We start from the raw sequence: 288,358 nt of genomic DNA on the forward strand, positions 1-288,358 counted from the left end.
CCTCCCATGGAGGGAATTGAACTGGCAACATCGTTGTTGAGAGCTCATGTTCTAACCAACTGAGCCATCTGGCCGCCCCTCTGGGATCTCAGTGGCAGCTCGTTGTCTTCAATCTAGTTTTGGAGGGTGCAGCTCACTGGCCCATGTGGGAATCGAACTGGCAACCCTGTTGCTCAGAGCTCACGCTTTAACCAACTAAGCCATCCGGCCACCCTGGGAAGTCTCTTCTTGATCAATGAAAGGTATTGTGGACAAAATTCTTTATTTGTGCACATATTAAGCTTATATTACATTTAAATTGCTGAGTGATTAATCCCCAAATCCTAACTGAGCATCAATATTGGGATGGACAGAGGTAATCTAACTTCCCATAGCAGAATCAGCTCTTCCTCGAACCACAGAGGTGTCTTCTCAAAGCTCAGAAACATTCCTGTCCCATCTAACCTGTCCAGAGGTGATCTGAGTGTTACTAATGCTGAAATCTTTTCAGTGTGGTTTGAAAATGAAATCAGAAAGTAATGAGGCTGTGGGAAGGAGAAAGCGAAGAGGTTACTAGTGCATAAGTAAGTGAGACTGTTTTTGCCTTTTCTTTAGATCACTCCGCCCAAGGCGTGGACACAGAGGAAAATACAATGTGGAGGCTGCATGTCTTGCTCAAGCCCAGTGCACTTCATGAGTGTGGACGAGTTAGAGACACTTCCAAAGTGAGCAGAACCATTAAATTCACTCTTCTTTGATGCAAACGAACAATGCCTTTCTTTTCTGGACTTCCGGAAATAAAAATTTCTTATGCATACCATCTTTCTTTGAGATTTCTAGATGTTCTCTGAGCAGAGGCAAATACATCTGCCCAGAATCCTGAACACGCCCACCACTTCTTAGTCCCGGCGGCTCCTGCCCTACCCTTCTGGCTTGGGAAGGTGGAACATGATGAATAAGTCCAACAGCTCTGATGACTCATTGGGCCTTTAGGCTGCTTTTCCAGGACAAATCATACTCCTCAGTTGCTGGTCCCCATCCACTTGTGGCCACAGCCATGTTTGCAGAATTCCCAGCTTGGACGTTGGGAGGTGATCTGTAGCCATGGGACAGAACTGCTGCCCCCTAACCCCCAGATCCAGCCCATTAGCAGAAGCAGGCTTTAACAAGAGGGGGGAGGGCACCCCCTGGTTTCCACACGAGGATATGATTGCCTTGTTGAATTATTTCATGGGCTGGTAGGGAGGTGAAACCCATTAGGTCAAAGACCAGGTGAGATGCAGCTGATCCAGCTGATGGGGGAACTAGGCAAGTGGGGAGCCTTTCTTGCTGAGTGGGGAGCATATCTAGTGATAGTGGAGAACTTGGGGTTAGGTCATTGGGGCTCTGGGAGGCTCAAAGATGTCACGGTGGCACATGGAATGTTAGGTCTTACAATACACAGGACAGGGACATGCCCAGTTAGAAGTGTCACCACTCTATGGCCTCCCACCATTCAGAGTCCTTCCAGTCTGGGTGCAAGACACTGATCAGCACGCATTTTCATCAGAAGCAATTGCTACCTGGTGACACAGGTAACAACTTTATAAAGCTTTCAGGGGAACAGAGCTAGAAAATTAACCCAAGGTCAAATTTTGATAGTAAAGGAGAAATGTTTAGCACGAATGCTGAACTAACATTAAGAAATATTTATACACGGACATGTAAACTAACTGAAAAAAGTAAAATAGCTCCACCCATCTCATTAAAGCAATAACTTCCAGAATTATTTGTGTGTAATACTTTGTTGTAAAAATTGATAGGCTGCATTGTTTTGATCAATTGTGAACTGATGAAAATTATAATGATAACACAATCTAGAATAAATGTTTTTGGCACATACAGCTTTATGGTCACATTTAAAAATATATATTTCTATTTATATGTATTTTTTCTGCAGAGAAGTATGCTAGCGTGATTAGTAAAAGTCCTTCTAATATAAAACTATGTTACATTAAGATAAATTCTGTAGAGAAAGTATATTAAAAATATAATTTTAAGAAAAAAATGTAAAATTACAGACTTAAAGAATGTGTTAGTGCATTTTTAAGCGGATAATGCTGGGTGTGAAATTTTTATTGTATGTATCTTTCATTGGGGATACTGTTAATGAAGTGATGGGAGTTATTTTTAAGGCAGTGTTTATAACACACTGAAAATTACATCCTTTGCAACTATTTTAACTTGCAATCACAACTGTTAGATATCAAATTAAAAATATTCAAGACTGTAATAGTTTTACATGAATAAAAATATATGAAAACCACTGCTCTAAACCCCAGTTTATAACTGGTTTGGTGGTTGTATTTTGGGAGTGTAACAAAGCGGGTATCAAATAGTTTAGTCACACAGCTCATCGTCTGGGATATGAGTGTTCCATTGTATTCTCAAACAGCTGACCTGGGTGGCTCTCCATCTCAGGACGGCTGTAAATGCACCTGTGTTGAATGCTTCTATTGTTTTGTAATAGTAAATATTAGCTTGAAGACAGAACATTGAAAATTAAGATGTAATATATACAGGCCCATGGAAAATAATTTTAATGTGCCAGTGAAAATGAATTTGAATTCTTACTCTGTGAGTCTGGGTTTTGGACACCTGGATTACTAATAAATTCCTTATGTAAAAATGGGTGTACACATCCTAATTTTGGTATATCCTTTTATGGAAATTGTTCATATAGCTTGACCTTTTTTTTTTTTTTTAATAACAGAAAAAAGTCATTGCGCTGATGAGTAGGTCAAGTCAATACTTTCATCCATCCCATCAGTTTATTCAGAAGCTGTGGTAATTGTGACATACGGAATAAAATAAGACATTGATATGACTGAAAACAGGTTCTCTTGTGCCTGGGTCTGTGTTGAAACACTTGTTCCTTCCCTTTTTCCCTCCAAGGCCCTCATCCTCACTAGCCACCCTGCCCTCCAAAATCACCAGCCTAGTAGTGGAAAGTGGAGAGAGGTTGCCCGTCAGAGTTTATGGTGACAGATTCTGCAGTACAGTTCCTGGTTAATTGGTGAACAGCTGAGAGGCCAGTGCAGACAGGGAAGGGCTGAGTGTTCCCCGCCACTCCCCTGGCCACAAGCACACGGTTTGGCTTTATGGGCCACCCACAGACCTGTGTCAACACTGAACTGATTTGGAGGGAAACAAGAGGACAGGGGGCATTTTTGGATCAAGGTGGTGATTTCTCCGTTGAAACATTGTTTGAATCCTGGACCCAAACTTTGTAGGACCGGAAACTAGAATTTGGCTGTGTGTAGGAATGGGTGGGTTCACGTGAACCACACCTGCGAAAGGTCTAGACTCCGAATACCAACGTATGAACTGAATTAGAAAAATATAATGGTTGTGGGGACTCGCCATTCAAGTCTTCTTACCAGCACAAGTGTCCCCCTCTTGGGAGGGCTGCAAGGGAAGCCCAGACAGCACTGCCTCAGCACAAGCAGCGTTAAGTGGAGAACCCTCATGGCCAGCGCCAGCAAGCTCTGCCAGCCCCGTGCCCGGCGCTGCCCCACACGCTGCCAGAAGGCTGAGGTCTGTCGGCCAGGCCAGGCCCTCCCCTGTCAGTCCCAGAGTCCAAGATAGCGTCTTGCTCCTTGGGTTCCAGGTTGTAGCTTCAGGCCGATTTCCCCATGTTGTTAGAACATTCTTTTTTCGTAGAAAAGTGTCTCCAGTTTATGAATAAGCTGGCCTCAGTAGGTTGAAAACAGAAAGTGCTTTTATTCTTTCTCTCCACGGCCTCTTTAAACAGCCCTGATGCCCCTTTCTTTGTGAGCAGCCCAGAAACATGCTGGAGGAGATCGAGGGCAGAAGCCATAGCTTTTCTGGGGTTGTCAGGTTATTAACAAAGAATCACATTTTTTTTTTTTTTTTGGTATAAAAAAAATCCCAATCCATTCTAATATGAAGCCTTCCATTTCTCATTCAATTTTAACTTCTCTCCTCCCCCAGCCCTTGCTATTTCCCTCCTGGAAATGCTCTCCACCCCGATCACTATACTGCCCCTTGCTCCTCTGGGCACAGAGAGGAGGGGAGAGCAGTGAGGACAGTAAAGTTCCTACTTACAGGTAGAATTTGGCATCTTCTGCCATGTGGGGGTGCTTATAGGTCCTTCAGAGAGGACCCTGTGGGGACCCTCCATTTTCAGTTGCCTGCTATGCAGGGAACCTTGGCAACTGGCCCCTGAACATCAGGGAATACCCCAAACCATGCTTTCGGTGTCACCTCATCTCTCCAGAGGTCTGCTTCAGAAGTGACCCTTTTAGGAGTACTCAAGTCTGGATGCAGGGTCCTCGCCCAGCCCCAGGGAAACACAAAAGCTCCCTGTCCCACCACACTCAGAGCACCAGCTGTTCCCAAGGCAGCCACAGGGAGCTGGGGAACCTGCCGCTGCACCCCACCAACCCAGGGAGCGAGTGAAGCTCTGAGTGGGTCCCCCAGCTCTCCTCTGTGCTTGGTGTGAAGCACACGCCTTCCCCTCTAAGGTGAGACTAGAAAGAGCATCAGCATTCCTTCCAAATGAGGCTCCCTCTCTAGTCACCAGCTCTCAGCCAAATTCCCAGTCTCCTTTTGTTTATCCTGGAAGTGAATGATGAGGGGGGAACTGGCAGAACCCTTGCTTCAAGTTGCCCCTAGTACCTTACTTTAGAATGTGGGGTCCATGAGCATTTCTCTTTATCAATACAGCTGCTCTCTCATTTCTTCGTTTTGATTATTCTACTGGGCTAATAATCCCATCCACATAGTCCTGACTCCTGTGTAATTTCAGTTAAAAATTTGCCTCAGCTCTTTGCATCTAAACCATCACTCACGGATGTTCCACTTTTCCGATTCCCGTGTCAGCCAGGGTCCCACCAGGAGAACAGAAGCTAACTGGTTGTTTGAACGGATAGAATTTAGTCTAAGAAATTGTTGTTGAATGTGGGGTATCAGGGGACCGCCAAGGGAACGGGGTGCTGAGGTTGCATGGGGTGGTCTTGCTGGAGGCAGCTGCCTGCCGGGGCTGGCAGAAACCAGGGAGAGGTTGGGGCTACCAGAACTGAAAACTGAGGGCAGGTCTGACAGAACTGGCAGACCTCTCCTGGCAGCTCAGGGGCTCAGAGGATGTTGCCAGGAGTCTGGGGCTCAGACCTCTGGAGAGGGAGCCTGTCCCATGGTGCTGGAGCTTCCAGAAGGCTGCAGAGTGCTTGCTTCTACGAGTGTAGGGGGATAGACTGAAGACCTACGCGAACAGCTCCTGCGAGGTGGAGGAGTGGCAGGAGCAGCAACCAAACAGGAAGGAGTCTCACCTCCTTATGTCCCGCCTTCCAGCCCCTCTGGGCGTCCCCACCTCTGGGAGACTTACCCGAGAGCAGCCGATGAGGGAGAACTGAGATATGCAGGGTCTCAGTCTCAGTGCGACAGAGTGGGGTGTTGAAGGGCGGGTAGTAGTGCCACAACAGGTAGGATCCCTTTTTAGGGAATGATGTCATTCAGCTCTGCATTTGCATGTTCCAGATAGTCACCATCACACCGTGGGAAACACTGCACTGTCTTGGAAATAACTAAGAAAGCACCTGCACAGTGTTAAGAATCAAAATTCCTCATTGTTCTAAGCAGCTTAGTCATGGTCTCTTCTGCCCTTTTACTGGTGTTCAGTGATAGTCACCACATAAATAATTCTGGCTTTATTTTATGTAGTCTTATTTCACACTCATCATATTTACCATCTCACTGATCTCACGATGATATGCAAAGCTACTACTTAAATTTACCAAGCTCTTTCCCAATGATAAGAATATTTTTCAGTTTCCCACATTAATAGATAATGCTGCTATGAAAACACGTGTATATTACTTTTTCTTCATTTGACCTGTTTCTTTATCCTCACATTTTCCTTCCATATCATTTTTATGTACACTGAAATTATTTGGTAATCCCACACGCACATTTTATTAGAACCATCTCTGCTTAGCCTTATTTCTCTATCTTTCCATTCTTTCCACATTCTTCCTTAATCCTTTTAATTACTTTTTACTGGTCTCATCATTCCAGCCCTTCTTTTCTTAACTCTTTTTTAAACCCATATTTCACTTTGTCACTTTCCTCTCTACTCAGTTTCCTTGAGCTAAAAGAACCATCTCCATCAGAAATTGTTCTGTGGGGAGCGAGGCTTCTTCACCCCGGGCTAACTTGCTCACTGTCCAGGCAGAATCTTAATGAAATTTGGTACTTGGATGATCACACAAGGCCCTGTTCCCTAAGGGAATTTTCCATTATCAATTATTTGTGGCTTCTAAAAATTAGGTTCCAATCAGTCAAACCCATAATTTTTTTGATGTACTTTTTTTTTTTTTTCTGGAATAAGTCAAAAGGCCAGAAAATGGGGCAATTAAAAATCTTTCTCTTTGGAAGTCGACATTACATTCAAATGGATGAAGCCATTTACAAAGCAAAAAATTTTTAGGTAACATTGATTTTGCTACCCCAGAATAAAATATGGCAGGCAACTAATTATGTCACCAAATAGTTATTTGTTGGTATCTGCTTCTGTTCTTTTTCAAAAAGTACTTCTCCAACAGAAAGTTTTTTAAGGCTTTGCATGGAATATAGGTAAAAATATCAATGGGTATTCTAAAAGAAAAATCAAAACACTACCCACTTTTAAGGCTAATGTTCATTTCAGACTTTACAACAGATCAACAAAGTCCTCTTGCCCAGTAGTCTATTCTTGTCTCCATTATTTTATGTAGTATCCAGTCAAAAGCACTGAGGATGACACTCATTGGTATCCTTGAGGTAAATTCACATGGAGGATAAAACAGATTTGTAAAACACTTTGTTTTCCAACAAGCCTTGTCTGTTATAGTGTCATTAGGATTTAGTATTGGAATAGTTTAATCTTCAAATGTCTGTTGCTTTATAAAAAGTAGGTTTACAACAATATAAAATACATAATTTATTTAAAGTGATAGGAAAAGATCAAGTGAATCAGGCAGTACACTAACTAAATCCGAATGGACTTATTTTCCTATTTAAAAAAACACAGACACTATCAAAGAGGCATAAAAAATAAACTACAGCTTATGCTGTTTACACAATCTAACTTAAAACAGAGTGTCAAAGAAAAGTTGGAAGTCAGCCCCCAGGGAGGAGCACCACATGATCAGGTAGAGCTGACACAACAGCCATCCACCAATCAGGGACGGTGCATTTGGGATGGGCGTGGACATTCTGAAAGCACAGGCAACTATGGACACAAATGGCCCAGACCTCCACGTCACCTGTCTCTCTTGATTGGATTCCCAATACTCCTCAGTTTACGCTTGTGACATTGTGGAATTTTTACTATGCCCAGATAATAGAGAGAGAATGGGCCTGGTTTACAAATGGATTTGGTTGATAATTTGGTGTGAATAAATCTGGATTGCTGCCATACTACAGCCCAACTCCAGGGTGGAGCTAAAGGACAATGCTGAGGAGAAGCCCTCTGACTGGCAAAGCGTGGAGCAGTTTGCTGGTCATCTCCTTTGGGCACAGATGCTTGGGCACCGTCGTGGGTGTCTGGGCTCCTTGTTTGGGTGCCTGGAAGGGGCAAGATGGGATCAGTGGTTACAGGGAAGTGGCGGAGGAGCTGTGGAGGAAACTGTGGGTACAGACACAGGCGTGTGGGTCTTGGGTCCCACATCAATGTTCAGAGAGTATCACTGAAGAAGGGACACTCAGCAACCAGGTACGCAGGTGGTTCCTATAGCCAAGTGAAGCCAGCCCAGGCTTTGCTTACCAACACAGGGCCCTGCACAACCGGCCATAGTCAGTCCGTCATGGCGGTGGGGATGGAGGAGTGCAGAGAACCACGCTGTGGCTCCCTTCTCACGAAGGGTGACCTAACTACCCACAGCAGAGGCTGATTCTAACCCGCTGATGAGGTAAAGCCAGCCACTTGGTGGCAAGGTGATTACATGAGAGCCCTACGGTCCTGGAGGCAGAAGCAATTCATCTCACTGGATGGATACTTGCAGGAAACCAGCCTGGGGGTGACTTCCTGCAGTGTTAGGATGTGGCATACACCCTGAACCAATGGCTTTTATATAGTGTTATGCCCTCACGTGGCTAAAAAGGAGCGTCCAGGCATCAATGGGTGGAAATACCATTGGCCTCTCTTACCATCACTCCCACTGATCCACTTAGGGTATTTGTGCCTCCTGCTCTGCAACTTTAGGCTCTGCTGTATTAGAAGTCATTGCCCTGGGGAAGACCCTCAATCCCTGGAGATGGGAGTCGAGTCATAAATTTTAGCCTGCTCATCCTCCAGTCAGAAAATTCTGAGACCTGCTCCACTGTTTCTCAAGGCTCCCCAAAGGATCTGAGCCCCAGTTCCTCATTTATACACCTTTGATTCACTTTTCTCCCTCTCCTGTTTCTCTTTCTCCACTTCTTCATTTGTCCTTCATGGGATTACTTCCTAAATAAACTACTTGCTCCCAAGTTGTTGGCTCCGGATCTGCTTCTGTGGGAATCCAAACAAGGATAAGGGCTTCATGGACGTTATGTTTCATAATATGGTATATTGGTAAAATGTCTTTTGATCCTGAGTAATTTTTCAGCCATATATGTTTTTAAGCTATTGTTTCCTGCCTTACCTCTTTAATTTTTTGTATGTGACCATATTTATGCCAAATAAATAAGATAAAGTTTGATAAAACGAGTGCCTTTACACTAGATACAATGGACTTCACAGAACTGCTTCTTACTGAATTGTTCAATCTAGATAATGGTCCAATTCAATAAAATTAATTTTACAGACAGTGATTGCTACACCTTTCTAGGTAAATAGTTATCTGCCTGTCTGGCTTTAGGTTGGGGTAGATTTTAACATCTTTGTAGCACCATCATCCAAGTACCCACAAGCTAACAAATCAAGTTAGCCCAGTTCAGCTGAATTTTGGGTAATGGTTTGTGGTTGGACCCCTAACAATGCCTGGGATCAGGAGTGAACAGGCAGTCGAGCTGGGTGTGAGGCTGAAATCCTCTCTTGGGGATGAGGGAACTGAAGGACATGTGCCTGAGCTGACATTGACAACCCAATAGAACAATGAGTTCTCCTCCATAGCACATGTCCTCTACAACAGGAACTTGGAAAAATATTAAGTTTAACCAAATGCCTATCTTGGATACTAAAACAGCTCAGTTAAATACCTAAAACACCTAGCTTTGAACAATGTTACTTTCTAGCTTGCTTCCAAACAAACATTTTTGAAATTAATGTACATCCAAGGTAAAAGAATGCCACTAGTACCTATAAGGCATTTAAACGTTCAGGGACTTCTAAGGCCAGTTATAGGTGGCCTGTGGGTCTCCCTTCTGACAATAATTGGCTGCCAGGTTCATTGGTCACCCAAGGTCACTGCCTAGAGCTGTCTTTCTGTAGGACCATTTGATTGAGTCAAGTCGAATGTTACTCTTTTTTACTAGATTACAATGAAATTTGAAATTGTAATGACTGTATTCTAAATTATGTCTCCAATTCAGCAGTAATGAGAGTCAACAGGAGTCTCAGTGGACAACGACTCTTGAGTCCATCCCCTTCCCTTGATAAGAGTCTCTGGGCACAAAAGTTGATCGAGCTGTTGATTGCAGTTTCCTAGAAAACGTGTAGGGGAAGTGGTCTAGAAAACAGGTGGAGTGTGTTGGTCCTGGAGTCACAGAGCCCACGTTTGAGTCCATCTCCACCCTGGTAAAATGGGGACAATGAGAACTGTACTGATGATGGTGTGATACAATGCAGGGAGAAAGCACTGGGCAGAGGCGCAGTGCGTCCAGGAAGTGCTTGCTGTTACAACCAAATATTCGGCCCTCATACTCCAGAATTCATACTGCTCTTTGAATTACTTTGTGTTTGCATTTGGAAAAATTTAACCACTTAACTTAAAGCTGGTAATAAATGCAATTCATGATTACAATAGAAGTATTCTGGAAGAAGGTGAGGAAGAGGAGAGTTAAGCCTCTTTTTAAAAAATCTTTATATGGTTTCTAAGTCTATGTCATTTACTCTACTAATATATGTGGCACATAGTAGCTCTCTGTAGGTGAGTGCTAATGCTGTTTTAAACTGTCACAGGGAAAGCACTCAGAGACTGGATGGAGAAAACGGACATACATGTATGCCTAAAACCTGCTTCTTTTAAGAAGAGGCTCTCTTCCTTGGTTAGCATATAAACGTGTCAGTGTCCTTTGTTGTTTGAAAAAGCTTGTTCATTGTGCATCATTTGGTTGTCTTAGTTCTTTAGGTCCAGCCCTGCACGTCTTCACAGCATCTCTTGCCCAAGTGTGATCTGGCCAAGTGGCCTGTTTGGACTGAGCTGTTTGCACAGTCCTTCCTTCCAGATCATCTGTACAGATACAGTTTAGGCTCTGCTGTTTTCTTGACCTTCCTACCAGTGTTTGAAACATCACCATCAATTTAAAGTGGAGCAGCTCTGAGGTTTCTTTCTGGTCCTGGAGAGTGGGGCCGACTGCCTCCCAGCGGGTGAGGTCACTTGCTCGGAAACAGGCCTCCCAGCAGGGGGCACGCGTGACACCGGCCACGCTGTTTGGAGCATCCACGCCCCCCCCCCCCCCAAGGATCCTAGCAGCGCCTGGAAAATCAATTCCTCTTCAAATTAGACCCACAGATTTAATTATCATTTGTGTTCTGTAATTATTGGCTTGCAAGGTAGCGGAGAGAAGCACTCCCCCACCCCTTGAAATAAAACTGGCAAAAATAAAAAGAGCATTCTGGGAAGCATTTAATAATTTAAACATTTATGAGTTAAGAACATAAATAAACGGTTCCGAGTCCTTCTAGGAGGGGAGAGGGCGGCGGAAAGGACAGGGCAATGAGAGGAGCCTTGCTAGGCTCTCACGTCTGGAGGGGGTTGCGCATGGGCCCCGCAGGGCGCAAACGGTTAAGAGCGCGCGCCGCCCGCGGATTGGGAGTCCCCGCGAGCCCTCTCTGGCAGGCGGGCAGTCGCCTCCTGGAGGTCACCAGGCCCTTGGGGCTGGAGTCCACCGCCAGGCGCGCAGGTGCGGACACGCGCGCACTGCCGGGCCTGGGGGGTGGAGGGAGCACCACCGCGGGGACCAAGCGCGGGGGTGCGTGTGCGGCCGGGGGGCCGGGCCGTTCCAGCGCGGCGTCTTTTCTTCTTTTTTGCAGTGATGTCATCGGCGGCAGCGGCTGGGAGCCGGGAGGCGGCGGCGGGGGCGGCGCCGGGCGGCCGCCGCAGGTTCATGTGCATGTAATGAAAAGGCACTTGACAGTCGGCCAGGACGCACGCGAGGGAGCGCGAGCCGGCCGGACCGCGGCGCCGCCCGAGCCAATCGCCGTCGCCGGCCTCTCCATGGGCGAGCAGGAGGAGGGGGCGGTGAGCGCAACCGGCCCGGCAGCGGCCGCTCCGAGGTGAACCGCGCGGAGACGGGCTCGCGGCGCGGGGAGGCCGGCGCGCCGCCGCTATGAATTCCGCTGAGCAGACCGTTACGTGGCTCATTACCTTGGGGGTGCTGGAGTCGCCCAAGAAAACCATCTCGGACCCGGAGGGCTTCCTGCAGGCGTCTCTGAAGGATGGGGTGGTCCTCTGCAGGCTGCTGGAACGCCTGCTGCCCGGGACCATCGAGAAAGTGAGTGCCCCTGGCCCGCGCCCCCACGGCAGACAGGCCCCGGCGGTGGGAGCCCCGGGAAGTGGGAGGCCTTGCGCCCCGCCTTGCCTGCGCCGCGGCCCGGGATGCGCGGAGACGCGCGGGCGCTGGGTGGCTCGCATCCGCACCTGGTGGCCGCGCGGGGATGGGAGAGCGCGGGGCGCGGAGTAGCCCACGCGCCTCCTTTGTGCGCAGACCCGGGAACGTGGCTCGCGCGAGGGGCGCGCTGGCGGCGCGAGGACCCAGTGGCGGGAGCTCGGGGCGCCATTGTGTGCGGTGCGGGCTGGGGAGGGGGCCGGGGCTGCGTTCTAGGGGAACGACCTCGGGGAGGCCCGGAGGGAAGGGGAGCGCTCTGCTCTGCCCTAAGGTGGAGTCGCCCCTCTCCGTGACCCGATCAGAAAACCGTGCTTCAGCACCGCGCACAGCTTCCTCGGAGGCTTTGTTTGAACAGCTTTTGTTGGTGGTATTGTATGGGAGTTTCGTCCTCCGTTTAGTTGACCAATTGCTATGCATTTTTTAAAGATGCATTCATAAATAGCTGAGGGCTGGGTTGTGAAATGATTTACTGCCCTCCCCACGAAAGAATCCCTCAGGTCTCTAAGCCCAGAGGATTGCAAATGCGGGGTCGGAAAGCCCTGGCATTCATCAAGCTGGCTTAAAATTCTAGATTTCATTTTCAGGTTCCTACCTGATTTTGAACAGAATCCCTAGCCCTACAGACCCTGCTTCTTTTCTTCGTGACTGGTGGTTTCCCCGGGGCTGGAGTGTGAACCTTGACCCGCATCTCTGTGAGTGATTAAAGTTTGCTTTCCTCTCCCACAGCTGACAAAGCAGGGGTGAGGGGAGAGAAGCGCTTTTAAAAAGGATACATTCTCTATATCTGACAAACACTACAATCTTATGCCTTTTCCCCCCAATACATAATCTTAAAGTAAACAATTACTTAAAAGGTGTTAAATGTAGAAATTAAAGTAACATGATTAGGAAAAAAAACGATTTTGTTTTTTAAATGGGCATATTGGCCCCAATGCATAATAAAAATTTGCTAATAAAAATATTAAGTGACTTTAAAAATTAAACTGTTTAATTTTATAAGTTTGCACATGTCCTGGTGCCACATTTTAAAGGTCAGAAAAGATTTTATTAATATGAATTTTGCATACATAGTAGTTTTAGTTATTTTTCTTACTTGGAACGCATTTATGAAAACATAATCTGCATTGTAGGGTGAATAACTTCCTGCCTGTGCTGGAAATAAAAATGTTGCTTGTAAATGAACCTGATGTCACAATAAAATTATGATTTAAGACAGGAATAAGGAGCAGGATCTAACTTTCAAGGCACTCAAAATACTTTGTTGTCATCTGGATATCAGAATCTCTGGTAATAAAAGACAGATGTTGAAAAGCATTGAAAATGCATGCTAAGTTTATCAAAATAGGCTTACATAAAATACCGTTCCATTCTAAGACTGCAACTTCATATGCTGTCTAGATAAAAACTATCAATGCATGTTATAGGCCTATTAACTACATTAATATTGATTGGCAGACTTCAATAATCATTTTCTTTTAAATTCTAGGAAGATTTTCTTAGAACACTGTAGCATGCCTTTCATCTCTAAAACAACAAAGAGAGGAATGAATAAAATGTTTAGTTTGAAGAAAACCCAACGTATTCTAAAACTGTGGTCATTTGGAAATTTCTTCTATTGAAGCTCTTCTTTTATTCCTCCTAGGCCCCAATTGGTTTGTTTTAGACTGAGACTATCACAATGAAAGTTTAACATCCAAGTAGCAAATTATAGTCAGCTACTAATTCTCTGTGGTTCAAAGGTAGGTTTTTGGAGTAAAATATTAGCCATTCGCTCTGCCTCTGAAAACCTTGGGTTTCAGAAGTTTCATGAGCTTTTTTCATTTCCCAAGAAGAGCTATTTATTTGAGCTTTTGGATGTTTTCATGCACAGCAAATAATGTATGCCACAAAGCACACGCGGAACAGCTTTCACTGGAATGTGGGAATGTTAGTCTGAGGACGTTTTTCCTTAAAACGGAGCATTTGGAAACTGAACTGAATATTCATATGAAATTGAAAGGATCTTAACTTTACTCCTGTTTGCCACGTGAACACACTGACAACTGGTTAATGGGATGTAAGCAGCCTGCAACTTAACATTTGCAAATTCATAATTAGAAATTTTGAACCATTAGACTGGGAATAGTGCATGATTAAGAAAAGTTTTGGGGTGGCTCAGATTTCCCATATGCCTTTTATTAAGAAAACATGCCCTAATATGTTTCTTGCATCATGCTCATTTGTTGTATTTTAGAGCCAGTAAAAGGGTGGAGAACTAAGAGGACATTCATTTTGGTTCAGATTGTTCTGCTCATTTAAAAAAAGTTTTCTGTTCAGGTTCCCCTTTATATAGTTCTGCTTTTCTTTAGGGTGGAAAGTTGGACAGGGAAAAGAGGGGACTATAAACTTTACATGAGCAGATCAGAAAAGACACACGTTGCGTTATTGCCCATGATGCTTTCTGCTGTAGGGGAGACAAAAGTGGGGGTTACAAGGTTTCCCAGGTCTTCGTGTATGGGGATCTCATACTTTGATTTTTCTCTGGTAATGGCCAGAATGTTTTGCTGACCTGCCCTCACTATTTGCTTCCCTCAGCCCTCCTGTGATGGGAAACACACAAGGCCACAGGATCCAGTGAGACTTACCGGCACTGAGCTCATGAGTTAACACTTTAAACATCCCTAGACTATTTAATCCCTGGGAGTGAAGTCAAGATTCAGAAGTTTCAGAGGATGGAATATTACTGTAGGATTAACAAAATACATGAAAATAATGGAAGTCCTGAAATGCTGCTTTAATTAGACTTGTAAATGCAGCCGATGAAGTTGCTTGGTTCACCATGAAAACGCAAAGAACCTGGTTCTTTCTCCGTATGCCCAGGATAACAGAACACACAGTAATCCATGAAGGGCTGCACAGGAGACACTCCATCAGTCAATTTTTGTGGAATGTAATTGAAAGTCAGATGCTACCTTTCTGGTCTTGCTAGATGTCCTGGGTGTGCAGGTGGGCGTGAGTTTAAACTGGTTTAAGCTGTTGGGCTGTGGATTAGTGTCCTGGGCCTGCCATACCACAGACAGGGTGGTTTAAACAACAGAACTTCATTCTCCCACAGTTCTGAAGGCAGATGTGCAAGGTCAAGGTGTGGGCAGGACTGTGCTTCGTCTGCAGGCGCTAGGGGAGGATGTGTCCAGGCCTCTTACGGCTTCTAGTCGTTCCTTGGCTTGTGTCAGCACAGCTCCAGTGTTCCCCTGTGGTCTCTTCTCTGTGTCCAAACCTCCCGCTTTTATAAGACACCACTCATTGGATTGGACCCACCCTACCCCAGGATGACCTCATCTTAACTAATTACATTTGCAATGATCTTGTTTCCAAATAAGGTCACATTCTTAAGTATTGGAGGTAAAGACTCCAACGTATCTTTCTGGCAGACACAATTCACCCTATAACAGGTTGTAGAATAAATTTGAACCAAGTCAGTTTATTAAGTACTTGCTTACCTGCAGGTGCCAGGTGCTATGGGAGATAAAACGACTAAACCACGGGTTCTTAGGGGTTTTTGTTATAGGAGGAAACATAACTATTATAAAAACAAGAACCACATGAAGCAGAAGGAAATCAGAAGTCATAAAGTCAGGTGTAGACGAAAAGAACAGAGGGATTAAGAAGTCCAAGGAGACTGCATTAGAGCTGCCCAGCCTCTGATGATTTTTCTGACACATGGTTTAGAACACGGTTTGTATTTCCCCAAACTGATGTGCCAGCCCTAGGGGGGCCTCCACAGTGCAGAAAGCAGTGAATTCAGATAGAGCTTAGGAAAAGGACAACGCTGTTTCCTGATTGATTCACCACTCGCTTTTTGGTGAATCAGTTCAGTTTTACCAAAGTTCAGTTCAGTTTCCAAAACCACTCCTAGGATTCTGGGAACAGTTGGGGATGGGGTGGGAAGAGAAACGAAGGCTCAGTAGCTGCTGGACAGTAGTTCTCAGTGCCCACTGTGAGAAATTTGCCTTTTCCTAGGCTCCTTTGCCCTGAGGATGTGGTCAGTGATGGCAACGTGGTGTGGTGATGAAGTCTCACTCAGATTTGGAAGGCCTGTGCCCTGTAGCTGTTCATAAATCCTTATTGATCGGCTCGTGAAGCACGCATAGAGAAAGTTCTAGTTATAAAACATGTTATCTTCTACTGTGTTTTTAAGGAGGCTTCTTTAAACCTTGCAAACTGAATTATTGGTTATATCAAGTTGCTTCTAATGAAACCACTTAAGGTTTCCAAATGTTTGATTTTGCAGTAATAAACATCTGCTTTTGAAGCACGTGACTTTAAAGTACTCTCTCAACCCTGCACCATGGTTGATTCTTGTTTTGGATTTTAGACCCAGAGAGGAGGGCAGCTGTAACTGCATGTTCCTGGCTCATTCAACGTAAAGCAAACAGACCTAAATTCAGTTTAAGTTGGGAATGCCTAAAGTGATTTCCTGAGAGCCACACCAGACATGCTGTAGTGTTTTTGTTGGCATCACACACATGCACACGCGCTCGCACATTTGCACACTCACACACACGCACACATCTGACGAGGGTTTGCAGGGCGCTGGGGGAGAGGATCACAAGATGGCCTTCATCAGGGGCAGCTGCCGCTGTGAACTCTGGAGGAATCCCGCGTTTGTGCTGTCCCAGGACCTCATTCTATTAATAGAAGTAACACCCGTCATAGCCTTCTCATGTCTTGAAGCACTGCCTGCCTTTATGTAGATCTCTTTTCAAGAAAAAAAATGGGGACCTTGAGTTGCAGGACCATGCTAAACTGCTGTCCCCATATCATCTCATGTCACACCCATTTCACAGATGACACTGAGGCACAGCAGTTTGCTGTGCCCCATCACCCAGCGGGCACATGGAGGCGGAAGATTCCAAGCCAGGTCAGCCTGCTGCCCAGAGCCCAAGACCTGTCAGGCAATGATAAAACTGCCACTAGTTTAGTTCCTGCTGGCCGCCCCACCTGCACTAAATCAGGGCCAGGTAGGTAGTTACTGCCTTCAGGAATTAACAAGGCAGGTCAGGAAGCCAGACAGACAATGTGAGGGGCCACCGTGGACAGAACAGGGTCCAGGGCTAGATCGCGCAGCTCAGTCTGCCGGTCCGCAGGGATCCCAGGGGGAAGAGGCACAGTGAAGACTGTCCGGAGGGGGAGGGCAGGCAGCTGTTGGTGTGAGCTGTGCTCCTCCCTGGCTGGCCAGGAACTCAGAGACAACTGGAGAGGACATACAGCTCTAGGGAGCACCATCCTTGGAGGACGGCCTCAGGAAAGCTCACTGTGAGCCTTCTCGTTCATTCCCATGGAAGGACTTTGTTAGAACTTAAGTTCTAGCTCTGGCATCTGATAGCACTCACTGTGGCTCCTGGGCCGTCTGACTCAGTTTACTGGGTGTCCATCTATACTGAGATTTAAAACAATATAATATATAAGTTCACACATATACACACATGTATATGTATACACTAAACTTAAAATTAAAGTACTGTGTATGTCTGTATTTAATGAATTTCTTATTCCTGCAGAACCAACTGCTCACTGTGAAAGATAAAACCTGAAGGGGGCGGGGGGCCACAGGAAGGGTGGTGGGAGAGCTGTTCTTGTTTGGTGGGGACATCTCTAGCCTTTTGGATTGGAGTCATGTGGCAGCTGGAGTCGCCCATGCATCTGTCACTGTCAGTGGAAGGCAGCAGAGGCATACCATCCCTCTGGGACTCAACTCTCCCCTGGGCAACACCAGGTTTTGGGAGGTTCAGTGGTCCCCAAGACCTACTGGTCCCTATTGGAGCCACTGTGAGGTGGGGTGGTGCTAGCATGTGCTCTAGTTATCCGTTTGCTGTGTGACCTTGGGAAACCTGCCTGACTTCTCTGAATCTCAATTTCTTCCTCCTAAAAATGAGATTAACGATACTTGCCTGGAGGGGATGGCCTATTGGGACAATAGGGTCATTATGAGGGTAGATGACTAGATGTGAAGGGTTTCATGTAATGCTGGGCACAAAGTAGGTAGGTCCTCAGTACATGGTAGTTACTATTATTTTATGGATCGACACTGAAAACTTTCACTGTGATGTCCAGGAAAAATCTAAACCAGGATTTGAACGTCAAGGCCCTCCAAACCCAGGAATACTTTTTTATTCTAACAGCAGGGCAGATTCTTACTGCTTTAGGGGGTGGTGGCCCCTCCCGTCCCACTCTGACAGACCACCATTGTCTGGGTTGGTAGGACCACTGAGTTTGGCGTCCAGAGTCCTCTGTTTAGCGCCAGGTCCCCACGCAGCTGCTGAGCGCACACAGCTGCTGGCTCAGAGGGGCCAGAGGGCCAGGCTTGGGGTGGTCTCAGGTTTCATGTATATAGAGTTTCATGCTTGAGAAGGGCCAGGAGTCACAGATGGGCAGTGAGGGCCTGGACAGCCTGTGTCTGAGGAGGGAGGGCATGGCGGGGTGGGCCCTGGGCCCTGTGTTCCATGTACGACTTCTGACTTTTCCCTCCATCAGTTCTATGAAGTTAGGTTAGGAGAATTTATTTCCTGATGTTTTTATAATTCTAACTTTAGCTCTGAGTTTTTAAGATTTATGAACCAGAAACAAATCCTCAGCTTTGTTTCTGCAGGCTAGTGCTGAATCTGCCAGGGAGACTCTAAAGGCCAGGGAGAAGGGGTAAGAAGGTTTACATGGGCTGTGAAGATACATTTCCAACATATCTGTTTAAATTATTTAAATCTAATTAATGCATTTATTTGGTTCCTACTATGTGCATGCTAGCGTACACATCATATGCACAGCAACACATGTACTTACTGGGTTCATTTTATGTGCATGCTAGTATAGTCCATCATATACACAGAAATGAATGCACACTCATGCATGTGTGCTATGTCCCCTTTTCAGGCAGGTTATAAGAGAAACCACAGGGTCTTAAGTAGAAGCACCTGTGAATTCTCAGTGAGCAGGAATTCTCAAGAGGTCGTCCAGTCCAAACTTGTAATTTTACAGATGGGTTAACTGAGAAAGTTGTGTACGGTTGTGTAAGTTGTGCACTGCACAGTCTAGGGAGAGTCATTCACATTGCAGTCTAAGTGAGGGGTGTCTCCAGGACTGTGCTGGGGGACGGCTCTGGGGTAGTGATGCACAGAAGTAAGCCTTCGTAGAGGTCAGCCTCCTAGGGCACAAAGCAAATTAGAGGAGGCCTGAATTCACCACCCCTCCCTGCAGCCATGACCCTTGTAGGGTGACATTGCAGCTCCTCCCATCCAGAGGTGGAGCCTGTTTTCTTCTTGAATCTGAGCTGGCCAATGGAATGTGGCAGAAGTGACAGGTACTAGTTCCTAACTGGGCCTCAGGGGGCCTTGCATGTTTCTGAACTCTCTCAAGTCTACCTCCACCCTGAAGACACGTGCAGGGCCTGATACTAAAGGATGCAAGACCCCATGGCAGAGAGCACAGCTGTCCCTGCTGAGGCCTCTGGGACCCACCTACAGCCCACCAACCCCAACCCCAGCCAAGATGGCAGGGCTGCCACTGAACCAGGGTTGACCACGGCATGAGCAAGCCCAGCAGAGACCAGAAGGACTGCCCAGATAGCCCTTCTCTTCATGCACAAAGATAGATGCTTACTTTAGCCTGCCACTGGGCTTGTGTGGCTGTTTGTTATGTAGCTTTACAGTGCCAATAGATAATGGGTACAAGGAGGGAGAGTAGAAGTGGAATTTTGTGTATAACTTTTTATTATTACAGTTGGAAAAGCTTTTTTTTTTTTTAAAAAGGGACTGATACTCCTATCTTTTCTCCAAAGAAGCTGTATATAATTCATAACCAAAAAAAAGTGTATGTGAAAGAAATTTAAGCCTCTTCCAGTTTATGTTAAATTGCTTTAATCGAAAACAGGAACCCACAGTTTCAAGTTTGCTTTGAATTTGCAGTTTCTTGCATTGAAAGTTTTGTTCTGGCAGTATGATTTTTGTTAGCAACACCTTCCTTAAAACGGTCAAGTTTTGGGTTATTTACAAATACCCTGGCCTGGGATGGCCTTTCTCCCTCAATTCTGAGTATCTCACCACTAAGATTTTATGCCAAGAAGATGCTTTTCTACCTATTCCCTGTCCTTAAAATAGTTTAAGTTCATAAGAGATTTTTAAGTATCCATCTGCAGTTAGCAAATTATTCAGAAGTCTTTTGTCAGGAATACAGATTTTTCTGAAAAAGCCTATTGCTTTCTGAACACATGCCAAAAGATTATAACTTTGTCATTCACTTTAAGGAAGAACGTTGTAGTGCTTTTGATGGAAAATTAGGAGTTTCAAAGGAATTGTCCTGGTGCTAATTGCCTCTGTTGTTGGCGCTCCAGGAGGAGGAAGAGACCTTTAAAACATGGAGTCTTACTGTAGGCCTTTATTTCTCTAGTAACTTTATTGTGATCTTTTCTGTGGTGCTGAAGAAATTGCCTTGTTCAAGACCTGTGTTTGTGCACTGAATCTTGTAAAACGTTGGTGCTGGTAACAGATTTTTTCTCATGGAAACATGAAATTTTCTGGTCATAGTTTTCCTATTTGTTAATGCATTTTTGTTTCTTTTGAAAACAAGCTCTATAAATAGAATGTGGTCAAATTCTTGACAGACTTGTGGCAAAAGTTAAACTTCTAGAAAGTACCATAGAAGCCTTACTTTCAAGTGACAAGAGACTGGAATTGACTGTCTTGCAGACATTATCAACTGATGACGAATGGAGAAGACGAAGAATTAATTTATTGCGCCTCCGACAGAGGACATTTACGTAGATTGAATCTGAGTAGCTGCCACGTCAACAATCTAAGGGTGGCTCTTCAAATAAATAACAGTGACAGTATTTTGTTGGGTGTGAGTCTTAAGCATACTGTTTATGAATTGTTAAAATAATATTCTGGGAGTGAGAGAGGACTCACCCTGCATATAATTAAGTCTTTTGTTGTCGGTAATGGAGCTTCCACCTTAAGCAGCTAGAAAAATAAGGGCAAATCCAACCCATAGTATGTAATAAAAGAGAATAATGAAGAAGAACAGACTAGGAATCAGTGAAGTAGAAACAGAATTACTAGAGAAAGTCAACAATTGGCTCTGTTGATTTTCTCCAGTAATTTTCTGTTGGGTCTCTGAGAAAAATCAATAAAATTGGTAAACCTCTTAGACTGATCAGGGAAAAAGGAGAGAAGACACAAATGACCAATATGGAGAAGCGCTATAGACTCTGCAGATATTAAAAGGATAGTAATGGTACATTATGAATATTTTTATACCGATAAATTCTATAATTTAGGTGAAGTACAATTTCCGTGGAAGACACAGATTACCAAAGCTCATTCAAGAAGAAATGGATGACTTGCATAGCCCTCTGTCTATCACAGAATTTAAATTTGTAGTTCAAAAGCTTCTCATAAAGAAAATTCCAGGTCAGATGGCCTCAGCCTCACTGGTGAATTCTACCGAACAATTAAGGACTGGTATCCAGAATATATAAGGAATCTCAAGACTCAGTAATAAAGAAACAAACACCCAATTTTAAAAAATGGACAAAATGGTTTGAGTAGACATTTCACCAAAGAAGATACACAGATGCCAAGCACATGAAAAGATACTCAACATTGGTGGTCGTTAGGGAAACGGAAATTAAAACCACCATGAGCTACCACTATGCACCTATTAGAACAGCTAAAATTAAAAGCCTACGTGCTGGTGAGGATGTTGGGGAATTGGAACTCTCATCTGCTGACAGGAATGTAAAATTGTACAACTGCTTTGGAAACCAGGTAGTCAGTTTCTTAAAATATTAAACATACATCTCCCAAATGATGTAGCCATTCCATTTCTAGGTATTTACCCAAGAAAATGGAAAGGACATGTCCGTACTAAGTTTTTTGCACAAGTGTTCATAGCAACTTTGTTTTTAATAACCACAATCTGGACACACCCCAGGGGTTTTCCAACTGGTGCAGGGATAAACGAAGTATGGTATATCCATGGACTATTACTTCCGTGGATGAAAGGAAATGGGTGAAAATTATGCAGAGTAGAAGAAGCTAACCAACAAGGACAAACTATATGATTCTACTTACATGAAATTCTAGAAAATGCAGTGCCATCGATAGCGACAGAAAGTAGATCAGTGCTTGCTTAGGGCACAAGGAGCCCTTTGGGGGTGATGGCTGTGTTTGTTGTCTTGATTCTGGTGATGGTTTCACAAGTGTTCATGTGTCAAAACTCATCAGATTGTACACGTTAATTACGAGCACTTGATTGTACATCAATTATATCTCAGTATGAGTTATATGACAGCATTCACCCTGCGTATAATTAAGTTTTTGTCGTATGTAATGTGGCTTTAATTCATTTCACTGCCAGTCCCTTACTTTTGAACCCAATTGTGAATCCAGAAAGCACATATAGAATTTTAATGTACAAAGGTAAATAGTATACTTAGATACTTAGATGTATTGCCAGACAGCTCATTTATTTGTTTATTTTCTCATCTTTATTGGGCACCTACTCTGTTACAGGAATTGTGTTAGGCACTGGAGATGTAATCATCAGGAAAAATAGACTTGGATACTGTCTGGTAGGGGAGAATAACAGTGAAGAAATTATATGAACTGACTGTTTTACAAATTGATGTATGTACTGTGAGAGCAAGGAACAGATTTCTAAAAGTGTGTAGCAGAGGAACCTGGTTTACACTTGGCAGATGGGGCCTAGGATTGGTACAGATGATTGTGAATGGATTCAGTGCTGAGTGTGTTGCATTGGAGCTCAGGACACCTGGGCTGGAATATAAGTTTGGGAGTCATACTACAGAGATGTGAACTGAAGTGTAGGAGTTGTGAGATTTCTTATGGGGAAATTATAGAGTGAGAACATGAGAGGGCTTTGAGGAACTTGCAAAACGGATGGCTAAGCGGTGCTGATGAGACTGAAAGGGCTAAGGAAGGGGACTGAGGGTGATTAAGTCAGGAGAGAGTCTGGTGACTGGAAATCAGTGGGAGAGGATGGCCAAGAATGTGCATTTCAAAAAACCAAAAAGCTTTGGCAACATGTTCGCAGGGAAAGATGGCACTATGTATTAATTGTTCTAGGACAACAGGCATGCACGGGACTATCCTGGGAAAGCCTGGTTGAATGGTCTCCCTAGTCATTAGTTAACTTAGGGGCGCCCGTGTGAAGTCATGGGGAGGGGCCCAGGTAGGGTGAGGGTGGGTTTAGGATAGAGAGGGGATGGGGAGCGAGGTCTGTTCAAACTGGGGGAGCTTTGAGGATGGAGGTTTGAGGGGAGTAGAAAATGTTGGAAGTAGAGTGTGGAGTGTGAGAAAGTGGGTTGATTCAACAGGTGTTTGGATGGATGGGAGCCCATTGAGAGCCCATTGGATGTGGAGGTGTGAGTACCTGTAGTGATTGTGCAGGGGACTGAGCAGGACAGGATGCTTGTCGGCTCTTGGAAATTTTGTTAAAGAGGAAGTTAACTTTCAGCTATTTTTCCTTGATAGGGAGACTCTAGGAAATTGTATTCCTTTAAATAGTTTCAGGGAAATATACCTATGGTATTTTTCTCTTTCACTTCCTACATGTTTTAACATGTTTGTTTATGACCAATGAGTGTTGTGTGGAGGCTAACCAGTTGTCACTCGGAACACTCCTGAGATTTCCAACTTATCTTAAATGTGTTAATATCAGGTTGTTTAATCTTCCTCCTTTGATTCATTTTACAATGAACAGCTTTTGTGGTAAAGCTGGTGACACTGCTAAAAACTAACCTTCTCTGCTGTATCTCTACTTTTGCCGTTGACATTTGAAACTCCCGATCTGATGTAGGTAAGGCAATACTGGGAGGTAAATGTATAAAAGTTCAGGTTCAAGTCGAGGACCATTTAGATTAGAATTTTATGAATATACATGTGTCATTCCTGGGATTTGCTTTCTCATTTAGAAAATGCTCACAATTTGTTACATATCATAGTAAATAAAAGTAAATCAAGTGGTATTTATTGGGAATATTGTTCCTAAATAACCGCAATACACGAAAGCAATGTTTAGGTTTGCATATTATTTTTCCAATTCAAAGCAATAAAACACACACTATTCAGTTCTGTCACCGTGTGTGGGAGAAGTAAGCCCACTAGTTATTTTTCTCTTCTTAGTCCTTTTCCTTTGAGAGGATGATGGGGAGAGCGTTATTGGGAGAAGGGGTAGGGATGTTGAGAGAAGGAAGTATCACACACACATACACACACACGCACATTGAGGAGACTACAGATTGAAAACTTCAGGGTTGGTTTGGTTTTCCTTCTCTTTTAGCTGGAGGTGGCACATTTGCCTGACATTAATTTTTGTCCATCATATATAAAAAATGTTAGTGATACCACTGACATCAGAATTAGTAGTAGTGTATGCATTTCAAGTTATTTTCAAGTAACGATGGGCTTTCCATTGTCTTGTACCTTTGGTTTTAAGTGGTTATGTGGGTCTTACATTTGCGTGTGCGTCAAGAGTTACCTGACGGTTTGTGAAAATAGATTGCCAGGTTCCACCCCAGAGTTCCTGATTCAGTCAGTGTGAGTGGGGATTGAGAATTTGAATTTCTAGCAAATTCTCAGGTCATGCTGGTGTCGCTAGTCCAGGGGATCACATCTGAGAACCATGGGCAGCCCACTGAGCTCATAAGCCCAACGGTGCTGTAACCTGGGCTTTCCAGGTGGCATTCATGGCCCTGTGAGAACAGGAGACCGAGGTGTGATCAGCTGGGGGCTTTTCCACAGGTGAGCACTGGCTGCTTGCCTACCTGGGTTACCCCCCTACCCCCCGCAAGCTTGGGAAGTTTTCTAACTACAGGCAGACCTCGGAGATGTTGCAGGTTCAGTTCCAGACTGCTATAATAAAGCAAATAGCACAATAAAGCGAGTCACACGAATGTTGTGGTTTCCCAGTGCATATCAAAATTATATTTACACTATACCGTAGTCAATTAAGTGTGCAATAATAGCATTATGTCTAAACAACAGTGTACATACCTTAATTCAAATACTTTACTGATAAATAATGCTAGTCATCATCAGGGCCTTCAGTGAGTTATAACTCTCTTTGGTGCCAGCACACTTGCTTGATGCAGGGTTGCCACAAAGTTTCAATATATAAAAATCACAATATCTATGAAGGGCAATAAAGCAAAGTGCAATAGAACGAGGTATGCCTGCAGTGCCTTTTAGGTCAAGACAGAGAGACCTCATACTGCTTTCCTAGGGGCTATTGGAGCCTTGAAACGTGGAGGTAGAGAGGTTGAAAGAAATCCTGCCTTGGGTTGGAAGCGGCACTTGGAATTTATCAGAAAAATGGGATTCCTCACCTGTTTCTGTGCCTCTAGAAAATTCTTGTGTAAAACAGAAGAGAAACAATCTCTTGAGAGGAAGCTCAGGACGTTTGCTTATTTGAGATTTGATGAATGTACTGTGTTTCCCCGAAAATAAGACCTAGCCAGACAATCAGCTCTAATGCATCTTTTGGAGCAAAAATTAATATAAGACCTGGTGTTATATTATACTGGGTATTACATTATGTTATACCCGGTCTTATATTAAAATAAGACCAGGTCTTATATTAATTTTTGCTCCAAAAGACGCATTAGAGCTGATTGTCTGGCTAGGTCTTATTTTTTGGGGAAACAGGGTAGTACCTAAATTGAGGAACTTAAGGAGAGATCCTTGAAATATTCAAATTAGGGTTGGGAGGAACTGTGGCTAAATAAGATAGATGATGGGTCACTGAAAGCTACCAAAAGATATGGAGATACTTCTAGGTAAGAGTTTCTCTTTAACACAAGGCTTTTAAGGGAAAGGTAAATCACCCATGTTGTTGGGTTGTGGGATTAGGGAGTCCCCTCTGGGGAGAGTCTGGAATGGCAGATCAAAACCAGGCAGTTTAGCTATAGCCTTCAGCTGAGCTGTGATGAATTCTCACACTGCGTCTAAAGGGTGGTGGGTCTGTGGTCCTTAAACGGGGGCCCCTTGTTCTCTGAAGGTCTGGGGGAATCTGCGGCCTTCCACCAACACCAAGGACACGTGCCTTGATTTCATTCCAACTTGTGCTTTTCAATTCCGTAGCCAATTAAGAATTCATTTTGTTATTGAATATGGAGAAAACAGTGACAATTTTTGACAACCTTCTCCACCCCAAGTCTGGTCACAGGACGCTCCTTTTCTGTATGATTCCTTTTCTAGATCTCATCATTGAGGTGACCATTAGTGACCGTTTATTTCTCTTTCCAGTCATGTTGTTGGAATTACCTGATAAAGGTTTTCAAGCAGCCATCATTAAAAGGCTTCAAAAAGCAACTACAAATTCTCTCAAAGTGAATGAATAAAATAGAACGTCTCAGCAGAGGACTTATAAAAAAGAAACAAATGGAAATGATAGGACTGAAAAGTAGAATAACTGAAATAAAACTCACTGGATGGGCTCAAAAGTGAGTGAAGATGACAGAAGATAGAACCAGTGAACTTGAGGACCCATCAATCGAATTTGCTTAATTTGAATAACACAGAAAACAGACTGAAGGAAATGAGGAAGTTGCTAAGGGCTGTACACTCTCCCTGAGGCTATCATGAGACAAAGCAGGTGACATGTGCAGTAACAAAAACAATAACATAAGTGCTGTTTGGGCAGTCGCCTTTATTCCCTCCCTCTCCTCCTTTTTCTGTGTCTCACTGTCGCTCATCTCTGCAATGTCAGAATCACATGAGGTCTTCTTTAGCTTCTTTTAGCCCCTGTGTGAAACGTAGGAAATGAATATAAGGCAACCTTATTAAACATGCAGATCTTGTGGACGGCTGCATAAAGTGTCAGCCGACAGGAGCCTGCAGAGGCCTGAGGGAGCAGACCAGCTGGTTAGGGGGAAACCAATTTGGAGCCAGCGATGTTCCTTAGTGATAGATGAGAGCTGAAACCAGAGTGCTGGCTCTCGGCAGCACCTGGCTAGCCGATGCCCTGATACACGCACAGTGAAAACGGAGCCCTGGACACTGAATGTGGGCAGAGCTGGGGAGAGCTGGGCAACAGCTGGGCAGCCAGCCTCAGGCAGAGCCGGCAGTAACGGGATGCATCTGTCAGTCGCGACAGAAAGGGGTTAAAAATTCACGGTAAAACCCAAGAGCATCTTTCATTTCACCTATGGTGATTGTATTTCCAAGTTTTTTCCAAGGACAGTTCCTGTCTCAAATATTCAATTCTCATATTAGACCAATTATATGACTTTTTGGTTTTAGGTGCTATGTCAGCATCACTCACCTTGACTTTTGGTAGCTATGATTAGGTAATTCATGATATTTAGTATCAGAGGCGCAGGCCGTTAATTAATTCATTGATGCACTGAACAAATATTAAGTGCTTGTATATGTTAGGTATCATCCAAACAGACTAAATACTCTGTATATGCAGCATATATTTCATAGTGCAGGGAGTAAATATACATAGTACTCAAGTAGATTATAGTAAGTTAGACAGAGATAAGTCCTATGGAGAGAAACAGAGCAGGGTGAGGGGGATGGGAAGTAACTGCCATTAGGGTGATGTTGCAATTCTACATCTAGGAGTTACGGTAGGTGTTACGAGAAGTAGCATTTGAACAAAGACTCAATAGATCTGAGCAAATGGGTAGGCATGATGTGACTATCTGGGAGAAGAGGATCTCAGGCAGAGGGAATGTCTGTGCAAAGGTCCTGAGGTAGGAAGCCTGTCTGGCAAGACTGGGACCAGCAGAGGCCAGTGTGAGTTTGGGGAGTAGTACCGTGTTTCCCCGAAAATAAGACCGAACCAGAAAATAAGCCCTCGCATGATTTTTCCGGATGACATCCCCTGAACATAAGCCCTAATGTGTCTTTTGGAGCAAAAATTAATATAAGACCCAGTCTTATTTTTGGGGAAACACGGTGGTAGTTGGCTGAGAAGATCATGGAGGGAACAAAGGATTAGAATGTGCAAGTCCTGCTCAGCCATTGTGAGGCCTTTGACTTTTTAAAAAAATTAATAGACTTTATTTTTAGAGCAGCTTTTATGTTTCCAGAAAAATTGAGCAGAAAATACAGAGAATTCCCATTTAACCCTTCTCCACCATCCCTTGCTTTATCCTATTAATACCTTGCATTAGTGTGGTACACTTGTTACAACTGTTGAACCAATACTGATATATTAACTGAAGTCCATAGTGTACATTGTGTTGTACATGGGTTTGGACAAGTGAATAATGACACGTGTCCGCCATTACAGTATCATACAGGATAGTTTCACTGCCCTAAAAGTCCTCTGTGCTTTGCCTGTTCATCCCACCCTCTACCCCTTAGACCCTGGTAACCACTGATCTTTTTACTGTCTCCGTAGTTTTGTCTTCTCTGAATATCACACAGTTGGAATCACACAGTATGGAGCATTTTCAGATTGGCTTCTTTCACTTAGCAATATGCGTTTAAGGTTCGTCCATGTCTTTTGGTGGATTAATGGCTCATTTCTTTTTAGCACTGAATGACCTTCTGTTGTCTGGCTGTTACCACAGTTTTGTTTATTCATTAACTGATGGAAGGACGTCTTGATTACTTCCAGGTTTTGGCAATTATGAATAAAACTGCTATAAACATTTGCGTGCAGGTTTTTGCATGGATATAAGTTTTCAACTCATTGGGTAAAACAGTTTTACCCAAGGAAGGTGATTACTAGACCTTATGGCAAGAGGATATTTACTTTTCTAAGAAATAGCTAACATGTCTTCCAAGGTGGCTGTACCATTTTGCATTCCCACCAGCAATGAATGGGAGTTCCTGTTGCTCCACATCCTCGCCAGCATTTGGTGGTGTCAGTGTTGTCAGTGATGTCATTCTGATGGTGTGTGATGGTATCTCATTATTTTAATTTGCATTTCCCTAATGATATGTGATGTGGAGCATCTTTTCATGTGCTTAGTTGCCAATTTTATATCTTCTTTGGTGAGGTGTCTGCTCAGGTGTTTTACCCATTTTTAAATTGGGTTGTCTGTTTTCTTAATGTTGAGGTTTAGGAGTTCTTTGTATGTTTTGATACAAGTCCTTGATTGAATGTGTGTTTTGCAAATATTTTCTCCCTGTCTGTGGCCTGTCTTTTCATGCTCTTAAAGGACTTTGGCTTACTCTGAGTGAAAAGATCGGGTACTTTCAAGGGTTTTGAGCAAAGGAGTGATGTGACAGGCAAATTATAAATATAAAGTGAGATATTCCACTTATAGTATTATAGAAGAAATACAATTCCTGAGTATATCAGGTCTGACAATTAAGTTTGCAAACCTGTGCACTGATGTTGCTGAACTTTTTTGATATCAGAGGGATTATTCATTATGAATTTGTACCAACTGGACGAACAATTAACCAAGTTTACTATTTGGAAGTGCTGAAAAGGCTGCAAGGAAAAGTTAGACGACCTGAACTTTTCACCAACAATTCACGGTTCTTGCATCACAACAATGCACCAGCTCACACAGCACTGTCTGTGAGGGAGTTTTTAGCCAGCAGACAAATAACTGTATTGGAACACACTCCTGTTCACCTGATCTGGCCTCCAATGACTTCTTTCTTTATACCTGAAGATAAAGGAAATATTGAAAGGAAGACATTTTGGTGACATTCAGGACATCAATGGTAATATGACGACAGCTCTGATGGCCATTCCAGAAAAAGAGTTCCAAAAGTGCTTTGAAGGGTGGAATAGGTGCTGGCGTTGGTGCATAGCTTCCCAAGGGGAGTACTTCAAAGTGATATTCAGCAATGAGGTATGTAGCACTTTTTCTAGGATCAGTTCACAAACTCAATTGTCCAACTTCGTACATTGGCAGCCTTATCTTTAATGGTCAGTTTTTCAAAGTGATTTTTGAAAACATATTTCCCCAATACAGACCACTACACATCTTATTCACAGCTATGACCTTATTTATTTCAGCCCATACTCTGCTGATACTTAAGAGTTTTGAGAGAGAGCGATCTTTTTGTCACCTTTTTATTATAGTTAATATGAAAGTCTCAACTGGCAGCTGAGTTCTTTCATGCAAGAGGCTTTTACAATGTGAGTATTCTAAGCTGCGGTAGCCTCCTTCCCCTGGCCTTTCCCTCTAGGGAGGTTCTCAGCTGCTATTTATAGAGGCGTGCTTGCCAGTGAATGTCCTCAGCTGCTTTTATTCCCTTATTCAGGTTTCCTCCTCTGGTGAAGGCTCCCTCTTGCTTCCCAGACTCTCTCCCAAATCAGCCAGCCCTCTCTGCATACCTTCAAACCTCCCACATGCTATCATGTGGATTAAAATAGAATTTTTTCCCAGGTGGTCAATGGCCACTCTCCGGGCTCGGAGGCTTTAACATGCCTTCAATGCAGCTTCTCGGGCAGTTTAAACATGAAAGACTGATTCTTTAGGCGGGAGACTCCTGCACAAGGCAGTACGCTGCTCTGTAGCTCCCACTGTGGCCCTTCCGTTTCCTTGTGTGTGGGACAGGCATGGAGAGGGGGGTTCGAAAGCAAGCATGAATAGCTAAGGTGAAACAAATGGGGGATGGCAGGGCAAGCGCAAAGCCCTCTGAGACATCTGAGAACACAAATTTAAACAGTGGAATACCGCCAGCGGCTGCAGGGCAGGAGTTGGCATTCTAACCTGAGGTGGCTTGGTTAAAGGTAGGACCATCAGGTTGTGAGACCTGTGAGACATGCTACCACCAGCATCCCTTGTGGAGAGCCGAGGGGCAGTGTTCCTCTCTTCCTTGCAGGGTCTCCGCCCTACTGGCCACACTGATACTGTGAGGATAAACAGCAAGTACCCACTGTTGATGTTTTAGCACCTGTCCACCTCAAGAAGACCTCAAGCCTTCCCCCTAGTCTTCTCTACTGATGGACAACAGAAAGACACCACCAACCATTCTGAAATGTGTTCAGCAGGAGAGGAGACGCATGCCAAAGGATCAGAAACCACATAGAAATGGAGTTTAAGAAGAGAGTGGGCAGTGGCTCAGATTTACAAAACAGTGTGCCATAATTTATGGGCTAGTTTCATTAGGGCACAAGCATGTGAAAGAGGGAAAAAGGATGATTATTCTATATGAAGAGGTGAAAACTTCAGGTAAGAAAATTGGACCACAAGGCCCAATTTGAGTTGTCTTATGAATGTATACTCTTCTGCTTTCTTGTGTCAAGATCCTTCAGATGCATAAGAAGTGGCATCTGCTTAAGGAATGTAATGGGACCTTAACAACAGCCCCCCCGTGCACCTCTGCCTCCCTGGTGTCTGGATCTCAGCTGGACAGGGCATGTGCTGTTTCTGAGATGGCTCTCCTGTAATAGACACCTGCCTGTTTTCATCCAACCTTATTGGGGGAACAAAATACAACTTCAGTGGAGAAGTTTATTTTAGGTTGTCAGATGAATGTTTTATGCTCACATTTAAAAAAATCCATTTTTGGCATTGGCATGAATTTGGGATGGTTGCCACCATTTCTGAAGGACTTAAAATGTGCTTTTGGAGCTTGTGGGAACCAAGCCTCCAGGGACACATGAGTTAATTTAAGCCGTGCAGCCTTGCCATGACGTTTCCCATGGCTTGGACATCTGAATTTAGTTTGGGAACTGCAGATTTTGTACATTCTTATTTCTTATTGCCCTTTATAATTTGGCTAGTTCCATACTAATGGGAGCCAGTGTATTTTTCCCTGGATGACTGCACTGTCCACACAAGAGGTGGGCTTTGGGCTATGTGGAAGAGGGAAAGAAAGCAAAAGAAAAATATACTTAATGAAAGGCTTACATTTCTTTCAGTAAACTACTTGTGATTCTACACTATGCATGTTTGGGAGATAATGAGCAACCAAATCCTTGAAATTTCTGCTGGGTGCTTCCTCTCTTTTCCAATGGATGTGGAGGAAGCGCGGCCCCGCAGACCGCGAGTGAGCTCTACCGACCCACGTGTTCACTCCATTGAACATCACTGTAGAATGCGCACAGACTGCTATGGAAAACCCTGGCCAGGACATGGCTGCAATCCAGTTAGAATGGAGCAGTGGCTACTAGGCAATCAAAAATTAGATGAACCAATAAGTACTAATTAGACTTTCAGAAGGTGAACTCAGGATTTTAAACAGAGCATTGCATCTTGTCACGGAACGGTGGGGATTTACCCTGCAAGGACCCCAACAATGACAGCTGGGCTCGCTAAAGACTGTTTTGTAGTGGGGAAGGCAGCTTGGCCTGAGGAGAACACTAGATTGTTGTTGTTCTTGTAAAAATGTGTTTAATAATACGTGTGGAACGAAATTGAAAACATACAAAAAGTAGAGTGAAAAGCAAGTTTCCTTCTTCCCCTGTCCTCCAGGCCCCATTTCCTTTCCCTGGAGGCAAGCAACTCCTGTAAAAAGTGTCTGGCATGTGCTTCCAGAGATAGTCGAAGCATTTCTAAACAACCACGCACAATTTTCTTCTTGTCTTTTCTCTTCACACAAAAGGTAGTATGTTATGCATAGTTACCCATGTGCCTTTTCCTCACTTATTGTAGCTAGGAGATTGTAACATGTCAATATATAAAAATGCCTGTTTTTAAAAGCCGTATGGTCTGTTTTATAGAAGCACTATAATTGGTTTAATCCTTTCTCTAAATTATTTCTCTTCTTTTGCTGTGACACTGTGGTCTATTTTGAGCTGTCCTACGAGGAAGCTCACTAGGTTTGGGCCCCAGCAGAAAACCGCGTGCTAAACAGAGGAGGTTGGTGAATGGTTTAATGGAGAGGCTATTTACAGAGTGTGGGCAGGGGTAAGGACAACCCATAATGATGTGGAAGCATCCTGGGAAGCCACTGCTTCCCCTAGGCCCGAATGGAAAAGTGGGGGGAGTGGGTTCCTGAAGCTAGCGAGAGCTGCAGCTGCAGGAGAAGGCTCCTGACAGGAGCTGTGGTCGTCAGTTGGGGCATACAGCCGGTGGTGTGTTGGTAAAGGCTTAACAATGGCTCTCTGCAGTGAGGAGCCCTGATTTGTAGTGTTTGCTGATTTCTGTGGTGTAAACACTTCCACCGCGGCCACTTCCAAGCTCCCAATGTGATGTTACTGAACACAGTTTGGGAGGGAAGCAGTCAGGTCTCGTGAGCAGCTCCAGCACGCTGCTGTGGCTACGTCATGCAGCTGCTACCGTAGCAGTGTGGCTGCTGGCGTGGTCCCTGCTGGGGCTGAATCCCACCAGGAGCCAATACGCAGGGAAGCCTGGCTGCTGCAGTCCTCGTAGGTTAGCCTCCTGGAGCACAGAGCAGGTTGGTGAAGTACACAGGCTGCGTAATTTTGGGCAGGCCATCTCTCCTGAGTCCCTGTATCCTTAGTTGTAAGCGGTAGCAAATTCTCAGAGCATCAGACAACCCTTTATCCAATATTAACTACAAAAGCCATATTTCAAAGGAAAATTACAATGATTTTGGGACTGCCCACGCCTCTGCCTGATTAGAGTTCTTGATGGAAAAGCCTGGAGTTTATTAACGTGGAGAACTTGGGAAAGGATTTCTGGAAGTGAACTGGGCAGTTGTTGGTCATTTGAGGCTGGAGTTCTCCACTTTGGATAGGGCACTGAGGAGAGCTCGCCTTTGGTGATTATAAATAAAGCTAGGAACATACTTTTTGTGGACATATGCTTTCATCTCTCTTGGATAAATAACTAGGAGAGGAATTGCTGGGGTTTAAGTATGTTTAACTTTGCAAGAAACTGCCAGTTTCCCAGGTGTACCATTTTACACTCCCAACAGTCACGTATGGATGTTCCAATTGCTTTCCATCCTTGCCAACACTTGATATTGTCAGCCTTTTCTATCTTATCCATTCTGCTGGGTATGTACTGTTATCTGTGGTTTTAATTTGTATTTCCCTGATGACTAATGGTGTTGAACACTTTTTCATGTGCTCACTTATCATTCATGTAGCTTCTTTAATGAAATAAGAAGGGGGACATTAAATATCTTCTTCTGTACCATCATATCTCAAATGTAGAATATTTTTTTTCCATTGCAGTTTCACTCTTGACCTCAGTTGCCCTTAACTGCTCACCATCCTTTAAAACACCATGGACTTCTTGAATGTCACACCTTTGAAAATGTAGTACCATCTGCCTCTTCACTCTTTCAGCCCCAACTCAGATGTCACCTTTTGGGTTGATTAAGCCTTTGTCCCTGCCCTATGTCTGTAGAATTTGTTTCTTTTCTCTGTACTTCCATGGTCCTGAGTGTGTATCTGTGTGGTTGTATTTGCCATGTTGTATGCAAGTCTTCCCTGCCTCACTAAGGGCAGCATTTTGTCTCACTCTTTGCATTCCTGGTGTGTATCATATGATCTGGCATGGAGTCTAGGGCTAATATTGTTGAGTTAATTTATTATCCACTGATTGTCCCAACAGCTCTGTGAGAAAGGCTGAACGTATTAGCCCCAAACTGGGAATCATGGCACAGACTCGGAGGGGTCAAGTGACTTGTCCAAGGTCAGCATGTATGATACACAGTCAGGGACTGCTTACTATAAAGTTCTGACTCTTTTACATTCTAGTTTTACAAACAGGTATGTAGTTCTGGGTACAGTGTTCTTTGAACCAGCAAGCTACACGCACCTATGCACATGATGACTTTTGAAGGCATGGGATACTTTTAAGGGAATCTATTTCCTGATCCTCAACTTGCATATGCACTTACCTAAAATTGACTAGTTTCAGAAGGTGCTTGTGATCCAGGAAGGCATCATGCTGGTTCCGTTGTCCCACCTCCCCTTTCACAATGGCCCTTCTCCCAGTGCACATAAAAGGTCAGGCAATTCACCCGTTTGTTGTCTTCCTGAGGTATCCTGCTATAAGATGGAATACTTCCAGGCCTTGGAACAAAGGGATAATTAGAAATATCCATGGTGTTGAGAAGTGAATAACTCTAATGACTGGAATTTTGCAGTTCAGGGGTTTCTACTTCGTAGCTTCCACAGAATTGCAGGAAACCGTATTGAAGCAGTGAACTGGTGATTTAAAATTTTTTTATTTATGATAGATTATATCTGGACTTTGGCTGTGTAACTCAGAAGGCTTCAAAGAATCAAGTTACATCATAAAAGTCCTTTCATTTCCACATACAGGTGTCTTCTGCTATCTGAAATTAGAGCACTCCTGTATAACTTTTTGTAAGCTGAAATGGTGTAAAGTGAAGAAGCAATTAGCTTAGTAAATATCTTGCTAACAGATGCACAAAATAAATCAAGATAAAGTCCAGATGCTCACAGACACAGTTCAAAGCTTTGATGGCTTGATGTGTAGTTTCTTGATGTGTAGTTTCTATGATGCTGAGTGTAGTTTCAGAGAAGGAGCTTGGCGTTGCCACTCTTGCTTGTTGGGGTTTGAGCTGCCACTATAATAGCTTGCTGCAAAACAAACACTGAATGCTAATTTTGCTTCTTGCCCTTTTTTTTCTTTTGTACAAACAAAAATCCTCTTGGAATTTCTTTTGGTTAGCAAAAACAGGCACTAGTGTGGGTCTTTCATGAAAGCGAAGTAGTGTAAAGCAAATTTTTGAAATTTTGAAAAGTTGGGGGCACCTGTATTTATTTTTATGAACAAATTTTCTCAGTGTTGGCATAAAAAAAACCCAAAATAGGAACAGAATTGATGCTGGACCATATCGCTTTCTAGCAATATGTAATTCATCTATAGATAAATGAACTAATTTTAAAAACCCTATACATCTCATTAAGATATACATTTCCAAAAAATTTTGTATCTTATATTTAATAATTTGCATCAAAAATCTACTGTTTCCATTGTCTGTGTACTCACAATAGTTGTGTTAATTTAATTGAGAAGAAACATCGTAATAATTAGATTTTTATGGCTTAGAGTCGATTCTCATTATTTGTGGTCATTGTGTTCTATAAAATTACTGCAAACACTGAATGAGTAACAATTGAACCATCATTTCTGGGGAAATACAGGGTTAGTTTTCTTTGAGAATCTGGTCACAACATTTCATCAACCAAATAAGGTGTATTTCTGTTTAAAGGCAGCTTATTTGACATATATTCCTTACAAATAATTACATGCAGTATTTCTTTATAATAAAACACTGTTCCAATTACAGCATCATGTAACATAGTCGTCTGTAATGTGACTGCCCTAGTTTAAGTCTTCTGCTCAGTAAAACACACAGTATCCACATACACAGCTCACATACACACAGTAAATGTATACTGTATAGTGCGGTAATGCAAAAAAGCCCTCAAAAAAGCTTTAGGCAGAGATCAACCATTTACAATGTTATGAAAACACTAACTAATGCCTTACTGTTGATAGAGCTGTGGGATTGGAGATGGAGCAGTGCACGGACCGTGTGGTTAAGCCTCTTGACCTTGGCTTGTCCCATGAAAACCAAGAGAAAGTAGGGTAACTTGCTTGGCAGAAGAAGAAGACATCAGTGAGGGTGGCATGTCAGATCTGGCAGCTCTACCTCAGGAGTTTGGTTTTCGCGACTTGGTGGTGTCAGCAACGTTCCCTCCCAGACTGGCTTGAAAAATTGTTTCAGCTTTGTCTGCTTGGCTTTTTGCCTCAAATTTTTGTCTCAGCGTAAGGGACAAATGCAGCAGAGGTTAGGCGCTTCAATGTGAGGCTACGTTCAAGCAAAAGGTCACACTCTTCCACGTCATTGAACATTTTTTTTGAAGGCAGAATTACGTTCTGATATTTTGGCTGCTGTGAGAGGCACAGTTCTTGGAGCCTTAGGCTGACTTTCATCACCATCCTGGTCATCGCTGCCTCCAATGCCAGGCTTTGCCAGCTTCTCCAGGTCTTTGTTGGTGGCTTCTACTGCTGTTTCTGCCGAAAGTTCCTCCACATCTCCGTCCTTCACGTCACTGAAACCTTCTCCACTTATTTAATAGTTTAGTTTTAAAATGTCATTATTAAGATGTCATAAATTAATACTTTGCAATTATTTAACATTATGAAGACTTTAGATGTTAACTACATATTTGGTATATAGTTTTTCAAAATTCTTTTAGGTAGAGAAGCAAAATAGACTAGGAGGCAGCTTTGGTTTTGCTGTTCCACTCTTAAGTTTACAAAACAACAAAACAAAACAACCCTGAAACAAATCTGTTTAATTTGGAGGGACATATATTGGCACTTTCTTCGAAGAATTTTTAAATTGTAGGAAAAAAAAGTCTGATTTCCTTCCTCTTCACACCTCTGTACACCCTGGTTTTGTTTTGTAAAAGAACTGAGCACTTTGAAATGAAACCACAGTATTCCTGAGAGGCCACGTGGAATGTCCAGCTTTCCCCCTAGAAGACAAGACAAAAATGCCTTGAATGTCCTCAAAATACTAGAATTCTGGATGATGCTTTAGTGTAACTGCCAAAACATCGTCTTCATATGCAGTTCAGGACGACACAACGAAAGGACCTTCTGATGTCTCAGGCTTCTCCCTTGATTGTTCTGTGTAATTGGTACTGTTCCTGGTTTCCTTAACGTTTCTTGCCTTGGGAAGCTGTCAATAACTCCTTACACACGTAGCCCTCACAGTTCTACCTTGGACCAAGCCCCAGGCAGCCTGCAGGAGCCCTCCTTGCTGCGCTTCACCTGTGGTAGAGGCTGTATTCGCCACAATGTCTCCCCAGATGACTTACTCGCTGGCTATTTAGGTTAATCATTCATGAAGCACATGGTCTGTATTTGGGGGGAAAAAACATTGCACTGTAATATCAGCATGCATAATTTATGTTGCTAATTATTTTAAATCATTGTATTAGAATGCGAGCTCCACCATCCCCGAGCATGGGCAGGGAAGAATTGAAACACAAGGTGCTTTCCAGCTTCTGGGGTTGCTCAGGCCACAGAGGCAGAGCTCACCCGGGCCCTTCTGGGTGGCGGAGGCTGTGTCTGCCCCGGCGCCGCACCAGGTGCCAGGAGGAGGGCGCGCGTGCGCCGGGCCAGGTGGGCCGCGTCTGAAGCTAAGAACAGGTGCGGGGAGGAAGAGCGTGGGGCTAGTTGGGCTGAGATGCAGGATGAGGACCAAGTGCTAGGAGGAGGAGGCCTCGCAGGTGGACAGGTGGGCTGCGTCTGCGGGGCGGAGGACCGGAAAAGGTGGCGCAGGGGGCTGTCCGGGGCGCGGTCTGAATACGCCATTTCCGGCGCCTGTCCACTTCCTGGTGAGGGAAGGGGGCTGAGATTGGTGCATCCCGGAGGAAGGAAAGAGGGTGAGGAGGGACGGCGGCTCAGGCGGGCAGGCGCCGGGGCGGACGGGGCTCTGCGGACCGCCGGGTTCGGCCGCCGGGATTCGCCCGCCGGGGCCTCCCGCTGGGGCCGCTGCGGGTTGGCCTCCGGGCGCGCCCGCGGCCTCCCCGCCCTCGCTCAGCGCCTGTGCTCTGTGTTGCAGGTCTACCCGGAGCCCCGGTGCGAGAGCGAGTGCCTGAGCAACATTCGTGAGTTCTTGCGAGGCTGCGGGGCCTCCCTGCGCCTGGAGGTAAGCGGGCCGGGACGCGGGGTTGGCGGCGCAGGGGGTCGGTAAGGGGGTCGGCAGGAGCGCGGGACCGCTGGGTCGGCGGGGGCAGCGGTCGTTGGCAGGGGCTCGCGTAGCCACTGAGCGAGGCGCGCGCTGGGGTAACGGCGCGGAGCAGCGGAGCCCAGGGACCCGGTCGCGGGCCTGCCCCAAGGTGTGAACGCGCTCACCTGGAGCTTCAAACTTCGCCCTCTTTGCAGTGAGGAAAAGTGGTTCCAATAGCTCGTGGTGCATATGATACCCATCTTCTACCACCGTTTGTCATACGTGCGATCTGATTCCTTAGCACCTGCCTCAGCTTTAACTCTGCTTTTAGGGCTTCCCCGCGGACCCGCATCCAAGTCTGGGTCAGAACCCTCAGAAGGTGATAAGGCAAAGCCGGGCCGCAGGAAAAGGGTCCCCACATCCTCCCAGCCTCATTTCTGCCCCCCCCCCCCCCGCCTTCTTTGGGCTAGAAATTAGGTGGTTTTCACTCAAGCATTTGATGTTTAGTTTAGAGACATACTAACCTGTCCCTTGGGGAGCGCACTGGACTGTGTCTTTTCCATGTTGTTTAAGGTTTTGTCACAATACCAAATAGTCTTTCAGTGGCAGATCTCTGGAATCTTCTTTTTCATCTTATTTGAACATACGTGATTTCTTTTAATCTTGGGGTAGTGCTTTAGATCCAGAAATGTAGCTGTACTTTTACTTGGGAATTATAGGTTGATGTGGCTGTAATCAGTTGGGTTTAAATCTTGCCTTTTCTGTCTGCTTGCTGCTTTACCACTTAGCCTTTGTTTCCTTATCTGAGAAGTGAGTTATATACTAAGTTCCTAGATAACAATATATGAAAGCGTCTCTGACGGAAACTGTTATATAAAATAGTCTGATAAAGGTTTTCTGTCCCAGAAGGGATAGTCTCTTAGGAAAAAAAAAACCTACGTCATCCATTGGATGAGGGAAGGTTATAACGAAAGCTTATTTGTTAATTAAAATTAGACACATAGGAATTCCTAGAGATGAAAGTGCTGTTATTATGAATGGTTATAAACTCTGAGATGTTTTATTGTTGGTGGTATTTGATGTCTGTGAGGAGATAAGTGAAAATGCTTAGTGGAGGTGCCAAAGACCAGGGGCTTTTCAGGAGGGTTAGACATGGTTTCAACAAGGGTCTTTTCCTTTGCTGAATGGGCTTTGTTATTTTATTATTGAACTTCCTTATTGGAAGTTTTTACTTTGTCTTAACTTTGTTGTGGGATTTTATTATGCTCTTCAAACTAGCTAGTTTTTTTATTGTTATAATAAATTTGAAACTCAATTTGCACATTAAGAGTATAATCTGACAATTTCTGTGCACTTTTAAAGAAAGTTGAGTGTTAAAAGGTTTTAACACTCATCCTTAGTTTTCGAAAGGTTGCTGTTGAAATTTCATGTAGCGACTTTTTTTTTTGTAATTAAAGTTTAAAGATGTTTTAGAAGAGAGCTTGTTCACTAACGTATTCCAAACATCTAGAACAATGTTCGGCACATAGTAGGCCTTCAGTAAATATTTGTCATTGGTGAGCTTGAAGTTGTAGTTGATATCAAACACATTTTTTTAAGTAAAAAATTATGACTTATGCTATTTTTAAAGAGTAAATATTTTTTCCATTAAGCTTAAAATAGAGACAGATTTTATTAGCATTCTTTCGATGTTAGTTATAAGTCACACTTAAAACTCTTAATTGCATTAGAAGTAACAAGAATAAAAAAAAACCCCAGCACATCAAAACCTCATAAATTGTTTAAGTCACTCTGATTTTCAGGAAGTTGCCTTGAAAAAGGAGCTTGTGTGGACGCAGTTTGGGCTTCCAGGCTTGTTCTAATCCATGGCGTGAAGGGACAGGCCTGTTCCCTAAAAGACAGCCTTGCCCTTTCCCAGTGAATTGAAAGAAAAACATGTAGAAAGGGCGTGAGGAGGGAAGGACCTTGGCACTTTTTGAAATGCATTCTGGGTTTTACACATTTCATTTTCACAAAGTTCTGAAAGACTAACAAGAAACCCATTGAAATCATAAACACAGAACTTAAAACAGCTTGAATTCTAGATTAGCTTTTGTTTTATAGTTGTAAATGTCAAGGTGCTTTTTTCCAGGGGTTAGTTTAGACTGAATTGTTTGTAACAGACTATCCATTTTTGGTACATGTATTTCCTTTTCCATCACCACTTTAAATTACCCTAAGATTTTTTTTTTAAGGTACTTTTTTTACCCCCGTTTTTTTAAGGGGGGGGGGGGTTGCAACTCACAGTGGCCCATGCAGGGATCGAACTGGCAACCTTGGTGCTACCAGCACCACACACTACCCAACTGAGCTAACTGGCCACTCCTACTCTAAGATTTTTTTTAAAGGAAGAGGAACTGAACATCGTAATTACTGTATTAGTTATTTTAATACATATACATCTTAATTAGCTGTAGAAAGTCAGGTTCTGATTATGAAAGGAGTTTTAATTTTAAAGGAATATTGGTACAGTTTGCATCTATTGTTAAAACAGTGCCTCACATGTTCTAGGTGCTAACTAGACAGTAGCTATTATTAGTTATTCTTTTTTGCAGTTTGAACCACATTGCTGTGTATTTGAAAAAAAAAGAAAAACTTTAGCCAGTAATTCACATTCATTATATAAAATTCAGGGAATAGAGAAATGTAAGGAAAAAATGAAAAATCATATGCAACATTTAGAGATAACCAGTGTTAAAATTACTGTATATTTTTCAGTCTTTTTCCTCATATGCACGTATGTAAGCGTACTTTTAAAATATCCATGATTTCATAGTATACATAATGTTTTGTAGCATACTTAATATAGTGTGAGTGTTTTCTCATGTTAAGTATTTGTCTACTTATTTTTAAAGGCTGTCTCATAGTTCTTGGTGGTAATTCCCATTTTTGGATGCAGAGGCTCTAAGTTTTCACTGTTGTAAATAATGAACTGTGCAGATGGATATTTCTGAACAAAGTCCTTCATCATTGATTATCTTTTAAGGAAAAATTCCCTGATAGGGCAGTTAGGTCAAAGTAGGGTCTTTAAAAAGTTTTGAACACTTCATTGCCAACCTGTCTCCAGAGAGACATTTTATCACTTCGCCTTTGCCCAGTGGCAAGGTGAGTAGCAAATTGAGTAGCAATGAGAGCACACCTTTGCAGTCTGTGACTGACTGTACCTGTTGTGTTGTCTTTTTCCCTCAGGAAGATGGAAACCTCGTCAAATAAACATTTTGGCTTTTCTTTCTTATATTGTTGACAGAGCCCACATTTCTGGGTATGTGGTAAACTAAGGCAAATGTGAGGTGCTCAGGATTTCCTGCATTGGGCTTTGGAAAGAGGATGTAGAAGAAAAGCTGCTGGAAATCGGAAATAAAAGTTGAAAACCCCAGACATTTGCACAGTTAACCTTCCAGCTTTCTCACAAGTAACCTCTGGCTGGGCACTGGCCGGAGGCATTCTGGAGCTGCTCTGTACAAATGGGAACTTGGGCTGGAAGCTCATCTTGAGATTGTTTGCAAAGGTGCTGATTTCCTTTTGTGTGTGAATGATGAGGTTTTCATTTTCTCTTTAAAGTTGAGAGAATATGGAAAGGTGTTCAGGTGGGATCTCCAGTCTAATAATCAGTTGGGCTGATGTAGTGAGTTAGAGTGAGGTTTTGGAAAAGAAATTGCCTTGCTGGTTCTAAAAAACTCATTTTACCTGTGTATTTCTGAAGGACTAAGTTTTATTTGCTATGCTTTTTTGCCCTAATACTCAGTTCTCTATTAGATTTTTAGCCAAGGTTATGGTTGAGCTTTCATCCAAAAGAATATTTGAAAATACTTTTAAAATAATTAAAAATGCTTATGTAGAAACTTAAAATGTGATGCAGGCTTAAGCATTCATTTAAATAAAGACAAAAGCATATTCATAGTCTTATCCGTAGGGATGGGATACCCCATCCAATGTTACCTTCATTGTGGATTCAGACAGATGTTTAAGTCTTTTACTACAAGTTGGCATTGGAGGTGCCGCGTAGCACTTTCTTCTCAGCTAGTTGTCTTCTGTGTCATTGACTCAGTGGGAAGCTGGAAGTGGCAGGTAATGACATAGTGTTGATCGGCTGACATATGGAGTGAACTCTTGACGTCAGTTTATTCATGTCTTTACCAGAACTTACCTTTTAAGGAAGTTGAGATAAATGACATCATTACAAAAGGGTCATTTGAGAGAGGAAATGGACATCTTGTCGGTACTTAAAAGTAAAGAAAGTAAAAGTCTACTCAGATACTATAATTCTATTTTAATTTTTCCTGGCAAAAAGTGTCAAAGTTGCCTGTGTCTTCTATCTTAATTCTTTGCTACACTGTTTTGTAGGGTGAGCGGTTAGTTGCCTTTGTATCCCGGCTGCTTTTCCAGTGTCAGTAACTAGACCTTCCCCTCCATTTCAGATCTTTGGCGTGTCTCACTGTCCAGATCAGCACTAGCCAATGGAAATACAAAGCCACATTTGTGACTTAAAAATTTCTAGTAACTACACTAAAAAACTAAATAGAAGCATGAAGTTAATTTTAGTAATGCGTTCTCTTTAATCCAGTGTATCCATAATGTTCTTTCAACACGTAGTTAACATAAAAATATTACTGAGCTTGTGCTTTTGCTTTTTCACAGTCAGTAGCCTTTATGGTCTTTACTTTGGTATTCATTCCATCTGCTCTGTGTCTCCCCAAGTAGTGCTGCCACCTGTGAGATGGCAGATGGCCCATGTGGCCTCCAGCCCAGTGCCCTGCCATCCTGTCCGTCCCTGACACCCTTCATTCAGAGGGTCGTGTCCAGGGGCCTTGCCATAGTGGTAGGTGGGACTTCGTATGACCAGACCCCTGCCCACTTCCCCCTGCCCTCTTGGACTTTCCTTTCCAGTTATGTCAAACTATTTGAGATGTCCTGGTCGTATATGTTTACGGGCTTATTTTACAAATAGTGGCACATGTGCTGTGCTAGGTGCTCTTCTGGTGGCTTCACGTATATTAACTCGTTTAAACCTTGTAACTAATCTGACCTTCAAGAGAAACTGAGCAAGAGAGGTTCAGGAACAGAGCCATGGTCACTGAGCTGCTGAGTGGTGGGGCCAGGTGGAAACGGGGAGTCGGGCTGTGCCTGAATCTACGTGGAGGCCGTCCGGATGCCTGTCCTGTCTTTGTGCCAGGAGCCCCTTCTTGAGCGCCATATGCGTGGTTCTCGTTCAAGCCTGCCAGCCTCATGTCTGCTGCTACTTCCAAGGTCTTTCACACTGTTTAGGCCCTTTGCCTTTGTCTGGCACGTTCCTCATAGACTCATGGCTTTCCCTGTGTGTCCCTGGTCTGCTTATAAGGTCCTTAGGGCAGGGATCTCTGTCTTTGTTTGATATTCAAGTTTTTTGGGTGACTCTCACTTAAAAGGCACTAAGTAGGTATTTTTTGAATTGGTAAAAACCCCGTGGGGTGCCCCACCCAGACCAGTGGTGAAGGGGCTCGGCGTGTTTATTGCGTCGCATCTGTTCTCACAATTGAGCCTTTTCTCCCTACCTCCCACCCCATTCACATCTTGACTCCTCTTTCTCCTCACTCCTTAAGTTTTTGTTTTGTTTCAGGGCCTTGCTTTATGAACTACTGCTGGTTAAAGTATAACTGAACAACTAGCTTTTTTCCTCATTTTATGAAGTAGGCCGCTGCTGATCCTAGAGAACGCGGGGCAGATGGAGGGACTGGACACCTAGCTGTGCTGTGTGCCTATGAGTTGTGACTGGTCCTGGCTCTTCCTGCTGCTGGCTTACCTGTGGTGGAGCACAGAGGGAGGCAGCCTGGGGGCCTGGCAGTTCCTCTTTTCTAGGAAGTGTCACAGAGTTCCAGAATTGGAAAGGGCCTTGAGCCTGGTTAGGAAACTATTTGGCAAATTTCTGTAGCTCTGGTATAAGAGAAAGTGAGCATGTCCCACAGAGCAACAGTGGAGCAGAAGCTCTGTGTAGCCTTTGTTGGGAGTGATGTGTCAGCAAAATGTCCAGCACTTTCTCAGACTCCTTAGACAGGGACATGATGTTTCCTCAGTCCCTATTGTGGGAGACCATAGGAGAATCTGGGGGAGGGAGTCGTGTGTGTATTGAAGAAACCCACGTGTGTCTCTGTTATCAACCCTTTGTCTCTAGAAGGGGCCCAGATTCTTTCTCCTATTGCAAATGGTCTTAGCCTGTTGGTGATTTCGGAAACAGCTCAGGTAGAGGCGTCTGATCGAGGTGAGATGCATCGGGCGTTGGATCCGTGTTGCGCGTGTGGGTGGAGTGGGGAGGGCCGTGCTCACTGAGGAGGCCGGGCCTGCCCGCTGCTCGACTCTATAGCCAGTGCTGTGCTTGCCGCGGTCACTTTAGGGGCTGCTGCCGCTCTGTGCCGGCTTGCGGGGCTGCTTAGCTGACCACATGCGTGTGTGGGTGTCCCTGGGATCGCCTCTCACTAGCCTCAGGTGTATCGTCATTGGCCCAGAGTAGGGGAAAGAAGTGTGTTTTTGTGTGTGAAACATGCATTATTTTGAATATTACTAGGTCACATGTGCATTTTTCATTTTGCAGTTCAACAAGGATGTCCAGTGTTGGCCAGTTGGTGAGGAAAATGCTTTATCAAGGGTCCATGTTCTTATTTTCCAGTAAGGCCTTGTGAAAAATGAGATAATGTCCGTCATGACTGATGAGAAGGAGCAGGGTGAATCTGGAACTCACGTGCATGTGTGGTCTTGAGAATCCTGATGTAGCATGACTGCCTTATGTCTCTGTCCATAGAAGATTCTAGTCAGTCAGTGTTTTGCCTTTTGATCTCATTTCCTCTCTTCCTATTTCTCACCTTTTTAAAGTCTGGTATAACAGGCTTCTTTATCTTTTAGTCATTACTTTTTCATTTTCATTTAAAAACAAATACAAGAAAATCCCAGTTGGTCTTATAGGAAGGGGACGTTCCTTTTCCCTTTTTCTTGAGGGGTACTTGTTCTGAAGCAGTTTGTATCCCTGAGGAGTTCCTTTCAGTTCTAGGAACCTGTGAGGACAGGTTCCTGTGAATAACTACAAAGCAAAACAAAACCCAAGGCCATTCAGATCGTATTTAGATGTGAAATCTGCAGTTAGTATATTTTAAAAAATAACTTTCTAGTCATTATATGTATATCTGACCTAATTTATATTGCTCTGTATTGGGTGTTTTTTCTGATTGCTTAGAGAAGCTAGCTGTTCCTTGAGAAGTGATACGATATTACTTCCTGTGACTATGAATATTTCCCACTTGACTCTGATGCCAGTGGAGTGTGTGCCCTTGTTCTTCAGGGCAGACTCACAGGATAGAACAGGTATTATTATCCTCTTGGGTTGCAGAGTGTGGAGCTTGTGAAATACTGATTCCAGGGTCCCCTTCGGAGAGTTTCTGATTTCATTAGTTTGATGTTTAATGCTGACCTAGCTAGGCCGTGAAAATTAGGGTGTGGTGTCCTCAGGAGAGCTCTGGCTGCGAGAGGGAACCACGTGACGATCTCAGGCTTCAAGAGCCCAGAATCCTGCCCATTGTAGGAGGGGCAGAGAGGGAAGCACACTTGACTCCAGCCTTCTCACTGCAAAACCAGGCCAGTCCAGCTCTGATGGGCATCTGAGGGAGAGCCGTGTGGCAACTAGTGATGTCTTAAAGAAGTGGCGTGGGGCCAGTCAGGACTGTTCACCCGAGTCCTTGTTTATCAGAAAGGTCTGTGGATGATGGGGGGGCAACGCTTTCATTTTCTACTTAAAAGAGAGGCTGGCGTGGTGAGGGGCTGCTAGAGAGAGAGCCTCATAATATGCCCCCTGCCCTTCTTTATTTTGAAAAACTTTAACGAAGGTTGGAAAACTAGTGTAAATCCCCTGTGCCTTCACTTAGATTGTGGTATAGACACTTTGGCCCCTTTGTTCTCGCGGAGTGTTTTAACACAGTTTTATTTCGCCAGCCATTTAAGCTGTGTGGCAGACCTCATGCTGCTTGCCTCTGAATACTCAGCGTGTCCATTTAACATGAGAACGTTCTCCTACTTAACCAAGACCTTTTGTGTTCTAGTAATACCATCTCAGATACAGCCTGTGTTCACACTTGCCCAATGGTCTCCAAGTGACCGTTGTAGCTTTTATTTATTTTTTCTTTTAAATGTAGACTCCAGAGAAGGGCTATGCATTGCTTTTGGCTTGTCATGTCTTGTTAGTCTCCGCCATTTCCAGAGCAGTTTTCCACCTTTATCATTTATGACTGTGACGTTTTGTAGAATGTAGGGTTGTTATCGTGCAGCGTGTCCCACAGTCTGGACAGGCTCTGATTTGGCTTAAACATTTTAGGCAAGAATTCTGCACGAGTGATCTTCTGTGTTCCCCGGGGTCATGCCAGGAAGTGCCTCATGTCAGCACACTCCGTGCCACCGGTACCAGAACAGCCCCGGGCAATGCGCAGGAACGGGGATGGCGAGGGGTCCGGAAATGCGCCCGACAGCCAGCATGTGTGAGAGGCAGTTGGTGTTTGAATCCAGGTTGATGGAGATTCCAGCACTTCTGAAATTAAAAGGAAAGATCAGCTGAAACAAGGGGATGGTGGCGTACAGTGGTTGTGTCTTGGCGATTATTGCAACAGGCTTGGAAGGGGAATGCTTAGTCTAGACAGCTGCCCAAACATTTTAGAAAGCGTTTTTTTTTTTTTTTTAAGTTAATAGAACTTGGGTCTCAAGTACAGTAGTACCTTGGTTTTCGAACGTCTCCGTTGACAAACATTTCGGTTTACGAACGCCGTATACCCAGAAGTAAATGCTTCGGTTTTTGAACACGAACATGCCTCGGAAGTCAAACATGTCACATGGTTTCCGCTGAGTGCAAGATCCTGAGGCCTAGCTGTCGGCTGTTCTCTAATGTTTCAGAACTCGAACGGTCTTCCAGAACGGATTACGTTCGAAACCCGAGGTACCACTGGTATAGCCCTACAAGGTAGAACTAAGACCAGTAAATGGTAGAGAGGCCTGCAGAGGCAGCATGCCGGCAGTCACACTGTGGTCGCATTGTGTCATTGTGGTCGTGATAGCAGGCTTTATTAGATGGTACTTACTGAAATAAGTACACAAGGTACATGTCCTAGAAACCAGAAATGACACAGAGACGGGCAAGCAGAGCTATAGCATTTTATGGCGTTTAGATAGAAGTATTGGCTCTTGTTTTTGTTGTTGTTTGTTTTTTTGTGTTTTTTTTAAACAAAGATGTTCTGAATGAAAATATTTGCCCATAAGCTTGTTTTTTTTTCTGCCTGAAAGTGACTGAACATCTGGATGTTCTGGCAGCACCTACCCTCAAGTCTCTCGTCAAGCATCGTCTGCTGTCCTGACTTTTCTGGTCACTCAAACTTCTTTTGAACTTTTCATGCCATATGGTGAAAGTTATATTTGCATAGCATTGAATAGTTTATAAAGTACTTGTACTTTCTCATGCTAATCGCGACAAAGCCCTTTGGATTTTTACCTATAAAATTCTCTTCTAATCCTCTTCCTTCTCTGCGTTCCACTGTGGCTTCCGTCATTTAGATCCCCATGAAAGGAAAGGATTTAGTACACTTGCCATGCCTTCCACCTCCCTCCCAACCCCTCTATATCCTAATTTTAACTAATTGCATTGTTTGGTGATTCTTAATTTTTCAGTAGTTACTTTTATAAATTAAATACTATGTCAGAAACCTGTATTACTTGATTGATCATTTTGAACTTGACTCCTGTATGAAAGATGAGCTCAGTGTGACTCCACTGGGCATAGTGGGCAGGGTGGAGGGAGGGGCATGTTCTTAATGGGGAGGGTGGGCCCCGATTCCCGTGGTGCTGTTGTCTAGACGTTTCCTGTGTGTTGGGCTGCCCCTTTCCTGGTGCTCTGGCCAGAGAGCAAGCTTTTCTCAGGGCTGTTTTTGTCTGCATCCTTTGGAGTGTCTGGGCTGCAGGTTTCTCTAGCACAGAGGTGTCCAAACTGTGGCCCGCAATCCATTGCTAATTGCCCCGCAGCAAATTCAAAAAATATATTTAGTTTACTTAAATAAACCAGGTGAGGAAATACGTACTTCACCTCGAGTGAGTGGCCCGGCTGTTTGTGTATTTTACCGCATATGGCCCTTGGTAAAAAACGCTGAAAAAAGTTTGGACACCCCTGCTCTAGCACATAGTCTGGGCATTTGAAGCAAAAAGAAAATCCAGAGAGCCCAATGCCATGTTGTTTCTCAGGTCTGAAACCCTTAGCCAGTCTGCCGCTCCTCTCCACACCTGTTTGTAAAAGAGATTGATTGGCGTGAAGTTTCCAGCACCCAGGGCCTCGTTCTTGGCTGATGCTCCATCCCTCCTCTTCCTGCTGCCTGTGCTTCAGCCTCCCTGGCGATTTCTGTGCGACGAAGACGTACCAACGCTTTCATTGCTCAGTTGTCTTGCCTCTTCTCAGGACTTTGTCTTCCCTTCTCCCCCAGCCCTTCTTGGAAACTGCCTGAAATGTTTGGCCGGTATTTCTGGTTTGTATGTGATCCTTGTCCTTGTGTTTTGGGTGTTGATACACAAAATTGAATATGATTTCTCATTTTAAACTGAAAAAACTTGGGGGCATGTTGGGTGAAAGTGCTACATACATTGGTAGACTCCATCATCAAACTTTAATTTTATTCCTGGGGTGTGAGAGTAGGTGGAATTAAGTACAAAATCTACACAAGCCAAGAAGGTGAAAATTTACTGCTGGATCTCTTTTTTTCACGCATCCCCAACAATATGGACCATATGCATTAAACTTAAATAGCACAACTTACTTAAGATTTATTTTTACTCATCTTGTTCTAAAATCACAAATTCCATTTGACAATGTGATAGAACAAAATTATATTTTTAAACTTCACGAACCACACTCTAGAACTGTGCCAAAAGGGACAATTTCTTGTGTCAAAAATAGCGTCCTATAAACTCATTGGAAGAGCTGACCTGGCTCGTTGCGTTTGGAATATTCAAGCTTCAGGAGTTGAGAAAGTGCTTAGTTGGCCTTATGTTGCAGGGGGTCTTTCCATTAGTGTAGAGATGGTGGGAAGAAGACTTTCCTCCACATTCCTTGGTATTTTCTTCTAGGGTGTATCTCGGGGTGTTATCAGCCAGTGACACCGTTTAGGTGGGAGTCGTCTACCTGGGCATCAGTATGGCCAGGTGGCTCGGAGTCCACTGAGGTTGGTGCTGTCTGTGTTCCTGTGATTGTTGGTGTAATTGTGGGGAGGCTGAGTGAGAAAGCAGCTGTGGTAACACTCGTGGCTGCTGTGTCATCCTGGACCCATCCCACTGGTCTGCGTCTGCTTGGTCGTGGTGCCGTGCGGGCTGCCTTGCCCTCGCGCTGGGCGTCCCACGTGTGTGCGGGTTGCTGCCTTATCACCGGGGGCTGCACAGCTTTCCTTGCTGCTCTGCCTCCGTGGCCGCGTGGCTGGAGTCAGGTGGGTGCAGCTGCTAGGGCCGCGGGCACAGGAGTTGCCTTACGGAAGAACAGCCCTGCAATTGCAGCCCACACTGAAGACAGCAGTGAAGAGGGCCTTCAGCTTTCCATTTCTGTGCATGTGGCTCTTGCCAGTTCCTGACTTGTTAGTTATGCGAACCAATAATTTGTGTTTGTTTACGCCAGGTTGAGTTTGGTTTCACTTGCTTGCCGTTGGAAGATTCCTGGCTAACAGATCTGCGTTATGTGAGGTATAACACCACCTATTTTGTGATGTCAAGTTTGCTTTTCTGTTTTTCTCATGTGACATATGGAGGATACACTCCCGATGTCCCATGCTGTGTGAATTTGGAAGACAAGGTGAGGCCTACTCCGGGATGCAGGGTGGGGTGGGGCCGTGCAGGGCTCACTGAGGTTCAGGCGACCTCAGGTTCCCTGGGGAGCCCTGTTCCACTCCGTCAGGTGTGGCGGTGCTCTGCTGAACGGCCGTGCTATCTGATGTATCCACATACAAGGTGTGCAACTCACTTTGAAGAGAAAAGCAAGGCGTGTGAAGGTGGGACTCCCAGAGTGGGTGGCCACGCTGGTGGGTTTCAAGCCCTGTCCTCACGTTTTCGGATCCTCCTCCCACCTCGTGAACACAATACGGCGTGCTGATCATTTAAGGGAAGAGAGCAGGGAGCTGGGCTGAAACCCTGCAGGGCTCCTGAAGTGTCTGCATGCAGCCTGCATGTGTCATCCCGCCCGAGCTGGTGTGGGTCATGGGCACTCACATCTCCTCCAGAGCCCACTGAACGGCGTGGCAGTGGGGGCCCCGGGGGGGGGGGGGGCGGGAATGGAAGACAGCAGGAAACAGCCAGCTGCAGTGACCTTGAGTTAGACAAGGAAGTTGGAAAATAGTGATGAATGAATGTGAAAATTCTAGATTGGATGAGCGTCAGCTCTTACAACTTGTGCCTTTGAGACCTCTATTTTACAACCATATTCCATTGGTTAAGGCTTTCTTTAAAGCCATGGTGGCTCTTTCTGCTAAGCCACAGACATCCTCTGCCTGGCTAGAGGTTTACACATTTGGAAGCTTTCACGTGTGCACATGGGTCACCTTGCCAGCGTTGCCCTGCCAGCTGGGCACTGGTGACTGTTGGTCAATGTGTGTGACAGAGCTCCACCTTCCTTGTGTACAGGGGAGCCCTCCTTATTTCAGGCGCTAATTTAGGAACTAAACTTGATAGCAAATGTAATATAAATAAGGAATATATTGGAATATAGTAGGATTTTTTAAAGGGCTAGTAAAAGTTAAGGCTGGGAAGTTGAGTCTGGGCCAGATTGCCAAGTCTGACAATCAGTTTTAGCCCTTTCAGTGATGTGTCACTGACAGTATTTTATGGGACATTAGTGGTCAGGGTGGTGGGGTGCTCTGAGGAGCTGTTTACTCGGCCTGCGCTGGACAGATGGGGGAGGGACACAGGGCGGGGTACAGAGCCTTTTAGGGCCAGCCGGTGTCCTTCTGATACAGACGGTGCACATTTCTCTCTGCCCTTTGTCTACAGCTGAGTGTCTGTACATCTGCTAAGACCACAGCAGTTGTCGCCTTTGAGAAAGCCTTTCTGAAGTCTTAACGGCAGGTGCTGTCTTTCCTTCTCAAGGCCAAGGTTGAAACTTCCTGTGGTGGCAGCATCCAGCACAGTGCCCTGAACTGGGGCTCTCGCAGCCCCCGGCCTCTTCTGAGGGCAGGCCCTGGCCCGCTAGGAAGGGGGTCCTCCCAGACCTTCAGAAGTGTCCTCTGGGAGAGCGCTGCTGTGAGCCAGCTGGTCTTCTTGCCACGCCAGGCCCAGTCGCCGCTCTTTTGTCCCTTGCCCAGCCATCTGGGGCCTCTTCTCTCTGGAAGCTGGTCCTAGGGGATGCAGCGCTAGTACAGAGGGTGCCTAACCTTCCATGGAGCTGTAAATCACTGTTCTGTTTCCCCTCCTTTAGCCTTTACACAAGCACGTCAGGAAGGCCAGCCCCGAACACCCCCCTCACCTTCGCTCTCCCTCATTTTCTCTTCTGCGGCGTCTCGACCCTGGTTCCCCTTTGCTCGAAATCGGCAGTTGTTTTGTAAACAGCACACCGTGTCAGAGGTACCTGGAAAGGTCAGCTGGTGGAGTTTCTTGCCCTTTCCAGGTGAGGAGAATGGTGCCCAGGCTTGCAGTGACCTGTCCCCGGGGCCGGTGCTCACAGGCGGCTTAGCCCGTGGCAGGCCCGTGCTCGGTGTCGCCCCTCACTGCCTTCCTCCCAGCGTGCACTGGGAAATCATAGACTCGGGCGGCCATACCGCCTGCCTTGCCTGGCGTGGCCCTGGTTTATGCCGCTGTCCTGGACTCAGTTCTGACAGAGCTTTCGTTCTAGCAAAGTGACCCAGTGTGGCCGGTGAGTCCTGTGGCTCCTGCAGCCACTGCCACGTCCAGTCGGTTCGTTTTCTTTCTCTTCTTCACTATGCTGCTCTTGTGTTCAGAGCCCTCTTGCATCAGTAGGTCTTCTTTTAATTGTACTTCAAGTTTCTCTTCAAGTTGTACCACGTATGAGATGATATCCAGGACTAGCCCTTGTTGGAAAAAACCAGCCTGGAGTCTTCGTAGGTTTAGTGTCAGCGGGGTCAGTGATGTGCTCTCTTTTGTTTATAAAGAGAAATCAACCCTCTGTCTGGATTATATGATTCCGGGGTTTCCCCCAATAGAGGACTAGGATGTATGTGCTTGTGAGAGAAACTGGAGGAAAAAGCAGAGGCCACACCTAAGAGCTTCTACTGTCTTTTTGCCCTGAAGATATTCCTTGGCCACTACGTTGCGTTTTGTAGGCGGGACCAGCAGTGATGCCCTGAGCCCCTGCCTGGCTCCTGTGAGGGGAGTCAGCCAGGCCTCTGAGGACAAAAGTACTAGTATGCTGACGCTTTTAGGAAGGTGACAGCAGTGCGCTGCTTTGCTTGATTCCAGGAGAAGGATACATTCTTGGCTGGAATCTTTTTGGTACTTAGTACTTTTCCCCTATAAAGGAAGTTATTACTTTTTTCTGTCTCGTCTGTACTTGCATGTTTCTTGTAAAACATTTGTGCCTGTGATTGTACTTGTGGAGTACACTTCCATTAACCTGAATTTTAGAACACTCTTTTCCTTTAAAATAGTTTCATTTCCTGCTTCTTTTTGGTGAAGAGGTTGGTAGAGAAAGCTACAACCGTCTCCTGACACCCCTTCTTCGCTGACAGCGCTGCTGGCATTTTGTGATTGTGCGCTGTTCACACTGTATTTAAAACTGCTCAGGTGAGGTCAGCTACGATTCCCACTCTGAGCAGTGGGAGCAGCTCCCACGCCCACCACCTTGCAGGCCTGAGTGCCGGCTGCTGGCGGCTGCATTTCCCCTCCCGAGCCTCGGGGTGGCGGAAGAGTCCACGCTGTCCGTGCTGAAAGGTGCGAGTGGGAGCAGGGGTCTGTGTCAGAAGCGGCAGCTTCACGGGTGGGAATTCTGGGTGAGAAACGTAGTGTTCGGAGGAGGAAGGCTGTGTCCTGTGGGAGTGGGAGCTGGCACCTTGCTGATGAGCGTCCGTGGAGGCTGGCGCCAGAGAGTGTGCGTGTGCAGTATGTGCAGTGCCTGCTGTGGGTGCTGTGGGCCCGTCCAGATGGTCTCTAAGATGTCTCTGGTTTTGAGCACGTACAGTTACTGAGGACGCTATTTTTTTCTTGGTAATTTTGTTTTGTAGCTTAGGAAATAAAAATTTTCCTTGGTAGAATGGAATTATCGATGGGTCAGTTTTTACAAGAGACCTTAAGACTTGGTGTACAAGATTCAGAGTCTTTTTCAATCCCGTTTCTTTTTGACGTGAGGAATTTGCACACTGCTGCTTCCTCTCATCATCGTCATCTCAGTGTCCTGTCTGTTCCTCATGCCATTTTATGAGAAACCTGAGGCCGAGGGCTTCGGGAAGGTGTGTAAGGCTGGAACCAGCAGGGTGCAGCCTTCAAATTCAGGAGGGTTACCTGTCGTCAGAGGGATGGCCTCCCTCCCACCACGTGCCTTGTTTCCTTCGCTCAGCCCTACCTCTCTTCCCCTGGGAGCAACTCGAGAGTTCTTAGAAGGCATTTTTATGTCCCACTTTGGATACTCTGGGCCTGTCTTACCCTGGGTTCTATATGGTTTGTATTTGTTATATTTAATTATGAAGTGCTGTTTTTATTAAAAGTAAAATATTGAAAATAAACAAGTGTTTAATATTATGAATTTTTTGGTGGAAAACTGGTAAGATAATTTTTTTTGAGAATATTGGATTATTCTACTGCACATTTAATTCATTTAAATGTAAAAGTGAGGGTGACAGTTACTGAGAAACATGACTGATTCTAGGGTTGGAGCCAGGACATACGAACGTGATCTGGGGAAATTTTGCTGAGTCTGAAAGTAAGGAAGCGCTCAATGAATCATGGGAACACAGGAGCCAGCTCCCACTGGCCAAATCTGGAATAATTTGAGCTTCAAAAGAATAACAACTATAATGGATTATGTGACTCAGATTAAATGAGAATCTATGAATCCATAATGAAATAAATAAGTTGATTTAAAAAATGGTAGAGAAGGGAAACTTCCCTCTCACAGAAAACTAGTACCTGTACTTTTGGGATGATCGATGAAATGAGAAAAGTCACCATTTGGCTACCACCATTCCAATGATTGTTTCAGGCAAGAAGCATCAGATTCTTATTAAGTATTATGTTATATATATCATGGCTGAAATTTTAATGAGAAATAGCATATTTTTCATAGCCTCAAAATGTCTACCCAAGTTGTATTTACTAATTTCAAAGATAAAATAGTAACTTTACAGTAGAGAAACCTGGCTGATACCACCTTAATCAATTGGCCAAGGTTAAAATCCCCAGTTATTGGAAAAATTGTCATCAGTCGCCTTCTGATAGTAAGCACTGCGGTGCATCTGCCAAAGACCTCGATCCTGAATCAGGGATATATATGCGCACCGACAGAATAGTAAAGCAAATGGGGTTAAATATTTACTTTTGGGGACTCTGAGTGAAAGGTATATGGGTTGTTTTGTTTGTTTGTTTGTTTGTTTTTGGTATAATTTTTGCTTTTCTGTAAGCCTGAAATGATTTCAAAATAAAAAGTTAAAAAAGAAAATAAAAGCAAGGGTGAGTTTTTGGTAATACACTTTTCCAACTGGATATATTCTAAGATCTGTGGGTTACTGAGTGTTCCCTCTTCAGTGTGCTTATAAGGGACAAGTGTGAGGGGTGCGCCTGCCTCGGGAGGGGATTCGGGGTACCTTGCATATCTCTCTAGGGAGGTGCCTCTCACCTGGCTACAGGATCGCCTGGAGAGCTTTAACATGTTGATTCCGGGTCCCTTCCACAGAGATTCTAGTTCAGTTACTCTGGGACATGGCTTGAGCATGTTGGTTTTCTAAAGCTCCAGGAGATTCTAATGTGCAGCCGCTCCTGTGAACCACTCTCCCAGTACCGCCTGAAGAAGAGGGACCGCGGTGTTTGTTTCCTTCCCTCCTGCCGTGTGTGAGGTGTGCTGCTTTTAGAGCGCTGGTGGAGAGGTCACGAGGTGGGCCAGGCTGGAAGGGCTCTTATCACCAAGGGCCCCACGGGACAATTTCGTGTGCTAAATGTCCGGGCTCTCACATGTAGGCTGACTTATTTTGCAGAGTTATTTCTGTAAAAGTTCTAATGAGACTTCCTTCTTGTTCTCATAGCACAAACTTTCTCTGTACCCTAAGATTTTCCTAGTTTTGCATTTAATTGAATAGATTTCTATTTCAGGACATACTCTGTTATCTTTCTGTGGAGAAGCACGTTAGTCAAAACATTTTAATTGACTCAGAATATGCCTTTTTCCCCCTCTCAGTGGCAAGCATTTGTCTCATTTCATTGTGTAGTTTCCTGTTAAGAAGTGTGGGGTATATGTGAATTCACTTAAGTTCTGACATCACATTGAATCCTATTGGTGGGCAGTTTTAGCCAACCAGACGCTTCCTGGTATCCAACTAAGAAAGATATATAGTTCTGGAATAACAGGAAACTTCAGTTTTCAACATCCTGTTTTTCTGGGTTTTGTGACTCGCTGCCTCGCCACAATGAAGGTTAGTAGCCATTTTATGTATATTTCTTTTTGTAGAATGCCACAGTTTTAATTTTTCCAAGTTGTAGAGTTAGAACTTCAGAGCTGAAAGACATGTAGATCACTTGACTCCAGCATTTTACAAGCGAGGGAACTTGCATGTTCTATTAATATATACAAGGAAACGGAGGCCTAGTGAGATTAATATTTCTAATTCTTTAAAAAAAATTTAACTCATTAAAAAACTGTAGGTGTATATGTCAGCGTAGATGATGCTCTCATTTGACTTTGAATTTCTTCTTAAATAATAGCACAACAAATGAATGAAACTCTACTTTATGAAGTGATTTTTAAGACTATTGTAGGGGGTACCACTTTTTACAGGAAGGATCTGGCATTGTGAAATCAGCTTTATTTTTTTTGTACTTCAGCTATATGAGAAATGGCGTCAGTAACTGTATGGATGCTTAGATGCATTCATATCTTTTATGTCTTGTGGCCCCATTTAGTTTGCTCTTTCAGCTTTTAGAAAAGTGAGCTGTATTTTCACCTCCTTTGTTGACTCAGTGATTTGATGGCCTCCTTCAAGTTTTTCAACTTACGGATTTTCTCTTTTTTGTTCAGTCATGTTTAAACATACATCATGACAATTTTTACTCATTATTTCAGAAATTAAAGGCAGGAAATCATTAACTGAAGATGATTTTTGAGGAAGAGAACAATAGTTATTCAGATTTGGAATAGCACTTCTTGGCTTCTCTTTGTGTGAACGTCACATTTAGTGCAGCTAAATAAATGGTGGATGGGTGGATGGATTGGTGCATTTATCCATTCAACAGACATCTGAGTTTTTGCTGTGTGCTGACCATTTTGCTAGATGTTGGGTGTTATAAAATCTGCTTTTGTAGATTTTTCAGTGTAGGGTGGCATATACACGTGGAACATAAAATTGTCCTTGTGATGGATGTGCTGGCCGAGCCAGGTTAGGGGACCTAACTCAGTCTGGTGAAGGAAGCAAGGCTGGGAGAAGTCAGATGAGTAAGAGTTAACTGGGCAAGGGGGTAGGGGCTGGGAGGCAGGAAGGAGTGGGGTTCCTGGCAGGACCTGTGAGATGCAGGAACTGACTAAATGAGAGGAGAGGTGGCAGACAACTGGGAGAGGAAGTCGGGCCCTTCTGCGGATACTCATTCCTGATGACTAGTCCTGTTTCTTCTTTTTTGTCCCAGTGAGAGAAACATTGAACTTTGTTAACGTAATTTACGTTTTGGTATCTAAAATTATATCTTTCTGTTATTTGCATCTTTAAAAGAAATTTTTTTATAGTTTTTCTGGCATAGAGTTGTGGATGATTTGGCTATTAAAATTTCTTTTTTGTGGGGATTGTTTGGTGATCAAAAGCTATATGTAGTCTTCAGATGGTATTTGGGAATGAGATCTGTGTGTTTTAATGTGTGTGTATACACACACACTATAGACTACCTGTAAGGTAGCTAAGCAAGCTAATGTACTTGATTTTTCGGCTGCTTTGTGCACGCGTGTGCTGGGACCCACTCCATCTCTCCCCCAGTGTCTAGGCAGTGGAGATGGGAGAAAATGCAGCTTAGACATCCCTGCTCTGCTCAGCCCTCTGCCCTGAGGGTGGAGGTGTCTTATCCACCCCCCACCCCCCACCCCCGCCCCCCAACTACCTGGCCTCGTTCTGGAATCTGTATCTCCTGTCTCCCCCTTCTTTTACTCATATCTGTTCTGATGTCTGCGTTTCTCTTTTGCTGCTGTTAGCTTTGAAATTGACTGACTAAGAGAGGAAATCTGTCTGTAGTATGCCTGCCCTGCGGCCTCGGCCTTAATCTAAGAAGGATTGTGAAACCACCTCAGCATTTATTCACTGAGCGCTCACAGAATCAGCTTCCTAACCTGGGAAAGGCTCCCCCGCAGGTTATGAGGGAGGGTGGGGAGTTGGTCTCAGGTCCAGGATTAAGGGACGCCTAAATAAGGCTATTCTGGACTTTCCAGCCCCAGGCTGTAAACTGAGCTCACGGGTCCTGTTTTTTCAGGTTTGCGGCATCTTTAGGATTTCGTTTGTAAATCCTACGTGTGGGACTTACATTCCTGCGAGGACTTCGTTTATCCTGCACCCAATATAAGACTACTAATTTTGCTTGTTTAATTTTTCCTTTCAGACATTTGATGCAAATGATTTGTATCAGGGGCAGAATTTTAACAAGGTCCTCAGTTCCTTAGTGACTCTAAATAAAGTAACAGCAGGTAAGATGTTTTTTACTGAACTTGAGGGGGTGGGAAGATAAAAGGGCAAAAACCTTTGCTTTTCTGTTAGCAGGAAAATGAGCATTATGAATTTAGAAAATAAGCTTCCATTGCATTAAAATTTTAGTTGTTACTTTTGCTGTGATTTTTAAAAATTTCTTACTGGAACAAAATCTTCTTCTTTAGGTCCCAGGTAGATATCAGGTGTTTTCCTTTCTGTGGGCAGAGCGATTTCTACCTGAAAGTATCACAGAGGAGAAATGTCTCATTCATGTAGCTACACTTATGGGCCGTCTTGGAGCTAGAAACACCTTTCTCTGGATTTTTATTAAATTTATGCTGATTAAAACTCATATTAGCAGATGTACTGACTTTGTGAGGTGTAACCATGGCAATGACGTTGCCAGTGAATTGGCCTTTAAAGTAAACACCTCCTGGGCCAGGTTTGCGGAGGTGACGAGGGCATTGGGTCACTCAGGTTACAGCATTCCGAGTGGCACATCTCCTGGAGACGGGGAGTGGAGATGGGGACACGCGTGCCCCTCTGTGAGCTCCCAGACCTCGGAGGGCAAAGGAAGGTCCCGTGCAAATCCCTCTGAGGTAGGCTATGCCCTTCCTGTGAGCCCTGACAAGTTCTGTCCTGCAGAGCTGCGTGGACTTAGTGGCTCTTCTGTTCTCATAAAAGTCACTTTTATTTTTCTGTTTACAGATTTTAGTTTCAGATTTATGGGGGAAAGTTAGACTTTGATATGTCTCTTTTGATCAGAAACCTCTTAAGTTTATTTTGTCATGGTCTCTTCCCATTTTGTCCTGGCTCTTCAGATGCGGGGTACTCCCTTTAGTGTGTCCAGGGGGAGCTGCAGTCCTGGCTGGGGGTCCCGTGCTTAGAGGCCGCCCAGCTGCCTCCTCATAGCGCTGGTTTGCTGAGGGCCATCCCGGGGCTGCCACGTAGCCTTAGGGAATCTCAGGCACGTGCATCACAGAACAGCGATTTCCTCAGAAAGCTTCTCATGGCCTCATTTTTAAAAAAAGTCAAATTGCTTCTGAGAAGTGGGTGCTAACATTTACTTGTTGGCCTAAGTGGAGCGTCTAATAACGAAGCGATTCCAGAGAGAGAACCAAGTAAGCCTTTTAATACCTGTTTCCTTTGATCCTTTCAACAACTTTGTGAGGCGAGGAAAGCATGGGTGACCTTCATTTTGAGGGAATAATCCTCAGAAAGGTCTCGGGCTGAAAAATACAAGAGGATTTGTTTTGGTTTTAAGTAAGAGTCTTTTCCTTTTGTTGCCAAATAATCCTTGCTGCTTCCCATGTGAGAAGTGATCCTGGAGCCATGGGCGTGCGGTGGAGATGGATTGGGAATGATTTCTGGGAGGTGCTCCGCTAAGGGTTGGAATTTGAGATGCTGTTTTTTCCAGATGAAGGGAAACTATTAAAAACAGTTACAGAACATTTCACAAATTCGAAAGTTATATTAGCCAAGAACTGATAAGTAGTGGTTGTCTCCAGTTAATTTCTGGAAAGGTGATTGGGGAATGTTTGCAAGTCATTTCTGTAGTCGACAGAATCTGCACTTTGTTTGCTGCGTAAATGGCTTGCTTTGTTGGGGTTTGCGGTGCGTCCCTCGGGGGCTGCCCCAGTTTAGAGTCTGGTGTGCAGTGGGGGTGCAGGCATTTCAGCTCCCTCTTCTCTGTGTACGACCTTTGCAGATATTGGCCTGGGAAGTGACTCCGTGTGTGCTCGGCCCTCATCTCATCGGATCAAGTCTTTCGACTCCCTGGGATCCCAGCCTTCGCACAGTCGGACTTCAAAATTGTTCCAGGGCCAGTATCGAAGTTTGGTAAGTTTGAGAGAATTGGTTACTGCAGTTGGAATGTGTCGGGGAAGTGAGTTGTGTGTAGGAGCGTTGGGGACGACACACGTGCCTGTTAACAGTTGCAGAGCAAAGGGTGGTTTGACTTCACACCGTTGCTCCTTTACTCAGGTTTGGCATTTGCTTCTCATCAAATTATCCAGATAGAATGCTTAATGACTGCTTTTGAGAAACTTGTGTATTTTGGGGGTTACATTTTAAGATTCATAAATCTGTTTATTTACAGAGGTGTGTGCTTTAAAATATTTCCCTGGTCACTTGCATAGATAGTATTTTCTCATCTGTGCACACATGTACAGAACTGTGGGAATAAGAAATATGTATTTGTAAAATATGTAGCTGTACAAAGAAGAAATGGCTAAAAGCTAAAGAAACCTAAAGGTGTTTTTTCTCTTTATAAAAGCATTACTTAGAATGCTTTGCTGAGTCAGGATGCGGTATATGAAAGAGGGACTTCCTCCTAATGGCTAGTAATGAGGTAGGTAAGGAACTTAGATTAACAGTCATCTTGGAAAGTGAAGAAAAATCCGCTTATAAATCGCTGGGATACAGGCTCTGAGCAAAAGAACGTAGGATTAACAGTGAAATTGGAAATGAGAAACTGGGGATGGATTAAGTTTGGTACTGAATGGAGGAAGTGTGGAAAGAGGCCATCACATCAGCTGACCAGGATGGGCAGCTCTGTCACTGTGAAAACACGCTGAGCCCCCTTTGGAGCTAACGGTGATTGGCACTTAGTTTGATTAGCAAGTGATGTGACTTTGCTTTCTTGCAATATTTCAGTAAGTGATTTTACGTTAGAAACATAAATGAGCTTGTCACATGAATCTGAAGAGAAGCCAATTCTTCTAAAGCTTGTAGGGGACCACAGCTTTCTGTCTGGAAGGGAATGTTGTTAAATAAGCTAATGGTAATCCTAAAGAAATAAAAATGATTTTGGTTAGAGGTATATTTTGTAGGACGAAGTAGATTCAAGTTCACCAAGCAGTGTTAAGAACTGAAAGCTACAGGAGCTAGTAGGTTTTACGTATTCCTGAACTTTTTGAACTCAAAGTAACTCTGCTGTTTATTTTTTGACTGTTTTTCCTCTTAGAAAAGTCCCTTTACCCCGTTTCTGATTTTGTGTACAACAGGCATTGAGTTTTTTTCCTCTGTGTCAGACATTGTTCTGGGTGATTTGTCTGGACTAACTCAAATAACCCTCACAGCCACCCCATGAGGGAATAGGGTTTAATGGTAGAGGAATTTTATAGAGTAGTGGGAGTGTTAGGATTCAAAATTAAGGAAAAAAAACACAGACCACTTGAAAAATTTTTTTAATTAGCTTTATTAAATACATGAGCAAAGTGTATTAAGCAAACTTTGGCTAAAGAAATATTTGCTGTCTCACCCATTGACCTGTGGCACTTTTCATCTTTTTGTTTTTTGTGTAAATGAGGACTGGATTGCAAATGTAGAATTTAAATTAAAGTGAAATGTAATGTTGATAATGAATGTTACTGAGGTCACAGTAAGTATAGGGTTAATTTTTCATTAGCTAGAGAAATTTTTTTAAGTTACACCAGAAATGAAAAGACCTCAGCCATCTCACCTATTTTTGTGTCTGTGATTGGTAGACACGGTTAGCTGCTAGTGAAATGAACTTGGCAAGACTTGTCCTACCATGCTGGGGAAGAAATGCTATTAGATTTTTCTGTGTGTGTTATTAATAGTACTTTGAGGTAATTTTCTTGGATTAAAAATAATTTATAATGAAACAAGAGTGGCAAGATGTTTGTTTAAAGATGGGTGATAGGTACCTGGAGGTATACCTATCATTCTGTACTTTTGTGTTAGAAATTTTCCATAATAAAAAAATTAAGCTAAGAAAACAGCTTGTAGTTTATGGAACATTAATTTTGTGATCTCATTAAAATTGAGCCTAGCTTTGAAATTGTGTAAGGCGATACCATCCCCAAAGCAAGGATTAGTATTTTCAGGGTGCTACTGTACTTGCTTGCATTTCTGTTTAAGACTGTCTTGCCTAACTCCCACCTTGGCGCTTCCTGGTGTCTGCGTCATCTTGCTTCTGTGTCTGGGAATTCATCATCTGTCTACTCGAGGACAGATTTCCTGCCTGGTGACGGAAACAGATTTGAATAGTTCTCGTGTTTTCTTTGCACTGAAATGGAACTTTTAACTTCTTTACTATGGCGCTTCCCATTTGCTTTCTGATTACTCCTTTCTTGGGGTGATTTCTTCTTACCCTCTTTCCAATATCCTGCGCTTAATTGAGCTCTTTATGGGACCCTGCGCTCTGTGATGTTCCTTTCACCTCCCAGAAAGCAACTCCATCACTGAATTAGAGAGGGGGAGACCCAGATTGTTGACTTGGGTCATAGTTTTTCTTCCATTTAAGGATGACGCTCTCCTTTTTTGTTCTTAAATAACTTTTATTGAATGCTTCTGGGATTTCTCATGTCCCTGCTTCATCTGTTGACTCCTATTAAGTACAACATGGGGCTCCCCAAGTTTTCCTGAGTTCGGGGGGAATGTTTTTGAGGTGGTTGTTCCCATCATCCTTCACTTATGGGAGACGATACTGGAGCTCTTAAAGCTTTTCCTCTCCCTGTGGTCCCCTGGGACCAGGGCCAGCACTGGTTACTGAGTTCACAAAGTGTATTTGCAAGGCACGTAAGACAGTGTACTAAAATGCATTAACTGAAAAAAATCTTTTCAGTTTCTCTGTACCATAAACAAAATACCACATTTAATCAATTCTGAGACCTTTAAAAAAAAGTGTTAGCATGTCTGAAAGTAGCCTGTGTCTTACAGTTGATGGCATATCATAATTTGGTGGAATATAAAACTCTGGGGCATTGTCTAATTTCTGGCATCTTCTATTTGATGAAATACATTATGAGGAAACTGAAGCTTAGAGAAGATATTTACACAAGCTCACAGTACTGGGAAATAGTAACCATTGAAGTAGAAGTTGAGTCTTTCACTCCTTGACAAGCTTTTCTTCTACTACAAATGAGGTTATATAACATACAGGTACTTCTAGGGATGGAGGAGAGGGTCGAGTTTGTGTGGAGGCAGCACAACAGGATATCCTGGTTCTTGATTATTAGGATAATTTCAGAACATCGGATAAAATCAAGTACTTGATTAAGTTACAGATGCCTGGTACTGATGGGTGGTGCTCTGACTGTAGGAATCAGAAAGAGCCATGAAGAACAAACTGGTGGGTGTAGGTTACTGTGTACAGAGGAGGTATACCATATGTGTGCCCCACTGGGGATGGGGCTCACTTTTTCCCTCTTCCATTTCCTCCCATCACTAAGATTTATTGACGTGTAACACACATACAGAAAAGTGTGTGTGCCAAGCAAACAGCTCATTGAATTTTTACAAGTTGAGCGTTCCTGTGTAAGCCCTTGACTGGCGCTGCCGGCCTTTGTTCTGTCTGCTGTCCTGATTTCTAATAGTCAAGATGAGTTTTAACCTGTTTTGTATTTTACGTAAAGGGAATGCCATAGCATATACTCATTTTACGACTGGCTTCTTTTGCTCAGCCTGTTATGTTTTAGACTGTTGTGGAGTGTCACGTTGAGCCCAGATAGATGACAAGGTATAGTTTCAGGAGAGCTTTTTAAAAAGGGAAGGAAATAATTCCAGAGTAATATGATAGCGATTAAATACATCCTTCCCAGCTTCCTGTGACACTAGTGACAGTGGCTGGAGCGCTCCTTACACAGCCGTTGTGATGTAGAGTCACTGGAGGGAGTGCAGCTCTTCGTCTCACACCCTCTTTTCAGCCTGTCTTTGGCATCTTGCCCTCTAAACAGCCCTCTTAAAGCAGTGTCGTAAAAATCTGTATAGCCTTCAGTGTAGTAAGTGCTGAATGAATGGAAATTTGTGGAATCAGAAATTTTAAATAGATCTAGACTGGCTGCCTGTGCTCTGTGCCTTTCTTTCCATCTCTCCTCTCAGGCTCCTCTCTGTCCTTTCCTTTGTGGAGTGTCTGTGTGTGAAGTAGAGAAGGTGTCAGTGGTGCTTGCCTGGCCTGTGCCTTGAGTGTAGAGGATTAGTGCGCGTAGTAGGGAGAATGTAGTTTATCCCACTTACAAGGTCTCACAAGATGCCACCGGGCCTTGGCTTAGGCTCAGGCGGCACTTGTGTGCAGAGAGGCGTCGGCTCTGGTTGCTGAGCTGAGGTGGAGGCCCTGGCAGGAGGGTCACCCCAGGGGCAGTGTGACCTCCTTAGGGGCCTGCTCTGCGAGTTTGTTTGTTGCGTGTCGTATTCTGTTGTGGGAATTTGTCACCAGGAGTGGCTGTGTGCACGTTCTACACGGAGCCAGGACAAGTCACAGAAAGGAGAACGTAATGAAGATCATAGTAGACAACTAATGAGTGAGGACAGTGGTTTGCAGAGAGAGAGAACCTGATACGGCACAGGAAGCCCGATAAGCTTTCACTGCGCCAGGGCAAGGACAACATGTGCCGTTTTTCCAAATGTGAGCTTCACTCAGACCGGTGAGCTTTATCCTGCCCTCACCATTCAGGTGTGCCAGCAAGCGTCGTGTTTGAGGTGACAGCGGTCAGCCAAGTTTCCTTGCCAAATGTTGAAGAGATATTTCTGTATTGAATATGCTAAGTATTAAATACTAAGTGTGCATTAAATGTTTACTATATTAGAGAAATATTTAATGTATTGGAATTATTAAATACGTACCTATATTAATGTATAAACATACATTTAAATAGATAAATAAGCATTAAATGTTTTAGGAATTATATCAGCTCTTCTTGAAGAGCTGCCTTATCACTGTGTTTGTGCTTTTATCTTTTTGTTCAGTGATACATGCACCTAATTTAAAGAGTCAGCCAATTAATTCTCCAAGACTTGCTATTCGGGAAACATCGCTAGAGACAACCTCCATTTTTTCCCCTTGATTCTTTAGATATATGCCTGTGTGTCTCTAAATAAAATGCCTATATTATACTAGGTTTTCTTTTTTAAATGTGAAGTGTTATCACTGTGGACTTCACACAGTGGAAGAGGGAGAGGAGGGCCCACGTACCCGCATAACCGCTTCCTGGGTCGTCGTCCTCATGAGCTCCGTCATGGCTTCCCTTGGGTCAGTGCTTAGTATAACGTTAGTACCACCCGACTCACAACAGCCAGGGTGTGCTGTGCTGTGCTGCCTTCCTAACAGCATTTTGTTTTCTGGAATTAGTCATTGTTGCCTCTCTGAGTTTTCTGTGCACCTTTTGCAGATCGCAGTCTTATTCTTTTGCTTCTCTAAGAGTCTCTTCTTGTATATTCAGACGTGTGAAGATTTTTCACTTTCCTCTTTCTAAGGAACTCAAAGTCTTCTTGAGTCACTTGGTGTCACTGAGACTGTTGCCAGCTGCCGTCTCGGAGGTTTCCTTCATCCTCGTCCTTGTGACCTGAGCCGTCTCCTCTACCTCTTTCTCTCCATCATCATTTTGCTCTTGGGTAATTCCCGTTTTGGAGGAGCTCAACTTGCACTGACTTCTTGAGAGAGGCTGCATGGGACATAATGTTCTTAAGATCTCACATCTCTGCAGATGTCTTTTTTTGTCCTAATACGAAGATTTTTTTTTTTTTTTTTTTGTCCTTAGTTTTCTGAAATTTAATTATGAAGTGACTTGGTTTTGATTTCTTTAGGCTTATCTTGTTTGGGGTTCATTCAGCTTCTTGAATCTGTATGTTTGTGTGTTTTGCCAAATTTGGAACATTTCCAACCATATTTCTGTACCATTTTTCATTGTTGCCCTCTTTCTCCTCCAAGACTGGTGACACTAGTCTCAGATCTGTGTTATTTTCCCCAAGTCCTTTGAGCTCTTGTCATTTTCTTTCACTGTCAGTTTGAGTAAATTTTATAAGTTCTGCTTCTTTTCTGAGATTTTCTGTTCTATGTCCTCATGGACACCCAGGTGAAGGCTGAGCGGGCTTACCCGCTGTCAGTGTCTGCTGCCCCTTTCCTGGTCCTTTGATAGGAGAGCATGTTTTTCTTGTCTTTTTGTCTTTTCTTGTTTTTTTGTTTCCATGTCTTTTTGTTTACTCCTGTTGATGTTTCTGGGGTGCAAGCCTCCCCAGCACCCAGTCTGGGACAGATGGAAGTAAAAAGAAATTCTAGCCAGTCTGCCTTTCTCGTCTGACATTTCAGAGATCTGCAAATTATGCCTAATCTCTGAGAAAAATCCAAACTAAAATGAAGTACCATTTCTTCCCATCAGTTGGCAAAAATAAAAATGTCTGGCAGTATCCAGTGTTGGTGAATGTTTGAAGAAATAACTCTTAGATACTATTGGTGGGAAAGTAGCTTGGTGAAAGTCTGTAGAACTTTTTTAGAGGGTAACTTAGAAATAGATATTAAAATTTAAAATGTGTCATCCATGTTTTCTGACCTGAATTTAACATACAGGCTTATTTACAGGTGTGTTCAAAGATAGATGTGCAAATAATTTTCATGCAGCCTTGGTTTGCAGTAGAAAAACATTGGAAATAGTCGTAAATTCAGTAATAGAGACTTGGTTAAGACATTAACGACATAGCCATACAGTATAATATTACACAGTTAAGACTAAAGTAATTTTAAGTAGTGCTGAAAAAATGACCACAGTTTATTGACTTTTTGTAAATTGTAGAGAAGTATGTACAATATAATTCCGTACGAATGCATGTGGAAATGTGTGTATGTTTATGTAGGCATGACAATGGTGGGAATAAGACCTTTCAGGCTATTGAGAGGGTTTCCTCTGGAACTGGAACGGGTGGTGGTGGTGGTGCTGGCCAAGGTGCACTTCAGGAGAGAGGAAACTTAAATTTCTCAGATTTAAACATTCCTCTGCTGTTTGGGACAGTTAGGCTATATTTATAATAGTAAAATATAATCGAATTATTTTATAATGGCGTAGACTATACTTCAAGAAATTTTTCTTCTCCTCTCCCTGTTTTAGGACATGACTGATAATAGCAACAATCAACTGGTAGTAAGAGCAAAGTTTAACTTCCAGCAGACAAATGAAGACGAGCTTTCCTTTACGAAAGGAGACGTCATACATGTCACTCGAGTGGAGGAAGGGGGCTGGTGGGAGGGCACCCACAACGGCAGGACCGGCTGGTTCCCCAGCAACTACGTGCGAGAGATCAAGCCGAGCGGTAAGTGGCCAGTTGCCAGAACGGACTGATGCTTTACCTTCAGGGGAGAAGGAACAGAAAGAAATGGATGTGTTCAGTAGGTACTAAGTTTTTTTATCCAGTTAAACTTGTGTAAGTGACTATGGGCTTAGTATTCGAATTCTTACCTATTTTTTTATTTTTTGTTGTTCAATGGAAGTGATTTTTTACTTTACACCCTTCCCCCCACATTGGGGTTTCTTCTGACCAATTGGGTATACATTGGGGTTCTCATGACCTCTCTTGGGTTTGATAATTTGCTAGAATGGCTCGTAGAACTCAGGGAAACACTAGTTAACATTTACTGGCTTCTTACATAATACAGGATACTGAGGAACAGCTAGATGAAGAGGCACATGGGGTGAGGTCTGGGACGTCCTGAGGGAAGCGCCTTCGTTCCCATGTTGTTGGGGCTGTACCAGCCTCCTGGCACGGAGAGGTGTTCACCGGCCTGGGAGCTTTCTGCACCCGTGCTCTTGGGGTTTTTATGGAGGTTTCTTTTTTTTTTAGTTAAAGTTTATTGGGGTGACAATTGTTAGTAAAGTTACATAGATGTCAGGTGTATAATTCTGTAATACATCGTCTATAAATCCCATTGTGTGTTCACCACCCAGAGTCAGTTCTCCTTCCATCACCATATATTTGATCTATGGAGGTTTCATCACGTAGGGATACTTGACCATTAACTCACACTCCAGCCTCTCTCCTTTTCCTGAGAATAGGGGGTAAGGTTGAAAATTCCAAGCTTCTAATCATGGCTGAGTCATTCTGGTGACTAGACCCCAATCCAGGAGCCACCCAGAGTCTCCTCAGTAGAACAAAAGCTGCTCCGTCTTCTCAGCACTTAGAAAATTATAAGGGTTGTAGTTCTGCTCCCCCGAACTGGAAACCACTATATATACGTTCTGTTTCACAACCACATCTTGTCGATCCATTCATCTGTGGCGGGACATGTGGGTCACTTCTATGTTTTGGCTGTTTTGAATAATGTTACTGTGAACATGGGTGGGCAGGTATGTGTTTGAATCCTTTCAGTTCCTTTAGGCGTATATCTAGGAGTGGAATTGCTGGCTCGTGGTAATTCTGTGTTAAATTTGAGGAACCACCAAGCTGTTCTCACAGCAGCTGCACCGCTTTGTATTCCCACCACAAATGCAAAAGGATTTTAATTTCTACACACTGTTGCCAACACTTGTTTTTTTTTATAATAGCCATCATAATGGGTGTGGAGTAGTATTTCATTCTTGCTGTTTTTCTGTGGTTGTTGATAATAAAAACAGTGTTTTTCCATTATTACTATAATAAAATTGATAATAGTCAAGATTTTTTTGGCTGCTCATTATGTTGTGGTTATCATATAAAGTGCTTTTTATCTGTGACCTCATTCATGCATTCCTCATTCCTTACCACAGCCCCAGAAGACAAGTATTGATGGGATATTCAGGGCATAGCATACAAATAAATAATCTTTTAACCTGTCCAAGTGTAGAACCAGCTGAGAGCATAGCAGTGGTATCAGGTCGACCGGGATGGACATGTCATCTTGACTTTACAGAACAGCTGGTAGGAAATGTGGCTTCGTCTGTGACTTGGTTGGACTTCAGTAGTGACTTGGTCAGTCCCTGGGACAGCTGGGCAGCGCTAGCGCTGGCCCTCGAGCCTGACGGCTGGGGCGGCGGAGTCCAGGCCCTGAGAAAGCTTGTGGCTAGTCCCGAATTCCCATGATTCATACTTTTGGGGATGAAAGAGCAGCACTTTGGCCCTTTCCACGAGGATGCTGGAGTCAAGAAGGGTGGGAAAGGATGAGGTGCTCTTTCCTCTTACCAGTGAGGCAAGGTGGTCACTGAGCTGGTAATGGACACATCATCCAGAGGTCACAGTGCTCATAATGGGGTATGCCATCAGGAGGTCACTGAGCGGGTAATGGGTATGCTCTCAGGAGGTCACAGCTGGTAATGGGCACGCCATCAGGAGGTCACAGAGCTGGTAATGGGCATGCTGTCGGGAGGTCAGTGTTGGTAAGGGCTACGCTAACGGAAGTGGAGCCCGCTGACTGGGCCGATGGTCTGTTGAAATAGGGCTTCCTTGAATTCTGCTGAGAATGACTCATTTAAATGGGAATTCTGGTCTGATTTTGAGTCACCATAGTAAGAGTGCAAATGAATGAATTTTTACTTTTCAGGTATTTCTCTTCATGGAATTTTCAAAGTTAACCTTTGCAAATTCACCACCCAGAGTCATCTGAAAAGATGGAGTTTGTGGGTCTCAATCTTCTCTTCAGGTGACTTCTGGGCATTATTTTCAAGTGGATTTGAATGTCATCAGTGTCATCTGTTGGTAGTACAGTTTACCCTTGAACAACATCTGGAGTTAGGGGAACCGACTCGTGCACCGTTGAAAAGTTGTGTATTAACTTTTGACTCCCCAAAAACTTAACTGGTGACTGGAAGCCTTACTGATAACATAAACTGTCTATTAACATACATATTTTGTATGTTATAGGTATTATATACTATATTCTTATAGTAAAGTAAACTAGAGAAAAATGTTAAGAAAGTTACAAGGAAAATATATTTACAGTATTTGTTGAAAAAAAAAATCCGTGTAAAGTGGATCACTGCATTTCAAACCCATGTTGTTCAAGGGTCAGCTGTAATTCATTTCATTGCACAGATAACCCTTTTAAAGTACAGCAATGTAGTGGGGACTTCTTGCTCTCGGGTCCCATTTTTGGAGTAATGTGTGGGGCTTGAGAGCTGGTGGGGATCGAAGCCGCTCTAAGAAGAACCAGCCATAACCTACTTATAAATGTGTACATCAGGGACGACTGCAGCACTTTGTTCTGTCTGAAATTCTGTTTTTGTGTCTTATCCTGTGTTTCCGCGTATGTGTGTGTGAGAGAGAGACAGACAGACACACCCCTTTAAACAAGGGTACATAATTTCATTGTTGTCAAAGAGCTCTTTGTGGGTGTCACATGGTCTCCCAAGTTTTTGTACCCAAGTAACTTTGGAAATTTTCTTTTTTTTTTCTGTTTATTTTTTAAAGTATAAGGAAAAATATTTGCTCATATTGGTGATCTGTTATGTTAATTATTCTTATCTGACAGTTGAACCAAAAGCATAACTCTTTTGGGAATAACTTCCTATCCTTGGTATTCTCAGATTACCTCAGTATATTCTAAGGAAATCTATCCCCATCTGATTTTAAATGTCGGCATTTGAGACAGAAAGACGTGAAACCACTTTTTGATCATATCACTTTATAACAGTTGAGAATAAAACTCTAGGATTACAGTGGCATTTAGTGTTTCATTTTTTTTCAGTAATTTTATGTGGCTTTCTGATTTTGGAATAGGTTTCCTTTTTTCAAGAGTGTGTTTAATGTAAGCAGTGTAATTTACGGTGTACTTAATGCTTCATTTTCTGCAAGCAAAACGTGCCAGTTCCCAAACATATAGGTGCCTGTAACTGGTCATCGTGTTAGGATCTCTTCCTCGTGAAACAAAAACACTGATTTCCTTTAAATTGTGAGTTTCTCTTCTGCATTAAGTTTTGATTTGGTTTACAAATATTTTTACTGAATAAACAAAACTGAGGTCTACATTTAAAATGTCTTGGGCTGTGTGTTTCCAGGTAAGTTCTCAAGCATGTCTAGTTTCTCTCCCCCACTTCTCGGGGAAGTGTAAGTAGCTGTGATTGTTTGCCCTCTTGTGGTGAGAGACGGCAGTGTTGTGGTGGAGCTTCATGGATTTGTGCCTTTGACCTCTGTGGCTTCTTATTTGAAATTGTTCCTCTTTAAATACATACCTTCCAAGAGTCTGCATAAGGCTGTTTCTAACGCTTGCTGCAAACGCACTGTATATGCTTCCCGAATCTACTACTTTATGGAAGTTATATCATTGTTACTTAGCATTTATTTTCTATGTACATTTTTTTTTATTTGTAAAAACCCCTGGCTTTCTATTGTATTTCATATATATAGATATATATGTTTTACACACGATATTTTCTTAAGTTCAAGGGAGAGGGAAGGACAGAGAAGCACAAGGCTGGCTCTAGGAGTGAGCCGCTGGTTGCTGCTGTCATTAAGTAAACGTGGGGGCGCTCAGTCCTTAGTGGGCAGCGTGATAAGGCGCGTGCGGTTGTCGTGGATACCACTGAGGGCTGAGCCAGCCTGGTGAACAAACCGTGTTCTGTATCCTAACAAGCCCAGTTTCGGGTGTGTGGACACATTCACCAGGTGTCTTTCAAATGATTGTTTCTGAAGTGATGAGTTTAATGTCTCTCATTTCCAGGCAGCTCATTATCTGTGTACAGTAAAGGCATTTCTTGTAAAACGTGAAGCATAATGACCTATGCTTGGCATTGATGTCAGAACGTAAATGTCTGTAATTGTTGATCCACACGTCTTTTTTAAAATTTTTTTAAAGATTTTATTGGGGAAGGGGAACAGGACTTAATGGGGGAACAGTGTGTACTTCCAGGACTTTTTTCCATGTCAAGTTGTTGTCCTTTCAGTCTTAGTTGTAGAGGGCGCAGCTCAGCTCCAGGTCCAGTTGCCATTTCTAGTTGCAGGGGGCACAGCCCACCATCCCTTGTGGGAGTCGAACCAGCAACCTTTTGGTTGAGAGGATGTGCTCCAACCAACTAAGCCATCCGGGAACTCAGCGGCAGCTCAGCTCAAGGTGCCCTGTTCAAGGTGCCCTGTTCAATCTTAGTTGCAGGGGGCAGAGCCCACCATCCCTTGCAGGACTCGAGGAGTTGAACTGGCAACCTTGTGATTGAGAGCCCACTGGCCCATGTGGGAATCGAACCGGCAGCCTTTGGAGTTAGGAGCATGGAGCCCTAACCGCCTGAGCCACCTGGCCCGCCCCTGATCCACACATCTTTAATGAATGGTCATACACTGCCACTTCCTAAGTTTGTCACTTTGAATAGTTTATTTTTGACATCAAAAAGTGACAAGGTGCAAGCTGTTGGACACAGTTATTTAGCTGTGAAAGAACAATGTTTGCTATAAATAACCATTTGCAGGGAAAGGGACAAAGGCAACACAGAACCTTGTTTCTCCTTTGTATCGCTGGAAATAGTTTGTTGTCTAGCCCTCACTTTTCTCTGGTATAGAATAGGTTTGGGCGTGTGCGCACATGTGCGTGTGTATGTATGTGTGCGCATGATGTTAGGTTTTTGAAAGAACCCAGGATGTGGCTTCATTAGAGGATGGGCCTCTCCTTACTCTGTCTTCCAGATGCAGAATTTTCAGTAGGTGGGAAGAGCATAAAATGTAAGATTTGCACCTCTGAGGCATGTGTGGGGAACCTTGCATAACGTACGGAGGGGTCTGGGATTAGACGGTTTGGAATTTTGTCTGGAATGAGGAGTGAATGTTCCTCCGGATTATTGTCATAAACGAGCACTCACCGTGTCACTGCGTGCTGGGGGGTATTCTGTGCGCGTGGCCATATCCTAGTGATGGTGAGTAAACATCTTCAGTTTCAAAGACACATCCCATAGGTCAACTGATGTGTAGTAGTTTCGGGGTAAGACTCGATAGTCTCTCAGTACTAGGTATTTTTTGTTAAAAAGTTTTATTTCTTTTTTTAAAGTATCATGTTAAAGTAATACAAGAATGTGAAAACAAGCAAGTAGGACAGAAGAGCTAACGTGCTCCTCCCCTACCTCCAGGCCCTTACTCCAGGAGAACCCTCTCCTGAGTAGCCTTCTTTCTGTATGCTGCAGCTTCTCTGTTGATTTTATCTCCTGACTCCTTGCCTTCCCCTGCCCTCTCTCCTTGCAAGCTTTTTCTGTATATTACTATTGTGTTCTCCTGTTGGTTCCCTTTATTGGTGATGTTGAATAATACACTTGAGTCTTTGAGTCTCATGTACTCTTGGCAGTAATCTCTTGATGTGCCCCACTTTGTAATATGTGGTCTTTACCTTGCTTGGCCTTTCTCTCCTCTTTGGTTCTTCCTTTGGTCAGCTATGTTTTCCATACTGCAATGTAAAGGTTGTCATGATTGCGCTTGGTTCTAAAACCACAACCCACATCCATTTGGTAAATATTAACTTGAGTGACCATTGTTGTAGGAACTGGGAAAATAATAGTGAAAAAACCATCAAAGTGTCTAAAGCTTACCTGAGGTTTCCTGAATGGAAAATTAGGTAGACTAGATGATCGAGAAGGTAATCGTCCTCTCTGCTGGCAGTAATAAAAAAGAGAGGGGACTCCTACAGAATTAAAAAGACATAGAGGCATAACAACTACATGCATTATGTACACCTTACCTAAAAGAGCTAGGAAGACATATAACAGAACAATTGAAACCTATAGGATCGAGGACACTGGCAGCAAAGAAGTTGGTGAACATAGAGATTAACCCATTTAGAATGAGTGAATGACATGACCAGTGTGGGGGATTTATAAACGAGGTGACAACCATAATATGGAAGATAGGAAAAGGGAGTTAGAATTAGGAGTCATCTTAAGGAGGCAGGCTGTAAGGATTAACTCTAGGCTTTGTGAGGTCATAAACACTCACGGATAAAGGGGTAACCATGAGAACAGAGAACAGTGGATATGTAACTTTTAAACAAGTAGGAGAGGAAAATGAGGAATAGTAAGAACTCTCATTATTCCAAAAAGAGGCAGGAAAAAAAGCCTGTGATTGTTGAATCTTAGTTTATTACAAGAAAGGGAAGACCTATTGCTTCAGTTGGCCCCAGGAAATACAGCACCAAATTGTGTTCTCCCACTGTTTCCCCACTCTTCAATATCAGTTAATTGTGCCACTTTTTAGCTGTCAGACGGACCCACCACACAGAACCAATGATACAGACACACCCACCCCATAGAACCAATGATAGACAGACATACACAGAACTAATGATAGACATAACGCTCCCCATAGAACCAGAGATTGACACACACACACACACACACACACACAACACCCCCCCACCCCCCACCCCACCCCACCTTCACCATGTTTCAGCAAGCACTTCTTCAGTACCTGTTATGCTTACTAAGTATCTCTTGAATGGATGTTGAATGAAAGCCATGCAATTTAAAAATAATTTGAATCCTTGCAGTATTCATGACTGCTTTCATTGTTGTCCCTGCTGTGGAGGTTCTTAAGGCAGGGTGGTTTTTCTTGTTTTTGTCCCTGCTTGGGGTAGTTTTCCTTCTCCTTTGTCTATTGCCTGGAGCCAGATCCTATTGTTTAGAGAGACTTTTGCATTCTGAGTGATCAGAATCCCTAAAATATAGTCTAGACCGTGGGTCTTGATGTTTTAATTTTGTCACATAATCTGCCAACACTTTCTCTGATTCTGTTTGAGTAATATTTTTCCTTTACTACACTTATAAGCTAGACGTGTAGCTTACAATTGAGTGTTCTTTAATGACAACAGTGGAGCATAACCTGTCCGATTTTTAGCCTGAACTGGGGGAAAGGGGCTGCGAGATGCACAGCTGTGAAGGTCGCCAGCTCCCTGGCCTCGGGGGCTTGAGCATGAGAAAGAGGTGCAGGTACCGTGATGCCTCCCTTGCCATGTGCAGGCCTTCTGTTCAGTTTTCCCCTTTTGGTTATTTCAGCTGAGGCTGCTGGCCCAGTCCTGTTGGCCTGTGAGGAGCGGCTGGTGCATTTGGTTGTCTCTAGTGTTGATCAGTAAAACTACATTACATTTTTATTTCAGAAAAGCCGGTGTCTCCCAAATCCGGAACCCTGAAGAGCCCTCCGAAAGGATTTGATACGACTGCCATTAACAAAAGCTATTACAATGTGGTGAGTAACTATGAAACATTTTTAAAGAATAAATTGCTTTTTGAATGTCTCCAAAACTCAGCGATGTAGACTACAGGTGTAAACTACCTAAGAGTGTGGAAAAGGACATAAAAATAAAAATCATCCATTATCTGCCACACAGGTAGAGCCACCATTAATGTTTTGGTATATTTCCTTCTAATCGCTTATGTATTTTATAATACTTCTATATTTTTGTTTTGATGTTGTATATATGGAATTATACCTTGTTCTCATCACATAACTTGGTATTGTGATTATATCCCCATACCATTACAACTCTTCAAAAATGATATTTTAAAAAGGTGTATAATGTATTTTAAAGATTTTATGTGCATTGAATGCCATTATACTCATATTTGGAATAGAATTTAAGTACTTTAGATCAATATAATTTCAAGTTTACTTTGTATCTTAATCTAGTCTTTCCTGAGATTTCTGCGCACGTGTGTACATACTTATACAAGGTGTGACAATTAAGTTTGTGAACTTGCCACCATGCGCTTACATTGGCAGCACTGTACAAACTTAAGGTTTCATAACCTTCGTATACAGTGTCTTACAGCTGTGTTTGTGTCGACATGTGTTGGTGTCTTGCTGAGTGGTGTTCATTATTGTTGTTGCATGTGTTTGTGTGCCATCGCGAGAATGTCCAAGCTTGAATTAGAGCAATGAACAAACATTAAATTTCTTGTTAAACTTGGCAAGAGTAGAAGTGAAATTGGGGACATGTTAGTCCAAATTTATGTGGGTAGTGCCATGAAGAAAATGGCAGTGTACAAATGGATTAAACATTTTTCTGTGAGAGAACGCGTCACTGATGAAGAGAGGTTAGGGCGGCCAGTGATGAGTAGAGCTGATGAAAACATTGCAAATATTCATCAAATTGTGCGTCAAAATCGTCAGCTGACTGTGAGAAATATAGCAGACCAAGTAAACATCGATGGAAAATCGTAACTGAAAATCTTGGCATGAGAAAGGTGTGTACAAAACTGGTCTCAAAGGAGCTCACCGATGAGCAAAAGCAAAGGAGAGTCGAAGTTTGCCAAGACCTTTGGGAGAGGCAAGACGATGTTTTGGGCCGTTATCACTGGTGATGAAACATGGGTGAACCAATACGACCCTGAAACAAAGCATCAAAGTGCACAATGGAAGTCATCCAGTTCTCCATGACCAAAAAAGTTCCATCGGTCCAAATCAAGAGTCAAAATGATGTTGCTAACCTTTTTGATAGCAGAGGGATTACTCATTATGAATTTGTACCAACTGGACGAACAAGTAACCAAGTTTACTATTTGGAAGTGCTGAAAAGGCTGTGTGAAATAGATGAAAATGACCTGAACTTTTCACCAAGAATCCCTGACTCTTGCATCACGACAATGCACCAGCTCACACAGCACTATCTGTGAGGGAGTTTTTAGCCAGTAAACAAATAACTGCATTGGAACACCCTCCCTACTCACCTGATCTGACCCCCAATGACTTCTTTCTTTACCCGAAGATAAAGGAAATATTGAAAGGAAGACATTTGGATGACATTCAGCACATGAAGGGTAATACAACGACAGCTCTGATGGCCAGTGCAGAAAAAGAGTTCCAAAATTGCTTTGAAGGGTGGACTAGGCACTGGCATTGGTGCATAGCTTCCCAAGGGGAGTACTTCGAAGGTGACCGTAGTGATATTCAGCAATGAGGTATGTAGCACTTTTTCTAGGATGAGTTCTCAAACTTAATTGTCATACCTCGTATGTATGGAAATATATAAAAATAGCATGAAATTAGAGGAGAGTGTTAGACATACATAGTAAATATAAGTATTACAGAATCTTAAAATTTGCTGCATATTAAAACTTAGCATGAGCAGTTTGTGAGCCTAAAAATATCTGTGGTATTAAATCTAATATCTGATCCAAACCTTTGTCCCTGCACAACTGCATATTATACAGAAAATAGAAAATGATATTCTTCATTTGGATAAAATTTTGCATTGCTATTATATATCTACTTGGTATGATAAACCAGCACAGTAAACTTTCTAAACATGGATTTTTTTAAATTCAGTGGAAAGTGTGTATTTACTTAGTTATCCTCCCCCGCCCCCCCACACACACTTTTAATCTTTTCTTGATCAGGGGATATAAATTTGAGGCTATGAGACCTTTGAATTTTTTTTTTTTAATTTTTATTGAGGAATATTGGGGAACAGTGTGTTTTTCCAGAATCCATCAGCTGCAAGTCATGTCATTGTTTTCACTCTAGCTGTGGAGGGCGCAGCTGACTGGCTCATGTGGGAATCGAACTGGCGACGTTGGTGTTATGAGCACTGAGCTCTAACCACTGAGCCATCCGGTCACCTCGACCTTTGAATTTTTTAAGAGAAATAGCAACTGCTTAGTGTTTTTTTTGAAGCAGCCCTTTTTTCATGAGTATTTCATTTTTTGGTATTTTCATTAAGAAATTGTGAAAAACTGACAGATTTGAATATGAGGCAGTTGACCTATTGCCGCAGCCTTTGCTGTGAGTCTGCATATTCAGCTTCCTAAGCGTTTACCTTGCATTAGACTCCAAATCTTATAGGACAAGTTAGCCTGGAGAGAATTCATTCATTTAACAAGTATTTATTACGTGCCCTCTCTGTGCCAGGCCCTATTAAAGGCCTTGTGCATATAGCAGTGAACAGATACGGCCGAAATTTCTCGCTTGTCAGCATCTGTTCTAGTGCAAGTAATTGTTTTCTCTCATCCGCTGTGTCCTGTCACTGGTGTCCTGGGCGCGATGCCGCTGAAAGCACCACACAGCAGTCTTGGACTCCTTGTCCTTGTATTGGTCAACTCCGGGTCTCCTCCTCCTGGGAAATACTTCATTTGAGTCCCATTCTGCTTCCCTGATTTCTCCTGTTCTTTCACCAGTCCTCATCCATTTCCTCTGGACTCTGACTTCTACCCCAACTCTGTTGCCTGTCAGGACGTACCCGCCTTGGAGGGGCCCCCTTCCTCTCCTGGTTGTGCTCAGCGCTCTGCATCCTCTTCAGTCCTTCTTGTGCTTGTTGGGTGTTTGTTCCCGGGATGTGGCTTTACTCACTTCTTGGCTTTTTAGTATGTAACATGTAATATGAGTGGTTTTTTGCACATAGCCACAAAAAGATACAGTGAAAGTCTTTTTTATGGTTTTCAGGGCTTCTTAGGAGGAAAACTTTTTAACTTGTGGAGCTGCCTTTTTCTTTTGCATTCTTATGTGAGACGTTGGGGAAGCATTCACATGATGAATAATACAATCATAATCCACAGTGATGTTCCAAAGAGAGAGCCGCTTATCTTTTATTAGAGTTTAAAGTAGTCCTTTCTTTTCTGCAGTTTCACTTTCTGTGGTTTCAGTTACCCACGGTCAAGTGCGGTCTGCAAATACTACGTGGAAAATTTCAGAAATAACAAATTTGTAAGTTTTGTGGCCAGCCCAGTGGCTCAGGCGGTTAGAGCTCCATGCTCCTAAATCCGAAGGCTGCTGGTTCGATTCCCACATGGGCCAATGGGCTCTCAACCACAAGGTTGCTGGTTCAACTCCTGCAAGGGATGGTGGGCAGCGCCCCCTGCAACTAGCAACGGCAACTGGACCTGGAGCTGAGCTGCGCCCTCCACAACTAAGACTGAAAGGACAACAACTTGACTTGGAAGAAAAGTCCTGGAAGTACACACTGTTCCCCAATAAAGTCCTGTTCCCCTTCCCCAATAAAATCTTAAAAAAAAAAAATTACAAGTTTTAAATTGCACGCCCATCTGAGTATCGTGATGAAATCTCTTGCCATCTTGCTTTGTCCTGCTCAGGACATGAATCATCCTTTGCTACCCACCTTTTAGTCACTTAGTAGCTGTCTCAGTTTTCAGATCGACGCAGTGCTTGTGTTCAAGGAGCCCTTATTTAATAATGGCACCAAAGTGCAAGAATGATGCTGACAAAGAGAAGCTTTAAAGTGCTTTCTTTAAGTGAAAATGTAAAAGTTCTTGACTTAACAAAGAAAGAAAACAATCATATGCTGAGGTTGCTATGGGCTATGGTAAGAACAAATCTTCTATTTGTGTAATTGTTAAGAATGAGGGAGAAATTCATGCTAGTTTTGCTGTTGTACCTCAAACTATTGTTGTATTTTATTCATTATTGTTGCTAATCTCTTAATGTGCCTAATTTATCAATTAAACTTTATCATAGGTTTGTACGTGTAGGAAAAAACATAGTAAACAGAGGGTTCAATACTATCTGTGGTTTCAGGCATCCACTGGGGGTCTTGCTTGGAATGTGTACCCTGCAGATAATAGGGTACCAATACATGTTTAAATAATTGTATTAGAAGGAAATAAGTTAGCAGCTTCTAAATTAGTACCAGCAGCATTTCTCTAATATTTCCAGTAATCTTGCTTCCATTAGATACTTTGTAAAACCATACTTTTCTAGAAATCCTGGTTGGTTGTTTTCCTTTACTTTTTGTATTCTACAATCCTCTTCTTATTGAAGCATAATCAGTGCTTTTTTCGATTTCCTTCTTTAAATGTGCTTGTATAAGGAGACTAGCCTTTATATCACATGTGCTGTTCTCTTTGAACCAGCTAACTCTTTCAGAAAGATGGGAAAACACCTTGACCTCAAAATCACATCTTAATTGTTGTTTATATTAAGCTACATTAGTAAATAATGAATATTCCAGTTGTAGTTGTTATGGACATAAATTCATAGAATTCATAGAAAAGCATCTTTTAGTATAGCACTGTCGATTCAAAGTAGAGAAAACAGCTCTAGAGGTTAAAGAACTTGTCCAAGGTGACACAGTGATTAGTGTCTAAGCCAGTAATCAGTTTCAGCTTTCTTGAATTCTATATTTTTAAATTGTATAGAAAAGTAAAATACAGGACAGAACATAACATGCAGAACGAAATATAGTAGATAATGTTAGTCATTTTCATATGTTCTTTTGTAGTTTCATTATCACAGGAAACTACTGAGATACAGGTATTTTTAACTCTACTGGAAGATAAGTTTCTCCAAGACGTAAGACCAGTGTGGGCTGATGTCTCAAAATACAGTTAGATGAAAGACTTAAGTCACAACTTGGGATCAGTGGACAGTAGTGAGGAGAGTGTTACAGGTGCAGGTACAAACATTTTGACATTAAGACAGAATGAGGAGATAAGCATGATTGGGGATGGATATGTATCTTCTGCTGCGGTTTGTCTGATCGTCATTTGTGTGATGGTCAAGACAAACCAAAAACCATGGGGAAGTAAAAAGTGGTTCTTAGTGATTTATGATTGTTATTATGGAACAGTCGTCTGTTTATCTCTCCTCTCCTGGGACTCCCATTGCGCCCATGTTGGTAAGCAGGATGGTGTCCCACAGGTCTCTAAGACGCCGTTCATTTTTCTTCATTTTTAATTTTTGTTCTTCTGATTGAACAGTCTCTATTGATCTCTTTTTATGTTTGCTGATTATTTCTTTTGCTAGCTCAGATCTGTTGATGAGTCTGTCTAGTGAATTTTTCATTTGTCTTACCTTTCAATTCATGATTTCCATTTGATTATTTTTATAGTCAAATAGACTGCATTTGAGTCATTGTTTTTACACTTTCCTTTTATTCTTTAAGAATAGTTTTCTTTAGTTACATGAACATTTTAAAAAGACTATTTTAGAGCAGTTTTAGGCTTACAGTGAAATTGAGAAGAAGATACAGAGGTTTTCCAAATACCCGCTGCCCCTACACGTGCATAACCTCCCCTATTATCAGCGTCACTCACCAGAAAGGTGTATTTTTTTACTAAGGATGAACCTACATTGACACATCATAACCACCCAAAGTTTATAGTTTATTTTAGCATTCATTCTTGGTGTTGTACATTCTATGGGTTTGGATAAATGTCCAGGTAACCCCCACGTAACATGGCACTTCTATAACACAGTTCAAGAATTTGGGAAAACCGTCGTACAACACAGCATCCTAGAACAATGTTTCTCTCTAACATGGTTTGAGAATTAGAGAAACCCCCGAGCAACACGGAGCATAATAAGATCTTTTAAGAGCAAAAGATAATCTCATTCGAAATTAGGGAAATCCCCGAATAACACTGAATGTCGTAATAAAAGCTTAGTAGTGATGAATAAAACATTATTTAATACATATGTTATTAATACATACATTATTTAATACATGTGTTATTAATATTAATAAATAGTTATTAATATATGTTATTATTTAATACATATATGTGTTACATGTATTTAATACATATGTTATACGTTTGGTGAAAATTACTTTAATAAAGATATTTCTCTTAATTATAAAAATATAACAGTATGGTTTTTTAATTTTTGGAACCTAAACCCCTTTTTTGTACTAGTCCTTTGTTTCGTATAACACGGACTCGCACAGCACGGCAGTTTTTAGGAACCTAACCAACCACTTTATACGGGGGTTACCTGTATAATGACATACAATATCATACAAAATGTTTTCAATGCCCTAAAAATTCTCTGTACTTTACCTATTCATTCTTCTCACTCCCATCCGTGGCAACCACTGATCTTTTGCTGCATCCATAGTTTTGCTTTTTTAGGAATATTATATAGTTGGGGTCATACAGATTGTAGCTTTCTAGATTGGCTTCTTTCACTTAGGAATATGCATTTAAAGTTCTTCCATGTATTTTCTTGGCTTCATAGCGCATTTCTTTTTAGTACTGAATAATATTACATTGTCTGGATGGACCACAGTTTATTTATCCGTCACCTACTAAAGGGCATCTTGGTTACTTCAGGTTTCGGCAGTTACGAATAAAGCTGCTACAAACATCTGTGTGCAGATTTTTGTGTGGATATAAGCTGTTAACTCTTAGGATCATACCAAGGAGTACTACTGCTGGAACATATGTTAAGAGCATATTTAGTTTTGTAAGAAACTGACAAACTTCCCAGTAGCTGCACCATTTGTGTTCCCACCAACGGTGACTGAGGTTCCTGCTGCTCCACTTCCTCACCAGCATTTGGTGCTGTCAGTGTTCTGGATTTTGGCCATTCTGATAGGTGTGTAGTGGTCTCTTGTTGTTTTAACTAGCTTTTCTTTTTGGTTCTTAGGATTTCCATCTCTGTTCACATTGTCCATCTGTTCTTGCAGGCTGTTCCCTTTATCCACTAGGGCCCTTAGCATATTAAGCATAGTTGCTTTAAATCCCCCATTTCTTGGACTTATCCAGCATCCTGCCATGCCTGCTTCTGATGCTTATGTCTCTTCAAATTGTGTATTTTTGCCTTTGTTGTGCCTTGTAATTTCTATTGATAGCCAGACATGGTGTACTGGGTTAAAGGAACTGCTACAAACAGGCCTTTAGTGATTTGGTGGTGAGATGTGAGGAAACAGAAGTGTCCCATAGTCCTAGGATTATTACATCTCAGTCTGGTAGTGGACATGTGCCTCTGGACTGTTAAGTGTTTCTCAGGTTTTTTTTTCCTCCCCCCCTTAGGTGGGACATCATGGCTAAAGCCAGCTGGAGTTGGGTATTTCCTTTCCCCCAGTCAGTTAGACTCTGGTTAACTAGTCTCCCCTGAGGGCAGGCTTTGTGTGTGACAGAATGGTTCCTATTCCCCTCCCTCTGCTGGAAGCCCCAGGACATTTTTCTCTGATATTTATTTTGGAAACTTGGTTGAGCTCCTGGAGATAAATTTCCCAATATTGTGGGGGCCCTCCCTGCGACTGGGTGCCCCTGGGCTTTTTAACTCTCAGAGTTGTCTACACTCTGAGACAATTAAGCTCCAGCAATTTAATAATCACAGTTCAGGTTCTCCAACCTCTGCACTGGCTCCTACCGGGGCTTCTGCTCCTGTGTCGCTGCTCTGGTCTGGTAGTCATGGCTCCCTGCATTTGCCTGTAGTCTTCTGACACTGGTTTGCTGTGGTCCTCCCCTCTCTTATGGACCAAAGAAGAGAGTTGTTGATGTTTCAGTCTGTTAGGACTTTTTACTTGTTGTTAGGATGGAATGATGACATCCAAGCTCCTTCCATATGAAACCGGAAACTGGAAGTCCTTCTATGGACATATTTATGATAGCTGTTTTGGGGCTTCTTTCTGCTAAGTTCAACATCTGGGCCCCCTCAGAGACAGTTTCCAATGAGTGCCCCCGTTTCTTGGGTTGTGTGGGTCACATGTGCTTTGCATATCCTGTAATTTTTCATTGAAAATTGGACATTTTGGGGCCGGCCCGATGGCTCAGGCAGTTAGAGCTCCATGCTCCTAACTCCGAACGCTGCCGGTTCGATTCCCACATGGGCCAGCGGGCTCTCAACCACAAGGTTGCCGGTTCAACTCCTCAAGTCCCGCAAGGGGTGGTGGGCTCTGCCCCCTGCAACTAAGATTGAACACGGCATCTGGAGCTGAGCTGCCTCCACCGGTTCGACTCCCATAAGGGATGGTGGGCTGCGCCCCCTGCAACTAGAAAAAAAAAAACGGCAACTGGACCTGGAGCTGAGCTGCACCCTCCACAACTAAGACTGAAAGGACAACAACTTGACTTGGAAAAAAAAAGGCCTGGAAGTACACACTGTTCCCCAATAAAGTCCTATTCCCCTTACCCAATAAAATCTTTAAAAAAAAAGAAAAAAAAGAAAATTGGACAATTTAGGAGATAGATTGTAGCAACTCCAGATTCTGAATTCTTCTGTCCCCAGGATTTGTTACTGTGTCCCCAGGATTTGTTACTGTTGCTGTTCTTTTGTTTAGTGTCTTCCGTTGACTCTGTGGTTTGTCTGCCCCGCAGTCACTGATGGGCACTGTTCATTTTCTTACAAAAAGTTTTTTATTTTGGCATTTTAAACTCGGCTTCCTAGTATTCACACTCAGGGCAGTAGAGTTCAGTATTTAGCCAAAGATTGCTCATTGTGCTTCACCAGACTTCCGTTCTTTGCCAATGGGTCTGTATATGGCTGGTTAATAATGCATTGGAGCTGGGGTGGGGGGGAGGCTTTTTAGAAGTTAAAAACAGTGAATGTAAACATGAAGGAAAATACTAAAATTGATTAGGCTACATAAAAGTTTAATGAATTATTTGCCCTCAAACAATATTAACCAAATTTCCAGTTACAAGTTAATTGGAACATTATTTGCAACAATTATAACAACACAAGATTATTTTTAATGTCTGAAGAACTCATTAAGACAAATACATTAAGATCAATAGATAAATAGGAAATGATGTGAGCAATATGAAACGGGAAATACTGATGATTGTGTCTTAGTTCAGGTTGCTATAACAAAATACCACAGATTGGGTGGATTAAACAGACATTTGTTTTTCACAGTTCTGGACTCTAACAACCCAAGATGAAGGTGTCACCATGGTTAGGTTCAAAGCCCCTTTTCTCGGTTTACAGAGGGCTGCCTTCTGCCCATCCTCACATGGTGAAGAGAACAAGCTCCGGTCTCTTCAGCCTCTATTATGACACTAATCGCATTCATGAGGGCTCTGCCCTTATGAGCTAATTACTTCCAAAGGCCCCACCTCCTAATACCATCACATTGGGGATTTAAACTTCAATGCATTATTTTGGAAGGCCAAAACATTTAATCCATGCCACTCTGACAGGATAGTTAAGCTTACCATAAAAAATTTGATAGCGGTATGATATGTCCAGTGAGCAGAGATTTAGAGAGAATCTTCAGTTCTAATAAGGGTAGAAATGTAAATCCATGTAGGGTTTCTCAAAAGTAATAGGTGTATATAGATTCTGAAAATGCTCAAGTCCTTTAATCTAGTAATTAAACTTCTTAAATCCATCCCAGAGAAATTACCTGAAATATATCTAAAGATGTTTGTGCAAACGTATTTTCATAGGATTATTTGTTATAGTAATAAATTGCGATCTAAATATATAGCAGTGTAAGAATGGCTAAGTAAACAGTAGTACATCCATTTGTAATTACTAAAAATGTAAAATATGTTTTCATGTTAAGTGCAATAAGCAGAATACAAAATTATATAGGTAATGTAGTTTAATTATGTAAGAAATGTCATGAAAGATAGAAGGGAGTGTGCTAGAGAATGGTTTCTTCTGGGTGGCAGAATTTTAGTGCTTGATAATGCAAGTGGTAATGATTTTGGAAGATTGCTTTGGCCCCCGAGTCCAGACTGTGTTGGAGATGGAAGCAGGTCATCAGGGACCACCGATGGGGGCACTGGGGCCTCAGACCTGGAGAGTGACAGTGGCAGGAAGAAAAAACATCCAGCTACTTTATGAATAGTTGATTATTTCTTGTGACAGATCCAGGCACCACTGTTACCTTTATTTTCGAATGTGAAAACTGTTTGAAATTAGTCTGTTTTCAGTGTCTTAGGTCATGAGTGCTCAGGAGTGCCTGGCTTTAGGTGACAGAGCAGGGGGTTCAGGCTCTGTGTGTAGTGTCTGTGTGCCCTGTGGGGGGGCTGGCCTGGCTGAAGCCTCAGTTGCCTCGATAGTTACTTCATTGTAAAATTAGGTTGCTATTGCTGGCCTTGGCCTGGTAGTATTAAGAGGATTAGCAGAGGTCTTACGGTTATCTGGCGAGGTGCTCTACCTCTAAGATGTTTCTGAGGTTATGAGGAAGAGTATTTAGGAGCATTTGGGATGTTAGGCATCATTGAGGCCCCCATACCGTTCTGTTTGCAACAGGCGGCCCATGTGAGGATTCCCCGGAGAGCTGTGGTCCAGGGTGAGGGGTCGTTGGTGACATGCCTGAGCTTGCTGGGTTTTGACCATGAAAGAACGTTAACTGCACCGCTAGGATGGTAACAGACATCTTTCCTGATAGAGAGCAGAGAAAGCATTTCTATGGTAGGAGCTGGATGCCCATCCCTAGAGAGTGAAAGGTATGGAGTCACTTTTTTAGGGGATTGGGAGTTTCCTCAGTCATCATCAGAGAATGAGGTTTCTTAAATATGTCAATCTAGGAAGTTCCTTATGACTTTATATGTTCAGTGATAGTCTGTGGTTTTATTTTTCAGGTTTTTGGGGACACTTTCACTTTTACTGAGTGCATTACATCAGTACTCTTCATGGGAAGAGCAAATATTTCTCCTTTCATTTATGCCAATATCATGAAAAGGCAGGGTAGCTTTTGCCTTTGAAACATTGCAAATATGATATAATAGGTAGCAATCACTAGTTTTAATGTCCAAAAGAGACGTGCATCTTTCATAAAATGCTGTAGCAGACATCCGGGAACCTTTCCTGTGCTGCAGAGCAATGGGGTGCCTGCCTTTCCCCACTGTGCCTGGGACCTCTGCGTGCTGGGCCAGGGGAGTCCTGAGCCTCTGACCTGACGTCCTGTGTTACAGCAAGCAGCCTGAGCTCAGCCCCAGCTCTGCTGCTTTTACCTTTGACTTGTCCTTTTGCTACTCTCCACCTTCAGGAAGATTGCTTTTCAATCCTGTGACATCTGATGTTTCTGCCTGGGCCTGTGTGTGGATAAAGGTCCATTATTTCCTTTCACGTGCTCCAGGGAGTATAGAACGGTGCGCAGCTTTGTTCCCGTGGCTTTCTATGGAGCTGTTGCCCTCCTTTCTTACATCCCACCCACTTTCCTGATCGACAGTGAGGGGCCTGGTGAAGTCTTTGACAAATTTTACTCCCATTGTTTCCATATAATTTCCTTATTTTATATAGTTCAAGATCTGCATGAACGTTTTCAGATGGTAGCAGAAGCCTGGCACAGGGTAGGAGCTAAGCATTTGGTGAATGAATGAAGGAAGAACTGAATTGTTTAATCGTGGGAAGGGCTGTCTTATAAAATAATTATCTCCTGACTAATGGAGTTGTGTAAGAAGTAGCTCCAAATAGGATTCCAAGTTAGAAGGCTCTACTAGGTGGTTCATAAGATTCCTTCCTAAAGTCAAAGGGCTGACAAGAATCTATCAAACCCATAAAATCCCTTTTTTACAAAAAGGGAGACAGACCCGTAGACAAGTGCAGTCCCAGGTAGGAGAACCAGGAGAACGTGGCAGAAGCAGGATTTGTGCCCAGGTTGGTGCTCTTCACACATCGTGGGGCGGTGGTGCCATCAGGCTGCTTGCTCAGGCCAGTGTCCTGTGGGGAATGCACCATGTGGCCTTGCAGCTTTTGCTGTAGTAGCCATTGTATAGTAAGCCTTTAGTGTTTGGAAGAAGTACATCCCAAGACCTTGTGTATCCCCCAATTTAGAAATACTATGACAACTTCTTTCAGGAGGTACAGTAGCATAAAACAAACTCTTACATGGCCCCTGCAACTCGTTTTGAGAGTTACTGTTACCAAGTATTCAGAACGTGCGAGATCAGCTAGCTGCATTCAATCAGTGATTGCCGGGGTGGGGGTGTGGGGGTGGGGGTGTGGGGGTGGGGTCGCTCCTCTGCGTCCTCTGGCTTCTGGATTTGTGGAGCCAGGAGGGGCTGTCGGAATTGCTTCCTCCACCAGCACTGCCTGTCCCTGTCTTCCTCTCCTTTCTCTAGAGGCTGATAGTTTATTAGCGGCTCAAGTATTATCATTTGTTTGGAAATTTTAAGTACTAAATACAGTTTAAATAGACTGGGTTGAAAGGAAATGTGCAGTGATTTTTTTTCCCTCCTGGTGCGGGAGGGGCTGATGAAGTGGGTGGGAGCAGGGTTAGAACAGCTGTGTCATTCTTTAGTGTCCTGCTGTGCTTGTGAACCAGGATTGTGATTTTAAAATTAGGTTTCAGTTTATGATGATACTCTTTTATCTGGGTCAGATCTTTAAAAACTACCAGATAGTGTTCATTTTCAATATAAAACACAATGGCTACCAAGATTTGCAATGAAAGTTGTAACTCATTTGTAAAATCAGCGATACCAAGCACTCCCTTAATGCTGGTAATAAAATGAGTTTCTGTGTGTCTGCGAGGTAATGAAATCAGTTGTCCTTTGTTTTGCTTTGCTGTAATGGCTGACAGTTCAGGGATTGTCTGTGTGGCTTGCCTGATGTCCTCCTCCTGTGTGGCACCATTGTTTGACTGGACTTGGTTCTCCACGCCTCACGCCTCAGGGAGAGCTCGGCTGGCGGAGCTCAGCCTGGGTCGTTCCTTCTTCATGGCTGTGGAGTAAAGGCTGCCGTCCTGTGAAAACTGCGTGCGTGTCTCTGGTACCCAGCCTCCGTGTGATGGAGCTCTGGCAGCCGGGTTGTGAGGTCTCATGGGGTCCTGCAGCAGCCAGAGTGCGCAGAAGTCCCGGAAGGGCAGGAAGGTGACGAGCGGGGCACATACATGGGCTCGGGGGCCTAGGGGGGGCACGCGGGACCTGCTGGCGGAGTGGGCGGCCCGCCTCAGCAGGACTGAGGCAGCCGCGGCGCGGCCCTGCCCTGCGTGGCTGGAAAAGCTAAGTGTAACTTGGATTGTTTGCATGGCAGATTATGGAATTTGTCTTGAGCACTTATTTGAAGGTAATGTTTACAATTCTAGTTGAAATGAAGCAATTGAACTGTCTTAATAAACATAGCTTTTTGGCAGAGGGTTGTGTTTGGTGCATTCTTACGGGAAGCTTTTGTACCTGCGTGCTATGGTAACGCTCCCATTGACAAAACGCCGTTTTATTCTTCCGTCATACTAGGGATGCTTTCTCTCAGTTTTCCTCTCACGGTACCTAGGAACTGTCGTTTCTGTTTTATAAAATAGGTGTTGGGGTTTTCAAGCAGGCTCTAACCAGTGCTGCTAATAGTTCCTAATATTTGTAATTAGACATGAAATCGTATAGTTTAATCTTTGTTTTAAAATTAAAAGAGGACTCTTCATATTCTATACCGGTGGTGTTTTGTTTTTATTTTTAGTTCAAGAACCCATTATACTTTGTTTACTTCACGCTGTGTTTGAAGGATGGGATCTGGTTTACAGTGTAGATCTCTGATGATGCAGGGGTTGGCGTCACACTGTGTTCTCTGTCCACTAGTCCTTTGACATTTGTGTCTGCTGAGTATTTCTTCGAAGGAAGACATTGTAATCATAGGATCAGCACCCAGATTCCCCCACAAAGGAATGAACTCTGGAGTGGCCCCTCCTCCCTCTGACTCCACCAGTCTGCCATGAATAGACCCATTCAGGGCAGAGCCAGTGTTCAGTGTCACAGGGAAAGAACCTCTGACTCTCTTCAACTTAAATAGTGTAGTATGTAAGTTACTTAATCAGGTTTGCATTTACTCCTGAATGACTGGACTCTCTCCCCTAGTACACAGAAAACAGTAGTGAACGGAATAATCCATGTTGCTTTTATTAATGCTGTAATCTAAGTTTTTAGCTTAATAATTACTTTTTTCTTAAATGTTTAAACATGCATTTTGATTGTCAAAAATCAAAACAGTGTGTTTGATAGCTTTATTCTGTGCAATTTCTTTTGTATGATTAATTTGGGATAATTGGTTAGTTTTGGAAGACATAGCACATGTTAATACATGTAGTAAATCCTCAGAAAGCACATGCAATGTAATTTTGTGATTAAAGAGCATGCTGGTTCTCTAACACAGCGGGATGAAAAAGGTAGTTGAAGAAGGGATTTCGCTTTATCCACGTTACTCCTGTCAGGTGCCATAGAAGCCCTGACTCCTGTCCTTAGTCTGGTAGCTGGAGAAGACAGCATTAGGTAGTGCAGTGTCCGAGAGGGCTCGCTAGCCTCACGTTCTGGCTCTGCTGTTCACTAGCTGTTTGATTTTGGATAAGTTCCTTAATGTCTTTTGCTCTGTAAAAGGAAAAGGTTTTGTGAGGATTAGAGGTCCTGTGTGTAGAGCTCCGTGCTCGGTGCTGCGAGTATAGTAAGCGCGGGTAATTAGTTTCAGGCCTGCCTGTGCATCCCGGCTCCCCCTGCAGACCTGGCGCCTTCTCGCCTGGCCTGGGAGGAGCAGTTGCTCTTGGCGATGACTGATGGAAAGAGACTCATGTTTTAGTTCAGCTCTTTTGCACTTTATCTCTCAGTTTTTAGGAGTTGTTATTTTGGCTAAACTTGCTACACTAGTATAGAGTATCAGGAAACATTTATTTTTGAGGTTGATTTATAATTATTCTGTTGTCTTTAAATAAAGTACAGGCATACCTCAGAGATACTGTGGGTTTGGGTCCAGACCACCACAGTAGAGCGAGTCGTGCAGTAAAGTGAAGCACAGGAAAACGAGGTATGCCTGTAGTGGCTGTGTAGTGCTTCTCTTATGCTGGAGGACCTTTAATTTTTAATAAATGTGTGTAGGATGATCTGAGACTATCGGGTTCTCCAATGAAGGTCTGTAGTTCCCAGACATTGATTTAGGTTTGCTAGGTGCAATCTAAAGAGAAAACTTCATGTTTTTAAAAGTTGAAATATACTTTACATGTGTTAAAATGCATCGATTTTAAGGGTATAGTTCAGTGAGTTTTGACAAGTATAAATATATCTGTGTATCAACCATCCAAGTCACAACATAGACCATGTCCATCACCCCAGAAGTTTATCTCATGCCCCTTTCCCCATTGTTACTCCCACACCCCTCCTCCCATTGGTTTCTGCCATCGGAGATTAGTTTTGCCTGTTCTTCGACTTGTTATAAATGGAATGCGCAGGATGTGCTTTTCGTGAAGGGCTTCTTTTGGACAACACAGTGTTTAGAGATTCAGCCGTGCATCTGTGCGTTTGTAATTATCAGTGGCTCCTCCTTTGTATCTAAATAGACCTGGCATTACGTATCTGATGATGGAATTCATTCTAGCCTCATTCTAGGTATACCTGTGTCACGTGTGCTTGGCAGTAAGAGGAAGGCAGCGGTATAGACTTACTAATAGTTGTGACGTGGATTCAGAAGTTAATCACAGGGATTGGTGATACTAAACTCATTAGTGTTACATAGAAGCACCAGTGTGAATTGAACAATGGTAATGAACTTTCCAAAGCTTATAAATCTTAATGTCAAATAACACTTATTCATCGTTTATTGTAGGTGCTACAGAATATTTTGGAAACAGAAAATGAATATTCTAAAGAACTTCAGACTGTGCTTTCAAACTATCTACGACCATTGCAGACCAGTGAGAAGTAAGTTAGATGATAAATTATGTTAACTGTAGAAAATAGAGGGTGAAATACTGGAACAATTCAGTATACCAGTTTGCCTTAGACATAAGCAATTTGTTTATTAGGTTAAGACTTTAATAGGACATTGGGATGGGAGAGGAAAGGAATATAAGTAAAACTGGTTACATGTTTTTACTGTCATTTTTCTTGGCTCTAGGTTAAGTTCAGCAAATACTTCGTATTTAATGGGAAATCTTGAAGAAATATGTTCTTTCCAGCAAATGCTTGTACAGTCTTTAGAAGAGTGCACCAAGTAAGTAAGATGCCAAAATTTACAAAATTCAGATTGGTATAACTGGTATTTACAGGACCAAGTTTAACATAATTCTAGAATTTACATTTCTAAAGACGGAAACTAGGTTATTTTGAATCTTTTGTGTATACCAACTTTTATAATAAAAGCTGTGTTTTAGACTATCTAAATTTTATAGTAGTTGTATTTGAGGGAGGGATCTACTGACTTTTCAGAGAAAGGAGAAGGGCTTCATGTGAGTGGTGAGTTTTAAGGTGTTGGGGGAGGGGGAAAGTCGGGGATGAAGAACCCTGGAGAAGGGGAGAGAGTGGCATGAGAGAGAGCGTGGAGGCACCAGTGGCTTAGGCCCTCCGTGCTGCTGTGTGCCACCTGGGGAGGTAGTGTGCCCCTACCCTGAAGGCCGCATCTTCCCAGGCTGTCAGGAAGTGGAGAGATTGTAAAGCACCGCATACGTAACATGCTGTTCTGATGTATGAAGGACTTGGTTTTGTCACTTTTCCAAGATTTTTATTTTTGGTGGGGTGGGGAGGAAGGCATATTCTGGATGATCGGCCATCAGATTTCTTCTCTGTGACTATTTTATGTTCTTTGTTAACATCAGACATTAAAGGATATTTATTGCTAGGTGTTAGATGACTTAAAATCATAATGCACATGAACAGCTGTGAGATTTTACTCCATCAGGTGATATTTGTTGTTTGTTTACTTGTGGGTTTGATAAAGGAAGGCGACACAATTTTTGCATTATCTTTAATTTTGTAGCCACCAGAAGGACAGAAAACCTTTTTCTCTGGGATTCTGCTTGGCCTCTGATTTTCTTTCCAGTTTTTTGCATGGATCTTCCTCAATCTTGCAAGTGGTGAGAGGTGGGCTGCCTTCTGTGCCAGCAGGTCTTTAAATTGGTAACGGTTTGCCATGCTGAAAAAAAGGTTTGGTTCCTTAACTTTGGCTTCAAGTTCTCATCAAGGCCCTTCCTACTGGAAGGTGTGGCAAGGAAAGCTGGATGCCCGTGTAACTAAATACTGTCTTTCAAACAGAAATTCATATTGTTTTTCCTTTTGCACTGTTTTTGGTTTGCATAAAGTGACATTACTTACGTGACCATGAAAAGAGTAGTTTGAGAAGCACTGTGCTTTCGTTTTGGTGAATGAAGGTCATTTGCCAGCAATTTGGGGTCTATGCAAGAGGCCAGCCCTGCTGTGCAGAACATGAAAGTAAATGTTTGCTTCTGCTTTTCCCACTGCCTGTAGATCATGTAGACTAAATAAACTGCTATTTGTATCATTTTGCAATACCTCTTGTGACCCTCATGTCAGCTCTGTGAAATAGGGCAGATACTATTCACAGTATAGAACGTTTCCTCGAAAATAAGACCTAGCTGGACAATCAGCTCTAATGAGTCTTCTGGAGCAAAAATATTAATATAAGACCTGGTCTTATTTTACTATAATGTAAGTCCGGGTCTAATATAATGTAATGTAATATAATATAATAAATACTGGGTCTTATATAATATAGTATAAGACCGGGTATAATATAATATAATGTAATATAATATAATATAAACCGGGTTTTATGTTAATTTTTGTTCCAAAAGATGCATTAGAGCTGATTGTCCGGCGAGGTCTTATTTTCAGGGAAACGTGAGATTTAAAAACTGAAGTTCAGGGTGGGAAAGTAGTAATGTTTTAAGTCAAATTTCTAGTCAGGCTTCAGTCCTTCATGTTGTATCTGAATGTGGTATGACTTAGGTATTATTTTGGTCAAATTCCTTGAGGTTGTGGTACACGGATAGGAAGTGTTGGATTTTTCATGGTGAAATGGAATGTTTTGAGACCAGCTTTCCTTACCAACCATTTCCCTTCTCTTTTTATATCATGAATATTCTGCCCAAATCTCAGAATTCAGAATTTTCTGAATTCTGTCCAAATCTCTGAAAACTAAGACAGAGTTCAGGGTTGCATTCTCCAACTCTTGTTCCTGGTTATCCCCACCCCCCACCCCACCTCCCGACTTCCCAGAAGCTCAGGTTGAATGAAGCCTGTAGTTTTCTCTTGGGGTTTAGCTGTCCCACATAACACTGGCCTAAAAGCAGAGAAAACAGGAGGCATGCTCTGTGCCCCTTCTCCAAATGCCAGCCCTGTTCCACAATCTGTCTACTTCTGATGGCTGTTTGGTGCCTTCATGTAGTCCATTTTATATTTTATTCAAAGTTTCTTTGTTATCTGCAGGAGAATCAGTTTAATAGGAATAACTTGGCTACAGCCAGAAATGGAACCTCCTAGGTGTATAGAACCCACTCAAGTCATGGCTCTGCCCTCAGCCGTGCAGGCTCCTTGGAAGTGTGTTTTCTGTACTACTTGTCTGTGCTCACAATTCAAAACAAGGCAAGCTGTAGGCTCCCTTAAAACATGCTCCTGCAACTTGCTGTATTAACATTTAAAAAGGTGAGAAAATCAGGGCAGAGAGGTTGAGTTATCTCTTGAGGACCTGCAGCTCTGGTGTCTGTGTGGCTATGATCTCCATGGGTACTCGCCCCCCACAACCCCGAGTGGGAGCCTGAGGCTGCTTGTGTAGTCTCATCTCTTGAAGTTGCCTGTGGCTCATGGGCAGACTGCGGGCGTCATAGAGAACGGCCAAGTGTGGTGAGGTTCATCCCGCTTGTAGTTACACCTGGTCTGCGGGTGTCATAGACAACGGCCAAGTGTGTAGGGAGGTTCATCCTGCTTGTAGTTACACCTGGTCTGCGGGCATCATAGGCAACGGCCACGTGTGTAGGGAGGTGCATCCCGCTCGTTGTTACACCCAAGTGCACGGAGATCACCTTCATGTTGGTCTCACTCTCCTCTCTGAAATCTGTAGTTAGTGAATCGTGAACCTTTTCTCTAGCTAGAAATAGCAACAAGAATAACTGTATTATGGGGAAAAAAATGTTGAGCAGTTTTATGACTTTGTAAAAGTTTTTCCTGGGATTCTCTCATTTTTCACTCTGAAAAAGGAAAAAAATCTCTTTTGGCGTCCCTCTTTACCTTTTGCTGTTGCTCTTATTGCAAAGACCGGACTGTTTGTATCAACACAACTGTTACCAGTCCACTGATAACACCCTCCCTGTTATGCATCACTGATAACACGTCCCCTGTGTTACACCATGGACAACACCCACCTGTTACCAGATCCTGGTGCTGGCTCCGCTAGGAGGCTGCGGCCGTGGCTGACGTGCGCAGCCCCAGGCACCACTTGTTCCTTCGCCCCTGGCCTCGCCTACATGTGACCGTACTCTGAGAAACAGCCTCTAGAAGCATAAGAGAACCAAAATGGACATCTACTGTTTTAATTCTTAAGTCATATTCTTGGATTGACGGTCTTTGTGTGTTTTGCTTGTTTGTTCCGTTAATTCCGTGATCTCGATGGTGTTACGTGGGATGTGGGATGTGCTGACACATGACCTGGGCTCCGTCTTAGGATGACTCATGTAACTTTCCTGAGTTCTGCTGGTGCCATGTAGTGAATACAGGTCATGAGGGCCTTATAAACTGTAAAGCTGTTCATGTGGTGGCGAATTCTTACAGAATTGGGTTGAGGTAATAAAACTCTCTAGGGCCACGCTCAGTGGGACCAGAAAAAGAAACAAAGCCTGCGTAATGAAATAATTGTCCATGCATAAGCCATACGAAAATATGACTTAATTTTAATCAATGGATGAAATACAAAAAATGAAAATCCATCGATCTAGATTTTAGGTACCTTCTTCTTTGAATGTTCCAGGCTGTGGTACTGGACCGGGTGGGAAATGAAGTCATAATATAGCACATGGCACAACGCTGAGCGGTATTACGCCGCCATAATCATTCAGTCGTTTCCATGTGCTCGTCTCTGACAGTGTGCTTCTCCTGTTCATAAAACTTGGGCACCCATCATTCGTTACCTGCAGTCCCCTCACACAGGCATTGGAGTTTCCTTGCCGGCGCTCTCTCATTCTAGAAGCCTCTCTCATCATAGGAGCCGTCCTCCTATGTCACTGTGTCCCTGAGTGTGAACATCACCTGCTCACGTGTTAGTGTGTGATAGTCTCAAAATAGATGTGTCCTAGGTGTCTGGGTCCTGACAGAGAGCAGGTGGTCACACGTGCTTCTGGTGCAGCGTCCTTGCTGGTGTGTGGTGACTGAGAAAGGAGTCTGGCCTGGCTCCTCCCACGGGGGGTGCGTGCGCGTCCCTGTGGGCTGGCCAGCGGTTGTGTCTCATAAAACGGAGCCATCAGCAGCTGTCTTCTATGCTGCTTATTAACTACGTTGTTACGTAAACTTTATATTCTTGTGTCATGTTCCCCCAAAAGATTGCAGACACATTTAAGGTAGAGAGGATTTCTTTCTAATTCTGCTTCCAGTGTCTGAATACATCATTGGAGTTCATTTGTGGAGCCCGTGACTGTCCTGCAGATAGAACGGTGGCTAATCCCTGATGGCTGTTCGGGGTGTCGGCACACTTGGAAAAGGGTGCTAGCAGTGCAGAGTCTAGCTGACTTTGACTTCAGATAAGGATAAATGAACAGTAAAACCCCTGCTCAGAAGCACACGCCCCTTCAGGGCCAGCCGGTTGCTGCGGGGCCGGCCGGTTGCTGTGGGCCATGTTGACAGCTGAGCCACGTTCTGTGCCAGGATTGCTGTGCCTGTCCTGGTGTAACAGTGATGGTAGTTGTCCGCATTTGTTTGCTTGCTTCTTTCTCTCTACCTGGCACTGATTTACTGCTGGTTTGTGTTCATTTGTTTTCATGTATTCACATATGTGAGGTACTTACTAATGTTACGTTGTGGAGCCTTTGGTTTTCATCTCTAGCCCTGTTGCGCGGGCTTGGGGTCTCCCCTGAACGTCGTCCCGCTGCAGCCCACCTCCTCTGTGTTGTCGCTTAGTTCCTCGTTTGCTGGGAACGTCCTGAGGAAACCGTGCATAGACAGCAGTTCATCTGTGTTTATACTTAATTATGACTAAGATGGAGACAGAGTGTAGGAAGTTGTTTTCATCCATTGTTTCAGGGTTCAGTGTTGTTGTGAAGTCCCAGGCCATTCTAACTCCTGATTCTTCATTGGAAACTTGCTTTTCCCTCAAAGCCGTCAGTGTCTTTGTTTCTAGAACTCTGAACATTGGCTCCGATGTGTTTGGTTTGGGTCTCTTTGCATCCCTGGGGCTGGTACTTGGACTCTTTCCATCTGGACACTCTTTTAGTCGGCTGAGTTTTGTGATCCTTTCTCCGATTTACTTCTATGTATCTTGTTTGTTTTCTGTATCTGGAACTTTTGTCCTGATGTGAAACTGCTTACCCTGGTCTTCTGATCTTCTCTTTCTTTCCCATTACTCTGAGAGATATCAGAACTTCATTTCTCAGATTTCCTACTGACTTTAAATTGTGCCGTCATTTTAATTTTCAAAAGCTTTTGTTTTTTTGTCCTGAATGTTTTTATTTTAAAAGCATCCCCCCCCACACACACACACACTATTTTACGGATACAGTGTCTTCTGTTATTCCTCTCAGGATTCAGTATAATTCTTCTGAATATTTTTCTGTTCCCTGAAGAGTAACTATCATATTTCTTTCCCCCCTTCATACCTCTGCACATTTTGTCCTCTGTCGTTCTTGTTAGACGTGTTTGGTGAGGCTTCTGTGTCTTACATTGTAATTAGGATTGGTGCACTGAAACACTTGAGTGGAAGTCCTGACCGTGCGTTGAATACTTGCTGACTGTTGTTTTGTTGGCGAACCCCTTGTTACTCCTTTTAGGTCACTTTTTCTCTGGGTCAGATTCGCTAGGGAGAAGAGAAGGCTCTTCTGGTTTCCAGCCTCAGAGGATGTAATCCTTCCTGTCGGTCTCTTGGGTTCTGGTGGGCAGACCATAGTTGGGGTGCAGGGAGGATTATCAGTGTCCTCTCACACCCTGTGTTCAGTGCGAGGACCCCGCCCCCAGGCGCTGCTGGTACCCCAGTCAGGAACCTCCCGACCCAGGGAGACGATGTCTTGCTGCCTCGCAGACCTTCCCACACCTGGGTTTGTGGTCCCACCGCCCAAAGGCCTTAGTGCTGGGGCTCAGCTGTGGTTGTGGGTCGTGGGGTTGGCTTTGCCTGCCCAGTCGTGACTGCTCATCATCTGTGTTCCCCCTTCCAAGTTGGTTCTGATTCTCTTTTTCTGTTCTTTTTGTCTCATGAGCGTATGTCTTCTAAGGAAGCATGGTAACTAACATGATAGTGTGGGCTTGGGAAGGAGGGGGCTCCTTCACCTGAAGGGAAAGGTGCCGTTTGTATTTGTGTGTGTGCTTGTCTTGATCTACGTGGGCAGAAAACCTTACTAACCAAACAGCCACATTTTGTAATTCTTGTTTTATGCAAAATGGAAGGCTTTATCGCGTCTGTTTTTCTCACCACCCAAAGAAGCCTGAACGTGTGGGTTTGTAGGTCCTCTGTGCACACGTCCTGGTATCTGGATGCTGGAGAAAAGGGTGGGGTTAGTTCACGGTTTTGTAGCAGAGTAGCTTTCATGGTAGGTATTTACTCCCTGCTGTATGTGGGTATGAACAGACGTATTCTGGGATTTGTGTATTTTGTTTCCATACAGGTGGTATACAAGGAGGTCTTTCTTAACTCAAAATACTCTATGTTCACTACTTAGCAATTTTCCTCTTGTCTGTAAAATTTAGGGTTATTTCCCTTGTGTTGCTTGTCTCCAGGTTGCCTGAAGCTCAGCAGAGAGTTGGAGGCTGCTTTCTAAATCTGATGCCACAAATGAAAACCTTGTACCTTGCATATTGTGCCAATCACCCATCTGCAGTGAACGTTCTCACGGAGCACAGGTGGGTTCACTGAGACGTCTTACCTGAAAGGAAAGGATTTGTTGGGGTATCCTCCAAAACAGTGCTAATATTCACTTGATTATTCAACAGTGAAAATTTTATTTTCATTCTCAAAATTAGTGCCTGAAAAGTACTGATACAAAGTCTTTGAAATACTGATTAGCCTTTTTTGTAGATGTTTTTTTGTAGTCTCCCCATCAGCCTAGAGCCCTTTGGACATTGGGTTGAAGGAGCTGGTAAGTATTCTAGAATGTAGCTGCAAGTTAAATCTGGGCTACCGGAATCGTATTTCTCAGATCATAAATCTGCAAATACATGAGACTGAATTAGATTTGATGTAAGAGAAAATGTCCCATTTAAAATTAGGATTGGGTTTTATAGGTAGAACATCAAATTGGAGACCATTAGCTTTAGCTTTTCAACCTGAAACAAAATGAAAACAAGTGAAAGAATGTACAGATTTTCTGCTCCTTTGTTAAGATAAGGCCATGTGTGTTTCCTGAGAATTGGAAGAAGACGAAGGAATATTGCAGGCATTAGCAGATGTCTCGGAGCGCAGAGGCTCCGTTTCTGCTTCTGAACAAGGCACACATTTTTATTAGTAAGTGTTTTGGAAGAATGTTTACAGTTTCTTTTGAAAACAGTTAAAAAAAATGTTAAACCATAAATGGGAAAATAGTTTTAGTAGCTTTAAGATAAATGCTACTGTGCTGCTAATTCTAGTATTTAACTTCAACTTTTAACTAAATAGTTCAGCTTAAAACTTAGCAATTCTTTTGGTAAGCAAACATTGCTGAGCTGTTTAGAGATTGGATTGCGGTTCAGGTGTGGTGTCCCTGTGAATGTGGCTCGATTGTGTGGAAGTGGTGGCGGGGCCCCTGGGTCAGTCAGACCTGGTTTGAGTCCCTGCTACTTGCTTTCCAGCTGGTGGGCCTGGGCCTCCTCATTTCAGTGAAAGTGCCTGTGTCATAGCGTTATTGTAAGCATTAAGCAACACGTGTATAAACTGATCAGAACTGAGTGAACACGATAAATGCTACTTACTTTGTTGTCTCAATCTTCTGTCAAAAAAAAAAAAATGAAGACTGGACATTTACTGTTTTTACTGTGCACTTAAATATTAAAGGATTAAAAATTTGTTTAACCTCCATGTTAAAGCATTTCTAGTCCAGAAGCAGCAGTCTGTGACATGGTGATGAAAAGAAGGAAGATTAAGGTTATACAGTGTCCAATGGGAACGAAAAGCCCAAAGGACGCCCCCTCTACCCCCATATCGCCTTTCTAGGAGGGTCTGCTTCGTTAGCATGCACCTTCCTAAAACCATGAAGCATGTATCAGTTATGATCTTTGCTGTCTACTCCTGGGACTACAAATTAAATGAAATTTCCACAAAAGTGAAATGCAAGGATTAAATTTGTATTTATGAAAATTTTTTTTAAGAATTATTGATGCAGCAATGAGAGAGATAAATAGAAAGCAAATAGAATGTTAGGGCAAAATTATACATCTTTTTTTATCTTTGCTCTGTCTCCCCATTTTTGGGGGGGATCGATCCTCTAGGATTGGGTTGGAAGAATGGGATAGGGGGTGAACAATTTTAGGGAAAGATTCTAACTAAATATTTCTCCCCTGGAAGTGAGGATCTGTCCTGAAGATGACATTTAAAGCAACTCAGACTGTTAAAGTTTCCTAAAATAAGACTTTGAAGGGAAATGCTTGCAAGTCTGTGCTGTTTATCCTCTCTTCTGTACTGTTACTTTAATGACTGTGTCAGAGCTGAAATGTAAGTAGCATTTTCCCACAATAACAGGGAAAGAATACGGTTACGTTTCTGAGTGGGGAAACTTCTTCCTCTGAGTGTCTCAGAGCTGGGAGTGGGTGTGCACTGAGGTCATGCTTGGGGAGTGTGAGCCTTGAGAGGGGACGTGGCAGGATGCACTGCCTGTGTGCCCTCCTGAGGTCTCTGAGCAGCGAGGGTCCCCACTCTGTCCCTAAGGCAGACCCCACTTCTGAAGCGTAAGTCTCTGAATTGAAATGAGGATGGCTGGTAGCTTCTGTCAGTGTTCACTTTTGATTCTGGGATCTTAACTTGTGACCTCTTTCCTGCTTCCCTACATTTGTTGAAGTCTTGAAACTGCCACACGTATGGGTAGCTTAAGCTATGTTTATGTTTGAATATATTTTTTAAGGATTGATTTAAGTGTAGTGCTGTGAAGTTTTAAAGTCTTATTTGCAGTCTTATGATCCTTGCATTGTGTTAGTTTAAATTCTGAGTGTGAATCTTGTAAATGCATTTACAGAACCACCAGTTCTAGAATTATGGCTGATATGTACCTTTTGCATTCTCATGGTCATAGACATTATATGTTCATGGTTGCCTATGTTGAATGAATTACGGGTTTCATGATTTAGTCTGTAAAATGAGTTGTGTTTTTTTAGTACTTTGTTACTTTTGCTTGGCTACATGATAGTTCCCTTTATGTGTGTTCCTTTTGTTGCTCTCTTGCAGCCCACAGTGTCATTTCAGTAAATTCAGAGGAGATACACTGTGTAAGGATTGCTAGAATCAGTAGAAATTAAGCTGAAAGAGCCTTTGTTTTGTCAAAATAGCTGTAACCAGCAGTTTTGTTTTATTATGGTACTGTATTTTAAAAAGGCCTAAAAAAATAGTGACCTGTAAAGATTTATAAAGTTCTGTTTCCTTTCTTAACTGTACATGTTCTGACAAGAACGTCATGTGAATATTAAATTTTTTGCTTCCAAAAAATTTTCACTTATGTTTTAAGTTGTAGGGACTTTTGCGGGCGGCGGGATGGTGGTGTTGAGGATGACTTGCTTAGTTTTGTTCATTTTTCTCGGCCATAACTATCATTAGGGAATTTCAAATATAACCCTGAAATATCAAAAATGACTTGAATGGATTTCTCTGTGCTTTTTCTTGTGGTAGAAAAGGCCCTGCGTGGATTATATTTAAAGGAGTTAAAATATACTTCTAGTAACCACAAAAAAAATTTCATTTTTATGGGATTGTGTTTAATCATTTGTTCAACACGTAGAGAAATGCTGGTAAAATATAAATCGCTCCTCTTTAAAGCCATCATTTTACTCTAGTCATGCTTTAGGAATTGACAGCAAGAGTCATTTCAGGAGATGAGCGTTTCTGAGTAAGGATTTATAGGAGTTTTGGGGGGGGCACGGTGAGTGTGAAAGACAAAGCAGTGTTAGTGTGGTTGGAGGGGCCAGATCAGACACGGTGTGTCCCCCCAGGTTCCGGGGCCCCCTTGGGCTCAGCCGTCCGCTAGCTGTGAGAACGGAGGCAGTGGCCTTCACTGGACGTCATCTGTAAACACGCATAGTAACAGCGGGGTCGCAGGCCCGGATGATGTTTATGAGAATCATGTACAGAAGCATCTGCTCTTATGCCCAGCACAGAGAGCTTGTCCACTAGCACTGCTCCCTTCTCTCTGTCCTCCTTCCTGACGGTTCTCCTGTCTGCCGCTCTCACTTCTGCCTGAGCTGAGCAGAGGAGAGAGGCTGGAGGGAGGTGGGGGAGGAGGCTGAGGAAGGGAAAAGGTGAAATCATGATAAAATGGGTAACTTCAAACAGGTACTCGAGGATACCGCTCATGGCTTTGAAATCACCACAGCCTCTGGGTACACACTGGATTCCCCCACAGCAAGGCTCTAAAAGACCACTGTTCCTGGTGTCAGCAATCCCAGCCCTGTAATTTCCCTGAGAAAACCTTTCTGAAAAAGCACAAAGGTATATCTCCGGAAATGCCGAATTGCGTGTTGCTTATGAAAGCACCACACACCCCCCCCTCCCTAGAAGTAGTTTAACAGCTTCTGTAGTAACATACTTGAAATTGCTTCACCACGATGGCTGTCTTACAGGAAGAAAATCATTATGAAGTCTTATTTCTTATAGAAATGAAAACATGTTTATTATTTGTGTTAAGTTTTTATAACTAGGATTATGTGAATTTCCCCTTTTTTTGTAATTTGCTTTGATTTTGATAATATCTCCTAAATGTGTGTGCATTTGTTCATTTAAATGGCTGATTTAAAAAAAATATGTATGTATGTATATATATGTGGAGATGTAGGTAATTAGATAGTAGATACTATTAGCAACGTCATTACTGTATTTTTTACACTCTGATTTCAAATGCAGGCCACCTGAGTGTTCATAAACCTGAATTTAGGTAGAAGTAGTCTTCTAAAGAGGTCTCACATGCTTAAGAAATGTGAGGCTAATTTCCTCATGAGTCATTCATTTGTTTTCAACCTGCTATTTGAAACCTATTTCTAAGTTGGTGCAGTTAAGGACGGTGGTTTCCCCCTTAGCTGCAGTAGCAGGGTCAGTGTGAAACCAGTGGAGGACGGGGTGAGAGGTGGAGAGCGCTGCCACCACCACGGCTGTTCTCGCAGCCTCCCCACGTGAGGTCATTGTCGGTTGAACTATAGGAAACTGTTACATTCACCACTTTTGAGGTAGCAGTTTTAAATAGTTTAGCCTAAATATTGTATATATTTTTACCAGGAACCTCAGTGTGGCTGGTGGTATGAAGAATCTTGGGCAGGGTGCCAAGTATAGCTGGGTGGGGTGGGGGAAAGGGGGCGATGGAGGAGGTGAGGCAGTGGCTGGGTCCCTGGCGGCAGATTTAGATGACCTGCACGGGACCCATACATTCGGTGGTTCTGCAGGGCTTTCATGTATTATGACTTCATCTATAGTGTTCCTCCCAGAGGTGACATGGGACTCAGAGGTGACCCTGCTCTTCCCTGTGGGTGACCTGAGCGGGTGCCCCTTGTCTCCCAGCTGCTCCGTCCCTCAGTTCCTGATGTCTGGAATGGCAGGTGCAGCACCAGCGAGGACACAGACCTAGGTCCTCACATGGACCCCAGACGTCATCGGTCCTGCAGTGGAGACACAGAAACATAGCGTGTCAGCCATGATGTGAGTCATGAGTGCGTCAGTGGCGGAGGCTGACTCGCGTGGCTGCTGATTGGAACTCAGGGCACACACAGTGTGCACGACAGCACAGGCCTCAGGAGGGCGTTGGTGGTTGTAAAGGGGACGTGAATAATGAAGTGGATGGTGAAAGAGGAGTGGTAAAATAATTAACTTCTTTAATTTTGAAAAATCCTTAAGTTTCCCCAACTATAAATGGGGATAATTTCCTTCCTGTATTGTGAGGATTAAATGAAATGGTGATGTGAAAATGCTTTTGAAATTCTAAATCCTAAATGGGTATTATTTTATTGTGCTACATTGTACACTCTGAAGGTTGGGAAACATGGCTTGTTTCTCCCAGAATGCTTTAGGGTACGGTCGCCGTTCAGGGGGTGTTTGGTAGACTGAGAAGCATCTGGAGTGTTAACGCCCTGATTCAGTTCATTGTAATTTTAAAGCATCTTCTGCTTCTTATGCACTTTGCCATCTCGAAGTTTCCAGATAATTGAAATCTATTCTAGGTCTAAGAATGCATGCCTACAATTGAACGTTTCTATATGAAATTCATTTGCCGCAATGGCCTTTTATGAGTGGAACTGCATAGGAAACCACATGTATTCTATATTATGCACAATTGTTTTTGTCCATAATGAGAGAAATAACATGGACCTTTTGGGGGTTCCTTGTGTGGCATATTGAAATGACCAGCACATGTTCGGCTAGAGAAGCTGTAGCCTTCGAAGTATCAAAGATACTCCATTATATTTCATAATCCTGGTGAGAGCCAGTGGGGATGAGAGCGCGTCACCGGGCTGCACTCTAACCGTGCTGTCCTCTTCCGTTGCGTGGCTGCTTGTTTCTCAGTGAGGAGCTGGGAGAGTTCATGGAGATGAAAGGTGCCAGCAGCCCCGGGATTCTCGTGTTGACCACCGGCCTCAGCAAACCGTTCATGCGCCTGGATAAGTACCCCACGCTGCTCAAGGAGCTCGAGAGGCACATGGAGGTACTGCTTGTCACGGGTCTGCCACTTAGAGTCCTTAGCCGCTGTCAAAGAAATTATAATGAATGACTTATTTAGAGGCCAGAACCAACCAAAAGAGCTTACCAAGGGTTTTTAATTCAGAGGATTTTCAGAATGATTTTGTTAAATATTGTTTTTTCCCCCCTTATCCGTATCCCCGCTCTATACAAGCATTTGCTCCTTTATCTCCTCTCGCCCACTGCTGCTGCTAGAAATCCCAAAATGTAGAAATGCTAATAGCATTGTGGTGTCACATCAGGAATGCTCAGCTACAGATAATCGGGGGTGCCAAATCTCGGGTGTACAAGTCCTGTGTACACATGACTTGTGTTTATCTTTTGTCATCGGTATATATCATTACAATTTTAATACAGTTTTCCTTTCTTAAAATGTGTATATATATTTTTGACACCCTCTGTATTAAGTGCATAAGTTGTAGGGTAATATAGAGAAAGCATCATTTAATTAATGATACGTATTTATCTTATTTCTGAATAATAGGCCGTGGGCCTGGCAGAAATTTGGGTTCAAGTGATTGTCTTGGCTAGGGGTTAGTGAACTTTTTGTGCAAAGGGCAGGACTTCCATTCTTCTCATAGCTGCTCACCTCTGCCATTCTGCCTGAGTAGCAGAGGCTGTGCGTAAGGAGTGGCATGGTGTGTGCCATCTTCATTCACCACAGCAGACGGTGATTTCCTCACTCCTGCCCTTGGCTTCTCTCTTCCAAATTATCGTTTCCCCTAAGGCTACTGGCTCCATGATTCCCTTAAAGAATAAGAAGCGGCACTTTAATGCTGGGAAAATAGGACAGGTTTCAAGTTGAAAATTATTGGAAGAGCCAAGCTAGTCTACATAGTACCTTTTTAAGAAAAAGACTTTTCTTTACGATAAAGCTAATGGTATGTTTCTTTTATTCAAAGGATTATCATCCAGATAGACAAGATATTCAAAAATCCATGACTGCCTTCAAAAACCTTTCAGTAAGTAATTAAGCATATTATGGAGATTTTTCTCAGACGTTATCATGGCAAGTGAATGTAGAAAAATTGTTTATTCCCTAAAAAAGCGAGATGATAAAAGAAAAATTGTGAAGTATAATTTGAGTTTAATGAAATAAAAATAAATATATAGTAATTTCTTGGCTAGTAAATTCTCATGCTTTACTGGGCTGTGGACACCAGAAAAATGAAATAGTAATTATTTAAATTTTTAAAAGGCACCATATAATTGATGCTATAGCTACTTAAAAATGATTTAAACCTATTAGTGATAGAGTGTGAAATGGAATACTGGTGGTTCCATTTTATCTGTTGTGACGTTGTCAATGTTTCTGAAATATGTTCCTTATTTATAGCATAAGTGATACTTACTCTTTTTCCCCTCTCTTCTCAGTCTTCTATGTTGGCAGACACTAATAAAATCAGAAAATATTTTTCTTATCAAGGCTACATTTCTTCTTCTAAAATTGGCAAGATCTGCTATATTTTTCTAAAAGAGCGTTTCTAATTCCAAAGCGGTTGTGTGTTTTGCCTCTCTTTACTTTATTTCATACTTGAGAATTAAATAAATCGTTCAGTAGATTATCTGTCTTAAGAAAAGAAATAACATATGAAGCAATATGACAATTTGGGAAGTTTCTGTCTGTCAGAACAGTGTTCTTCTGTTTCTCTCAGGCCCAGTGTCAAGATGTACGGAAAAGGAAAGAGCTGGAGCTGCAGATCCTGACAGAAGCTATCCGGAGCTGGGAGGGAGATGACATTAAGACCCTGGGCAACGTCATTTACATGTCCCAGGTCATGATTCAGTGTGCCGGAAGTGAGGTACTGCAGCGTGTGTTCCATGATGGTTTCTGTTCCACTATGCGGAGAGTAGATGGGAACTGTGTTGCAAGAAACACATGAAGGGACACAAGCCATGTACTCTTGGACTAACCTGTTCTTATTCCAGTCTCTCAGTTTTTTCCCCTGAAACCATTAAAATGCCTTGGATAAAAATTGAGTTAAGAGCTGAACATAATTTGTATTAAATATATGTTTTCTAAATGCTTTTTAAGTTTCCTCAGTGACAATCAAGATTGTAGATACTTTAGAATGTTATGTTTTCATGGTCATATAATGCAAGATTATAAAGGAATATTAAATGATGACAATATTTAAAAGAACTATTTTATATCATAATTTATTGTCTACCTTTTGTCCTTTGCCAAATATAAATGTGGCTTCCAGTATATTAGAGAGCGTTAGCTGATTGTGTACTACTTGAGCAGTTTAGGTCTAGCCAAGATCAGTTATGATCAAAATCTGTATCAACTGAAAGATGGTGCCCAGTCAGGACTTTAGTTCCCTCATTCGGAATCCAGTTTTACAAATGTCTACCATAGAAGTACGTGTCTGACTGGGCACGGGCTCAGTACTAACACTGCCATTCTAGAAGATGTGTTTTCAGTGGTTAGGTCATTATCCTTTTCTATTATGTGTACTAATCGGCATCTGCTTATGGGAATCACAGTTATCTTACAGGTTTGGTTTCAGTGAGATGAGGCCAGATTCTTGTGATATCCCCTCACAGTGAAAATTGAGCAGTTTGTGTTTCAGTATTTACATGAGTTATATGTTCATTGGGTCACTAAGCTAGTACCTCTTTTTGAATTTTATTCTACCTGTAAAAAAATAATTAACATGATCAAAATGTGCTAATGACCCATTTCAAACATGAAATTCTTAGGGCAATAAGAAAACTGAAACTTACACTTTCAATATATATCCCTTCTTGCCTATAAAATTTTAAAAAGATATATGACCCCTCTAAGGTACAAATTTGGGTACCATTAGAAATCATGACTCTTTAATAGACTGCCTTGATCAAAAAACTCATATTTTCCAAAATTTTTTTAACTTACGCACTTTCAACTTTTATTTAAAAATCTATGGAAGCATTTCCCAAAGTGTTTTCTTTGTAATCCTAGATCTACAAAACATGAATCGGTGCTGCTCAAATAATGATTCAGAGTTGTTGTGATCATGACTGAAAAGGTTGTGATCAGTTGTAAAGGTTTCTTTTTGACAGGGCTTCTCAGAACCTGTGCTCTGAATATTCACAGTGTATGTTATGCGTCTTCAAGAGGGGAACATAATAAGTAGTTTTCAACAACTTCTTTAAGATATAGAACCTCCTTTTCAAGGCGTTTTGGAAATGTCTAATGTTCTGAGGAGTCTGCTTGGGGATACTGCTTCCTAATGTTATTTCACTTTCGTGGGCAGCGGGCAAACGGCAGCTTGTGACAAGGGCTGTGTGCGTTTGTTTCTCTTTTTGAGTCTCCTTTGAGGTTGGGAGTTTTTGTCCTTCAGTTGTGGTCTCTCTTCACCTTATTGAAGCGAATGAGTTTTAATAATACATAAATAATGGTTTTTAAGTCTTTCATGTAAACTAGATAAAGTTTATGGCATGGATACAAACAACACTGAATTGATGTATCAGGAGTTTTAGGGAAGTGCCAGAAGTTATTAAGAGACCAAAATTGATTTTAACATTTTATCCGGCCTATCTTTTAGCGTGAAGGGTCCACCTGTTACCCCCACCCCACTAAACTTTTACAAGTTCTTCTGTTCTATTTTCTCTCAATCACAAAAAGAAAATTTTAGACTCATTAAAAAGAGTTAGTGATAGAGCTGAACTCCTTAACCACATTTTTAAAAAAGATGTTACATGGGCTACTTGTCGAAGAATTCACTGTAATTTTGTTTCCATTTAATTTAGCTAATAAAATTTGGTAGAGAGAAATACCTAAGCCAGAAATAAAGTATAATGTTTCATAAAGCCTAATATAAATATTTGTTCTCACATCTTTAAGAATATATTTTTTAAAAAATTATTTAGGTTTCTTTGTTCTTTTATATTAGGACAAGAATGAAAGATACCTTCTACTTTTCCCGAATATTTTGCTAATGTTGTCTGCCAGTCCTAGGATGAGTGGCTTTATCTATCAGGTAAAACACATTTTAAATTTACATTTCATTGTTTATTTTGGATCTAAGAATCATTTCCAGGCATATTTTGAATTTTTGCATTAAATACTACATGTATCTGTTCATGTGTTGTGCGTAGTGTTGTGTGTAGCGTGTTATACATTGAAATACGCACATACAGCCACTCAGGCCACCAGTATGTCCTGTTTTCCCGCTCTGCACAATTTCCTGAGTGCTGTGACCCAGTCTATGTATCGTCAAGATTTATTTCTGGCTTTGAGGGACATTAAAAAGCATTAAATCCATCAACAACTGAAATGCTCTATCCACTGCTGTTGCTTTGCTAGGTTAAATACAGTCACGCAGCTTTATTTCTGTAGGACTTCTCAAAGCTACTGATACACTTTTGTATACTCTGCCTCTCGGAAAGGAGTGCGCAGTGTGTGGCGTTCTGCCCGCAGCGTTCATCTGACACAGGAGGCCCAGGGACTGTCTAATGTCCCCCCGCCTGGGCCCTGCTGCCCTGCTGGACTGGATCCTTCCAGTCCTGAGCTGTGGGGTGTTCAGCAGCAGCTCTGGCCTTCTGCCCAACAGGTATCAGGGGCTCTCCTCTCGTAACATTGCCAGTGTCCTCTGCGGGGCAGCACTTTCGCCTCACCTTGCTGGGAGCTGCCACTGTCGGAGGTACCGAGAGAGCTCTGCTTCTTCGCAGCTTGGCCCCAAACACTGACAGACTTGGTTGGCCACTGGGTACCACGGTGTATCCATGGAGACATTTAGTCCACGCTGATCCGTCTACCTAACCCCAGGCGCCGTGATCAGCTAGGCTACTGAGGCAAGAAGGGTTATCACTGGCAATATAGCCACAACGCAATCATTGGACCAGGAAAGCCTGATTGTAGTTTTTATGTTTTAATCCTGTACTCCAACATTAAAAATAAATGGCACAGGCTGTTTGAACCTGGGGATGTTTTCTTAAGGGTGGACGTTTTCGACAGGACCAAATATCAGGGACCTTTTGGCGTGAACCAAATGTCTTGGTGGGCATTTTGGACAGAACCAAATGTCCTGCAATGCTGTTTGCAGCCCCTTTTTGGTATCTCCATCAACATTTTCCACTTCGGTTCCAGGGTCCTCCGTTTCAGAACGGGCAGGTTGGCTGCTGTTGTCTGTATTTTGTGCAGCGCCTGCACAAGTACTGACTGACTCCCCATCTGCTAGACAACCAAGAATAACTGTTGTACTATTCCTCTTGCTCCAATTTCCCCCCTTATTTTGTCTTCAAGCATGGAACTTCCTCTGCATTTCTCTGAGGCAAATCAGTCTTCCTTTCCACAAACACATCATTGAAAATAGCTACCATAGACTCTTATTTTTTTTTAATCATAATGTGTAATGTTTTTGTATCCTTGTGTGTATGTTTAGAGTAACTTATAAGATGGGATTTATTTTTGTTTTAGTTTGCTGCTCTATACCCGTTTGCTGGCTCAATTTCTTGATTATAGTATTACGATTTCTTATTTGAGATAGAGGTTTTTGCATTATATGTGCATCTGGTACAAACAAAAGAGCTTTTGTGGTTTACAAATGCAGTTCTGCCATTTCTAAAATCATTTAGTATTTACTTTAATAATGGTACCTTCTTTACTACAAAAGCACTGATTTTTTTTTTTTTTTGTGGGGGGTGTCTTTTTTAGGGAAAGCTACCAACGACAGGAATGACAATCACAAAGCTTGAGGACAGCGAAAATCATAGGAATGCATTTGAAATATCAGGTGACGGGCACAAACTTTGTGAATGCTGCCTGTCACGGTGACGAGACAGCTTGCCATTTGTGTGCAGAATTGTGTGGACTCGTTCAGAGGCTGCTGCTCACGCGCTGTGAAATTGTATTGTGGGTGTGGGCATGTGCACGTGTGTGCTTTCTACCTGTTTCCCATTTCAGCCTGTTTTTCCATCTCTTCTAGGGAGCATGATTGAGCGGATATTGGTGTCATGCAATAACCAGCAGGATCTCCATGAATGGGTGGACCATCTACAGAAGCAAACAAAAGTGACATCTGTCGGCAATCCCCCTATTAAACCTCATTCTGTGCCGTCTCATACAGTAAGGACCCTGATACTTCTAAACTCCAGGGGCAGCTTTTGGTTGACTTATCAGCAAGTGATCAAGTAGATTAAAACATAATTGATATCTGGATCAAGAATGCATGATACTTGCCTGGTATTTCTCTGCAAAAGTTTGCTTGTCTCCATCAAATAGTGAATCGCTTCACAGTGATCACGCTGGTGAAACAGCCCTAAGTTGTGCTTCCTCACACAGTTCAGCCTCAGGCAGGAGGCTGCTTCTGTGCTCACAGTTGGCCTCGAGGACCAACTTAGGGGGGCTTTTCAATGGAGACCTCAAAGGCCTTTGCTCCATAGATGCTTTTTCTCGAGAATTTTAACTATATTCTGTTTCATCAAAGAACAAAAACAAGTATTTATGGTGATGGAAAGGACGAGATTCATACTGAAGGCATTAATGTGTAATTTTTGTTTCATTGTTTTTATTTTAAGAAGTCCATTAGTCTTGTGCTTAGAAAAGCTCAACAGGTCTTTGACTTTTCAGATACTTAACATTTCAAAATAGATCAGTGTTTAAAACTTCTCTTTATTGGTGTTTGTTGCTTAAGATATTGAATCGTTTTAACATTTACCATCTTTATCAAACAATATTGAAGAACCAGGCACAGCTTTTTACAAATGACTTATAATTACATAGCATTTCCAGTTGGTAGGTTTTTCTCACATCCTTGTTAGGTTGTTATGAACTTTATTAGGACTTTTCCTATCACATTGTTCACTTCCGCTTTCGTTATTCTTAGCATTAAAGTTTTAGCTTAAAGGGTAACATCCTGATCACCGTATCGTCTTACTCGAATTCCCTCAACAGGTTGGAAGCTAAAACTACTCACTTGCTTTAGCTGATGTTTCGCTTTGAATGGCTCTGCCGTTTGAAACTTCTCCATACTTGAAAAAATACTAAACATGCTTAACTTTCATAGGACTAAATTTATTCCAAAGACGTGTACGTACTTGTGTGTTTATAAAGAAAAATGGATGTGCTTTTCATTCCAATTGTCAGTAACAGCCTGAAACTAAACATTATAAAATTTTATATCAAATAAACGTGTGCTCTATATTTGGACCCTGGCCTCTCATACGCCTTTTCATGTCACCCAGTGGCAAGGGAGGGAGGGCCCCCCATCAGCAGGGAGTTGCACGTCCCCACCGTGTGGAGGGCACTGTTGCTCACACACAGGCTTCTGAAATGTGCATTCTTCTTAGGGAGTTTCTTTTGGGGGAATTGTGTATTCTCCCTGTGACCTGGCTGTATCCAGCTGGAATAATATTCTAATTGTAGCATAAAGCATACCTCTTTTGACTTTTTCAAGTAAGGAAAAACACCAAATATTAATTACTGTGACAATTTTGCTAGAAGGGATGTTTTGCATAGTTTTCTCCTTTTGTGAATTATTTCGTTTGAAAAAACTTTTTTGTAGTTGTCATGCAGCATATTACAAGACACACAGCACCCACCAGGACAGGCATGTGGTTATTGCAGAAAGCTGATTGCTTCTGTTCTTGAATACTGTGGCGTCAGCCAGTGCCGGGGTTTCCTTATGTTAAGCATGTGTTTAAAATGTTGTGCAGTTCTTGGTGATGATGATCTCACTCAGGTTTCCCGCTCACAGAACCACTCAGCTCTTTTCTCCTGTTAGGCACGCCTTACTGCTTTGGGCTAATTTGAGGTCATTGGCTAATTTTGAGTTAACTAAATTTATTTAACATTTTCTCCTCTAATTGTCAGTGTGATGGGTTTTCCAGGAATGTAGATCCCATTAATAACATTGTCGGACGAATTAGGTTTCTATAACTTTGTTTTGATTAAAGCTGATTGTTTTCCTGAGAAAATAACTTGTTTGATCCCAAGGGTTGGCAAAATTCTTTTGTAAAGAAATAAATAGTAAGTACTTTCAGCTTTACAAACAATATGGTCTCTGTTGCAGTTGTTTTTTTCTTTTGTAACTCAAAAGCAGCTATCAACAGGAATGGGCCTGGCTCTGTCCATTTTTAAAAAACAGAAACAAAAACGGCGTCAGGTCCTAGCTTTGCCCACCCCTAAATCACCAGATAGTGAGTAATACTGGACTGGGCAGGATTACCCTCCACCATAAGGGGAATGCCTATTCTTTTATAAAATTCTGATATCTATACTCAGTGAAATACCTCTTTGCAAATGTTACTCCATGGAGTAGAAGTGGTGGTGGAGAGTCCAGCTCTCAGACCCCGGCGTCCTGCTGCTTCCTGATGCAACTCTGGTCCTGGCCTGAAGCAGAACTTTGCGGGGAGCTCTGTGCTTGGCCCAGGCATCCCAAAACCAACTGCTTGCTGTCAGAGAAGCAAGAGAAATGATACCCTGGGGGTTACTTCACTGGGCCCGCTTTTCAAAATTAGTGTAGAATTAAGTGTATTTGGTCGAGTTCCTTTGATCGTGCAGGTTCTGATCTTGTTCTTTCTTGCTCTTCTCCCTGTGCAGCTCCCCTCCCATTCGATCACTCCATCCAGCAAGCATGCGGACAGCAAGCCGGTGCCGCTGACACCTGCCTATCACACGCTGCCCCACCCCTCCCACCACGGCACCCCACATACCACCATCAGTTGGGGGCCCCTGGAGCCCCCGAAGACCCCCAAGCCCTGGAGCCTGAGCTGTCTGCGACCTGCACCTCCCCTCCGGCCCTCGGCTGCTCTCTGCTACAAGGAGGTGAGGTCCATGTGAAAGCGAGCGTGACTTCGCAGTGGGATGTGTTCGGTTGGTCATTCTGTACTTTGTTCCAGAAATTCAGAAATACGGAAAATCACGCATTTCTATCTGACCAAAAATATACAGATTGGCTTCTTCAGAACTGTGAAGGGTGTGCCTTTATTCTTTTGTCATTCCCTTCTGCTACTTTGGGGGTCTGGGAGGCCCTTGAGAACCCTCATGGGGGGGCTCGTGAAGCATTGGACCTTTCCTCTGCCCTTCCCGGAGGGGCCTTTCTGTGCTCACTGTGGCCCTGCCTTGTTGCTGCCACCTGGAGGCTGAGGGAGTGGAAGGCGTCAGATGGGCTCCCTGTCGGCCTCCAGCTGAGCCTGAAATAACACTGGACTTCCAGTTCGTGACGGCTCTCACTTTATTTCTGCATGTTCTTCTGCTTTGCCTTATGAGCCTTTTTCAAGTTTGAGGTCTTGCCCAGGAACCCTACATTGTGTTACCAGAAGCTATCTGAGAAGAAAACATTTACAAATAAAAATGAAAAATTTGACAGCTCTTCTCTTTGTGTAAGAACTCACCGTGCACTCTGCTCTTTTCCATTCTAACCCACTGTTTTTATATGTATCATGTACAGTTAGTATGTGATTTCTACCCATGAATGTTCACAGTTTCCTACACTTTCATGCTAGGTTTTATACACTAAACCTGCTTCGATGAGGAAAGGAAGTGTCTTGAGAAATATGTTCTAATAAATATTAGCGCTTGAGGAAACTGATAGTTAAAATGATGATGTGATTATCATGACTGATCTTGAGTGAGTTGGGAATACGGTCATCGTGACGGTGAGCATGGTTGCCGTGTGTGCGTGCGAGAGTGAGTGTGGTTATGAGTGAGTGTGGTTATTAGCGTGAGTGTGACTAGTTATCACGAGTGAGCATGAATAGGGTTATTCTGTGAGCACACGAGCATGGTTATGCGTGAGTGTGGTTGTGCGTGGGTATGGTTATCATGAGTGATTGTGGTTATTTTGTGAGCACAAGTGTGAGCAGAGTGAGAATGGTTATGAGTGTGCGTATGCTTCTCGTGGCCGCGGATGTGAGCACAGTGGAGCGCTGGGGCCTGCGGCCAGTCTCCACGTCCGGCCAAGAGCCACGTCTGTCGAACATCTGGAGCAGACCCTCCCTCCATCCTTGCTGGTAGCCCTACGTATTTTTTTTTCTTTAAAAAAATTTTTTTTCACTTACAGTTGATATTTAGTATTATTTTATATTAGTTTCAGGTGTACAGCACAGTGGCTAGACATTTATGTAAGTTATGCAGTGATCCCCTGACTAGTCTAGTACCCACCTGGCACCATACGTTGTTGTTGCAGCATTGCCGACTGTATATTCCCTATGCTTTACTTTACGTCCCCGTGACTGTTTTGTAACTACCAATTTGTACTTCTTAATGCCTTCACCTTTTTCACCCAAACCCCCCCTGACTCCCTCCCATCTGGCAACCATCAGTTCTTTGTATCTATGAGTCTGTTACTGTTTTGTCCCATTTTATGTATGTATATATGCATTTACTTATTTACTTAAGACTTATTAACTATAGCTAACATACAATATCATATTAGTTTCAAGTGTACACCATAGTTATTCAGCATTTATATACCTAAAATGATCACCATGAGAAGTCTAGCAACCACCCGACAGCGTACCATGCTATCAAAAGCCCTAAGTATTTTAAAGCACATGGAAAAGTATACATAAATTGTAATTATTCCTTTACATTTTTTGTTCTTAATGAATTTTGTTTTTTTATGACAGATAGTCTTGCTGGCAATCATATGCCCAAGTCAGAAATTTTATCATGAGCAGCTACTTAAAAAATGTCGGTGTTTTGGATTTCCTACTTTAGTGTTTACAGGTGGCGCAGGCAAGCCCTGGTGGAGATTTCATTACTGGGGAGGAAAATCGGGGTAAAGAGTTAAGCAAAGGAGCGGAAAGGGTAAGGGAAGAGGTGTGGCCGAACAGGAGCATCTGGTTTTGGTAAATGGCTGCGGTTGCTCTGCTGGTGCCCGTGATGTAGAAAAGGTTTCACACGTTACGTATTGTCCAGTATTACTGAGCACCTCAAAACACTTGGTGAAAAGTGTTCTTACAAAGTGAGAGTGGCACAAAATGGGGCAGCCATCTCTGCCCAGGTTCAGGAATCAGGGCACCGTGTGTGTGGACATGTGCCCCCTGCACATGTGTGAGGTGCCGTGTCTGGGGCACTGCCCGGGCCTCCTCTCTATGCGCTTTGAATTAGAGAAGCCACAGGATACATGCTGTGTTCATTTCTTGGGGAACTGATTTCTGCTGCATTCCTAAGAGCTTTTTAAGTATTTATTTTTACAGAAAATATTTTAAAGAGAGACCTTCAAAAATCAACCTTTGTTCCTTGTGTGCTTCCATTCGGATGCATCCCAGAGCACACACCCCCTTTTGAGTCTTGGTTTCTCATTGTAAGATGCACAAATGTGTTCTGTAATTTAAGTGATGCAGAAGTTAGCCTTTTTTAGTATTGATGTGTACTACGTGCTTGACAATTGAAACCGTACCCACTCTCTTGGACTTCATCCTGCTCTCAGTTTCCCACCTGCATCTTCTGCACAGCTTTTAGAAGCTGTGTTACAGAGGTAAGAGGCAGACCGTTACATGGAACGTAGCTCTGAAGTAGCGTGAACTCGCCATGGGGAACGAGCCAGTGCTCTGTCTTTTGTGTGCATCTGCGCTCACAGCTGATAGGCTGATCCTACGCCCGCCTCTTTTCCCTTGAGGCTTCAAATATTTTCCTAAAAGAATCATCCTTTACCCCTTCCCTTTAAAAATAGCCTCGTTTCCTCATCGCTTTCTAGCTAGCTGCAGCAGATGGGTCTGCTCCAGAATTAGCAGCATGCATGGGTCTGAGCACGTGTCGCCAGCTGTCCTTTCTCTCTTCTCCAGAAGCCGTCAGCCTGCTGCAAACCTACATCACCTCTTCTGTGTGTGTCACGGTGCTGGTGGGTCTAAGTAAGATGAGGGTTTTTATCAGACAGTGCCCTATTGATTTTACGTTAATGCTCAGCAGCTGGCAAAGAAAAATCAAAAGTATGAGAGAAATAGGCAGCTCTTAACAGTGAGTGGCTGTAATGCAGTATTTCACACTTTCACAGCGACCCTTACTGATACGCCAATAAAAATCACTGTGGAAATTGTCACCCTCTTTTCCCCCTTTTTCTTTCCTTAGGATCTCAGTAAAAGTCCCAAGACCATGAAAAAACTGCTACCGAAGCGCAAACCTGAGCGGAAGCCCTCGGACGAAGAGTTTGCACTGAGGAAAAGTGAGTACACGTGCACATGTGGGTGAGGACCCACGTCTGTCTCGCACAGGTACAGCGTTCACGGGGCAGCGAGATGGCTTTTCACAGACTTCAGACACAAGCGTGGGTCTGAGCTTTAGTGTCACTTCTGCATGGAAGGATTTGAGCAGCGATAGAGCACAAGCCACTTCAGTGCAGACGCCCACAAGTGGGAGCGCTACCTGGCGCCAGTGATCAAGCACACGCGTGGTTTTCCCCTGGGTGGAATTGTTGACTGTCTCGGCCTCTGTGCTGCTCACTTCATCTGGGCACCCAGGCCAGGGGTACAGGGTGACCTGGGACCACCTGCTCTTCCCATCCCCCTTTGCCCTGTGGTTTCCATGTGTCGGGGTCACACCCCACACTGGTCCATCACTGGAGGGCTCGTTTCCCCCAGATCTGTCTGCTTAGACAACCTCTACTGTAAACTTGGGCAATGCCAGAGGCAATATGAAATTTAGTTCTGGATTTCTTAGCTTCTCATAGGGGAGCTTCACACACAGGAGATTCTCAGTGGCCAGCTTGTGAATAAGCTGTTTCCAGGAGTGAGTGATGGGAGCGACTCAGCCCGTGCTCTCAGGCTTGTGTGCTGCTTTCCAGTGTCGGGTCTGTTTCCCAGTGTCACAGGCAGGAAAGGTTCCGTGTGCACCCATGGTTGGGGGCTGTCTGGCAGTGCAGGAGAGCCTTGAGGAAGCGATGGCCCCACCTGGTAGCAGCCTGAGGGAAGTTGTGGGGTCTGTCTGAAAGGGCTCTGCCTCCCCGCTCCTGGGTCCCTCTGTCCCTGCTCAGCCTTCCCGCCTCTGCACCTCCATGTACCCTGGGATCTGTCACAGGTCTTCCTGATGTCCTGAAGCATTGCTCCTCATTTCCCCCTACCCATTTGGGACCCTTCAGGGATTCGTTTCCAAAAGAAGACTCCTGGGAACATGACATCTCCTAGAGGAAAGGGGCAGCTTGGTGCAGGGGCTACGTGTGATCCATGGAGGCTGGCAGCCTGCATTGCCCCTCGTCATTGTGGGACCCCCCATCCTCAGTCTGGGGGTGCTAAGAAGCTGGGAGAAGTGAGTGCAGTAACAGGCCCAGAGGCCGCTCTGTGCATGAGCTCTCGCTCTGCCCCCGACACCTGCCATGCACTGCAGTGGGTACCGTGCGTTATGCCACCGTCGGGTCACTGGCCTCCTTTTGAGCGTGTGAAGCAGTGCCGCACTCCAGGGCTCATGAGATGGAGTGTAGCGAGGAGGTCGGACCTGGGACTGGACACCTGCGCTGCTCTTGGCTGTGACAGGGAGTGTGCGGCGGCCCCTTCATCTCCAGGCCTTTGTCGAGCATCGTCTATGAAGGCGCTGTGCTGGGCATTGGGGCGGGCGGCAGATAGGGACCCATTCCCTTCACAGAGTTATTCAATGCCTTCTGTGTGCAGGTACATGACAGTAAAAAAATGAAAACCCAGGTCCCCGTACAGCTCTGTTTAGTGGAAAGATACAGATGGGAAACCAAATAGGCAAACGATAGTGTGTTGGTGTGAAGTGCAGGGAAGGACAGCTTTAAGATCACATTGTAGGGCCGGCCCGGTGACTCAGGCGGTTAGAGCTCCGTGCTCCTAACTCCGAAGGCTGCCGATTCGATTCCCACATGGGCCAGTGGGCTCCCAACCACAAGGTTGCCGGTTCGATTCCTCGACTCCCACAAGGGATGGTGGGCTGCGCCCCCTGCAACTAGCAACGGCAACTGGATCTGGAGCTGAGCTGCGCCCTCCACAACTAAGACTGAAAGGCCAACAACTTGAAGCTGAACGGCACCCTCCACAACTAAGATTGAAAGGACAACAACTTGACTTGGAAAAAAGTCCTGGAAGTACACACTGTTCCCCAATAAAGTCCTGTTTAAAAAAACAAACAAACAAAAAAACAAGATCACATTGTAATTTCATTAGCTATTTTAGCTTTTGTTACATTCAGAATCCTAGAAATTTTTGTAGTTCATGGAGCAGTCTGTGCTCCATAGAAAATGTGTGCTGTGCTATCGTTAATTTACCTTCTCAATCTTTATGATGAAAGATGGTAGCTCAGTGATGGCTAACACTACATCCTGGGGAAGCCGGTGCCCTTTCTCTGCACTTAAGATGATGCCAGTGCGCTTACCCACGTCTGAAAATAGCCATCCAGCTGCATCAGCTGGACAGATCCTTTTCCTGTTGTCCAAGAGGGAACGGCCTGCCCCTGGAAGTTACCTTGCAACAAGTCCTGAAATTAAATTAGTTAAACATTGTTTTTTTTTACTCCTAAAGGAGGAACTAATTATGGGAAACCAGTTAAATGACTGGGAACAGTTAAAGTCCCAGTTAGTGAAATTTGAGTAAGTTTCGCAGTTGCTCTTAAACTCTTGTACTGAAATTTATTTTCTAGTAGGAAATATTTGGCTGATCTTGTATATATCTCTGCCTTACTATCGTAAAATGACATTGAGGCTTTACTATGTAACTTATAAATATTTCAGCCTTCCATTTTTTTCCACTTTTTTTTTTTTTTAACTACAGTAGGGTGAACCTTTTAAAATGTATCTGAGTAATATCTTAAAAAATACAGAAAATACAGAAAAACATACAGAGAAAACAGTTTAGTCATAGGATCATATGAAGTAAGCTGGGTGTGAGGCTCAGTGCCCAGTATTAACACCATTGGACACTGTTAGTCTGGAAGAGTCTATCGTCTGTGCCTGTGCTCGCTTGAGTATGAAGCCAGTGTCTGGAATAGTGCATAGTTGCAGGAAGAGCTCTGGAATGACACCTTCAAGCTTTAGGTTGTGCCTTACACGTTTCTTAGATGAAATCTCTAGTAAGAATTTGTGGATCAGAGGAAATGCTCTTTTCAAAGCCTTTGATAAGTACGGTCAGGGAGCCTCTCCGGAGGGTTTTGCTTGTCTTCATTCCTGCCAGCTGTGGGTGGAGGGAAGCCTTTTCCTTTCTGCTGTGCATGTTGATATGGAGAATTGTCAGGCTTTTTTATTTTTGCCAGGCTGCTATGTGGAAACCTGATACTTTAATTTTCATTTAATTTCTTGGTGTGATTGAATATCTTTTGTTACTAACTGTAACAAAAATTTCTTTTTGTGTGAATTGCTTGTTCCTAGTTCTTGCTCTTTTTTCAATTTCAGGATGGGGGTGGATACTGTTTTCCTTGTGGATTAGAAAGATAAATTGTATATATTTAGGGTATTGCCCCTTTGCCAGATATGTTGCAGATAAAAAATACGTTTGAAAAACTAAAATCCCTTTGAATGTAACTATTTCATAAATATTGGAAAACAGTTGTCCAACAAAGAAAATAAGAGATTGTCTTGATTGTCATTCTTGGTTGAGTTGATGACTTCACCTTAATCTAGTTAATTGTACTAGGTATTTTTAGATTGTGACGTGTTGTGCTCATCATTTTTAGCTCAGTCATGACGCGTTGTGTGTCTCTTGACAGGCACAGCTGCTTTGGAAGAAGATGCGCAGATTCTGAAAGTCATCGAAGCTTATTGCACAAGCGCCAAAACACGGCAAACACTCAATTCAAGTAAGTTTCACAGTAATGTGCTGTGAGTTGTGGGTGGTTTTGTTTGACGTCACAGTCTGAAGGAAACTGCGCTTTGGGCCCTGTGCATGGCTCCTCAACGTGATGCTTTGGTGGCCTGGCCAGGTTTAGAACAACTTGAGCCTGATATCCCTGAATCATTGAAAAGGGTCTGAGCTGTCAGTAAAATAACTGATTTCTAGAGTACGTTCTATTGGGAAACCTTTACGTGTAAGGTACTACCAGCATTTATAAAGCTTTCTTTTGCTTAGAGAAGATGTGTTTAGACATCAGCAGAAGATTCAGTCAATTCACTTATTTAAACTGTCCAAACTATTAGTGTGGTAGTGGGATTTTATATATATATATATATATTTTTTCCTTCTTAGAGTTGTGAGAAAATAAACTTTGAGTCCCCCACCTTTTTTTTAAATGATGGCATTTTTTTTAATTTTTGGAAGTAGACACCAATTAACTTATTAGGTAGATTTCAGTACCACTGAATTTACCTGTATGTTATGTGTAATGTCTTACATGAAAAATCTTCATCTATTGTAGAACAATAAAAAGGTTTTTTTTTTAACTTCTTCAGCATTTGAATGGAGTGCAGCGCTGTGGGGCAGGTGGAGTAGTGCATGTGGTTTGTTCAGAAGAAAGAGCTGAGTTTCCCTTTGCTGGGGCCGGGGCGGCCACAGGCATCACAGGGTGTCATTATTTTGTGCTGTTGTTTCTTAGGGGGGCTTTTTTTTTTTTTTTTTTTTTTTTGAGAACTGGAGGACTTACATATTCTTTCTGGCATAAAAACTGGTTTCTATTAGATTTTGTGTTTTGGGTTCCCTTTCCACCCTGACATTTGGCAAATCACTTACGTCAACTTCATTTTTACCACCTGCAATATGGTGGTTTGAATCTGTGTCCTGTCCTGTTTTTAAACTAATGCTGGGGAAGAAAAACCACAGAAAGAAAAGGTGGGAAAAGGAATTTCAACTGCTTTAGCTTTTGTTAAAGATGAAGATAGGCTGAACAGGCTTAAACCCCTGGTGGAATCCGCAGATAATCTAGAAACGTCCCTATGGCCAGTATTTTATATATCCCACACTAAGACTTCTTTGTACTCTGGTGAAAATGCCTTTCGTAGTGACTAGTCAGCAGAGAAGGAGAAAAATGGAATGTAGAATGAGTATGCATAAAGTCAAGCAATAATTTGCAAATGCAGATTATTGTCATTTAAGATATTATAGCTTCGTGTATTTGATAAGTGATTGTATTTTTAAGTAATAGGCTGTAAAATGTGGCCATAGTTTTTTGGGTTTTGAATGTGGGATTTAAAAAAATTTCTCATCTCAACTTCAGTTATTTGAAATAAAATTTTAACCTGGCAGTCTCAGGTTAACAGACCCGGTAGTATGAGCTTTGTGTGTAATTTTATGAGAGCTGCATTTCTTCATCCAAGGACAGCGCCCTCCTTGTGATGTGCTGTGGCCTCGCTGCTTCTGGCTGCCTGAAAGGAATGGCTCATAGTTGGTGCAGATCTTTTCGTATCACATTGTCTGTATTATGTGTTTCCATCTCTGCTGTTGCAAGAAAAGCATCGGACAATACAGTAATTTTTTTTTAACCGATACATGAGCTAAGCACTCTGAGGCCTCATAATATATAATTATATACGGCCTTAAACCTAACATTCTTAAGAGCAAGTCAGAAATTGATCCTTTATGCTGTAAAGGTGATGGCCTTAATAAATTTAGAAGTGGGATCAGACTGAAATTTAGAAGTGGGATCAGACTGACAAATGCAAATCACTCTCTAAAGAGAAACCTCACATTTTCTTTTCCTAAGAGAAATAAATTAGAATCTTATTCATATTAAATGTTTAGTGAAACAGGATAATGTATCTACCTAAAATTCAGCTCTGTTCAGTATTCATTTAGATGCCAAGAAGACTTTATAAACCAAACATCTTTGGTATTGATTTCTATCTCAAGGAGATAATGACCTTCATAGACTGTAGGGATTTAGTTGAAGAAATCCAAGCTAGTCCACTGCTTGTTCTTGTTATGGATTGGGAATGAAATGAACTTTGATCAGAAGCAGGAGCAGGATGGAACGAGTGTTGCTATGCCATTCCCCATCACGGAGGGGCTCTTGGTTCCCAATGAGTGTCCTTCCAGCGTCCTCTGCCCCTGGCCCATTCCAGCCTGCATGTCTCTTGCACGGCCGCCTGGCCTGTACCATTGCATACAGTTGCCGAAAACTCATGGCTTATTTCTGCTCCCATTTTGTACCCACTTTTTTCTGTTGTCCTTTTTTTTTTTTTAACATAGTGGCATTACCAGTTCACGTCTCTCTTCCTGCCAGTAAAGGGGTCTGCCATCAGGGTTGATAACATTTGAACAGACATGGCTTCCCACTTTCTCCATATCTACTGGCTGAGCTCTGGTGAGCACTCTAAGGAGTGGAGATGTGGGGTGATGGGAAATGAGAGGGAAGTGGACCCTATTTAATCCCTTTCTCCATTCTGAAATTTTTACAGTGGTTATAGTTTGGTAAGGTAAGTTTTTTTAGACCCCCATCATTAAGATGACTTCTGGTGATTTATAGTCTGGCAAAGAGATAGCTGAAGAAGTAAGTCAAAAATCCTTTGAAACTATTTTGCATTCAATATCCACTTAATGAATGAGAAGCGATTTTTAATTAACCACATAAATTGTACCTTTTACAAATAATGTCCTAAATGAGATTATTTGTTAGCAGAATGTGGAATAGAATTGGTTACTTGTCAAATGTTTATAGAATTTGTTTGTGGGCATGGGCTTAATTTGTAAAAGATGTAAGTGAGGGCTTAACAGCAGTATCTTTCAAAAGTAACGATTTGGAAACAATATCGTGATTTAGATTTATTTGAATAATAATTGATCTGGTTTTATTCTAAGGGTTGTACTAAGTTTGTTATTAAAACCCAGCCATAAATAAGGAGAAATGAACATTATTGCCGTTTTTAACAATATTTTCTCTTTTCCTTCTCTTCCCATCACCTTTTGCTTTTGTTTTCATGTTTTTGGTTGTGGCTCTTCCTGTCCGTCCTCCTCCTCATCCCACCTTTGCCTGTCACACCTGTCACTCCATCCCACCCCCGTCTTAGCATGGCAAGGCACTGACCTGATGCATAATCACGTCTTGGCTGATGATGACCAATCAAGTCTAGACTCCTTGGGTCGTCGCAGTAGCCTTTCTCGTTTGGAGCCTTCAGACCTCTCGGAAGACTCTGACTATGACAGTATATGGACAGCCCATAGTTACAGAATGGGTTCTACATCTCGTAAGAGCTGTTGCTCATATATCTCTCACCAGAACTAATGCACTTCTGAGCTTTTCTTAACAAATGCTTGTTGTATCGCAGCCTGCTTTTCTTAGATGTTTTCTTGCTGTTCCTTGTCTCTTTTATGTGATATTTTAACAACTTTTGAGAGCGTTTCTGATATTTCCCATTGTATTTTGTGGAGGCTTAATTACCAATTCGAGTATCCATTGAAGTTACTGACTGTTGGAAGAGATGGTATATTCACACAGCCTACACCCGAGGGTTCTTTTCTCAATGGGTAGTGGTGGTTTTATAGCTCCAAATGGTTTGGATTTTTTATTCTCAGTGTAGCAACTGTCTCATTTCTTTTTGGATACAGCTGTATGAACACTTTTATATTTTATACTGAAACCATGCAGGTTTGTGTTTTAAGTGCCAGCAGCACGGAGGAGACTCTGGCCTTATATGTAGGGATCTAACATTTTTATGTATGATGGACACGCTGATCAAGTAGTTGTGGAGAGATAAGAAAATAACATGCAACAAAAGTACTGAGTCCAGTTCAGACAGCCGTGTTCTGCAGGCTCCTCAGGGCGCTTGGTGACATGAGCCATGTGTAGGTGTGGGCCTTAGGCCTTGGCGGGAGCACAGAAGAGCTGTCTGCACCCCCACAGCTCTGTACCACATGTGGTCTTCTCTGTGCCCGCTGTTTGCCCGTGGGTGGGAGTTCTGTCTGAAGGCCAGGTTACTTACTGTCAGAGCTCAGACACTCATTATCAAACCAAACTTTCCTTAATTGGAGTAATTTTTCTTAAATGGCACTTCGCAATCACTCCCCTGAAGGTTTAAAGTCCAAACTGAAGCATTCAGCCTCTGAAAGCAGGGGTCCGACTGCTTTCGGAGAGAGACGTTTGGTGTACTTAGCAAGGCGGTGCTTTGGCTTCGGTCACAGCCTGGCTGCACCCTGACATCCATATGGTGCTGCCTGCAAGGGACACGCTGTTTGCTTTCAGCAACTCGCTGCAGTGAAACTCCATTTACAGCAACCCCCTCCTGCGTAAGCCTCCTTCTGGATTGCAATGGGCATATCTGAGTCTATTGAAGACTTCAGTCAGTTGCCATGTAACTCACTTATAAGAAAATCTCACATTGGGGGGAACTCCCCCACTTTCCTGGGATTTGTTGTAAGGAGATTTCACTGGCCTCACTCAGACTAATTTCTGCTTCAAAATGAACTGAATGTAAAGTGTTGCATTCAGTTGTAGCATCCAAATCCACATCCGGTCATTTGCTAGCGGGGAAGAACTGTGTTCTCTCCCATGCATGCTATATTTGGTGTTAAAATGGAACCTTAAGGTTGTGTTTTAAGTATTCATTGAAACCAGCTTCAGAAAGCAAGATGCCATAATAAATTGGGAATAACATTTTTTCCTTTCTTCAGGGTGGCTGTAATTCCAGGTGGCTGTGAATTCTCTCTTCTCTCACCACACCTCCTTCGCCAAACCCATGTATTCAGTGTTCTGGTCTTGTTTGCACAGAGATACTCTGATGCGCTGCACCATTGTTTCCTGGCAGCTGGGTCCCGTGGCTCACAAGCCCAGAGGTGCTAGTGAACTCCTGCTGTAGCATATTGCTTAGAACGTCAGACAGCTTCAGGACTGCATGCAGCGAGGCCATTAGGAAAACTGATAATACCACATAGCTGTCTGTTGCCAAGCTTTATGCCATCCGGAGATTTCATAGTTTTATATGCATTAGTATAAATGAGAAAGTTGAAGAGCAGTCTTTTAACATTAGTCAGAGCCCAGTATTAACCCACAGTAGAGATGGCGTTTATGTATGTTCAGCCAAATAGCAAGTGGAAGTTTTGGAGAAATTTAACTACGAAGTTGATATACTTACTCAGTACCATGCAAGGAATTTAGAAGTGATTTTGTTTTATTTTATATTACGTAGAGTCGTTACCTTTTCTGATAGTAATAATAGAACATCTTTTTGTTTGCTTTGAAACTATAATAATTGGTGCATTGGCTTAGGTGCCTTTGCCATGCCTTAGTAAACTTGGGTTTCCTATGTCATGTGCTGTATATATCACAGCATTGAGTACAGTTGCTGCACTTGGATTTTCCTTTAACACCAAGTATCATTTGGGTTGTCTTAATGAGACATTTTCATTTTCTGTACACCAAAGTTTTGACACTTTCCCATCATTCTTTTTTGCACCAGTTAAAGCCATTTTGATGATGATTTTTGTTGATGCTAAGATCACTGCAGAATAACAACCTGGCGTTTTGTTTGTTGGATTTGTTTTGAATGTCTGGCACCATTAGCTCTTGTGACCTGGTTGGAAGTATTAGTGCCACCGGCCTGAAAACAGTTCTTGTGTGGCAGTGGTGATATGGCGTCCAAAGGGCTGTGTTTCTACTTCTGTGGAATTTAGTCATGCTGAAATAGTATTTTATGTTTATGCAATTCTGTAATATCTATGTGTACAGTTAGTATTATAATGGAAGGATGAAGAATTTGAACTAGAAGGTAGGTTAAAGCCATTACCAGGCCCTTTGTAAATGGCCTAAATGGTGTCCCCATTGAATTAACACTTGCCACAAGTATATAAGCTATATTGTGTTTTGCATAAAATTGCCAAAACACAGTAATGTGTATATAGTGGTATAAGACCTGGAAAAAATTTATATATTGTGCTTTTTATCTGTGAATGGGAAAGCCATTTTTAGTGGATGACTGCCATTTGAAGACTCAGTTGGATGTATACCTGAATGTTGCATTGTATTGTACAGTATGCATATAATTGTTTGTGGTTGCATATGGCAATGAAGTGTTTGTTTTATATAAAAAAGACATCTGTTATGTACAGTTGAAATAAATTTTGCATTTGCTAGCCTGTGGCTTTTAATATTTGTTACACGGGGGGAGGGAGAGTAGCATAGTTTGCAGTTTAATATGATTTGGCTGTTCTCCTGAACGTTGTCTTCCAAAGGAAGGCTGAGTGATAGAACACTTTCTATCTGCCTTGATAGAAAAGCTTGCACTTTCTTAGTTCAAATATGTTCTAAGCAATACAAGGTCACTCCTTGTACATTTTTATTTCATCTATTTCCCTCTAATTTTATGAATACGTTTTCAGTCACTGGGAGGTTTGTCTTCAGAGTGAAGCATTCTCGTGTTTTGTTTTGTTTTGTTTTTTTGGTATGTGTGTGTGCATAAATGGGGGGGGGGGAGCCCAACTTTAATAGGTTTTTATTTAGACTAAGGTTAGTTTTGATTTTTCTATAAAGTGCATGGCAAGCTGACTAGGAAAACCAAAATAAAAGGAAAGGAAAAGAACTGCCTGTGCCAATACAGGTGCAAACGATAAACAAATGCAAATCACTCTCTAAAGAGAAACCTCACATTTTCTTTTCCTAAGAGAAATAAATTAGAATCTTATCATAGCCATAAATAACAAAGTGGCCTTTTGAAGAAATTTTATTCAGTAGATTTTTTGAAGTGTAATATTTTGCTTTATTCTGAAAGTTATTTCAGTTTCAGTTGAGTATAATTAGATACAGATTTTAGAAAGATTATGAATTTAAGAAGTCGTGAGTTTTGCTACAAATATAGCGACTGCTGGCCAGATAGGCAGATATACTCTGCTGACAAACTGTTTCTAGGCTTTTGGTGGAAGCCAACTCACTCATCTGTACACACACACCACGCGTGTGCCCTGGATTTGACAGAGTCGTGTGTTGTCAGATCAGGCACCGAAGGACAGCGGTGCCCTGGTGTGGGAGCCCTCCTGTTGCTGCCTGGCCGAGTCATCTGTCTGTAACACGGAAATGTTCAATCAATCTGTGTTTCTCAAACTAAGGCCCACCGTCCTCTGGGGGTCAGTGAGTGTGTTAGGGTCAGGGTTCTACGTGTGTCTCAGCTTCTGGATCACACTTCTGAGGTACTCCCAGGGGCCTGCTGTCTCTCCAGCTGCGTGGTGCAGAGTGACCCCTGCTGATGGCAATGTGGAAACGTCATTGCCTCTTTGTCAGGGTCATTAGTGGCTGGATCCCAAGCCTCTGCAGACCTGTTCTGGGAGTCCTCAGGTTTGAGAAATGCTGGATTTGTGCTAAGTGTAAGTGATTGTTTCACTGTACTCACCTCTACAATGAGCAACAATAGCAAAACCAACCAGCATTTATGTGTTTGTGTTTATAGATAGGATTATAGGCTAGTCTAGCATTTTTCAAAATATTATCCAGAAAACTGCAAAAAGTTAATATTGATGCTGGGGGAAAAAAAGTTCAATACTCAGGCAAATTTAGGAAATGCTGAAATAAAGTTCAATGGGTATTTTTACTGCAAGCCCTCTGAAAACCTTAGAAATGCTACAGGTGCACTGTGACTCTCTAAGAAGTGGCTATAGCATTGAGCATTTTTCCGAGTTGTGTTGCAGAACCCCTTTGTTATCTCCTAGAAACACAAAACTTTGTCCAAGTTTGGGAAACACAGATCTTTGGTACCCTCATGAACCTATCTGTTCATCTGTGTCTCAGCCGCTTTTAGAGGATTTTAAATAAAGCGATAGAATAGTTTCTGGGAGTTCCGCTATTAAATTGTTTTTCCAACGTAAGTAGTTCAGGGAAAACATACTGTGATACCTCTAAAAATACTTCAGTAATCTTTGAGATAACTTGTTAAGTCTGTTTACTTGCTAAAACTTTGTACTTATAGAAGTAGTCAACTTATTTTTAAACCTGACTGGAGACCATTCCTTTATTGTTTTGTTGAAAGATTTAACATTTTTTTCAGTCATTTTAGAAATGTTATATTGAAACTAGACAGATTATTAGAATCCCATGGATTTCTATGCAGGAACTAAATAATCTTCATTTACAAGCCTCCTGGTTCACCATCAAATCCATAAACGGCGTTTTTCACATTGGCATGTTTTAGGATTCAAGCAGTTAATACATTCTGTCTATAATATTCTCAAACTTAACATTTTTATAATATATTGTTAAATTCTTGTGTTGCTGGAAGTGTATTTGCAAAAATAAGAACCATGTCACGCATGTGCAACTGTTGTACCAGTTCTTGTAGGTTTTAGTTTCTCTGATTTAGTGATGTTATATCATGGAATTTAAGGCTTTTTTTTTAAATCTTTATTAGGTCATCTGGTAAAGATATTTATAAAATGTACTTTTTAAATGAATCCTTGGAACATCTCTTCAGAGATGGTTAGTTTTGTTCCTCTGTTTTACGAGTCATGAAGTTGAGGCTCCATGGTTAAGTGATGGGCCTGAGTTTGTGGAAGACAGACAGCCCCACTGACGGGGTGTGAGCACGAGGTCAGGTGGCCTCGGCCCCTGCAGGACCGCGAACTGCTGTCTGACCCGTTTCTTTACAAAGTAGACATCCCTTGTGATTCTATTCTATATGTCGTTTGCACATTTTCACGCTGGAAACATTGCCCAGGAAGCTGAAAAGATGCCAAAATAATTGAAATGCATAGAATTTAATATTCCCTCAAGTGCTGTTAACATAAAAATATTTTCAGTTTCATTAACCCATTTGAAGAAATGTATTACAAACTGAATGTGACAGATGCGCAACGGATAACTTTTTTGGTTTGACTACAACACAGTCAACAACTGTTTGAGCTCAAAGCAGGTAACAGTGGGAAAACTTAGGAGCTCACTAAACTGTCTGATGTCATCAGTTTGCTTCTCTCCACAGCTCAAATTAAGTAAAGCCATTTGTTTTCTACACATGTGATATACACATCTGAATCTTTACGAATCCTTTTCTGTTTTCCCAGGAAAATAGCACAAGAATTAACTATTCTTAGAAAAATGTGGGTAACATTTGTGTTTGTATCTGAAGGACAGAATTTTCCTCAGCCTGCAGAATTTTTAACCTAGCTACTGTGTTTCCCCGAAAATAAGACCGGATCTTATATTAATTTTTGCTCCAAAAGATGCATTAGGGCTTATTATGTTCAGGGGCTGTCGTCCTGAAAAATCATGCTAGGGCTTATTTTCCAGTGAGGTCTTATTTTTTGGGAAACACAGTTGCATCCCTGTGCTTTCTCAGTAGTTTGTTGCACATACCAATAGCCCTTATAAGCAGTGTTTTCCCAGGCAGCCCAGAGGTCCTGGTAGCATTCCCCATCAACCCAGAAAAGCCCAGAAGAAGACATGCCGCAGCCCCTCGCAGTGCCATGACACCTGGAGCAGGCATTACTCTGGGGAGGCGTAATGATGTCTAAAAATGTGTCCTTCTCTGGGACCATGTCTTGAAGGGTATTACCCTTTGTCTGAAAAGTAATTTCCTGGCTGTGCAAGTCACTGTGTGACCAAGTGGAGTGTGGCCTCAGTGGGGTACCTCCCGCAACCCGTCAGTGACAAGACCTGCTGGCCCAAGGTGTACAGCACGGTGTGGACACACTAGCGGAGGCTTGTCTTGAAATAGTACTTGACAGATCTTTGTACACACTCATGCCTGTACACCAGCTCATTACGGCTGTGACAAAATTCCAAGGACCACATGTGATGATAATACTAAGGTTATTCTCAGTACACATAAAGGCCCTTCCCTTTATTGACATAAAAAAAATATATATATGTATATATGTATGTATGTTGAAGCTTGTGCTGTGTAACATAGAATTGTATTGCCTACCCAGAGCTTAATCTTCTTACACCTGAGATAACAAAGGAGGTCAGCATCTTCATTTGGTTCAGTTCTGGACGTAACGGTTTCCCAGCGTGCTTGTATTTGATACCTTCCCCAGGCTGTGAGACTGGGACAGAGCAGGTTTTGCAGGTATCCAAACGGCAGCAGGGCCAGACTTGGCCAAGGCCCTGTGGCTGGTTAACCCAGTCCTTTTCCCTGCAGCGCGCTGCCGTGGAAATGATAGAGGTACTCCATGGATGTCAGTAACATTTTATTAGCCCTTTTCTCTTCAAGCTTTGATAGTAATTGTTAACCTTGTTCCATTCAGAGGAATAAAAGCTTATAGTAAAATGCTCATGAAACTATTCTTTAAAATTAAACTGTTGAAACATTGGTATTATGCTGAACATACCCATGGTACGAGGATGCACAAATGGCCATCTTATAATTTGATGAATTTTGAGGAAGGAAGTTAAAGATAAACCAGAAAAAACAAGATCAAGCAAGTTGAACTGCCATCTCCATGATTGATTAGCATATAGTAAACATCCCAAGTATATTTTTTTAATGGAGAAATGTTTATTTTATCACAATACCACTTGCAAGTGTTTGTATTCTCTGGTAGACTATATCCTTCCTCAAATTTGCATCTGATGCAATTTTTCAAAAACATAAATACACGTGATAGTGCCATGTAACCTTTAAGACAATACTATTTTCTTTAAAGAAAGATGATTTTCTTCCTTGTATGCTTAAATAAGATTTGATTATCTTTTCTCACCTTTTCAAATAAATATTTGGGTTTCTCAGTTAATAGCTAAAGTACCTATTCTGTGGCAAATGTTTATTGGCACTGTCCTAGGCAAGCTGTTGTGCTGGGAGTTGGTACAATGGCATAAACTTCTGTCTGACATTGTGAACAATTTCCTTCCATTTGGCAAAATGTTTATATTGCAGGGAATGTAGAATAAAGTTTTCCTAAGAGAACCAAGTAATAAATTTCACTTTTTCTAAACCATGTGCCATATCTTTATTTTTAACTATCACTCTAGAGTTAAAGATTTTAATTGCCAGTATTAAATTTATAAACACTCAGTGTATATGTACTATATAAGTCTGACACATCTTTCTAAGATTCCTGGAATAATATGTCTCAAAGTTTGGTTGATTTGGATATTTATTAAAAAAAAATAGATATTCCAAAATACCCAGGGCACTGTGGTCAGAACCTTTAATTTTCTATCTGTGGAAAAATTCAGGCTTTTAAATATCTGTAATCCAGATTTAGAAACTGAAGCTTAATAAATTAAACAAAGGCTAATGTTTTCTTTCCTCTATAATGCTTAGGAAAAGATTGAGTTTGATAGAGGTAGAGAAAGTTGGTAAAAGTTGTCCTTCCCTATTTTATCTAGCAAGTAATTATTTTTTTAATGCACACTCCCTGGAATTTAATATTAATGTTTAAGTAGTGTTGTACAGTCCTTTTGAGTCCTGCCATGATATTTACCTGTGGGTTTTTGTTTTTTTGTTGTTGTTTTTTAATGATAATAGGTTCACGCAAAGAATCTGCTCCACAAGTTTTGCTTCCAGAAGAAGAAAAAATTATAGTCGAAGAAACTAAAAGTAATGGTCAGACAGTGATAGAAGAAAAGTAAGATGTATTCCAGTTTTTTAAAGCAGGCATGTGGGTGTGTGGAGGGGCGGCGAGGGGTTGGGATAGCAGGAGGGGTGGAGCAGGAGTCAGAAAAATTCTGGGAGGGCTGGGGTATGGTTTCAGCAACGGCTGCTTTGTTTCCTTGCAGAATGGAAAACTTTGACTAGGCTCTAAGTTGCGTACAGACGTTGTTCTAACGTGTAGGAATTTAGATACCTAGTGAGAAGGGCAGAGCACCACTGTTTATCTCGCCCGGCATTGTCATGTCTCCTGGTAAAAGGGTTCTGTGTCCTCTTCACTCCTCGTCCTTGTTCAGGTGTTCGTTCCGTTTTCTATTCCAGGAGCCTTGTCGATACTGTCTACGCATTGAAGGATGAAGTCCAAGAATTAAGGCAGGTGAGTCATATCAGTTTTTAATGTTTTTTTAAATGGGGGGAAAGAGGAACACTGAAAACTGAAGCTGGTTGTGCAGAAGCAAAATAATACAGAAAGGAGATCCTGCTTTTCCGAATTCCAGCAGATCAAATAATTGGGTCTTTTGTAAATGTGATAGACCAGAAATGAATCTTCAGAGAGACTTGCTTAAACTCTTTGTACTGTTTTTGACATCTCAAATTGTGTTAGAATAATCATTTTAAAAAATCTAAAAATCCATCTAGTTAAAAATTTTATTAAATACCTGCTGTGACTATTGTCTGCCACTTGCTGGTATAACAAACACATGGCTCTTGTTTCTGCGAAGCCAAATCACAAGTCAGTTAAATGTAGTATATTTTGTGTATTTGTATGTCATTTGTACAAACGGCTTTGGTCCCCGAGGAGGGAGTGGTAAGTGCTTCGCACCAAGAGAGGAGGTGAGAGGGGAGGCTGAGGAGAAGCCCGAGCACAGCGTGATTAGGGGTTGGGTACACGCAGAGCTGCTGCTGTCAGCCGTCTGAGGCAGCTTCAGGTACCTGTCTTCCTCTCGGGCTTCCGGGTTCCTGCTTCACCCTTGGAATGGGGTACACCTTTGTGCATGCGCTTCCCCATGCAGAGGAATGACTGGCTGCACACTGGGAAGCAGGCGCTTACTCATTCACTTGCCTATTCATTCAGTTGCTGTTAACTTCCATTCTTACGTAACTTGAAAATCATTACAAATAAAAGAGTAGGTGGGATGCAAGTTGTTCCTTTTGCTATTTTCAGCCATTTTCTTATATGGTATGTTATACAGAAATTCTCTCATTCAGTAGTTAGAGACTTAAGTTGTAAGAGACGCTAGGACTGTTTTTCCGTCTGCGATTTGTCTTGGCTCCAGGAACAACTGTGCAGTCAGGAGTCCCAAGTGCCTACTTAGACATTTGGCCGTCGTGCTGAGTATACCCAGGACCGCAGCACGGGGAGTCCAGCCCAGGATTTCATTCAGCCAGGTCTCCTGGGGAAAAGAAAGTGGGCTTCACGCCAAAGGCAGTGAATGTCATGTGCTCTGCTTCATTTACAGGATAATAAAAAGATGAAGAAATCTCTGGAGGAAGAACAGAGAGCCCGCAAAGACCTGGAGAAGCTGGTGAGGAAAGTTCTAAAGAACATGAACGACCCTGCTTGGGACGAGACCAACCTCTAAGGAACGAACGTCCTGGGTTCTTGTTCAAAGACCAGTTATAAGACCACGTTGGGCACTCAGGACTCCCCGGTGTGACATTCAGGACCACAGGACAGGGCTGGGTGAACGTCGTCTTGCTTTCTGTGCATAGAAAAGCTGGAGTTTTTATCACACGAATAGGAACGGTCACACTGTTCCTGAGGAATCCAAACATGAGGTGTAGTCACTGAGGGCTGAACTGTATTAATCTTACTCTGGTAACATCTCAATTACCTCATTTTGCAATAAGTGCAGTGACTGACTACAAATCCTGCTCTTTCGGGCTTTTATTGACTATACATAAATATTATATATACATGTTTCTTGTAAATGCTCCATTTTGAATGCATATCCATGATTGTTAGATCTGGGCTGATAACCCGTGCTCGAATTTCCTTTCCACTCACCTCTGGTCCCGTGAACTAGAAGTGGCCCAGTGCGCACATGGAAAGCGGGGGCGTGGAGGGTGGCTGCTGGCTCTTGGTAGGTGCCCGACCGTTCACCGCGATAGCACCCGCAGTGCTCTAAAAGACGTCCCACCTTGGTCTGCCTCACTAACCTTATTTATAGCTGCACAGATGCTTCACTGCCATTTGAGAGTCTTCTGGGAAAGCAGTGCTGCGGTCACCGACGTGTGGTGGGCCCGAGTACGGCGCCCTGGCTGAATGAGGGCGAGCCTGGGCCCCAGCCACGGGTCCGAGGAGATCCCGCACACCACGTGTCCAGCAGCAGGCGTCACCCCGGTCTGCACGTGTGGGTGCTGTGGTCAGTATTCACTGCAGCCGCAGCAATCGCACAGACTTCTGTCGGCTAGTTGAAACACTCGGACAAAGTGTGCTGTTTCGTCCTACCCCAAAAAGAGGACGCTTCACTAGAACCTGTAAATAAAATGTGTTATTTATTACCTGTCAGTGCAGAAGGCGAATTGAGGTGCTGCCGTGAGCCGACCTGGACGGGTAGGATTGCTTTGTCAGGCCAGGCTAAGCCCTGAGCTTTGTTTTACCATCAGGGTACAGCCGGCGTTACCTCAGTGCTCACGGGAAAAGAAGTGTTTCTCTCTCAGCAAGAATAAAGCAATATACGTCTTAAATTCCACCTAACAATGAAAGTTTAAATGCGGGTCCATTCCCTCCCTCCCTCCCTGCAGCGGAGCAGCCAGGAGGAAGTGGGTCCTAGCCCTAGCTCCACTGACCGCTGGGCCAGGGGCTCTGGGCAGCTCAGCCTTGGAGGCCAGCCCACCTGGCCCTCTGCCTCAGAGATAGGGTCACGGTCTTACAGGAACTGTGCTTTCCTTTCCCTCTCTTCTAAAGAGGTTGCTTTTAAAGCGAGACAGCGTCTTCCTGGAACAAGTGGGATATCTTTAGAAACCCAAAATTGCATCCCTGTGCATTAGACACTTCTCAGAAATACCCACTTGGCATCAGATGTGACAGATTTGCGATCTGTTTACTGGTGAAGTGACCCTTTAAGTGCATTGGAATCTTCTGATGCCTATGAAACGAGTTGGTTTTCTGGTTGTCCACGGCCCTGATTCCCTGTCCTCGCTCTTCAATCCCTGTGCCCGCCTGTCTCCCACTGGAGGGCAGTCACCTGGGCAGTGCCCTCATGGCTGCAAACTCAGCAGGTGTGTTTGGGGCCAGCATTGACCTGCCTACACTTGATCTTTCAACTAGAATTGCCAACTTCCTGTATTTAGCATTTTGTTCATTAGTAATAGGAGAGAAAAGATTGTTTTTTTGTAAACTCTGTTTATACAGTCGTATTTTTGGTGATGCATAAGACATTGCAGTGACAAACAAATTTGAGTATACTGAAATTTGCTGTCTTAGGCAGATTTAACTCAGGAACAACATTCATCACCTGGTCTCTCCACCGCCGTGTGACAGGCAGTGTTGCCGACGGCACCCCAGGACGGGTCTCGGGCAGAACCTGCCTTAAACTGTTGATGGACGCGTCAAGTGAGAACACTTGTGTTTTTACTGTCCCTGTCTCTGATGGGGTGGACAGTTGAGATGCTTGTGTCATGCATTACCTTTTCTTCCCATGGATCCAATATTTTACTCAATTTTTTAGGGAGCAGAGAATGTGTCTGAGAGTAATTCTTATCGAACTGCACTATTTTGTAAATAGACTATGTTTTTCCGTGTGACCTTCTGAGGGGTTGGGAACTGATGGGAATGGTAGGTAGAAGGGCACTGTTTGCCCTATAGGTTACTTCTCTACTCTCCCCTTTGATGGACGAGGAGACGAAGCCATTCCTGCCCTGAGATGCGAAGCACTTTGAGTGCCACACGATGTGGCATTGGAGCTCTGTCCATTGTGCTTCTCGGTGCCCGCCTGTCCACGTGTGCCGGTGCGGCCAGAATGTTGAAAGCCACCTGGCTTCATGTGGACTTCCTGCTGTCCGTCACTTCTTCATTTCCCCATTCATAGCAGTCGGGACACTTCACATAGATGCCACAGACGGCCCTGGCATTGACTACTCATGCTCTGTTGTTGTAATTATTAAACTGGTTATTTTCCTTATGTTACAAATATGTCAGTGTTTTCTATGATGTGTTTGTGTGTGTGTGTGTGTGTGTGTGTGTGTGTGTGTGTGTGTTACCTTTACACTTTATTTTGACAGTTTCTTATTGCTGGGTGAATTTTTGACACTGGAAAATAATCATGTTTGCCTTTAAAATCTAGGGTTTCGGGATATTTGAAGATAAATAAGGTTAGAAAATGGGAAGTTTTAGGGAAGGAAACCAAAGGGAAAGCTGACACTGTTAGATGTGCCTTCTGTCTGCCATTGTAGAGTCATGACTTTCACTTTGGAAGGTGCTCAGTCAAGCATGTTGCGGGGTTGGATAAGTGAAAGTAGTTCTCAGGAGTGCTGTGCGTCCTCACAGGAATGCGGGGACAGCGGAACTGGCTTGTCTATACCAGCCTTGCCCTTCCCTGACCCTCCCTCCAGGCGGCCCCTCCGGGTCCCGTTAAGACGGCTGGAAAACAGTATATAGGGAAGAAAACAAGGCACGAGTTAGACCGCCGCGCTGGGAGTGTGAACAGTTCCCTTGGTGTGTCTCCCTCTCTTTCAGAATTTCAACCTTTAGACCTAAGGGTTTGAGCTGATCTTGGTCACTGTGATTTTCTGTTAAATAACTTAGAAACCACTACTTTGTCATCTTTCTACCAAATTGTAGGGAGACATAGGAGGGTATGTATATCTTGTAGAAAAACCAGTCTGGTTTGATGTTTGCATCTGTGTGGTGGTTCACATTTTTCATAGTCCCTTAATACTCCCCCCTGCAGAAGACAAGCCTACGAGGTGGTGAGGACAGATGTCAAGGCCACGCCTGCAGCTGTGAATGCTCGTGCATCCCAATTGAGAGTGCCCACGAGGACAGGGGAGCCCGAAGCGGGAAGCCTGGAGTCCCCGCCAGATGTGATGGGGTGATGGGGTGTCTCTGGAAGGGCCCTGAGGATAGGATGAAGTAGCCTCTGCCAGGTGGAGTGACTGTAGGACTGCACCCAGCCACCCAGAACCCAAATGTAGCTGATGTCTAAAGTTTAGAGGATTTCCGTTATTTCAGGCTAAAGTGAGAAGGCGTTCAAAAAGTCGTTTGTGTTGAATTGCGTTGTGAGTAGAATGTGTGGCACATTAGACACCTCTAATTTGGCTCATCTTAAGGAAGCAGTTCAGGTATTCATATTTTTCTTGCTAGTCTTTAATTGTAAAATACTTGCTCATAAGGAATATACAAACTACACAAGGATATAAAATAAAAAGCAGGTATCTCCTCAATACCCTCTCCACAAAAGTAACCAATGTGATGTGCCTTATGTATTCTTTTGTTTGTTCTTTTGGGGAATTGCAAATATGTGGTATTTGTGTGTGTGAGAGATTTTGTTCTCCTCAAATGAGATCACACTTCTCTAACTTGCCTTTTTAAAAAATCCGTGTGGGAAAAATAATAGATCCGTATACTATATCAAAAATAAAAATTCCAGATATATTAAAGACCTACATATGACAAACAAAACTTGAAAATTTTAGAAATACAGAATTCTTATAATCTGCTAGGATTGCCTTTTGTTTTTAACACAGACACCTTTTCATATAAGCATATGTAGGTTGACTTATTGTTTTGACAACTACATAAATATTTGATTGAATGGGTCACAGTTTATTTTGGTCACTTCTTAGATATCTGGCAGGGGCTATTGCTATTGCAAAAATGCTCCACTGAATATCCTAGTACGAGGTGTGATCAAACAATATGGTGAATGTTTAAATTACAAAATGTATTACAGTAAAAGGCACATTGCCTTTAATTCCCCTCAAAATACTCTGTCTTGCTTCAAATGCATCCCATCGTTCTTGCCACTTCCTGAAGCAGTTCTCAAAGTCCTCCTTTGTGAGTCTTTAGTTGCGCTGTCGCGGCTGCCTCGATGTCCTGAGTCATTTTGACTTTGGGGAAGAGCCAGATGCGGTGGATGAGGACACACTGTAATGCTTTTGACAGAAGTTGCCGCCAGAAGCGATGATGTGTGACATGGAGCGTTGTCATGATGGAGGACAATTTATGACACACTTTAAAACACCTCTCAACTGTAGCGCACACCGACTGACTGCACTGAGCAAGTTGAAACTTGTCACACACTGTTACTAGGGTTGGATGCGCTGCTTCCTGTATTGAAGATCCCTGCCTTTCTGTTGGCTGGCACTCGGCAGCAGCATTCACCGTATTTCTTGATCACAACGGAAAGGCTTCGTGTCACACATCGCTTCTGGCGGCAATTTCTGTCAAAAACATTACAGTGTGTCCTCATCCACCTTATTCATCGCGTCTGGCACCCTGCGACTTCTGGCTCTTCCCCAAAGTCAAAATGACCATGAAAGGTAAACGTTTTGAATTGATTCAGGGCATCAAGGCAGCCACGACAGCGCAACAAAAGATCTGAAAGGATTTCCAGAACTGCTTCAGAAAGTGGCAAGAACCATGGGATAAGTGTTTGAAGCAAGGGGGGGTATTTTGAGGGGGATTAATGACAATGTGTCTTACTGTAGCAATTTTTTAAAATTTAAGCATTCACTGTGTTTTTTATCACATCTTGTATATACAACTGCAACTGTGTGAGTGTAGGTATATGGTTAACTCCTAGGAATGGTCTGTGATTTTTAGATTTTGATAGAATTTTCCAAATTCCTGGAAGTTTTGGCAATGACAACACTGACAATTTCACACGTAATTTTTCAAAGGCGGCATCGAGGTAGAAATGCCATCTGACACCTTCACGTCAGTGCCATTGACTAACGAACGTGTCATCGGAAGGAGGTTATGGTAACATACACCCATCTGTCTCTGTGATATGTATGTTTTTGTCCCCAGTCTCATCAGATGTATCTTTTATGCAGCAGTAATTATAAAGCAAATACAACAAGGCTCAGTATCACCATGCCCTCATCTCTAGCCTTGCCCCTCCCCTCTCCAGTTTCCTCCAAGACAGGTTTGCAGCATGTGGAGGGATGGGTGGGCTGCCTTCCTCCCCAGCTCCTGGGTGTCGATGGAAAATGCCGGTGCCCAGCCCCAGGCGGAGGGGACACTGCTGAGGGTGTCATCCGGGAACCACCCAGTGCCCTGTGAGAGCCGAGGAATAATCCAGGGTGCCTGGGAGGAGGACACGGGCCACAGGCAGACAGGCTGGCTAACCTGCTCAGGTCTCCCACGTGTCTGTGTGTGAATAGTGTTCAGTAGCCAGATAGGCACGTGCAAGAAGCCTGAACAGCTGGCCTGTGTGTCCTCAGCTCGTGCTGTTCCGCTCAGAACATTTGCTACCCATTGCAATTGTAGAGGGTTGTCAGTTCCCAGATGTGTCCAAGTTTGCAAGGTGTTAAAATGGTTTAAATAGCAGGGGGAAGGGGAAGATGAGATGGAATAGGGCTTTTTGGGGGGGGTCGTTCTGTCTCCAGCTTTCCTCAGTGGCTGCTTAAAAATCTCACTTTCTCAAATGTGACCCATCTCTCACCAGATTTCGTACTGCTTCCAATAAAGAAGCCGCCAGCATGCCACTGCCTCTGCCTGCCGCCCCGAACCCTTCTTGTTTTAGTAGAAGAGGGAGCCCTCAGCGTCACTAGTGCCCATCGTGACACCTCCTCACTTTCCCAGGAACCTCACACTCCCTTTTATTCCTCTTTCCTGAATGAAACCACTCGACAAGGTCCTTCTCTTGGCCCCTGCTTTTTTTCTTTTTTTAACTTTTTACTGTGGAAAATGTCAAGCACATAAAAAAGTGGAATGATGGATGATCATTGCCCTGCAAGAGTGAACATTCCAGGCAACGTGCTCCTGTGGGGGGGCCCACTGGTCTGGTCTAGAGCTGAGGAATATTACAGCGCTGTCATTGTGACTGCAGGTGCTGGGAGGACACCCGTGGGCCCCAGCTGCTGGTCCCTCAGGTGCCAGGGAAGCCTTGGTTCCCTTTCTGTAAACACAGCAAATGGCATCCATTGGCATTGAAACATGCTTATACAAAGCTGCTTTAATTTGATGTTTTCCCCTCAACAGATAGACCTCTCGAGAGTTGTGTACACTTTGCGGTTCTGCCCCTGTCACCTGCCCGAGAAGAGACGCTGCTCTTCTGCTGCTCATCAGGTGACTGCTTGTGCTTCCAAATGACACAGACCTGTGTCTGCAGCCACTCCTGCTCCCTCGGTTCCTGGTTCACGCTGCCGCCCAACTGTGCTCACGTGTGTGTTCTCTGAGCCTGCCTTGCTCCGCCCTGCCTTTGGGGGCCGTCTGAGTCCCCAGTGCCTGGCTGGCTGGTGCCTTTATAGCCATGCTCTCTCGTCGCGTCCCTGCCTCCCTCCCTCCCTCCCAGCACCGCAGCCTCCTTCCCAGAGGAGTTTACACACACATGCCTGCGATGGTTTTATGGGTTCCCGTCTTTCCACCTGAGGTCTGGGTGGCACCTGCTCATCTCCCTATGGGAGTCCCAGCCCCTACCTGCCATGCCTCCGGAGTTGCTCACAGCTGCCTGGTGAAGCACTCAGTGAGCAGGTCGTCAGGAGCACCTGTACATACCTGCAAATCGTGTGTGTGCTCTTGCCAAGGGGTTCAGTCTATCTCCCCTTTTGAGCTCTTTTAGCTTTACAATTATCTCTGTGTGCTCTGCTCACCTGATGCTGGAATGTGTTAAGTGGTGCTATTGTCCTTCCCATTGTTATGGGGAAAATGACATTGAAACCTCAGCTCTTGTCTTCTTGAAGGAAAGACTTCAATCACAAAACAAAATGTATGCAGCAAGAACAGCAGAAGTTAATTAGTAAAAAAAATATACTCTGAGACGTGGAGCCAGCTGACCCAAGGGAGGGAAGCAGCCTCACCTCACATTGCATGAAGGCTTTATTTCTGTGGGTAGACTTTCCTCCCCTCTTCCCCCTCTCTTCCCAAGGTGCCTAGTCCTCTGGCATTTAGCAGTGCATTTCTTTGATTCAGGGGCATGTGTGAACATATCCCTTTGGTTTTGGGGGATGTGTAAACACATCCCTTTGGGGTGTGTGAAAACCTGAAATCCTGTTGGGCTAGTGAGGTACTGGTGACAAATAGGACGGGTTCCCTGATAAGCAGGATGTCTTCCCTTCTACTGCATTTCTTCGATGTAGGGTCATGTGTAAACACATCCCCTTGATTTGGGGGGATATATAGACACATCCATTGAGGGTATGTATAAGCTTGGAATCCTGTCGGGCTAGTCAAGTATTGATGGTCCTGACAAACAGTATGTGTCTCCCCTCTTCTCTGACTTAACACGTCTCTGATGTGTGAGCCTGGAGTCACGCAGCTGCCAGGGATCTCGACCCAGGTAGGAGCTGCTGCAAGGGGCTTTCTAACGGGCGCTAAGTTTCTCCTCGTTCCTACCTACCTACCTACCCTATCACCGTGAGGGGGGCGGGCAGGTGGGCGGGCGGAGGGCAGGCCTGCCAGGACGCCTGTGTGCCTGCCCACACCAGCGAGGAGTGTTCGCAAGCCTATGGGACCCACGCCCCGCAAGGAGGCTCCCGAGTCAGCTTGTCAGCTCTCCAGCGGGCCAAGGAGCCGGACTCTGCAGTCTCTTAAAATTCTCTGATGACGGCACAGGGCAGTATGAATGAAGTGTTGCCCTTCTAAAAAGTTACCTTCTGTACAGATTATGCAAAGACGCCTTTTCTGTAACACATTGCTGGGTGCTAATCATCTGGGCTCTGCCTGGGCCGAAATGGGTGCCTTTTTAATTTCTTCCTCAGATAAAGTATTTAATTAACTTGATATTATTTGTAAACAAAAGGCGTTGTCATTTAATAGCTGAAAGGAGGTGTGCAAGTGGCAACTCTGCTGAATATGGAGACGCTACAAAATTAAAAGTTGGCGGCTGCATAATATGAGGGAATTAATTACTCAGGAAAGTCCCGCTTTGTCACAGCGGCGTGTGAGATCTGTCGACATAGCTTGTGATCAGCCGTCACTTGACATTATGGCTGGTGAATTGGGTGCAAGTGTAACTGGCTGTCTTATGATGTATGGCTGGCGGCAGGACACAGAAAGGAGGATGGGGGGGCGGGAATCAGGCCTTAGACCATGCTGGCCTGTGGGTACCAGTCTCAGGTGTGGCCCACAGCGCCCGAAGGGGCCAGGACCCAAACATCCTGGTGTGACCCAGACTCACCTTTAATCTGCATGCTTTGAGTCGCCTTTTCTAATAGCCATATCAGACAGGTGTTTCTTAGGATTTTGAAGACTATTTCTTCTCTGGTTATTGTCCCAGCAACATGGTTTACACGGGTTAATTTCCCGTGGCTTCCGGAACAAAACTGGCCAGCTGTAACAGCAGAACTTCCTTCTCTCCCAGTTCTGAGGCCAGCAGTCGGCAACCAAGGCAGTGGCAGAGCTGCACTCCCTCCGCAGGCTCTAGGGCGTGGTCCTGCCTGCCTTTGTCAGCTCCTGTGGTTGCATCCTTCCCTGGTATTCCTGGCCTGGGGCCTTGTGGCTCCAGTCTCTGCCTCCATCAGCACATGGCTGTCTTCACATGTATCTGTGTATTCACATGGCCTCTCTGTGTGTTTCTGTTTTCTTAATAGGACACCCATCATATTGGATTAGGTCCCCCTAACTGAGTATGACCTCATCTTAACCTGATGACAGCTGCAAAGACCCTATTTTCAAATTAGGTCATATTCACAGGTACTGTGGACGAAGAGTTCAACATGTCTTTTTTTGGGGGGTGGGGGGCATCACTATTCAACTCATAACAGTAAGGAAAGTGGACTCGCATCTCTAGGTGTTGGCCTGATCCCGACTCTGACCTGGGTACCTGCCCTTCCAGAAGCTGGGTCTCAGTGTTGCTGCAGGCTGTTAGCTAATCCCATTATAGTGCTAATAAAGAGTAACTGGAGGAGTCCTCCAAGGTTGTCATGGATCCCAATGGTCCTTTTCCTATTTCAGAAAACCCACATCACCACCTACATTTTCCCCTGGGAAGACTGCACAGTCCACACAGCAAATGTCTTGCTCTTTGCTACAATTAAGCCAGTAAGTGCAGTCGCTGCTTATCACACGGGAGTAGGACTTAGGGCGAATAATGGCTCTCCTTCCTGTGGACTGTTAAGCATCCATCTTCCACAGGCCTGGCCTGGTGGGTGAGCACAGTGAACAGTGGCTTCAGGGGGCCCTGAGGGTGGCCCAGCAGTACCAGCCATCACCCTGGCATACCTGGGAGGGTCTCCCCAAACAGCGGCACTCCACGGGTCCTGGCCATCTAGGTGGGGGTGAAGTGGCATCCTCCTGTGGCCTCCAGGTGGATTCTGTTGGCGGAGGGGGATTCATCTCTTTCTTTTTCTTCTTTTGGTCCTACCAACACCACTGTGACGGTCTCTCCTGAGGGGCGGCCTGACCTCCCTGCCCCAGTGCAGTTGCTCACACTGTCCTCCTAGCGGCCATGTCATGTCTCTCCACTTGAATAAATTCTTTGGAATCTCAGGTCCTCTTTTGCTTGTCTCTGGATGCCTGTCGTGAGCACCCTCCTCCCCAAGGGCTTTCTCAGCCTCCTCATGTGAACCCCAGCCTTCAAATGCCCATACTTGACTCACTGTTTCTGAATTCTCTGGAAGCTTGTTGAGAAATGAAACAACCTAATTCTGCCAGGTTTGTGCCTGCTGTAGGTTAAAATTCCCAGGAGAGAGAACCTGAATAGCTTAGTTTGGGAACGTAAAGAGGTGCAGCCACTTGGGATACTAATGTGGCTGTTCCTCAAAAGGTTAACCTTGAGTTACCACGTGACCCGGCAGTTCCACTCATAGGTGTGTACCCAGGAGAAGTGAAAACACATCCACACAAAACCTTGTAAGTGAAAGTCCATAGCAGCAGCATTCATAATAGCCAAAGGGTAGAAACAACCCAAATGTCCATCAACAGATAAATGGATAAATAAAAAGTGATCCATCCATGCAATTGGAATATGATTCAGCCATGAAAGGAATGAAGTTTTGACACATGCTAGTTTGTGAACGAAGCTTCAAAACATGTGAGTGAAAGTAGCCGATACACAAGAACACGTTATATGATTCCTTCGATATGAAATGTCCAGAGAGACAAATCCATGGAGACAGGGGCCCGATTAGTGGTCGCTTAGCGAGGGATGGATGTTGGGAGGAAATGGGGAATCACTGATAATGGTTGCAAGGTTTCTGTCTGGGCTGATGAAAATGTTCTACAATGGATTGTGGTGATGGTTGCAAAATGTGAATACACTGAACACCATGGAATTGTACATTTTAAATGGGTGAAGTGTACGGTCCATGAAGTATAGGCAGTGGTGACAGCACAGCCCAGGACACCAAGATGATGGACAATTGGCTAGCCCAAAGCTCCCCGACAGTGGATGATAGGCTGGCACAGGAGGCTGTTGGAAACCCATCCTGACCCTCAAAGGCCTTTGAATAGGGACAGTGCCATTTACTGGCATCAGTCATATATTGATCACTGTGCCAGGGAGAATGCTTCATCACCTTCGTGTTACAGACCTGGAGTTGAGGCCCCACGGGGTTGAGTCACATGGCTAAGGAAGGGGGGCCAAAGCCCGCTTCCATCTCCTAGGAGCAGTACAGGGACAGTGAAGGACCTGCGTGTTCCACCACTGGAAGCAAGATTTCCAGGTCACTCTTGTGGTTGGTACTTCAATCCCGCAGGCTCTGAGTATCCCCTTCGCTGATGTCATCTCCTGGCTCCCACCTCCCACATGGGCATTCCACCAGTGTCCTCGAGTTCTTGTTTCCTTCGCCCTTGGCTCCACTTCAGCCTGGTGGGTTCTGGTTTGCCCTCCCCACAGGCCTCTCTTCCACTGGGCCTCCCTGCAGCTTGGGTCGTTGATCTTTCCCGGCCTCAGCCACGTGCTCTTTCAGTCACACCAAAGCCCAATTCCTGCCACAAGTTCCACTCTGACCCTCCCATCCGACCATAGCTTCCTGCTGTGGGCTCACCCCTCTCGCCTTCAGTGTGAGTCCGTCCACCCATTGGGCTGGGTATTCCTCTCTTCTCCTCTCTCTATAGCCCCTCCCCCGAATTCATCCTTCCTCTCCTGCTCTGTCCTCACGTCTCCTTCCCAGCTTAAGTCCTGCTAGCGCAACCCCCTCAGCTCCTGCAGAAACCTCAGCCCTGATGGAGTCCAGTGTCCATGCACTTCATCCCAGCATTCCGACAAGGACAGGGGACAGCTCGCCGCCTTGCTTTCTCATCCTCACCTGGTCTAGGTTGCCCTGGTCCTCTTCCCGAAGACTAATGCTTCCTTCTCTCATCTTCTGGAACACCACACCACGCTGTGCTTCCCAACACCCCATCTCCCACCTGCCCTTTCCTGTTTGCAGGCTCTCGGTCCCCACGAGCCCAGGGCTCCCCCTCCAACGCAGGCTCCCCTGGGTTCTCTCCCACATGCTGACGGCTCTTCATCCCAGCTGCCTGCTGTGCCTGCCCCACCAGGACCTCAACCCCAGCCCAATCCGCAAACGATACGCCAGGCCACTTGGACTTGAGTATCCATCTTAATTAAATGTGGCTGCTCCACCTTTCCATCCTCTCAGGCAAACCTCTTGGGTTCATCACTACTTGCTCCTTTCACAAATCTGTCAACCAATCTTAGTGACTCTAAAATGCCGTACAAAGAACATTCAACCAGTTACTACCCTGATCGCCCCTTATTTTCCTCCTGGATCATTACGTTATTCCCTGAGTTTACTCTTGCCTCCTTACCGTCGATTTTCAACACAGCCAGACGATGCTGTTAAAATATAACTTAGCTTCTCCTCTGCACAAAATCCTGTCTTCGTGCCCTATTTCACTTAGCGGGAAGGCCAAAGTCCAAACAGTAACCTACACACTTGCTCATGATTTAGTCTCTGTGATGTCTCTGTCTTCACTGAAGCCACACTGGCCTCCTGGACTCTCAGATTTGCCGTGCCTGCCTCCCCCCAGGGCCTTTGCACTTGCTGCTCCTTCAGCCTTGTGCATGTTTTCTGGATGGCCACATAGCACCCTCCCTCCCTTCCGGACCTGCTCAGATGCCGTCTAATTCAGAGGCCACCTGCTCACCCCGTGTAAAACAGAAAGCCACTCCTTGCTCCAGATGTTCCTTAAATCAGTGTGCTCTGCTTTCCTTTTCTGCACAGCCTGTGTCTGACCTGACATTTATGTTGTCTCCTGTCACAGGAATATAAGTCCCTGATGGTGGGGACTTCCATCTGCTCTGCTCACTGTTGTGTCCCAGCAGTGCCAGCAAAAGTGGGCTCTCCAAGAACTGTGGGGTGAGGATGGGAGTGGCAGGACTCAAACATCTGGTTCCAAAGCTGGGCCTGGCTGGGCAACAGGGGCAGGTGTCCCACAGGAACGGGGCTGGGGTGCAGGGTCTGGAGGGCAGGTTTTTGATGTCATGCCTGCCCTTCAGGTTCTCCCACCCTCCTCAACCCTGTGACTGTCCTGTCTGCCCTACAGCATCCAGCATTGGAGCTCTGCCCTCTGTGTGACATCACAGGGTTGTGTGACATCACAGCAGGCAGGGCGGGGCCTGCCACTGGCTCCACACTTCACTGGCCAGGAGCAGCTGGAGGGAAGTGGAGGCCAGGTTTCTTGTTTGATTCAAAAGTTGTCCACTTGGAGTGTCAGTGGGAGACGTGCAGCGGGGGGATTGAGCTAGGGACACGATTGACAGGTGAGACCCAGTCGGCTGTCGCCTGCCACCTGCATTCCTGGCACTAACTGAGACTGCAGGCTGCCCTGGAGGTCCCATTGTGCTAACTGCTGTGTCTCCCAGGTTCCCTTGACCCCTCCCCGTCTTTCATCTTGCGACTGCTACAATGAGATACGCTCCAGAATTCAAAAAGTCCCCCTCGCATATCCTGAAGAAATTTGCAGGTAATGAGAAAAAACTACTGTCGGGGCCTGTTTCAACCCAAGGCATTAACTAACGATTAGTTACGAGGTTTAGAAGAGAAGGCAAAGAAATTTGTCTTTTTAAAATAATGTAGAAAAGTACTGTGAAGTCTTCGTTTTCTTAAAATGTCATTGCAAAAGCCGCTGAACCTGAGGTTTTCAGCATAAGAAATATATTTAACTATTTCCCAGGTGGCTAAAGGGTTAAAGATATTTTCATATGAGAAGCCAAACATACACTTCAGCTACTTGATAATTTTTATGGCAGGAGTGATTTCTTTTGTTGTTGTTTAAGAAAATGTGTTTCTCAACAGCAAAAGTCACCTTTTCCCACTTCTGTCCTGGGTGTCCGGGATGTGAAGTTGGATACTAACCCACGCACATGGTTAGTGTGTACATACAGTGTGATTGCCATCACTTATAACCACTCGGAGAAAAATTCTAGATAAGGGAGACCATTGGGGATTGGGTGGATATTTGTATGTTACTTGAATTTTTTTCTCAACTGAGCTTTTATTCATGCATCACTTTAGTAAGAAACAAAAGACAAGAAAAATGGAAGGAAAAGAATAGAAATTTGGGTTTTTTTGTTTGGCTTGGAACAGGGACTGACTCGGGGGTTCCTGGGCTGGCCAGGGTTGGAGACGTGGGAGACTCTTCTGTGTGGCAACTAGCAATGCGTTGAGACATCATGGGAGGTCCAGACAAATACACAGTACTGGGGAGGAGGAGGAAGAGGGCAAGAGAGGCCCACAGGGGTCTCCGATGTGAAGGGGAGACTGAGCTTCCCCAAAGGTGGGGGTAGAGGACCAGCTGCTATTCCAAAATATTCCATTAAGACAGCCAAAATGGGAAATATATACCAAGATTTTCTCACCTGTGTAGTGACGTTAAAGAGAGCAATCAGTATGAACAAAACGTATGCTGCACTCAATGAATTACTTCCTGCCCATGCTGATTGCCATTACCTGGGGCAATTCTGGGAACCCCCAGCCCCTTGACTCTGTGAGGGGCACTACTGAGCTGCATTCCTGGGACAAGAGTGGACACAGCAGGAGTGATGGGGATCCCAGTTCTGCCTGCCAGCGGTGTGGTCTTTGGTCCCCTGGATCTTTCTGGATGACATAGAGCAACCTGAGCATACAGGAGCAGTGGATCACCAGCAGATCCACTCTAAGTTCTGTGGGAGCCACAGGCAAGCATGGTGGCACTCCTCATCCTCGCTGCCTGATGGGGACGTAGGTGGGGCTCTCTGCAGCCCAGACAACACTGGAAGCAAAATCCAGCACAGTTCCCATTGCCTTAAACTGAGGGGCACTGTGCAGAGCGACTGAGAGCTCAGTGACCACAGGCCACCTGGGACCAGTCTCTGAGACACTCTAGTTCAGCTGTGCCAAGGACAGGCCCCTCCAGCTGCCCCGCCTCCCTCTGCTCCTCCCTGCGGGCAAGTCGGGCTCTGGCTTCTAGGATCCAGCTTTAGGAGAGGGCGTTGGTGCAGGAGGTTCACAGTGGGATTTCATTCGTTCTCTGACTGCCCTGCTCAAAGTGTCTGGCTGTGTGCTCCTGTGGCGCCAATGGCATTCCAACAGCAGGGGCCATCACAGGTCTATTGCATCTCCGACTGGCAGGGGAGGCCATGGAGACATTATTTGGCAAACATGGAGTGGGTGTGTTTTGGGAAAGGGAAGGCCGTGTGTGAGGGACAGGGATTCCTCTGGAATTCCTTAGTCTGAAAGATTAAATCAATCCTAGGAAAAAGACTGGAGTTCACTGGAAGGTCAGCAAGGTGGGGTGGGCTCCTTGTGGCAGGAGACCCCATCCAGCAGGGTTATTGCTTGTTGCCAGTCAGGAGAATCACATGTCAGAGCTGAAAGTGTGCAAGGTGTTAAGTAGCTCACTGTGCTGAAAAAAACGGTCACTTGCCACCTCCTGTGGCTGCATATTCATTATCTTTCCTTTTGTTTTTGGTCAAAACTGCCATTAAACTTTCTGTCCTTTTGATTCCGTTTTTAAATTCTGAAATAATCCTCAGCCCATGTTGATAATTATAATTCACTGTCTTCTTAAATGTGAATTAATTACACATTATAACCCGAACTCCTAAATATCTATTGTATCAGATCTTTGTTTCCTGTTTTCTTTGTAGAGCGCCGAGCCTGGCGAGGGCTCTGCTGAGATGTATTATCTCCTTCATCATTAGAGGACCCTGCATTATTCTGTGTAATTAACTTGACATTATTTTGTTCAGAAACCTAATTCATTGCAGATCTCAGTTTCAAAGTAAGATTTGTATGATGCATAATTAAAAACATGACAAAACCCGCAACACAAACCCAGAAGTTTCCCCTCCAAGTCCCACATTCTGTAGAATTTCCAGCGGGTGGTTGTGTTCTCAGTAATAACAGCTCTGTGTGTGTCTGTGCTTTGCAGTATGCGACATTCCTCTGTACGACATATGTGACTACAATGTCACCAGAGATCGGTGCAAGGAACTCGGGTGCTGCCTTTATAAAGGCGTCTGCTATGAAAGAGCAGTTCCCAGTAAGTATCCCAGCCAGGCCTGCCCTGTACAGATGAAGCCACGGAGGCTTTGGGAATGACCTGCTTTCTTCCCCTGGGTCTCCAATGCTGGATGTACCTTTTGTATTGTGCCCCAGTCACACCTCTGCAGTAGTGGGAGCAGAGGGCTTTGAGGGTCTGTGGCTGGAACTTAGGCCAGCAGAGAAATTTCACTCCCAGTTGGGATAGACTTGCTATCCCATTTAGTTGTTCTATTCCCTTCTCCTTCCATCCCCTGGCAGCCATGGCTCTGTGTCTATGGGTTTACCTATTCTGGACATTTCATATAAATGTAATTATACAATATGTGGCCTCTTGTATCTGGCTTCTTTCACTACATAATGTTTTCAAGGCTCATCATGTTGTAGCATATGTCAGTGCTTCATTCCTTTTATGGCTGAATAATACTCTGTTGTATGAATATGCCACCTTTTATTTATCTATTTATCAGTTAATGGAAATTTGGATTATTTCTACTTTTTAGCTATTATGAATAATGCTACTATGAACATATGTGTGCACATTTTTTATGAACATATGTTTTCAATTCTCTTGGCTATTTATCTAGGAGTGGAATTGCTGGGTTATATATTAACTCTATTTTAAAATTTTTAAGGAACTGCCAAACTATTTTCCAAAGTGATTGCACCATTTTACAGTCTAACCAGCAGTGTATGAGGATTCCAATTTCTCCATATCCTCACCAACACTTGTTGTCTTTCTTTTTTATTATATCTTTGTAATGGGTATGAATTGTATCTCTTGGTTTTGATTTGTATTTCTCTTTGCATGTGCTTGTTGGCTATTTGTATATGTTCTCTGGAGAAAAGTCTATTAAAATCCCTTGCCCAATTTTTAATTGGGTTAGTTGTCTTTATTGTGTAGTTGTAAGAACTTTGTATTCCGGATTGTAGACCCTTTTCAAATATATGATTTACAACTACTTTCTCCTAATCTGTTGGTTGTCTTTTCACTTTTTCACTTTCTTGACATTCTCCTTTGAAGCACAAAAATTTTTAGTTTTGATGACGTCCAGTTTACCTATTTGTGCTTTGCTTGTTTGTGCTTTTGGTTATATCTAAGAAAACATTGCCAAATCCAAAGATTTACATCTATGATATCTTTTTAGAGTTTTATAGTTTTAGCTCATATGTTTAGGCCTTTCATCTATTTTGAGTTGATTTTTGTATATGGTGTGAGGCAGGGATGCAACTTCATTCTTTTATATGTAGATATCCAGGTATCTGAGCATCATTTGTTGAAAAGACTATTCTTTTTTTGTTGAATTGTCTTGGCACACTTGTTGAAAATCAATTGCCCATAAATGTGAGGGTTTGTTTCTGAACTCTCACACTATTTTGATTGCTTTAGATTTGTAATAAATATTGAAATCAAGAACTCTGAGTTCTCAAAAAAAAGAACCCTGAGTTCTTCAATTTTGTTCTTTTTCATGATTGTTTGGTTATTACAGGTCCTTTGCATTTCCATATGAATGTTAACATCAGTTTTTTAATTTCTACGAAGAGCTATCTTGTATTTTTAACAGGGATTGTATTGAATCTGTAGATAATTTGAGGGGTATTGCCATCTTAATAATATTGAGTATTCTGATCTATGAACAGGGGATGTGTTTCCATTTATTTAGGTTTTCTTTAGTTTCTTTCAACATTTTGTAGTTTTTAGTGTACCAATCTTGTGTTTATTTTATTAAGTTTATTCCCAAGTATTTTATTCTTTCTGATGTTATTATAAATGGAATTGTCTTCTTAATGTCATTTTCAGGTTGTGTATAGAATCCTAGGTATAGCCAAGAGAATTGAAAGTTTGCTAGTATATAAAAATACAATTGATTTTTGTATATTGATATTATATCCTGCAATTTTCTTGGACTCATTTATTAGTTTTGCTCATTTTTTTCCTTATTTAGCATTTTATACATACAGAATCATATCATTTGCATATAGCAATAGTTTTCCTTCTTCCTTACCAATCTAGATGGTTTTATTTCATTGTCTTGCCTAGTTGCCCTGGCAGAACCACCACTACAATGGTGAATAGAAGCCGTGTGACTGGATATCCTCATCTTATTCCTGATCTTAGGGGGGATTTTTAAATGTTTCACCATTAAATGTAATGGCAGATATGGGTTTTACTAGATATCATTTATCAGGTTGAGAAAGTTTCCTTCTCTTCCTAGTTTCTTAAGTGTTTTTGTCATGGAAGTATGTTGGATTTTATCACATTATTGCTCATGTGGGTTTGTTGTCTAGTGTCCTTTCCTTTTATCCTAAAGGACTTCCTTTAGTATTTTTGCTGATGTCACCCTGAAAGTTAATTCTGGGCTTTAATGGACATCTAGTTCATTTGTACTGAGGGTAGTGAGAGTTGGAGTAAGACACAGTGCTTTTTCCTTAAAGGAGTTAATTATCCTCCACCAATCTCATCATAAAACCCATAACCTTAGCCAGAATCTTACTTGAGATTCTTTTTGAGTCCCAGGTCTCCCCCTGTTAAATGGCCTGTCATATTGCTACATTCCAGCAGCTCATTCTCTGGGATCTATGACTGGTACTCCTGAGCTGAGTTCATGGCACGGGGTGGTGATTTGGACATAATTTGCTGCCTTTTGCACTTGTCATCTTTCTGTTGCTGTTTTGTGGTACTGGTGATCTGACACATCCATTTTACTATTTGGAAAGCAGCGGATGGTTACAATCTAGCTTACTTCATTTCCATCAGAGGATTTTGCTTCTTAGAGGACTCCAGTGTCCTAGGCACTTACGCAACTTAGTTTTTCTGAGACTTTACCATTTCTAAAAGCCCAAAACATTCAAATCCGAAGGTATTGACTTTGTTCTTTCAATGTTTTACATATAAAGATGTAAAGGACATTCAGTTCCCCAGTCAAGTCACAGAACTGATCACAGTCTTTAGCAATTAATTATCCCAATTTTCTCATATCCCAATGAAATGGAGACTTAGCAGTGTGACGTGGGGAAATAGGCCATTCAAGGAAGATTGCAGTTAGCAAGAGAATGCAAATCCAAACTGCTTTTTCTCCCTCATCTGTCTCATCCCCTGAGCACCTTCTCATCAGAATGGAGTTGGCCATTTTGTAAATGTTAATATGTATAACAAACATTGTTTAAATTAATATAATTACCATATGCCTGTCATTTATTTGAAAAATGAGTCTTACTCTTTATAGTAACTTAACTATTAGTGTCTTTAAGGATCCCTTGCCACCCCGAAAAACCCCCACAAACTCTCAAGAAATTTTCTGTACTTGAAGAGGGCCCACTGTTTTACAAGTAGGTATGACATTTTTGCATAGAGGCAAGTATTAATCCTATTTCTATCCTTCCATTTTCTTTCTTTCTTTTTTTTTAAGGAGGGCGCAGCTCACAGTGGCCCATGCGGGAATCCAACCAGCAACCTTGGTATTATATTAGCACCATGCTTTAACCAACTGAGCTAACTGGCCACCCCATATCCTTCCAATTTTAATAAATGAATTGTGTGGGCTAGGCTTTTTCTTAACTTCTGACTTCTTTCAAGCTTGAGAGGTTGGGCCATCTGCGGGAAGAGTCTGGGCAGTGAGCCCTATATGTGGGTTCTCGCTGTGCCCTCAAATTATTTTTCATTTCCTTGACATCTTTCTCATTCAAGACGGCGAATGAATCTTTGTGCTGTGTAAGTTGTAGTATTCAGTGACAGGGTATTATGAGTTCTTTGTGCACATAATTCCATGTTATGAAAACCTTTCACCAACTACTTAAATTGGCTGGTTTGAAGTGCACATTGTGTTATGGCATAATCTGTATTATTAAGAATATGAACTTGGGGAATTAGCATTAGATCTTTGAAAAAGAATTGGAAATTCAAAGAGAATGACTTGCCTTCATTCTTCAGTCTTGACTTAGGGCACATTATGTAACATGTCATTTCTTCTAAGTGTTTGACTTCACTTTCTTCACGGGGCTTGCTGAGATGATTTCCAAACTTTTGTTTAACTATATTTGGGGGAGAATTTCCCAAGAGAGTCCTTCTTCTTTCTTCTTTCCTGACATTTCTGAATGATCCATCATCATATATGGTTTATGATAAACCATACATATTGTTTCTAACAAATAGTGTTCTAGCCAGATACTGTGCAGAGAGAATCACAGAGATTCAGTCTCTGCCTCCGGAGCTTCACATCAAGGACCAAAACTACTTGCACATATAAAGATAGAGAAGATATTCTGACAATTGAATACTAAAACATTGTCGAAATATATGTCTCTAACAGGACTTCACTCACATATAAATTCTGAATTAATTTCATGAACCAAGACACAAGGGCACCTAAAGAATACCCATTCCCTGGAATTCACGAATTCGAGGTTCATCTTCTTGTCCCTTAAAAGCTCCTAATACACTCTTACAAATAAAATGAACTTTATTTGTTCATTTCAATTCAATTCATTCAACATCATTTAAAGTGGACTTTCTCAAGCCCTATGCTGCATCCGCCAGGAGAAGACCTGGGTGGGGGTGGGGGGTGGGCCACACCCAGCTCCTCCTTCCCACTCCTTCCCCAGGAGTGGAGAGGGGCCGAGAATTTATACCACCTGATGCTCCTACTCAGGGGAACATGGGAATAGAGGCCACCACCCCCTAACCGTCACCTTGGAGACTCTAGCTCTTTAGTTGGGGGTGGTTTAGAGAAAATGGGGGCAAACCAGGGCCTTGAGTTGTTATTAAAAACTCAGTCAATAAAATTTGAGATCAGACCCATGGCATTTGTCTATCATCGAAAAAGCATTTTCCTTATACTCATTTTGGGGCTAACTGACCTGAGTATTGAGGGACCATTTTCAGGGAGTTAGGGGCAGGGTGAGGTATCCAGATCGCAAGAGGCCCAGTGCTGCTGTTTCCTGGAGAACTGAGGAAGGAGCCATCTCTGCACTACTCCCCTCGGGATAGTCCCCAGGTGTTGTGTGGGTAGCCATGGCCACCACCCTGAGTTCCTTTCACGCGAGGCTTCATCCATCTACGGGTGATTTGAATCCCATGGAAGGAAGTGCTCCCAGGAGGGAAGTGATGGTGGAGAGGCTGGTGCTCAGGGCTGAGCTGGGCCTGATAAGCGCAGCAGGGGCAGGGTGGAGGGCCGTGGCCTGACTTGGGGGGGGGGGGGGAGGACTGCCCTTTTGTAAATAACTTGGGTCCACATGGCGATAAACGAAAATTGTGTTTCAGTTTACGTGCAGGTGTTTTCTGCCTTGATCGTGATCATCGCCGGGGCCTTTATCATCACCATCATTTACAGGTCAGTCATTTTGTTCTTTTAAACTCACAGTCAGAACTTTTATGGGAGAGGAATGAGATTCGGGAGGACTCCCCTTCTTGGCTCAGTGTTGTCGGGGCAACAAGGAGCGCCTGGCATGGATGAGAGCCAGCTAGCCCAAAGGACCTAGCTTATCTTCCAGAGCTCGATAATAACACCAGCCAGCACGTAATGAGCACCTAACACTGTCAGTGCTCTGCTCGTCCCATTTCACCCCACAGCCCTCCCACAACCAGCAAGAGGGGCCTTCCACACCAGCTGTGTCTCCAGAGCCCTGGCCAACATTCCCAATCCACGCTGATCATGTCCCTCCATCCTGAGACAGAGTCATGTCGTGGACATGTTCTCAGACATTGTCTCCCCTTCTTGTTTCAATGGTGAGGACGTGCACATGTGGCGAGGCCATGGCAGCTGGCTGCTACCCAATGGCAGGACTGGAATTCAGCGTCCTTACTTGGGAGGCTTCCACCACAAGCCTCTCCCTGTGACACGAGTAAAAGCCACTGAGATTAGTTGAAGCACTTGGTCCAGCAACAAGAGAAACCATTTTCCTCCTCTGAGTGTGACTAGGTGGCATTGTGAGTGACTGACCTGGCTGTGACCTGCACACAGCATATACCTCCCCCACTCCTGTTTCTGTCCTTGGGAGTCTGGATGCCATATATGGATGGTCTGTTCATGGCATATATGAGAAACTGAAATGGGAACTCTTCTTAAGGCAAAGCATTTACCTTGACAAATTTTATACATTCACGATCATGAACGCTGTTTTTAGGGGTGACGTCCTGGTGGAGGACTGGTTGGCCCATACAGTTTTCCATCTTTGATTTCTCTGATTGTGATAAAAACTCTCTTCCCCTCAGTCTTGTTCAAGAGAAGAGGAGAGAAAAGGGAGTCTCTACAGAAAAACCTTTGTCATCCAAGTCCGGTGATAAAGAGGAGGCAGCCTCCTCCAGTGGGAAGGCGGCATCGAAAGTTTCGACAGTCAAAACGTCACAGAAGAGTGGGGAGACTGAAGGGAAGGATGGTAAGATGAGGGATTGACCTGGCTTTGGGGCATGGCACAGCTTTATTCCCTGGAGAGCGCTTATCTGTGAAAGACACTCAGCAGCTGTATTGGCTCTTCAACAAAAATTACACGTTTTCTTAGTTGGACAATACTCTAATCTATATTTTCCAAGTAGGAGGGTCTGGTTTGTAAGGTGGTTTCTGCCCTCAGCATGGGCTTCCTGCTCTAAAACCTCATTTCCTTCCATAAATATCATCTTCCATATTCCACTTTTTCCTCCCCCTCTCTTTGCCTCTCTGTCATCCACCCTCTCTAGCTGGGCTGTCCATGTGGGTGTAAGCGTAAGGAGCAGTGGCAGTGCTGGGGTGTGTCTGTGACACTTGCGGATTTAATCAAGGTGATTCCTGGCAATGGCACCTAACAACACCACTTCCTGTTGCAGCTCCCTGATAGCCTGGTGGTCGTGGCTAAAGAGACGTGAACCACAGCTCAATCTTCCAACGCCTCTGGTTTCTAGGAAGCAAAGTTGCTTGCATGTTGTAACTCTCTTAGGAAGCCTTAGCAGTTGCTTGATGCTTTAACCAAGTCAGCAACTTGCCAGGTAGAGAAAGAAACATCCCAAATGATCAGCTCAATCTTAGGTGATGCTGGATGGGAACACTCTTTAGGTCTCTTATTATCCATTAGTTACAAAGACTTGGTTTTCCTGGAGTAGTGGGGAAAAGGAGGCAGGGAGAAGCAGCCTGCCCAAACCTCTGTGCACGCTCGCCCCTACCCGATGCTGTGTCTGTGCAAGGAGCCTTTTTCCGCAGGGCACGCTGTCACGTTCTCAGGGTGCTTTCTGAGGAGTAAGGCTATGGCTATGAGAGGTGGAGACCCTTCTCCCCTCAGGAAGCTGTTTCTCTCCCAGGAATGAGTGGAGAGGAGGGCAGCACAGACCCATCTACCACATTTGTTTTTGAGTAACCCATGGCCAATTGGATGCCATGCAGATGTGTTCACAGACCTTGATGACATTTTCTTGACATTGCTGAAATAGTCCACTCAAAAAAACCACTTATTTTTGTTTTAAATTCAGCAACAGTGACAATAATGGATGATGAAGAAACTGAGGATTGAAATCTATGAAAAGAAAATATGAAGATTTAGCAAAAGTAGCCAAATTAAATGGTACTGCTAGTGAAACCACTGGTAAAATGTGTGATGGAATGACCACCCAATGAGAAACAGAAATAAAGGTATTTTAAATGCTTCTTGTTTCATGTTGTTTTATTCAATGCTGTATTTTTATCTTAGGAGAGAGAAAGCTTTTAGAGGGGCAGAACATTACCTAGAAGCTTTGAATTTTCAATGGCACTGTTTGTTACCGATCCTGGAATCAAGGCCGCTTACAGGCGATGTTACCGAGGCCCCCTTTCCTGGCTGCACTTACACAGGGTGGGATTGGCACTCAGAGTCGCAGGAAATCAGGACGTCCCCCGCAGTAAACTGTGCTAGGGAGAGAAGCAGCATTTCTTTCTGAGAGGCCCGGAACCCTCTGCAGCAGCTTCCTGCAAAGTACGTCTTCCAGGGCAGAATGCATGTCGTTTCCAAAGTGACAGTGTGACCCATGGGTGACGCAAGCCAGCCCAGGGAAGCCCCTTGGTCTGGGAGAATCTTTTTTTTTTTTAACTTTTCAAATACTTTCATTAGAATCTTCACATGGTTTTGCTCTGAATGAGACAACTATAGGAAACATTTCTACTAGAGAGTCCTGATTTTGGGTTTCAGTCAGCTCTTTAGTCAGAGCTATACAGGACTTTTGCCTCAAGCTGATGCATGAAAATAAGATTCATGTTTCTAGGCTATACTTTCTTTGTTGTAATTTTTCTTATGAGCATTTCCAGTAGGTATAGATTGAGGCATTCTCTATAAGAACAGAGATAACCAGGGTTAGTTGTAAAATCCCTGGAGAATTCAGTAGGAGCAAAGGAAGTTGGGGGATATTCAAATTTTCAATCTTAAACTTTGTCTTCAATGTAATAATTCAGGTTAATAAATAATACTTTTAAATAATAATGACCATTGTACCTTTAAAAATTTTGTGAAAGTTTTGATATATCTTTTGTGTTTCCTGGAACAGAGTTCTGATTTTTCACCCTACCCACACAATCTTTTATTTTTTAAAAATCAACAATAAATCTTTAACAAGACACTGAGCTTCCTGCAATAATAGTTCATCGTTCCTTAATTAACCGGCATCATTTTTTCTGTGTTTTCAGTAGGATCTAATTTTGCAAAAAAAAAAAAAAAAGAAAGAAAAAGTAAAAAGTCTTTGCACATTTATGACTATTGTATTCATTATACTTGAGCTATCTTTTCATATTGATGAGGCTGATAAAAAAGAGAAAAGTTTAAGAGACTCTTCTATAAAAGATATCAGAACCATCGTGTGAAAGTTCTTTGGTCTCATGGCTTTTCTGTTCCACTTGCTTATTAACCGACAGAAAACCTTGCATATCCTTTCCCCCCAAATTGTCTTTATTTTCTTCGATGTCACCTCTGTAATAATGTACCTCTGTGTCCTTACCTTGACTCTGCTTTTACTCAATTTCTGATTAAAAGATCAAACTTGGCCTGGTGCATTAAATGTTGATTATTTCTCTCTCCTTTCTTGGACTGTGAACTGTGAGTTCATAATACAAAGTTACTCTATAGAGTTGATCCCCTCTCTCCAATGTCTAGAGTCATATTCACTCTAATCCCAACTCAGGTGATTTATATTTCTCAGTTTCCAAAAATTATTCCCTAATACTTCAGAATAAGTGGACTTTCACGGTCAGTTCTTTGTGAAGAAAGTGCTTTGTTTAACCTTGCAAACTAAGAGCTGTAAAGTGATGGCAACACATATTTGTTTATCCAAAAAAGTAGTTTGTAAATTGGCATTGTATCAGAAGAAAATATCAATAAATATGGGGGCAAGAGATTTCGCAATGACAATTGGTTAGGTGAACACACTGGTATAGAAGTTTGTAATGTGGGAATTTATACAATAATGATCAAAGAATTATTAACAAGGAAACGCACAACTTTCCTTGTGGGTGATAGGAGAGGAAGAAGGGTAGAGAGTACAACAGCCTGCAGCCTTATTATCCGAGAAAACCTTTTAGAGTGGAAGACACTTCCCAAGGAGTTACAAATAGTTGGAACTTGATCAGGCTTAAGCGCTATCCAATGATTGGAGAAGGAGGCTACTTTGAAGAAATACCAGGCATAACAGTTTCTGGGTGTTTGGGGGGTGAGCCTCTGAGAGTTTTGCAGATCTTTAGACTAGAAGAAGGAAATTGGCTGGATTATGTTTTCTTGACAGTGACACGGCTGTGAAGCTGACCTCACAGATCTCCAGATTGAGTGGGGCCTTACTCACACTTGATTCTGGAGTATGGAACATCAGCAGTAGCTCCAAGGGTCGCTTCGGCTCTCCTCTAGGACTGGGAACTGCAGTGGTTCCTCTCGAAGGTTGGAAATACCTTGCAGTGTTTTATTGCCAGATTGCTTTGCTTGGAATGCACTCAAATAAACGACAGAGACATCAGCTACATAAAGAATGAAGTGGCTTGTTGAAGAGGGTGAGTCTTTTGGAAAACAACAGCCTACTCTTCTTGTCTTTCTCTGATGAAAGAACAAGGTCAATTTAATTCTAGAATGTGATGTGAGCTCTCACAGGCCACCTTCAGGAACCTTAATATGCTCTTTTCATAACATGAACACCAGAGATCTGAGAGGTGTCAAGATTGGATTACATTGTTAACCTTAAAAAACTCAAGTCTGTAAAGCAATATCACACAAAACACAAGCTGGAAAGAATGATTACAATGTGCTCAGTGGGAAAGATGTTTCTGATACAGAAAGGAAGCAATGTTTTCAATTTGGAATATTTCCCATAATTTAAATGACAAATTTAATTTTTAAATTAAGTTAAAATTATTATTAAGGTTACATAAATTTGAATATTTACATTCAAATTGGCAGTAGAATGTGGGACGGAGTGAATGGAAAATACCATGATGGACAGGATAAAGTTAAGACAAAGTTCTTGCCTTTTTGAACTTATAACCAAACGAAGAAGACAGAAGCATACTTTTTACATTCCCATGACTTATTCATTTTGTAACTGGAAATTTGTACCTTTTGACTCCCTTTACCCATTTCACCCAACCCTCACCTTATGCCTCAGGCAATCACCAATCTGTTCTCTATATTCATGAGCTCTTTTTTGTTTGTTTGCTTGTTTGTTTTACATTCCACATACAAGTGAGATCATGTGGTATTTATCTTTTTCTGTCTGACTTAGTTCACTTCGCATAATACCCTCAACAAGAAAAGAATATGAAAAATCCAGAAGCTAAAAATAAATTGTTCCTATAACCCCAAATGGCCATAGCTAGTATTTGATTTTAGATGGTATTTCCTTCTCATTCTTTCCCTAACTGCACAGTATTTTGAGTACATTCTGTCCTGTGGGACAATAATAAACACTTGTATTTGCCCCCAGTGATGGTTAGTTTTGCTTGTCAACTTGACTGGACCAAGAGGAGCCCAGATATTTAGTTGAACATAATTCTAGACATTTCTGTGAAGACATTTCTGGATGAGATTAACATTTAACTTGGTAGACGGAGTAAAGCAGATTGTCCTACCCAGTATGGGTGAGCCTCATCCAATCAGTTGAAGGCCTGAATAGAACAAAAAGGCTGACACTCCTTTGAATAAGAGGGAACTCCTCCTGCCTGATGGCCTTTGAACTGTAACATCAGCTTTTTCTTGCATTTGGATTTGAACTGAAACATGGGCTCTTTTGCATCTTGTGACTGCCAGCCTGTAGCCCAGAACTTACACCATCGGCTCCCAGGTTCTCCAGTGTGCTGACTGCAGACGGGACATGGTAGCCTCCATAATTGTGTGAGTCAATTTCCTATAATAAGTAAGTAAGTAAGTAAGTAAGTAAGTAAGTAAGTAAGTAGGTCTCCTGTTGGTTCTTTTTCTGGAGAACCTTGACCAAAACAACCCCTGTGTAATAAAGAAGCTGTCCTCAGCCCAAAGAAAGGTATGGCCTTGTCCCCCAAGCCTGAGTGATAACCTCTAAGCCCTTGGAGTTTCCCATGTGATAGGAGTGTCTTTGTGACTCTTAGTGGGCCCCTAGGTAGTTTATGACTCAGGATGGGGGCTGATCACACCAGAGAGACCAAACTCTGGGAAGGAAGAGGGTTGGAGATGAAGTTCAACCACATGGGCAGCAATTCACTCAATCATGTCTCTAGAATGAAGCCCCAGTAAATACTCTGGACACTGAGGCTGGGCTGAGCATCCCTACTTGGTGATCTACATCCATGTGCCAGGAAGGGCATATGTCCTGGCACATGGGAGCTTCACCTGTGAGACCTTCTCACCTCACCCTATGTATCTCTTCCTTTGGCTGGTTCCAATTTGCACCCATTGTTGTATAAAACTGTAATCATAGTTATAGCACTTCCCTGAGTTCTGTGAGTTGTTCCAGCAAATTATGGAAGATGAAGGTGGTTGTGAAGACCTCTGAATTTGCAGCCAGCTGGTCTGAAGTGTGGGTGGTCTGGGGACCCCCTGACTTGTGGCTGGCACTTGAAGTGAGAGCAGTCTTATGGAAACTGGTCCCTCAGATTGTGCAGTTAGGCTAAACTCTCTTGTACCCTCTCTCACGGCAGCAGTTTTACAGCCTGATCTCACCCATTGGCTGGGACTGGAGGTAGACTTACACGCTTATGCAAAGATCTGCTCTGGTGCTCGCCCTGCAGGAGAACAGACCCACCTTCTTTTTTTACTGTCATCATACTGTGAGGAGACAGGCCCGGGTAGAGTCACCTCAGGTTTATAAATGAACAAAAGGAAGAAGAGACTTAGCCAAGGTAATGCAGAAAGTGGGAGAGGACCAAAGTTCCGACCTTGGGGTGCCAGAGCCATTCTGTACCTGAAGGAAACCTGCAGTCCTAGCTGGGGACATCCCACCTGAGATGCTGGCAATTGATGTTTTCAGTTTAGCATACTGAATTTAGGAATTGTTTCTGTCCTTAACTGTTGAAGTCTGTTGTATCTTTACAATGGGGGAAACTACCAGACAACCCTCATTGTGGAGGAACAATAATACCCTTTCACGATTGGCTGCTGCAGTACCTGACAGATTATGTAATAATTTTCATTGTCTTCACTTGTCTAAGAATGAAAACATTTTATTCTGAAAGTAAGGCGTACTCTATAATCTGATCTTCTGATGAAGCAAAGAAAAGCTGATTTATTTTTAGATAATGAACTTGCTGATAAGTCCTAATTTGGATCCAGTATGTTTAACTGCCTGAGGCAGTTCAGCAAGTTCCCCAATTCTCTGTGTACATGTGTATTGACATGTCACCACATGGGGACATGACACTTTTGGGTCTAATTCACACAGAAGCTGCTACTGATTCTTCACAAAGAAGAAAAATAAAATCAGAGCATTTTCTTTGGCTGAAAACTCTCCCTTCCCTCCCACAATGGTTTCTAGAGTCTTCCTTTTTGCTTATTTCTAGGTTGCAAGCAAATAGATTTTACAGTATGAATCTCACATCTTGACTTCATAGAGAGGGTTTAAAAATTAAACGTGGGTGCTTAGAATAAAGGTCACCAGAAGTCTCTGTGCTGGGAAGGGTTTGTCTTCCGTTCACGTGGAGGCATTTCTCTTTCTGGAGAGTTGCTGGAAAGCCAAATGAGCACAATTGTATCTTCATGTCTATGGAGATACCTTTAAATAGAGAGACCTAAGCAAATGGTCAAGGCATGGGATGAGCGTGGGTCATGGGGACGCTCAGTGTGGAACCTCCTGGTCTGGGATGTTGTTTGTGGCATCACAGGAGGGCAGGAACAAGGTCTCGGGGGTGTGGGGGCCGAGGTGGAGTGGAGGCGTTTCTCTGGCCCTGAGAGCAGAGTGCTGCTTTGAGAGCAGCACATAATCAACCCTTTTGGATGAATAAGGGAGCCAGCTCTGATGAAGCGTCTGTATTTGCCAAATTCTAGGTGAGATCCATGTGAAACACAGAGCACACCCAGGTGAGCGGGAGTGAGAGTGAAACCCTGTAGATCCTGAGGGTGAAGCACCATCCTCAGCTGGGGGAGAGGACAGGAAACAGGCAGAATAATTGCTCGCAGGTGTCCACATCCTAATCCCCAGGACCCATGTAAACCACTCCACAGATGTGATGCCGGTTAGAGACCTTGAGGTGGGGAGATTATGTGGGTGGGCTCCAACTACTCACATGAGTCCTGAAAAGTGGAGGACTCTCCTGGTGGGGAGTCAGAGGGAGATGTGACCAGGGGAGGAAGGCACGGGGATGACATATTGCAGGCTTCAAAGATGGAGGAGGCGCCCGGTGCCAAGGCATGTAGGCACCTTTAAAAGCTGGAAAAAGGCTAGAGGCAGATGCTCTCCAGAATCTCTAGCAGGAATGCAGCCCAGATGACACCTTGACCTTGGTCCAGTGAGACTGTGTTACACTTCTAACCTGCAGGACGGTAAGATACCATATTTGTGTTATATTGTGCCACTCAGTCTGTGGTAATGTATTAAGGCAACAATAGAAAACTATGACTGTGGTGTTGGAGGTTTGAGGGGAGGGAGGCCATTGTGAAGTCTCCATCTGGGACTTGGGGACCAAGTGTGCTCCTGGGCCCAGCTGCGTCAGCATCATCTGGGAGCTTGTTAGAAATGCAGGACCCTGGTGACCACACTGGACAGACTAGGTAAGAATGTGCATTTAGAAGTGTCCCCAGAGACTGCCTGCTTGGACCGAGGAAAGTAGGGACTGAGTAGATCGAGACAGGTCGGACCTACTAGTAGCTCCGAGCACACATGAGGTAAGTGGTTGTGAATTTAAGGTGAGACTAGTCAGGACAGTTGCAGGTTTCATCAGCTCATTCAGCCTTGTGGGTGCAGGTGTGGACATGATGGAGAACTGGATTAAGCAGGGTTGGAGTTTAGCAAATCAGGGATGATGATGGGCAAGAGTTGGGGGGCTAAGCGTGTATAAAAGTAAGTTCTAATAAAAGGAACTTGGAAAATAATAATTTTACAGTTTTGCATTTTACATTTAGGTCTGTGGTCCATTTTGAACTAATTTTTTGAAAGGTGTAAGGTCTGTATCTAGATTCACTTTTTGCATGTGGATGCCAGTTTTTCCAGCACCATTTGTGGAACAGACTATTTTGCTCCACTGTATTGCCTTTGCTCCTTTGGCAAAGATCAGTTGGCTATATTTATGTGTGTCTATTTTTAGGCTCTCTATTCTATTCCATTGATCTTTTTGTCTCTTCTTTTTAGCAATACCACACGGTCTTGTGGTTTTATAGTAAGTCTTGAATTTAGGTAGTGGTAGTCCTCCGACTTTGCTCTTCTCCTTCAATATTGTGTTGGCTACTCTGGGGCTTTTGCCTCTCTGTATAAACTTTACAATCAGTTTGTCAATATCTACAAAATTACTTGCTGGGATTTTGATTGGGATTGCACTGAATCTATAGGTCAAGTTGGGAAGAACTGACATCTTGACAATATTCAGTCTTCCTATCCATGAACATACCCATTTATTTAGTTTGATTTTGTTCCATCAGAGTTTTTCAGTTTTCCTCATATAGGTTTATACATATTTTGTTAGATTTATATCTAAGTGTTTCATTTTGGGGGATACTAATGTAAGTGGTATTTATTGTGTTTTTAATTTGAAATTCCATTTGTTCATTGCTGATGTATGGGAAAATGATTGGATTTTGTGTACAAGTATTAACTGTATCCTGCAACCTTGCTGTAGTTAATTGCCTATTAGTTCTAGGAGTGATTTTGTCGATTCTTTTAGATTTTCTATATAGACTATCATATCATCTGCAACCAAAGACAGCTTTGTTTCTTCCCAATCTGTATACTTTTATTTCCTTTTCTTGTTTTATTGCATTAGCTAAAACTTCCAGTATGCCATTGTCAAGAAGTGGTGAGAGGGGACATTTTTGCCCTGAATGGGAAAGCTTTGAGTTTCTCACCATTAAGTATGAAGTTAGTTGAAGGCTTTTTGTAGATATTCTTTATCAAGTTGAGGAAGTTCCCCTCTTTCCTAGTTTACTGAGAGTTTTTATCATGAATGGGTTTTGGTCTTCTCAAAAGCTTTTTCTGCGTCTATTGATAAGATCATGTGATTTTTGTTTGTTTTAGCTTATTGATTACATTGATTGATTTTCAGATGTTAAACCACCCAGCCTTGTATACCTGGGAAACATCCCACTTACTCGGTCATTGTGTATAATTCTTTTTACACTTTTTTGGGTTCAATTTGGTAATATTTTATTGAGGATTTTTGCATCTATATTTATGAGAGATATTAGTCTGTAGTTTTCTCTTCTGGTAATGTCTTTGCCTGGTTTTAATATTAGGGTAATCCTGGCCTCATCGAATGAGTTAGGAAGTATTTTCTCTATTTCCATCCTCTGAAAGAGACTGTAGAAAATTGGTATAATTTCTTTCTCAAAGTTTTGGTAGAATTCACCAGTCAACCCATCTGGGTTCAGTGTTTTCTGTTTTGGAAGGTACTAATTATTGATTTAATTTTTTAACGGATATAAGTTATTCAAATTATCTATTCTTCTTGTGTGAGTTTTGGCAAATTGTGTGTTTCAAGAAATTGGTCTATTTCACCTAGGTTATTAAATTGGTGGGCATAAAGTTATTCATAGTATTCCTTTATTATTATCCTTTTAGTGTACTTGGGACCTGTAATGATGTCCTATCTTTTATTTTTCATGTTAGTAATTTGCCTTTCTTAAAAGTTTTATTTTATGAAACGTTCTCCAACTTCCAGAAAAGTTGAAAATTATAGTATAAATTCTTTTTCTCCACTGAACCATTTCAAAATAAATTGCCTGCATAATGCCCTTCTCCCAAATATTCTAATGTGTATTTCCAATAAATAAAGAGATTCTCTTATATAACCCAATCCAACTATCAATATCAGGAAATTAACATTGATATTCACTACTATCTAGTCCTTGGGCTCCATTCAAATATTGTCATTTCTTCCAATAATACCCTTTATATCAAAATGGTCTGGTTCAATACATCATTCATTTAGTTATCAGTTCCCTTTAGACTTCTTCAGTCGGGAACATTCCTCAGGCTTCCCTGGACTATCGTGGAAAGTGACTTTTGAAGATTATTGATCAGTTACTTAGCAGGATGTTTCTTACTTTGGGTCTGTCTGATGTTTCCTTATGAATACGTGTAGGCTCTGCATCTTTGTGGTGAATGTCACCGAAGAGCTACTGGGTCTAATCATTGCCTCTACCAGGTGTCACTTTTAAGTAGCCCCATTGCTGGTAATGGTAATTTTAGTCACTTAATTAAGATGGTATCTCCCAGGCTTATCCATTATATGTTACTGTTTTCTCCTTTTTAAGTAATATCTTGTGTGTAGGTACTTTGAAATTGTGTAAGTATCCTCATTAAACTTCCCGTTCTATATATTCATTCATTCATTCATTTATATCTATATGGACTCATGGTGCAGCGGTTTAATAGACTATAATCTGTTACCATCATTATTTATTTTGACCCTTAAATTCTCTCAAGTTTGGCCAGAGGCAGCCCCTGGAAGCTAGCTCCTGTGTCTCTTTGGCATCACTCTTTGAGAATTTTCCTGCTTTCTGACACAGACAATATTTCGGGCTCCTCTGGTACCTTCTCTGCCCCAGCCCTGGGATCAGCCATTTCTCCAAGGAGCCCTGGTTCCTTTTAGTGGTGTCTCCTTTATTCTGAAATTTGAGGTGCCAGCTCCAGTCAACGTCAGCCAGAGAGGGGGCAGGAGGCTCTGTCCTCAGTCCTCAGGGAGGAGGCTACTGCAGTGTCACTTCTGGGAACCTGCTGGGCCTTTATGCTTCAATGAGTCTTTTCCTGGGTCCATGAGCAGTTACCCTTTCTTCCTGAGCAAAGGTCCATGCCAGTTACCAAGCCCTGCTTGTGCAGCACTGCAGAGTTCTGGTTTGTTTGTTTTTGTGTTTTTTGTTGTTGACTTTTTAAAAATCTACTTCTCTAGTCTGCTTCAAATTAATCCCCAAATGTTGCTTTATCAAACCATTTGTTATTGCAGCAGCTATTGATTACAGATACACATCATTTCTCCCCCAGCCTTTTTAGAGAACCAATCACTATGGCAACCATATTACAGAAAATTGCTTTGTCTCCTTAAAATACCCTGCGGAAAAAGGTCATTTGGCATTAACATTTTCCAACCGAAACTGGCAATGTTACATAGGGTTAAGAACATTGTCATCACACGTGGTTCCTCTGTGTCTGTGTCGTTAGTCACGTAACTTCAGGAAACTCTCAGGACTAAATATTGAGAGTAGAAATAGTTCTAATACTACAACACATGTGTATGTATGTTTTTAAATTTGAAAAAAAAAGTATTTATTTTGGTTCTTGTGGTTGCGGGGCAAACTTTATTAGCTTTTGATGATGACATTTTGCAGTTTCCTCGATCCCAGTGTGGGTTGAGCTTGAGAGAGACACCTGCTCTTGTCAGACCTGGAGGGTACCTGGAGCTAAGGGGAAAGATGACCCTGAGGGTAGAGTGGCTGCCAGAGGTGCCAACGTCTACAGAGCTACACCAATAGGTGAAGGGTGAGCAGATTAGCCAACTCTGGGCGTTATAATAGAGCCTGGGGTGGGTCAGACAATAGAACATAATTTTGTTGCTGTTGTTTTCCATTTAACCTTAAGATTTTTATATAATTTTTATTGGCTGTGGGGTTTTGTTTCTCAGAACAAAACCCATTTAAGCTGTGTTCCGGTTGTTCAGATCTTTCAGCCTTTTATTTTCCAGGGGAAGAAACAGAAGCACAGAGGTGTCTATGTCTCAGAGCTAATTTCTATCCAGATGGTGTTGGAAGTGGCACCTATACTCCTGATCTGCTGCTTTCTTAAGAATTACCCTCCATCGTATTCATACATGAGCATAGTTTAACAGGTAAATAGTCCTATGTAGTTTATAATGAGAAATGGCCGTCCCCTGCCCTATTCCTTCCCACCCCAGATCCTGTTCCCCAGAGGCAGCCACTGCTAATTGTTTCTATGGCGACTTCCGGTACTTGTCTCCATATTCCTAAACAATCTCCTTGAATAGCTTAAGTAGCTTAGATCTACTTAAGTAGCTGTTTCACCAGTGCTTCCTTTGTTCAGGCACTCTTCGAAGCGCTTTACATATTCCAACTATTAATTCTTTCCACAACCCAACTCGGTAGGGACTATCATGAGCCTTGTGAGAAAACTGAGGCACAGATAAGTTAAGTAGGTGGCCCAAACACAGTGTAAGGAAAAGGTGGAGATGGGATTTGAAGTTTGCCTTTCTGGCGCCAGTGTTCTTGATTTATCAGTTTTGTATATTATGTATTGACTTCCTATCATAGGAGGTCATGATTTACTCTCATACCCTCCATTCCCTTATTTTCCTTCAATGTATTTTTCCTATCTAGAACATTCATTGGTGCATTTTTGTGCACACTCTCTCTGTCTCTGTATCTCTTGGTCTCTGTCTGTCTCCGGCTCTCTCTGTCCACACTCACACATGTGATTCTTGAATCATTTGAAAGTACTTCAGCCTGTGTCTGCTAAGAACAATATTTTCCAACCTTACAGTACTATTCTCATCCCCCCCAAATCAGAGACACTCCATATTCCAGTTTACCCAGTTGTGCCCCAAATTTTTTTACATAGTTTTTCAATCTAGGTGTAATTAAAGATCACACATTATGGAGAGACATAATGTCTGTCTAACTTCCTTTAATCTAGAATAATACCCATGCCTTTTCTCCCCGTCCCCTTTCAAGCCGTCAATACCCTGGAGCCCAGGAGAGTTGTCTTGATTAATATGGATGATCTGGTTGTGTCCTCATGATTTGATTCAGATCGAACATTGTGGCAAGACTGCTACCTTGGTGACGCTGTGCACTTCCTGTTTCACTGCATGAGGAGTGCATAACAATTTGTTAAATTTAATCATTTGTTTAAGATAACTACCAGATTTATCTAGTGGAAGAACCTTTCCCTTTTTGTAATTGGTAAGAAATCTGTGGGCTGAGAAATTGAAGCTCTATGAATATTCTGTTCCCCTGTAACTTTTTACCCAGTGTTTTTTGCTGATATCAATTGTGGTTGCAGAATAGTGATATTCTAATTTTATCATTCCTCCCACATTTATTAACTGGCTTTCTTTTGTAAAGAATAACTTCATCTTTCTGGTCTTTTAAAAATAATTCACTATAAACTCAATTATTCTTTTTAATTCAATGTATTATAATCTATTACTATCATTATTTTTTTTGATCAAACTGTTCCAGGTTTGGCCAGTAAGAGCCTCTTCAATCAGGTTCTTGTATCTTTTTGTCATTAACCATTCATCTTTAAATGCTTCTCTGCTTTCTGACACAAAAGATGGTCCAAATTCAGTCTGCACTTCCTCTGCCTAAGACCTGGAATAAGCTCATTTTCTAAGGAGCCTTGGGTACTTTCTGTGGGGAGTGGTTTTATAAACAAAGACCTAGATACTAGGTGTGCTAATTGCAACTGGGGTGTCATTGCTTCTGGCCCTTTGGGTGGACAGAGCTAGAAGATACATAGTTATACTGATACTGCAATTTATGTCCAGCACTGCAGGGTTGTCCCTTGCTCCATATTTATATTTCCCTTCTCTTGTGGTAAGACTCTGGGTTTCCTGAAGCTTAATACAGAGGATGCCAAAAAGAATGTATACACGTTTTCAGAAAGGAAAAAATTGTATTAAAATTCTAATACTCAATATATACCGATAACAAAAGATGAAGACAAGTCATGTGTATACGTTTTTTTGGCACCCCCGATGTATTTCACCTGTTTGCTCAATGCAGTAGCATGCACAAACTCATTTCAGAGTTACTATAGCAACACCACTCCTTACAACAAACTTGTAAAGAAAAATTCAAGGTTTCTTTGCAATAGTTTTTGTCCTTAGAATATATAACATGAAGTATGAATAGTCAGAGAACTGAGTTAAAAATTTACCTGTATAAAAGCTTCTTTTTGTGTGGTTATTAATTTGATATGTCATTAACTTCATTTGTTTCTATGGGTTTCCAGTTTTAGAGGATGCCATTTATCATCTGTGACTTGCTTTTTGAATATTAAGCTTTTACATGCTCAAGAGACAAAACTATATGAAAAAGTATAGTCAGAGAATTCTTATTCTCATCCACATTTTTCTCATTTATTTCCCATCCACCAGCCTCTAGGGTAATAGTTTTTTATTAGTTTCAGGTTTATCTTCCCGTGTGTGTGTGTGTGTGTGTGTGTGTGTGTGTGTGTGTGTATAAATGTGCATATGTGTGTGCGGATGTGTATATGTATATGAGTTCTGCCAATTAAGTTCACGAACTTGTTGCAACAATGTTGCTAACCTTTTTTGATATCAGAGGGATTATTCATTATGAATTTGTACTAACTGGACAAACAGTTAACCAAGTTTACTATTTGGAAGTGCTGAAAAGGCTGCGTGGAAAAGTTAGATGACCTGAACTTTTCGCCAACAATCCCTGGCTCTTGCATCACGACAATGCACCAGCTCACATGGCACTGTCTGTGAGGGAGTTTTTAGCCAGTAAACACATAACTGTATTGGAACACCCTCCCTACTCACCTGATCTGGCCCCCAATGACTTCTTTCTTTACCCGAAGATACAGGAAATATTGAAAGGAAGGCATTTTGATGACATTTAGGACATCAAGGGTAATACGATGACAGCTCTGATGGCTATTCCTGAAAAAGAGTTCCAAAATTGCTTTGAAGGGTGGACTAGGCGCTGGCATTGGTGCATAGCTTCCCAAGGGGAGTACTTCGAAAGTGACCGATATTCAGCAATGAGGTATGTAGCAGTTTTTCTAGGATGAGTTCGCGAACTTAATTGGCAGACTGGCGTATAGGTAGATGTGTATGTATTTAGAGAAGTATCCATGAATACTTATCGAGTATTTTTTATCAGGATTTATTATTATTGAATTTTGTTGAAGGTTTTTTTTGTATTCTGGAGAAAATCATAGTCTTTTTATTATGGCTTTTATTAGTATGGCAAATTATATAATGAATTTTCCAATATTGATTCAATCTTACACTCCTAAAATAAGTTCTACTTGGACATAATATAATATTTTTTAATGTATTTTTGGATTCTGTATGCTAATATTTTATTTAGGATTTTTTGCATTGATATTTATAAGAAATGTGGGTTTGTAGCTTCCTTTTAGGTACTCTTTATTGGTTTAGATATCAATGTTATACTTGCTTCAAGAAAGAATTTGGGAGTTGCCTTCTTTGTATACTCTGGGACAGTTTATATAATGTTAAGATCACCTTGTGTTTGTTTAGTAGATTCCCTGTGAAACCATCTCGGTCAGGTAATTTTTTATGTGACAGTTCTTTCATAATTTCCTGTATTCTGGCTGGGGAAGTAAGTCTGTTTAAGCTTTTTATCTTTATTTGGGTCAATTTTAGCAAAGTGTATTCTCCTAGGAAATTATTCGCTTCATCTAGGTTTTTAAATAAATTTGCATAGAGTTGTACAAAATAGTTCTTATGTTCATCTTTTTCATGGTTATTTTCCCTGGTCATTTCTTTTTTTCATTAGTTTCTTGATCAGGCAAATTATAAAAGTGTTCATTTCTTTTAAAAGAAACAGCATTTTGATTTATTTAATAGCTCTAGTTATTCTATTATGTCCATTTAATATTACTTAATAAATATTAATTCAGTTTCTATTTTATGTTACGTTTGCTTTTAGCCTTATTATGTTCTTCCTTCTGCTTTTTCTTGTTATTTTTCCAACTTTTTGAGTTAGAAACTTACTGTATTTTTATTCTTTTATCATATTAGTATAATTATTTAAAGTTACAAACTTTCCCCTGATCAATGTTTTAATTGTATTTCATAGATTCTGACACATAATATTTTTATCACACTAACTTCTGGTAATTCTGCTTTTTTTATTTGTATTTTTGTTTTTGGTCAGTTGCTGTTTAATACAGAATTGGTTTTGTTTCATTTTCAAGAGAAAGAGCCTTTTGGTATTTTGATTCTGAATTAATTTCTAACTTTTTAGTATTTTTATTAGTATGTTTTATTATTAAAATTTTATTTGTGACTAAAATGTGGTAAATTTTTGTGAATAGTCCATGAGCTTTTGAGCAGGACTATTTTCTCTATTTTCAGAGGTAAAGTTTAATATGTCAGCATAATATTTACCTTATTGGGTATTCTACTTCTTTTTTCATGTTTTGTCCCTTTGACCTCGAGTAGATAGTATCTCTTCTAGAGTAGATGTCATCTCCTATAGTTTAATGGGATTTTCCTTTTCATTACATCTCTTGAAGTTTGTACATGATGAAGATGGTTACTGTGTTATTTGTTACTACATAGGTATTTATAACAGAGATGTCTTCATTATGAATTCTTGCTTTAAGCATCATAGTGCCATGTTTTTTCTATGTTAATGCTTTTTTTGTGCTTGAACCTTACACTGACTGTTCACATTCCTGCTTTTCTATTAGTAGCATATTCTGGTAACTCTTTGCTGATTTAGCAATAGGAAAACACGTTGTCTCTTGTATACATAGGGTTGGGTTTCACTTTATGAACCAATTTGAAAATCTTGAGTTTTCAATGTTATGTTTGATCTCAACTGTGTTATATTATTAAATGTTGTAGTTACTCTGTGCTTTATGGTATAATTAATTCTATTTATTTCTTTTTTTATATTTTGTTGTCTTTTAAATTTTCTTTTGGTAATTAGAAGGTTTGTTTCTTTAAGCTAACAGTTACCTCTATACTAATACCTTTTATAATGCCTTTAGTCTTTTCCCTCTTATTATGGTGTCCTCTATTTTTCTTTAATTAGCTTTAAATAGTATCTTCTGATTCCTATCTATCTGAACTACTGGGTGACCAGAGCAGGTCATTTTGTGTCCTGGAGTAAGCTCATTCATCCGGCAGGTGTGACTCGACCCACTATCCCCACACCTGGCCTGGTTCTAAAGGGAAATTCTTCCTCTCAGAGGAAACAGTCCTGTGTCCTCCAGCCCTCCCAGGGGACTCTTTCCTTTCCTGGGCACATTGCTGCTCATTTGTTAGGTGCGGGGGTGGCACCATGACCCTAGCTTTGGGACACTTGAGGCTGAGACGGGGAGTTTGGATGCCCAGGGCCACCAGATAGGGAGTTCACAGGGTGCAGAATTGGCCCACAGCACAGCCTTGCTCTGGCCTGGGGTGCAGAAGCCACAGCCCAGGATGCAATTTCCTGGGACTCAGATCCCAGGAGAGATTCAGGCCCCAGCTCTCTGGGACAGGGGACAATCTCACTACCCCTTTCTCTGCTTTTTCTTTCTTTTCTTGTTAATTTTAACTAACGACAGATATTAACATTCCTGGATTAGTCCTTCAACTTTTTCTCTCTGAACTCCCATGTCTTTGTTTGTTTTCCAGTATCTGAATGATTTTCTCTCGTTTTATGCCTCCAATTGATTTGAAAAAAGTCTCACATTTTCTCTTTTGTTTTCTAAACAATATGTTTTTTTATCACATCCTCTTCTTGTTTCATAAACTTAACATCTCTTCTCTCGTTGATGTCAATTATACTTTCTCTGTTCCCTTTATTATTTCTGTTTCCTCTGAGTTAATTCTATTCTTCTTCTTTCCTATCTTTCTGCCTCTGGAGTTGATGCTGGGGACTTGCCTTAGGTGCCTGGAGTTTCTTGACACTGGACATAGGTCTGGATGCTTTGTTTGCATGGATGAGGCTTGTTGGCTGGTAGGTGATTGTGGGGGACCCTGCTGTTCTGTTAGGGAGACCCCTAAACATACATTATCTTCTCTCTTTGCCATGTCAATTTTGCCAAACATAACTGTCCTGCTTGTTGATGGTGCCCAAATCCTGGCCGCTGGTATTCTGAGAACTGACTGGGAGGGATGCTGGCAGCTCACTGTTTGGTACGCAGACCAGTACTCAGTCTCTGTTTGCAGGTTGGCATCTCACCTTCACACTCAGCTGTTTGTCTTGTCCTTCATCCTAGAGTTTATTGATTCAACCTCCTCAGAGACTGAAACAGAGAACATCTTGCCCTCTGCTGGAATGAAGCGGGGTCTGATTCCTGGCTGAAAGCTAGGGAAAGGAATCTGGGGGTCTAAATATGTCTCATCAGAATTTCAACAAATCTTCATTCCCAATGCCTGCTCACATATCTACTTTGAGAAACACAGTTGTCTCCAATTCCTGAGCCTTTTGGTGGTCCTGTGGTGGTGACTCAGCTAGCTTTTGTTGCCTTTTATACCCTGTAGGCACTCAGATTTCACCACTGTCTATTTTTCTATGTCAGTTGCCATTGTCTATCTGATTTTCATCTTCCAAAAATTCATGTGTCTGCTGTCATTGCCTTTTCCATTCTATTTGTCCTTGAAGAGCACATCTTCTCTGTTGTGATGAATTTAATGTAGAGACAAAGGATATTTCTGCTGTTGTGTTCAACTGCAAGCTTCTTTCTGCACTGCTGACAAGTTTTCTGTATTTTATATTTTTGCTTTGCTTCTCAACCCTTCCCTCCCCACAGCCCACCACTTTCTTTAGACTCTCTACTTAATATGTTTAAACTGGAAAGGTTGTCATTTGTTGTTACAAAAATGCTTCCTGTCTGGAAAAATTGGACCTTTGTCAATGAAAGCAAAAATTAGTTAATAGTATTTTTCAAGATGTGTGTGTGTGTGAGAGAGAGAGAGAAAGAGAAAGAGAGAGAGAGACAGAGAGAGAGAGAGAGAGAGACAGAGAGAGAGACAGAGAGACAGAGAGACAGAGATAGAGAGAGACAGAAAGAGATACAGAGAGACAGAGAGAGAGACAGAGAGACACAGAGAGAGAGACAGACAGACAGAGAGAGACAGAGACAGAGAGAGAGAGAGAGAGAGATACGTGAGTGGAAGAAGCGGTAGACAGAATGCTAAAGGAGGGTCCAAGTAGAGGAAGACCTAATGAACAAGTTTACCAAATGCCAAAAGCAAGGCTGTGGCTGGGATGCTAATTTGCTCCAAGGTGTGCATGTCACTGATAGCAAGTTGTGCCCGTGACATGCTGACACGGTCTCTCAGGAAAGAGAAGGACTAGAGGAAGCCCATGTAATTGGAAAGCCAGCTGAGATCTGAGGCAGCTGAGGACGAGGATGCACCCTCTCTCTGCACAATGGCGTTGGTTGAAGGTTGTATATAAGGTGGCCTTATTAAAGTGACAAGGCAATTTAATTCCTTTGTGCACAATGATTCTACTTCATTGATTTACAATGGGAAGGATATAATTTTGCTAGTGTTGGCAAAAAGCTCAAATGTCAGCCTTTTCAAATTGCCATACTTGCCTTGTTCAGGATGAATAATGAATAAGTCACCTTTTGTCTACAGTTAAATATTCTTGAATAAATACAAAGAGCATAAAAGACATAAATGATTGCCTGATTTATATTTAAAATAAAGATCAACATTGTGATAAATGGTTGAAAATGCTGTGTGTGCAGCAATATGACTCTCCTGGTAATTACATTATCAGTGAGGGCACAGCCCAGGTGTAGACTATGCTTGGGGGGCACAGCCACTTACCTGGGGAGCCCTGTCAAGCAGCAGGTCTGAAGTGCTTCATGAAGGGGAGCTTGGGTCCCAACAGAGGGCCTGGTCTCCTCAGACGCCTCCCTCTCCTGCACCTCCGAAGCCAATGAAGGGCAGGGTAGCTGTGGGCTCTTCAGTCTCTCAGCGTTAGGCAGGGCGGAGCCTGGAAGAGGCTACTTCACACCCAGGGCCCTGGCTAGGTTTCTCTTTCTCGCCTTTGAAAGGGGGATTCTAAGAAACTGTTGCAGAGAAATAGGAAAGAAGATTTATCTGCAAAATCAGCAAAGCCTTGGTTAAATAGCTCTGGCATACCCATAGAATTGAATTCTATGCAGTATTGAAAATGAGCGAGGTGGGGAGAACTTTTCATGATGAGCAAATATATCTACATTACTCTCAAATGAATAGAGCAAGTTTCACTTCAATAGGAACAATAACATCCTATTTTTATTAAAATGTGTGTGTGTGTGATTAGGAAACTAATTTTCTCCAGTTTTATGGAGAAACAGAACCAGTAAAACGTGTGTGTATGCGTGTATTTGTTTATAGATAAATATATATGTATACACACAGACATACACACATATATCTGAGAGAGAGAAAGAGAGATTGATTGATTGTGGAGACTGGCAAGTATGAAATTTGCAGGGCAGCTGGCAGACTGGAGACCCAGGGAAGAGCTGATGTTGCAGTTCAACTCCAAAATCCATCTGGAGGCATGATTCCCTCTACTTTGGAAGTCCTCCGTCTTTTTCTTTTAAGACCTTCAACTGACTGAATGAGGCCCACCCACATTAGGGAGGGTGACCTGCTTTACTCAAAGTCTACTGATTTTAATATTAATCATTTCTAAAAATTACCTTCATAGAGACTTCCAGACTGACTGACTTTTGACTGGACACCTGGGCACCATGGTCTAGCCAAGTTGACACAAAATTAACCATCACAATTATATATATATATATATATAACGATTGAGAGAAAATGCATCAAAATGCTATCCATGCTTATCTCTGTGATTTTTTATGTACATTTGCATTTGTTCATTGTTTTTGCAGTGAGCACATTTTATTTTCAATGAGACACAATATAACAAAATACATGTTTTCAAAAATCTTGAATCCCAAATCTACTGTGTGAAATCCACTTGACTCTTGGTATTTCTAGGATCATGTTCAACAGTGATACAGTTGAGTGCTTGACATTTTCCCCTTCGCCACCAGGGAGCTCCTCCTCTTCCTGGATGTGTCCACTGGAGATGTCAGCACTGCGGAACGGGAAGGTTCATTTCATGGGAGGAGCTGGGAAGGAAGGCAGATCTGCGTTCCAGTCTCAGCACTGCCACCGAGCAGCTGCATGTCCCTGAAGAACCACACACTTTCTGGCATCCATGACCTGACATGTCAATGACAGGCTTGGGCTACACCAGTCGTTCTTACTGGAGGGGGCACGTTGGGGAGTCCTAATGATTGTGGGGTGAGCGGAAATGGCATATAGTGGGTGGAGTTCAGCAGGGCCAGAACTCTGAGAAAGTGTAGAGCGCTGTTGAAAAGCAGATTTGCTCTGCATCCCACGTGACTTTTGAATATCCTGCCAGACATTCATGTAGAATCAGTGGGTCATTAGCTGAACTTAAAACTTAACCCCACCTTACACACACACATAAGGCATCTTTGCACACTTTTAATATATACTCATTTTTTTCTCCCCAAGAATGCAGCTGCATTAGAAATTGAGGAGATGTAGTACTTTGTTTGGGATTTAAGAGCTGTCACTCATCACTGCAGAACATTAGTGGGAGCAGAGTGGCTCCTGCACGGCTGTCAGCGCAGCCACAGTGATTCCACACACAGACTCGTGCAAATTCTTTATGTCTTTAGCACACGTGGGTCTGGGCACACATGTTATCTTACTGTGGATTACTTTCATTTTTTTATTTATATTATAGTATTATATATTTCTTAAATTATAGCTGTAGGAACATGCTATATTTTTAACTTTCATTTCAAGACAGTAAAGGGGCCATTACCAAATATTGTCATAAAGAAGGGACATTGGTCAATTGAGTGGAGAACCACTTCTAGATGGTGTTTCGTGTCTAAAACATTATGATTCTAAAATTCAACTTTAGAAGAACTGGAAACACCTACATATTTGCCCTCAGTTTCATTAGGAAACAATGTGTATTTGAGTCCTCTGTCCAGATTTGCAGTGGAGAAAGGAGGGAGAGGACCCCCAGATGGCTCTGGGCCTCCCTGCTTCTCCCCATCCTGTGCTTCCGCCCCTATCACTCCCTGGCGTGTTGAAATAGCCTCCGATGGAGTCTCCATTTCTCCCGCTGCCTTTCTCCATTCCCCATGGTGGCTGGACACATCTCTCCCAAATGCAGAGCCGATCACACCTCCTTCTGGTTCCAACCTTCAGTAATGGCCCATTGATCTCAGGATAAAGATCGGCTTGTTTAATTAGGGGACCACCAAGTTCTGACACCAAGCTTGGGGGGTGGGTTCCCTGCTTGCCACTTGTCACGGCCTTCAGTTTTTCTTCATAGCACGGATCAAGGGCTGTGGGTACATATGACTACTTGTGGCTGTTGATGAATCGCCCCACCATACCGGTCTGTACCTCTGCCAGACCTCCATTCCATCCCCACATCTAGCCCAGGATGCAGGGACAGACTGGAACATGCAGAAGGAAATCAGCGGCACTTGTGATGAGCAGAGGGTCGGGAGGAAGGGTAAGCGGGAAGTGGGGAGCACGGTTGAAAGACCTGCTGTTAGCTGGATGACCCAGCGAGCCCTGCACTGTTCACTGGTTTCCTTTCTCTGCTTGCCCTGGTGAAGAGGAGCTTTTTGCTTTTAAGGGAAGTTTTTCTTAATGAAAGAACTGGGCTTCCTTTCAGGGAGCAAAGCAAACTGGACAAGACCTGATGTGTGCTGCTGCTGGTGTTTCTGACCCTCTTTCTGGGCCCGGGGCGGGGTGTCTTGGCCTGGGCTGTGGACACCCTCAACTGGGGTTCCCAATTCCAAACCAGGAGAAGAGCAGAGGAGGCATCTGTGGTGAAGAGGTGTTTAATCCTTGTTTCCAAATGTGGAGTGGGGAGAGTGACCATGAGAAAAAGCAGAAAACCTAATTTCCAAGGTATCGTTTATGCCGCATTTTCATAACCGTGAGCCACCAGAACCCACACTGCGCTGGTCTCTTGTCTTCTGCCTCTGACCCGGCACTGTCAGGGGACATTGCGGTGGGAATGCAGCAAAGATAATCTTTTAGGACGTATTCCTTGAAGAGCTAGAGGTGTGTGGAATGAGACTGGCACAGGCGGGCATGGATGCCTGTGTGGCTGGACCAGGGGGCTTGAGAAGCAGCATGTTCTCTCTGTTGGAGCAATTTTAGTTGGGGTGGGGGTGGCTTGGCACGTGGGAAAAGGACGTTGGCCACTTCGGAATTCTGGGGGGCTGCTCCAGGACCCCCAGCTTCTCAGAGCTGGTGAGGAAGAGGATGTAACCTGGGGCCACTGTGTTCCAAGGCCGCCTCGTTCTAGTGCAGGAAAGGAGGGGGCACTTCGGACTCCTGGAGGTGAGCAGAGGAAATAGCTACTGAAACAGCTTTGGTGGCAGCTCTGCAGTGAGCTTCCCTCTGGTGGTCACCCCGTGGGGTCAGACTCGGGGCCTCCTGTTGCGGAAAAGCGGCGGGGAACGAGAAACTCAAGTGGCAGGCAGAGATCAGGGAGAACACAGCTTTATTTCGCCGGTGGGCTCAGCGGGGTCATTCCCAAAAGACTGAGCACTCGCTGGGGTCGGGTGTTTTGTTTTATAGTGTTAGGCTTCTGGGGGGGGGGGGGTTCGTGCCATTGCTACTGCGACGCTAAGGGATTGGTTAAAGCTGGCCGGGGTGCCCGGGAAGTCCGTCACTAACAGCTGTGATCGCTAGATACTGCTCTGGTGGAAAAACCCATAACGGCTGTGTCTGCAGGAAAACTGTTTTTACAAAATATCAGAGGAGGGAGGGGGACGGGAAAGCTCCTAACGACTGTGCTCCCAGGGAAAGAACTGCTCTGACATGTCCCCGCTGTTGATGATTGGAAGGGGAACCCTAAAGATCATCATTTAAACTGAGAGGGTGGTAGCCCCGTAGGGCAAGGATGCAGGCGGTGGTCTGACGGGAGACGGTGTTTTCAATGAAGCGGACAAGGGCACTGAAGATGCACGGGCCGGCGGTAGCGAGGAGGAGGATGGAGAGTAAGGGACCCGCCAAAGGGAGGAGCCAGGAAGTCCAGGACTGAGAGCCAAACCCCAGGAGGCGAGCTCCTCAAGGCGGTGCTGTATGCGATCCCGGAGCTCATGGACCTTGGTAACGACGACCCCAGACTGGTTTACGTAGTAGCAACATTCTTCTTGGAGGAAGAGACAGATCCCACCTTTTTCAGCCATGAGCAGGTCTAGGGCTCGCGGTTCTGGAGGGCGACCGCCACTGGTGCCTCCGGCCTTGGGACTTCTATCAACTTTTACTACAAACTTTCTCAAGAAATCGATGATGACCTGGAGCAGGTCGCAGACTCACGTCACTCCAGACCCAACTGTCCAGCCTGGCAGCGGGTCCCCTCTGACGGCCAGCCGACGCTAAAAGTGGGCCATTGCAATTCACAGAGGGTTCTTAACTTTCCTGGGGTCATGCAGACTCCATAATCTCCACCAAAACCCTTCTTAAAAATTTTAACATGCAATCTAGGACTGTGGGCTTACTCTGCTTCCCTCCCGTAGTGTAGGATGTCGCAGACGGTGTGTGTGTGTGGGGGGGGGATTCACTCAGGTGCTGTCCTGCTCGCGTCCCTCGCCCAGCTTAGGAGCGTCTTGACTAAGGTCTATCGGTATAATCCCTGGACCAGGTCACTCCGTGGAGTAGATGATCATTATGCCAAATGACGCTCCGCGAGACTCCAGGTGAAGCCACTCAGGTTCTGTAGCCAAGGCAATGGAACCAAACAATCAGGCATTCACACAATCACACCGGGTAGACACCTTCCCAAGGGCGTCCCTGCCTGGGTAGGTTATAAAAACCTACCGGGAGGTGATCAGGCTCCCCTGTTACATAGGACAGGACTGACTTGGACAGTGGCCCCAGGGCTTACCTGGTCCGAGGGGAGGGTCCGGCTGGTTGTTCCCGGTCTCTCTCTCGGCGGGTCCAGCTGGGGAAACACAGGCCGTGGCTATCTGGGGAAGGTCCGGTTCGGGGTCCACCAAAATCGGCGGGGTGCGCCTACACCCTTCTTGGGCTTCCCGTCGCTCCACTGCCCACCTCTCGCCCCACACCGGTGGCGCAAGGGGCCAGCACAGTTGGGTTTCCTGGTCAGGGAACCAAAAATGTTGAGGAAAAGCTGTGTTCTCCCTGATCTCTGCGTGCCGCTTGAGTTTCTCTGTCCCCGCTGCTTTTCCGCAACACTCCTAGGGCAAGGAGGGTAGTGCGCTCAGTTTTTACAAGGACAACAGAGATGGGGGGGGCTGGCCCCAGTAAGGAGTCCCTGTACCTCTGAGGGACACTGACTGCCACGCAGTGGGAGTGCTCGGTGGTGGTGTTGGATCCCAGGCAGCTCCACGGGGACAGGGCAGCTGCTTTGCAGTGAGATGAGAACATGTCAGTCCTCAGTTCAAGGGTCTCTGGCTGCAGATACAGGGAGAAGCCTTTCCTTGTCTGCTTCCTCCCTTGTCATACAGTGTGTGGAGAAGACAAAACCAGGGAGGCAGTTGAATGTTCCCTACAGGAATCTAATTGACTGGTTGCTTGCTGACAGACAGCATTGCCCAAGCTAACAAAAAGACAAGGTTCCCAGCAAACTTGTGGCCTCTTACCATCTGCTGCTGGGGCACCACCAGGCAGGACCCACTGCTGTGGATCCAGAAACCAAAGTATGTTTATTTCAGCTCTGACTATTCTTGGGAGGGTTTCTGGAAAGCGGATTAATCTTTTATTTATGAAATGATGTTGACCCAACTCCTAGGGAGGCTTAAAACATTGAGGAACAGATTTTCATTCAAGTATGATTGTGTTGCTTTTACAATGACAAGTACTATGGAGATGAATGCTTTATAAATGTAAATAAACAGTTTATACTTTCCTTGGATACAAGGCCCAAGGTGGTCCATGCTGATGAAAAGTGAGCAAGGGACTTTTTGGAGCCTTGCTTATCCTGCTTTTGGTCTCGTGACGACGGCTGCCTTCTGTGGTTTCCGCAGGAAGATAGAGAAAGAAATGACAGGTATCCACAGACAAGCAGAGCAGATGTCCTTGGAAAGACATCCTTCCAGCTCCTAGAATTTGTATGAATTATAAGAGGGTGCTTGGGGTGTAGAGGTTCTCAAACTTGAGATCACCTTGAGTTTGCTAAAACCTGATGGCGCGGCCCCACCCGCTCAGCAGGTCTGAAGTGGCCCCGGGGAATCTTCATTTCTACCAGGATCCTTGGTGGCCCTGATGCTGCTAGTCCAGACACCCACTGGCTTAGGGAAATATTTGAGGCTGAGCTGAGATCCACTGTAGGAGAAGGTTTTGAAGTAGCAGACATTTTCTTGGAATTGGAGGAGAGGGATCCATCCTCCCATGTACCATCAGTTACTGAGTGTGATCTGTGCCAGACACACTACACACGCTCTTTCGCATTCTCAGAATAATCCTCTAAGGAAGAGTTCACAACTCACGTTTACAAAGGATTGAACTCCCAAGAGCATAGCACATGGTGGGGATGGTGGGTTTGCCACTCAGCCCCACTCTCCCTGACTCTGTGTCCTCGTGGCTGGGTCAGGGTCTGACCTCATGGGCGGTGACAATGACCAGGTATGGGAAGCTAGAGTGGGGCTTTTCCTTGTGTGTGGTGCTGTCTGGCACTCAAGTTGTCTGTGCAAGAACTCCTGTGTGAGCACCTGGGTGCAATCATGCTCACCTCTGATGGCTTCTGGGGACCACTCTGTAGGATTAGTGTTGGGACTGGGGCCAAGAGAAGCTGAGACCCAAAGTTGTGAGTGAGGGTCTTTCAGTGTAAGAGCTGGGGGTGCAGAGGTATCTGATGGCCAGGGAACCACTACAATTGCAATTCTTGTTTGATAGGACAGGCATTCTGGAGCATTCTGAGATGAGTCAAGGTGAAGACACTTGTCATGTGAGGGTTCTCTTCTGGTATGTTCTATCTATATAGTGCCTCCTTGGGCAAAGTCAGAAGAAACTGCTGCAGTCTGGGGAGTTGTTGGTACAAGGTTGTTCTACAGTTGTAAAATTTTCAAGTTCAGTATTAACTATTAACTACATGTTATCTAAGAACATACATATACAGATATATACAAATACAAATATGTACAAACATACATATATACAAATATTAATATATAGAGACATAAACAAATATTAATTTAACAAAGTCATATGCTTGTTAAATTGGGTTTTATTAGGTACATGAACCAATAAGTCTCCCCCCATCTTGTTCGTTTGTTTTCTTTTGCTTGAGATATTTGATGAGGCTTCAGTCACTTGCAAATGAAAGATATAGGATCTAGGAGATTGATTAATCCAACGACCTCATTCTACAAACGAGGGCAGTGAAGATGATTGGTGTTCGGACAGCACATACCTGGTGAGCGCAAGGCTGAGATTCCTAACGAAGACAAGAAAGAATGCCAGTTCCAAAGCACTGTTGTGAACAGACTGGTGGTTTGCAAACCGCTCCTGGGAAATCCTAAAGGAGTTGGAGAGAGGAGGGGAACCCCACTGCCCAAGTTGGAGGTCTGGCTGCTCCCTGGCTTCAGCAGAAAAGCTTCGCTCTCATGTACTTTCTTGTTTATTTATATTCCAGGGCAATATCTTGTGTGAAAAATAGTGCCCTGGACATAAGCTTTCCAACATCTGCTTTCCAAGATGGTTGGGATTAGGAATCGTGTGGTTTGTTCTCTTTTTCATCCCCAGTCCCTGCAAAGTGTAAAATGCTGTGTGAAGTGGGAAAAAAAATTAATAATCTCTAATTTGCAGATAAGGGAATCCCAGCAGAAGTCCCATAAAACACAGGGCTTCTCACAAAAAAACCAAACCAAAACAAAACAAAAGGCTACTCTTAATACACCATGAATTACATTAATAAATATTACTATATTCCCTGTATTGATTTTTAGAGGGTTGGAACAAAATACACTCTCCATTCTTAATCCATTAACAGATTTGTTTCCCACCATTGCCAGATAGCATGCTTTTGTGACTAAGAGGTACAAATAATAAGGGGGTGACAGGAACCTAGAAAGGTAGGCATGAAAGCACCTCAGAGTGAGGGACCTGAGATGCTTCCAGGCGAGCTGCTAAGTCTGCCACTGATCTAAGAGCCAGGGGCCCCTTTTCAAACTTCTGTGTGGGCCCCAGATGTAAGTTCTTAGGCAGAATGAGTTTTATTTGCTATAACAAAAGGAGTATACACTTCTCATTCCTTCCCATTTTCTACTCTTCATCCACTTGATTACTCCTTTCCTTTCCCCCTTTTGTTCCTCATTGCCTTTATTTGATTTCTCTCATCAGTTCAGTCCAGCTGTGTGGTCACCAGGGGGTGTTCACCTGAGTGAAACCAGCTCAAGTTGTGTCAATTCCAGAGACACACTGGAGGATGTACCTCTAAGTTACCTGCTCAAGTCCAGAATCGTGAATGGCGTGGCTGGAGGAAACCCTTTGGCTCTTTCCATATGTGCTGCTTTATCTTCTTGTAAAGTGATTTCTAGAATAATTGCGAACTGCAAACCTCCCGCTCACTCCTACTGCTGCAATCAGGAGAGCCTCGCCTCTCAGAAATGGAAGTGCACGTAGCCCAGACACCCTCTGAATGAAGGTGGCAGGCTCTACTTTTGTGGGCTTAACTGCTGGGCCGACAACCACCATTTACTCAGTGGCACTGTAGTGCTCCCCACTGAAGATGAGTGGTGCTCCCCTCAGCAGATGTTGGTGCTGTTTATGCTCGTTGAATCTGCCCCTCCAATAACAAACATGTGTCCATGAAAATTAGACTTTGGGGCTCTGTTTCTTTCTGATTAGATTCACCGTGTGAAATAACAAGAAGGGGGTTGCTACGTGAAAGAGCTTAAGGTGGGGGAGGTCAGGGCAACAGTTAGTCTATTTGTCTAACCATAAAAAACAAAACAAAACAAAAAAAAGCGGGTAGTTTCTGAATGATTCTTCATTGACCTCAGGACAATCAGATGACAAATTGGCAAGTACATTTTAAACTGTAGAAAACGTAACCCAGGACTTGGGGGATCTGGCCCCACATACCTTTCCATCTCTAGAGAATCAAGGTTACTCACCCTGCATTTTTCTACCTCCTGGAATGGAAATGTGCAATATGCTCCACATTGAATTTGTAACAGAAAAGATTAGTGGTTTTAGAATTTCAGGATGTGCAGGTGAAGCCTGTGTGAGATGTCATGATGTAAGGGCTATGAGTCCGTGTGAAGGTGACACTAAGGATTGCTGAGAGGAGGATGGGCACTTTCAACCATGTTCTCAATATCATCCATATCGTCTCATGGCCAAGATTGACGAGAGTAGCCAACTGGGGGATCTGCTGCCAGCGTCTAGTCTGTGGGACCGACGGCATAGCCCAGCCTAAGTCATGGATGGAGGGCTCATGAGGAGAGAGGCTAGAATTGGGCCAGGGTTCTCCCATGGGGATGAGATGGTAGTAAAAAGGCTGCTGTTCTCATTGTATTTGCAGGTTACATCCATCCTGTTAAAAACAAAAACCCAAACCCATTGCACATACAAACAATACTTTCTGCTTCTGTGGCTCCTTTCCTTCCCAAATGTCACGCTGTATAGCAGACACATTTCATTCTGGCCCCATCTCTGGGAGGACAGGTATTTGGCAGGAATGACATTTCTTTCACAGATGGAAAATTTGGGACATAAAGAAGTGAGGATGAATTGTGCTCATCCGTATGGCAGAATCGAAATTGGAAACAGGACGTCCAGAATCTGGATGGACTGAATCTGTCCATGACAGCCCCCTGGGTGCAGTAGAAATTGAACAGGGCAGGATGAGTCCTGAACAATGCAAGGATGAGGTTATGGAGAAAATGAGGGAAAGATGAGACTGAAGACAAAGCATCAGCACTACGTGATCTTCAAACCTATTTCCTGACAAGTAGCTGTGAAGGGACGCACAATGGTTGGCAATAGTCTTGCTAACAGTACCAACCACCAGCACATTGAGGGTGCTTCCTCAACACCAGACCCCGTCCTAAACATTCTCCTTTTATTATTTCATGTAATCCACACAACAAGCCCTTGAGAAAAGGTACAGCAATCACCCACTTCCCAGTAGGAGCGTTAAGGAACAGAGAGGCTAAGGAACTTCCCAACAGTTCATGATTTGAATCTTAGCGGTCTCTGAGGTGCACCCTCTACACCCCTCTGCCATTTGACTTCTGAATCGGACTAGTTGGAAACACGCCTCCAGGTGTGCAGGCAAGCAGAGCGTCCAGGCTCTAACCCCAGCTGGGGTTCTGGTTGCTGTGCTGATCTGAGATTGGGGTGGCCGAGGGAAACTGGACGTGGTGTCTAGTGAGAAAGGCATGCTTGAGAAATCCAGAAGAAGGTCTGAGTAAAGCCGCACCCAGAGAGGCTGGGCAGGGAGAGTTGGGTCGTGGGCAGCCTGACAGCTGAGGGAGAGTAGAGTGGACAGGGAGCTGGGGCTAGCCTCGGTGTCTCCCAAAGCCCTGGGGTCAGGCAGCCTTCCCAGTCATACGGTGGTTGCACAAGAATTGGGTAGGCTTTAAGGTGCCAAGGCTGAGGTGGAAGTTCAGGGCTGTCTGTCAGAGTGGGGAGAGGCATGCCCTGGGGTCTTCTCTGGGTGTGGGTGGTGCTGGACAGGAAGTGGATAGGGTGGTACAGTGCCCAGGGCCAGCTGTACTCCCCTCTCCCTTGAAATACTCTTCCTTCCTCTTTCCCCTCCCGCCCCTCCTTTCCCCTCCCTTCTCCTTCCCTCCCCTTGCCCCCCTCTCCACCCCTCTCCTTCCCCTCCTCTTCCTTTTTTCTTTTCTTTTTATTCTGAGAGTGTGGGATAAGGCTAAAATGAACATAGGGTATAATTGGGAAGGGACAAGGCATCCCCTCCTGGCTTTGGCAACAGTGGTTGCGGGGTTATCAGTACTTTCGGCAAAGACCCCAGGACACACCTGAGGTGGAGCAGTTTGTGTTAGTCCTCTTTGCAGAGAGCGCACACTGTGGGGAATTGTGGGGTGTCTCCGTGAGAGAGGTTAGAGGTACTCATCAGAGGGAAACGCTTTGCTCTGGATTGGATCCTGTCAGGGAGCAGGAATAACTTTTGTAAATCTGGTCTGTGAGGAGGGAGATCCAGAGCCAGCTGAAGCTGATGGGTGAAGGAGCAGCATCGCTCATGTTAGCCAGAATGGGAGGACGTGTTGTCATTGTTGGGCCACTTTTGGACCATGTTCACGTTTTGTCTGGGCTCAGACACAAGCATGGAGTGGTTCAGGTTCTGTCTTGACCCATCACATCCCAGACGGGCTTGTCTGATGTTCTGTGTGCCTGTATGTTTGTTCAGCAGAGGAACGCCTGCCTGGCCACACATCGGCCAATCCCGCTGTTAGGGCTGATTTTCTCTTTCTTTTCTCAGGGTTTAGGGACTTATATCTAAAGATTATTACTCTTCATATTCAGATGACAGATCTGTCTCCTGGTCCAATTCTCTTGCTCTCTTCTTGAGCTACTTACAGAGATGGATTTACCACAGAACTAAGGACACGTAATGCTCCAGGCCCCTTCCAAGACCTAGGCCTGATTTTGTATCTGCAGTCTTTGGATTCTTTGGCCCCCTACATTATTTAAGCTTCAGGCTCACCCCCGTGGTCACTTCCCAACAAAAGCCCTATCTCATAAGCCAGGGTCTGACGGTTCTGCTGTTCATGCCCAGAGACAGCTCTGCACTTCATGTGGGCAACCCCTGTGGGAAAACCAAAATGTCAGACTAAGCCCACCCCCATGCTGGCTGGGGCAGGGGTTTTAGTGAAGAGTAAACAACTGGCCAGACTCTTCCAAGCTCTTGTCTGAGGAACTGGACCACTTTACTAAGTCATGTCACCTCTCTGAGCCTCCTTTTTTCTGCCTGAGATGGGAGAGGGTGTTGGATACGACCATGTCCATAAATCCTTTCAGCTCTGGAGTTTAAGACAAATGCTTTGAGAGATGAAGGGTTTCACTGCATCTAATAATTTCACAAGCTGATAGTCAGGATGGGCATCAGGGTCCAGGGGAGAAGACTCGCAGAGTAATGGGATTGAGAGGGCGTTCTTTGCCTGCCCCTCATCTTAGCAAGAATGTAGACCCAGACACAGGAAATGACTTCCCCTAAACTCAATCTGCAGTTCATCATTGGTGAAGCTAGAGAACCTGGGAACTCAGATCCACTGGGTGCTGGTCAGGGGCAGTGTCCCTTCCTGGAGTGTGGGCTCACTGAGAGCTGTCTGGGGGGGATGCTGGGCTAACTCCCCAGCTGTGGAGTCTCCGTTTCCGGGCAGAACACTGTACACAGACACAGCCAGCCCAGATAGAATTTTATGATAGTCACCTCATGGAACCAAACTGATAGAAAAAACAAATGTTGTTTGGTGACATTTGCTGAGGTGACCTGTCACGGTGTTCTTCATGCTGGCCATGGAATTGGCCAGTGATGGGAAAGAAAGCACACACACGTGGTGCCTGCATGCAACACCAGCAGGTGGGTACATTTTCTGGGACTTTGGGACTTCTCTGGTTTTGGCATTTTGCTTGGCAATCTGGAAGTGCCATAGTCTTTAATTGAGGGTCATTAAAACACTAATAAAAAACTGCTTCCCTGGCATGCCAACAGGATCCCAGCTGCCTGTGACTTTTTTTCTACATGAAATGGTGAATCTTTCATCATATTAAATGCATTTTAAAACATCTGATCTATTCAGATTAAATGTAAAACAAATCAATAGAAGAATTTTGTTTTATCTAAGAAAAAACATAGCTTTGTCCACTGTCGAGAGTTTCTGGTTTCATTAGGGTGAACAGAGAGCAGTAAACTCCCTACCCTGTGCTCTAATGGCCTTAATGCACTTGAAGAACAAATGTGGAAGGCCAGGCTTCCTTTGTGCCTCTCTCAGCCTTTGCTATGTGTGTCTTCTCTGATCTTTTGTACACCCAGGCCTTTTTTTCTGTTTAGAAAACCTTCACCCAAATACCCATCAAATGTGACTGCATTAAATATAAATACATCCTCCCTCAATGGTCTACAAAGCTGTGTTCAGTAGCTCTGCCAAGAAAATGCAAAGCCTAGGGCACAACCTTTTAAAGCCTTATTTGGAAACACAGAGGAAAATTACTCCCAGACTCAGGTGATTTCATAAATAAATAAAAGAAAAAATAACTTAACCACACTAAACAAAAATTGACTCCACTGGCTTAAGCCTTTATTCTTGGTCTCCAGGCAAAAATATCCAGAAGAACCACTTCTTCCGAACCCCTTCTAACATTTTAAATTGAAAATTGCATAGCTCTCCAGATCAGGTCCTGCCCTCCACCCCCTCTCTGGCCCTACTAAGTCTAGAGGCTGCAATGGCATCATTTGTTTCTAGCACCTTGTGGTAGATAGCAAAAATGGCTTTTCTGCTCCCCTATGAGGTCGGACAACTAAGTTTGCAAACTCATCCTAGAAAAAGTGCTACATACCTCATTGCTGAATATCACTATGGTCACCTTCAAAGTCTCCCCTTCGGAAGCTATGCACCAACGCCAGCACCTAGTTCACCCTTCAAGCAATTGTGGAACTCTTTTTCTGGAATGGCCATCAGAGCTGTCGTCTTATTACTCTTGATGTCCTGAATGTCATAAAAATGTCTTCCTTTCAATATTTCCTTTATCTTCAGGTAAAGAAAAAAGTCATTGGGGGCCAGATCAGGTGAGTAGGGAGGGTGTTCCAATACAGTTATTTGTTTACTGGCTAAAGACTCCCTCACAGACAGTGTTATGTGAGCTGGTGCATTGGTCGTGATGCAAGAACCGTGAATTGTTGGCGAAAAGTTCAGGTCATTTTCATCTGTTTTTCACGCAGTCTTTTCAGCACTTCCAAATAGTAAACTTCGTTAACTGTTTGTCTGGTTGGTACAAATTCATAATGAATAATCCCTCTGCTATCAAAAAAGGTTAGCAACATCATTGTAACAAGTTCACGAACTTAATCGTCAGACCTCACATTACACTCCTCCCACAAAAGCTGGGTCTGTGTCTCCATCCTTGCACCTGAGCTGACCCTGTGGTTTTATGCAGCTAATAGAATGTGGTAGCATTGTCCCCGTCCCAGCCCTGAGCCCAGTCCCTGAGAGTTCTCGTGTCCCTTCCCCTCCTGGAAAGCAGCTGCCACTCTGAGAACACACCCAGGCTCGCCTGCTGGAGGCTGACAACGTGGGGTCCAGCCACCTCCCACTCAGCCACCAGCTGGCTATCTCAATTGTCCTTTATTCAGCTTTCTAGGTACCCAGACACTATGACACCAGTTTTGCCCAAATTATCTTGGAACCACTCTGCAGACAGGGCTTGGCTATGCTTCTCCCTAACTCTGCTTTGAGGCCTTTGTAGAAGCCACCTCTTCTCTATTATTCTCAAAGACACTTTCCACAATGCACATTTGTTTCAGGCCATCACTTACCATAGCCCTCCTTTGAACCAACCTTCCCTTTGCCTTTTTCTTCCTTTTTTTCTCCCCTAGAATATTCCTCCCACTGACAGCTACTCTTTTTCTACATTGTGAAGAGGCTTTGTGCTTCTGCCATTTGACTCTCACTAACAGCTTTGCCACCCCATTAAAAAACCTTCAGCAATATTTATTTCCTTTCTTTGATTTGGATACACAGGAGTAATTCTGGTACTTTTTCCCTAAGCCGTGTGTGTGTGTGTGTGTGTGTGTGTGTGTGTGTGTGTGTGTTGAGAAAGAACTTGGCATCAACACATTGTTTCAGCTATTTCTCTGCTAGCTAATCATTAACTCAAGATTTTTCTTATTGTAAGCCTGGCTTACAAGGGTGATTTTGACTTTCGTGGTAATATTTTGATTTCTTAAAAGAAAAGATGTTTTTATGTTGGAGTGCTGTCCTCTCCTATGCTTGATGGGATATAGGGACCCGATCTCCCTTAAGAGATCATCACACTGCACTGTCCTCTCTTCCCTCTGACCCTTCTCCTTGGCCCTCAGTACCACGAGCTTCCCAACCTTTCTCTGTTCCTTCACCTCTTACATATTTCCCCTGTCCTCCCGTGCCATGCCAATGTTTTCTTATATCTGACCTTTATTTCCCTTTGCCTCTTCTTTGTTTTTTTTTTTTTCTTAGTAAAAAAACATGCTTGTAGCTACTCTTGATGTACTAGCTGACTATTTTCAGATTGATTTGTATCCAGATATCTGAACTCAGATGAGATCCACAAGGCCAGGTGTATGTAAGATGAGGTCCCCTTAGCATGCCTATCATGTTTCACGTTTACGGAGGACTGTGAAGGCCCACTGATAACATGGACCACCCTTGGCTTCTTCCACACGGAAGGCTCAAGGGTGAGTAGACTGTGCACTCAAATTGTTCTAGTTGAAATAGGTGAGAAAAAATAGATAACGTGTTGAGTAGCATCCCTGGGACTCCACCGCAGGAACAGTGGACATGAGAGTGCCATGCAAAGCACCTGGAGACTCTGAGTGACCAGGACCTAGGCTTTCACTGAGCCCCAGACCAGGCAGTTGGCTGCAGACTTCTCATTAGTACCTGGATATGCAACCGGCGTCCCGGAGCAGGTGCAGGTTGTAGAGCATGACACCTGGGTCTGTGCCTCCTTCTCATCTCTGGAGGCTGCTGAGCGCTGCTGCAAGAAACCTCAGGAGGGTGAGCAGCCGCCTTGGCTCAGGTAGTTCCCAGCAAACACAAAAGGCAATGGGAGGTATTGGGGAGAAGGGAGAAGAGTGAAGTAAAGCTTCAAGATTAATCTGATTGTGAGAGTCAGGTGCACTGGGGGAGCACCGATGCCCAGGAGGAATTTCCAAGCTAGTGTATGAATAGAGCAAGTTGTAGAGTTGCTCTCGTGGGAATCCCACAGCAGCCACTTCTCAGTGGCACAACTAACCCTCTGTGCCTAGAGTCTTATCTGTAAAACAGGGGAATAGTAGCACTTATTCCACAATGAAGAGTGATGAATTAAGGCATATAAAACACTTACAGCACAGCATAGCATGTGAGTCATGGCTAATTTTACATGTCAGCCTGACTGGGCCATGGGCTGACCAGATATCCAGTTAGACAATGTTCTGGGCATGTCTGTGCGGGCGTTTCTAGATGAGACTGGCATTTGAATCAGTAGGCTGAGTGAAGTGGATTGCCCTCCCCAGGAAGGGTGGGCCTCTAATCTATAGAGGGCCTGAAAAGAGCAAAGGGAGGTGGAAGGTTGAATTCTCTCTCTGCCTGACTGTGGAGCTGGGACAATATCTTCTCCTGTCCTCAGCACCCACCAGACTTCCTGGGTCTCCAGCCTGCAGATGGCAGATGGTGGGACCGCTCAGCTTCCATAGTTGTGTGAGCTAATACTTTATACTAAATCTCTGTATATCTATATCCTATTGAATCTTGACTAATACACCATAGGACTCACCCTACAATATTGGTGAGGATTACTATTCTGTACGTATTTGGCCTTAGCTCCATATAGCTCCACTCCATTCTGACCAATACATGACAAGAATGACCAATAAGATAAAGACGTGTTAGCTGGTATTTGCATGTAGAGGGGACTCTGGATCTCCTGGCGCCATACCCATCACAGAGGCCAGTTCTCATTCTTGTGCCCTTGGGTGTGAACTGGAGGAAAGAGCATGAGTTGAGTCACAGGTGACCAGTACTGGGTCAGCGGGGTCTGGAGGTGCTGATGGGACAGGGCCTGTGGCCCAGGAGAAAACAGGCAAAGAAAAGGATGCCCCTCCCCCCCCCGCCCCCCACACACACCAAGGCAAAGCGGCTCCTACCCCAACTCATTCACTTGAGCTACTTGGGTTCTTCATGTTCTTGACATTGTGTTACTGATCTCCCCAAGCTTGGGCCCGCCTTGTTGGAATGCTCAGAGAAGACCACAAATCTACTGTATACTTGGGAGATATTCCAAGGACTCAACTACTCCCCTAGGTGTGGTATTTGGTCTTTGCTCCAGTTTCTGGCACAGAGCTTCTAAAACCCTAGGAATTTCCTGAGTGATAGGAGTGCCTTTTGTTATTCATAATGAGCCTCTTTGACCTGAATTTATGCAAATAAGATGACCCATGTTCTCCCCCATCCCAACCCCCACTCACCCCCAGCCAATCATAGATGAGACAATAGAAGGGTTAAGACTTTCAGCGCCACAACCTGAACTCCTGGGATGGGAGAAGGACTGGAGATTGAGTGCAATCCATCATGCCTGTGTAATGAAGCTCCATGATAAAACCCTGGACCCATGAGGTTCTGAGAGCTTCCTGATGGGTCAGTACATTGATGGGTTAAGAGGGCACTGGGCCTGGAAGCTCTTTGCCTTCCCTTTGCCTCAGACCTTGCCACCTTGTGTGTCTGTTAATTTGGCTATTCATTTGTATCCTTTATAAAAGACGGTAATCCTAAGTATAATGTTTTCCTGAGTTATATGAATTGTTCTACTGGATTACTGAACCTAAAGGGGGATTGAGGGAACCCCTGAATTTGTAGATGGTTGGACAGAAATATTGGTGAACTGGAGACCCAGAACTTGGGACTGGCATCTAAAGTTGGGGCAGACTTGTGGGGCTGAGCCCTTAACCTGTGGGGTATAATCAAACTCTGTGTAGTTAGTGTCAGAATTGGATTGAATTATACGATACCCAGTTGGTGTTGGAGAATCGCCATTAGAACATACTGGGCAAACATCTGACTATTCCATGGCTGGTTAACACAAGGTGTTGCTAGTTCCAAAGTCATGTGTGTTCTTCATATTAAAATCATGCTTGTCCTGAAACCCATCAGTAGGCTAAGCGAGGGTTTAATTCATCCAGGAAGGCTCCTGAAGGGTTGAGTGGAAGTGGGTGATTGAGCACACATTTCCTTCCTAAGACTTCAGTGGTCACTCTCTAGGTTCTTTGGATGCATTTTCTGGGGGAAAAGTAGAATGAGGACAAATCCAATGCATGTTTTAGGGCATGAATTCTCCCTTCAGGTTGCAGTTCTGTACAACTGGTGTCCAGTTGAAGGAGCATAGGACAGCCTACCTGTTCCCAGGTACCACAGTGGGTGAGAAGACTTGGAGCCCGTCATTGAGGCAACATCAATGGACCAAGTTCAGCAGATTTTTGTCAAAATCCAGAAGGATTTTTAAATTGAAATTTCCTAAATTTATACTCTGGGTTGAATCTGGCTCATTTTTCTTACTGTTTTGTATATGGAAATAGAGGCTAAAGTGGCTTGTACCCATCTAGATTCTAATTTTTGGATGTGCATTTATTGTAAGAGTTTGTGAGCTGATTATATATGAGGCCAGAGTCTCTATCTTTCGATAATTGGAGGAGGGAGAAAAAGAGGAGAATAGAAAGAGTAAGTACACAATCATATCACAGACTTAAAGCATCTAGATCATAATTTTGAAACATTAAGTGGAATAAAATAAAATCTGGACAATCAATAAAAAATTAAAAGTGATTTTTATCCTGGTGTAATTTTTGGATATTCTTCTTGAGCGGTGGACGATAACAAGTTTTACAAGTTTCATCTGTTATAATGTATACTGACTATTGTATGTCTCCTATGATACCATCAGACTTATAGAAAATATCTTCTCAAGCTAACGTGGTGACTCAGAGGAAAGAGATTTGTTAATGTCATGTTCCCATAATGGCATTAATGCATGTCACTGTCAGTTAGGATGAATGGGGCCATTCAAGTGGTGGGTTCATAGGGACTTTATTGCTTGTGATAATATGGCTATTCCATCTCCTCAGCCTCTTTACTTATAATCCGTTGCAGAAGTTAGCTTTTCAGGGGAGTTGACTTTGCTTGAAGGGATGCAACATAAGGACAGAAAAAGCAGGAGGTTCTGAACCTCTCGAAGATCCAATTTGACTTTCTGGAACCCAAATTCTATGACTATTGATTTCAAATAGTTGAAGAACTGCTTACAGGATAAGGAAGTTTCTCATTGATCAGAGCTTCTGTGTCTTTTCTTCCAAATTCTAGAAGTCAGCTGCAAGTTGTCAGTTAAATGGAGGTTTATATATGTATATATATGGAGTATGAGGAGGGAGGAAAAAAAACAAGTGACCAAAAAGAGTTCTAAACTGTTTAAAAATGTTAAGTGGGACCTTATATTTTCAAGTCTCTCTCTTTTTTTTCAGGTAAACAAACTCGTAGTATTTGAACTCATGGTCATCTTTTCTAATTACATTAATTTTTAGCATTTGGCCTTAGTCAACATATAAGGCAATACTCAGGATTTTTATCTTTATTAGATCTCTAGCTGATCCAGAATGCCTGAAGACATTTCATTTTAATACTTTGACTGAGCACCTGTTGTGTGCCAGGTTCTACAAATCATAGACAAATGAGAGGCGCTCCTGGTGCTTGAGTTCATAGTTTAACCAAGAGGCGGAACAAATTAGCCCACAAGCAAATTACAGGTCTGTCTGATGACAAAATCTGCTCTTTTTTTGCTCTCTGGACACCACAACAACTTGGAAAAAAGTTTTCTTCCATTTTCACTGTTTCCTTTGTATTTATTTTGAGCATAAAGTCATTGATCAGGGAGGGTAGAGCCTGGCTATTTTGTGTCTGCCTTTGCCCCTTGAAGTTAACACTCGTGAAAGGCTAAGAACATCCTGCCTTCCCAATTAAGCTTTCAACAAGCACAGCGGAGGGTACTTTTCTGAGATGAGAATGACTACAAACGCTGAGCGTCTGCTGAGCGTCTGCAAACGCCAGTGCGCCTGGGTGGGGTGAGAGGTGAGCTGGCGTTGCGGAGAGGGGGCTCATTTATAGAGCCTATAGTTTACCTGTTGTGCAAGTTTGTTCAATACCGGTCAACTTCTTTAGGTAAGTTGACTCTTTTTATCTGCTCAGCTGGTGACAGCATTTTTTTTTAACTTAAGGAGGACTAGGGGTCCCCTAGGGTGGTGGGTTAGAAGGTCAGATTCCCAGGGCCCTACAACAAGGTGGATCCAGAAACTTCTATTTCTTATAGACTCCCAGGTAATTGCGAAGTCAGGGGTCCAAGGCCTATATTTTGAAAAATTGACCCTGTTGGGTGGGTATTCAGGCCTGACTGACACCCAGTGACTCCTTATCTGCAGCCGTGTCTCCTAGCTCCCTGCTCTAGCCAGACCTCCCTCTGACCTGGGGACTGCTGTTCTTTCTTTTCTCAGAGCCATTGCTCCTTCATACCAGCCTTGAGTGTCACCGTTCCTCCAAACATAGGCCCAGCGTTCTCCAAGGTCAAGGTATGGTTCACATCTCTATCACCCTCCAATCAGCTCCTGTCCTACTCATTGTGGCTGCCAGTTGATAAACAGTAGTTCAACTAATGATTATTGGTTGATTTAAAATGCCATATCTCTGTTCCATTGTTTGCTTTTGTCTTAGCTTGGGCCTCTGTAACAAAACACCATAACCTGGGTGGCTTAAACAACAGACATTTATTTCTCACAGTTGTGGAGGGTGGACGTGCTGGCAGAGTTGGTGTCCAGTGTGGGCTCTCTCGTTGCTTGTAGGTGGCTGTCTTCTTGCTGTGTCCTCACAAGGCCTTTTCTCAGGGCCTTTCCTGATGAGGACCCTGCCCCAATAACCTCATGTAACCTTAGTTACCTCCTAAAGGACCTGTTTCCAAATAGTCACAATTGGGTTAGGGCTATAACATATACGTTTTTGGGGACACAGTTCAGTCCATAGCAGCTTTCTAGACATAATATCAAATGGCCTTAAGTAAAAAAAAGAATAAAGTTGACCCTTATTATTCATGGATTCTGTATTTGCAAATTCGCCTACTTGCTAAAATTTATTTGCCACCCCACATCAATACTTGTAGAGCTTTAGAGTTCATTCAAAGACAGGCAGTGTGGCAAAAAATTTGAGTCGACCATGTTGAAAACTGAGGTGGAACAAGACAATACCTCCTCTTCTTGTTTGAGTTCTAGTACTAGAAACATGTTTTTTTCACAGTCTTAGTGCTATGTTTTTCAAATATCTGTGCTTTCCTGGGGGGTGATTTTGTTGTTCAAAATGGTATCCAAGCATAGTGCTTAAGTGCTGTCTGGTGTGCTTAAGTCAAAGAGGCTGTGATATGTCTCATGGAAAAAATGTGTGTGTTAGATAAACTTCCTTCAGCTGTGACTTACAGTGCTCGCTGTTGGCTGTGAGTTCAATGTTAATGAATCAACACCGTATATTAAAGTGTCTTTAAACAGAAACATGTAAAAGTTATGAAGTGATCGGTTGATGAACATGTGACCAGATTCTCGCAGGAACCCACCCCTGTATTTCTCCAGGGGCCATGGTTAGTATTTACTAATTCAGCGTTTACAATGACTTTATAGACTGTAACTAATGTGAAGATTCGACTGTAGAATGTGTTGTGTGTTATTAATTGAATAAGCTGTATGTGCAGAATGCCAAGAAACCCAATGAAAAGTGCAATAGGCCTTAGTTTTTGGCTTTTTGTTGTCAAATCAATGCTGAACATTTAAAATCTGTAAGCATATGAGTGCTTGATGGAAGTTTGGCTTTTTAAATATCAACTTTGACATTGTCAACGTGCAGTGCTAGTGGTTAAAGCATAGTGGCCGTTCAGGGACAGGGGAAGGAGGATAGTCATTGAAAACAATGTATTACAACTGGAAATCTTTGTTTCCTATTAAACAGTGAAGTTCAAATCACCTGAATGACAGAGGAGTGCAAACACACCAGCATTTGACTTTTGAATTCAATACCCTTTAAAAAATGTCATGGCCAGCTGAGGTGCTTTTGCCTTTCGTTGGTTTGTTTGTTTTTAAATATAAATGTTGCTTTTGCCAATGCAACATAGAAGATTGCACGTTCTTTACTTGTAAGTCCGAATGGTGCCATACATATAAGTAAGTAGAAGAATTGACCTCTTGGCTAATAGATTTTAAGAGCATCCTTTCAGTTTTGGTTGGTTCGATCTTGCCTGAGGCGTCTACGTGATCAGGCAATTGGTCGGAGCACCTGGAACACCAAGGCATTAGACAGTAGATTTATTTGCATGATATCAAGTGCAGGTTCCTTTGGCAATGCCACTAGCTTAGCCATATTGCTCACATTTTAATGAAAAGAGAAGTGCTGCGCATGTGGAGAAAGTCATTTTCGTGCTAACTACCTGTATTATTTAAACATTTATCTCCAAACTCTTCTTGTGGGCATTTGAGTCCTTGAGAACTTATAGCTTCCTTGGGGAATGCAAACAAACAAGGGGACAGACACACACCGTCCAGGGCAACCCCAGGACAATTCAGGTGTGAAGTGAGCAGGTTCGGCCTCTGGACTGCTAGGCCATTGTTCCCAGCTGTGGATTTTTCCCATTTTAAATTGTGAAGATGGAAAAAAATTCCAGTGTGTGTGTGTGTGTGTGTGTGTGTGTGTATCTCGGGGGTGGAATTCTCCACGGAGCCCAAGTCAAGCCTGGCCCAACATGTCAGTAGCAAGTTAAGCCCTGATCATGGATACCCTGACAGCCTCAGCTTTGGCTGCGAGAGTGTGCGCTGTGATAATGCCTGCATGAACTTTGTCCCTGGGTGTGTGTTTTTGGAGCGTGCCAGGGTGACATTCAGCTTCTACATTTATTTTTATGATAATTCCGAGTAAATTGTGGTGCAATAAACTCTTCAAGCCTGTCTTTCTTGTGAAAGCCGTGAATCAATCAGCTGTGGGCTTTTTTGGGGGCTTTTCAATGTATAGTGATCATTTAGATTTGACGTGCATTGTGAGACCTGAGCTTGCCTCCTCTCTCTGGTCTGTCATTAATTCTAGCCTTTGCTATTCTGAAGTACAGTGAAGGATGTCTGAGAAATCATTGCCCTCTTCAGCTCTGTTATTGCACAAAATAGCAGCGCAATAATTTTTTGTCAATGTTTTACTCTAAAAGCTTTCTACGTCAGTTTTGAAAAGGAAGCAATAAAGCCCATTCAATGGTATGAATAAAAATCCTTTGAGGGTTAGGAGCAGAGCTTCTTTTCTTCAGCTGGTAATCAAATTGGAGCTAAAATGAAATTGAGTTTTCTTATGAAAATAGCCTTTGTTGCTGGGAAGGCTGGTAATTCATAAACAATAACCTGCTCTTTTGTGTGGATAATAATATATTCATGTTCTTTCAATAGGGTAAAAGCCAGACCTAGTGCATTATGGTACAGTAAAAATAGCAGAAGGAGCTGGCTGGAATGATCTTGAAGAAGAAATGTAGCGTTCGGTGACTTCAGCTTTCAGCATCCCTCTGAAATGGTACTTGGCTTGATTTGCGCTCTGGTTTTCGTTGTTGATTTGTTGCTGCCGTACAATATTTGGTTAATTGTGGATGGTCTCAAGCTGTGCGCATCACTGCCGCGGCTGCCGGAGACCCAGCCTGCTGCCACAGGACGTTCGTGATTCACAGGAGCTGGCTCTCAGCACCCAGAGGACTGGAGTCCCAGAGCTCTGGACCAGACAGGCAGCTGGACGTGGGCACAGGAGGTAGGCTGCTGGCTCTCCCTTGCAGGAGGAGGAGACATCCTTGGGCTCCATGGGGAGAGGGGTGAATGTTGGGGGGACAATTTGCTGTGTTTTTTAACTGAGAGTTGGGGGGGTTTAAAGGGGGGGAGTGTCTGGTTGTCTGAAGTGCTGTGACTTCTATCTGGATCACAGGTGGAGCCAGGGTGGTTGAGATGGTGCGGGACCTTTTTGTGGAAGCCCAGGGGGCATGTCTGCTGGCCCCTGGGGCTGTGCTTGGAGTCCTTGAGGAACCGGTGGTACCTGGGTACAAGACACTGTGTGACCCGGAGGCAGAATGATTGTTTCTTCTGGTGCTTTCTGTGGTTGCTGAACTCAGCTTGGAACCCCCCCTGTGCAGGAGTAACATGCTGTTAGGATTTAGGTGGGGCTGGAATTGCCACCTATGGTTTCATCACTGACTGTTGCTACTTGGGCAACAGCGACTTTTGTTCTCTCTCAAGTTGGTAAAAAGTTATGTTCTGGTGATTGCAAAATTGTGTGCCAGCCCCACCTTTGAAAATAGTTGTGAAAATAGCTGCGGTGTTCTTGGACCCAGATCTAGGGGGCCAGGGCCAGCCAGATAAAGGGAATATTCCTTGGAGGTGATGTTCTGTTACCATTTAACAGAGCTGTGAGAATAATGAAGCATTAATTCATCCATTGAGGTTCCTTCTGATAGAATGCTCTAGATGTTCATTTGGGAATCATTTTTGATTGCCTTTTAAGTTCTAATTTCTTGGATCTAAAAATAGTTCAATGGACAAGTAAAAAAAAAGAAAGGAAGGAAAAAAGCTTTTGAGGCTGAGAATTGTATAGGCTGGCATGGGCAGTGTTAGCACTGGTTACAATAATGTCATTCTCACTGGATTTTGATTGTTTGGCAGACAACGGCCCTTTTTGTCCCCTGGTAGTTTCACTCTGGGTTACCTTTTTTGTGAGGGTCCTATGAAATAATGGATAGTTTTCTGGCTTAGCCTAGAGGCTCTGCAAACTGCAATCTTGGTTCAGAACTGAAGAATGGAGAAATTGAAATGAATATCACAGTGTGCAATTTTAAACTACTAAACTTTGACAGTTTCAGCGAAGCTGAAGCAATAAACAGTGAATATACCCCATGGAAACGACCAGAAAACAGAAAATGAGAAAATAGCAGAGTGCTTATTTTCACTCAGATGTGGCAAGGATGTGTGCTAGGTTGAATGTTGTATAACAGGTATTTTTTTGGTGTTTTGGTATTTTAACAATGAAATTGTGTGCTTAACAAAAGAAACTTTTAAAGGCACAGTGGAAGCTGACAGTTGTGGTAATATATGTCATTATCCAATTAGTTTACATGAGTGTATGCTTTATGCTTTACTTAACATACCTCTCTATGTGTTTTCAACTCTAACAAATATGACTTTCATTAAAGTCTTTCAAAACGAGGATTCTAATTGTATATATTTTACTCGACTGCAGTTAGTCTTCTGTGCTTTTCAATATCATGAGCACCTTAATAAATTTTGATTTTTAAATCTATTTCACATTCATTTTTTGGGAAAAAAGCCAGGATTCTTTTGGCTTTCATTATATATTTTGTCAGAAAAACCCCCTGACAAGTTCCTTCTTACTTTCTCCCACTGACAGAGCTGCATTGCATGGTGGCTTTATTCTTAAAGTTGAATCGATATGAAAGAAAAGATTGCTAATTGTCAAAGAATTAGCTTTCAACTTCATATAAAGGAAACGACAAAGAAAAGTTCATGGAGTATTTTCACTGTGGAAGAAACAGTTTATTCATTACGGAAACCATTGATCAAGTATCACAGCCCATTTTCAACCTGAAAATGATAATTTTCTTCATATTAACTATTTAGTGCTCTTGATGGAAAGTTCTCCTTTTAATAATTCCTGTTTTAACATGCATTGGCTTTGCGTTTTTTTGCACCTGAGATGTGTGGTAAAGTGAGGGGAAGAGTAAAGGTTTCTGTTGGGTATTTATGGGGATTCAACAATCCCAAAAGGGGAGCCCAGTCAGTGGGCGGGTATTTGGAAAGGAGAACATTGGTGCTTGGGACTCTCTGGTTTTGTGCCTGATTTTTCTTTTGTCTCTAGTTATTTAAAAAAGAGAAAAGCAAATTTTACTTACTGTCCCCTATTTTGGATGACCAAGTGCATTTTCTTCTTTTCATGCCACTCTCAGTAGTGAATGACGTCATGGCATAAGCTGCTACAGGGGATGGATGGCGTCCATATTCACTACCAGTCCCTACACGGCCCCTTCCATCTGCCCCAGAACACACGACAGGCTGTATTGAGGAGCATGGTGGACATGCCACCCAAGCAGGCCTTCAGACTGGAATCAAAGACTGGGTGTTGCCATGGAAGGCGAGTCTTCTACCAGATAAGTTGGATGCATAGTGTTGCCTATGAAAATTGTAATGGGAGAGAAGAGTGTAAAGGCACCCTTTTCCCATCTCTGCTGACCGTTGAGGTCAGTTCTTACTCCCCAGCTGCATGCTGCTCCCACACTCCTGTCCTTGCTCTGGTTTCAGCCTCGGGTGGTGATGAGGAGACTGTAGTCCTCCCTCCTCGGGCTGTGGCGGCCTCAAATCCCAGAGATGAGTGTCCGTCTCTGTCGGAAGAGGAGCCATTCATTTGTTTCTGAGGATTTGGGTCTCCCAGTGCAGATGGGGTGAGGGAAGTGAGTGGAAATGAGTGGTTCAGGGACTCCAGAGGAGGGACAGATGTGCCAATAAGGCAGGGTCTTACTCGAGAGCTATGTCAGGTAAGGTCCAGAAACCTGTCTTTGAAACTGTGTGCTTAACAAAAAAAACTTTTTGGAGGATCTTGATTAAACCCTCCACATGCTGGTTGGGGTCCCTGTTCTAGATTCTGCCAACTCCACCAGAACCAGCCCAGCTCATGCATCACAGTGTTGTGTTCATTTCACCTTGTATGGTGACACCAAGTCTTTGACCTCCAGCCTGGGGGCCCATTAGGGCCGAGTATCCACCAACACCTCAAGTCTCCTATCTCATGCTCTGGGACTGCTGGCTGTTGAGACTAGTGTGGGTGGTCACAGCTTCTTTGGTTTCCTTGAAGAGAGGGGCCTGACTCCCGACCACGGCGAGCTTGCCCCAGGAGTCAGCACTTCCATGGAACACAGGCAGTCACTCACCTCTCACACTGTGCAGGTGACTTAGATAAGCACCGAGAGACTTAAGTGCTTCTCCTGGTGTGAATACCATAGCTGAGGGGATCAGATCATGGCAGTTTCTGAGAGAGGCGAGATTGACTGACTTTGTTTTCTGTACTGGTTTTTATTTTAAATGTAGAATTGACTATCAAGGTAGTGGAGAGAGAGGAATAAAGAAAAAGGGGTAAAACTTCGCAGAGCAAAACATTGAAATGTTCCATTGTGATTCATCTCATCTTACTAATGTTGCCTAACACAAGGTGACCCGATCCTGTAAACGATAAGGCAAATACCATGAATTTGGTCAGGTGAACGTCAGTGTCTAAGGTGAATGTCTAAAGGTGTTTCATTCTTTATTTTTATGGACCTCTCCTCTCCCATTAACATCACTTAAACCTTTTAATCCTTGATTTACCAGCTGTTTTGGGATTGATGACCTTGGCCAGACTAGCTTTTCTACAAGACAAGGAAGTGTATTACCTATGTGATAGGGGTGTTTGAATGCATATTTTTATTTTTTTAAGGAATCAGAATGTAGATTAAAACATGACTTTTGATCATTAGAAAAAGGTTAGATATAAAAATTGGGTACAAAATAAGCCGTTTTTGTTTAATGCTAGCAGCCAATGTTAACAATTTTAAAGGACATTATGCAGATAATCTGTCAAAAATTGCATTACGGTGTTCCTTTTTTTTTTCCCCTGTTTTAATCTGCACTACTTGACCTTCTCTCAAACTTTCAGGACTTAGGTTAAATGCTTTTCTACTGCTCTATGCAAATCACATCTCCAAAGGTAAAGGTCGAAGATCTGGTGCAAAGCCTGTCATGACTTTGAAGATTTCCTTGCTATGGAAAAATTCAGAGCTTATTTACAGATGATTGCTTCTTGTACACTGCCAACACATAAGATTTACAAATCTCACTTTATTTTGTGTTCTCACCTCAAGCATACATTTCATAAGCCTAATGGCTGAATCTTCCTCCAGCGATTTCTGAAAAATTACAGGTTACTGAAAGACAAACCTGAAAATGTACAATTATCTAGTTTACCCCAGTTTTAGTTTTGCCTCAGTCTATATTATTAAGAATGGCATCCATCAGGTTTCTGGGATGTTTTATCTTAAAAGTGGAAAAAAAAAAAGTGACTCCGGCTTTCTTTGGAAGGTATTGGATACATTCTCAAAAAATTATATTTTCTTTTTGAAAAGTTAAAAGAATGTTTTAGGACATACTTGTTACATTAAAGTCCTGTAAATTCCTGGCCCCTGGGAGAAAGCATTCAGTTAAAGGATTTTTTTTTTTTTTTTTTATCATTCTAAAAATATCTAGTGTGTATTTCCAACATGAAGAACAGTTATTTTCTACATCATGATTTTGGTATCCTTTAGAATTGATGTTTAAGGACTTCCAGGTATGCTTATTTCTGGAGACAATGGTTGGAATTATTATTAGAGTTAATTTTCATTCTTTTCTCACGTATTCCATTGCAGGTAGCTTTCATTTTAAAGAAAGTGTATAATAAGGTTACATTTTATAACATTCATCATCTATCCAGTTGGTTTTATTTGAATAATTATAGTTGAGTTCTGCTAGAAAACATTTTTGCTATCAACCGTAGATTTGAAGTAAAGATTTAAAAACATAAATTTAAAGGAAAAGTAATAAAAGGAAACCTAACAATGCCCACAGTTGACATCACTGGGCATTAAGTACAAGCAGTGCAGTTTGCAGTGTCTGGCAGCATGATTGTCCCTTCACCTTGGGTCATTTTAATTCTTTAAAAGTAGTTTATTAACTTTGCATATAAATGTATAATTTTCCTTCTTTTGAATTTGTTAGTTATTTGAAACCACCCATCTTTTCCATTCCTGACATTAGCTGCTTCTCTTGGGCCTTATGTCCTTCAGCTGAAAATAAAAGAGTTATTTGCACTGGTCCCTGGGGTCATTTAAATTCTCACAATGTTATTTTCAAGGAACATACACCCAACACACAGTCAAACTCCAAAGCATGCAGAATTATGTTCTCATACCTAATATGTGTGGGCCCAAAGCGAAAGTACAAATGGAGGCCCACGTATCAATCTTTCAGTTACAAATCAAGCTAACAAATGTAGGGTTCTGCCTCCCACCTAGACGAACGTGCCTTCATGATAACCTGGTTTGAACATAGAATTTGAGCATTTGGGGACTTGGCACAGGAACCTGGTAGTTTCAGGCAAATTGGCTCCAGAGCAATAGCCAAGTACCCCATTCCTGACTCATGAATCTCAGCTATGTCTACACCCCACAAGCAGCTGTGTCATAATCCCTCCTTAGGAAGATGGGTAGGGGAAATAGTCCATGCAGACCCAGGCAGCGGTCTTGCATCCGTCTGACAGAGAATTCTGAGGTTCTGGCAGCCCTAGTGTGAAATGGGGGTCCAATCTGAGTGGGCATGTTCCCTTGGTCACTGTCCATTGGTGTGGGGTTGACCAGGGGGTGGCTAGAGCAGGAAACACCCTCTTTCCTTGGTCTAAGGATAATCAGTGGTCCCCTGGGCTGTACAATTCTCCAGAAAATGGGTCAGATTATAGAACCTGTGGGCTGTATGTCTCTTGGGTGATGAGGTCTTAATATTATGGTTATTTACATAACTCTTGGCAAGTACTGTTCTCATTAAAGGCTATTCATCTTTAAAATGGTATTTGTTTTATTTAGCAAACAATTAGACTTTGTTGAATATTAACTACCATGTTTTCCCCAAAATAAGACTGGGTCTTATATTAATTTTTGCTCCAAAAGACGCATCAGGGCTTATGTTCAGGGGTGTCATTCTGAAAAATCATGCTAGGGCTTATTTTCCGGTTAGGTTTTGTTTTCGGGGAAAGATGGTAGATGCTGGAATTTAAGCATGACACTGCCCACAGAGAATGTACTTCCCTCCAGTAGGTAGCGGGAATAATTGATAGGAAAACAATAGACGTGAGACCTTGGAGTCCAATGCCTGGATTTGCCCAGGCTCTGTCACCTTTACCTCTCTAAGCCTGGTTTTCCACTTCTATGAAATTAAGTTGATAATATGATCTAACTCATAGGCTTGGGCTGAGGTTTTTTGTTTGTTTGTTTTATAAATTAAAGTTTATTGGGGTGACGATTGTTAGTAAAGTTACATAGATTTCAGGTGTACAGTTCTGTAATACATTATATCTCACATTGTGTGTTCACCACCCAGAGTCAGTTCTCTTTCCATCACCATATATTAGACCCTGTTTTCCCTTTTCTAGAGCCCCCCTCTCTTCTTACTCTCTGGTAACCACTAGACTATTGTCTGTGTCTATGAGTTTTTGTTCCTTCATTTGTTTGTCTTGTTCTTTTGTTGTTTTCAGTTTTATATACCGTATATCAGTGAAATCATATGGTTCTCTACTTTTTCTGTCTGACTTATTTCGCTTAGAATTAGAATCTCAAGATCCATCCATGTTGTCACAAATGGTACTATTTCATCTTACCAGCGAATAGTATTCCATTGTGTATATATACCACAACTTCTTTATCCATTGATTTATCGAACGACATTTTGATTGTTTCCATGTTTTGGCCACTGTAAATAAAGCTGCAGTGAACATTGGAGCACACATGTCTTTATGGATAAATGTTTTCAGATTTTTTTTGGGTAGATACCCAGGAGTGGGATTGCTGGGTCATATGGTAATTCTATTCGTAATTTTTTGAAGAACCTCCACACTGCCTTCCACAGCGGCTGCACCAATCTGCATTCCCATCAACAGTGTATGAGGGTTCCTTTTTCTCCACAGCCTTTCCAACACTTGTTACTATTTGTCTTGTTGATGATAGCCATTCGTACTGGGGTGAGGTGATATCTCATTGTGGTTTTTATTTGCATTTCTCTGATGATTAGTGATCATTTTTTCATATGTCTATTTGCCATTTGTATGTCCTCTTTGGAGAAATGTCTCTTCAGGTCCTCTGCCCATTTTTCAATTGGATTGTTTGTTTTGTTGTTGTTGAGTTGTATGAGTTCCTTGTATATTTTGGATATTAGTCCCTTATTGGAGGCGCTGTTTGCAAAAATCTTCTTCCATTCATTTGGCTGCCTCTTTATTTTGTCTATGGTTTCTTTTGCTGTGCAGAAGCTTTTAAATTTGGTATATTCCCATTCATTTACTTTAGCTTTTGCTTCTCTTGCCTTTGGAGTCAAATTCATAAAATGCTCTTTGAGCCCAAGGTCCATAAATTTAGTACCTATGTTTTCTTCTATGCAGTTTATTGTTTCAGGTCTTATGTTTAGGTCTTTGATCCATTTTGAATTAATTTTGGTACATGGTGACAGATAGCAGTCCAGTTTCATTCTGTTGTACGTGGCTTTCCAATTCTGCCAGCACCATTTATTGAAGAGGCTGTCTTTTCTCCATTGTATGTTTTTAGCTTCTTTGTCAAAAATTATCTGTCCATATTTATATGGTTTTATTTCTGTGTACTCAATTCTATTCCATTGGTCTGTGTGTCTGTTTTTCTGCCAATACCATGCTGTTTTGATTATTGTAGCCCTGTAGTACAAGCTAAAGTCAGGGAGTGTGATACCTCCAGTATTGTTCTTTTTTCTTAGGATTGCTTTGGCTATTAGGGGTCTTTTGTAGTTCCATACAAATCTGATAATTTTTTGTTCTATTTCTTTAAAAAATGCCATTGGGATTTTTATGGGGATTGCATTGAATCTGTATATTGCTTTGGGTAATATGGCCATTTTAACTGTGTTGATTCTTCCAATCCATGAGCATGGAATGTCTTTCCATTTTTTTGTGTCTTCAATTTATTTTAAAAATGTCTTATAGTTGTCAGCATATAGGTCTTTCACATCCTTGGTTAAGTTTATTCCTAGGTATTTTATTCTTTTTGTTGCAATTGCAAAAGGAATTGTTTTTTAAATTTCTTTTTCTGAGATTTCACTGTTAGTATATAGGGATGCAATGGACTTTTGTATATTGATTTTTGTAGCCGGCAACTTTACTGTATTCGCTTATTGTTTCTAATAGTTTTTTGGTGGAGTTTTTAGGGTTTTCTCCATATAGCATCATGTCATCTGCAAAGAGTGACAATTTAACTTCTTCATTCCCAATTTGGATGTTGGGCTGAGGTTTAAATGAACTGATATATGTAAAGTGCTTAGAATTACAGTTAGCACATGATAAGCTCTCAGATGTTGGCTGTTGTTATTGCTGGATCTCATTGATTCTAACATGAACTGTTTTACATTTTAGTATTTTTGAAATCGGGATGTCTCTTGTAATAGCTTGGATTTGCTGAAATACCGTAATCAATTTGATTGACTGTCCAATAATGAATGAATTCCTTAATCTGAGAATTTATTGGATTTTTGAGAAGGGAAGGATAGCTGAATTGATTATTGTTGAAATCGGACTTCCAAAGCCCATTTCCCTGAAATATTCAGGTAAAGAGGAACCATGGAGTTAGTGTTTAGATTTATGCTGGTCAAATCATTAAAACTGAGATGTAGAACAAACAGCATCTTGAAGGAATAAGCTGCCCAATCATCACCAGAACAGTTGATATTCAGGAGGGCACAAATTACTCTATTTTGAAAGGGACGAAACATTTTGTCTGCTATCCTGGGTACAAACAGACTTTACAAAAAGAAAATAATTAACTTGAAACCTTTCACCCTTCTCTTGGAAGGAGATCAACTATATTCAGGATGCAGCATTACATACAAAGCAAAAATTCTCTAAGAACCATCATCTTCCCCATTAGTTTTGTAAAGGGCCTTGTGTCCTAAGTCACTTCCAAACACGCCACAGACCAGGCCAGCCCTCCAGGGTAGCCCCTCCCATCCACCTCCCCTTATTTTAGGATGCAGCGCTCCCGAGAGAGCCGCTGACTGTACTCGCGCATGCTAAACCCCTTCAAAGTAGTACCGTTAGCACCTGTGTGCTCTTCGTCTCTGACCAGAAATCAGTGTTCACACTTTACAAAGCTTGTCTGGTTTCTGCTCCTGCTGCCCTGGCACAATCAAAGAAGCCAGTTCCTTCCCTTCAAAGAGCCAGCTTCTGAAACTGAGGAGGCTCCAAACAATGTTTTCCACAGGAAATGAGAAATAGGTGCTCTGGGGCCAGTATCTGAGAAAAGAGAATGGCAGCCCCTTATGAATTTTGAGCAACACTGTGCTTGGCCTGTGATGCTGGCCGGACTGCAGGGGCCCATCCTCACTGGGGCGGTATTTGATGTAAGGGGTGGAGACTGAGGAGACCCAGGTCTCTTGGATGTTGGGAAGGTGGCCTGGAGGGTGTGTGGAAGCCAGATCTCCAACCTTTCCCTGTGTGCCAGGTTGTCCATGTGTGCCCTTTTGCACACTCTTTCCTATAAATACTTAGAAACTTTCACGTCCCCTCAGAAGGGCATTTACATTAATACTGATCAAGAAGGGGCGTTCTGGAGCTATGGTCTCTGCATAGAAAAGGATTTGCAAAGTCTCCCAATATATGTCTATTTATTCTGATAAATAGCTCAGGTATTTCTGTTCTAACATATCACGCACACTTATAGGAGAGGGTCCCAGCAGGAAACACATGGCACATTCGAAAGGGGTAAATAAAAGAGTTCAAGGAAAAGAATTCTCTGTAAAGAAGTAGGCAGGGGTCAAGGGCCTGGGGAGTGATGGGGCAGCCCCTCCCTTCTAGCCTGTGCCCCAGGCCCACCGACCACCAGACGGAGCAGTTGTGGGCTGCCCTCCTGTAACTTGGGTCTTAGGTGGAGGAATGCAGCCACAGCCTTTTAATAAACACATACCCCACTCTCTCTTTTCTGGAATATTCTAATTTTCTACACATGTCTCCCACTCTCAAGAATCAACCAGAAGCAAGAAAACTGGATGGTGGAGTTTGTAGATGACAGCTTCCCAGGCCCAGACAAAGTGGAGAGGGTAGGAGTACAGAGAGAGGGACAGGCGGAGAATACCCAGCACAGGGCTCATTAGACAACAACCCTTCAAAAGAGGTAGTTAACAACAACAACAACAAAAAGATAATGAAGTGAATTTGAATAGAATAAGCTTTAGGCTTTATCGATCTCAGCTGATGTCAGCTGCGTAAGCAGAGAAAGGGTCAGGCCCTTGATTCTCTTTCTGCTTCTCAGGGCACCCTAAGGGGGTATGGGGAGAGAACGGAGGATGCATTTGGGGGGAGGGTGGCACTGGGAAGGTTCTGAGACCCCACCTCCAATCCCACCATCCAAACCCGGTGATTCTCTCCATGATCAAATGTCGAAATAGTCCATCCCCTGGAACTGATGGCATTCTGAAAAGTTCCTGTCAGCTCTTCTCAAATATATAATTGGTTTCTTATGTCTATAGATGGGGCATTTATTTGGTCAGATTTATTCAAACAGGATTAACAAGGTGGCACAAGAAACAATGTAGGTTGAATCTGAGTGATAAAAATAAAACCACCAGTTTCATTGTGGTTTTTTTTTTTTTAAGTCAGATATTACCTTACTGTATCCTCTTGAGGGGTAGAATGCTTCCCTGCGTGGCCAGGTTTAAGAATGGGAGAAGCTCTCCTAACCCCAGCCAGAAGAAAAACATCCCTCTCACCTTTTTGTTGAGAACTGAAATTCCACACTTAGAGCTTTGTTCCTTTGGCCTCCGCCTTAGCCGGTCACTTACACATTTGTGTGATCAGTACACTATACCTTTGCAAATAGAGCTGCTTTTGCATAAGGGGAAAGTGAGGTCACAGGGAATGGATGCAAAAGGTAAAAGATGTTGTGACTGTCTGTTTGAGGAGGTCATTGAAAGGATGCCACCATCCCATGAGCTGGATCTGTAATCAGGCTCCGCACCCCCTTTCCTGTCCTAGGAATGTGCATTCAGTCCACCATGCCCAGAGGGGGAACCGTTTCAAGGATGCAGCCTTGAGAGAGTTATGTGTTGGTGACCACCTGGAATGGAGCCATGACTGAACCCAGTTAAGGCCTCTCTATCAGCTTTTAAGATTCTGGCAGGCAGGGGCAGAGGGCTACTTGTCTGACGGGTTGCCCATGACAAGCCTCGTGCGTGACTTCCCTTGCTTTTACACCTGCCACCTACCTATCTGGAATGGCCTGCCTCTGCCATCTCCCCTTGCCCTCTGTGTGTGAGGCCAGTTTGCAATCTAACACTGACAGGAAAGAGACAGGGCAAGGAGGCTGGCGAGGCCAGCATGGCCCTCTGTGCATCTGGGTTTGGTCAGCAGGCTGGCCTGCATCTCAAGTCTCACTGGTGCCTCCTGGAGCCTGACACACCTGCACCGTGCCCCGAGCCAGAGTCTGAGTACGCACCTGGTCTGTCAGTTTATCCTTTTCCTATTCTGGTCTTCAAGAGGAATGTGAATGGGACTGTTATTCTTCATTGCCTGCCTTCATTGCACTGGTACGTTTGTGTAGTTACATGTTGTATGTCCGTGTAACAGTAATAGCTGGGATCCATTTTATCATCTTCCTGCACTCAGTGGTGGTGAGTTTCGCAGATGGTGGTCCCTCTGCTCTGAAGTGTCACTAGGAAGGAGGGACAGGGACTCCTTCCCTGGGGACCATGTCCCTGCATCTGAGTGGCGCCAGTGGATGGCCTGAGCCTGGGTGAATGGGGTCACTCTCCTCATGTGACCTCCACCCTGAAGGGACAAGATACAGCTGTTACCACCAACTGTGGCCCATATATCTCCACCAGCTTCACTTGGCAGAGACTCATGGTGAAATTCACTTAACGTGCATAAAACATACAATTTGTATTTATGACTCAACTTCTATAATGGGAGCTCTGCAATTTCTAATAGAGTGAAGAATTTCTAATTCTCATGAGACCCAGCTGTTCTGGATGAAATCCAGGGTGAGGGTGGGGCGTGGGGTCAGGGTTGGCAGCAGTAGTCAGACCAGGGAGAGGGGTGCTCAAGAACTGTGGATAAGTACTAGACATTCTTTCTTTCATTTTGGGCCTCTGCACTTGGCCTTAGCTAATGCAATATTTCTGTGATGTAAGGATGAATTATGGAGGGAAAGGACTCTGAAAATCAAGGACAAAGGATATAAAGACAAGAGGGAATTTGCCAGGGAAAGGGGGTTTTGGTCCTTGTGTCTAAGTGTGGCTGCTCAGCCAGAGAGGAGGGGACACTGAGGCAGAGTGAGCCGGGGGCACCACTGGCATTCCAGAATGCTTAGCAAGGGTGGAGTGCTCGGAAGTTCTGGAGGCTGAACATGCTGAGGTGTCAGGTACCCAAGCAAAGGAGTGAAACCCTGAGATGTGGAAGGGAGCAGGTCTGTGGCCTCCCGGGCTTGGGCTGCTTTGCAGGGACCTCGTGACTGCTCACTGTAGGGTGTGTGCGTCAAAGGTCCTTTTTAGAGTGGATTAAACTTTGTCATGTAGCCTTTTGGCAAACATGCTTTCCCAGTGTTTCATAGATCCCCAGCCTTAATAGAACTGGGGTCGTAGGGCTGAAGATGGTGTCTGTACTACTCAGTGGGGGAGCTAGTTAGATGGGGATTAGCACAGAGCCTGGGTTGTGGTGGCCTGTGTCGCTGAAGGCAATGAGGATCTTCTAAGAGTGTGTTTTACTCAAACCAATGCAAGTAAAATAGGTTGTCTACTTAATGTGTTCCAGGAACTCTGCTAAGCACGTTCAAATGGCACTCAGAAATCAGCACGGTCTCTGTAGGCACAAATGTATCCCATCCCATCCCACCCACTTCCAGGTCTCTGCTGTGGGTTCCTGACCCTGCAGAAGTTTTATAATTAAGAATATAAAGAAGAACCCACGTCGCAAATGCTAGGAGGGACTGACACATGAAATGGGCCCCAAACCTCGGTGTCGTGATCGAGAATCAGGACGGATCTCTCAGCCACAGAGGTTCCCCTAGAGGAGTGAAGGACCCCAGCCTCACTGGGGCTCTGGTGCCTGTTGAGACTGCCCTTTGTGTGTGCCACTTGTGGGGCTAATTGCGAGGTGCTCTGCTGTGATCTGAAACCAACCTCCAAGTACGTTGCTTCTGGGGCCTTTTAGGAAGGGCTCCAGCGCAAAGGCCTGTCCAGTTACTCTTAGGACCTTTATTGCATTGGCCCAGATTCAGTGGTGCTCATGGGCCCAGCAGGAGAACCAGTTCGCTTCCATAAAGGCTATGAAACAAAGTGCTCACAGGGCACTTGGGGTGTGGACACTGCTGAAAGTTTGTGGAGAATGAGGGCTTTGCGCTGCAAAGCACAGACACCTGGACGTCCAGGTTAGGGCCAGGACCCCTCCAGCCCCTCTGCCACCTCTCTCTCCCAGGCTATCAGCAAACACTTGGCCAGGGGCTCCTCTGTCCAGCCTCAATGTTGATCTCCTTGCTGCAAGTCCAGCTCCAAAGCTACTCCCATTAGCTCTGTTCTGGCCCCAGTCTCAAGCCAGCAGACCAACCCTCCAGGGCTCTGCAGACCCAAAGAGCCTTGCATTCCAGATGTGGGTGGGCACGCTCCCAGAAAGCAGCTGTGCCTTAGGGAACAGTTTGGTGCCTGTGTCATAGATTACTTATTGGACTAATGCCTTAATGAATGCCTTAGGAAGCAGGTTTTGATTTCCTCATTATATAAAGAAACAGGCTGAGAGGCGCTCACTCCCTCACTTTAGAGCAACACAACTATAGACTGGTAGAACTGGATGTGGTCAACATGGGTCCTCCAAGTCCAAACCATTCATCTCACAGCTTTCTAAGGTAGCCAGGCTTGCAAAAATGGCGTTTGTTGACTGAAAATCATCAGAGATCACCATTAGTAACAAGTTCTCAAAATGTCACAGTGAACACCAACCAGGCTTGAGCGAATGTTTGGAAATCCCCTTCACATGCAGAAATGAGCACTTAGACAAATGCCAGCCATAGGGAATAGACTGAAATCTGCCACTGCATTGAGCACAGTACCCTACTCACAGTAGGCGCCCGATCAATATTTACTAGTTTGCATTCTTGCTTGTTGCTTTCCAAGGAAAAAAGTAAACAACCAGGACACAGGAGACTAATGATTTCAAATAGGTGAGGCGAGATATGTGCTGTAGCCATCACTGAGTGTTTGCTATAGAAATGCTCATACTGTGAACAAATACTCTTTTTGTCTGTTTAGTGCCATATAGTTCACGTTTGTGAATTTCGTTGGTGGTTTAGTCATTTCAGTTATTCTCCAAGCATAGTGTTAAAGTGTTCCTAAGCATAAGAAGGCTGAGGTGCCTTACAGAGAAAACACATGTGTTAAAGAAGCTTCATTAAATCATTAGGGTGGTGTTGGCTGTGAGTTCCATGTTCATGAATCAATTAGACACTAAACAAGGTATCTGAAGTAGTCAGGATTCTCCAGAGAAACAGAACTGATGGGATGGGTAAAGATTTATTATAAGGAATTGGCTCATGTGGTTAGGGAGGCTGAGCAGTCCCAAGGTCTGTAGTTGGCCAGTTGAGACCCAGGAGAGCGGATAGTGTAAATTCCCATCTGAGCGCTTAAAGCTGGAGACCCAGGAAGAGCTGATATTTCAGTTCACATATGAAGGCTGGAAAAGACCAGTGTCCCAAGCCAGGCAGGAGTTTTGTCTCACCCAGCCTTTTTGTTCTATTCAGGCCTTCATCTGATTGGATGAGGCACATCCATAGGGGGGATGGCAATCTGCTCTACTGAGTCCACTGGTTCAAATGCTCATCTCATCAGGAAACCCTCACAGACACACCCAGATTAGTGTTTGGCCAAGTATCTGGGCACCCCTGGCCCAGTCAAGTTGACACATAAAGTTAACCATCAGTGTCTTTAAAAAGAAACACACACACACACATAACACATGGCTATGTATTGATCTGTTGGTGAATGTGTTCTGACCAGAGGCTTGAGAGAGCAGAACCCTGCGTTTCCCCTAAGGATAAAGTACAGTATTCACTAGTTTAGCTTTCAAGGCAACTTTATAGAACGCAATTATCACAAATAAAGAGAATCAGCTATATATGAAAGTACCTGACCTGTGGTAGACACTCAAAAGATTTTGTTTTTATGTTCCATTATTTTTCTGACTCTATAGAAATAAACTTGTGCATAAAATCTAACTCCTGAGAGAAGGAAGAGGAAGAAGAAAAAAGAAAAATCTAAATAAACCATTATTCTGCCTGCCATATCTTATTTCATCTGTTACCCTTCCCCCTGCACCCCCAATCACTCCAGCTGGGCATTGTTTCACATTTGGTTTTGTGTCATTTTATGGATCTATAACTGTGCCATCCAATCGAACTTTCTGCGATGATGGACATGTTCTTACATGTGCTGCCCTCCACAGTAGCCATGGGTTACATGTGGCTATTGAGCACTTAAAATGTGACTGGTGTGACTGAGGAACTGAATTTTTAATTTTAGTTTATTCAAATTTAATTGGTCACATGTGGCTGGTGGCTACCATATTGGACTGTAGATTTCTCAGGTCTGGTCCCTGATTAGTGTGTGTTGTGTTCGCCACTAACTAATCCCAAACCTCATAAAATGGTGTAAGTTAAATGAGGAATGGGTTACAGGCTTGAAACAAGTTGGAATAGGAAGGGCTGGTCACAGATGAGAGAGTGAGATGGGGCTGTCAGTCTGTGATGCTTCTCACTTTGCTTCAATTTTCTCCGATCTTCCCAAACTACTTCTTCCAGTTCCCTTGTGACCCAAAGCAGTGTCTGCAGTTCCCTGGCTGATGGCACTTTCTGCTGGTCCCTCCCTCAAGTCCTTGCAACCCTAGTAGGGGATCTGCTCTCTGGAAGTTGGTCCTTCCTGGCACCTCCTGCCCTGAGACAACCACTCCAGAACCTGGAAGTGCCTCTCTCTCTACAACGGCACTTGAAAAAGAACTCTTTTATCCCAAATGAAGCCTCGGTTGTTAAGATTTCAGACTTTCTGACCCAGGGAAGTAGCGAGTCTGTCAGAGGTGAGTATTATGGGGTAGATAGGCCTTCTGATTGCTGTAGGATACTTTACCTACACAGCTGTAGAGACGTGGTTGAAATCAACAGGAATGGAGAGATACACGGTCAGCCTTGCCCAGTTAAAAAAATTAGCTAACATTTATTGAGTGCTTACTGTCCCGCTGGCCTTTGAAGTGCTCCTTGTCGCCTGCATTTTGTGGACAGGAGATGGAGGCTGAGAGAGATCCTGAACTTGCCCGAGGTCTCACCACTGGTAAGTGCTGGAATCACGGTTAACACCTGCTCTTAGGGTCCCACAGAGTTTTCTGATTGAAGTGACTGTGGCGTGTCCCAGCCAACAGCTCTCTTTTGTGTGCTAAAGTCACACTTCTCTAAAACCTGCATTCGCCTCCCATTATAGGAAAGAGGCATTTTGGAAAGATTTTTCAACCTCAGTTTTTCTCTTCTGTTATCAATCAAACTGAAGAAAAGGGTAGGTGAGAAAAACACCTGCCCTGTGACATGTAACCTGTGGTGGGTATCAAAAATAGGGCTTAACTAATATGTTGAAAGGTGTCTTTAAATTTTGAAGGACAGAGTTGCTCATGTTGGAGAGGGCCCATTTAAGAACAGCCTTCAAGCTTCGTTCCCCAAGCACAATAAAATGTTTGGAACCATACACATGCCTCTCTTGGGAAGTTAAGTGACCCCATGAGAGAATTAATTTGGATCTTTGGGCCCAGGCTTTCAGCCCAGGACGCTCTCCCACAGCTTTCGTTAACATCAAATTTTTGATATGCCACTATTTCTGCTGCAAATTTCCCCCATGTTTAATAAAAAAGCCATCTCAGCCTGCTCAGTGCCTCTGTGATATCAGTAGCAGAGAGAAAATGGCAGAATTTACCCCGCCACAGGGCCTGGGGACCAGGTAGTTTGTTCATATAAAAATAGCAGTATTTCTCTTCTCGTTTATTGCCAGCAAAATAACAGGGCTGGTAATTAACAGTGTTACATAATTATTTGAAGGGGGTGCAATGTAAAGTGTAAATCGACACTAGACTAAGAACTTGCACTCCCAAGTGTCCACTCCAACTGGTTTAAAACTGCCAGGTTCTCAGAGCACTAAGTGGCCTCTCATTATGGAAATGAGCTCCTCTGAGTTCCCTCTTTCTGCCTGTTGCCGGCAGGTACCACATCAGGAGAGGCAGCCATGGTGATGTGTGATGCTGTAAATGGTTATAGAAATGCTTCCTTTGTGTGTGCGAAGGCCTTTGTAATGTATTGCTCTGGGGGTGTTAAAGGACTTATTGAAGAAACAGAATCTTTTAAGCAGTTGCAATGCCTTTCTTTCCCAAATAATTACAGAACAGTCTGGTCTGTGCATCCGCCTAAAGAGACAAAAATGCAGAGGCGTTAATGACAGGTTTATCCCTTCCTGTGCCTTTTAAGGCATGATGGAGAGAACCTCAGAGGAAGGACTTTGAAAAATGTCGTTGTGTTCAGATCCTGTGACCTGCCTGGCTCCACCGGGGCGGCCGACTCTCACCCTGGGTCTTGGGTACTTGTCATGAACTAAACTTTGCTTATCTATTTGGACTTTTATGTCTGGAAAGGAAGTGTTTTGCTTTTTGCCTTGGGCGCACAATTGGCAATCTACATGCTGGGTTGATCTTCTAAATACTTAGCAACCAGTAGGGAGGGCCTGGGCACCCACGAGCCAGAAGGGATGACCGCAGTGAACACTGGTACAGCGGCTTCTCGATGGTCAGCAGCCCTTCCAGCCAGGTCTTACTGAACGGAGTTAAGAGTGCATGACAGGCTTGATTTTTGCTAAGATTTTACAGTATTTTCTGTAGTGCAATATTTGTTTAAATACTGAAGTGTTCTTAGTTTAAAAGGTAATGACCCTCTCTCCAGAAAAAGGTATGCACACTCCCAGCTTTTCTCACAAACTTGGGGTTTATAGTCTTGCTGAAGTTCTCAGGTATCACAGAGCACTTGATCTGCACTGGTGTGTGAGATGCAGAAGCAAATTCTCTTACCTCCCTTGCAGGTGATAGAGTCCATATTAGTGGAGTCAGTAATAGCAGTTAGCTTTCCCCACTGCGAAGCACTGCAGAGGGATGATGGTTTATTTTCAGATATTTGGGGCAAATTTCTACTTTGATATAGTTTCCATCTTAAATAAAACTGCAAAAGTAGTCTAATAAACTTCCATATACCCTTTAGCTGGGCTCATCATTTACGTTTTGCACCATTTGTTTATTTGTGTGTGTGCGCTCTCTCTCAAAACACACACACACACACACACACACACACACACACACACACTTTTCAAACCACGTGAGGTTGAGATTAAGTCAAGTCCTTCTACCCCAGTGTGTATTTACTATGAACAAAACATTCTTTCACACATGTGCAATTTAATTATCAAGATTGGGAGATTTAACATGGACCTCGTCATATAATTAACCGAGTGGTTCTCCAAGTGAGGTCCCGGCATCAGTATTTCCTGGGAGCTTGTTAGAAATGCAAATTCTGAGCTCCAACCCAGACCCTCTGAATCAGAAACCCCAGTGATGGGGCTCCAAAAGCTTTATTTTGACAAACTCTCACATATGTCTGACACAGAGAGGGTTTTAGAACCTCTGGTTGAATTCGCAGGCAATAGTCATATGTTATTGATTCAGTAACATCCTTTATAGCGATTCTTTTTCTCACCCAGAATTTGATCCAGGATCATGGATTACGTTTAGTCATCATATCTCTTTAGTACTTTACAATTTGGAACAATTTCTCAGCTTTTCCTGGTCTTTCTTGACTTTGATCGACTCTTTTGTTTTTCAAGAGCACAGGCCCGTTATTTAGATTTATGTGGTGCTTCCCAACAATTGGATTCAAGCTCTGCACTTGGCACGGGGCTGTGACGGAAGCGTGTTGTGTCTTCCTTTAGGAGACACTGATGTTGGTTGTTCCAACCTTGGTGACACTGGCTTTGACACTTGGTTAAGGTGGTGGTTATCAGGCTTCTTTACTGTAAAGTTACATTTTGCCCTATTTAATTAGGAATTTGTGAAGATATACATTGAGGCTAGAAATATGCTGTTCCTCAACTTTTATCCATTCATTTTAACATCTCTTGGTAATTTTTTAACCTTCTAATTTCTTCTATATCTATTATTTAGATATTAAAACATATATTATAGTTACAAGATATAATACAACATAAAATATGTATCCTATCGTATATCACATATCATCATCATATACCGAGAGAGACACAGGCATTCTATCAGAAGAGCTGCCTCTTCTCCCCCATTTATTTATTATTTATTTACATCTATACAGACTCTTTAAATCTTGTTTCAGTCAGTGAGTTGTAATTCATTAGTATTACTATTTTGACACTCAAATTGTTCCACATTTGGCCCCTGGGAGGTCCAGGAAACTTGTTTTGTTGTTGTACGACCTTATGGTCATGAGATCTTCTAGCAGCCAGGACCTGAAGCTGCTGTTCTGCAGTTCTGGTCACTTTCTCAGAAACCTAGAACATGACCTCAGGAAAGGACATTTTGATGAATTTAGCTGTAAGTATGTTGCTGCTGTTGCTAACACCCTGGTAATCACCATATTTGATGGAGACTTGCCCCATTCTCATGTTTGTTCCCCCGAGAGCTTTCAGCCTGTTGACAACACCCTCTTTGCAACTCCTCCTCCCTCGTCCTCTGTGATATGACTCTCTGGTCCTACTCCTGCCCTCTCACTACTGTTTCCCAGCTCCTCTGAGGGATGATTCTCCACTTTCCAGGCTCTTATTTAAGGTCCTGGATAATCGTGCCATCTTCTTCCGCTCTCATTTTACGTGCACCCCGAACTTCCTCACTTCTATGTCTTTAGTTGCTACAACTAGGTTAATATCTTCCAAACAGATATCTTTAAGCCAGATTTCTAAAACTTCAGACTGAATGTCACAATGGCCTACCTACCTTCTCCACTTGACTATCCACCAGCGCCTAACAGGAAGTACCTGTTATTCCCTTACCAACTCATGTTCTTCTATTCTCTCAGTTAATGGTACTGCCATTTACCTGGTTACCCAAGCCAGAGGCATTCTAGACTCTTCCCTTTCCTTCAGTTTTTGTATTCTCTTGCGGACGTAATATCTGAAATCCTAGAATCTGTGATTCAGTGCCGGCTAGCCATTATAGTTTTAATTTGAGTTTGATGGGGCTCATTGAAATCGTGGAAAACTGTAGCCTAGAGAGAACTAATCTTGGGATAGCCATTGTATGTTGTTAGGGGGATAGGGAAGAAGCTGGTGATTATTTACACAATAGTTGTTTTAAAAATGCAAGTTACAACCATATGTATTGCATGTCTTATTATCATGAAGTTCAGCTTCTAACTCTGTTTATGAAGAAGAATACCTACATTTATTGAAAGTCTTGTTTTACGAGTTCTGAAATCTATTGAAATGCAACCTTGAGAAATACTTGTTTTAGAAATCCGTTTTTTCTTAAAATATTTGTTGCAGAAAATAGAGTTCATTTTAATTAAAAACTATCTTTGTTATCAGAGGTAGATTTTATTGGTCAATTTTGTGATAATTAACTCAATACCTTTGGCTCCACTGAGCTTTATTCTGTTTTCCCTCTTTTGTGGTATCAAGATCTTGACTTCAGCTATCTTTAAAAACCTGTTTGCAATAAGCCTTGTTTTTACAGGTTTGTTTGTTAAAAAGCCATGCCAATTCAAGTTTAGCTGCATCTCAATAATTCCCTGTGTTCTTAATGTTTATCGCAGCTCTCCTCACAGCTGCTGCCGTATGTTTTTTCCTCTCTAGCTGTAGCAGTTCTGCTGGGCTCCTAGTTTGACTCTCTGGGTCTGGTGTGCTTCTGACTTACCCCAGCCCATCTTCTACTCTGCTGCTGGAGTGACTATATCCAATGCAAACCTACCTACTTTACCCCTCCGCTGAAAACTCTTTTGTGTCTAACCAGAAGGTGCAAGCTGGGTTGTTTGGGTTGATATCAAGAGCTTTCCATTGGCCTTCCCAACCCCATCTCCTTTGTTCTTTCAAATGCTACCTACCATGATCTATCTGCATTGCAGTAGTTATTATTCCCCAAGGTAACAGGACCTGTTCCTTCTTCCTTGTTCTCTGTCCATGCCCGTCTCTCCCCATCTGCCTGTGAATACCTAGTGCTCCGAATGGCCACTTCCAGGCCAAGCTTTTCTGTGACTGACTGCTTCCCTGTCTGTCCTCCCCCACAACCACTGACCACTTCATGAAATGAATCTCTATTAGGTTATGCATCTCACCAGACTTTCAATTACTTGTTTTCATTAGGTGCTCCCTAGTAGACTGTGAGCAACTTGAGAGATTGTCATGATCTTTTCATCATCTTTAAAACTGTGCCACCCAGATTAGTACCTGGCACACAGCTGATGTTCAACAAGGCTTTGTTGGATGAAAACTTAATGACCCACTAGCATGATTGAAAGAATTATACAACGGGACTGAACACAGAAAATGTCCACTGAATGACAGTTGTCATTAGAAAATCAACTACTTTAAGAGTACTTTAAAAGATTCATTCTCCTATAGTTATGGAGGTCCCCATATAAATCACCTCCAATGGAGGAGAGGTTGTTCTGTGATTTATTTGGTTTTATGACTTAGGCACTTCTGCATATTTAAATAGTTTATAACCACCACCACTAAACCTGAGCACACTTTTTGTTGAGTTTTGTTTGTTTTTCATAGACAGTTTGCTACCACTTGAAGCTGAAATGTTTTTGTGAGTCTTTAGGGAATATCTTTTTGAGTCATGTTAGAAATACGGAATTGGACCCCATGGGGAATCTTTAGTGCTGATGGAAATAATGCTTTCAATGAGTTAGCCATTTTTGACCTCATTAATTATTAAAATGAGTTACTGAAAATACTGAATTTGAAGTGAGTCTTGAAAAGAGAAGTGAAGTTAGGAACGGAATAAGTTCTCCCAGACATTCAGGCATCATCATTACATGCATTAATAAAGAAGTGGAGAACATCAGCCTTGCAGGGCATCCTGAGTAATAGAGAGCGGGGGGAGGGCGTTGTTTAGGTTGGGTCAGATAGAGCCAAAGGGAGCTTGATGACAGAACATTCATCTGTACTCTGCCAATGGTCATGCCACACATTTTAACATCACACCACAGTCAGGTCATTGAAATGAGTTCCGCTTTGGAAATGGAGAAAAAAGTCTGTAACAGGCGTTCTCTTCATTGTGTTCCCTGGATGAAGTGTTATGGAAAAGAGCATCTGGCACAGATGTAACTGCTTTTATTTGTCCATTCACTCCGCTCCAAAGGTGTACCTTTGGACGGTGCCTTGCGTCATGGCCGGGGAAGCTTCCAAGGCTAGTCAAAAAACTAGTGGAGAAACATTTACTAAACTTCCTCACTGTATGTTTGGAATTGCTCCACAAATAGGTGCTTTAACACCAAAACTGCACTGTGGAAGTCTTTCATGTATAGGCTTACTGTAATACATTGTCGGTTATTGGAAAAAATAGAGTTTGGAGTCTGAAATTACATAAACAAGGTTTATGTAAATGAACTACCTACTAGTTTTACATTTAAGGACATCATCAATCTGATCTTAAGATTTATTTTCCTTCCCTGCCCACTTTCCCTCCCACCTTCCCTCCCTCTTTTCCTTCCTGTAGCTGACGTTAAGGGCCTGGGGGTGGTAAAGATAGTACCTTATAACAGATTATGCTGAGGACTGGATGGAGGGGAGAGACTCAGAGGGTGACCTGCTTGGGAATGAGATGAACTCCTTATGTGCAACTTAGAGAGCAACTGTGGAAGTGGGTGGTTGGGAAGACAGGAGGTCAGGAGAATAAGCAAAGACGAACCACAGAGGGCATTGTCATGTTGGGAGGTTTGTGCTCTAAGAGTAGTGAAGAGCCATTGCAGAAAAAGATGCAAACCTCTCTGGGTAGGGCACACTGACTATGGTCAGACCACCAGATGGGTGTATGCGTGCATGGATGATGGATGAATGAGTGGGCGGGTGGGTGGATGGATGGATGGATAGATGGATGGATAAGTATGTATGTATGTCCTGATGGAAGGATGGGTGGATATGTGGATGGATGGATGGATGCATGCATGCATACATACATGAATGGATGGATGGATGGATGGGTGGGGAGGTACGAAATAGAGCTGCCAGGTAGGAGATAATATGAGTGACAAGACTGCTACAGAAACAAATGAGATATGTTGGTGATCTAATATAGGGCAATAGTTGGGATGGTGAGAAGTGATTAAATCTGAGGAATGTTTAGAAACTAAAATTGACAGGACTTAGTGATTGATTGAGTGTGGGGGGCGATTGAGTGATTGAGGGAGAGTCAAGAGTGACTTCCTCAGCCAGGGAGAGCATGAAGTGTTCCAAGGACACTGATATAGAGGCTTTGGGTAGAAGGAAGAAACCGACCAAAGTCACAAAGGAGGAACACCCAGACAGCCGACGGGACTGTGGATAGTACAAAATGCTGTTAAGAGTCAAATCAAGTGTGTAAACAGGCTGCTAGATGTAGAAGCAAGGGGACTGTTGGTGACTCTAGCTATGGCTTTTATGAGACATCTAATATTTGTGGCATGGGAGTTAACAGGCTAGAGCTCCCCCTTTCCGTTAAATACCGAGGGGCTATCATTACTTCATTTTCCAAATTTAGGCTCTTTCCCTAACTCCCAGCACACAGTAATTACTGATCACCATGGGGAGATGGGCATGCAGTTTGGTGTCACTTCTGCTCTAGTGGGAAGGGAGCAGTGGGGGCGGGCTTTGTCCATGCCTTCTCTTTCTGTTTACTTTGAAGTCTTTATTTTATTTTTCCCATGGATTTGAGAGGGGATATATAATCATTACACACCATTCATTGCCTTTTTATTTAATGCAATCCCAGATTTTAAGTTTTCATTTTAAAGATGATCATTTTCCTTGCTCCCATTCATGTCCTTTTCAAAATCTATGATTTGAGTAGGAAAAATATCACTTATGTATTATTGCAAATGTAAGGATCTATGTTAGTAACGAAAAACAAAGACCAGGGTTAGGCTTTTAAGTTATTTAGAGACTAGTTGGCCTGCAAGTCTCGTTCATAGAAAACATTTGAATGTCTTCTTCCCCAGGTTCCATCTTTGGCCTTCTTTATATTTTGCTTTGTGTTCCCATGCCTTCAACTATAATTTACACCTTAGCTCACCCTGAATTATTAGCACTAGACTCACTTTTTTTGCTAACCTTCAGACTTGTATTTCTACTGCTTGTTAGATGTATTCAGCTGAATGTTCTGAAATTTGGGCAGTCCTAACTGAGCATGTCTAAATTGGCCTTCATTTCTTTAATGCCCCAGTTCATCCCAAGCCTGTTCTCAGAACATGAATAGAAGGTGCTGGTATGTGCCCCTCTCAATACCACTCAGCCTTCTTGCTCCTCCTGGCGTTGCCAGTCATTAAGCCTGTGCATTCCTGCTTCTCATGAAAGGAAAAGCTGTTATCACTGCTGTAGCCATCATGTCTCTGGGGACAGGATGGCTCTGGGGCACAACTGGAGCCCCACACTATACTCTCAGTTTCCTGATTTACAGGGTGGGTCAGGGCCAGGCAGGCAGCTCCTAGGTCAACAGGTCAGAAGGCAAGATGGCATGAACACGTGGCCTCTCAGAGCTTGGGAATGTGTGTGTGTGTGTGTGTGTGTGTGTGTATAGTGGTCACTCTCCTAGGCAGTGGGAGGCTTAGTAGCCAAGGGGGCAGGCCATCCTGGTTTAGGAACTGACTAACTCTGAGACTTTGGCTGGACCTCATTTTTCTCATCTTTCAAATGGTAATAATTGTTGTATGGCTGCTGTGGGGGATGGTAAGATGGTTGTGTGATGCAGTAACAGAGTCCTCCATCCAGACTGCCCTTACTGAGGCTCCATGTTATTGATGTATGGATGGGCCTATGTAGGTACCTATAACATGTGTTTGGGAGACCTGAAAATTTTAGTCATTCAAACCAATGATTTTAATAAAACTGACATTGCGAGAGGCAGTTTCCAGAGAACGACAAAGTTTACATGCAGACACAAGTGCCTCTCACTTAACCCAGTAGCAAAAGGCCTGTCAAGGGTCTTGTGTATGCCAGCTCCTTGATTCTCCGCCTCCGTCATGCAGCGGGGCTCCGTGGGGCTGTTGCCATAAGCAGTTATGGACTCCTCTGCCCTGGGCGGAGTGCTGGTTCTGGAGGGCTCAGGGTGTTGGCCAAAGTCATGGGACACCGTGTTCCCATCCCCATTCTGTCCTTCTGTCATTAAGGTGAAGGCTCCCCACCCCAATGGGATTTGTACAGTGTGTGCCCCTGACTGCAGCTCTGCTCTATGGGAAGTGAACTAGCAGCCTCAAATTAACTCAATTAAAAGTCATTAAAGGCAATCCTGACCTCCTCCTAACTCTTGGATTAGCATAATGAGCCCATATTAATTGCCAATTATAAACAAATTCTCCATTTATTCATATTTCTCTAAATTGTACTTCCCCTGTTGATGATAATTTGTTCTCAGGAAAAATGTTCTCTCTACACAGATATTTTGTTTTCCTCTTTCTTCCAATATTCAATCTACTTCCCACCTGGGGGAAGGCACTTTGCTGGATTTCTGATTCTTTTTCCTTATGCATAGAGATTATGCAATTCTAAGTTTCTGAAGTTTTGACATTTTGCAAGAGGTCGCTGGGAGAGGTGCATGGCTTAGCTCAGGCTTATGTTATAAAAAAGGCATTTTCTGGGGCCCACTGCGTGTGGCATGGTGCTTGATTTGTGTGGGGAATAGGTTTTCTGAGACACTCTTCCTCTCCTACCATCTATCCCATGTGTGGGAGGCCTGGCTGCCCCCCTTCATACTGACTTGGCTTACCAGCACAGTACAGTGAGTGCATTGGGAGAGAATGTGTATAAAGTGTGTATAAACAATCTATTGGGCAACCGTTCTTGCTTTCCTTTCCCTCCCAACTTCTGTAGGAGGGACCAGTTAAATAAGCAAAGAAAGATCCTCAAGACATGATGGGCCGGCCGGGTTGCTTGGGTGTCGTGTTCCTAACAACAAGGTCGCTGGTTCGATTCCTACATGGGCCAGTGAGCTGCGTCCTCTACAGCTAAGATTGTGAACAACGGCTCTCCCTGGAGCTTGGCTGTGGTGAGCAGTCGGAGGTTGGTCGGTGTGAGCTGCCGTGGACTGCCGTGGGCCATGAGCCACGGGGTGTGGGCCATGAGCCACGGGGTGTGGGCCATGAGCCACGGGGTGTGGGCCATGAGCCACGGGGTGTGGGCCATGAGCCACAGGCCGTGGGCCATGAGCCACAGGCCGTGGGCCATGAGCCACGGCCATCAGCCGGCGAGAGCTGCCATGAGCGGCTGTGACCAACTGATGACTGGTGACCGACTGCCTCAGACCCCGGGGGAGCGCAAGGCTCATAATACCAGCTTGGGCCTGGGAGCTGTGTCCTATACAACCAGACTGAGAAAAACAATGGAGTGTGTGGGGGGGAGGTGGAAAAAGGAGGGGGGGGGGAGAAATAGACATGACAGGCCCAGTGGTGGCACATTTTGTAGGGGAGTGGTTAGACGGGATTGATGGCTGTTTCCTCGCCCCTCTTTTCCTTAAGAACCCCACAGGAGACAGTAGCACAAATTTGAAGCTGGTGCGATGCCTGACAAGTGACTGTGGCTCTCTTGAATGGGGTGGGAAGTGAGGTGGAAGGGATTAAGGTGGTGAGAGGCATGAGGAAGAGGGAATGGTCTTCAAAGCCCCAGCCCCTTACCTGAGGTTGATGTCTGCAGAATGCCAGTTGCCCCAAAGCACACAGAATCAGTGCGGGAAGAGCTGAGCGAAAGGAAGTCAAGACACAGAAGCAGGGAGTTAATTCCTGTTGCCACAGAGCCCCCAGACCAGGAGTGCTGAGAAATCTCACAACTCACGTCGTGTAAATGAAACATAAATTTCATTGAGTTAAGCCATGGACATTTGGCACCATTTGTTACAGCTGCTAGCCCTCTTATAGCTGGGGTGTCCCACAGGAATCCTCCTCCTGCACTTGCTCCCTTGGGGATCCTATCCATGATGTTATATTCCACCTCCCTGCTGGTGACTCAGGAACTTGAATCTCCAGCCCTCGCCTTTCCCAAACCAAAGCAAGTACAACCAATTGCCTGGTTGACAACTCCACTTGGATATTCATGGCCATCTCCACTCCTCTTGTCCAAATGAATTCCTCTCCAAATCTGCCCCCAGCAGATCTGCCTGACTGCATTGAAGGCATCTCCATCTTCCCAGTTGATTGTCACTGTCTTAGCTTGAGCTACATTAACCAAGTACCAGAGACTGAATGGATTACAAACAATGTTCACTTGTCATAGTTGTGGAGGCTAGAAGTCCAAGATCAAGTGTCAGCAGATTTGGAGCCCCTGGAGGCTGTGCAGGAGAACCCATTCCACGCCTGTCCCCCCAGCTTGTGGTGGTTTGCTGGTGATTTTGGGCATTCCTTGGTTTGTAAATGCTTTACTCCAATCTCTGCCTTTACATGGTGTTCTCCAATCTGTGTGTATATGTGTCACACATGCCATCATGGTAATGGTATAATCCCCACTTTGATTAATAATATTACTTATTACACAGCACATATTCAAATTTTGTCACTTGTCCAAATCATGTCCTCTGTAGGATCCTTTTTCTCATCCAGAATCATATCTGTAGATCTGAAACAGTGCTTCAAACTTTCTTTGTTTTTCTTGATATTTTTGAAGAGAACAAGCCAATTATTTTGTAGAACGTCCCTCAGTTTGGGTGCATCTGATGTTTCCTCATGATTAGATTCCAGTTATGCATTTTGGGCAGGAACACCATAAAGTGATGCTGTGTCCTCAGTATGTCATATCAGGAGGCACAAATTATCTATTTGTTCCAATATTGGTAATGTTGACCTTGAACAATTGGTTAAGGTGAAATCTGCCAGCTTTCTCCACTGTTAAGTAACTCTTTCCCCCCAAGTAGCACTGAATTTTAAGGTGATTTAAACATGCATATGACAGTGATGGTGTAATGGTGATTTTGGCAGGTTGAATGCCAATGAGCCTCTCTCCTGATGCCTCCACTCTTGTTACCCTTAATTCCCGAATGTTTTGGGCAAGGTGGCAAGGTGGTAGGCAGATATGATTGGTGGGGGTGGGCAAAAGGGTAGAGCCATTTTTTGGAGATTCCACTGAACTGTGTCTGTAAAACACCATGTTATCGTGTTTCCCTGAAAATAAGACCTAGCCAGACAATCAGCTCTAATGCGTCTTTAGGAGCAAAAATTAATGTAAGACCCAGACTAGCGTGTTTTCAAGGAAGGTGTAAGGTATGGAAATACATTTTTGAAGGTACTGAAAGAAAACAGTTTGTCCTAAAGATGGTTATTTCTGAATGAGTGAAAAGAGACAAACTAAGAGGAACTGGGAAAGTTGTAGAAGGTTGGTGAGAAGTTTTGAGAGTTTTATATATGGTTAAGCTAAATACAATTAACTAAATAAATTTAAATCTCAAAAGTAAGCTGGTACAAAATAAAAGTTAAATTTTCTCTCTCTACTAAGACAAAGTTTGTTAGACTATTGGTCTGCTACTGACATTATGAAGAAGTTTTCTACCTAAAAAAAACCCAAAGATTATATATGTCACCAAAATAATTTTCTACGTTTTATATTTTCTCAATCAGGTCCTTGGTTATTCAAAACTTAAATCTAAAAACTAAGTTTTGCTAATAGCTAAGTAAACTTTTATATTGGAGAACTGCTAGAGTTCATATACCTTTCTCAGTATCAGCGATAGGCCAATATAAAGGAGCTTAGCCTAATGTTTTTCCCTAACTGGCAGGGAATTCTAATGGTTCTGGCCCACTGTTACATCCCTCATTAAGAGGCTCAGATCCTAGAGAAGGCCTGGAATTTGTTTAAATGTGTTTAACAGCCAAGACAGAAAAATGAGGAATAAAGGAACAGTGAGACCAGAGGATAAGACCAGAGACAGGCCAGACTTTTGGCCACAGTTATAAACAACCCAGGGCTGAAGCCACCTCAAGGCACCCTAAAAGCCCCAGAGAAAAAGCCAGATAAAGGAGCTTGCTTTGGATGTGAAACCCAGACCACTGGAATAAGGAGTGTCCTAGTCCTCCAAAACAGCCGTGCCCCCTGTACAGACTAAAGGGCACTAGAGGAGGGAGTACCCCTTGTTCTGAAGGGAGCAGGGATCAACTCCCTCCCCCAAAATGGCTGTCATCAGTGTTGGGCCTGAAGTTCCTGGCAGCTCCCAAGCTATTCTCATCACGGGGTAAAACTGTGGGTGACCCTGATGTGGCAGGTAAGCCTATTAATTTCCTCATTGATATAGAAGCCATTTATTCTGTCTCAACTGCTCACATTGGACCTTTTTCCTCTGAAAACTGCTTGGTTGTAAAGATAAAGACAGCCCCCAGATTTGGGCTCATTTTACTCAGCCTGTTTCTTATTATTGGTCTATACCTTAAAGAAAATGTAAAATAAACAAATTAAACTTAAAAAGGACTCTGGAACTATTTAAGTAAGGAACTAGACCTTATAGCAAGCTGCTAGCCAGCTTGCTTCCGGGACACAGCTGCAGCTGCCCTCCTGGTTCCTGAAGCCACCAAGCTTATGATGGGACAAAGTTTAACCAATGGGTCTTTGCCACTCATCACATTCAAGGGCTTTTAAATGCTAATAATAGTCACTGACTCACTGATAGCCAACTCCTGCGGCATCAGGCCCTCTTGTTAGAAAGTCCAGTAATCCAAATACAGACCCACTCTAACCCTTAATCCTGAGGCATTCCTCCCAGAGATGGAGGAAGAATTAACTGCCAATAAGTTTTAATTCAAACCTATACTGCTAGAACAGATTTACAAAAAACACCCTAAGACAACCCAAATTGGACTCTCTTCACTGATGAGAGCTCTTTTACAAAAAATGACATACAAAAGGCTGGATTTGCTGTAGTTACTCTACATAATATCTTAGAAAATACTAACCTCTGGGGCTAGCACACAACTAGCTGAGCTAATAGTTCTCACCCAAATAATAGAACTGAGTAAAGAAAAAAGAGCCATAACTCTGGCTAATTAATGTGTTAGTTTTACTGGCTGCTCCAACTAGTGCTTTAATCTACGTCACAGGCTATCCATGCCATGAGACAAGAGTTAGGACAGGTCAGAGAAACAGTTCTCAAAAACAGAGCTGCCATAGATTATCTACTTCTCAAACACAATCAAGCATGTAAAAAGTTTAAAGGGTTAAGCTGTTTCAATCTGATAATTCAGTTAAAGATAACGTTGAACAAATTCATAATTAGTTTCCAATATTAAACTAAAAACAAGATTCTTTGCTTTCCTTACTTCCTAGCTTCCCAGTTTAGCGGGACTTAAGGAAATTTTTCTCATTTTTCTTTTATCCATTATTATAGGTATTACCTCATGCTATTGCTTACAATGTGTCTCAGCTTACAGACTACCCACTGGTTGGCTATAATGGCCTACAAGACAACAACATCCTGATCTGGACTTGTTCACCTGCCAAGGACCCTTAGATAGGCCTCTGGACAAGCCCTAGCTGTTGGTCTCTCCCTACTACGCCCCTCCTCAGCCTGAAGTAGCCAGAGCGGTCGTCGCCCCTATTCCCTAACAGCAGTTAGGGTTTCGTCTTCAGAGGGGGGATTGCGACAGGTTAGTTAGTATGATTGCTAGGTAGACGGGGGTGGGGTGGGGTGGGGGGGTCCCTGGTGAAATAAACAAAAAAGAAGCCATGTCCTGAAACTTCAGGTCCTGGAATGTCTCCTTCACTCCAGGGCAGGGACATGAGAATATGCCTTGAGGTTAATAAATAATCTCAACTTTGGCAGGACAAAGGAGCAGATCTGATCGGTAGGAATGGGTTATTTTGTTAATCCCTTCAGGGTGGGCAAACAGCACAAACCTAATAGATGAGTTCAATTAGAAGGCTCCAGCTCCCCTTCCCCAAACAAGCAAGGGAAGGTATAAAAGTAAGAGCTTTTGCCTCAGTCACTGGGCACTCCCATTTGGGACTCCTTCCTGCTTGGGAGCCTCAACCTCTTCTCCTGCCTCTAATAAACTATCCTCCTTTACAAAAAAAAAAAAAAAAGACCAGGTCTTACATTAATTTTTGCTCCTGCTCCAAAAGATGCATTAGAGCTGATTGTCTGGCTAGGTCTTATTTTTGGGGAAATACGGTAGGATCGATTCTCAGTGCAGGTCCTCCTGTTTCCATCCCACCTGTGACACACACAACATAAAGGAGGAGTGCTGGCCACACAGACCTACCTATTAGGCTGTGCATGTGTGTGCGTATGTGTGCACGAGTGCGTGCTTGTCTTTCCCTCCCAATTCCTTACTGAATTATGATGGTGACACAAAGTCTAATGGATTAATGATGTCAGGGGTGGCAGAGGCGAGTCTGGGACACTGAGTGCTTTGCTTCCCGTTCATCGTTTTGCGTATCCATCTTCATGTCGTTGCCTTGTCCCCATTGCTTTCTCACTGTACCTGACCTCACTGGGCCTGTTCAATTTAAACTCTCCCTTGGCCAGTCTCCTGACTCTCTTTCTGCCACTCTGATCCCTAGAAGCTATATCTGCATTGAATTTGTGTATGGAGAATAAGTTGATACCCCCTTTTTTAAATTTTAACTTTTTAATCATGGTAAAATATACATAACATAAAATTTGCTATTTTAACCACTGTTAAGTGTATAGTTCAGTGGCGTTAAGTGCATTCATATTGTTGGGCAGCCATCGCCACTGTCTATCTCCAGACAATTTTTTCATCTTCCCAAACTGAAACTCTGTCCTCATTCCCCTTCCCCAACCCCTGGTGCCTACCATTCTAATTTTTGTCTCTATGAATTTGACAACTCTAGGGACCTCATATGAGTGGAACCACATAATATCCTTTTGTGACTGGCTTATTTCAGTTAGCACAATGTCCTCAAGTTTCATCCATATCATAGCATGTGTCAATTTTTTTCTTTTTAGAGCTGAACAATGGGAATAATATCCCATTGTGTATGAATATGCCACATTTTGTTTATTCATTCATTTGTCAATGGACAGTTGGGTTATTTCCACCTTTTGGCTAATGTGCATATGGTGCTATGAACATGGGTGTACAAATATCTATTCAAGTCCCTGCCTTCAATTCTTTTGTATATGTACTCAGAATTGGGATTGCTTGACAATATAGTAATTCTGTGTTTAAATTTTTTTAAAGGTTTTATTGGGGAAGGGGAAGAGGACTTTATTGGGGAACAGTGTGTATTTCCAGGACTTTTTATTGGGGAACAATAGTGTGTTTTTCCCAGGACTCATCAGCTCCATCCAAGTCAAGTTGTTGTTCTTTCAGTCTTAGTTGTGGAGGGCGCAGCTCAGCTCCAGTCGCTGTTGTTAGTTGCAGGGGGTGCAGCCCACCATCCCTTATTGGAGTCCAACCCGCAACCTCCTGGTTGTGAGGACGCACTTCAACCAACTGAGCTATCTGGGAGCTCAGCGGCAGCTCAGCTCAAGGTGCTGTGTTCAATCTTAATTGCAGGGGGCACAGCCCACCATCCCTTGCGGGAGTCGAACGGCAACCTTGTGGTTGAAAGCCCGCGCTCCAACCAACTGAACCATCTGGTTGCCCTGTGTTTAATTTTTTGAGGATCTGCCATATTTCTTTCTACAGTGGTTGCACCATTTTACATTCCCACCAGCAAAGTATGAGTGTTCATATTTCTCCACATCATCACTAACACTTGTTATTTTCTGTGTTTTTTTTTTTTTTTTTAATGTGGCCATCCTAATGAGTGTGAGAGTTTTAACTTGCATTTTTCTAATGATTAGTGATGTTGAGTTCATTTCATGTACACAGCCACTTTTTTAAGATTATAAATGTACCTTCTTTGTTGATGAATAGGGGCAGATAGAACTTTCTTGGTATATATAATCACTATTTTAAAAGTAACTATGAAATATGCAACTGTCTAAGTAGATGACTTTCTGGAGGAAACGTAGAGATTATTTCCTTCCATTTTTTTCCACTACTCATCCCTTCCCTTTATTAAATTCAGAGAAAAATGAAGACCCTGGTTCCCCACCACCCCAGTCACTACCCACTGGACTTCTCGCCCCACACCTTCTGTGCTTGTGAGCTCCGCCCTCTGCTTGAGCTTATGTCATGAGCCCATGAAGGACTCGGGCCTGGAAACTGACAGCCCTCTGCTGACATTCCCACAGTTGGCACTGATGGTAGATGTTAAACCTGATCTTAAATCAACCCCACTGAGGATAGAGAGCCGAGTCTACAAGGAGCAAAGGGTGGAACACATCTCTACCCTGCTAAAATGAGTATAAAAATTAGAATAAAATAAGAAGTCAAAGAAAAACAATACGAAATGTGAAAGAAACTAAATAAAATGAGTGAAAAATAGAATGTCAGCTGGGTGAGGACAAAAATAAAATGACTGGAAAAACATTCTGAGTAAATACTGCTGATCATCAGAAAGACATTGAATTGGAGATCACTGAGGCAGCAGTATGCATTTTAATCTTTTGAACGTACAGAACAGGTGCTGGAGAAGTTTATTCTGGGAGAGTAAGACATCATCACTACTTGTAGTTGAACTTCATGCATCTGTGAACCCAGATTCATAGGGTCCAGTGTAGGTGGCAAGCATTTAGTCTTTTGTGTAGGTGGCATCATTTTTGCAAGGTTCCCCCTTCCCCACAAACACACTTTCTCCCAATAATTATTGCCATGAGGGTGAGAAGGCTGGATGGAAGCTCCAGCTCACCATCAATGCTGACGTATACACGTACACATACCTAGGAGAGGTATATGTAGCGAAGGGAACAGATTTTGTATCTGGAGAGCCATGAGCTGAAAATCCAGGTTTTCCATTTGTTGTAAACGCAACTATGTGTGAAACATTCAGCCTTGCTAAACTTAAGTATTTTGATCCTAAATAATGCTTTATTGCAAGTTAACATTGCATGTGATGAATAATATAAACCATGTAGCTTAGTTTCTAGAACATAGTAAGCACTTGATAAATGGTAGTTGTTATTATTATGATAATCGTAATACCATACAGGAATTACAAAATTCAAAAGAGGTAACATAAGAGAATACAAAAACATTGAACAATTAAAAATATGAGGCAAAGTGGCAGAGTGCTTACGATTTTGGTAGGTTTATTTTGAGTCTGGGTACTTGATTGATTCCTCATTAGTTAGGGTGGTTTTGTTGCTATTTTTGCTATTAGTGTTGATTTTCTTGAATTTTCTCAGCACATAATTAATATCTGGAAATCATAAGTAATTTTCACTTTTTAACATGGATACTTCTAATTTCAGTTTTAATTATCATTGCATTGGATAGAGGTGTGGATTTCCAGGGTCAATAATCAGCTGGAGAGTTTGCTGCAGAGATACCCTATTTTAAGGAACATTCAATTGTGATGCAGTGTAAACTATTCCAGAGCACAGAACAAGATGGAAAGCTTTCTAATTCCTGTTTTGTTTTATGAGTTTTTTTCTTTTATGCTTTCCTTCTATAACTTTATTTTATCTTCTGCTGTTACTTATTAGCATGTATGAGTATATTTCTACGGTTATTTTCACGTTTCAGTATTTCTAAACCTTCTCCTGTAAACCTACCTTTTTCTTGATAAAATAATAAATGTTACATCTTGATTCCACCTATATCAGATTTATCACATCATATTTCTTTTGATTATATAATCTGTCATTTGAGACTGAGATTATTGGAGTCAGTTGATAACCCTATAAAAACATGAAGCTCATAGAAGCTTTGAGATCAAAAGAAGATATCCAAACAATGAAAAATTTATTTAAAAATAACCCAAATTTTTACTTCTCAAACATCATGTTGGGGTATATAGACAGCAACAATTCTTCCTAAAAATCCTCCTTTCCTCTCTCATCCACTATCCTGTTTACATCAGTGTCTCACTATCTCTTTTAAATCCTTTAAAAACTTATTTTTCTATTTCTAACCTTCACATATTTTATCTTTCTATTTATCCCCTATTTGGAGTTACAAATACCATCCCTCCAAAAAACAAACAAAAAATACCACACACACACACACAAAAACAAACAAACAAACAAACAAACAAACAAACATAAAAACACACAACAAAACAAAACAAAACCTGCCTAACAATGTAAGAATGTTCTTGGGAGGGTAAGGAGGAAGATAAAAATTAATGAGCATAACCAGAATTTGTATGTTGTGTCACTGCTTTGTTTTTCTGGAATAAATTCCCAGTTTATTTGCTTTTTTCTTATCTTTTCTTTTTTTTTAGAGTACATCCTAGGTAAACTATCCTTGTATTTGCATATTCAAAAATGTATTTTTAAGTCTTCACATTTGATTATAGTTTAGCTAGGTGCACAAATCTAGTTTGAATGAAACTAGATTTCTATGGTTGAAGACTGGAGCTCTATTGTTTTCTAGTATCTAGAGACTATGGTAAGAAGGCTGGCATCAGAAAGAAACAGGAAATCTGTGGATTTTTTTTCTATAAGGTTTTAGGATCTTTTATTTATCTTTGATATCCTGAAATTTCTCTCTCATTCTACTGGTACTTGGTAGAGGTATATTCTTCGGTTCTGAAATGTTTTCTTGTATTATTTCTTGGATGATTTTCCCTAGTCTTTATTTCTGGATCCATTTATCTAATGTGGATGAATCCTTTTTTTTCATAGCTTTCCACTGCTTGTTGTTGTTTTTGTTACCTATTTCCTAGAAGAATTTCAAAACTTTACCTCTTTAATTTTCTATATTTTAAAAAATTTGCCAACCATTTGTTTTTACACTTAAAGCCTCTTTCCTATGGTTTAGTACTTTCTTTATAACATGAAATTCTTTTATTCATGGTTACAGTGTTACATTTACTCTCTGAAAATAGGAAAAATGTAAAGTTCTGTTATCTTTCCTGAATTACCTGTATTCTCTAATACCTTGTTTTCCTTCATCTCTGTCTAGTACTTTATCTTTTATGTGGCTGGATCTCCTCAAATGTCTGCTAATGTGTGGGTATCCAGGCATATTTAAGAATGAAACAAAATGTTCCATGGTTGCTCTGAGTAGATGGTTGGGTTTTGCTTTCTGGGGGGCTTTGCTAATGGTAACGAGGCCAGGAGACCATTATTAAGCTGGGGACTGCTAAGAGGTGGAAATTTTCATTCTGTGATCCATATTTGCTGCCCTGGACTCGACCACAATTCACTTTTCTTAAAGAAAAGTCTAGTGGGCACACGCCTGGCTGTGACTTGTTCTCTCTGTGGAATTGAGAGTTCTGTGTGTGGCCAGGTCTTTCACAAGTTCTCTGTTAATCGTTGCGCATTTGGCTCCACATCTCACCCATGTTCTTTCTCAAACCTGGTGTTTCTGGGTTCCAAACTTTTCTGGAGTTCTCTCAAGCAGAGCAACTTCCTCTGGTGGGGGGTGGAGGTGGGGGTGGGGGGTGGGGAGGGAAGGTTCATTTTAATGAATTGGCTCATATGATGATGGGGGTTGGCAAGTCCAAAATATGCTAAGCTGGCCAACAGACCAGAAACCTACAGAGGAACATTTTCTGAAGGTAGCTCTTGCATATCCCTTCCCCCCCAAAACTGCTTGAGCTGAGAGCTGATGGATGGCGGTATAAAAATCCTGAATTCCAGAAATCTCGTTCATCTCTAGTTTACAGTGAACAATAATAGCACCTTGGATAAACCTCATTAGTGATGATACTGCCAGTGCACAAAGCTGTCAATCTCTAGTTTAAATTAATTGATCATTGTGATAAGTTCTTATTGCTCACCTCTGTGCTCAACATGGGAGTACAGCAAAAATAAAAAAGGATATGGTTCTTCCCTTCACAGACTGTAAAATCTGAGTGGAGAGGACAGATAATTATACGAGAATAATTACTGTATTGTGTATTACAGTAGGGCAGGATTGGGGCTCATGAGCACACAGAGTGGGGAGACTGGCAGCAGTATAGGGACAAGGGAAGGTGAAATAGCTACTGAAGAAGAGATGTTGGGGTATAGGAGAGTGCCATTTATGTGGGGTGGTGGGTAATCTGCTTGCTTGGGTACTCTGCTGGGGAAATGAAAGGGGGGGATGACAGATTCTGCTGTCATCATCCTGGGACAAGATGTCATTCCTGCCCACTTAGGATTTTGTTGGATGTGGGCAGGATGACTTTTAGGGGAGGGAGTTGGGTAAGGTGCTTGAAGTCTGGAATACAGACGAACTTGGAGGCTCAGCACTGGGCATCTCACAAGCTCTCTCCACCTCAGAACAGAAATGACAACCCCATTTGGCTGATGGAGAAACTGAGGCCCAGTGAAATGATATGGCATATTTAGGGCCACATGTAGAAACCAGGAGTGACCCCTCCATCCATTCAGCCTCTCTAAGTGGGATCTCACTAGGGCCAGTTGAGAGGTAACAGAAAGAACATGGAATTCCAAGAAGGATACAGTGAGGAGACCATCAGCAGACACTCTAGTCCTTTCATCCCACGTGCTTCTAGGGGCTGGAGATGATGAAAGAGCCATTTGATGAATTTTTATGTCTAACTCTAGTCCCGTTTCTATCTCAGAAACCAAAGCTCATATTGATTCATGAGAAATGTCAAACTGTGGGAGAATTGCTACCAGACTTGGAATTCATTATGGAATAGGACAAAGCACTGTGCTTCCCCAGTGGGGCATGATCACTGCTGATGCCTGGTGGTACCCAGGGTGCCTCGTGCTCCAGGTGGCTCTCTGTTCAGCAGGTTCTTGGTGCTCTGATGGCCACAGGACCATCTTTTCCTCTTCTCCCTCCCTCCAGTCTACTCACTGAACATAAACTTGCAGCACACCTACGCCTAGTATGTGGGCCGAAAGCTCTGATCGTCAGTCTCAGTTGTTTTGGCTCTGGATGGTGGCACAAAGTGCTTGCTTGGCTCTCCCCAGATTGAATGCTAAATTCTTGGGACAGTGAGGGTGTCCTTTGTATATTTTTTGTATCCTCTAATACTTGGCATGGTACCTTGGGATTAATCAGTGCCTAGGCCAGTTTGAGGGACTGTGATCCCCAGGCCCAGTGGGTGGAAGGGTACAGATGCCTGGTGTGTCTCCCTCTGCCTCAGGGAGTTACTCTTCTGATAGTTGCAGGGTTGACCTGTGACCTGTGACCCTGTGCCCACAGCAGGCTCTCTTGTGCCTCTTCACCCGGACCTCTCTTCGGCTCAGAGCTCCTGCTCTCCTAGCCCCAACCCTCTGTGTGCTTGACTCTCCTGGTCAAGAGTAGTTGAGACTTCTCAGGACACCAGATGGGCTGTGGCTACTGCAAATACTGAGCTTGGTCACACACACATGACACGGGAACATGTTCTTGCTCTCAGGCTTGGTTTGAGGCATGTGTTTTGTGTCTGGCTTTTTAAGAGGAGGGTGTTTTTGAATAGCCTAAAAAATATTTGGGAATCTTTGAGGGATCCTGGACCGTCAAAACCTGGATATTTATGGAGCATCTGCATCATTCTGGACCATGTATTGTAGACATGTATCTGTTGTATCATGTGTTAACTGGGAAATGACAGTATTTTGAGAGAGAGAGAGAGAGAGAGAGAGAGAGAGAGAGAGAAACCGGGAGAGATGTACTTAGCAGTGAGTGGCTCGACCGGGTAGAGCATCTAAGTCTACAGTTGCCCCTGAGGAAAATCTGGCTTTGTGCCCCAAGCCTTCACTTCCTGTATAGGATTTCTCTATTGCAGACATCTTTATTCCTGCAAGTAACTTCCCTTTCTCCAACTGAAAAATCTTCAAAATTTCCACATATTTACACACACACACACACACACACATCCATCCATATACACCAGGTAAGTGCTTGACAGTAAGTACTCAGAAAATGGCCCCTTTGTTATTTTTACTATTAGCCTTTCAGTTCATCTGGAGCCAGAATCTCGGTAAAGGAAGGGAGTAGGAATCAGAGCTGGTGGATAGACTGGGCCTGTTGTGTGGCCAGCCTGAAAGCCAGGGTCAGGTGTTAGCACTGAGTTGGTGGAAGGTGGACCCAGGAGCTGATGCCCTTAACACTTCATGCAGGAGCCTCTTTGTTAGTGAAGGTGTAAGCATATTCACAAACTTCTGCTCAGCCTCTTCTTCTGTGTTAATCTGGGATTTGGATCTGAAAGAGTTGGATGGCTCTCAATGGCCCAGAAAAACTAATTTCTCTGTGTCTACTATACAGGCACGGGTAATATCCGAGCCATTTGTCTAGAAATGACAGAAGACTTTTGTACATTCTGTCTCCATCCCAGACATTAACTCAGCCGTGTACAAACAGAAAGAACTCTTCCTATTGTTGTATCAGAAACAACAAAGCTTTCTGCCCAGCAGACATCCAGCAATAGATCCAGAAGTCACTTGGATTCTGTATTTTCTGGCATAAAAACCAACATCGCACTCAGGCTTTATTCTCTCTGGGTTTCAGTTCCAGAATGTTTTGTGCGTGAGCAACAATTGTGTGTTCAATAGCCAAGGAGCCATTTTGCCAATCTCCTACTCCCTCTTTGATCTTTAAAGTGTGCAACAGTTTCTCCAACAGCCGGTATCTGACATCAGTTGCCTTGTGCAGTAGCTGAGAACTGTGGGATTCTGACTTTGAGCATTTGGGACTGGATTTTTCCAGGGAAATGTTCTAGGTCAGAATCTTAAAGAAGCAATCTGTCATCACCAGCCATGGATCCTTCCTTAGACGGTGCTGCCTTGGTTTCACTGAGCACATCTTTCTGGAGCTGCCATGCATGAGCTAGGCATGGTGCCAGATTTGGGAACTAAGAGCCTGCAGAATACCAGTGAGGGCTGTGGTTTAAAGCAAGTATGTCCAGCCTCACAGCTGCCTTCTCTTCCCTTCTCATTTCAGGGTGTTGCTCTTGGTTCTGTGATCTAATCAGGCTTTTGCCTGGTGGCTTGTCTAGCCTTTCTCAGCATGAAGACTGGGGTCAGATTTTGCAAGATGTCTGTCATGGGTCCATTGCTGAGTCCTGAGGATGTTTTCAGTAGAGGCTGGACAATTGATTGCCAGGTGTTTTATAAACAGTACAGTCTTCCCTTGAGGGGAAGTTGGATAAGCCAGCTTCTAAGGCTAATGTTGACACTGTGTGGTTATTTTATCAAGTCAAAATCAGGAGAGAGAACATAGTAGAATGCTTTGTGCCCAGACCATAATGACGCTGAGTATAGTAGTGTTGTTTTCATAATTAGTCCACAAAAAATATTTTAGAGATTTTTTATGAACATTTGGGACAGAGATGTCGTATGAAGCCCTCTATCTTTCCTTCTAGTGTCATAGAGGTCTTTCTCTGATTTTGAAGCTCCTAGTGATACATTTTGAGAGAAAAAGGGTCTTGGCTCATCTTGCATTCCTGACAGTGCATTGGGCAATATCGATACTGAAGTGTGTGCTGAACAAACATGTCTTGTACACATAACTAACAGATGAGTTTTAGGGAGCTATTTATACCATGCCCGGTGAGGAGCGTTGGGACTGCAGAGGTGAACCAGAACGTTTCTGCCCCTGGGAGCACATATCCATGTGTTCACCTATTCACTGGGTCATGCCTCTTCTAAAGCCTTTATCAAAGGCATCCTCTAGGCCCAGGGCAAGCAGGTCTGGGGACAAAGGCCCAGGCAATGATTTCAGACTTGAATTTGAATCTGGGTGCTATTGCCCAGCAGCCGTGTGAGTCTGAGTGGTTTACAGGATGGGCAGCTCAGGTGGCAGATAGAGGTGAAGATACTTCCTGGGAGGTCCCACTGCCGGGCATGTAGCTCGCACTCAGTGTATATAGGTCCCGCCCCTGTTCTTGGTCCTCTGAGACCTCCTTCTTCCAGCATCAACTCTCAGCCTAATATCCCTTAAGAAGCCTGCAACGAGGAAAATGATGTCCTTAACTTTAGATTTAAAAGAAAAAATCCAGAATAGCACTGTTATCCCTTTGACCAATCACATTTGCTGTTACAAAAAGCTAATGGATTAGGCAAAGTTGTTTGTGGAACAGAGGGTGTGAGGTTTATATTGCGATGATACCTGTGACGATAGACTCTGATGTAAATCCCTTAAGACCAATGCTATCAGAAAAGCAAGATCATTGTATTTTTCTAGACCCTCTAAGCTCCTTATGTCATGGCTTCTTGGAGTTGGAAAGGAGCTTAGAAGACAGTGCACTTTCCCATCCAATAAGATAATCCTCCCTGTAATACCAGAGAGGAAAGATCTGGAATGCTGCCAGTGACAAGGCTTTCTTGCTCTATAATTCCATGTATTTAGATCAGTGGAAAATTTAGTTTCAACTTACTAAATGTTTTTTAAAACAAATTTTTGAGGCTTAATATATATAATGGGTGGGAGGGAAGAATTATAAAGCATGAGAAAATTTTGGGGGTTGATGGATATGTTCACAGTCTTGACTGTGGTAATAGCTTCATGGGTGCACATTTATGTTAAAACCCATCAAATTTTCACTTTAAATATCTAGATTTCATTGTATGTCAACTATAGGTCAATTAAAAAACATCGTTCTTCTCTCCAAAAAAATAAAAACCAAAAAATGCCTTTAGGCAGAGCCTAAGTGAGGCTATATATGTCATGCATCTAGCCTGACATAATGTATACTCAATAAGTGTTACTTTCCTTTCACTTTCCTTCCCTATCCCATTATGAAAATTCAGATTACTGTACAACTAGCTACAAGCTCTGCTTGAAGTTTCTCCTGTATAGATTATGGTGGGGCAGATATTTGCAGAAAGACTAACATTGCGATCTGTGAAGATCATGGCATACTAAAACTTTCAAATGCTTTCACATTATTTGGAACAAGCCATGATTATCAGGTAGACATATAGTTAAATACTGACATCCTTGTCTTTTTGAAATGTTCTCAGGTTTTTAAAAGTATAGTTATATTTGTGGGACTCCAACAGGAGGTAATCTCGATCTACGAAATACTTACTGGAGACCTACTCCGAGGTATCCCTAATGTACAGAAAAGGCAGCTGAAATGGACATGACAGAAATTACTACCTGCTCTTGACTGGTCTCTTTGCTCCTGTTGTCGATGATGACTCTGTTCTTTGTCTGCCTGGACTCACCTACATACAGCATGCATGCTTTCACTCCCATCACTGTCACGTCATTTGTTGTCTCTAGGTAGCGTTCACTTTGAAGGACATATTTTTTTTCGTCCATTTCCAGAGTACCTTCCTTCTTCAGCAATACTGAAAGGCACCGAGTGCCTGCTAAGTGAGCTGTCCTGAGTGCGAGAGCTTCTGGAAGAAAAGCTGTCAGTTCTCGAACCTACAGGCAAAAACAGTACAATAATTTAATTTCATCTTAACAGGGTCATATAGGATGCAAAATATCGAAAGGTGTATGGGCATGTTTTGTGAGACTATACTCAGAGATTATCCAATTGTGACCATGATTTGGGCAAGGCCACCTGTGCAAATCTCCAGCATTTGTAAACAAAGCTACAGCTAAGTAGTTCCTGCAAAGCAGGGGGAGGGATTTCATAGAGGGAGACCTTCTCTACTAGAAACTGGTTCTATTTTGGACAATAACGAAAGGCAGGGACCCAGTGGACGTTTCTGGGCGGGCTCCCACTTATGAGTTTGCTCATAAGTGCTGTCTTATTCCTTTCAGTGTAGGACTGGGGAGCAGTGGTCTGATTGTGTGTGACTTATAAATCTGTAATGGATTTCACCAGATAATGAATAGAGTGAAACTGTCTCCCAAGCTCATGAATGAAAGGTCAACAGTTTATACCTTAGTTGATATCCCCTTTGTTGTCTACTCCTCGCGAACCTGGTTTCGTGGGGCAGAAAGGCTCTTTTATTTGTCTTCCCAGAAAACACAGCCGATAACTTCCCAGGAAGCTTGTAACTGCTCACTGTGCACCTAGAAAGCACATTCTTTACCAGAGAGGTGCACTGTAAATCAGAGTTGCTATCAGGAAAATTCTTTGCTGATGTATGGAGTTAATTCCAGTCAATGCGCTCCCAGAGAGCTCATAACTCTTCCATGAAAGTTGACAAGATGGAGATCATAATTCCATAAAAATATGTGTTAGACTTCCTTTAATTATTTTCATTGAAGTAATATCTATATAACCTATAGAAACCCTGAATTAGTATCAGGATTATTTATATGTAGTAAAGACAGCAATTTAACTGAATAATGTCACAAGTACTCTCCTGATATTAATGGAATCTGATGTTAATTACCCTGTTATGTCTTGGATTAATGGCTTCTAGATAGGGCCTTAAGTCGCCATTCTTTCTTGACCATCTGGCACCTAAAACCTCTGTGCAGTAAATACTGGTTAGGTAGCGTGCTGTTCTTTTGTAGAATATTTCCTGGATCCTTTGGGGATTCTTAATCTAAATACAGCAAGATATTCTTGGATTTTCCTCCATTTCATACTGTTGGCAGTTTTCTTTTCTTTCTTTTTTTTTGTAGTTTTTTAATTTTTTTTATAATTTATTTTTTAAATTTATTGGGGTGACAATTGTTAGTAAAATTACATAGGTTTCAGGTATACAATTCTGTATTACATCATCTGTAGATCCCATTGTGTGTTCACCACCCACTGTTGGCAGTTTTCAAGGAAAGGTCTGTAGTCTACTGGTAATTTGGACTATAGCTTGCATGGAGACAGAAAAGGGGTCTTCCCTAGGGAGCAGTGCTGTGCCTGGAGCATAACAGGTACTCAGTACACATTTGCTGAATGAATAACATTAGCTGGTGATGAATAGGGCACCTTTTCTGGACTTGTCCTGATCAAATGCAGGCCAACAATAGTAGGATTTCAACCTAAAAACTTTGGCAGCCACGGGTATCGCTGAAGCTCAGTGCGTCACTGCCCATGCCTGCCTACTTAGTCCTTTTTATTTTGCCAATGTCGAGACTTCCAGAGACATTAGGCAATGCCATCAAGGCCTCACAACTAGTAGTTAGCCAAGACTGGAACTCAGAACTGTCTATGTGCTTTGTTTTCATTGCACAACCTGCTCCCCTTATTGCAGATTCACAGTACGTGAGTCCATCTTAGAATATGTGCCAGCCTAATGCTCTACTGCTGTGTCTTTAACACATGTTGGTCGTGGCATTTGCTCTCATTTTAGAACCAACTTTCAAAGCCCAAATGCTAGTGGGGACTCCACCGTTGTCTTTCTTTCATCTATAAGCATTTATAGGCACCTACTGGACAAAGTGTTCTGCCACAAGCTCAGATGACTAAAAGTGGTGGCTGCTCTGAGGAATGCAGACATACAGCAGGGGAAGGCGGGCTCATGCATCCCAGACCCTCCCTGGAGAAGGTGATGTGGAGAAGGGGCCAGAGGAACAGCTGTGTCCTCTTGGGTATGGCCCTCCTGAAGCAACTGGCTAAACATCCTCTAGGGGCAGCTGGCTGGGCGTATACGATCTAGACCAGGGCAGAGGAGTCACTTAGGGAACGTGCTAGCATGCAGAATTCTAACCCCACCTTCAGCACTTGATTCAGTAATTGGGACATCCTCGGTGATTCGGGTGCAGGTAAGCAGTGGAGAGGCTCCCATAACAGTGAGAGAGACTCTAATCTATAGATAGTTTCCTGTAAAAGTGTAACTCTCTATAAACTGAAATAATCAGTTTATATGTGTAAATGATCACTAATGGAAACATTTGAGTGATTTTTAGAAGTATATTTTATAAAAGGAAAATAAAGGACAGACTTAAAAATGTGTAACTATTTTGGCACAAATTGAGTCTCCCTTGTGTTCAGGCCTTCATCTTACTAAATACGGCCTAGTTTAATCCCGGCTTTGCGCCGTGTAAGTAATTCTAGTTTATTGTGGGGCCTGTGTCTTTGTAAAAACTGCAGCTTTAGGAAATATCTGGTTCCTGTATTTGACTCTGGTACCTGGGGTCCAGGAACCTTAGGTGGGTGTAAACGTGGTGTCTTTTTTGGAAAACAGGCATTTTTCTTTTTAGGGTTCTTAATATTGAGTATCTGTGAAATCACAGAATCTCAGACTGGGGGGGCCAAGTCGGTATCCTCAAGCCCTTACCAACTAGTTCTGATTCACCATCAACCCAGCAGTGGCAGAGCTGCTCCTAGGCCACTACGTCAGGCTGCTAAGTCCCTGGCTCAGGCTACCTGGGAAGGTCCCAGGTGTGACAGCGAGGCAGGATCAAGGAAGGCTGGCTGTGTGCTTTGCTGGTGTGCGGGCCTGCGTGGCCTGTGTGGGCCGGGGAGGATGTACGGGAAGGTCTACATAGAACGTTGGTGGTCTCTTGGGAGAGGGTTGGACATTTGTCAGCACCTGTCAGTTCACTTGGTGGGCTGGTGTCGGATACAGGAAGGCGCATTTTGTCTTAGTGCATAAAGGAGGAGTGAACGGACCCTTTCTTAGTCTCCTACGTCAAGACCTCCAATAGTCAGTGGATCGCGTGAGGATTTGGGGTGGGAGGAAGGTGACATGGGTAAGAGAGCTGACTGGAGTAAAGAGAACAGTATAAAGGACGTGCTGGCCGCCTTAACTTCTGTAAAGCTGCCGTATTGTTGACAAACCAGACACTGCAGACTAACTGAAGATTTCAAAGGATTTCTAGAGGTAATGTTATTTATGGAATATTCTATATTACCAACTATAAAAATCATTTATATTTTATGGTTCAGATTTACTTATCGTCCATAGACAGGGCATGAACAACTAAGATTTTCAAATCTTGTGAATTCTATTGGGAAAAAATGCTTCTGCTCATATAAGAAGCAATTGACAAAAAGTTATAGGCAACAGTAAAAAGAAAAACCACCCTATGTTTTCTGTTTTCTCCTGGTGTTCCTTGGTAAAATAACTCAGGATTGCTGTGGAGGGAAAGGAGGAGATGGGGTGTGTGTGTGAGTGAGAGAGAGAGGAAATATGAATGATGGAGGGTGGGTTAACTTACGAAATTAAGTTCTGTATTACAGATGAAAAGTCGTGGTCTGCCACCTTGGCCACACCTATTGTGGTGAACTTAGCCTGGGTTCTTCCTGTCTCCTAGGGCCTAGTACCTCTCAGAGCGAGGTGGGGTGGGCGGGAGGGAGAGGCGTCTGCAATAGTAGATTTGCCTTTGTTCCCTGTGTTTAGCTGGAAATTGGTTTGGAATAATACATTTTCTTTTGTTAGGCAGACAGTTTAGCAATCTCTACCACAGCGTAGAGGAAGACTCCGACATCCCGTTCTCTACGTGTCCTGCTCTGAATTCGGGGTCTTAAACTTAGTTTCTTTGTGACTATGGTTGCCCAGATTGATGGAGACGGTCTGAGCAGTCAGGACAAAATGCACCAGCTGGTGTTTTCTTTGTAAGGAGAACTGCTGGAAACAACAGCCTGTTTGGATTGCAAGGCAGTGGCTCATTGATCAGGAATTTGTGAGGGTCACTGCCATCTAGTGATGAGATGCTGGAAGGCATCCCTGCGTCTGGTGCAGAAAGACGACAGCGTTCCACTACCGTTTGTTCTCAGACTCCTGCTTCCTTGCCAGACAAAACTAAGTGACAATTGACTCACAGCAAAAATGAAAAGAATTGGCACAATTGTCACCCAGTTAAGAATATGTGTTTCTGAGGTACATAGGTACCTGTAAAGATAGTTTTTTCTTGCCTTTTTAGAGAGGAATATGCAAACACCTTTGAACACAAATAAGGTTGGGAATGAATACAATTGAAGATGAATGAACATGTGATTATCAGTCATTGTGAAAGAATGACATGGGCTTAAGCAGTGCCACAGACACCTGGGAGAGTCTGGGGACACCTGAGCTCAGGTACTTAGGTGCCAGCCTGTCCACTGTGCTGGGACAACAACTCATGGACTTTGACAGATGGCACAGAGGAGGGAAGGAGGAGATGCAAGGCACATTTCACATTGTCATTAGAGGATTTAGGGCATCAGGAGGAAGAAAGGGGAAATGTAACAGAAAGATGTGTGATGCTTCCTCTGGGAACCACAGGACAGAGGTGTCCACACACACCTGTAGGGGGCCCTCACAGCCCCAGCGATCCCAGTGAATTGGCACAGACGTCTGGGGGCCGCAGGCAGCTCATGCGTTTAGCATAATGTAGCATCCTTTCAGACCTTGGAGTCTAGAAAAAACCTGGTTTAAAATAGTCCAGTTGAGCTTATGTATGCATTAAACTCCAGATAAAGGGGATAGCAACACAACTTCAGGAAAAGCCTTAACAGTCTGGGAAGACTAAGCAATAGTTTGAATAAATGGTTTTGCCTAGAGCATCGTGATGCAGGCTTCGCCAGTGGTAGGTGAACCCTGGGGGCTACTAATGCCATGTAAAATGAATACTTCTGGAAGCTGTGTGTGAATGAGCTGTCCCACGAGTCCATTACAGAGCCCTGAAAGACTGGTCCCGACCTACATGGTCCTGACTCAGATGCAATCTGTTTACGCACTCTGTTGAAGAATGTAGAATAAAATAATTACAGTTCAGTTTTTGCCTTTGCTTTTTAGCCTGTGCAGACTAAGATAACTATAATCAAGTGCTGATATCTTTTCCTTTTTCGCTGCTTCCTTGTGCACTAATGGATATCCTCTGATACGTGATGCTTGCCATCTTTTGTTTAGCAAAACTGAATTGAAGCTGGTATATGTTTAAGGTCAGTGGAGTGAATCTTTTAGTTAGATGTGGATGAATATATAGGCTATGGATCTATATATCTGTATCTATCTATATTTATCTTTATTCTTCCATACTGGCTGCATTTTGCAAATATCCCACCAAGTAGCAGAGCTTTATGGAAGTTATGGAAGTTGTTGCAAGTAGGGTCTCTTTTGTAGCCTGCAATTTATTTTCTCCTGCAGGTCACCATCCTTTCTGCGTGTCATAATGAAAAGCTTCTCTTCCTTATAGCACTCAAGGTTTCTGGAATATTCCCTCCTGAAGTTTTATTTCTGAAGTTTTATTTCTGTCTGCCTATCTTTGAGTTTCTCCCTATATTTCTATTCTGTGTCCAGATGTGCTCCCCCCCAAACATTTCATTAGTCATTTCCTAACTTAAAGTATTATGTTTTAAATTGTTTATAATGATTAATTTATTTATATACTTACAACTTTACTTATTTAAGGTTATACATTACTCGACAGAAGTTTTTAGGGACAGAACAAGGCTGATCAGGGTATCCACCTCGCTTGAAAACGGCTTCATTGCTAAGGGAACGCATGAATCTCTGGGAACGGACTGTTGGCGTGTTTAGGATTACGTAGAGGCTTTCCTCCAGCCTGAGCACGTGGATTCTCTTTACGTAGGAAGGTGGAGGCAAGTCCATGTTCAGCCATTGTGTTTAATAAAACTGTCTTGAATTCATAGTCATGGGCATTTCAGGGGTTATAATTCCTATTTTTTATTCTCAGTTTTTTTTAGCTTATTACAACTTCAACTGTGTACAGACTTTACCAGTAAAACCATTATGAAAGATGAGACTTTAAATAAAATCTTTTAAGAGGAAGGAAACTTGGAAATAATTTTCAGCAGAATTCTTATCACCTGGAGTGCTGTGATGTCTTTGAGTGGCTGGTACAGTGGAGAATTTTAGCTGTTTGTGTGTAGGCAAAATATTAATCAGTTCAGTCGACTTGGGAAAATGTGGTTTTAATTATGTTTAGTGAACTTATTGGCTATGTTATCTCTGCCACTTCCAGCTCTTCTCTATTATTTAAGACTCAGTAATGATATATGTATGTGAGTGTGTATTTTATGAATAGATAGGCTTTATTGGGAATATATAGGCTTAAATGACAGAACTTTTATCTAGTTTCTTTTTAAAACACAGAATAATTGCATATGATCAAACATGAGAACTAAAAGTCTTCCACACAATTTGACCTCTCACACGTACTACTCTTCCCAGAACTACTTAATCCTAATGACTTCTTTTAAATCCTCTCAACATTGCTCAATGAAAATGTGAGCACAGATATAGATATAGATCTGGATATAGGTAAATGACACCCACACACACACATGTGCATGCCTTTCATTTTCACACAATTAGAGTCACACTGTAGAGTATATTTAGCTCAGACTGACCCAGATATGATCAAGACCAATGTGTGGAGTAAAGGGGCTTCAGGTGGGAAGAAACATGGAGGGGAGGAGAGCGTCTGGGGTGGACACTGAGGACCGCCAGGGTATGGTCAGTGAGCAGGCAGGGCGGGACCTCCCGGGAGTCAAATGAGAAGGGAAGGGGCCTGTGGCTTCAGCTCAGGACCTTGGCGGCCCAGGGGATGAGTGAAGAGGGCCAAGGGAGCAAGTTTAGGGGTGAGGCAGAGTGGGGATAGGGATCCACTGGCAGAGGGGCAGGAGCAAGAGGGAACTAGGTGCATGGGCCTGCGTTCGCTCTGCCTGAGGTCTGCTCGGCATGGCGTGGGTGTGCATGTGTGGTGTGCATGCATGTGTGTGTGCATGTGTACTAGTGCCACATGTATATATTATGTGTGTATGTACACGTGTGTGTGTGTGCAGATGGGTGTCTGCACATGCACACACTTGTATGCAGAAGTGAAGAATCCAGCACACATGTGGAGACTGGCTCGCTGGCTGGGTGAGAGGAGGTGGGTGGGCAGGAGTGGTGGTGGTGGGTGGGCGATGGGCTCTGGTGGCACTCGGTGGGCGCTGTCCCTGACCTGAAAGAGGCACAGTGGGGAGAGTGAGAAGGAAAGATCAATTATAATTTAATGTACATGTAGTCACAGGATGTGGAGTACAGCATATGGAATACAGTCAGTGGACCTGTAATAGCTACAATGTCAGAGGGGTAGTGGGGTGGTGGTGTTATCACTTTGTGAGGGGTGTAAATGTCTAACTATTACATTGTTTGTGCACCTGAAACTAGAAAAAAGAAATTTCAGATTCGGGTCCCTCAGGCTCTTTTCCAGCATGGGGGGTCTGTGGCTGGTCCCCAGCTGGTGGTCCCTGGCCGAGCGGCTGGCCTCCAGTTACAGGAGCAGCCTCTGGTGCCACCTTTTGGTGGGGTGCACCCAGACACCAGAGCCAGGCAAGGAGGCAGGTGGAGCTGTTCCCAGGAGACCCACTACCTCCTGGCCCCGGGTTCTGAGAGGCTGTTTCCAGCCTGTGACCACTTGCTGGTCTTGCTGCCGTGGACAAACTTTTATATGGAAGTTTCGTTTCCGATAAACCCGATTGTCCTCAAGTATCCTGCCTGGGTCCTTTATCTTTTCCACGCTTAATGTGTTCTTGGTGTACTGAGATGGTGGTGTCGCTGCTCGATAGATGTATTCATGTGTAAACCACTTGATCATTTAATTAAACAATATGCTGCCTTGTGGAAGCTGTGAGGCGTGAGGCTAAAGGCTGAGCCACCTCAATCATCCCAGAAATGCATTAGTGCTTCCTAATGGGCTTGCTTGAGTGCTTTCTATTGTCCTATGTGTGTGTATCTATACATATTTTGCATTTTGAGAGACTTTACATTTTTCCCTCTTCTGGAAATTAAGCAGTGCATTTCGGTGCTATTCCAGATCACATCTCTTGGGAAGAGCTTCTAAGGAGGAAAGGAGAGGGGTGACGGCCTTGATTCTCCCCCATTAATTTAGTCTGTTATTCATTCTCTTCTGCCTTGCTGAGACTCCAGGAAACAAGCAAGCCTGCTGGTCATGTTTCTGGTGGAGGGATGGCTGGAAATACCAGCTAAAGTGGCTGTCTGCCCAGAGTGCTTGGTGGTAGGTTAAACCAGGGACTCCTAGCTTCTTAAGTTCACGTCATGTTGTTAGAAACCTCATCTTTCCTGAGGACCTCACAGCCAGAATGCCTGGGTTCAAATCCCATCCTTCTACTTTCTGCTGGTTTGACACCTCCTGCTTTAATGTCTAAAGAAATATAGAATGTTTTACAGTTTCTTAAGTGATGGAGAATAGGACAGAATCCCAGTTTTGGTCTGTAAAGGATCCTGACATCACCTGGTCCAAATGCTGTTATTTATAGATGAGAGAACAAGCCCAGAGAGGTAAAGCCACTTTCCCAGAGTCACACAGCTCATCGGAGGCAGAACTGTTTTCTGATTCTCACTTCTTGAAGGATCTGGAAACCTGGGTGCCTCCTTCCAGGCCTGACCCACACCTGGTTAGGACACATATGCCTGACCAGGAGAACTATCTTTTCATTTTCATCCCAATTTTATCATTTTCAGAGGGTACTTAGCCTCTCTGGGCCTCAGTTCCCATCTCCATTAGGTGGAGATGATAATAGCAGAGGCCTTGGGAGCGGCTTTGGGCTGGAAGGGGCAGGGAGTGGGAGCCAGGAGGGAAGCTGCAGTGGGCCCAGGCCAGCTCAGGCCTGGCTTTGGGCGACACGGAAGGACATGAAGATCCTGGAGATGGTGGTAAGCTCCAGGGACCACTAAAGTCTACGAAGGACCACGTGATCTTTAATTGGCAAAACGAAGTTTTCTACTATAAGAGCACACGTGGGTCATTGTGATATGTTATTTTTCAATTGTGGATAAATAAAATAATTACATTTGTTCTACCTGCTACACTATGCAAAGAGTTTGAGCAAATTATTTCTGCATCTGCCCCATTCCTGACTCCCTGTGGGAAATGGAAGGGGCCATTCATAGGGTGGTTGGTGTGTGGATTCCTACTGTTAAACTCACATGTGATCCATGTGGACCCACGATGCAGAGCGCTGGCTGTAGATCACCATGAAGCTCTGTGCCCATGGGTTTGTCCCCCAGGGAACTTCCTTGGTTGAGAGAGAGAGAGAGAGAGAGAGAGATCCTGCAAGGTGGGTCCAGGGCTTCCTGGTGGACAGAGGGGTAGATGGAAGGAGGCCCAGAGCGAGGGGTGAGGCCTAGTGGAGGGAAGGACCCCTGGATGGCTGAAGGCCAGTGTGAGGATGGACCTGGGACCAGGACGGCTAAAGGCATTGTGATGGGAAGGGTGGGGTTGGGGTGGGGTGGGTAGGCACATTCCTAGAGGGGCAATCTGGCCTGGAAGCCCTCTTCACATCTCTAAAAATACAAATCCCCATTTTCAGCCCAGAGCCTAGTGTGTGCAGTGTTTATTCATGTATGCATGCATTCAAAAAATACTTGTCCACAGTCTACTCTGGAACCGTGACTGTGGTGGGGCTGGTGGCACCAAAGTAATGAGGTCCTGCTGGCACTCCCTGCACAGAGGCAGACACAGAAGAGCCAGCCAGCTGGGGAAGTGCCCCCATTCTGCAGGACCAGTGCAGGGTCCTCAGGCAGAGCTAAGGAGATGGGCTCGGCTGGGTGTAGACAGGGGCAATGCAGCAGGGACTTTCAGGGCTCTCTATATGTTTAGGAAACCAAAGAAGAGTTCTCAGTGTTGAATCCCGCTATAGTCAGGCAGGGAAGGGGTGTGATACAATGTGCATTTCACTCTGCTTGTTGCAAGAAGTAGGGGCACTGGTTGCAGGAGAGAGGCCAGTGAGGGTTATCCCTGCAACATAGGAACATGTTAAGACCTTTCTATACAGGTTTTGTTTCCTGGCTTTGGCCTGATATAAATTACGTACTATCGCTGCAGTCGTTTTGGAGAAAATATGGATGTAGAAAGATGAGAGTAATCACCTATCATGACACCTGTCAAACATGACTGCTAATACCTATAACGTTTCCTTTGAGAGTCTGTGTCTAAATGTACGGACATAGGTGTGAATAGTTGTGTTCATACTATACACTGTTTGTATTATGCCATTTGTTCATTAAAATGTAAACCTTTCACTTTGGACTGAAAACCCCATCGTTTATTCTTTTGTCCAGCCAAGAACTAGTCTTAATTTAGTAGGGGAGAGTCATTGGTGAGTGTAGTTTTACATCTGGTACTGAGGCCCGTCTCTTTTTCAAGTGTATCGTTGAGAAACGACTGGTCTGTGAAAATTACTGACAGTGCATGAATATTTGTATCTTCACATCGCCCTGGTGTGAACAAGAAGAGGGTGGGATGAGGCATCTGTTGTGGGGTTTCTTAAAGCCCTCGTCACAGGGCTCTGTTGCTCACACTTGTGTTGCAAGGTCATTGACGTTTGTTCCCTGTGATTTTGTAGGGTGTCCGTAGGGACATAATCCTGACTGGGAACCCTGGCCACTCATGAGTGGTCAGGAGACCTTCCTGGCCTGGAAGAGGAGTTGTGAAAGCCCAGTGAGCTCCAGAATACAGTTCTGGGAATCAAATCCCCAGGTAGTGAGGTCTTCCAAAGGCTTCTGTTAATGATGGAAATGATCCAACTGTTGGATTATTTGTACGTTATGAGCATGTTCAAATCGATACTTATGACTCCTAACTAATGGTCTTGACCCCGGGGCATGGTGCCTGGAGAATGAAGATAGGTTTTGGCTTCATTCCCTGTTCTTAACTCCCTTTAGAAGAATGTAGTCTTGATACTACTGGAATTCACTGTCCAGGTGAGAGCAGCATGATTGAGAATCCTACATCTTTTCCTTTTACTTCCTTTTTATTCTAGAGTCTTAACCCATAACGTAGGCAGATTAAATCTCTGCACTCGATTTTTTGGAAAAGTGAGTTTTCTTGGACTGCCACCAGATGTCAGTAAAATCCCTCTTAAAATAAATGTGCAGTTGGGCAGGTTGATGCATGAGAAGGCAGTGGGGACCTCTAGAAGTTAATACTTGTTTAGCGCTCGGAGAAGGCTGAGGTTCTGTGTTTATTTACTGCAGATCTGGTCCCTGGGCCCCTGCGTTAGCTTGTAATTTTGAAAGCTTCCCTGACTGGTGAATTGCAACTCTTTGGCTGGCCCACCTGCTTGTGCAGGAAGCCACAATGATGGGAGGTTACAGGGAGGGCTTTGGAGAGGATGGCTCCCGGCCCTAGTCATGGCCTTTCAGACCCTTTGCTGCCAGGAAGCCTGGGCCCTTTAACTGTGGGACTTGGTGCTGGCAGAGAAAGGCTGTGGTTGTGCCTTAGGTGATGATACTACTATGTTAACTAGTGTGAACACAGCTATTAGACACCGTGTGGAGTCCTCACCAGAGACCCTGGCAGGATCACTCTGCACAGGATAGAGAAGACTCTGGGAGGGAGACGAAGGGGTTGATGCCAGATTTGCCCACAGACATGGCACTATGTTTTGCTACTTTGCCTTAGAAACAGTGAGTGACTCTGGACAGCTCTTTCTTGCTTACAAGGCCTAACAAGCCAAGGCTGCCACTTACATTTCCAAAAAAGGGGTGCTCATGTGCCAACATTCCAATTGTTTTACAGAACGACTTATTTTAGGTTATGGTTAGGAAAAAAAAAACCCAAACCAAAAACACTTCCTTGTCATTTTCTGAAAAACGGTCTCCCCTATTCTTATTTAATTTGTTTTATGACAGTGTTATTTATTTTATTGAAAATTCAGATTTTACATGAGGAAAATCACAAAAATAAAAATTCCTTCCTTCTAGTGATAACCCCTTTTGTGGGCTATCTTTTAAGACTTTTTTTCTATGTGCATAATACTTTTTAAAAAATAATGGAATACTTGCCAGTCTTTTAAAAATATAGTGATAATGATTTATAAGGAGAAAATTAAGCAAATTCCACATAAAGCTTTTTGTTTTTCATGAGAAGTAAATGTAAGTGGTTTTAAAAAGCATAAAACCAAACAGTCTGGCAGTTCCTCAAATGATTAAACATAGAGTTACCATATGACCCATCAGTTCCACTCCTAGGTATATATCCAAGAGAAATGAAATTATACATTCATACAAAAACTTGTATGTGAATGTTTATAGCAGCATTATTCATAATTGCCAAAAGGTGAGAACAACTCAAGTGTCCAATTGATGAATGGAAAAACAAATGTGGTGTGTCGTGCAAGGGACTATATTTGGCCGGGAAAAGGAATGGACCATTAATAAATGTTACAATGTGGATGAACCATGAAAACATTCTGCTAAGTGAAAGAAACCATCCACAAAAGACCCCATATATGATTCTATTATATGAAATTTCCAGAATAGGAAAATCTATAGAGACAGAAAATAGATTGGTGATTGCTTGGGGCTTGGATAGGAGGGGCAGGCAGGGAAATGGAAGGTGATAGCTAAAGGGTATGGTGATGAAAATATTCTAAAATTGGCTGTGGCAATGGTTGTACATATCTGTGAGTATATTAAAAACGATTGAATTGTACAATTTAAATGGGTGAATTATATAGTGTGTGAATTATATCTTAATAAAGCTGTTGAAAAGAAACACATGGAACCATAGACTTGAGAATCTGAAAGGATCTTAGAGGTCCTATAGTTTCATCACCATACCCTTTAGCATCTGACCATGTAATGGATTCGATAGCCTGAAAACTCTCCCCTTACAGAACGCAAAGAAATGGTGCATAAAATATAATAGATATTTAAAATGCATAGACACGAAGAAGAAATTGGAGAGTAGAGTGGTCTGTAAATAAATGGCTACATGGCAGCCCTGGGAGGTAGTGTGGGAGGGATGGGGACAGCATTGCTGGTCTCATGGACCCAGCAACTCACAGACCTGTATTTCAATTCTTCTAAAACAGGTGATTGGCCTGTATGAGATGGAATATTGAACGTGATGTTACTTTTCCCACACACCAGAAGCCAAGATGCTTACCAAGGGGTCCATTCTTGGTAAAAGCCCAGACACACACACACACACACACACATTGGTATTATTAGGTTGGTGCAAAAGTAATTGCATTTAAAAGGTTAAAAATTGCAAAAACCGCAATTACTTTTGCACCAACCTAATAGATGGCAAGAAAACTGGACCATTAGTGGAGAGAGTGATATGAGAATTATAGCCCTGGTTTTCCTCCTACATTGGTTTGAATCTATACTACCAGCATAACCAACCTGGGGACCCTCCCGATTGAGTAATCAACAAAGTCATTTGTTGGAGGGTGGCATCCATCTCTGAGGCAAGCCCCGAACTTCTCTGCATCAAGGATTTTCCACCTAGTCCTGCTGAAAACGTGCTCACAATCCCAAATTATAAAACCTAAAAGATACTAATTTACCAAGAAGAGAGGACATGGGATCCTCACATGATAGAACCATAGAGAGCTGATAAAATAAGACTGTAAAGCACTTAAGAAGAAGTGAAATGCAGCCAGGTTAACAAGACCCCATGAAAACAACAGGAAAATTTGAAGGAGAACCAAGCTGAACTTCTAGAAATGAAAAACATAGCCTTTAAAATTAAAACCTAAATGAATGGTTTAAAGAGTTAATTGATTCTAGCTGAGGAGAGAATTTGCTAATGTTTGAAGACGTTCCTCAGGTAGAGATGCGATGAGCATGGTAGAGATAACTATGAAATAGTGGCTAGCAGAAATGCAGGCTAGAATGGGATCTTGTACTCCAACTTTTCTGATTTTCACGTGAGGCAGTGAAGCTCAGGGAGATCAGATATGGGCCCAAGGCTGCTCGAGGAGCCTCACACCACCTGCTTGGTTCCACGTTCCTGAAATTTGAGGGGCGAATATCAGGCCACTTCCCAGCTTGGACCAAACTTCTGGGAAAGGTGGTGAGGACTCTTCCATAGGGCTCCTATGAGTTAAGTAGTCAGCGTCAGGAAGGTGCTTCAAAATCTCCAAAGCTCATTCAAAGATTCTCATTACTGCCCCTCCCTCCACCACCTCCACCCATGCCTTCCACGACTTAGAGGAGCATCACTGCTCTCTGCAGAGACTTAGTTTCACCTACTGAAAAGAAACCAATAGCAAATGAAGGGATTTACTTTTGTTTTGGAAAAGATGGATTTTTTTGATCCGTTACTTTAATGGAATTTGAGCAAAACAATATAGTAGCATTATATTAATGCTTAAGATCAAATGTGAAGAAACTACTGATGATTCATTTCATTGTCCATCTACCATCTGTTGTCCATACCACCTCTGTCCATTTACCGCCCCCATTCTTTACCATCATACCTTTTCTCTAATGCTGCATTAGTGGTGTTTTATACCCACTTTCTCTGGCTCCCCACTCCCTGCCCTTTTACAGCATTATTTTGGGGACTCAACCATGAGAGAAAAGCCTTCTCTGAAACCTTTGGCTCAACATGGGACCAACTGGGAGATAAGAGAGCATGTTTCTTTCCCAACTGAATCCACAGAATGGTGGTTGTGGGAAAGGCTTCTGGGGTCGCATTTGGGGAGGGGATGTGTGAGCTCCACTCAGGGAGACAGGGAGCCAGCTTCACCCACCCAGGTCACTGCATGTCACAGTGAGGAGTATTGCTTCTGTAGATGGGCCTAAGCACAGCCACCAGAAAAGAGGGCTAGGCTGGGCTCATTTCAGCAGGATCAGGATGCCCTTTGCGCTGAGCAAATACTCACCAGGGATGTTGCTGGCACTGAAAGCCCCAGGAGGATCCAGGGTGAATACCATGGCAAGCTATTAAAACATGAGGTCACACTAATCTAGGATTACTCTTCTGCATACCTGAATGGCATCTGGAAATAGAGAAGGTGATTGTTAGGAGCAACGCTCTCAGGTTGCTTTTAAACCTTTGTTGGCATAGGGTTTCAGGCGCAGACCTGAAAACCAGTGAGAACGGGTAGTGGTGGGAATAGGAAGCAATGAGTTCTGTTTTATTAACATTGTCCAGTGTAGCTGTTTTATGCCAACCTGCAGTAAGAAAGACTAAAGAGACTTTCCAAGTGACCTCGCCCTAGGAGGCCACTTTCCTCATGTCATAGTTAAGCCTTTGTACGTTTCAAACCTTGGCTTTCCAGGCTCACATGAGCACAACTTGATGTGTATGTGCAGAACTATTGTACATTTTCCCTTTTGTTTTGATGTGTGGAAATTGAAGTACTACAGAGTATTTATTATAAACCTAGACTTTTTTATAAAGACTTGAAAGATCCTTTCTAAAATCTCATGCCATATACTTTTATCATTTTCTTGGGGTCAAATAGAAAAATTTAAATACTCTAAATTCTCAGACCTCTTTATTATCTTACATGTTTCTTGTAACACCTTGGCATGGAGCACATTGTTTCATGCTGAAGTTACAACGGTGAATCCTAATTCAGCTTAGATGGCCCCTTAGCATAGTGGCAGTGCTGGTGCTAGGAAAAGGTGTCTGAGGGGAGCCATGTGGACTAAGAGCCATCCCCACTTCTTACTGAGTGACCTTGGGCAAATTTCATAACTTGTCATAGACTTATTGGTTTCCTCACTGGTAAAAAGGGGAGAATATTACCTATCCCCAAGTGTCATAGGAGAATTAAAAAAGATACTGCAAGAAAAGTGTCTAGAGGTGCACTTCACAATTGTGCAATAAATATTAGCAATTAGTAATGGATCAGCATTGGGAAATGGCATGACTTAGAATATGAGTCTGATTCTTGAGTTCTCATTGCCCTGTATGTACCATGGAAGTAGCTGCAGTTCCAGGTGTGAGAGAGTCTGAACCCTTTATCCTCTTTAAGGAAAGAAGATGCTGTTTGATGCAGAATGAGGGATGGATGTGGTAGGGTATTCCTGAGAGCCACATCACAGAAGTGGTATGAATCTCATAAACATCTCTCACTAAACCAAAATGAAGCATAGTCTCAACTCAGTTGTCCTTCAGTTGGGTCTTGTCTCAGCCAGCTCGGACGGCCATGACAAAATACCACAGACTGGATGGCTTAAACAACAAAAATTTATTCCTTATATCTTCAGATTCTGGAAGTTCAAGATCAGGGCGCTAGCGTGGTGGGGTTCAGTGAGGGCTTTCTTCCAGGCTGACCGATGGCCACCTTCTCACTGTGTCTTCACATGATGAAGACACAAAGCAAGCTCTTTGGTGTCTCTTCTTATTAGGGTAATAACCCACCCCATCATGGGGACTCCACCTTCATGACCTCATCTAAACCTAATCACCTCCTAAAGGCCCCACATCCAAATACCATCACATTGGGGGTTAGGACTTCCACATATGAATTTGGGGGGGCCACATTTCAGTCCATAGCAGATCCTCCCAAAAGCCCATAGCTGCTCTGATACCACATGGGGAAGGTGAGTCAGAGACATGAAGGCGGCTGGCTTGGCAGCTTTGCTCTTTGTAATCTGAAAAGTTCTTTTCCCTCTTGAGGAAGACTTCCATGTCCAGATGCAAAATGTCTAGTGCACAGTAGGATCTCAACTTGAAAAATGTCAACGATCCACCACAGAACTGGGCCACTTGAGGACAACCTGTCACTGATGAGAAAGTTATTAATGACATGTTTTATGTTCTTTTTTTCCATACTGAGTCTTTGAAGTCCGGTGTATTACACGTACAGCACATCTCCATTTGGACTGGCCACACTGTGTGTGCTCCACGGCCTTGTGCTGGTGGCCGCTGGACTAGAGTTCAAATCTTAACCTAACTCCTAATGGCTCAAATGGCTTTAGGAGGGTTCTTGATCCAACAAAGCCCTGGGATGATTAAATAATTGTCCCCTTCTGTACTTCTAAGTTATGTAAGTGAACAGACAGCTGTCCTTCTCTACCCTGCCCAAGGTTAATGGATGTGACTCGTGTATTGACCAGGTGACACATATCTAGGGATGTTTCTGCAGGAGGCACAATAGAGGCCACAAAGAAGCAATAAACCTAGTCCCTACTCTAGGATTTTAGGATTTAGTTGAGAAGGTGATAAAGTTAGAAGGGTTTACAGTGGCAAGGGATTTTTTCTGCCGCAAAATCTGGAGGTGAGGAGTGGGAAAGACTCAAAAGACATGACGATGACGAAGTATGTGTGGGGGCCCCTAGGGGGGAAGGCCAGCATCTTATGTCCCTGGTCACCTGCTCAGCAACTAGCTGGGCCAGCTCCTGAGGTCAGAGGCCTTGCTCATTGCCAATGCCCAGGTCCAGGAGAGCAAGCTGTTGGGGAGACACTCTATTCTATCCCCACAAGAGACCAAAAGGCATGGTGATCAAAGATAGGCCTCCCGACCTCAGTTCCCAGGAGTCAGTGCACGGAACTTAAAAGGTCCCCAGCAAACATTTGCTGAATGAGTGCACTTTGCATACAACATCTGCTTTGTGGAAATGGACGCACAGAGTCCAACAACACTGTGATTGCTTCTTTTCTCTCATAGCTCAGATAGAAAGCTCTTCCAGCTCAGGGCCAGCTTCGTTCATGACCGAATCTGAGATCTGCTCACATGGCTTCTGAAGCCATTGCTTTTCCTATTCTTCTCTTTCCCCTCAAATGTTGAGAATTGCAGCTCCCTGTGTCCTTCCTCAAGTCCCCAGGGGATGTATTAGTATTGTTGTTATTTTGAAATTCTGTTTTGCCTGGACCGGGCTGGCCAAGCTGTTCACTGGCCTGTGAAGACTTTGTCTCATGGGAGTGAGTGCACCCCTTCCTTTGGGGCCGTGTGGCTCTGCGGGTTGTGTCCCGGCTGAGCAGATCTAGTCACAGGTCGCAGAGGGGATGGGGGCTGTTTGCCGAGCTTTGTCTAACAGAGCTAATGGGATATTTTTCCCTGACCTATTATATTATTGGATTACCGCCTTTTTATCATGCTGTTGGCAATTGACAGGGTCAGCTGATAAGTGATAGGTAAGCTTATTAATTGAATTCTTAGGGACAAACCCCCAACTTGGCATGGATCCCAATTTGGGAGCTACGGACTATGTAGATTGCCACTCAGTGTTTCTTTTCTGTTTTGGAACCCAGTGGAGAAACAGATGGAGGAGTGTGTACAGGGCTCCACCTCCAGAATACAAACCCAGCTAACCGGGGAATGCAGGAGATTCCTCATGGGGGGGGGGGTGTTGTGGGGCGGGGGCGGGGGGGGGCGGGGCGAGAGGGTACCTTTGTCCTGAAGGACTAACAGGCCAATATGGCAGGAACAGTCACTTTCCTATTGTGATCTTTCTGAATTCTCATGACATATTTTCAAGGACCTACAATGTGCTTAGGTGTACTTATCTGCAGTGTGATTGTGTTAAAGTTTATTTCCTTTTGTAAATTAAATTATAATTTAAATTAACTTTGAGAATTTATCATTTATCAAAAAGAACCAGTAATAATTCTTTTTGTGTAACAAACACTCCTCTAATAACCTGATTTCAAAATTTACATTTTTAACAGGTTGGCTATTCATTTCAATATCACCTCCTCCCCAAGCCCCATGGACATTCTAACAAAAGGTGTTATTTCCAGAATCTAAACATAAATACATAATAACGCCATGGCTTGAAGCACCAGGGAACAATGGCGTTAGGAAGTAAAGCAGGCTTTCATAGAAAAATGAACTCATCTTCATTACTCATGGTATTTTTTTTAAATTACAACTTAAACTATTTTAAATGATGGCTTAATAGGTGCTACCTGAAATCTGAGATAGTGAGTATAAAATGCTTAACTTCTGTATTTCCTGACTGCTTTGTGCTGAAATTAGCAAATGCAGTATCATAGGAAAATGGCTTTTTAAATTTATTTTTTCATTCTTTCTATGCCCAATGCCCGAGAGAGAAATGGGAAAGAGATGCATTTTTTTTTTTTTTTTTTTTTTTTAAGGAGGGCACAGCTCACGGTTGCCCATGTGGGAATCGAACTGGCAACCTTGGTGTTATCAGCAGCATACCATAACCAACTGAGCTAACTGGCCACCCCAAGAGATGGATTCTTAAGAGTCATGTTTTCAAGTAGTCTTGGTGGGCTTTCAAATGATTGTCCTGCTGCCTTGAGGGGGTGGCTGGATCTGAGCAGGTGGGTAAGGATTACAGAGAAGTAAGTCAAGCCCTACACTGAAGACTTAACCGTGTCTGTTACTGCTCACCTGTGGGGGTTGGAAGACGTGGAGTGGGAGGTACTCACTCTACCTGAGGAGCTTATAATTCCCCAGAAGCTGATGCCCAGGGGAAGGAGATCTATGATAATTATGGGTACCTGGGAGTACCACAGAGGGAAGCAGAAAGAGCAAGAAGAGGGGTGCCCATTGCCAGACTTTCCTCTGGGGTGGCCTCTTCAAGGTGGGGCCAGGCACCAAGGACACTTGGGTTTATGTTAGGGCGACTCGATTTTTACAGGATAAGAAGCACGAGAACATTGCCGCTGAATTGCAAACTGCCCACTAATTTTATTTCATCTGCCACCAAATTTTCGTAATTGAAAAAAATAAAATTGTCCTGGATTTGACCTACTTCTTCAATGTGCCGTTTTGGGGGAATGCTTCGTGGCTTCTCTGGTCTGCCTGCTTCTGTGGTCACGGGGAGCATGGTCCCCTCTTATGCTTCCTTGCTCAGTCACCTGTGGTGGTTCCCCACTCACAGGGAACCCAGTCCAAACCCGTGTTCCAGTGCAGTGGACCCTGGCCAGTGTCAACTTCCAGAAGCTGGCTCTCTGCCCTCTGCGTCATGTGAGCCCAGAGCTTGGTGGCCTGGCTTCCTCACCAGCCACAGCATGCAGTGCCCACAAGGGCTTTCCCTCTCCCTTCAGCCTGTCTCCATCCATCTAAATCTCCACCCATCCTTCTGCCTTAGCACAAGGCCCAGCTCTGCTCGGATCCCTGCCTGTTTCTTAACCATCCACTAGCATGGGCCCTGGGCCAGAGCTGTATTTGAATGCTTTCTCTGTGGTGACTGGTGGTGTGTCCTTAGATCCACAGCTTATGTTCTGTAAGACTCAGTTTTTTCATCAGTGAGACTCAGTTTTTTATCAGGGAACTATTGCAAAATTTAGTGCTACACATGTAGCAGTTCAAACCTACAGAGCATCTACTGTGTGCCAGGTACCATCTCTGGTGTTTGGGAAACTGCAGTGAACAAGTGGAATCGAATCATGAAACAGTAATGATGCTTTCATGGACCTCTCTGAGGGATTTGTATTTCTATTTTTTTTTTTTTTAATAATCGGGCTCTTTTCCCCACACCATGCCTCCCCCCCCACCTCACTGGTCCTGACCATGGGAACTAGTTCTCTTAACATGGTCTGGTGGGAAGGAAGACAGGACCAGCTGAGCGCCTTGCATTTATGGAAGATGATTTTACTAGTAAAGGCAGCATCTCTAGGGACTGTCAAACATCAGGTCCTGTTCCTGATAGCGCTGATTTTTTTTGGAGGTATACATGACAGCAGGAGGAGAGCAGGATTGTGGTAGCATTTGGGCAGTCCATGTTTTGGTCCAGCATGAGATTTGTTCAGCGACAGAATTTCCTAGGCAGCAACTGACCCAGTTTTGAACAAAAATTAAAGACTCAGTCTTTAATAAAAGGATGGTTATTATATGTTAGAATACTGGGTGGGGCCCAGAATGTGGTTGTAGGTATATAGATCTTATATATACATAGGATAAAAGTTAAAAAATATATTAAATTAGGGAATTAGAGACAACAAGTTATGACTGCATATTTGCCTATTTAAATTCTGTGGCATAGCTTGTTTGATGCTGTAGGCTTGTTTTGAAGTTTTGTGTATAATAAAAAGATTTAAAAGAAAGGCCACATATAATTTCTCCTCTCTCCCTCCTCCCTCCCTCCCTCCCTCCCTCCCTCCCTCCCTCCCTCCCTCCCTCCCTCCCTTCCTTCCTTCCTTCCTATGTGTTCTTTCTATAGGAGGAAATAAAACTTTTTCTGAACTTCTGGATTCTATGTGCCTGACTATTCAAACTTTGCATTCATGTACATTTTTCTTTATGTTTAATTTCTATGACAGCTAAATTACATGTCCTTAATTGAATTAACACAAATTAGACCTGAAAGGAATTGAGGAATGAAAATTTGGGATGTTTCTTGAAAGCTTTCTTTTTGCTGAGGCACTCTGAAAAAAAAATCTTTCTTCCTTGGGAACGACACCAATTAAAGACATATTAGAGTTAATACCGGTAACGTCTTTCCATAGCACGGGTGATTCATAACTGCTTCTAATTCTATTATTTGAAAACTCAAGCGTCAAGCATTTAAAAGCAGGACTGGGTTTCGGCTGGAGCCTGGGTCTGGAAGGACCCCCCGTTCCTGTTTAGCTTGATCCTATGCTCACGCTGGACGAAGTCTCTGGTGACCTGGGAGTTGACCATTATTTGAAATTTACCACGGAGCTTTACCTGTCAACACCCATTAGGAGAGGGTGTGGGGGTTGTAAACTCAGGGACTCTCAGGAGTGGGAAGATCTTGCAGGACGTCTGCTCAAATCGCCCCCTCCGCACGCCCAGCTGTTTGCTTCAAGTCTTCATCCTATTTGCAAATGGCTGGTTGAACATCAGTGGGTGTTCTCTTTACCTCCTGAGAGAGCCCAGACCATCTTTCAGCAGCTGAGTCTATAAGGAAATGATTCTTTAGATGAAGCAGGGCTCCATCTCCTGTGGCCCCCACAGGTAGGTCCCGGCCACACCTGAGAAACGTTTGATCCTATTTTCCCATTTGCATGTCTTCAGGTATTTGAAGGCAGCCACACTTTCCATCTCTTTCAGCTATTGGGCCTGCATTATGGATTCCTGTCCCATTACCAGTCTGTCTCATCTTCCTAACTAGGAAACGTGGATGACTTCTTAAAGCCTCTCTAAAGGGGGTCTTCAGGCCAGCAGTGTCAGTAGCACCTAGGAATTTCTTAGAAATGCAAATTGTCTAGCCTCATGGAAGACCTATTAAATCAGAAACGGGGTGGTGGGGGGTGGGCTCAGTGATCTGGGTTTTAGCAAGCTCTCCAGATGATTCTGATGCTTCCTGATGCTTAAGAACCATTGGTCTAGTTTCCTAACTGGTCTGATGCAAATGTGTCACAGGGGAACTGGAATACTGCCCCCTCCAGGTGCAGCGTGGGGACTGGAAAAGGCTCTGGCTCTGTCCTGTGGCAGTGCCTTCCTGATTCCATATGCTGAAGAGGTCTTCTCTGTGCATGCCTTCATGAGGAAATGCCCAGCATGCTGAGGTCTCTTATAGGGCTGTTCTTAGGCAGGCCCACCATAACCCACAGACTCCTGTTGACAGCTGACTGTTGCCCGGGATGGGCCAGGAGTTTCTGGGTTTCTCTTCCTTTTAGGCACAGAGGTGGCATCTGCCCTCAGCTCTGCTGTCTCCATGCCTGCTGGAGGCATGTTTCACCTTGGGGTACCTCTACCCACTCCCACCCAGCACTGACCCAGGAAGGGCTCGGCCATGGGTGATCTGGCTTCAAGAACCAAGGGCCTCTTGGTGTATTTTTCCTGCCACAGAGGCCATGTGGTGAGAGGGGAAGCCCATGTCTCTATCCTTTAAGTAAATGTCAAGAGAGGGGAAAACAGTTTTCCACGGCTGGCATTGCTGTTCTTTCTGGAATTTCTGAACTACTGGGGCAGCCGCAAAATTGCTCCTGTGGAAATGTGTGTGACTGATGTCAGCTGGCAGCTGCGGATGGTTTTGTGGCACATCAGGTGAGCAGTGAGAGGAGCAGGAAGGCAGGGGGAGGAGGAGGAGGAACGCTGAGAAAACCATGCCCCCTTGCCTGGAGGCTGTACCTCGCCATGAGTAGGTCCTGGAGAGGGGCCAGTTGTGGCAGTTAGAGCTGGCAGCCAGGGTGCACCATGCAGGATGAAAACACGAGTGAAGTGGCACAACAGGACTTGCCTTGGGGAGCGCCTGCCCACCCTCTGTGCAGGAGGCCCGTTGTTACTGCCAACCTCTGAAAGAGAGGTCCGCGAGGCTTGCTCCCTGCTACAGAGGGTGCCCATAGGCAGGTAGCAGTGATGCCTTCCTTGGTAAGGATGGAATTACTGTTCAGTTCATTGGAAAACTCAGTTTCCCTCTTTTTTGGAGGGGGCAAAGATGGCATGGAATCAGTGACTGGGAAGGTCTAAGCCAGACAATTATATTGTGGGGGTTTGGGGGATGAAAGCTTGAAAGTCTGAGGGCTGGGGCCAGGGGTGAGAATTATTTTATCCATAGATGAATGGGCTGATCAGCGTGCTGTGCCTCAGGCAGGTTAGAGGTTTCGTAATGTTGTAGGTATAACAAAGGGTGGTCCGGAATTTCCCAAGGAGAAGTTTGACAGGTAGTTCCTATAAAACGACATAAATAAGGGAATCTAAGTCTATAACAAAGGAGAAAATACAATGTTAATTTTTTTCCTCTTGTTCTCTGGAGGATACACTGGGTAAGTGGTCTCTTTTTTTTGGCATCAAAAGGTGCCAAAGCAGCAGATAGATTTTCACTCTTACTGGACATCCTGGTAGGCCATCTGCTCAGTAATGTCTCCATATGAACAGGAAGTGAACAGAACGGAAACCACTGCATATTTTGATGTAGTGGCCAGTCTGTATAACAGGGACTTGTGAACACAGCTGCCAGAATATTGTCTGGAAGATGTTCATTGTATTTTAATCTATAAAAATGGGTTGACTAAAATGTGATGATGGCTCCACCCATGGTGCTGTTTGAGATGGAATTTGTTAGGATACGGCCCCACGGGTCTGTAATTTGACCTTCCTAACTGCTCCATTGGGCAAAGCCAGGGCTCTTACCTTTCTCTCCCCTCTTCGTGTATATGTCTGACTTCTGTAGGGAAGCCTCTTGCACTGTCTTTTCCCTTCCCTCCCTGCCAGGCAGCATTAATCTCTCCCTTCTCACCGTCCCTTGGGAATTTGCTAGAATGTGGATCATTGTGGGCTGTGCTTCCTGCTCCATCTCCCAGGGCACCATGAATGCCTCGAAGGATGGACGGCCACATACCTAGGCTTTGCGCAGTGCCTGGCACCCAGCCAATACCCATGGAAACAGGGAGAACAATGGCTGCAGTGCAGCCTTTCGCTCCTGCTGGGAGAGCCAAACCTGGGGACGTCTGATTCAGTTACTCTTCTGCTCCTCTCACACTTGGCAACGGAAGGTTCCCTTCTGCCAAAGTCTCCGCTGTATGAAATGTAGAGTGGGGTGACCACGGCTGCCTTCCACTGTACTTTCTCCAACCAGAGAACTGCAGTCTCTCTGGGCTGCAGGCAAAGAAGCTGCCCCACATCTAGCTTGCAAGAGTGTGGCTCCAAGGGCTGGAGCGGACGATGCACTGAAGAATGAACGCAAGCCTCAGCAGGGCAGCTGGTCCTGGTGATTTTTCATTCGTCCGAGGGACTGTCAAAACTCATGGTCCTAGGAGAGTGTCTTTCTCACTGTCACGGGTGAGATAAACTTCCCCAAACGCCGGCACGGCCAAGCTGCCAATTCCACATTTGCATTTAGTAGTTTAGTTACAAATTAAACACGTTGCCAGCATGCTTTATTTTGGTGTGGGAAGGTAAATTGTAGTAATTATATTGGGACACAGGAATGCATACTTAAATTTGAAGTAAAACACATTGCCAAATCTAGAATCTGTCACTTAGGGATGATTTTGCATGTGTGCAATACACCAAAGGAGGTGTATTTGCAAACTGATACTGTCTTTCTCAAGGTGAACATGCCGAAATTCACCAGCTTATTGTTGATGGGAAGTTCTTCTGGAGCCTCCGAAGAATTGTAGGGAAATTTAACACCATAATTAAACATAGAAAATCCTAGAAGTTTCTCCAGGTCTTGCTAGGGATGTTATCGAGTGTCACCAAGTGTGCGTCAGAGGAAACGCAGTCTGTGTGAGGGCTCTGCGCTCACCCCAACAGCCAACACTGGCACAAAGAGGCCCCAAGCTGGGCTTTGTCTAGTTACTGTTCAATAAAAGTCCTTTGCTCAAAGAAGTGAGTGCAGCTCTGAGTTGTGAGGACTTGATATATATAGATATTAAACTCTTCATCAGAACTCAGTGCATACTGTTTCTGTTTCTTTTAAGAGATGGGTGAGGTAATTGAAAAGCTTTGGCCAGGGTCTGTTGTGCTGTAGCAGCATAAATCTCTAGGGGGGTGACGGGTGTACAATGGTTACACTCCTTCACCATCATGGTGGCCCGTGTCTGAACTATTTATTAACTGAAATGTGAATGGGCAAATGAAGGGCCAATTTATATGTTACACAGGGAGATGTATTACGACTGCCTTAAACATCGATTTTCTTCCTTCGTTTATTCTTGGTTGGGATATAGACGCAGAGAATTGCAATAATGTGGGGGTGTCCTTATCAGATCTTGGATATTTCCCCAGACTGTCTGCAGCCATTAACCTTGCATATTATCTGACTTTAGTGATTAGTACAAAGCACATAAAACCGTATTGATGGCCAGTCTGGGGTGAGAATGGTGAGCTGAGTTATTGGGGGATGGATTTTGCTGACTTTGTGATACAAATGATAGTATTATGCTGGTGCCGTGAAATTGCTAATTTGTCATTTCTTTCATGGTGTCATCTGTGATGTGGTCCTAATGAATGAAGCACACAATTGTGTGGTGCAGCTTTTCCGGGGCTGTGCTAAGAGGAGAAAGGTGACATGATGCTCTCTGTTACCAGTTCACCCCCCTTTTCAGAAATGTGCTGGGGTAGTGACAGATGCCGTGTCTCGTGAATGCCAGTGCTACTGTGGTTTTAGTTTCTAATTCTAACTTCATTCATCCTTTATTTGCTATTTCCATCTGGCAAGCTGGTAAGGTTGCATCTTGATCATGTATGCTCAGTTTCCAAAACTTCCTGGCCTGGTGATATACAGTCTGAGAGTTGGCTTCATGTGTGGTTTTTGTTAGTCAACAGCAACTCAAGTCTCCAGACTCCCTTGAAAGTGGGGTCCTTAAGCTTGTTCATAAACGGAGCCCCCCAAAATGACACATTCTCTAGATGACAAATGAGCTCACCGTCCTCCTAGGGGGGGATGGATGTTGAAGCTGCATCATTATGATCAGGACCCAAAGCCCACCACGCACATGGCATCAACGAAGACTAGGGCAAATAGAATTATAGTGCTTTAAACCTTGGAACGGACTGGAATGACTCTCTTGTCCGGAGAAACCTGAAGTCAACAGGGGCTCAGTGGTGCAACTAGGACTGTGTCACATTTTCAGGCTTCTAGTCCAGCGTATTCTCCATCCCTGGAGTGTCCGTGGATGTTAGAGGAAGCAAGTTGATGGGGCAGCCCTAATTCAAAGATTGGGTTTGTTCAAATGTCGCTGGAGTGGGCCAGCTCCTCCCTGCTGTGTGCCTATAAATGCAATAGTGGCCGCCATTGAATGGCAGCGCATGAAATTATGGCAGGTGGATAGGCTTGTCTCCACAGTCTGTAAGGGAGAGAAATCAGCCATTAGAAGATATTTTGTTCTCAGAAATTTTCAGTTAAAATATGCATTAACTATGCTTTAAAAGGTATTAATAAACTCAAGTATAAACAATAGCAACATATAATTGTCTAGGCACAGTAAGGCTTCTGAAGAAATAAGCATTAATGACGGTTTAATATTTAAAATTATGGCTTAGGAACCTACACATTTTTCCCCCTGAACTCAGAAGTCTCCTGTGGAGATACGAGATATTTCTGGGCTCTCTTTACATTGCTTGCTTCACCTCTCACATCATCTGCATGGAACTCCTGAGCATGGGCTCATTCATTCATTCATTCATTTATTCATTCATTAGTGCTCACTAAGCACCTACCCTGTGTCAAGCCCTGGAGACAAAGTGGTAAACCGGCCTAACACAAATCCCAGTGCCAGGGAGCTTCCCAATCATGTAGGGAAGAGAGACACTGAATAGTAATGTGGGTGTCATGAAGCCGGATAGAGCTGCAGGTATACAATGGGGGCACTCACCTGAAAGGCATGTAGGTGTGACCTGAGAGAGAGGGAGTGAAGAACCCCTCAAAGGTTGTTTCTTCTCAGGATGCCCTGCCTAAGGGTCTTCTGACCTTCCCTTCCATGTCTTTTGCAGGGCTGTCTTGCATAGAATACAAGGCAGCGAAAGAATACAGTATCGGATCCTCATTTCAGTTTCATTTGATAGTGTTCTAAAGTGTGAATATCCAATCTGTTCATGTACATCACTGGTGTTTCTTTTGGGAAGTTAACTCCTGGAGTGGATTATGGAAATCATTCTTGAGTGTCTAACAGAGGTCTATGCATTAATAAACCAAACCTCACCGCCTGTCAAACCCCTGTCATCAGCAAGGCATATACAGTGCTGGGAACCAAGGCATGGCGCCCTTCACAGCAGATTTTCCAGGACAGTTCTTATTGTGAAAATCCCTCCTAATTCTTTACAACATTTTCTCACAGAAGATCGCAGTATAGTACTTGTACATCCCCCAGGTACAGTAATTAGCCATTTATGGCCAACCTTGTTTTGCCCCTACCCCTTCCCACCTACCCATTTCCTATTTTTGAAACAAATCCAAGATCTCATATTTTTCACCTGTAAGCATTTCAGCATGTAGTTCAAAAATTCAAGGACAAATTTTAATATAATAATCATGACATTATCATACCTAAAAAGCTACCAGTGTTGCCTTAATATCACAAAATGTCCAGCATTCAGATTTCCAATAGTCTCATATTATCATTTTTAATAGTTTTCGTTTGAATCAAGATCCAAATAAGATCAGTAGATTGTAATTAAGCCTCTTTAATCTGTAATTTTCCTCCACCATTGTGTTTTTTCCCCTTGTGATTCATGTGTGGAGGAAATCGAGTTGTTCCTTCATTAGAACTTTCCACAGTTTGGGTTTTGTTGATTGCATCTCCATGGTGTGTGTAATTTGTTCTTCTGTCTCCAGTATTTCCTTCAAATTGGTGTTGAATACAAAGGTTCTCAGTGGAGAATGTCACTACCATGTTTCCCCGAAAATAAGACAATCAGCTCTAATGCGTCTTTTCTGTGCCTTATTCCTCATTGGTAAAATAGGGATAATACTAATATTGATCTCCTAGGGATTTTGAGGCTTCCACAACTTATTCTTTGTAAAGCACTTTGCACAGTGTCTGAACATAGTAAAGAATGTCAGCTCTTATCATTTGTGAACTGGGAGAGGTGAATGCAGTGCTTTCTAGTTTCCCTTGTTCTAGCTCTCTGTGATTCTGACCAGAGAAAGCTCAATATGGGAAGTTCAATGTGGGAAGATGTGGGATGTGAGCTGAGTCCTCAAGGGTGGGTGGGGTTTGGGAAGCTGGGAGGAGTAAGGAAGTTGCCAGATGGCTGTAAGGCCAGGAAGGGCAGGGCCTCCCAACTTGGCAACCTTTAGGATAGAATGTGTTTGGGTGTCAGTGAAGGAACACCTCAGAGAGGCTCTCTCAGCAGTTTGTGCATAAGGTAGAGGTCTGAGATGTTTTGTTTGGGCTCTGAGGAGAGATTCTCAATGCCCATTCCTGGTCTCTCTTTCTAGCCCCAGAAGACAGCTTAGATGGTGACTTCTGGTCATCAATGATAAAGGAGGGAACTGTGATGCTGGCTGGCTCTCCACAGACAATAGACATGTGCCCAAGACCTTCTCAGGGTGCAAGGGCTGGTCCTGCCAGCACAGCATTTGCACAGGCAAAGCCTGGCCTCCACTTCCAGGTATTTTTCAGGAATTCATTTGTCACGGAGGGGCAAACAGGCACGTAGATTAGAATACCTGACTTTGGGAAAACAACTTCCTGATTTTCCATGTGCTTGAGCCAACCTCATTCCCTTGGGGATACAACAGAGGCCAAGAGAGGAACCTACTTGCCTTTGTGGAATAACTAGTGTCAGAGCCTTTGCTTTCATCTTCCAGTACTGAGGTGGTTTAATCAGAGTCACTCCAAAAAACTCTATTTTTTTCAACTTATTTCCTTTCTGGCCACTCTTCACTGTACAAAGTACCTGTATCCCTTTGCTCAGGAAGGCTCATCTCTTTCACAAACATGTGGTTTTCTGTCTGCCTCTTTCCCTGGCTGCATCAGCTAGAGTGCTTAGCAACATGGCACCTGTTTCAGTCAGAGTGGGCACACATGCAAATCAGTTATTTTTAAGCTTCCTTCTCGTACCTCCATTAGTCACTTACCTTCCTGTACCCACTCAGCTTCACACTCCCACTTGCCTAAACTCATTTGGTGTAAGATATACTTTCTTTTATTTTCAGTTCAATCAATCCCCAAGAGTTCAAGATTTTTGGAAGTGCAGGAGGTGTATAGTTTTTTTCCAGAAAATGTTAAAATTCAAAAATGATCATCATTCATTAATGTTCTCTTTAATAGTATGTATGCTTTTGCCAAAATACTCAATGCAGCACATATCGCACGTAGAGCAAAACGTACACAGGCATTTCTGCACATTTCTCCATGGATGCTTGCTCCAGGGAGATTCTTGAGTTGGAGTGTATCTTACTTCCTCTACTAAATTACAAGCTTACTGAACACCTGGTTTACCAAGTGAACCTCAAAGGTAATATGAGAGACATGTGTGAACATCATGCAGCCTTGTTTCACATCTCGTGAGGGTTGTTCCTTGAAGTTAGGAGGCTGTGCACTGGTGCTATTGCATTTTGGGGGATCATTTCTGGAATTGTGTTCAGTTTGGGTGTACAAACTCTAGAGAACTAACTTTCCTTATTATGTAGGGCCCCACATCTGGGTTTGGCTTCATTGCCCCCTTATCCTGTCTTGATTTTGAATGAAAATGCTTTAAAATGTTCATTTTATATTAGAATTGAGGATGATCAAAATCTATTTGATGGGAAGAACTGAATTTGGACTATAGCATTAATTACAAATAATTCATTAATACATATTAGGTACAGATATTAGGTTGTGGAATTGCCCATATTTGACCACTTTTGACCTACAAAATGATGATTGGATCAATCTAATACCTATAAGTATCTAGTTACTGTAGATTTTCTTTCTCTGAACTTACTCTGAAGTTCTGTTTTCAATGACACAGTTCTCCTCACTAAGATACAGGAAAGGCTTGAACCAGGAGTAGCTGGGTAATGACCCAACTAAGGGATGAGCTCCTATTTCTTTAGTTGGTTCCACTAATCAGATCCTGGATCTTTGCTGGTCCACATGTCAGGACACCCACTCTAGATCTAGTCAGTTGTTCTGGCCATGCCTCCCCAGGTAGCCGACTTAGTCAAAGCTGGGCTCCACCTCCTACTGGCTGAGGGACAGTGGGTCAGTCCTTATAGCTCTTAGACTCCATTTCCTTCCAGGTAAAAGGGGATTGATAGTACTTCCGGCCTCAGAGGGCTGCTACGAGCAAAACATGAGGTTAAAATGTGGAACACACTCTCCATGGCACCCATCACCCAGTTAGGACTCAGTCCTTACTGCCTGCTGTTATTCTCATTATGTGAGGTCAGGAGTTAAAAGTGATAACAGACAGGTTTTATTACCTGCCCAGGGAAGGCAAAGAGAGCCGCTGTTGTGACTACCTACTATGTGTCAAGCATTGTGCCAGGTCTTTTCAGACTTGTGACTTCATTTGTATGCTATGCTAAAGAAATTTGTGCTCAGAGAGGTTGACGATAAAAATCACCAATAATAATAATAGCAGCTATACTATGTGTCGCTCACCGTGAACCAGGCTCCATTCTTATTTCTCCAACTTTTTTCTCCAACAATCATATGAGATAGTCATCACCCGTACCCCCATTCAGATATGGAAGACCAAACACAGAGAGATGACAGGACTTGTCTGAAGTCATACAAGTGGTAAGTGGCAAAGTACAGCTCTGGACCCAGAATTCGCTAACACTAAATGCTGGTATCTCACTCATACCCACAACCACCACACTCTTCTCTTTGGCTACGTTTGTCCTGCTTGATGGCCCCCAAATCGGGGACAATCAGCAGTGGAGCTCTTTTATCTTTGGTCACGAACCTTACAAAAATCCATGTGGAAGCGGTTTAACATCTGTGCTTAGGGCAGCAGTTGGGGAGGTAGCCACATTTATCCTTTGCTTTTGCTGAGAAAAGAGTAAGTGGCGGCTGTGCTGTCTCTGACAGCCATGCCCTCCTACCCCACCACTCAGAAAGCTTTTACTTAGAGCCTCTTCCTGTGTGTGTTTCCTCCCCCATAGGCTGTCAGGATTGAAACAGTTACATCACTGCTTCTCTTAGGTTCTTATTTTAATGAATCCCAGCAGGAATTATTGAAGACTATGGCTAACTATAGAATGCCTTGCCAACCTAGAGGCATCCAAATTCAAAGATTTAAAAAATATTGCAGAGGTCAGTCAAAACAAAATACACAAACAACAAATCATGCATCTGAGGTCTTTGATTCAGGGCATTAAGAAGTGGCCTGGAATGTTTTTCCCTTCCTGTCTTTACATGCTGAGGGCTGGAAATATGCAGAGTGCATTTCCTGGAGGCTTACACCTGTTGGCCCAACTCCCTTGGAGCACGTGCGGCTGTCATCTCAATAGGGTCCTACCTTATCTCTATGTCCATAGGGCATGACTCTCTCTCTCGTAGTACTCTGCTTAGGGAAGCCCTCAAAATCTGGCATGTAGGAAGCCCTTGATTGACATGTTATATTTGTGTTGGGACCTCCACTAGCTCCCTGTATCTCTGCTGCCTCCTCGAGGATCCCACTGGTGTTGCTCAAGTTCAAGGTATCACCATCTCTGACCGCCCTGCTTAGCTGGCCCCCTCTGCAGGTCTTCAATCAGAACTCAGAGCCAGTCTGTAAAAATACAAATATGGCCACGTCCTTCCTCCTCCCACCTGCCTCCTGCAAAACATGCTCAATTCAAACAAAATGAAAAAGCTCTTCATTTTCTTCCACTCAGTCTCTTGGCACCCCAGATTGCCTGCAGGGATTTTTTTTTTTTAATTTTGTTAAAATACACAGAAGATAAAATTTATCATCTTAACCATTTTTAAGTGTACAGTTCAGTGGCATTAAGCATATTTCACACTGTTGTGCAACATTTACCACCATCCATCTCCAGCATGTTTTCATCATCTCAAACTGAAACTCTGCCCCCATGAAGTGCTAACTCTTCATTCCCGCCCTCTCCCAGTCCCTGGCAGGCACCCTTCTAACTGTCTGTCTACAAGTGTTTGATGATGCATGTGAGTGCAATCATAGCAGTATTTGTCCTTTTGTGCTAGCTTATTCCAGTCCATATAATGTCCTCAAGGTTCGTCCCTCATGCATGCATCATTTCTTTCCTTTTTAAGACTGAATGAAACTCCATTCTATGAGCATACCACATTTGGCTTATCCATCATCTGCCAGTGGACACCTGGGTTGTCTTGACTTTTGGCTGGTATGAACAATGCTGCCACGAACACTGGTGCACGTGTATCTGAGTCCCTGCCTGTGGGCTCTTGAAGGCAGTGGCTGCCTATCCTCTCTGCTTTCTCAGGTGCAACGTCCCACACAAGTGGCACAACACAAGTGTTTCCCTCTACAGGGGGCCCATAAACACCCCCAGCTGAGCGTGTGCCTTCCATGAAGTTGCCATCACACCCTATTCCTCTATCCAATTATATTTTCACTTGTTTAGCTTCACTGCAAGTCACTAATAGACAGAATTAGGTCTGAACCTTTTGTGACCCCAACAAATAAATGTGTGTTGACTGGATTAACGACGAGAGAATCAGACATTATGGATGACTTAGTGATGACTAATCTTGAAGTTCATTTAAACCTTTAGTGTTACCCTACCCCTCCTACCTTAATATCTATCCCTCTTTTCTCTTTGGAACCCCAACATCTATTACACCTTTGTTCATGAGGAATTGTTGGGACTCTTCATATCTCTGACTACAGCTCCTTTCTGCAGATGTTGAAAACATTAACTTCCAGGTGTCCGGTAGTTGGGTGAATGAGCCAGGGGCAAGGGGCTGCACAGAGCAGGTCACTTGCTCTGGAATGATGACAATGCCCTTGCTTGAAGAAATAAAAGTGCTTTTATTTTGGTACAATAAAACGTGAAGCGATTCACAAAGGGAAAAAATAGGGCAAAATAAATAACGGAAACCACTTTTCATTGACTTCTCAGGTCATTTGACCTGACCCCAAGTCTCAGTGGTCAGCCCTTTGGCTAACTACTGATGGTACAAAGAGATTAGTTTCCCAGTTATATGCTTATTTCCTTATTTGTCAGTTTCCTTGGTTTTATGTTCTTGAGCTTGCCCTGGACCCACAACAAAAGCTTGGTCCATCAGGAGAATAGCACCTATTCGTCACTAGCCAAACCAGATACTCAAGAGAGAAGTAGTCACAGATCAGCATTTTTTGCGACAACAGCCTATCAGCCCAGCCTGACAGATATTTATTTGACCGGCACTTTGCCCAGTGGCCCTCATCCTTCTGCAAATTCTTGCAATCCCACACAAAAACAGTATCTGCTGCACTACAGCTGGAAGGATATTGCCAAAGGTTATAAGAAATCTACCTCTGATGGTTAACAACTGTCACTCTGGTTACCACCTCCCACTTTCCACCCCCATCTCTCTATCCCTATTTTTAAACCACTGGAAGCAAATGGAGTGAACTATATTTTTCCTTCAGTGCATCTCTGGGTGGTAGCTGAGGTTACGTATTAAATGACCTCCTCGGGTGCCAGTTTTGTGATAAACCATTTAGCAACTAGAAAGTCTGTATGTGTGTGCTGAGTAGTTATTTGTTTCACTGAGATTACAGAACTCTGAACTTTCAGTGTGTGTTGTTTATTGTATTCAGCTGTGTTTAAAGGAAATCTGCTTTTTCATTGACGGGAGTCTCTAGCTAACAGCACTTTAAAGAAGTGGAAAATGCTCAGTTATCACCCAATGTGAGCGGGATCAATACTAGTTTAGTAGTGTCTGATAATTGGAGGAGCTGTTATACACAAGAGCTTGTATCTCCTTGAGTGACTCTTATCAATCTATTGTCCATCATCATCTGATAATCAGACCAAAAATGTGGTGGGGAATTTTCCCTTTTTAAATCAAGCTTGTGAAAAACATTTGAAATAATGAAAATGATGGAAAAAAACACACACTCTCATTGTTCAACGCAGCAGGGAGGAAGATCCAGGAGCTGGGTGACTTTCTGCTAGACAGATGAAAACCAGTAGGCGTGGACCACACTGAGCGATGCACTGAGTGATGTCAGAGGAAAAGATTTCCCAATATTAGAGGGCATTTAAAAAAATTGGTGGTTAGAGCCTGAAGTTGTCACTGTTCTTGGGCTGATACAAATGGGAAGGAGGCCTTTCTCCCCTTTTCCCTCATCCGAATCCGGATCAGGGGTCACAGCACAGGAGGAATTGTGGTCACTGGCCCAGCAGCAGTCACTCAGGATTTCTGAGTGTGTTGTAGTTTTCAGTGAATCTGCTGTCATGGATCTGGGAAGGCATTAGTAGTGTTCTATGACGTAGTCAGGAGGCGCTTGAATTCCATTTAAAAGCATGTTGTAGCCTTTGTTCATGGTTAAAAGAAGACTGTGTGGAAACCTCAGAGTTCTTTTTTCACTCAATCCTTCACACATTCAAGGATTTATCAATGCCTGCTATGGGCGAGACACTGTTTTGGGAGCGAGATCTCAACTGTGTTCTGCCATGCGTCTGAGGAGCCTCATGCCTGGTGACAGCATGAGAAAAGTAAGGAGGAAGCAATCAATGGTGTTGACTCCCTCGCTAGGCCTATGAAGCAGAGGGTGTGTCTGGGCTCTAAAGACCTGGGAACCCATGGGGGCTCTAGGAGTCCTCTCCACCGTGGTAGATAGCGCCTTTGTCTGGTTCCCACTTGCCCTCTGCTATGTGACCTACAGCATCTCCCCAGACACCAGGCAGAACCTGCGTGGACCTGGATGGCTTTGGCCACTGGAAGGTTAGCTGACACGATGTGATGATGATTTAAATGTGCTTATGTGGGCAGCCTTGGGCTCCTGCACTCTCCCATCAGTGTGAAGGAGAACATGCCCCTCATGTGCCTTTCGAAACTGTATGCAAGATTGTGGGAGCCTGTGCTGATTCTCAGGGAGAATCCCCGCTTCTGTCACATCCTTAAAGTTGTCCCTACCTATAACCTAAGATAAGGTCAACCACTTCTGTAAAGGATCACAGGTATCACTTCTCCATCCTTTCGAACGAACATGAATGCATGTGCACGTGCTTCTGCTGAAATAGTCTCCACACGTACACAGGTTCTACTGAGCCCACCCAGGAAGCAGGCTGCTCTTCTGAAACCTGCCCCTCAGCTCCACCTTCCTATGCCCTCGCCTCACCCTGAGCCTAATGGCCCCCTTCCCACAGCACACCCTCTCTCTGAGCTTGTGTGCAAACATGCTCACCCATGTGCACAGAGATATACTCATTCACATGTGAACATGCTGACTCACGTGCTCACCCACATGTATACACTCACATGTGCATACACCCACACACATGCACATACCATGTGCACACACTTGCCCACTCTTACCTAAGACAACAGGAGAACAGGCCCATTTGAACACATTCTGAAACAAAACCAAACTCTCCTCCCACCCCAATGACACATTCGTGGGCTCACTTCAGCCCCACCCAGTAGACACCACCAATTTGCTGTCTCCGTTCCCTCTGTTGTCAACCTGGATGGCTGATATACCTGAACCATTGTCACCAAGCCCTACGATTTATAGGCACCACTCTAGCCCACCCACCTATCAAAGCCCCATCCCTGCTCCATCAAGTTCTCAGTCTGTTCTGTGAGATCTGAGCACAAACCTCCCAGTTCCACATACTCCACCATCACATTCATGTGGCTGCATTTTGCTGTCTGATGGTGTGAATTTTTGCTCCGTGTCAGCAAGTTGTGTTTGTTTTGCTGTCTATGTGTTGTCACCTGAATAATGCCCCTGAGACGTCCACACCTTAATCACCAGAATCGACAAAAGGAACTTTGCAGATATGATTAATGGCAGGGACCTTGAGGTGGGAGATAATCTTGGATTACTCTGGATAATCCCTGAGGCCCAATCTCATCACATGGGTCCTATTATAAAAGCAGAGAACCTACCTGATTTTGGTCAGAGAGAGATGTGATGGTGGAAAAGTGTCAGAGAGACTTGTGGTGCTGGCTGTGAAGATGGAGGAAGGTCCAAATGCCAGGGAATTTGGCAGCCACCAGAAACTGGAAAAGGCAAGAAACAAATTCTCCCCTGGAGCCTCTAGAAGGAACCAGCCTCATTGACACACCTTGACTTTTGCCCCGAGAGACTTGTGTCACTCCTCTAAACCACAGAAATATAGTAAGTTGGCATCACTTTTGTGGTAATATGTTATATAGCAGTCGGAGAATAATGCCCAGTGTATCCCCAGAATCTTGACAGTTTCCAGCATGGGGAACATTTTCAATAGATACTTTTTAGTCAGTGGAAGAGGAAGGAGTGCACCAGTCCTTTCTTCTCGAAACTTTTTCAGTGTTGTGTCCATGACTGCTCCACTACCCTCCATTTTCTCAAACCCTGCATCATGGCCACTACCAGTGATGACACCTTACCAAATACCTTTTCTCATTTAAAATTGTGGAGCATTCTGTCTTCTGGAAATTTCTCTTCCCTCTTCAATTGCACTCCCATGTCCTCAAGCCATTCTGTTTCTGTTTGGGTGTCTCACCTTTCTTCCTTGTCCCAGGCCCATGCAGCTGTTTCCTGCATTTCACTCCCTCTCTTGGTTCTCACAATGCCCTCTGAGGTGATGACTCCTTCTGTTTGTCTAGGCCCAATTATGCAGACCTTGGCCCTCTGGTCACACCATGCTGGTTGTGAGAGACAAGTACGCCATATCAAACACTGTCCAATTATGTTTCTGCCAAGACACCATGACGTCTCTGAGCATTTCAGAATTCTTCCTCCTCAGTCAACAAGCGTATCCACAGCATCCCCCACTGGACTGTGAGCTCAAGGAGGACAAAAACCGTGGTTAGAGTACGTGTACCTAGGAGCTAGTGCATTGTTTGGTGCACAGGGCAGCTTGATGGATATGCAATGAGCTCTATGGCAATAGAACTGTTTGATAGAATCATTGTTTTCTAGAGTGTGACTGTCCACATTACTGAATAACTTCATGATTTAAGTACCTTTTGGTTGTGCTGGGGTTTCTGGAAAAATCTTTTAGGTAGTAACTTCCCAAAGAATATGTCAGTGTTTCTTTCACTTTGATAAACCCAGATCTCTCCCCCAAGGACAAACTCCATACATTTTGTGTTCAAAGAGATGCTAATGTGTTTCCTAGCCCCAAATCTGTTATTATTTGCTGAGGATTTTATTCAAGGAAGAACTGTTTTAACCTAGAGAATTAAGTTGCTGAAGTTCTAGTAGGACTTTCTAAAAAACCAGACGACCATACAGAAACTCAAGATCCTGCCATATGTAGCATGTTTTTTAGACAATGAAAATTCCCTTTTCTTTTTAGTTGGTAGCTAACTCAAAGAGGGGGACATTTACTTTCCCTTTGATGTGTTCCATATTTTTGAAGGTAGGAAGGCATTCAGTAATAGGTGTCCATGCTTTTTTCTACACCATTTCTTCTTCTGGAACTCCTTGATTCCACACTGTCATTTCCTTTCTGAGACTGAATTAATTTCTCCCTGCTCATGCCTATTTTGGTCACTTCTTAATAATCGCTAGCACAAAATGCCTCGTGTTCACTCTCGGTGTTTGTGTCTCGCGGGGTGAGCACTTGCTGAGGAGCTCCACTATGTATTGTGCAGTCGGCCTATGCATAGGTGCCTTATCACAGAGCGGAGTGAAAATAATCAACGATGCTTTCTCACCCCGCATGTTTCAGGTTGAAAGCTCTCATCCACTTTGGGTTTTCACGTTGTAAGTTGTACTTGTGGCCCCATTGGCTTTCTGGCCCCTCCCACAGCTAGTAGGAGGGTGTGAGAGCTATGAGTGTGAGGGGTACCAGTGTGAGAGGTGGTAAGGTGAGAGTACTGGTGAGGGATAATAATTTCAGCTTCCCAGTATTCATATGTGCCAATGAGGGAAACTGGAAAGGGCATCAGAATTCTCTGCAGCTGGTGAACTCAGCTTCTTCCTCTTGTCCACAGGGGGAGCTAGAAGAGGGTCTGGAGAGGATACTCTGCAGGCCTTTCAACCATCCTCAGTCTCAGCCCTCTGAGAAAGCAGACTTGCTACTCTGGGTTGTTGTCCCTCTAAAGCCTTTCTAAAAGGCCACTGTCTTGTTTGTAGTGGAGTCCACCAGGTTCAGCACTCTGCCCTTCTGTGGAGAGTGAGGCAGAATTTACTCCCTTAAGAAGCCTGGAAGACAAACCGTTCCTTCATCAACAGCTTAGTGATGATGTGGGCCCAAACCTGGCTGAGCCTCCAAGTCTGTGTTCTTTTCATGCTAACATCCACTTTTAAATGAATTTTGAGAGCAAGTTGTTCATAGAGTGGGTAGAACGTAAAAATGCTTCCTAAACTTGCACCTGGATAATGGCTTGCTTCCTCTGAGGAGATGGTATGAAGAGTCTAATGGTCTCAAGGATTGCAGTTCAATTTCTAGTGTTAACAACTGAGTTAGAACTTGCACAGGCAGCCATTTTCAGACGTTTATTACTAAAAGAAAGTATATTTCCCGGTTTCTGCCTTTTTATCCTCCTGCTTAACAGAAAATCTATTTTTTTTTTTACATATATGAACAGGTATAATACTGTTCTTTTTATGGGTAACTTTTAATCTTAGGTCAATTCTGTCTTTTTTCTGCTTTTCTTGGAGGAAATTCATATATTTATATTTTTTGGAACAACATAATAATGCACTTCCAATGAAACACATGTTCAATAGCTATTTATATCTGGTAGAATCATTCTTTTGTGACCCTATTTTAAGACTATTAATTTGAATTACTTTGACAAGATTTTATATAATTTTTCCAATTACTGCCTTCAATAGTAATAAGTCAGGCATGTTCCTTAGTAAGATTTCAAGAAATCTGTGACTCCTGTGTCACTTTCCACTCTTAAAAATTTAATCCAGCCTGGTCCACTTTAATACTTCAGTCTTAACTCCAGTTTATCTGCTCCTCTCTCCTACTGAGTAAGGGCCTGAAACACTGAGTTGGGAAACAATGTGGTTCTAGCTCCTTCCACATTGGATAATAAGAAAAAGAATGAGGGGGGGAAAAGCCAAAGACTTTTTATTTAGTTGGGTTCTGATTTCAATCTGCTGTTGAGTATATCTGCTGTTGAGATTTCAATCTGCTGTTGAGCATTTATTTAGCTGGGTGTCTGATTTCAATCTGCTGTTGAGTGTATAGCCAGATTTCAGGCTGGCTCGCAATGCCTGGCTGTGGGGAGTTGTGCGCGGCAGCCATCCAGATGCTCAGTCTCTCTCGCTCTGGGAATTACTCTCCAGATGACCCACAGGACAGTTTGAGCCTGGTCCCTTCCATCAGTGTTCCTTTCCGGACCTCCTGGAGGAGAGGAAGAGACCTCCACCAGAGGGCCCTCTCCTCTGTGCCCTGCCCTTCCTCCCTTTCTATTTGAAGACAGTCTCTTTGGCTGTGGTTGTGATGGAGGGGTGGAGGCAGGTGGGTAGTGACCTCTCCTGTCAAAGGGAATAACCTCAGCACTCCCAATGGCCAAACACTCCCAATGGGCAATTCCCACTCAGTGTCCCATTGCACTGATATTAGGTTGGTACACAAGTAATTGCGGTTTAAAGGGTTAAAAATAATTGCAAAAACTGCGATTACTTTTGCACTAACCTAATAATAAATGTCATGAGTGAGTCTGTGTTTGGTGTGGTCACCTGGCCCCAGGGCAGCTCATCTGGGGCCTGTTTCCTTCTGACCCGTTTCCTTAGCTCTGCCTGGTAGATTCAGTGAGAGCTGGGCTGGCTCCAGTGTGGAACTGGTTAGGAGAGACTGGAAGCTGAGGAAGGAGAGCGGGAAGCGCGCCTGGGGCAGGGAGGTATTCAGCGTGTGTGCCTGTAGCACTCTGGACTCACTCCTGGAAGGTATTTGATGTGGCCATTTATCATTTGTTGCTCTGCTCACCATGTGGCAGCACCCACAGCTGCAAAAGCCTCCTGGGAGCCCTGATTTCATGTGTAACCCTCAGCTTTGAAAACCCAGGACTCGGTGTTAGTGTTGGTTATGTAAGTCCGCTCGACAAGTTTCTTGTATTTCATTGACTGGGGTGTTTTGAACAAATGAGCCAGCTGTAGGGGAAGTGGCAGTTAAGTGAAGCTAATACAATGGAAATGAGTGCCACCCAGTCTGGTCTCTTGGGGAAATACAGCAACAACTGGCAAAGCAGTTTCTTATAATGCATCTCACAGCCGACAGCCCCCTTCAGAGCTGTTCTGGATGCAGGAAGAGATGGGTAATTAGATGGCTTAAAGATGGTTGGGCAAAGCTGACTCCAGAGACCATACAAAGTGCCTGTGTAAATATAGCGTATGTAATAAGGGAGATTTGGAAAGATACCATATTATAAACTGGGATTTGTTAGAGTCAGTGTAATAATTTTCATTTATTTATTTTTTTGCGCAGCCCCAAGCTGTTGTAATAATTTTTAAAAGGCAGTTTAATGAAGATTGATTTGCATGTTCCAGCCTTGTGTGCAGTAATCCCACATACTGTCGGCTTGTTATCCCATAAACATCATCCTTAAAATTAATTGTGCATTCTCATTCACACTGCCCAATTCTTAGCTGATGGTATTTCAGGGGCTTGTTTGGCATACATGATTTGAGGAGTGTATGAACAATTACATTTTGTGTTTGCACTTGAAAATAATATAATATAATATAATGTAATGTAATGTAATGTAATGTAATATAATATAATATAATATAATATAATATAATATAATATAATACCAGGCCTTATATTAATTTTTGCTCCAAAAGATGCATTAGAGCTGATGGTCCGGCTAGGTCTTATTTTCAGGGAAACATGGTAATACTGTCTGGGTCTCAATTGTGAGCCAACAAGGATAGGTTAGATTATAGCCTGTTGGATTATATTCTGCAAGAAATTTGTTTTAGGATAATTATGTACACAAGTAGGTATTTTAATCATACAGTATCATTTCTTGTATTCGTTAGCTATTACCTTGATAATGCTGCATAACAAATTCCACCAAATTTAGTGGTGTCAAGGGCAATCCCTTGCTTTCACATATGTGTTGTTTGCCTGGGCTAGGCTGATAATAGACTCATTGAGTGGATGGGTGGTGGAGGGATAGATGAATGGCTGGATGGGTAGGTTGGTGGGTGGATGGATGGGTAGGTGAGTGGGTGGGTAGATGGGTGGATGGATATCGATGGGTGAATTAATGGATGGATGGGTAGATGATTGAAAATGAATGAAAAGGAGACAGTATTCTATGGAGATTTTTCTCAGTAATCTCCCAAAATGTAATTCTCCCTTCCTCTGTACAATTCAAGTGTAACAAGTTTTTACAAATCTAAGAGACCTTGAACAAGATTCTATCTGACTTTTGCATTTTTGTAGGAATCATCTCATACAGTTCCCAGAAGAAAGCTACACATTTTGTATTCCCTCCATTTTACAGATGAGCAAACTGAGGGTGAGCGTGACTTATCCATGGTCACTTCAGATCTTCTGTCCTTCACAGCCACAGCCACACCTGCTCTCACAGTGCCCAATGCATGGGAAAGTGCGGAGGCTGAAACAGCAGATGTGGGTGGGCTGGGCAGTATCTGGAAGTACTTGCATTCCTGCATGACTCCTAAGCAGGATCATAAACGTCTGTGTCCTGCCTGGTGCTGAAGGCCTGTTGGAAGGCTTGGTTGTCACCCTGGAACATTCTCCCCATTCTTTCTACACTGAATATGTCCCCCCTGGCTTCCTCTTTGTGGCAGATCCATGGAGAATGGGTTCAGAGAGTCTGTCTCTCTCACTATTCTAGATTCCTCTCCAGGGATTTAGTGTGTGCTGAGAAGCTCTGTGCCTGGCTGGTGTTCCCTCTGTGGCCTAATAATGAACAGTGACTTTATTTACAGTGTCTCTCATGAATCAGTTATACTTTGCAAGCTACTTTGAGAACTGATCTTTATGATATATATATATATATAGTTCTGAATACTTTGGTGCTGTTTTTCCAGAAGTGAGCAGACATGTATGAGAATGTCTGTATAAAACGTAACTCCCAGATGAAGTAAGCAAAATTAAGCTGCCGGTGTACATGGAAGGTGTTGGCAGTAAGCATAGACAGAAACTAACTGGAACTGATGTAATTGTGGGTTCACGGGCAGGACTGTCATCTTCCTCTCAAAGACCAGCCTGGCAGTGAGGCCCTGAGGAAGACATGCATTTCCTGAGTCCCCGGAATAATAACACACCTCCTATTTGTTTGAAATAAACTAGGCATGAGAAGTGAGATTAATGATATGTCCATTCCCAGTGTAATCACCAAAATTAGAGAAGCAAGTTGCATAATGAAAGTGGTAAAAGTCCTTTTCCCTGGTGCTCCTGAGCTGAGCTGGATGGTTTGGGTAATGAATAATACTAGGCCTGCGAATGAGAACAGGATGCTTAAATAGGGAGGTTTCCAGGTTCTTTGCTGATTATAATCCACTGGTTAAGAATGAATGGTATTTGAGGTTAAATGGAAGAAACTGTGCTCTCTCCCTCCCCATTTCTCATCCTCTTCCTTCCTCTCACTAGGCTTCTTTACCAGGCACTTTATAAATAGTACTCAGGGTCAGGGGGCCTTAAACAAACATAATTCTCAACAGAAAATAAAAATAGCAATGCCCCCCTAGGAAAATATACAGTATGCCAAAGACCACACACGCAAGGGAAGTGTGGCTTTGTTTCTCTTCTCTCATTATGGACACAGACACCTGACACAGGAGCGGAATTGGTCCACTCACCAGCGCCAGACCTGGCATTTTGTTCCTCTGTGGTCTGTCTCTCCTTCAGTTGCATGTCAGATCATCAAAATCAATTCCTTTTTGATTTTTGCAACAGCCAAATGGGTCAGCTCACAAATGACAAGAGCCCCTATTCATGGCAAAGCGATTGTTGCATTGCAAGTACAGTTTTGTAGGAATTCAACAATAACAACAAAAAACCCACCCTTAACCAAGAGCACAATTTCCCTGCATCATTTACTACCTCGAAGGATTCAGCATAACAGCCCTCAGGCTGTCTTCTGAACAGAAGACCATCTTTCCAAAGTGGTCCCGTGCAGTGTAGCGGAGGGGCTGTTCCTTCTGTTGCCTGCACAGCGTTTCAGCTTCCGCCCTCTCTTTCCCCCTTCTTGTTGTCTTTGCCCCTGAAACTTTGTAACAGAGCTGAATCTGTGAAGTGGCCTTTGATGCATGTGTTATTATTCATCTGTCCATCCTTCCTCCATCCCAGCTCCTCCCTCCATATGTGATGCAGTGGAGTAGGTAGGGCAGAGTGGATGGGGGCACTCAGTGTCAGCACCCCGCCACGGATGGATGCCTGTTTCCTCCTGGGCTGTCTGGAGGGCCAATGTAACCATAAGTGCAAAGCTTGGGATGAACCTTGAAGTTTGCTTTATGGAATGGGAGATTTTTAAAAATTAGTTTCTTATAATTACCTTCCAAATCTATAGAAAGTGAATACGTAGGATCTCACAGGGGTTTGTAAATTTTTCTTTGAATTCTCTCCAGGCTTAACAACAAATCTGATTGGGGCAATGCCATCTCACTTTTATTTGCTTCCTACATACTTGCGACCAGCCTCCATGTATTCTAAGATATATTTTCTTTCACACTAAATTTTAAAATCAGGGGTGTCTTACCATCCATGGTATCTTACAATTACAAATAGCCACATTTTTCTTTCCAATGGTGTCTTATAACTTATAACTGGGCTCCTCCTACCTTTAATTTAAAATATTATTCTGGATGTGCTGTCCCAAGATAAGCTTGGTTCCTGCCACTCCATTTCTGGGGGAACACTGGCATCTCCTATGAGCTCTTGGGCCGTCTTCCCCAGACAGGGACAGAGCCATAGCACAGAGCAACCTGATTTGTAAGCACTGTCCTGGAGTCAATCGTCAAGGACAATTAAAATACCATCAGTTCTGATTTTCCAGGATTTAGTATTATTCTGCAGAGTGTGTGTGTGTGTGTGTGTGTGTGTGTGTGTGTGTTTTGGGATCTCTGGTGAGTGGGTAGAGTGCTTTACATTACAAATTCAAATCCTTTTTTGGAAGATAAACAGGATTGTCTTTTTATTTTACACTTTGTTACTTAGACCAGATTCTGGCAATTTCTGGTTCTAATGTTTTTCGATGCCTTCCTGCCTCCTTTCTCCCTTCTTCTTCCCTTCATTTCTTTTCCTCTCCTCCCCTCCCATTTCGCCACGTCCCACCCCTCCCCTGCTCTTCTGTCCCTTTCTTATTTAAAGCTGCACGTGTTCAAGGTGCTGGATCCCGCCGCCCTGTGTGATGTTCCTACGTATAGTTCTTCTACGTTCACTCATGTTGCTGGGTCTTTAGCTTGTTGTCTATAATAGCGCTCTTCTGCCTCTATTTGGTCAGAATAAAGTGTATATTTTTCTGATTTTTAATTTGGAAATCTGATTGAAGCTCACAGCTGATTCCCCCTTGAAATTAGGGCTGTTTTGCTGGTGGATTATTTTCTGAGAAGGTCTTGCAGGCACTGACTTCCAGTCTCCTTTTAGTCATGGCCGTTTGTCAGCAAGTTTCCTTTGCTTCTTGGGCACCAGGTTCCTAGTTAGAAATGTAACTTAAGTTCTAGGTTTTGGGGGGAGTAGGGATCCCTGATCAGCCCTCAGAGGCAAGTGTTTCTCTCAGAAAAATGAACATCATGTTGACCACCGGAAGCCTTCCTGCTACCAACCTGTCTCTAAAGCCCCTTTCTCAGCTGAGGGTGAAAGTGGAGGCAGAAAAGGGCCAGGTCCTATTTCAGCTAACCTAGGAGACAGATAGGGGGCTGTACATGATTCCTGGTGATTCTGTGGAGTGTTTATCTTGCACCTCGGATGAGCAGCGTAGATAGCTCTCCCTTGGTTGAGTTGGGGTGGACTAATGGATCTCTTGAGAGCCCTTTGGACCCGTGGAAATCTGACTGCTAAGGAACACACTCACCCATGGCAGTGACTGGCATAGGTGGTGTCAGTCTGCTTTGGGCTCGACTGGCTTCTCTCACAAGAGAAGAGGACCTCTGGACAGCCTTTTAGGAAGGCATTCCCACCGAAGGAGGCAAAGGTCTCAGGTGGAGCTGTGTGTGTGGGAGAGCCTGGAAAGGGTCTCCAGTTTTCCACAATTGTCAGATTCTGTCCCCTGCTTGGCAGGAGTCCCTCAGGTCCTTCGTTTGTTTTCTGAATTCATGGGTGAGTTGTCCTGGATTTGATTTCTGACAGACTGGCCCATCGGTGTGGTTTTTCTGTATACCCTCTAGTTGACTGCCAGAACCTGCTTGTACAGACCCGTAGAGGAAAAAGGAAATTGGAAGAAGTGTCAGGCTTCCAGACTTACTTTCAGAACCACTAGCCTCAGTTTACAAGTTGACTTAAAATTTGAGCCTATTTTTACATAACTAATTGAAAGCAATAAGGTCGGCTTCTATGCAACCCCATTTTTTTTTGCTAGGCAGCATTAGGGGAGAGGGTGGGCCTTATGCCCTTGCACAATTAGTAATTGGATTTGGTGGCCTTGCATCTCAACAAACCTCCTACATATGGAAATTGCTACTGTGTTTAATCCTACTTATAGCGAAAACCAGTTTTAGGGATGTTGGCACTTGCTTCTGGGGCTTAATTTCATGTAGGTGGAATATTAGAGTTTGGGATTTATTGGGGGAAATCTTGTATTTTGCAACAGGAGGAAAAATGTTAAGTTAAACAATAATAAGGAGATTTGAAAGAATTTCAGCTTTTTAAAATGGCCTTCTGATTTACATTCCCAGGAGAAAGAGGTTTCCTTTCTCTTTAGAATATTCAAAATCAGAAAGCATTAGAGTGTTTTAATTTTGAACATCACTTTTCTTATTGGCATTTTCTCTTCAGAAATGGTTTAAGGGTTTCTACTGTTAGTATTTTGTTAGACTTAGTTTTTACTGTGTCATTTAAACAATAGATGAATCTTTTTTTTTTATTCACTCTAAAGATAAAATATATTCATTCTCAGGTTATATTTTACATTATATAGTTTGTTTGGAATTAGATACTGCCTTTGTTTTTTTTTTAAACTGCATTGAAACAGTTTTAAATAAAATCTTGGCCCTAGCATTGTAAAATATTTTACTGTGTAAACATGACAGGAATGTATTTTCATGTTGTGTATATTAGGGCTATAATTTTTCTTCCCCTGCCCAACGGCCCCTG

General features: G+C 43.4%; 2 protein-coding genes across 14 annotated transcripts; both read left to right on the plus strand.

Moving 5' to 3' along the window:
• Positions 1–10,927: 10,927 nt before the first annotated feature.
• Positions 10,928–135,683, plus strand: ARHGEF7 (Rho guanine nucleotide exchange factor 7). 13 transcript variants are annotated; one of them, XM_019746558.2, is made up of 23 exons: positions 10,928–11,064; positions 11,195–11,655; positions 38,217–38,303; positions 58,116–58,200; positions 59,910–60,040; positions 67,045–67,246; positions 74,964–75,052; positions 91,019–91,113; positions 91,310–91,405; positions 98,119–98,241; positions 104,063–104,201; positions 105,139–105,198; positions 105,892–106,038; positions 108,118–108,204; positions 109,881–109,959; positions 110,152–110,291; positions 112,767–112,991; positions 116,241–116,334; positions 119,820–119,909; positions 123,049–123,225; positions 131,425–131,524; positions 131,869–131,923; positions 133,008–135,683. In XM_019746558.2, exons 2-23 carry the CDS (start codon positions 11,491–11,493, stop codon positions 133,128–133,130), a joined length of 2,589 nt encoding a protein of 862 aa, XP_019602117.1. In that variant the 5' UTR covers positions 10,928–11,064; positions 11,195–11,490; the 3' UTR covers positions 133,131–135,683. The 13 variants fall into 13 exon arrangements, with proteins under 13 accessions (XP_019602117.1, XP_019602118.1, XP_074185625.1 ...); XM_019746559.2 differs by lacking the exon at positions 123,049–123,225; XM_074329526.1 differs by lacking the exons at positions 10,928–11,064; positions 11,195–11,655 and adding an exon at positions 37,973–38,037.
• Positions 135,684–146,174: 10,491 nt separating this feature from the next.
• Positions 146,175–156,697, plus strand: TEX29 (testis expressed 29). Its single transcript, XM_019746550.2, has 5 exons — positions 146,175–146,569; positions 149,018–149,128; positions 154,388–154,457; positions 155,339–155,502; positions 156,563–156,697. Exons 1-5 carry the CDS (start codon positions 146,512–146,514, stop codon positions 156,601–156,603), a joined length of 444 nt encoding a protein of 147 aa, XP_019602109.1. The 5' UTR covers positions 146,175–146,511; the 3' UTR covers positions 156,604–156,697.
• The last annotated feature ends 131,661 nt before the right edge of the window (positions 156,698–288,358 follow it).

Source organism: Rhinolophus sinicus, linkage group LG04 (genome assembly GCF_036562045.2).
Source record: "Rhinolophus sinicus isolate RSC01 linkage group LG04, ASM3656204v1, whole genome shotgun sequence".
Classification (NCBI taxonomy): Eukaryota; Metazoa; Chordata; class Mammalia; order Chiroptera; family Rhinolophidae; genus Rhinolophus; species Rhinolophus sinicus.

Excerpts from the sequence above, each read along its gene's own strand:
- TEX29 (XM_019746550.2), top strand. The coding sequence starts at position 146,512 with ATGAGATACGCTCCAGAATTCAAAAAGTCCCCCTCGCATATCCTGAAG. Across the intron at positions 149,129-154,387 it reads CTATGAAAGAGCAGTTCCCA|TTTACGTGCAGGTGTTTTCT; the intron begins GTAAGTATCCCA and ends ATTGTGTTTCAG. Across the intron at positions 154,458-155,338 it reads ATCATCACCATCATTTACAG|TCTTGTTCAAGAGAAGAGGA; the intron begins GTCAGTCATTTT and ends TCTTCCCCTCAG.
- ARHGEF7 (XM_019746558.2), top strand. The coding sequence starts at position 11,491 with ATGAATTCCGCTGAGCAGACCGTTACGTGGCTCATTACCTTGGGGGTG. Across the intron at positions 38,304-58,115 it reads GGGCCTCCCTGCGCCTGGAG|ACATTTGATGCAAATGATTT; the intron begins GTAAGCGGGCCG and ends TTTTCCTTTCAG. Across the intron at positions 109,960-110,151 it reads GAATGCATTTGAAATATCAG|GGAGCATGATTGAGCGGATA; the intron begins GTGACGGGCACA and ends CATCTCTTCTAG.